Source organism: Paralichthys olivaceus, chromosome 16 (assembly GCF_024713975.1).
Source record: "Paralichthys olivaceus isolate ysfri-2021 chromosome 16, ASM2471397v2, whole genome shotgun sequence".
Taxonomy (NCBI): Eukaryota; Metazoa; Chordata; class Actinopteri; order Pleuronectiformes; family Paralichthyidae; genus Paralichthys; species Paralichthys olivaceus.
Genome location: NC_091108.1, coordinates 8463021 through 8710210, shown reverse-complemented (window position 1 = coordinate 8710210; position 247190 = coordinate 8463021). Strand labels below are relative to the sequence as shown.

Genomic DNA, 247190 nt, shown 5'->3' with positions numbered 1-247190 from the left:
GGGGAAATGTGAATTTGGGTCAAATTCACCAGGTGGAAAGGGAGAGGATCAGAGTGCAGAGCTCGCCTGTTTTCTGTGGCATAGTTTTACATAATAAAGAATATCCAAGTAGAAAGAAAACAGATGTAATGATGCTGATCCACTGGCACATATTCTTATTTAGAATAAGAAGAACAATGTTTATGTATGGCCTACAACTGAAAGTGTACACTCTCTGTTTTACTTGAACTAACCCAGGAGAGCCTGGCTCACTGGTGTTTTATTCTTTGTGGTCAGTGCAGTATATATGTAAATACACACAGCCGGCCCTTGTCTCTGTTTTTTCTTCTTTCTCTTTTTTTCTCCCCCTTCTGTTTTTCTGGACTGATGAAGTTCTCAGAAAATGCTTGGCTTTGCTCTTTCGCAGCAGCCTGTCATTCCTGCCTGTGTTCGCCGTGCAATCAAAACCCTGCAGTGACAGCACGAACCGACTAAAAGTGATATGCAGTTTTGCTGCTGACTCATGTAGAGAGTATAGATAAATTTTACTGTGTGAGATCAGACTTTATTGAAAGACGAAACTTCATGCTGTAAATTCTAGGTCTTTATGAAGCTACGGTTTAAGCCATGTTGAATTTATAGCAGTAGCGTTCCCTTGTTTCTGTTCCCTCATGCTTAAATCCCACATTTCACCATTGTGCTTGATTTTTTTATTTGTGTTAATTAGCACAAGGAAGAATAAATATCTATGCATATACATTACATTACCTATACAATTGACAATGATTGCTATGTTTTTCTCTGCGATACAGCTTAATGTAAAAGAAAAAGAAACATCCCATACTGGTTTATCCTGTTCAGCAGCACATACAACCTATGTATGGTTGAGGTTTATTGTGTTGTGACTGAGGATTTGTGTTAGCTTCATTAGTTATTCATTTATTACAGTGTCTAATACATTGCAATGCTTCACACATTGATTTGATATATTCATGCTGCTGGTTCTCTGCGACAGAAACTCCAGACAACGACAGGCCACATGCATTAAAATGCAGCGTCATTTCCATTTCTTGTGGACCCAAACTTCAAATGTTACAATGGATTATGGGAGTGATAATTAGATTTTTTTTTTTTGATGGCAGAGGGTTTTTTTGTGGGTTCTGCAGCCACAGCGACCCCACAGACAGACACGGTCTCAGCATTCAAATTCCTTCACCTCTCTACATGTTGCCTTTGATTTTGTCCTCTCGTGCTTTGTGTGTGTTCCTGCACCAAATGTGCCATTCAGATTACGGACAAAAATCTCATGTAATAACGTGTGGTGTTTCAACAAACATTCATGCGGTAAATAAGAGGGTAGCTGGAAATGCTGTGGTAAATACTGTAAGTCCTGAGTCATTATTAGGTGGTTTTTCTCATTAAGATCAAAAGCCGCAAATTCAAAGGCAATCTCAGACCTTAAAGGGGAGAAGCCATTTATTGGAGAAAAAAAAAAAATCAAAAGAACTAGACCGGGTTTCTTGAGGATTTTCTCGGGGATTTGATGAATGCCCGTACGCAGACAAACAACTTCACTGTTTTTTCCTGCATCAAGAGGGAGCCAATTGTTGGCTGCATCCATTTCCCAGCCTGTTGGTTAGAGCAGTTTTCTATAGTTTTGTAATCATAGGGAAGCATGAAAAAGGGTGGGAAGTATCATGATTTTTAGTCATGTAATGGCAGTTCCCATGAAGGAACAGGCTCGATTACAAGGCTCAGCCACAAGTGTACTCCACCACATTCGTGATAAGACGATGCCTTAATTCAATGAGGACCAGGAGGATTCGTTTGCATCAGCTATTCAAAGCTCCATTACTTAGATTGTTTGTACAGTGCCATTTACATTCTGAGTTATTGCAAGCTATAATTTCAAATATATTTACTAAATCAGGCTGCACCATGCAAACTAAAACTGTGCCAAGGAAAAATCTCTAACATCCAACATCCAATCAGAGGCAGTCAACACATACAATGTAAATTCCAAATATAGCAAATTTAGGAAACGAGCAAAAACGATAATTACCAACCAATTAGATGATCACTTTTACATACACTGAGAGAGATATGTTTTTAAGTTACTGTTACTGCAGTTTAAAATCAGCAGAAAACATCCAGTTATTGTTATGCTAAGCTAGCTGACAGAGATTCTGCCTTATAATTAGCAAAGCACTTTGTAATTTCAGGTATATTGAGTTATTTATTATAAAGTAATGTAAATATTCCGTCGATATCTGTCATTACTATCACAACATACTAATCACGTGTTAGGTCACATGTGGCGACCATTTTTTCCTTCTCCTGACTTAATAGGAAACAAAATGTATAAATGTGTTAGCAGCTAATTCTAGTTTAAGTTAACATTAGCTATGCAACAGTTGGCGTTACTTGTTGTAAATGTCTAGGCTACTTTAGGAAAATGTCAATTAATTATCTTTATGTAAGAACTAGTTGTTGTTTGGTGTAACCTGTTTTAATTAAGTTATTTATGAATCGTAAATACTGACATTAGCATATTTGCAGGCTTAGTTTGAACTTACGAAGACTTGGCACAACCACAATCCACGTTTGTTTGTGAGACAATTAACTAATGGATATACTGCATGCAAAATGTTTAAATCTAATATCACGAGCATGGAAAATTAGGTATATCGCACATCTAAATAACTAAATATAAACACAAATTTTTTAGTCTTTGAACATTTCCCTTAAAACAATGTGAACAGCCACAGTTTGGTAGCCACAGTATATGCTAGTTGTAGTATAAATAGCTTACTCAATTATTAATTTAGGCCTTTAAAGTTCCTTTGGAGGACGCTTTAAGTTTCAGGAACATATGATATTTTCTCTCTTCTAGAAGTTATGCAGTCCCCCATTTTGTCCCCCATGAGACTTGTGTCGACTGCAGACTTTGCTGACAGAAGGTATATCAAGCATAAAATCTGACAAGCAACATGGATCCAGACTTGTCTCCTCTCTGGATCTCTTTGGCTCAGAAAACCTTGCTTTTCCTCTGTCCTTAGGACGGCTGTGAAAATGCTCTTATATGGGTAAAAAGCACCGAACAAATAAATGCAATGTACGAGAGTCGCCTCTTTCCAACTTTGTGATTTGCTCCAAAAATATCAGCACGTCTCAGCCCAAAAACAAGCTTATCTGAAAAAGGCATCTCAATCCATGCAAGAGCATTTTAAAGCACTCGGAACATTTGTTTAACGCAGTTTCCTATGGTGAATGTTTATCTTAGGGTGTAGTTATAAGCGTTGTTGTTGTGCAGCGAGTCTACCCTCCTCCACATATAGGCTCTAACACCGAAAAATGGAAACAGATGCTCATTGTTTCAGTGTGAAAAGGCAGCGAAAAAAGGGACTGGAAGAAAAAAAAAAGATTTACAGCATTTAATGATTCCACTCAAAGGTAGCTGATGGTAAAGTTTTCTTCACACTGTTGTGTTGTTCACTCGCCAAGTCAAACCTTTTTTTTAAGAAAAAATACACACAGTGGAATAAATCTATACACCACTAAAAGCATCTTATAAATAATTGCTCTGGCAGAAAATACTGTAGTGGAATAAAGCAGTAAATTTGTTGAAATAACAACATAAAGAGGGTGGTTAACTTTGTAGGGAAAAAAAAGAAATGGGTCATCTTTGCGTGCCAGCAAAAGGAATCCTGTCAGTCAGACAGGAGTTCTGGGACTGCCTCTATTTATAGTAGCTCCAGCTCAGACGCATACCATACAGTTTAGCTCTGACACAAACACAGACGCAATAAATAATGAATCCGCCAAACAGGAAGATATTATCCTCTCAAGGGTTGGTTGGAAGTAATTAATTTGCAAAGCAGCTCACAAGGAAAATTGGGTGAAATAAACCCTTAAAGCAAAAACACTGAATGGAGGTGGGATTTCTATCTACTTTCTAGGATAACCTCTGTTGGGCTTGCTTCACAGTTCTCATGAAGTACTTTGGATTTCTGTCCAAAAAGCCGAAGCATAGAACAAATGGGGCTTTACTTCATATTTTGAGATAAATCTGTGACTCCTATTACTCTTGATAAAACACCTTGTCATTATAATCAAGATTAAATGATATTAGGTGTGGCTTGTGTGGTTGTACCCTTGGCACAACAACACATGTGTTTTCACTTATTATGCCCAATTAGATCTCTTGTCAGAGCAGGGTGGGCATGCAAAGACTCTATGGCCATGTCAGACATCATGCCCTCATTTACCCCTTCACTTCTACTTATGTAACAGATACTCAGTTGTTTTTTCTCTGGTGAGAACAGAGATTTTGGACATTTTTAAACCATCATCACTGGCCGGTGTAATGTCAGTGTTTAGTGTACAAACCACATTTATTACACTTGTTTCCCTTGCAGAAATATTTTGAGGTAGCCTTGCCTTGCCTGAAAAAACACTATCTTAATCTATATTCATGCACTTAATATTACTATCGTGGTTAGCATAGTTGCCTCACAGAAAAAAGGTTCCATATTTGATCCTGGCGGCCGGCACTGGGGACTTCTCCCTGTCTGTGTAGGATATCTCCCACACGATTAACTGTAAATTGTCTATAGGTGTGAATGGTTGTTTATCCATCCATCCATCATTCCATCCCTCCATCCCTCCATCCATCCACCCACCCATCCATCCATCCCTCCATCCATCCACCCACCCATCCATCCATCATTCCATCCACCCACCCTTCCACCCACCCATCCATCCATCCACCCACCCTTCCACCCACCCATCCATCCATCCACCCACCCTTCCACCCACCCATCCATCCATCCATCCATCCTTCCATCCACCCACCCACCCATCCATCCATCCATCCATCCATCCCTGTCTCCATCCATCCTGTGTATCACTCTTGCCCAATGTCAGCTGGGGTTAGGTCCAACCCATCTGCGACCCTCAAAGGATAAGATGGATGGAGGGACATTTTTCCTCCATTTTTTCTGCAATGAGTCAACATAACTACCGCGACAAAGGCCTATTACCGATAAAGCATCATGCAACTTTGACCTGAGAAGACTCAGCAACCAAAAATAGTGTCATCAGAGGCAGTAACATTAAGACAGCAAATGTTTTTTAGGACATATTCACAACTGTCACAAACATTTTCCACCTTTGTTGCTCCAAAGTGCATCCATCCAATCAATAAGTGAGATAATTGTTTAATCTAGAACAGCATGAAACATCACTGTCATCCCCGACTTTGACAACCTTTGTGTGAAAAGTACCTTCATGCTGAAGTGAATGTGTTGACGTGACTCATTTCTTGCCTGCCACTCAGTGGTTACAAGCCATCAGCTCTGCCCTGCTCCTTTCTGCACAACGTAGCTCAAATGATAATGATAGCATTTCACAGCCACAGGTATGTCAGCTTGCAGAGAGTGGCCAAAAAGAGGCTATTGTAGCACAGGTTTCAGGCGGTGTGTGCTCTAAGTGCAGGCTCTTGTTATCTGAAATGCAACAAATTGATGGAAAATACAGGTACTGTGTGCTACCTGGTGTGAGCAGAGGCAGAAGTATAGTATGATATTGATTTTATAGCTCCATTATTAATGGCATATGTCTGAGGTAAATACACACTGACAAGTGAACATGGTTGGTGCAGTATATATTAACCATGTTTCTAAGAAAGTTATGCTTCCAATACAACTGCAACAACAAATATGCTTTGTTGGAAAAGAAGTCACTGGCTGGATTTTTTTTTTTTTTTTTTTAATGAATGAAGTGCTACATTCTAAGGTGACAGCAGGGGGTGGTTAGTATGGGGTATGGCCCAGTGGGGTAGGACAGGGTTAGCCAACAGAGCGTACACATGTCAAACCAGAGACAAGGGTTGGAATACAGAGTCTTGATTAAGGTTTAGGTAACTTTGAATGAGGTTAGGGAAAGTAAATAAACACGTTGTGTCCAAAATCGCTGTAAACTCTATCACACTTAGCCCATCCTTCCATAAACGTCATAACCATAAAATAAATTGAATAATACTACAAGTGGATATCTTGGATATTTTGACCCAAAGCATTTTACTGATATGTATCAACATATTCGTGATTTGCCCAATACATAAACAAAAAACATATCCTCATTATGTTAAAAAACGTAATCTGTTCGCAATAACGTTTCCTACAATACCTCTTTGCTGTCATGTTATTCACTTATGCTCATGTAGCTACTCTCATAGCATAGCACTTGAACATTTTTGCATGTTACAAAAGTTAGAATTGAAGTCTATATCTGAGCAACAAGCAGAACGTGCCAAAATGTTTTTGCTCTCATGTATTTTTTGATGTAGGCCTTAGAATAGGATTGTTTCCATTCCATTCTCCAAACCATGCCATGTGTGGGGGTCTGTGGATGCACTACTGTGGCAGTAGACAGAAACAAGGCTTCATGACAGATACTTTACACATGCCAGACTGTTAGACGATAGAAGACTGTGAGACAACGATAAAATGTTCATATTAAAAGCATTTACCCCTCTTCGGGCGCCAGACTGTCTGACACTGGCTCAAATTGATTCTTAATTGGGTTTGTATGGACTTTAGATCTACTGTTGATGAGCACAGTGAAGAGTGGACATCTCCTGCTTCGACTCGCGCTCTGCAGAAATGTGATAACACAACGGACCTGGCCCGGGGAGGAAAATGACTTCTGATAGTTCTCGACCCCATTAAAAAGAAAAAATAATTATGAAAGAGATAATCTGCACATCTTGAAAACAGATTTACAAGAATGATCCATCATCTAGACATGGCAGAACAAAGCTACTGACTCAAAGGGTTGTCATTACTCATCACAAGTCACAACCAGTTGGCATTAACCAGCTGTGTAGCTGAATGTCTTTTTGGGAGACTTTTTTTGGGGGGGTGGCAATAAATCACTCAGAGTTGCTGTGGAATGTAAGCCAGTCCTCTGGAACAGCTTGGTCTTGGTAGAGGTGATTTTCTGTTTCTAGGCTGACATTCCTCATTATCTATTTTGGCTTGCCTTGCGTGCACACTGGGTCATGGAAAAGATATGGTTAAAAACTGAGCAGTGAGTGGGAGAGGGGCCTGAATTCTCCGCTATGCCCTCCTACTGCCACCCTCTCCCCTGAAGCTCAGCATGCCTCTATTTGAAGGGGAAGGGGGTAGAGGGTATACCCCTACCTTCGCCTCGCTTATGATTTTTTTTTCTACCACGGTCACAGAAGTGGCTTGTTACCAGAGCGAACAGACATGGTGGAGAGCCACGCTGCAAATCTTTATTCAAGCTGAGGGGAGGATCTGCTGTGGATTAAGCCTTGTCCACAGCCGGGTCTGGTCTTAATTTTACTGCTTTTGTGCAGTCAGACTGCAGGGGTGCTTCTGATTACTGTCTGTACCTTTGAAGGCTCACTCCAAAACTAATGATAATAATAATAGCAATAAAAATAAAAAATATAATTATAATAATAACAATAAGAAATAAAACAAAAATAATGATAATAGGTTTTTGCACGACTTTATAAATCATTAAATATATGAGTTGTGACACATATATGACACATTTGATACTGTAGGCTATACAGTTTCTAAATAATACAAAAAATACAATGGGACTGAATGGGTCCCCATAGAGTAATGCAAAATATAACTTATAACCTGTATATTCTTAATGATGAGCTTAACTTGGTCAGTGTGTAATGATAATATTATTCAAATCTATCATTATTATTATTATTATGCAATGTACTAGTGATTGTTGCAACATTGCAAGTCTAAGAAGGAAATCCTTACTTTAGGTGTAATAAACAGTCAAAAGTACAGCCCTAAATGGAAGCAGGAAATGGTGGAGCAGGTGTATAACTCAGTCACTTGCTTTCTGAAGTGTTTACAGTGCAATCTCCCCCTGTAGGTGTCATAAACTGGCCAAAGCACACTGTGCTGTGCAGCCTGCTGGGGTGGTCCTGCACCAGCCCCATCCCAGGGTGGGCTCACGTCATCCTGCAGGCCCAGTGTGCTCGTCAATGTCGCTTTGCCTCTTCTATTCTGGTCACAGGGTGAAGAGGAGTAAGTGGCTGAGTGTTTGGGTGGGAGTAAAAAAAAAAAGAACCTGTTGCAAGCGAAGCTATGTTCCAAGCACATGGTGGTCTCTTCCTTTTCAAAGCAGGAGCAGAAGAATTTACAAGGTGATGCCGCAAAGTGCTTCCGTTTGAGGGGTGGGATTCACAAACTGATTTTGCACAAGTGTTATGTGTGAGCCACAAAAAGCCTCAGTGGAGCGTCTGGTTATCAGGAGGAAGTGGCTACAAGGACGTTGCAGAATCTAAAGCTTATCTCCGTCCTGAATCTAGAAGAACAGTTTACCACACTATTGTTTTGTCTTTGTCTGTTTTAAAATGCCTTGGTCATTAATCATTAAATCAGACCAACCACGATTGTTTCCAGTAAAGCAAGATTTGGGTGTTTTCCCAGCAGTGGGATTATTGTTATATTAATCTGTGTTAAGCCATTTTCATCTGTGCTAAACAAAGAAGCGAAGAGACGCCAAGGCAAATGTCCAAATGGTTCTGTTTAAAGACTTCCATTATGATTATTTCAGTTTTTAATGCAACACATTTTCAAACATGAGAATATTATGATATAAATATACCTGATTAATTTCTATGCAAATAACAGTAGTAAAACTGCCAAGATAGTGCTGTCTCCACAGTCTGTTCCACATTAAAACTAACAAGTTATTTGGTTTTCTTTCTACTCTGCAGACAGAACATTCCTAAGTTATGTGATAACCAAAACTCTACTGCGTGATGTGACCGCTGCTTTCTTTATATGCCATAAATAAAAAGATTAGGATCTATTTGTTCCTTTACATCCCTAGTTTGGTTCCTCGAGATTCTTAGATCCTTTTTTAGAGTCAAATTCGGCTTTTTTTCAATGCATTTTATTGCATTCCTACTATGACCAAATTCCTCTTGTGTTTTAATGGGTTACGATCCGCAGTATTTTCACTGAGAAAAAACTGCTGCTGCCAGATTTGTGGCCTGTTGTGGTCTAAAAGAACAGCACCACGGGGAACTTCAGAAAAACTCACTCACATTTCAGTTTCTAAAATACAGTCTGGCCTGAGGGCGGAGGACAGCATCTCCCAGCCCAATATTTCAAATCAGAGATGGATTGGTACTCTGTTCTGGAAAGAAGGGGGAATCACCTCCCATGGAATAAAGCACTAAATAACACGGAGCCCCACGTACGATAGGCTGGCTGCGTGTTAGTGGGTGCACATGGTTACCGGCTGACACTCCAGTAACCCCTTGACAGGTGCTAAAGTCTTATGTCTCTGAAGGGCAGCTTAAGAGTTTTCTGCCTTTTTACAAGCCCAGCCTTGGTTTGTTCACCCCACACATGGCAATGTTTTACAGTGCTTAAGCAAATGGCGAGACATTACTGCAATCCATACCGCAACAGTGTCAACGGAGTGAACAGAGCCGCGTTGGATGTTTGGATATATATAATCATTTACAGAATATTGTACAGTACACTATATTGTATTATATATATATGGGGTGGGGGGAAGTTTTACGTTAAGCCAATGTTTATTTATGTTGTGGCAAACTAGTAATAAAACTTAAAGGACACTGTGAGCTGAAGTTGATCTCGTCCATTATTTGTGCATTTCACCTTTATTCATTGAAGAACATGAGCATGAAATGGGGAGAGAGAATGAGGAAGACATGCAGCAAAGGACTGACTCACTGCGGGAGGGCTGAAACCTCCGGATGCGATCTAGTCAATCCTGAAATTAATTGAAAAACGGCTTGTTAAAGTAGTGTACATGTAGAAAAATAGCCTTCTTTGTGTTCTAGCCTGGAGTTAGATGGAATGATCGATACCACTCTTGTGCACAGCAGGCTAAACATGTAGCTGGAACCTGCAGCGGCTTAATTTAGCTTAGCATAAATGCTGGAAATAGGGAGAAAAACTAACCTGGGTCTGTCTGACTGTAAGAAAATCAACACATTTCAGAGTGTTGTGGTTTTATCTGAGGTTATGAGACAGACAATTTTTCGGAAATTAGAAAAGTTTATTCGAAAGGATAAAACAACATAGCACGTCTTACAGTGGCCGGTTGACTTTGTTACAGATACATCAAGCTAGCTGTTTCCCCCTGTTTCCAGTCTCTGTGTTAAGCTAAGCTAACAGTTTCTTGGCTGTAGCTTCATATTTAATGAACAGATGTTAGTGGTATCAACTCTGTCATCTAACTCTCTGCAAGAAAGCCAATGTGTGCATTCCTCAGAATGCTAAAAAGCAAATCCATGTCAAGCTGAGCTGTGTTTACAGTCGGCTTTTGGCTCTATTCAGCTTCACTTTTTATTTTGTATATTTTCACAACATAATCAGACGCTGGAAGAAGCTGTGAACCCCTGAAAGCATGTTTTCACACAACACATACGGCACAATGGAAATAACCAAAAAGAATGATTGTGACTCTTTTCATTCTATATCAACCCACTAAAATGTTTCATTGTACACTAAATGTGAACAGAAAAAACTAAATATAACATTTTAAAAATGTTTTGTTGACTCCAAGAGTTATAAACTGTGGATCATTGAATATTCATGTGTGTATTCATCAACTTGTTTGATCTCAAAGTGTTTCTGTACAGACTCCTCTAGTGTACTTGTTATACAGTACATGTACATAACATGTTAGTGAAGCTAGCAGTATCTGGTATACATTGGCATACATTGATTAGTTCCTGCATGGGAACCATTTCGGCTTCTAATGTTGCTCATTGGAAATATGCTAATGAGATCCGTCACGATTGCTGATTCCCTTTGAACTTTTTATTTCGTCACGGGCTGACTGAAATCACAGAGGTAGAGAGCAGGAGGTTTTCTGCCGCGAGCCCACAGCCCCTCTTCCACCATCTGCCGGACCTCATTTCATTTGAATAATAAATGATAGACTTTTTTTTAGACTTTTTTTTCCTCTGCTACACAGTGAGGGAGAGGCGTTTCGGCTCCTCACATGTTTTTGCAGTTCAAGGAAAATAATGGCCACCGGCCACGATGGGGGATTGTTGTCTCACTGTAAAGCCCTGCCCAGGATCTACAGGCCACACCAGCCCGCAGACGATCATGAAGCCAGCAGCAACAGCAGCAGCACACACAATTTACACTGTGGTTCAAAGCTGAAATGTAATTCTTCAAAGCTTCACAGTGAACAGATCGGATTCTTCTTTTATTTTGAGAAACTGCACATGAATTGAAAAGCTTCGACATCCTGTTTTTCTTCTGAGAACAAAAAGATACTGAAAAGTATTTTCATGCTGGGCCAATTCCCTCAAATGAAAAAGTACAGTCCCTAAGAACAGGACTAGAAATAGATTTTATCAGCATGATACGCTCATATGGTTACATTCTTGCCCTTGATGGCTACAGGATAAGAAGAGGAGCCTATTCAATAGTTCATGACAATTTATAGACTAGTCATCCGTTGTAGATGATATGTAATGTACCTGTGGCTGTAAAACTGATGCTGGAGGCTTTAACTTTTCTTTTGCTTGCACAGATAAGGTTCCTTGCTGTCAATTTACAGAGTTCCCAGCTGCAGAGGTGCTGGAGCAGATCTAATTCAAACTTTTTGAAACCTCTAAGACACACAGCAGTGCCCCAAATAGCAATAAAGCCACTGGCCTCTGCCCTATGGTTACTTCCCATCTCCACACTTTATAACCCCAGCTCTCAGTGTTTGGATTGAAACATGTGCTCACCAATGGATTCAAATAGAGTCAATAGGAGCCTCTTTCCCCTTCAGCAGTCAGCATGTGGATTTCAAATAGCAAAGCAGTGTGATTAGCATGCACATATACTTGGTTAGAATTCAGTCCATTAAATTTCCACTTCATATGAAACAGATTTGAGATATAAATAACAGGATGCTAATCCTCCTTTTGCCAAAGACAAAACAAATGATTCCTGAACCTTTGGCATGTAGATTTTCTTTGGGGAAAATATTCTACAGAACTGTAAAAGCTGCAATATTTATTAAAAATAAAGTCAGAGGCCATTCTGTCAAAGATAATATGGAGCGAGAGCGTAAATCTAGTCCCCTGCTGTGCCCCTCCACTGGCTTTTACAATGATTGACCTCTGCAGGTTTTCAGTAGCCTGGAAACAGGGAATGCCCTTGACACAGAAGGTATGAGAGAAGAAAGAAAAACTAGCTGAAACCCGAGGGATCAGCGGGGGCAGTGAAGCAGGTTGTTCCATTTCCCCTTCGTTTAAAAACTATTGCCAAGCTCTGCGTAGGCTTGGACCCATGTGCCTGGCCAGGAACAATGAGAGCCAGCAAGAATTAATGAAACAATTATCGGCAAACCTTGCAATTAACCAGCTCTCCAAATTCTTACTCTGCATGAGTTCCTGAAAGAATATCAGTTTGGGTTAAATATACATAGGTGCCATAATAGAAAAATACAGACGCTAATAGCCTCAGAGGGTCTCTGGGGCTCCGGGGACACAGGGATGGGCCTCCCCTGCCTTTTCTTGTTTCCCTTTCTGATCAAAACTATTAGTAGTGATAATAGCTAAGCATGCATCCCAGCTGCTGCCCTGCACCAGAATTTCAATTAGCTGGGTGTTTTAAATCTTTCATTATCATAGCTAAAGTGTGATCACTGGTCTATACCAGGGGACACCCCTGACGATAACGTGGTGCTAATCGCTGGGGAAAGCACAAGCCCTACTGTGCAGACATTCTGTGTTGTCACCTTTGATCAAGTGCGGGCGGATGCGTGAGGGATAATGGCGCTAACATGAAACAGCAGGGGTTGTGGCAGATTGCAGCATTTGGTAGCATTTTGAATCATTCCTGATCCTGAAACTGGGTTTCAATGTAATGTGACACCGTGGTGCAGCATGTCTGGGTACCTGTGAAGTGTAATTTCATGGTGAGCGCGGCTTGTTAGTTCGACTGGTCAATGTTCCAACACAGTGTGCAATGCTACACATCCATCTGGTCCTGAGAACTGAGATGCGTTTACAATATTACATATGATAATTGACTTTCAATTGAGTTTTGATCATATCATACACTTAAGCTACAGATGTATGCACATATGTAAGTGATATGTGTATGTTTGAGGAAAACAAATGCACCTAAAATGCTTTATTTACTTCTACCATGTCCTTCAGACAAAGCAGCTATAGCAGTGGATACATACACCAGTAAACAAACTGTTCAGGTGATTTAGTCTTAACAATATTTCAGTTTTGTATTTCGTCTTGCTTTACTGTTTTCGATTAATCTGAAGCTCTGTACTGTGCAGCCAGGTTCATGGTCTCTGTGTACAAACACAAATCGCGAGTCTTGGCACACATTTGTCTGACGGTCCAGAATTATAGTAGGCAGACTGGATCCGGGCAAGAGGAAAGAGAGAGAGGGAGAGCGTGAGGGCCCCCGGCAAGCTGCCCTGGCTTTGTTTACAACAAAAAGCCATTGTTTGATGTGGTCGCGCAGCCGGCTCCAAAGCTCCTGCTCCCACAGGATGTGCTCTGGGTAAAATGCCAGACGGAGGCCACTGCTGGATGACTTCGACCTCGCCATACTGGGACTCGGAGCAAAGTTGTCCCGAGGCCTCTAGAGACTCAGGGAAATGTATAAAACAATGACTGTTTGAAGCATTTTTTTTTTTTTGTATCTACTAGAGGAGAAATGTGCGAGGGACACTGTCTCTCTGTGTATCGATGGAGTTCACATGTGTTTGTTTTTACAGAGAAAAGTTGTGAAAGTAATATTTTAAAATACTTACTAAGTAAAATTCTGCATTCAAAAGTTACTTAGGTAAAACAAGTATTAGCAAAAAACATGTAAAGTAATGGCTCTGTCATTGTTATATGTATTAATGTTATAATTATTATTGATATATAAACATGAACTCACTGTTATTTTATGTATTATAGCCGACTGCAGTGGAGCTAATTCAGATGGCTTAATCTACTGTATAACAAAGCATTGCATTACATAGGCTTTTAAAAGTGTCTCCTACAAAGAAACTAGAAACTACAGCTATCAAATAAATGTAGTTTAGTAAAAAATATAAAGTGCTATATTTTACTTTGATATGTGCATAAAATTAAATATCTCAAAATCATAAATGTACTTTGTTAGAAATATGTGAAAAAAACCTAATTTTGCAAATCAGTGGTGACATTTCCATTCCACATATTTTGTATTCACAGTGCACACTCCCCAGAAACGTAATTCAATTCTTTTTTATTTTCCACTCACTGGAAGATTTCTCTTTCAGTCACGCTCTGCCTGACGCTTCCTTTCTCTCCCAAATCATCAGCCCAACCGAGCCACATGCCACCAGTTTACAGAGAGCCCTCATTGTGTTTATGATACAACTATTCAATCGAAACAAATGTGGGCCGTGTAAAGGATGTGCCGTCAAAGGAAACTGCAAGCATACCCAAAGCTTTATTAATCTTTCATCATGCACAGTGTCCTTAAAGCAGTGTCCGCGTGAAGGTCAAGCTTGAAATCACATAACGAACAATGAGAAAATGGCTCCCAAAAGACCAAAATTACGATATACACAAAAGACACTGGCATTTTTATTTGAGATGCTGAAGTAGCACAAAAAAAGGAGGTGAAGGGTAATCATGCAGCCTACACAGGTGAAGCATTTCAAGCCAAAGCTCTTAAAATGTCTTCCAGCTCTTCTTTGTGGATGTATATTTTGAGTTTAAATCCTTTAAGAGCTGTGTCTTGTTGTTTGTGTATATTTCTGCCAGTGAAGTGAAGTGGAGAAAGGGCTTCTGTTGCATAAATAAGGAAGGACAGGTAAGGAAAGGAGAGTCTCCTAAAACGCCAATCAAGATCTGGCATGGCATACGGGCCTCAGACTGTAACAGTAGCTGGTGTATGGTGATAATCTGTGCCTAAAGCGAGACTGGGCAAGCAAAGAAACATGTGTTGGTGAGCCAAGCTCAAATCCCCTCTGACCTTGCCCCTTTCCTGCCGCAGGATGTCATGAAAGGGAGTGTTGATGCCTCTACTGCCCCCCAGAGGAGCTGGCTTCATAGACAGGAACTGGGAAGCATCTTCAAGGCTAATCTTCAAATACATCACTAATGGCTCATATGTTGCTCTAACTCCTCTTTGGCTGATGAGGCCTGAGTGATTAAACCCAGACTTCAACACCGTCACATTGTGAGTTACTTCTCTTGGAGAAAGGATCCACAGAAGAGGTTCAACATACTGTAAGTCACAGCTATTTTATGCAGGATCCTTTCCTTTAATTTTTCATGTCAGTTGACGCACAGACCGAGCACTAAACCCCTGAAAAAAAGATTACCTGTAAAGTCCTTGAGGAATCCCAGGAAACAGTCCTAAGTGGACAGTTCAGAAATGAAATATGTTCTCTGCCCTTCCTCTTAAGATGTGATGTTTCTGGCAGAATTGGGGGAAATGTAGCACCGGCGATGATAGAGGAAATAAAAATCACTGACACAAAGAGCGCCTGAGTACGGTGTCCTTTCTTTCCTTCTTTCTCACAACACACACGTTTGTCTGGATAGTTTGTGGCCAGATGTTTCATCTTTTAGCAGCAGTCATGGCTGGAATTAATAGACACTTAAACACACACAGCTGTGAATTTTTTTTTTCTACTGCGGCAACGAGAAAAACTGTTGTGGCCGAGTTATTTCATCTCACTGAGAACAAGGCAGCAGACAGACAGTGCCGTATGCAAAGTCAATAGAGTAACCAAATTGTTCTGTATAAAGCTGGTGACCATGCATTTGTTTTTCGTACGATTATTAAAGAAATATATTGCACATGTGAATCCACGCTGACTGACATCTGATTGACATTTCGTGTGGAGAAAATTGGATTAATAGAAATGTAAGCAGTGTGTTCAAGTCTGTATACAAACACAAAGGCTTCTGTTTGAAACTGTTGCATGCAAATGATTGATTTGCTTTTTGTTGACAAAATGCATGATTTTCTTTCTCTCCAGTGATATGCAGCAGCGCTCTTTAATACTTCTTCCTGCACCATGATGAGTCAGTCTAAATCTATATACTGAATATAAATAAGATTGCTCCTGCAGCGCTCTGTAGCGTCGATCTGCATCTTCTCTCTCAGCGGCAGCAGACGCTTCACACTGGAGTAACAGAAATCTGGAAGCCTGAACTGTCAGTGACCTGAGCAGCGAGCGGCTCCTGCTGAATGTGTGTGTGTGTGTGTGTTTACATCAGACTTGTAAGTCTCACCAGGATCCTGTTTTGCCACATGCTGTCAGGACAGCTGGCTCTGAACTTGTCATGACAACACGTACCATCAACAAGCTTTTCGCTTCATGATCAATACACAATCGGCTGCTGTGCAAAACGCAGCACCACGCTGCCTGAGCAAGCGAGCTTCAGTCAACACCTACCGCACAACCATCAGCCCTCGACACCTCTCCCCATTAAATCCAATCCCAAATTAAACGGTTCAATCATATTCAGTTAGGAAATCATAACTACAGAAAGGGATGTTGATATAAAAATACTCTGTCGACATTTTATTAACTACGTCTGTACAATCTGCTGCAATTCTAAAACTGTAAGAAGCTCATAATATTTAGTTTATGTTGATGGAAATGTGTAAATTCAATATATTCTTATTTATATGAATACAAAGATTCCAAGAGTTAAATATTTTCTTTAACTCTCAGCAGGTAGTTCATTATTTCACCTGATTTCCTGAACAGTCACAAACCACTGCTCCCTCACCAGAGGGCAGGTTTTTGACTAATGATATTCCCAAATCTCTGCGTGCTGTGCAGACCTGTGCATCAAGCAGGTGGACTCGTTGATTTAACTCATCAGGAGACATGTTCAAGAGACAAAAACGAACATTAACTTGCCACATACAAGAATAAATGAAACAACCATGAGAACGTATCTAAGCAACACGTGTATATGGTTTCCTACCCGCAGTCGGGAGCTCGTTTATTTGCTGTAAGCAAGCGATTTTCTTCTTCTTTGCTTAGTCTCCTCAATGTTTCATAGATACATCATAGCACACATGTTGCTTTAATATCGTCCCAGAAAAGCTTCAGTTGAATGAAACTCCAGAAACAGGAGGATTGTTGACGACCTGTTTGCCACAGAGCTGTTTGGTGGTTCTCTCTCTGCTTTTATTTTGGGTGTTGTGAAGTGGATTACATTCTTCCAACATTCAGGAATGAAATTTATGTATGTAAATATGTCTCCAAGAACAAGACTGGTTTTATCCCCCTGCGCATCAACATAGTTGCACAAGCAGGGTGTTTTTTCACCCAGCTGTGTGTGTGTGTGTGTGTGTGTGTGTGTGTGTGTGTGTGTGTGTGTGTGTGTGTGTGTGTGTGTTTGTGTGTGTGTGTGTGTGTGTGTGTGTGTGTGTGTGTGGGAGTTGATTGGTCAAAGGTCAAACTAAAATATGGTCTGAAAAACAAAATTTTCAAGATATCTCCACAGATAATAGAGCTAGAGAAACTTTGCATGATATCATATTATTCAACAAATCAGTCAACAAATCGAAATTGTCCAACAAGGCATTTTTCAGGGTAACATTAAACACGACCTAAAGCTTATATAGGTAGAAGAATAGGTCATTTGTAATCATATGGTGTAGTCATGTGTGGTAATATATTAACTTTTGCAACCAAAGACATGATCTATATCTTATTTAGATTAACTGTCATCATATAAGATACATTACATCATAAATGCATCATTATGAAATAGCATGAGTGTATTATTATATAAAAAGATTAGCTTGCCTGATTGTGCATCATTCATTCCACACTGTATGCTCATCTTTCTCCGCTAGATGAATTTAGTTTTTTAAGTATTTTTCTTGAAGGTTTCTAACAATAACATATTTTGGGGTAATGATCATAAACTTCAGACAGCACCAACACCAACACCGACAAAAATAATAAGCCATAAATAAATAATAATAAATTAAAAATAAGAAATAATGAATTATTAATATTTTTCCTCTTTGTCGTTCTTTCAGTAACTAATTATATGTGGTCTGTAAAAAGGTAATCGCAGGTGTCACCGAACAATAGCGGGCTTCTCTCTAGCCAATATATATTATCCTGCTTGGATGTATTTGACAGCTTCTTTGCTTTTAAAAGTGCGATTAGACTAATTATATAGGACCAGCTTTCAGCTGAAACTGAGGAAAACATTGAATATCAATCAGGCTTATAGAATCATACCTCTCTGCAAAACCAGAAACTTTGAAAGAGAAAAAAGTCACTTTCATATGAAATTTGTCTGAGTGATGCTTACATCACTTTGCAGTCAGAGTAAACCAATGTCAAGCAGCAGAGAAATACAACATAAAAAGAATTGATGATACACAAATCTCAGTGGAACCGCATCCATATCAAAGCAAATGATTATATGGGCAAAGCCTTGTCCGATTGCAATAGCAGCGAGAGAGGTGATGAAAGTACGGTTTACCATGTGATGCTACCTACGTCTCTTTGAAAACGCATTGAAACATTGCATGTGATATATGAGGTCGATAGCTTTCACCTTTAAGTGGTGTCAAAAAATGTGAGAGAGGATTCTGGGAGTCAAACAGGACGCTATGGCATCAGTCAGGTAGCAAATTAACTCCCACTGGGCTGACAGTGTTGGGCAAGACTGCAATGTGAAGGTGTATAGTGAGGTAGGTAAGTAGACAGGTTGTGGTTGAACAGTCTTTTACGCAAAGCATGTTCTCCTAAAGTGAGCAAAAGTATTGCTGGTCTGTGCAAAGTAAAGGACAATTTAAATGTTAGGTCACTTCATATTTTCTATTGTTCACTTATTCTTCCATATTGTGGTTATTGCACAGCCGTGTGAGGCAACACGTATAAGACTTATTTAAAAAAAGAGCAGAAAATGCTTATAAACAAGGTCGGTGTAAGAGAGCCGCCCCTCTGTCAATATGTGTTAAAAATTAAAGAATTAGTTGGCTTGTACATTATGGGGTTATGTGTGCACAGTGATTTCAATTATATATGATATGACAATGACTATTGATTAATAACTTGTGAAAACAATGAATGGGGAAGATTATATAAGTTTAATTTTTTTCGTGCTCCATTTTACTTGGAATATGTTTTGTAAAATATTTTTGGAATGACACAGAATAAACAAAATAAATGAAATAAACGCAACTTAAAATAATGAAATAAATCAAGTCTCATCTTAAAAATGGTTAGCATGGAGTTTAACATTTCAGGTTGAACTGGAGAGAATATTCACATGAAGTTAAGAAAAGAAAACTATTCTTTTCAATTTAGGAACTAGAAATAATCGGATTTGCTCCACCTTCAAAAAATAGGAATCAAACGGAGCACATTCTTTGCATGGAGTTAAAGCCGAATATTTTATATGGTTGACCACCTTTTTATGTTGATCCAATGTTTTTTTCTCTGTGTAAAAGCTGGTCGAATTCTCTAAACGTTGAGGAAAGTGTCTTTGGTGCTTCCCATCTTATCTCCTTTGGGAAGCTCTGGATCATTCTTTACAAAAGGAAAGGAGGTAATGCCAACATTTAGAGTGATGCAACACCGTAGTTGCACGAAGGCAGACCCATTTAAATGTAAAAACAACTGAGCAGCTGTTATATACTTGTGGCACGATCCAAAACTTAAGAAAATCCTTGCACGATTGGCTGAGCTCCAAGCCATAAATACAGGTTTCTCCTCTTTCATATCTGTCCAGTTAGAAGTAATGTTGAAGAGAAGGCATATTGAATTTCTTGCTCAAACCATCATCATCAATAACAAAATACTATATGCATGAATGCTGTTTCACTGGCCCCTTCTCTTTTGGACAGGGAACCTGACTTGAATTGTAGTGTGTTATCTTTTGGTTGGTTTAAAAAAAAAAAAAAAAGGCTTAGTGTAAGTGCAGTCAGATTCTCTTTGCACCACAGCTCTCTTTTACCAACTCCTTATGAATTCCCCTTTACATCTTTCATTGATTTCATGAGTTATTTCCATTATAGTTAAGGGATAATGGTTGGAAAAGGAGATTTGAGACTTTTTGACCTTAGCCCTGGAATAAAAGGAAGAAATCATCCTTTGTTTCCATCGCAATGGTTATTAGTCCTTTGCTCTCTATCTTTATTAACTGGAAGTAAATCAAAAAGAGGACACGGCACTAAGGCACATTTTAATTGAATTGAAAAGAAGAAGAAAATGAGACTAAGTGAGGTAAGTGCTGCATGTCAATGTCCTCATAGAATCAGTTGCTTTTGACTGTCATCTTGCTCTATGATATTAGGGATTAGCAAATCAAATTTATTCAAATTATTTCACTCAGATATTATTACATTTGTCACATTTTAAGAGGAAGTGCATCTCATGTTTCTACATCTCCTGTCCTGCAGTGACCACAGACGTTTGTTGGTAACCATGCTGTGTCGTAACTTCTCAGGAGATACTGTGTGATTTGTATCAAAGGGTCAGGGTTTAATTCATCCAGTGTTCCACATACTCAGTATAGGTTTTCTCTCACTGGTGGTTTGAAAGCAGTGCTGGTGAAAGGTTAATGGATTTTACTTGATCAAGAGCCGCTGACAGATGAAACTCTTGGGGTAGTCAGATTTGTAGTGCTTGAAATCTCAGTGCGTCATAGGGGACTCAATGAGAGATGTAAGAAAAATGTAAACGTCCTTTATATTGCTAATAATCAGTGGGTAACAGCCTGATCTTGCCCTACGTGTATTGGTTGGTGTTTTTATGTTATGGGGCATGAGCTGGAGGTAGAGGCAGTAGATTCTGCCACTCCTGCATTAGATCTGGACCCCACAACCCCACAGACAGTCACCCCAACACTGCCAGAGGATCCAGGGGTTCTGCTCTGTAACCAGGCCCAATGCTCCAGCCAGAGCATTTGAGTTTTAATTTGACCATGTGTTTGGCCGATTTGAGCTGTGACTGATTACTGCCATTTGTGTTTGCTGGTGAGTTTTAGCAAGTTTACAGTCAGCTACCTGTGGTTGGTCTGGCTGTGCATCACACAGAAAATAATTAAAATCAGTGGATCGGCTGAGCGACCCTGTTCTCGCTAGAGCTCCACAGAGAAGTGGTAGAGAGGAGATGTAAAACTCAATTGGAATGGGTTATGGTACTTAAAGCCTTAAATACTTCTTCTTATTGATGTCAAAAAATCGAATGAAACACAGGTTAAGTGTAAAATGTGGGCGCTTTAAATAGAGCTGGAGATAAGCCCCCTCTCTCTTGAGTAAAGAGATGTGCAGTGCTGTTGCCTTTTTTACTTCAGATCTATTACTGACATACATACTGTATGTATGCATATATATGATATAAAGTTTACCTCCTACACATCTTTTGAGAAATGGTGATAATACAGAGCAGTAAAACAGAAATCAGTAAAACATGCAAATATTTTAAACTTCCTTTTCTGGGGTAGGCGATGCTTAATTAGTGTGTAGCATGTAAACGTGGTCAGTTTGATGATTTTGTAAAAAGAAAATGAGCCTTTTACTCAGGGCATTGTGTTCCACGGGGAAGGAATGCTGCAGAAACACTTTCACCGGGTTGCTGCTCGCACAAATGCTGCGGTAATTATTAGCGTCTAATTTATCTCCCCTTACGTGTTATAGGGGGAATAAGCCCCTCGGCTCCAGATCAAAAGGAAGCCACCTGATTGAAGAAGAACTGGAGCAGGGTCTGTCTCAGCTCAGGGCTGCTGTGTTTCACCATCTATATCCTGGTGACGTCAGGGCCAGATGCTTTTATATTGGTGTGTAACAATTCTTTCATTGTGATAAGAAAGTCAAGTGGGTTTTGACTATTATTATTTTTATTCTCCATCTTTCTGGACTTTGTTTAGATTGTTGGGTGAAATGTGCTGTATAGTTTTTCTGAATGCTATGGGAATTCTTATTGTTTGAGTTTTTCCATCTCCCCGTGATCTAATGTGATCAATGGATTCTTCAATTTCTCATTTCTCATGTTGTTTTTTTATTATCAGTTTAAATTCTGTTGTGTTTGGTTCAAACTATTTTTTAATCTAACGTGGCCGATCATGAGTCCATGTTTATTGAAAATTCATTCAATGTAATTTACAGGGCTCGGGTTATGTTATTATCTTGTACAGTTGGATGATTATTATCGACAACAGTGAATGCACTAATGAGAGAGGGGCTTGTTTCAGAAATGGCGTAGTCGACTGCACTAGTCCCAAGAGCTGAACTATATGTGGACCACCCCAAAGAGTCCCTTTTCATCTTGCCTATAATTAATTAATAACGTACTGTATACAGACCTGAGGAGAGAAAGAGATGCACTTGTTCTTTCAACATTTTGTTCACAAGCTGATCATGTTCTGGCATTTAAATGTCCCAACAACAGGATGGTGGCGCATAGGCCTGGTCTGGTTTTTAATTTCTATGTGACAGCCTGGTATAGACAGATTGATTAGACAGATTTTTTATGGTCTGGGGATCTTTGAAGCAACTATTTGGGGGGAGACATTTTTCTGTTTTAACATGCCCAGTGAACCCCAAGCTCAAAAAAGTAAAAACATTTTTGCGTTTGCTGAGAAAGAGTTGGCCCTGACCTCTTCCTACCTTCCAGCACATCTGGGGTGGAACTGAAACCTGCCTGCAGGCCAGAAACATATAGTCCAACATCACTCACTAATGCTCTGGAGGCTGAAAGGGAGCAAATCCCTGCAGCCAGGCTCAAACGCAAGGATGGAGGGATGAAGGGATGCTTCGTAAGTTTAGCTGAGCATTGGTCGAGGCGAGGCTAATTTTTGTAAACTATGCTGTTGGGTACATTAACCATAATCAGCTCATCATAACAGATTTGACTTGTTTCACATGGTTTCTCAGCAGCATATCCAACAAAAAGTAATGCAGTGCTTCATAGTATAACAAAAACAGCAGGTGTGGTGTCAGATGCAAGTGTTTTCTGCAGAAGAAACGCGTGGTGAATTGTTTAGAACAGCTCGCGCATTGAATTTTGAAGCTTGTACTAAACAATCTGGTAGAATTCAACATATTGATCCACGCATAATAGACAGACGGAATAATCTCAGTATTAGAGGCAGATAACAGTCGTAAATGTGCCAGTGCGGTTGTAGAGAGGTTCACATAGCAAACAAAGGGAAAGTTGTTAGTGTTCATTGGCCCGGCAGCTCTGCAGAGGCCTAAGGATAAGCCTTAAGCCAGAGCACAGCAGATAGCCAGGGGTGAGGTGAAAGCTCAGACAATGCGGTGGTTGGGCTCTGAGGCAAGCATCCTGCAGCAAAGGCAGACTACACCAGATAATGTGTCAAACAGCAGTATGCTGGTGTTGCAAACAACAAGATCCTTATTCACACTGTCAGGGGAGGCTTCATGGAAAGAATGAGAAACTGCATGGAGAAGAGTCTGAGAGGGGGAAAGAATAGCAGAGCGGGGAATGAAAATCTCTTGAGTGCGATCTGAAGAATAGGTTAGTAAAGGTGTGATGCTGCTGGCGGAGAGAATAAATGCAGATTTCTCTCTGTCATTCCCTCTGATGGAATTGGAAGGGCTGGCCGGATAATATAATTGGTTCCAGGAGCGGTGAGTGATGCAGGGAGGGACTTAAACGTACCCCAAGAAACCTGACAGTACATGCCGGAGAAAGAAAAGAAAAAAGGAAAACAAAATAAATGCAAGTTGACAGGCAAAGTGGGGGACAGTTAGGCTTAGTGTTATTACCATGACAAAGAGAAAAGAGCACAGTGTCTACTCCCTGCATGGAGGGTGAAGAGGTTTAAGGACAGAGCAGCAGGAGATGAGGAAGTGACACACTGAGCATGTGTGTGTGAGTCTCTATGCACTTGTATTAGCCTGGGGATGTGTGTGCGTGTGAATCTGTGTGTGCTCCCTGTCGCTCTCCGTCTCCCTCTGTCATGTGTATGTATGTAATCATACCTCTTGCAAGGCGTAGCACTTTGTCTGCTCTGATATTTATACTCCCCAACTAGAACATAACTAGGGAGGCTCGCGGAGGAATTTCACCACTTCTAACGACAGAAATGATTAAGTATGTTTGTTACATGCTCACGCAGAGCCCGAAGTGGTGTTACAGATTGAATCAGCTGCAATAGAGACGACTATCAAAGACTGATAAGTCCTAAGGGGCCCTTCGGGCATGCAGGAGACTGATTACTCCTCTGCAGGGCAAGAAGTGACATCATCCCTGGCTGGAAGCTGTTAGGAGGAGGGCTAGTAGAGCGCATGCTTCATATACCATCTTCCAATGCCTCACACATTACTCCGAGCATTAACAAGGATCGTGGTTCGTGTCTACACACAGTCGGCTGTGCCGCTTTATATCAGCAGACCACATCAAACAGAAGAGGACAGGGTTAATCTCTCCTCATGTAAATGCCCAGAGGTTTGTGCAGAGATGCAACTTTTCGGTCTGCGAGCAATCCTCCCTGCCATATATGATGACACGGCCAGCTGAAGCCCTCTTTCACATTCCCCCTATTCAATATTGAACATAGCATAATTCATTAATCAACAGCAAAGGAAATAATTGGATGAATCTGCATCAGAGTGCAGCCAGTGAAGAGTTTCATTCCAAGATTAGATTTCCACACGGAATAAAACGTTGCTGTTGACAACTGCTGCGGAAATTACTGACAACACAGCAACAGGATTCAACCATTTGTTGTATTTTTCAGGGTTTTGAACTCAAAGTAGACAATTAGAATATGACGTGAGTGGTTTTTAAATTTAAATATAATTTCACATTTAGATAAATGAAGAGATATGAGAACAACTGCAAATATTAAGCGGTTGATTAAAGACTTAATTAAAAAGTATGTTCTGTTAAATATTTTATTAGTTTTTATTATTTTTATTTCATGAGAGCTTTGGATTGTGGTGGCTATGTAGCAAAATGTGGTTTAAGAGGTTATCAGACACGTCAAAATTCCCTCAAGCCAATTACTCAGAAATACACCATGCGTCTGTCTTCATGACATTATCTTTATCCTCAAGTGGTTGTCTCTGGTTTCTTATCGAGGACCCAACAGAAACAAGCCCTGGACGTTACTGTATCATCTTTGACATTTTGCAGATTCGATATGTGTCTTAATTTGTGATTTATGTATAAAGTAGCTTTGGTGAACTATCCACTGTGCTCAATGTGTTTAACAGTAACATTTAACTTTAAGTCTGTCAAGTTGATATTTCTAACCAGGCAGGATATTTGAAGTGTTTATTAATTAATTTACAATATTGGTCTTTTAAATGTAATATTAATTAAGAACAAATTCCTACTATCACAACTTCATTTTCACCTCCAGGTGATATAATTGTTCACAAATACATTAATTAACACATACATTTGCTTACAGCTATTATTAAGGACAAACCCACTCACATACACACAAACCATGGTCCAATCACTGCTCTGGATACATGGCTCAACTCTTTAACATATAGTGAATGCTATAGGAAAATTAGGAATGTGTTGAGGTAAATGGGAAAATTATCAATTATTTGCCACTGGCAAAAAAAGAGAGAAAGAAATATATCAAATAAATAAAATGCAAAACCTTTAAATTGGTTATTTATTACTTTTTTGGTCTGAAAAACCTTTTACTAAATTTGATCTGAACCTGTTTTGTCAAATTGACAAAAATATAAAAATGTGTCAATATTAGCAGAGAGCGGCCACTTGTGCAGGGCACTCTCTTCCAGGGTTATCTATTATGTTAACTAATGTGGTGCATCCAGGACGGCTCGCTTGTCCCCATCTGATAGCACTTTGCAGCCCTGCATTAAAACGTTATTACATTTTCAAAATCAAAATTGCACGGTTATCAACAGCTGTGACAAACACACACGGGTAATTCATTTTGTCAATTTCTGGACCCAATTATCTGATTAGGCATTATGTGTTCTTGTCTGACTCTGTTGTGTGCATGCTGCAGAATTAGACTCACCAATATGTGATATTTTCGCCCACCGGCACAGATTTTTTCTGCTGATATTTTCACCTGTATGGATTTTCTTGTCCTGGGTATTAGCAGAAGCAGAAGGTCCTTCCACGACATATTGCCACAGACAGACAGTTCGGTTTTTCCTAAACTCTCATTTTTGAGCACCACACACTGTGACAAAATCCACACCAGTAATCCACCGCTAAGTGATCTGCAGAAAGTAATTAAGAACAGCAGCAGCATGTTTTAACAGAAACCCTGCCCAGTTTGACTTTTCCAGATTGACCCATCAATATGAATTTCAGTGTATACAATAAACTGAGCACTGTTTCTGCACTGATTATACAGTAAACACCAAGAGTTACATGACACCCATTAGAAGAGTTATGTTACTCTGAATATGACAGGTGGTGACAACATGCGGCGATATGGATTTTAACATCGGGGTCTGCACTCACAGCGGGTAACAGACCACCACAGTTGTCTTAACAAGATACCTGACACTAATATCAGTCAACTGAGAGATGTTGTGTTGCACTGATCATGTTTCAGCCCCTTGGTGCCAAAGTGAAGACCCCGCCTTGCTAAACAAAGTTAAGCTGCATAGTGCACATTGCATGAGTATCACAACACAGTTGACACCATAGGCTGTATGGTTTACACCCAGTGACAGTTGTATCTCTGAGTGCCCCAATGTTTGCCCAAACAAAGGATGATGGAGGGACAAACTAGAGGGTGTGAACTGACAAATGCTTTGTCAGTATCAGCATGGCATGTAACACGGAGGTGGCACAGTGTGAATTATACAAGCAGTGAGACATTTGGGAAGATAAGCCGGTCAGGAATTATGTTGCAGAGTCCCGCGGAGCCTCGACTTAAGTGTCAAAAGATATTTCAGTTACAATTTTTGTGTTTTTGTTAAAGCTATTATAAATTCTAATTTATATTATCGCTCTGGCTTCTGATTAGATTTTCTTTAAAAAAATTCAGATGAAACCCAGTGTGGACAACAAAATTGAATATTGCAATATTTTTACATAACTCCTTGATATCATGAATTAAACATATTCCCGGTGTGGCTATTTACATATTTATTTATTTATATATATAATTATAGATTTATGTACATATTTCCTTTTAATTTTAGTGTAGATATACAGTTTATCCTTACTCAAATAAGCAGATTTGCAGATTCCCATTTTTCAGTTTTAATAAATGTAACTACTGCTATTAATACCAGGGCTAATACAGCAGTGTGAAAGAAGTCTTCCAGGGGGGTTTGAAGTGTTTAACTCTTTTACCTGTGAGAGAACAAAGGTTATTTTTGGAAGGTTTTATTATAATATAAATGTTAACTATGACAAAGGAATCAGAAAAAAGAAAAAAAAAGACATTTCAACGTCTTATGTCTCATCACGCGAAGGTTAACCTTCATCTGTGGCTAAAAGGAGGTTATGACAGAAATCTGCACCACCGCTGATAATTAAACGAAGCTGGCAAAATTACAAAAATGCAAAAACTTGACGTAAAAGAGAGAAAAGCTACATTCTTGTGGCTTTCCTGTCTATTTCTATTAGCTGTGATCTGTGACTAACTTTGAACAAGAACAGAGAGGCGGCTTGTGACCCTGAGTGACAGGGAGCCGTCTGACTGCAGCCTATATCTAAAAAAAGTATAAAATCTCAGATCTCTCTCCTGAAAGCTTTTCCTAAATTTAGGTTTGGCGGTCATTCCTTCACCCTGTAATCAATTTGAAATCATCAGGCACATCCAACCCTCTGACCAACACCTGAATGGTGAACGCCTCTTGCAGCAGCAGCAGTTTGATTGAAATCCAGTTTGAGAGAGGCTGAGAGGAACACTTCACTTGCTTTGCCAACTTTTCTTGTCACTTCTCACCCACATAACAACAGCGTAGAGACAGTGAGAACATCAGCAGCAGCTGTGGTCGTGTTTCTGAAACATGCACATTAACACTTTTGAATGAGCGTCGTACATTTCTGGCCATGAAGATTTTTTTCGTGTGATCGTGAGAGGAAAAAGCACAGTCTCTCTCTCTCTATGCTACCTTTCTCTGTATTGTTGCCAATGAATGGGATTTCCATGGAGTCCAAGGTTTCTTGTGTTTGACTCTCGGCCATTGTGCTAACTGCAGGAATATAGTAGGTGAAAAAAAAACACAAAAAGAAATGTGCACATTCGGAACCTTTAGTTTCCTCAACAAAAGAGCAAACATGTTTTCATACAATCAGACTTAACACAGAGACTTAACACAGAGACATAAACACTGCGGCTGCAGAGAGATCATGACAAACTGAACTCCTGTCACAGGCTGGCCCTTGAATAAAATGCATATGTACATTTAAAACATTTTACTGAGGGTTTCCTTTCATTGTATTTCATAGAGAATGTATATGTAATAAAAACACATTCCTAGGGGATGAATAAAGTTTTAGAAAAGCTCCTATAGCAGCTTTTTTGTTGTTTTATTAATTCATCCTTGAACACACATTCAATGATCTGTTCAGCAAATCTCCACTTCATTTTTCTACTTTTGCTCACATTCAAAAAACACCTGCATCTACTCCTCACTTCCGTTTCTATTCACTGTTTCAACTGCATGTCAGTATCTCACTGTACAAAGTGTGTGGGTGCAGCCCTTAAAGTGTTTCAGATAATGGATGGATGGACGGATTGTCCATCAGGTCTTGAAAACCTTCCTGATGACAATTCTGAATCGTGTAAAAGAAGGTTTTAAAAGATCCTACATTTTCTGCTAATGGTTGGATAATAACACCATTACTGAATGTCTTATTTGCTGCCAGCCATTTCATGAACAAATAATTATTAAATTAGAACTAACAATCCTATTCATTTGATCAATTTATTGATAATCTCTTTGAATATTCATTTAGTCTTAATGCCAGAAAACAGACATTTTGTTGACGTGCTCTATTACCTGCTACCTCTTCTGTCCGCCCCCCTTCAAACGTTTTTTGGTAGCTTTTCCTCGCTCTTCTCGAGGGTTAAGGGCAGAGTCGGTCGCAACTTATGAAGCCCTACGAGACCAATAGTGATTTGTGAATAAGGGCTGTAAATATAAACCTTGACTGATTTTATGGGTTAATGAAATATCCATCTGAATTTCCCTGAGTCCAAGCGGACATCTCGTCAAATGTCTTGTTTTGTCTGTTCCAACAGTCCGAAGCTCAAAGATGTTTAGTTCATAATCATATAAAGCAGAGAAAGGGAGAGCAGCTGGGATATTGGAGAAGACTATTGGAACAGACTCCTAACGATTAATCAGTTATGAGAAATGCTGCCAATTCATTTCTTATTGATCAACCAATCATTGCAGCTCTAAATGAAATAATTCAGTGATGGAGAATTAATACATATTGTATATCCATTAAGAGTTTTAACACTGAGACATTTCCAATACTAGCAGAGGATGTCAAACAAAGGCAGCAGTTGGGGTTCTGCTTGACAGCGATTCTCTGTTTCTGGTGCTTCACAAATTAGATACACTGGAGGCCTGATTTTTTTCTCCTATGGAAATGACCCACATGGTGTAATTTAGGAAAAACGCAGTAGACGCCATGAATGCTGCACCTTCCCCCATAATCCCTCTTGCTGTAGATTTCCAGTATTGTCTGCACTGATTCACAGCAATGGTGATATTCAGAGCTGCTGTGCTGTTCGTTGACTAATGGAGGTTTTCCGATAATCCACTGAAGAAGACACTTTAAGAGCTCAGTTGGAATAAAACTGGCTCTCTAAACTCTTTTTTTTTACATCTCCGCTGAAATCCAAGGATACTTATCTTTTCAAGAGATATCCTGCGTCTTATATTGACTACCATTTCACCTGCTTGTCATAAATCTAAAAGAGAGACTTTTTGATTTAAAGACGGAGAAGTGGTTAATGGAAGGAGCAGATCTCGCTCTAAGCATGTCTCATTATTGTGTGGTTCTTTATTTAGCAGGAGATAAATCCAGCAAGGTTTGTGCTCAGGCTAATAACTATTTTAAGTCCCAATAAAATCCAAACATCTGATATAACTTAGATAGAGGCTTGGCACGGGGGAGCTTACACAAAATGCTGGAACCCTTTTGTCAGAGTCTTCCTACAAAATCCAAACAGACATTCATAATCACCTTTCCCTCATTTTATTTATTTATGTCTTATTAGTGTTTGTGCATGGCACAAACGCTAAATCACTCATTCTGCAGGCAGTGATTTACCAAATGTAAATACGGCAAGAGAGCAATTTCCACTGCTCTGCCAACGTCTTCATCAATCAGACCTTTTATTACCTGGATTTGATAATAGCGCAAATGTGGAAATACTTTTCGCTTTTTTGGCACATCTCCATCACATTTGGCTACTCTGTCTTTTAAAGCAAATAAACATGTGTTCCACTAAGTTTTCTAATTACTTCAATAGCAGAATTTGGAGCACATTAACCTTGAGAATAACAGATTGAGATTTTTTTTTGGAGAGAACTCAAAACACAAGGTTTGAAGTAAATTCTTTGCACATGGTGAAGAGCACTGGGATTTTGAACTGAACAAAGTCGTCTTTGATAACCACAGATCTAAGATCATTTTTCACACTTGCTGGCTATTGAATTAGGTGATTAAATTCCCTTTACTTCGATATTTCAGGTCGGTTTAACAGCCAATCTGCTGTCAAGGTTTAGGTTTCAACATTTACTTGTTGGCATTAGCAGCAAATTCAGTTGTAAGTTTTTTTTAAAAATTCGTTTTAAATGAAAGTATCTTTTAAGATGCACTTTACTACAAAAAAGACATGAAACATGAGCAGCTGCCAGTCATTTTTTGCACACTACAAATGTAACCTTCAATGCTTCTGTGCTATAAGTGTGCATTTAATGAAGATAAGCACATCTGCCACTAACTCAACCTCCACAAACCAATTGAAATCCTCCTCTTTTGTCTTGTGACTGTGAATAGATCGTAAACAACCCCCCTCACGAACCACAGGTATTCTGCAACAGGGCACACTTTGTCCTAGTGGGAGGTCGCACACACATTATCAGCCCTAATCCTCTTATTTCCTTTCTTCTTTTAAAAATTTGTCTTTTCCTCTCGACCTCATCAGAGGAGCCAGTATTTCTCTACTACACGTCGTCTGGCAGCTGCACGCAAGCTCGCACTTCATTTTGCGGGGGCTCCATGAACCTCAAGGTCCGGAGAAACACAAATAACACATGCCGCAGAAAATAAAGACAATCCGTTCCCATGTGCTACTCATCTGTACTATAGGCTGAATCATAAAAAAGAGAAAGATCTGGCTGATGGAGAATGCTTTGAAGGTTTTAGTCATACCCCAATGTGCTGGTTTTCTTCTCATGCGCCTCGTCAAGGTTTCTCCCTTGTGCGTATGGATCCTAGTTGCTGGGAGAGGATCTGCTACAAAGAGAATTGCAGATCAACCACAGCTTGACAGTGGATGAATACAGCCAAGCACAAAGAGCCTAAACAGCGTTGCCTGCACCTCAACATGAGTGAGAAGCTAATTTGATTTAGCATGCAATGGATGGAAAATACGATCGCACTTAACTATTTGTAAATGTTCTTCTTGTTTCATCTGCATTATCTACAAAAAAAAGACAATACTTTGCTTTTTCGTAACTGGGGCACATCCTTACTGAATGCAATAGTAAGGAACCGTTACGAGAATATCATTAGACGCGTTACAACATTCATGAAAGTGAATGTACAGACTGTGAATCAGAGGCACGTGGCTGTGGTTTGCAGAAAAAAGCAGGCAGAGCCGATGCTTTGCAGGAATAAGCGGCACAGAGGGTGCTGCTGTGATTGCCCTTGCTAAGCACGATGGCACCAGTGTCTCATAAACAGACGACCCTCCTGCGCTTTTCATGCATTGGACATCCCACAAGCCTCCAGTCAACAATGGTTCTGAGGGTAAAAAAGCAGCTCATTAATGGCCCGGGATTGAGGGAGACTTGCAGGGATTGGACAAGCGAACGGGCGGACCACAAACAAGCATATAACAGCACAGTGAAGCATTCACATACAGGAACTCACACTTAAAATTATATATTTCTTCTTTTCCAAACACATCTGTGTCAGTTTCAGCAACTACAATGACTTTTTGAAGGCAAAACAAAAATCTATTTTTGTCACTTCACATTTGTTTACACAGGAAGAAACTCGGACTGATGGATTGGCCTCATTTCTGTCCCACAATGTGCAAAAAATTTCAAAATTAAAGCTAAAATACTATAATAAGACTCAAATTATTCCATGACTGTGTGTATGGATATGATTAGACCATTATTTTCGGTGTAGTTGGAACCCGCTGGATGTCTCCAGTCAGGTGCAGGCTGCATTAACACTGAGCAGATGTTCTTGTCAGTTCAAACTCCACATGTGCAAAGTCTTTGTGAATGAAAGAGGCAATTTAACAGCCAGAACTCAGATACTATGAATGAGTCTAACATTTTGAATTCCTACACTTACAGATGACATTTTGTGTTTGACTTGAATTAATTAATGTCATTAATTAAATAATTTACAAGGGCAAAATATTCAGTTAAATCTTTACTGACTTAACAAAGCAAACACACATACACCTATTTCCTAACATATTTTTGTTAACTTTTACTTTTAATTATTACATTTTTTTTAAAGATTTTGAAAACAAATAAATGTATTATATATGTATGTTTTATATGCAAGTATGTATAAATGTATTACTTTAGATGAAGCTTCCAAGTGGTGAAAAGTAGACTCAACTTTACATTAATGCATAAATACGGTAGTTCTAATCCAGTTATATCATGTATCTCACAGGGGTCATTCTGTTCAAGTAGTACTTTGACTTCAGGTACTTTTGGTAATTTTTCTGTTGAATATTTTACATTAGAAACATTTTGAATTCAGGACTTTTGCAAAAATTAGGGAATATTTTGTGGAAAATAGGAAATACTTTGTGGGTAACTGAATGTGTGCCAATTACAAAAAATAAAATGTCACTACTATACTACTACTACTAATATAATAATAATAAAGCCTGTTTCAATTCTTTAACTTTTAAGGAAAATTAATAAATAATTAAAAAAGCTATTTTAGTTTGGATTATTGATACATTCAGTTGTTGATAGTGAGAGAGGACTTTTACAACATGTTAGTTATAACATGGTGTCTGGGAGACAATTACATACTGTAAATGACTACACTGAAAGACTGTAAGTACACACACGCATACAAGTTTATGCAACTGCCAATACAACTTACAAATTACAGTGTGTGGAAGAGGATGTCACATTTCACTCTGTGTATTTGCCTTCGAGATGTGTTTTTCTTTAAACCACTGAGTGTGTAACAGACGGATGTAAGCAATCGTAGATTTTGAGGCAAACTGCAGAGAGAAGATACTGGAAAAAATATAAGGGCAAATAATAATTTAAAGAAACTACATCATTTATAAAACTATAGCAATGGAGAGTTTGTACACTGAAAACAACAAGTGAGGAGAAAATGCATTTTTCAGCACAAAACACATCAGCTTGGACAGAGCCCGTACTGAGCTTCAGTAAAGGGAGTGTGACACGGTGCTAGCTGGATGTATACTTCATAAAATAGCCAGAGTGTGAGAGGAATCTAGGCCAGAGCCATATTTCTGTTTACCACTATTTACACCCTGCGTGCACTCTGAGGGGCTTGTGGGAAAAAACAGGTGCAGTATCTGCAAAAATCTCCTGTTCCACCTTAGACAAAATTAGCATTGTTTTTGTCTTCTCTGAGCTCCAGATAAAATCAGTTCCTGCTCCATCCCACTTTAATCACTCACATAAACAGTTTTTAATCAAATCTGCAAAACTTCAGTGAGTTTTTTTCCCCTTCAGATGCTTTGTTACCCTTCGCCTCCATTTTCTGATTTCCTCTGCATGTCAGATGTTTGGCTCTATTCTTCTCCGTCTGCTTGCCTCTTTTATTCTCCTTCTTTTCATTTTTCTTGTATTCTCTTTCTGTCCTCTCTTGACGATGCTACGAATCAGTAATCATGCCGGAAAACATTAAGAAAAAAAAAAAAACTGAAAGAAAAAAAACATCACAATGTGGAGTAGTGTTGTCCCTTTTCCCCTTCTCCTCAGCAAATAAAAGTAAAAGTGAGGAAGAAGAGGTGGATACCTAGAGCACAGAAGACATTACCAGGAAAATGAAGGGCCTATTTCACAGACATGGATTAAACTAATCCTGGTCTAATACACTGAAAAAGAGAACTTGGGCTGTCTGTCTGTGAAACCAATCCTTAAATCTCATTGAATTTAAAATGTCTGATGTTTCTGCCTTATGCTCGGCTGTATCAGTATGGGAGACCTATGAGTTTGCGCTTTATTAACAGCACGGTTTCTATGTTGACTTATATAAAATGTTTATTATCTGAAGAGCTAAATATTTGCGTGAGACAACAAACTGAATGCTCTTGAATTTGCTGCACATTTTCTCTGAATCTCCCACAGAATTCAGCCGGCGAACATTCTCCCCGTCTGACTCCTCTCCTCTTTCTCACCACTTTCATTTGCTTAATGTATTAATCTATTCTCTTTTATCCATTTCAGATTATATCAGGCCTTTGCTGTATCTCTGCAGAGGCAGTCTGTACAGTGAAGTGTCGCCACAGTGTGATTTCTGGCAGCAGATGGTCAGCGCATTGTTAAATCTCGACGTTTCTGTCCAATGCGTTTTTCTTTTACGTTTAACAGACACTTCCACGCTGAGGGAATTACAGATAGTTGCAAAATCGTCATCTATCATCTCCATCTCTGCTTTTACACTGAAAATATTTCCAGGCTACACTCACAATGCGAATGTTACAATTGCGTTAATCATTCATGATTACATGATCTCAAATGCAGTTTGCTCCATAAACTCAGCTGACTGTGTGTGTAGCTGATGTCGAGTCTGGCACTATGTAAAATATTTAGGTGCACGAGCCCTTTATAATAATAATATGACCATTTGCACTAGATACTGCAGTAAATATTACGGCAGAGAAATGATCAATGTTGACTGCTGTGCTGGATATGAATAATGTTTGCTTTGCTGCCATCGTATTGAGCCATGCCAGCGATTCTGAGCTCCTATGTCCTTGACTCCAGTGTTGCCTTCATGCTGCATATAGGATTCTTTGATGTGAGAACATTGCCCCCTGCTGATCCACAGCTGATTTTTTTATGTGCACTATGAGAAGCCCCTACAAGCTGACTGACAGAAGACTTGTGGGGTGGGGGGGGGGGGGGTCACTCAAATGCTGCAGAAGGACCACTCTTTGCTCTGACAACCTTTTTTCAGAGGGTCCGTCTACTCTTGTCTCACTCGGTGAGTTATTTCCCTGTGAGTTTCATCTGCAGCAGCAAAAATGCCGTGTTCTGGATATGTTGTTGATATTTGTTTGGACTTCACAAGCTCAAGTGGTTTGGAGGATTCACACAGGATAAAGTTTGAAGTCGTCTAAATAATTCACATGAATCCTAAGTAAATATTTATCCCAAGCCGTAAACATGCTAATTGATTCAGAGCATCCGAGCAACACTTATTCTCACTGCAGCAGTAGAGCACAAGAAAACCTGCAGCTGATCTCCAACTCCACACTCCTCCATGTTTCTCCATAGCATTAAATATTGATAATTAAATAAAAAAAACAATCAAAGTTAAAGTTAGAGACAAAAACATCCGTAATGTTACTTATTCAGTTTAAAACTTCTCTCAGCTCAGCTTTGTTACCAGGTTTTGAGTCAAACAAATCCTGATTGGTTAATGAAAGAACATGACATCACCTTTCCCGATGGAGGCCCTAAAATGTTATGTTTAGTTTTGCTTTAGATTTGAAATTCATTGGTTAATTAATCAACAAACGATTACTAGGCAACTAGGTTTGTTGATCATTATTCAATTATTCATGTAATTTTTTTAAACAAAAAAATACCAAACTTTACCAAGTTCAATTTCGTTTTAAATGTGATAGTTACTTGAATACAAGTCGGCACTAGATTGTTTTTGGACAAAACAAACTTTTCAAAAACATCTCCTTGGGGTTTATGACATTGTGTTTAAACATTTTTAACTATTTAAGTAATAAAAGTAATTAAGTAATTAAACAATTATCTTTTAATTGTGAACATATTCTGTTGGTTAATCAATTGTTAAAATAAGTTATTTGAAACCCTATTTTTCCAAATCTGTGTTTCTGACAACATTTTCAGTTGACGTACACACTGCTGAACAATTATAAGGTGCAGGACCATCTATGGTCTTTTCATTACTCATAAACTTTAGATTATTTTCTTGATTAACTGATTAATTTTTTGTTAAGCATAAGCAGCAAAACTTTCAGCAACTTCCTGATTATATCCTGACTGATTGATCAACTAACTAATTGTTGCCTCTTTGGCTGTCATTGGTTGAACTGGTGGAAAAAACTCTTGATGTGTTTACAGCATCAATGATGAGCACATTATTACAACTCACCTCAAATAAACAAAACTATTTGTTCATGTTGGGCCCCCCATCTCAGTTCTTAGTTGATGATTGAGAAAACTGATTTTGACGGACTGTAATGACACAAACAAAAGGGATGGAGAGCGAACACTGGCAAGAAATGAAAAAAGAAGGTTGTGCTTTACTGTAAATGATGTGTTTCCTTATGAAGCGGCAGGCAGCAGCTGTCAGAGATAAAGTTCATGAGCTGGAGAATGTGTCATAGCTCTACATACCGAGAGGATCCCGTTTCATCTGCCAGCCAGGAAAGCAAATATTTCATGATGAAATTCTCATGTCTGGTTGTTGAGTCATCCAACATAATGGTTGGAAGATGGTAAAATTACCTGGTGGGAGAAATTGGTATTCTAATCGCAGCTCTGCTTCCAACTGATGACAATTTGTATTCACGCCGTGTCTGCTGTGTGAGAAGAAAGCCTTCAATTAGCAGTCAATTCCATTCACTATTTCCTATCATGCCAACGCTATTTACATTCGCTGTCAGCACCCACGGCAGCTCCCTGGCCGACAGTTGCAGGAATCCATCCTGGTGAGAACCCTGCTGCGAACAAAGTGCAAAAACAAGTGTTTTGTAGTAATCGCAGTCATGGGCTTCTCAAGCCTGATGCTCCCTGCCTCATGGCTGCAGATGTGAGGAGCCATAAGTTGAAGTGTCATCCTTTCAGTCTTAACCCCGGATGAGAAAGCGAGACTCCAGCAAAGACATGAAACACCTCCAATGCTTTGATTTGCAGCTTCATGCTGGCGGGGGTCTGCGCAGGCCCTCAGCGTGATGCTTGTCCCCCCACCAGGTGTTCCTAGTGGAGACCAGCCTCTGATTGATTTTTGCTCTGTTACCTACATGACACCGTTAGATCCACAACAAATGCATTCAGAACAATACACTCACCGCTTCCTGGATTAATGTGGTAGAATAACATGGTCTGCACGCAAGTCTGTGGAGGCTATGATAATATTAGCTTTGTATTTGTGTCGGTGGCATCCTGCTATTATTGCGAACTGACAAGCATTGCCATGAGAAATTATTTTTTGAGGATAATAAAGCATCAGCAGTCGGCCTCATATCTTGCAGCTCAATAACCAAACTCATACTGGGAGGCTGAGGAGCATCTCAATTCCTTTGTGTGTTTGTAAATTGGCCCAGTGTGGCCATTTTCATTCAATGTCATTATTATCAGTATTGTGCTGTGGCAGTAAGAGGGAGCAGGCACATAAAGGAACATATTTTCAAAGCCAGGAGCAGGCCAGTGGGAGTCCCTTTTCAATGGAAGAGAGCTAAAGGCCAGACTGCAGAGACCCCACTTCTACTCAGCTCCTGTGTCTTGCTGGGTTTGCCCAATAGCGCTCCAGGTCAGCTGGATTTCTGGAAGACCCCTGCAGGAATTGACAAACTCAAACAAAACAAAATGTAATCCTGTTTTATAAAATGTGGTGCAATCTCCAAAACAAAAGAGCACAATGGTCTGAGGGCTAACCTGTAGATATAAAAATACAATCGAATGAGATATTTTTGTGTAAATAATTTGAACAGAAACTTGAAACAGAAAATGATAACATGATGAGATCACATCATTAAGCTAAAAGTTCATCAACAATCCGGTTGTGATACTGGCCGACAGAAACAGAAAAGAATTGTGTGTAAATTGAAATAAGTGAAAAGATGAGTAAAAATAATCCATTAATAAAAGTGATACAAGTACTTTTCATACTTTACGTACTGTAAAAATTGCTTTGTAGGATTTTTAACTGAACACAAACTATTTAAAGTTATTATAAACTTAACAAAGTAACTTTATAAATGTTGGCGTTTGGAATTGGCCAAAATTGTTGAAAATTGGTAAATTGGTTTGATTTACAGAGATTGTATAACTTTTCCTCTTTACAGTGTATTTACATTACAATATACCTGCTGTTTCTTAAATAACTATGTAAGACTTGTAATATAGTTTTTACAGTGGAACTGTGGTGCTGGTGGTGACTTCCCCCACCAGTGAGCATCTAACAGCTAAACATCCTGTACTGGTGCCAAGATCAAGAAAAATCAGTCTGACAGTTTGTCTAATAGCCAAACAACCCACTGTCAGTCCCTATGACAATTTTATTTATTTCCTGCTGTGAAAGTAAAATTGATTTAGATTTTTGTGATTTTTTGAGGATTCTCCCTAAATCAAGAGTTTGACACATCATCTCTTTGTGTTCAGTGATTTTGCATGAAGTGACAAAACGCTTTTATTCTGCTCAGTAGAATATTTACACGTCTTAAGTATTTCCCTCTGAATTGCAGTAGAATAGAAATAAAAAGTAGCAGTTATTTTCACTTGTCTTCTTTCCAGACATGGACTACAACTACAGAGATGCACATAACTAAAGAAACATTCAAAATAACTGCAAAGACACACAAAACACCTGTAGGGACAGTCAAAATGACCTAAGACACAGAAAACAACCACAAAGAGACACATAAGACAAACTCAAAAGGACCATAGAGACACAGAACAACCACAAAGACACACAATACGACTAAAGAGACGTGCAAAACAACTGCAAACAGTCACAAAACACCTTCAGAGACATGTAAAACAACTGCAAACAGACACAAAACACCTTCAGAGACATGTAAAACAACTGCAAACAGACACACAACTACTGAAACATGTAAAATGTCCACAAGGGGACACAAATGAGAGATGCAAACTACCAAAGAGTGATTAAAAAACTACGTACTGACACATGTAAAACAACTATTTAACAGCTAAATGAACATGCAAAATAACTGCAAAGACATACAAAACAACCACAAAACACCTGCAGGGACACACAAAATGACAACAGAGACATGCAAAACAACTACAAATGGACGTAATATAACTACTGAGACATGCACAACAGACACAAAATGACTACTGGGACACGTGAAATGAGCTAAGACGCACAAAACAATGACAACGACGTGCAAGAATGACCAAATATGGACACAAATGCAAACTACCATAAAGATAAACAACTTCAGAGACATACAAACAACTACAGAGACATGGAAAATGACCACAGCAACTACTCTGACATGCAAAATGACTAAAAGGGGCCACAAAATAGAGACACCAACACAAAATGACAGCAGATGCATGTGAAACAACTTCACACACTAAAGAACAAGCACGAATGGACACCAAATGACAACAGACATGCTACACGTCCTGTTCTAGAGGTGTGAGGGGAGGTGGGGGGGGCTTTTACCTGTCTTTACATCCTGGGGGTTCTCATAACCTGGGGGGGGAGTCCCTGGTCCAAACACAGGAAGTTGTTGCTGTCCCCTGCACCAATCAGCTGTGAGGTTACTCGGGACGCCCTGCCCCAACAACACAGGCAGCAGCAGCGGCTCTGATCGCTGGTAACACAGCGCCGCATCCTCCGGTTTGGTGATCTGGTTCATTGTGGGTTTTATTCGTCTATTCAAAGTGTGTGTGTGTCTGTGTGTGTGTGTCCGGATCCCTCCAAACCTCTCCGAGATGATGTGACAGCACGGTCACGTCAACCCGCCGCTGTTAGCCACCGTTAGCAAGGCGCTAGCTGACTTAGCGAGCATATGTGAAATCGTGAAAAGTTTGAAAACAGAAGAGTAACGTGATGTCGACGAGCTGCCGAACAGTTTAGTGTGAGAGGTGTGGAGCGAATTAAGCGATCCACAGTCCGATGAGTTTATATCCGTCAGCGCTGTTGCGTGGTTGAAATTCAAGCTAGCAGGCGCACGCTCGGTTAGCTTAGCCGCTGCCTACAAGACAACAGCCACCAAACTGGACAAAACATTGGATCTAGTCGGGTTTAAGTCGGGCTCGGCGGGTTCGCTGACCCCCCAGAAGAAGATGAAGAAGAGGAAGGAGCTGAACGCGCTGATCGGGCTCGGGGACAGCAAGAGGAAGAAGACCAAGAAGGGCTCCGGTCACCGGCTCCTCCGCACCGAGCCGCCGGACTCCGAGTCCGAGTCGAGCTCGGACGACGACGAGTTCAACAACATGAGCGAAGGAGACAACTTTGGGAAGTGAGTGTCCGCTTAAATACCACGATTGTGGAATACATCAACATGTAGTTTCTAAAGACTGAAAATATCCAACATCAATCAAAAGTCAATCAGAGTTGTGATGAGTATTCACCTGATATACTCATATTGGTATTTGATTATTTTCTTTGTCATGTACGAATACATGATAGTAAACAGAAGTTAACTGTGTTTTGGATGCTACTGACATAAATGACTAAGGGTTCTGGGAAGATATAATTTTCTGGCATTTTAGATAAAACAATTAATTATTTCATAGAGCAAGTAATTATGGCCCAACAGTCCCCTTTTGAATCCACATTTAAATTCTTTAGGTCCATTTAATTTTTAATTGGATCTGCACCAAAGTGTAAATGCTTAGAAATACCAGTCCCCTAAACATAACTGATTCTGAAAGAAGATGTTGAAAAAACACATATTTCAACAAAATAAATCCTGGACCTGCCCACTAATCCGGATCCACACCAAAATTGTATTGGTTCTTCTTCTTCGGGTCCTGCCCCAGTCTGCCACTCAATTTCCTGGAAATCTGTTCAGTAGTTTTTGCGTAATCCTGCTAATTAACAAACCGACAAAAACAGAAGAAAACATAATCCCATTGGGATTGTAATAAATGTTAGTTGTTGCCCTAAATTAAAATAAATCAGTTGGCACATTTTACAAATTAAAAAGATTGTCAGGTCTAGTGTCTGAATTAAGACTAATCTGTTCTACGTGCATCTTGAGTATTATAAGATGATACAGTATGTTGTAGCCCATGTTTTAAAACACCAGTGTGGATCAGTCTTACTCAATTCCCTTGACAGAGCATGCAGTCTTCTGAAAATATCTCCTTCATTAATAATGAAAGACGCTGTGTAGTTGCAATGTCTAACGTTACCATGTTCCTTCTTTCCACAGAAGAAGCTACACGCAGTGCTGCAATGTGTGCTACCCCTTGTTTCTGTTCATCATATTAGCTGCATGTGTCATGGCCTGTGCCGGGCTCATATGGATGCAGATTGCCCTGAAAGAGGATCTGGACTCACTGAAAGAAAAGCTGCACAGCAGTAAGACATGTTTATCATCATACACCAACACTTACTTTGTGATGGTCATAAAAAGCTCAGTGCCCTTTGGACACTTGAACCTGTTATATCCCAGGTACACACAGTCATGCATTCCTCTGTTTTTAACATTGCTATGTTTTTGTAACAGTGGAGTCCAGCCAGAAGGTGTCATCAACTGAAATACCAAAACTCAGCGAGGACCTGAAAAACAAGCAGAGGAAGCTTGATGACATTGAGAACGGGGACAAGGGGTTGAGCAAACTCTGGTCTAATCTAACAGAAATGAACAGAAAGGTCAGTTTTCAGTGTTGCCTCGAGGGGTTTTGAAGCCGCCTTTACATTCCCACTGTCACAGTGTATGAGCTACATGCACTTTTCTGCTGACAGTCCCTGTTAAATAGATAACACCATGCAGTTGTAATACAAAGAATAATGATTCCAAATGTATTAATATGTTGTATTTTTTACACTAACTTGCAACATGGTGCTGTGCTAGTGAATGGAAACCAGTGCATATTCCAAATAACATTATGCAGTAAACAGTAGGGTACTTTTTTGTCTCACTACAGAAACCGATTTCTCCATAAATTGGGTTGAGAATTAAATAATCCGAGTGTGTAATCAGTTGTAGTCTGAAGTTACGGGTGGAGCTCGTAATACAATGACTGGCTGTATAACTGTTACACAAGGGTTCCATTTCACATATATTTTTAAAGAGAGGTGTCACACAGGTTTTGAGTTTTTAAACACCAGAGTCAACTCAGTTAGTGTCCATTTTCATTGGTTGAACTGAATGGTCCAGCGTTGGCATATTCCCTCAGATGCATCCTTTAGAAACCTGTGACATAATATATCTCATTAGCACAGCCATCTAGGAGGCAGTCATTGTGTTGCTTAGTGAATGTGACATGCATCTGTGTTATTAGGGTAGACTGAATTCCAAAATTGGTAATGATCTCTATGATTTGCTTGAAGAATAGATTGCTGATGTTAAAGAGCAATCCTGATATGCAATTGTCTGATTGCTCTCCCCTCGGAGGTGTCACTGAATATTTTGTATCATTTTACTCTTGCAGATCAGTTTGCTGGACTCTGCCGTAAACCATTTAAAGGCCAACTTGAAATCGGCCGCTGATTTGATCAGCCTTCCTACAACTGTTGAAGAGCTTCAAAAGGTAAAGACAAAGCAAAATCAATTCAAAAGAGAAAGCTTTTGATTTCATACCTGACCTCACAAAGTGTTTTTCTTTTCCAGAGTGTTGCTACAATCGGCAGCACGCTAACAAGTGTCCAGCACGATGTGAAGACGATGCAGTCAGCTCTCGAAAATCAGAGGAGTGATGATGACTCCAAGAAGACAACGGTAAATACAAGCCAGTCATAATTGAATTGTTTTATTATTGTACTGAACACTTGTTCCATCCCCCTGTTTCTGTTGACATATAAACAATGTTTGCGCTTGGCTGAGGTGGAATAGTTACAGCGCGAATAAAAGCCAAATGTTAGATAGTAAATCATAAAATGCAATATGCATGGGACTTAAATGTCCTCAAGGGTTCACTGGCAGTCTTTTAATTATTATTACTTGTTGTGCTCTCTTCTTCTACTATAAAACCTCTGGAGAATTAGTGCCATCAACTGTTTATCCTGATGAACTAACTCTTAATGTTTGCATAACGGTTGTGGGTGGAAATACATGTTTCTTCTCGGATTTTTTTGAAATTCTGTGAAATTGTTCGGTATATCTGGAAAAATTCGACTAGATTTTGTCACCCCAAACTATTTTTTTTTTAATAATACCAGCCGCGACAGCAGGGCTAGTATTGTTTACACCTGCTGAGTCTATGGGTGGTAAAATGGTGTCCTGGATTTAGAACTATGACAGGGGGCACTTTGGACTTTAGCAGGTGTTTTATATGTCTGTAGACAGATTTTGTCTCAGAGATCATCCCAGTTGTGCATGATACAATCACAAAACTCTAGTGTGTTCAAATGAAGATTGAGTTTAAAGTGTAGTCCAGCATTCGAAAGATGAGTAGTGTTTTGTTTAGATCTGTTTTTCTTTAGATGTGTTTATCAGCTCACATCACATTGTGCCCATTCTATCATTCGTTTATATCCCAGAATGTATCAACGTTTGTGAGTGGAGGCAGTCTGTGAAAACAGCCTGAACGTTTCAGAGAGATTTGTCAGACTGCGTGTGAAACTACTGAGAAGTCAATACAGTGTTTTGGGCAGCTGACAAACATCACAGAGGAACACAAACTATGTTGCTTTGTAAGTAGCATCGGGCTCCATGCTCTGGATCTCACAAGAGCATACTGGATGGATTTTTCATGAGTCTGTTAAAGCTGAATTTAAGTTATGTTGTTTGACAGCTTGTCTTTCTTTATTTTCCTCTCCATGTTTTCTGCAGATATATCTCGAGGCTATTTATCTCCCCATTCATCATTCATGTTTGAACGTATGGAGTGGGGTGTGGAAGGAAAACAAAACAGTACACTGTACTGAAGCAAACAAGCTGAATAACTTGATCTACTGGTCTTTAATTAAGTACTTACGTAATGTTTATCTCACTCAGAATTGAGGCAAATCCACTTACATACGGCAAAGATGACTCTGTTGATGATGGGGTTCATTGCGTAACTGTTTCATGCATCCAAACCAAAAGCAGCAGTGAACTTTGCCACTTCTAGATTTGTCGTGTTTTCACTGTTCTTGTCAGGCTGACATTGAAGGAGTCACTGGGTTAAGAGGGTCCTGTCATCTCTTAGATCGATGCATTGGGTTTTTATTCATAATACATGAAACAAGTGACACACTATTTTTGGAAGCTGAGAGGCTTTAGTTTTTTGAGTAAAACTAGGGCAACTATGTGAGAACTCTGTGGAATGTTTCTGATTTTTAATAAGCAAAACAGGATGGGGAAAAGAGGAGGACCAAATAATTAAACTCTTGTATATTTATATATATTTTAAACAGTGAACTCAATTATTATGGGATGTTGGGGTGAATCACTTGAAGGCTGAGCTCTCTGGAGTCTCATTTCTTAAGGTTAGGAGGTACAGTGTCAAATTGAATTTCTAACAAGGATTCACTCCTAATTGTTTTCCAGTCTAATCAGTCTAGAACATGACACTTGATCCTTTATTTAATTTATCATTATCGCACTTGTCTTAGAAGCAGGAAATCCCATCAAACAGTAAACTTTTGGTGGATAAACTTTTTTTTTTTTTTAATTGTCATAGGACCTAAGAGACCTGAGGAAAGAAGTGGGCGAGGCTAACAAGACGGAGGAGCAGCACCACATGTGGACTGCTGAACAGATCCATGTCCTGCTGTCTACAGTGGCAGATCTTCGTCAGAGAGTGGACTCATTGGAGAACGGGCCAAAACAAAGCGTGAGTCAAGGCTTACTCTATGCATTTTAAGAATTGAGCTTTTGTGGCACTGTGTTCAAGCCTGAGAGGAAAAAAACGTCCACCTCTTTTACAGTTAAAGGATGATGACGCAGCAATTCAACCTGAAAACACGAGTGAAACTCCAGCAACTGAGACGGTGAAGGAACCCACTACGACCAAAGCAACACCTGGAGAAGTGCAGGGTACAGTGCTAAATAAAGCAGGATGTCACTTGATTTGTCCATGTTGCAATTTTATATTTTCTTATCACATGTTATCTTATTCACAGAGATATCCACACCACTGACGGAGCTGCACACAAGCAGACGTCCACGCTTCTTAACTCCAAAACGCTCCAAGAGACATGCCCTCAAAAACAAGACAAGGTGCCCAAAGAGGGTGTCCCTGCCTGGTGTCAGCTCTCTGAAAGGTGCACGCTACTACTACTGCACACTATTTTATCTCGACATTCGTCAAAGCAACAATGTGACATTTTGAGAAAAGCTTTTTTGCTCTCTTGCCAAGAGTTTGATAACAAGTTAGATACCTGTACTGTAAACAGAAAGCTATGATATAAAGTCTGCAAGGTTGTGTGTTAACTGCTCAGTGACGACCAGAGTTTTATAAGATTAGATCTTCAAGATATTGCTGCCAAACAGTAGACAAGGGTTCCACTTTCAATCCTCATCCTCACCACAGGAGCATGAGGGATATCTACCATTCAGTTGTGTCTCAGGCACAACCAGAGCTCCAGTCAGCAGATTGATGAGCTTGGTTTTTTCTCTACATGAAAACCATCTCATCGCTCGGACACAGAGACCGACAGAATTAGACACTATACGTGGCTGCAGGGGGCGCCGTTGCTCAGTAAAAGTTATATAGTGTTGCTTTAAATGTACTGCACAGGTATGAGGGGGACAGATATACAAATATATGCATTTCCCAAATATATCCAACTATTATTCAAACTGCTACAAGTTGAATTGTTTATATAATTGTGCAGCCTCCTCGTCGACAACCTGCTTTCTTTTCATTCTAAATAAAAATAACTGTTTTTATTCACAGATTTGGAGGACATCTTCCAGCAGGCAGGCGTTGGACAAAGTTTACACGGATTAACTTATCAGGATCTGAATAAAGTATTCGGATCATCAACTCCTGATGCTCATACCTTGGACTGCTTTGACAATGACAGGGACCAGAGATACTCCCTGATGGAGCTGACAGCTGCTGTAGGTCTGTGAGCACTTTGTCACAGACCGCAGTGAACAGTATTGAAGCCCAGTGGGGTCAGGGGTGTTCGGAGTTCTTGACCCGCTTCTGTAATTGCTGCACTTTTGTGAACTGAATATTTATCATACTGATTGTGGAACAGTGGCGCTGGCATGCCCCCCCCCCCCTTCAATCCATCTCAGCACGATCTTGGCCACAGAAACATTATCTTAACATTTAAAGACTACTCCATATGCAGAATATTCAGCTTTTATTTCAGCAAATCTATTGGTTTGATTTAATTACCCATGAAAAGAAAGTGTGATTTATTTTGAATCCTTTTTTCCATTCTGTTCCCAAACTTGCTGTTACCTGGGCCTGTGTTTTGTTCTTTTTAACTATGTCTCATCTTGATGTAATGATGCGTTTAGGTTCTTGAGGCTGTAAATGTCAGTGGGTCCCCACCCATCACCTGGTACAACTCACACCAACCTTATTTATAGAACCCCGGATAGACTTTTATGAATGTTTACAAATGACTACTAGAAATTGACTTTTTGTGAGGGTGGGTTTTGTTTTTAGACAATTTCCTAACTTATCTGAAACACACAGTCGAGAATAAGACTAAAGGCTTTTGTATACTCTTTTCTAAGCAGAATCTCAACTTTCTGATTTCTTCTTTCTGTTTAGTGTTTTTCCTCATTTATCCTCAGTTAGTTGTGATTGTGTGTTTAGTCCAATTGTTGTTGTTTTTTTGCTTGTTGTAGTTGTCAGTTCTTTAATGATTTGAAGGGCTATGAACACTTCGAATCACCTGGAAAGAATTTTGAAGTGGTAACTCACGAGGCATATGTAGCAATAACAAAAGACGTTGATGTTGCTTGATAGAATTTGCATTAGACAGACGACACACCTATCTCACGATGTGTAACAGGTAGTATATTAAGCACTGATTATCAATCTTTACTTGATTCATTTATTCCATTTTTATGGACCTAACAAAAGGTGTATTATTTACATGACAAGTTTGTTGTAATCAAACATTGTTGTACTCTGTAAAAATGGTGAAAACGTATTCTCTGCCGATTATCTTTTGAAAGGGGTAAATTGATTTTACAGTCTCAGCATTGTACATTAAAAAAGTTAATTCTGTTGTGCTTTGCATGTTGCTTATAATGTAACATGGACAGATAATTTAAACTTAACATAAGCAACAAATTGTTTTTGCAGGACAATGGTTGGTTGAGCTGAAAATGTTAAGTAGCTTTTGCCATCGTGACTTTGGGTTCATGCTGCTACTGACATGAAAGATTTTATGAATGTGTTTTTTGTGTGATCACCAGTTAATAAACACAAAGTTTAAAGGTTTGTGGTTTATCTCGTGTTTTGAGACACAAAGTGAGAAGCCTTATCTTGTGGAAGTTCATGTTTTACCAGAATCACCTCATCATTATTAAACCCAGATTGAAATATACAAAAAAGACGACACGGGTATCCATTAACAAACATATTTACAGATTTATAACTTTTACAAGAAAATACCTTTCAAATACTTTGAAAATATTGTTTCACAGAACTTTATGCCAGTGCCCCCTTAGCCCTCCAGTCACGGGACAGTAGCCCCAGCAGCTCCTCTTCATCCTCCTCTTCCTCTACAGTCATGTCATCAGTCTCCATTTGTTCCTCCCTCCTTGACAGAGGTTGGTTTTTCACTACATCTCGCTTGTCCCTCAGCAGCTCAACCCTCTTGTAACACTCAATTTGTTCATCGATTTCGTCGATCTGACGCTCAAGGCGTCCCTCCTCGTCATCCTCAGCTACAATGGCGTCTGATTTAGTGTTCACCTGTCTAATCTCCTTCTGAAACTCTTCCCACTCCTTGTCCATCTGATCTTGGGGCGCCTCCACTTTGCGCACTTTGGCATCTCTCACCGGGTCGTCGAAGAAGCCCTCCGGCAGCGCCTCGGCTGTGTTGTCCTTCTTGTCTGCGCTCTTCTCCGTCACTTCTGGTTTGAGGATGGACCCAGAGTGGGAGATGGTGGGTGTGGATGGGATGGAGCTGTCAAAGAAGTCCGCTGGCAGCCCTGCAGCTTCCGCCTTTGGAGGAGGAGGGTTTGAGGTCCCTGCTTGAGCTGCCTCTCCAGCATCCGTTTCATCATCATCATCATCATCATAGACTCCAGCCAAGAGACTCAAACCTGCAGACTTGTGAGCAGAACCAGCTGCCTTCTCTCCGGGTCGCTCAAAGAAATCCCCGGGCAGCCCTGACGCAGACTGCCCCGCGACCGCCGCTGGTTTCGCTTTCTTCCCGTTGACGTCCTCGCTGTCCGGCGCTTTCCTCTTCACCGGCTGGTTCTGTGGAGCCGCTGGTTGACTCTTCGCCCCCTTCAGCTCAGCTACCTTCTCTTTATGCTGTTTCCCGAGAACATGAGCCGGCCACAGCAGCTCGGACTTCACCTGCACCCCGCACAGCACGCAGCTGAGGTGGCCCAGACTGTTGTACTTAGCGAACGGAGACTCGACGCGCTTCTTATCCGTCGTCTGCCTCTGTTTTTCTCGCATCAAGCGCCGCAGCTCCTCTTGATTCACCACTTTCTTCCCCTTCTTGGGCGGTGCCATTATCAGCACAGGTAGCGCACGGTGGAGCTAGCTGGCTGCTAGCTGCTCGTTGACGGTGAAACAAAAAAAAACCGCGTCGCGTAAAGATGACGCCACCAGATTGCGACTGCGCCAACTCGCGTCGGTTCGGTCTCGGGACAATCTCGCGATATCAGCCAGCTAGCGGGGTCGTTAGCTCCGCAGGTTCATCGGAGCGTCTGAATTTGTCCACAAAGCAAATTGAATCGATGCTATTTGAAAAACCGATGACGGAGATGACGATGTAGTCGTTCGCTGGTTGTTCTCATTTATAACCGCGTTTTCATTCAGTGCGTGTCTTTTGTTTTGTTTAGCATTATCCTCTGTTTTCATCGCCGCACCCATCGTATTCATTTTTCATTGTGGGCTTGCTAGCTTGAGAACTGCTGGCGGCTAACGCTGGCTGTGGGAGCCGGGCAGCAGGTGTAACGGCATTCAACGCGCTTCACTCAACGCTGGATTTAACTCACATTGGCTTCTATTGCTGATGCAGACTAGCTCTCGTTGTATTTACCCAGCAGCCGTGTAGCTCAGTGATTAGTGAACCGGGTAGCGCGCGTCCAGTGATCATGACAGGTGAGAAGATACGCGCCCTGCGGAAGGACCACAACAACAAACCCAACAAAAACGACGAGAGGAGGGACGCGCACGACGAGACCTCCAACGAGACCATCCCCAACGGCACCAGCAACCTGTTCAAGTCCAACAGGGCTTTCCAGAAGTCCGTCAAATCCTCCGCGCTGCAGCAGCAGCAGCAGCTCAATGCGAACAACATCAACGGCAACGCGTCGCCCATCGGCACCGTGGTCAATGACAACAACAAGAACCCCATCATCCTCACGAAAGAGGAGCTGGAGTTCCCCGTGCACGAGTGCGTGTTCAAGGCAGACGTGCGCCGACTCTCCTCTCTCATCAGGACCAACAGCATCTCTCAGAAGGATGTGCACGGTGAGAGTTGTGCCCTCGCTGCTTTTCTGAGTAAATTGTTGGAAAGCACAACATAACATCTTTACCTGTGTGTGTGTGTGTGTGTGTGGGATTAGGTGTTTGTATGGATGTGTACTCATTGTCTTTCTCCTCTCTTAGGGAACACGCCTCTCCACCTGGCTCTGATGCTGGGCCACAAAGGTAAATCTGAACATTAGTGTGATCAAATGTATTGAACTTAGTGGGCAATAAAACCATGTCAAAAATGATTGCAATATCATTTTAATCAATAGCAATATAGCAAAAGTGCTATATATAGATTGATTTAATGCTTTTTGTACTGTGCAAGCAGATTGATGAGATATGACACATGATTGATCTACATCTGCTTCGTAAAAGTGTAATAAAATAAGGAATAACCACAATCTTCACTCAGGAGCACAAATCAGTCTTTAAACTTAAAAAAGTATATGAACGTGACATTTATTGTGATAATTATCAATACTGACTGATGATTTTTGCTCATGTCGAACCCTCCCTAGACCTTGTCCTTTTTCATACAACCAAAAAGAACCAGGCACTTCTCAGGTGACAAACTACCAGCCTCAATTTGAGCCCAGAAAAATGCTCTGAGCCGCTGTGTTCCAGGGCCTTGTGTCTGTGTGGCATAACAGTTTTAGACACCCTCATTAAAAGGCCATTTTTAAGCACAGTCAGTTCTGCTATTCTTGAAATAGCATCCACACCCCTGCAGCACTCAGCGTGTCTTTTCTGACCTCTGCAGAGGAATAACATAGAATTGGTTTAATGGTGGTTAGAGAAACTTGTATATATTGCAGATTACATGCAGTGCAGTCAGAAGATTTACCTTTTTCTTAATCAGATAGAGGTTCAGTGCTCATGCAGTAAGACATGGTTCAGTGCTGTGGTGTCCTGCCGTTATTTTGATTAGATTAGCTACTTTACTCCTCAGCTGATTTATTCGGCAAATTTATCCTTTATTGATTAGATCAGAAAGAAAAGTTGGCTGCAACTAAGTAGTGGATGCTTATACTGATTTATCAGCCCCTTGGTAGTGTGGCTTAATTTGTTAGGACTAACTTCAAACTACTACCTTCATATGTTCATCCATTTGTAGCCTGTATAGTCATTTCCATCTTGACTATGCACAGTGGACATACAGCATATCTAGACTGGCATTCATAAACAATTACTTACTCTTTGTTTGTTATTATTATTTTATTTGTATTATACACACACTCTAAAAGCTGAAAATAAATAAATGCACAAAGAACTCACACGGGCAAATAGGAAAAGCATCAACGCCTGGATCCGTCTTCCAGAAAGAAGTCATAGCTGCCAGTAGCTGATGCTGACTGTAATGAATCATCTAAGTGAACAGGAGTTCTAGGTTTATTATCACTTAAAGTTTATTCATCTGTTAAATCGAGCACATCTTTTATCCAGACTGTGTTACAAAGTTAAATATTAAAAGCTCGACATTTACTCCTTGTTGTGTTCTTTTTTAAAATAAAGGTTGTTTGCTCAAAATAAGAAAAATTAAAAAATGGTGAGTGTGCACAGAATATCAGTGATCATTTTCAAATCTTTCTTTCAGAATGTGCCCTCCTCCTGCTGGCCCACAATGCACCTGTAAAGATAAAGAACGCACAGGGATGGAGTCCTCTGGCAGAAGCCATCAGCTATGGTGACAGGCAAATGAGTAAGTGATGTCAACAGTGCTCCTGCGGTTTTCATACTGCGACATGTTTCTACTATCTCAGTGGGAAACCTGCAGTGATGTATCCTCATTGTTCGGACAGTTAGCCGATGGAGTTTCTGCTGTGATACAGAGACAGATTCGGTTGAACTGGTCATAACTGAACCAGTGAAGTAGCAGAGAACATCTTTCGATGGCCTGATAAAGAGTTAGAATATTTTATTGTATTGGCTTCATACAATTCTGCAACAGGGCGGAATACTGTTGGAGGTCACAGTATGTGTGTGAATGTCTGAAGGACCCTTCATGAGCCATTTAATGAAGTATGTATATACAAAGATGCAGCTGCTATCTGATCAGTGCAGCTAAAAAGCCAAAGGCGGTATTTTCTCTGAGCAGTCATCATCCAGATGGTTGGAACGTAGCCTGAATAATGGCTTAGTGTTAGGAAGCCCTGAGCTTACAGCCTGATCACCAAACAGCTTTTAAATCTGACATCCAGTGAAAACAGTCAAATGACATGTGAAAGGCACCAGCTAATACCTTTGAGATGAATTCACTTTTCTGACCCTTTTCAGGCTTTAAAAATGTTTTTTTAAATTTACTAACAATAGATAAAGACCAGCTAAGTGTCCAATAAATCATATATCAGTTTTTGTGACTAAGCTGAGATCACTAGTTTGAGTGGTTTGGCTGTATAGATAACGAAGCTGTGAACTATCAGCATCTTCTTATGTTTCCTCTGATGGAAGCTGTGAGGCCCAGCAGTTTGAGAAATGACCCCCAGCCTTGTTAGTATGCGTCTCGGCTCTCCGCGCCTGCTGTGGTAGGCTGGCTTGGGACAGAGACCAGGAGTTTTGCTTTGAGAAGGTCACATCACTCACATGGGTGAAGGGGAACCAGTGAAGCAGAGAGGGGGAGGGGGTGCTGGCTGCATCCACACCATCCGCAAGGACATGCAAAGAAAGTCAAACCCGAGCGACAGTGGGGTTTAGGTCTTTGGTCAAATAAAATGCAGCACACAGCTGGTTATCACCTTGTGAGAGGGGACACATATAGAATGATGTGTCTCAATATGTCAGTTGCGTGCGTAACAGCTGTTCATGAAACACTGCAGTCTCGTCAGCAGTCATCACCTTTCGCTCTTACACATGTGCACAATGCGTCAGCAGCTCGCTCACTGTGTGTGTGTGCGCGTGCAATGACGAACTCCCTCGCACAGCGAGTGTCTTGTCAGCACTTCTTTCTCCTCAGTCACGTCCAGTATTTCCACCCTGGTCATAACGATCAGGATTCATCCTCAGTACGCTGATTTATTGTGGCTTTCAGTTCATATCGTTTAGTGGTCGCCAGTCATTTTATGAGAAGTAGCTGCTCTTGAAGAGAGCTGATCCAATCACTGCCACTGAAGCATTACAAACATACAGAAATGAGATGAAGCGGAGTAGTGATGCTCCCTCACATATTAAACCGTAAATCTCCATAACCATCACTGCGCCTGTTTTAACTGGGGACTAGTTAAATTCCCATTGACCGGTTGTGAACTGAATAAATAAAACTCAAATCTCTCTCTCTCTTTCTCTTCCTCTCTCAACAAGTTGTCTTCCAAAAAACATGGAAATCGAATGTAACCTATTCAGAATTTGATATTTTAGAGATTCAAAGATATGAACATGATTTTAACCTTTGTTTCTACTTTTGAAATACTCTTGTGCCAAGTTTTAATTAATGTGTTTATTTATGATATATTGGGTGTCCTTGAGTGTCAAGAAAGGCACAGTAATTCAAAATTATTTATATGCATTATTATATTCTTACTCCCAGTTGCCAGTTTATTAAGTACACTTATACAAGCTGATTCAATCCAATGCTACTGCTTCTTCTATGTATCTACATTTAGAATGTCTGTAAAGTTCAGGTTTTGTTGACACTGTCATATAGATGTTGCTTAGATTATATGTTTTAGCCTTGACTGCATATTCAAGAATATATATGCGTTTTCTTCCCAACGATTTAAAAAAAAATATATTCTGTCTTGGTATTTCTTATTATATTTATATTATAATATTTAATAGGAGCAATTTATGAGTGCTATAATGAAAAACTTTCCTTAATTTTGTGTAATTTGTGTAACAAAACAAGAAAAAAGTGATAGAAAAAAAACAACTACCAATACATCTACAAAAGAAAACTGCTCTAGGGCTTAAACATAAGTCAACCAAACAGAACTTAACGTATTGACTGCTCCTCTGACCAAGAGACACCATTTTAGCACCTAACTGCAGGTTTATGGCAACCAGTCCATAGATTATTGTAGGGGACAAAACACAGTGTACAGCAGAATGGTGCAATCCAAACATCCAGACTCCTCCACTTAAGCTGTTGTGATGCAGCAGCTCAGTCTCTGCCAGGTTACTGGGAGGGTGGTGGTAATTTAACAAAGCAGTTTTAACCTTAATGAATTTAACCAATTTAACACAACTCAATTTAGAAAAATAAAGTTGGGCTGAGGCAAAGTGACTGTCTTGTGTTTTAATGGTAAACAAACTCAGAGCATCACCTTTAATGTGCAGCATCATATTGGTTTGAGCGTAACTGACTGTTTCGTTCTCCCCTCTTTCTTTAGTCACTGCAATACTGCGGAAGTTAAAACAGCAATCCAGGGAGAGTGTGGAGGATAAGAGGCCGAAATTACTGAAAGCTCTGAGGGAGGTGAGGATCACAGCTGACGTTGCATTCACAGAATAAAGACACATCTGCAAATGACATCATTCTGCATCAGTTAACTTTTACACGCAAAGTTAGTTTGAAAGTGTCTGCAGACTTTGATTTGCACTCTCCTTAGCAGACATATTGATCACTGAAATCCTCAGCAGTTTGTCAGTTTAGTCTGTTAATTTGAAACGTGTGTCTGTTTTCTGTAGCTTGGAGACTTTTATCTGGAGCTGCACTGGGATTTTCAGAGCTGGGGTGAGCTTTTATATTTCACACAAACAAAATTACCACCAACTTTAATTTGATATCACTTTGCTGACACGTTGTCAAGTCTTTTTTCAATGGAAAAAAACGTGTAATGTCAGCCACACTACAATTTATTCTCACTCATTCATCTATATTGCAGTGCCTCTGTTGTCCCGGATGCTGCCATCTGATGCTTGTAAAATCTACAAGCAGGGCATCAACATAAGGTAAGACATCAAATACTTCAGTATATTAAGTTCGTTGATGTGACTAATGATGGAATCTCGATTCACTGAGTCTTTGAGGCAGCAAATGTTCGATATCCAGGTCGAGGACTTGTTTTAGATCTAAAAAGTAGGACATAACAATCTTCACAGCTCTCATCGCCCTCTCATCTCCCCTCTCTCTTTTAATTTAGACTCGACACCACTCTCATCGACTTCACTGATATGAAATGTCAGCGTGGAGATCTTAGTTTCATCTTCAACGGCGATGCGGCACCCTCCCAGTCCTTTGTTGTTCTGGACAACGAAGCGAAAGTGTACCAAAGAATACACCACGAGGTGAGTGAGTGGTGTCGCTACACTTCTGTTTCACAGTGTGTCATCAGGTGTTTAATATGAACAGAGAGACCTGACTCTCCTTTGTTTTATTCTCTCCAAGGAGTCAGAGATGGAGACTGAAGAAGAGGTGGATATTCTGATGAGCAGCGATGTCTACTCTGCAACTCTTTCAACAAAGTCTATCACTTTCTCCCGCAGTCAGATCGGCTGGCTCTTCAGAGAGGATAAAACGGTAAGGCTTATGACATTATTATGCTGGACACAGAATGTAAACACAAACTACATGATGAAAAAACGGTTATATAAAGTTAAACATTTTCTGCATGTGACAATGACGTATGAGAAGAGTCACAGTAAATTGTAATCCAGAGTTTTTTTCTTTCCCGTCTCAGACTGTTTCATTAAATCCTATTTAGAGCCCTGGAGTGATAATCTATATTCAGTTTTCACAACAATCAATCAATCATTAAAGAATAATGGAAATATAAGTGTCTAGTCTTTTTCTCCTCTTTAAATAATCCTACAGATCCAGGCTTTTTCCATGACCCTTGGAGGAATCCGCACATTCAGAGTTCCCCAAAGAAAACAAAGTGTCAATGATTATTTCACTATATGGCTTTTGTAGCACTTACTGTAGTCAACTTATTTTGACATTTGAAATGTTTTGGGACATCGGATCCGGACAGTTTCCAGACTTTGTCTTTCACATATGAGGAACGCAGCAGGAAATTGGTCAGATTCACGTCAGACGTGTTCACAACAAGAAAATGTCCTCCACATCGTTTAACTGCCATATTCTCACATGGGCTCACTTGGACATTCTCCAGACATCTTACAAGGGGGCTGGCAGGAAAAAGTTTCACAAAATGTCCAGCCAACTGGCTCGCACGTTTGCATTCTTACTCACAGCCCCTCTGATGATTCTGATAGGGATGGAAGAAGGATGGAGAAAATGAAACACTAAATACTGAAATGTCCTTCTTTTCTGTGCAGGAGAGAGTTGGAAACTTCGTAGCTGACTTTTATGCCGTAAACGGTCTCGTGCTGGAGTCAAGAAAACGGCGGGAGCACCTCAGTGAGGAAGACATCCTGAGGAACAAAGCCATCATGGAGAGCTTAAGTAAAGGTGGCAGCATCAGTGAACAGAACTTTGAGGTGAGATGAAAGAAAGCCCACGTCCCACCGTGATTCACTAATGATAAATGATGAAGGCGGAAGGATGATTGTGATTATGCCAGTGACTGATGATTTCTTGTCCCCAGCCTGTGAGGAGGCAGTCGCTCACAGCTCCAGCCCCAAACACAATTTCTTGGGAAGAGTACATCACAGCAGAGCACGGAAAGTAAGCATCTGGTGTTTTCTATGATTTAATTAGACCTTACCGTGATTAGGAATTTATTCAGGGCAGCTACAAGAAAAATTGTATTAACTCTGAATTTGAAATTCAAAAGCAATGTCTTTGTGTTTGTCTGCGTTTCTTCCCACCTCCAGGCCACCTCATCTTGGTAGAGAGCTTATGTGCAAGGAAAGCAAGAAGAACTTCAAAGCTACTGTAGCCATGAGCCAGGAATTCCCTCTAGGCATCGAGTCGTAAGTACATCCCTACCTCCTCAGATCTATTTACAAAGCTTTCTGCACGCATTGATCCTGGGTGAATACACTTGCATACACTGGGGAGTTTAGAAAAAGGCTAGTGTGGAGATGAAATAATTCAGATCATATAATTGGGCCAGGTACACATGAGGACTTTACTTGAGTGAGTCCCCAATGAGAACCCCTGCAAAATCAACTGCTCCACCATGCGATGACAACATGTCTGTGTTTTTAAATGAATATTCAACCCAACAAAGCCATGATGTTTGCTGTGCTCAGGCTGTTGCGTCCCCTGGGTGGAACGAGGAGTAAAGGACAGTATCGCACAACAACCAATAAATTGATGGTGTCAGAGCAGATGTGACAAATAAGTCAGAATCACAGAATGTGGGGGAAGAAGGAACAAAGGAAGTTGCCAAAGAAATCAAATAAATACAACAAAACTAGGCCTGACTGTTTACTACCTCTTAAACAAAACCACAAACAAAAGGCTGAAGCTGATTATCTCACTTCAGTGAAATCAATACAAAGGTGGCAACAAAGTGACGAGTGTTTCTTAACAAAAAAGAGTCGCTACATGAGTGAGTGTATAGGAAACTACAACATCTATCATTGTACTTTAACAAGTTTGCTCTAATAACAACACAACAAATGCTCAGAGTGCTGCACACAGACTGAGGTCACAGAGAACAAAGAGAACAAGACTCAGGTGTGCTCTTTTGTAGACCCCCCCCCCTCACTGCTGGTTGGACAATCTCTGATTAGAAGAGGAAGTAACCTCTCCCACCTCACCTGTAGAGAAAACAGGGAGAGGAGCAGAGACACACACACACACACTATGCCTACTTCCTGGCACGTAAAAGAGGAAAGAAATAAAACATATATTATTATTTCTCTTCCCTATTCACTGTGTCATGTACTTTGTTCAATTAGTTCTAGGGGATTTCATGTTCCCAAGAATTAGTGCAGTGGCACTCATTCTTAATGGCATTTCCTTGATCTACTGTGGTTCAGATTGTGCATCAGTGCTTTTGGCCAAATTCATAAATTTAAATGTCAACACCTGACATATACAGGATTGTCAATGCTGACATCAACAGATCCAGTTTCCCTGAAGGACGGAGCATTCACATGAGAGAAAGCACAAACTACCAAATCCAGAAACAGCTACAAAAACATATCCAACAAGAGTTTGTGCACTGGACCACATCTTGTCTGTTGTGCCTCGGGAGAGTAATGGGCACAATTTGAATAAACAATCAGACTTTATGTAACCTAATGTAATTCAACATGTATTAGATGTTAGGGTCTAGCAGGGGGCCTGGACCACTGCAGTAAAAACTCATCCTGAAAATATTTATGCACTTAAATTTTACATTTCTTTCATTAACACCCTTTTTCTTAAGCTACTTGCAAATCATTTGTGTATTGATTTTATGCAGCCAGAATGGTCTCCTGAATGTCAATAAGTGTTCATGTGAGAGACGAACAAGAGCTGAGAAAAAAGGCATGGTTTGCTGAGTAGATGAGCTCAGCTTCAAGCAGGATGTGGTTTACAGTATAATGGGTTACAGGCAGTGCTGTAAAACGTTATCAGGACATAATGTAGTAAATTGCTTTATCTCCTCTACTGAATGAACCTTTATAAAACTTCATCCTTTAAAGTCGCTAATGGTTTTTTAATATGATTTGTTTCCCCTTTGTATCCTGAGCTTTTAGAAATGTTGTTACCAAAAAGAGACCAATGCAGCCATTGTACGAATGTTGTTTTCTTTAGAATCAGATCCTCAAGTCTGAAAAACGTGTTAATGTGCAGACTCTTTTCCAGCTGCTCTGGGTTATAGAGTTTTAGTGTGAGATTGCTGACTTAACTAAAAACTTCAGCATTAATTATGAAGCTATAAATATTCAGTACCCTTATTAAAGCTCATTTTAAACTGTAGCAATTATTCAGTTAATGAATTAACCCATGAATCAACTATTTTGATCAATTAATCATTTACGTTATTAAATGTATGAATGTTTTTTAAACAGTATTTTTTCTTTACTCAAGATCTCCTAGATAATCTCCTTTGTGTTGTCTGAGCTTTTATGGCTAAAATGAACTGCTGACTCACTGGCTCTCCGCTGCCTCCAGGTTATTAAACGTGTTGGAGGTCATCGCCCCGTTCAAGCACTTCAACAAACTCCGAGAGTTTGTTCAGATGAAACTTCCGCCTGGGTTTCCAGTCAAACTTGGTGAGTATGAACTGATCCACTACTGTGTTCGGTGTGTTTGTGAGCTTCAAGAGAACCATCAAAATCTAATTTGTCTTCTTCTCTGCTTCCTTTTTCTCACAGACATCCCTGTCTTCCCCACGATCACAGCCACCGTTACCTTTCAGGAATTTCGCTACGACGAATTCGAAGAGTCAATCTTCTCCATCCCTGCTCAATACAAAGAGGATCCCAGTCGCTTCCCAGACCTCTGACCAGTACAGCACCCCTGACACGAACAGGAAGTGACCAGCGAGTAAATATGTTTTGGGGAGGTGGGAAACACAAAAAAAGGAATCCCGTATTGTTGAGCTGGTCTTATTAATCAGTTACTGTCATCAGCTACTTATTCATTTCTGTCGATGGATCCAAAGCAAACCGATGCAAGCAGATGTTACAGAGCGCCATCTCACGTGTGTTTAAAAATGCGTAACAGCAGTCGTTTTAGCTTTCATTGTACTCGCTGTTACATCTGCTGCTCAGCGCTGCTGCTGTCTCCTGTGAACATCGTCAGAGAACCGGACTCCTCATCGTCATTATTTCAATATCTGCTCATGTTTCATATCCATGGACTTGACGGACTCAATTCTGATTTATGACACTGCACTGACACTGTCAACTGTAAATAGTACACGCCTCATCTGAGAGAATCAAAAATATAGCTATAACCTCAAACTGAGCTTAATATTGATTTACGTAATATGAATTATACATATGAATATATATAAAATGATATAGATAGAAACTCAAAGGAGTAACACTGTGTAGCAATACGTTTCCAGTACATACGAATGTTTTTAACCAGCTGGGACAAAGTTTAGCATAAAAAAACCCACATTCTTTACAGTCCAGTATCCAAGCCTTTTCCCTGCGCAGGACGCAACCTCCTGTGTTTTCAGGTTAGCTCATATTACCTCTCGGCTGTCTCCATGTCCGTCATGTTCGTATGACTTCTGTGCTCAAGTGTGAATGGATTATTGTAACGTATCGAAGGTTCTTGTGTGTGTGTTCGTGTGCGGGAGAGAACCCAGATGGGATATCAGGTAAAACTGTTCTTTGTTTAATACAGCACTGATATTAAGTATATTTAAGGCATGCTAATGGCTGTGTCGGCCGACTGGATCACATGCATCTTTAAGATATATTCTCTGAACGTTTCTTATATTACCTGCAGACTTCTTGGTATTTAGATAAAGGAAAAATTGTAACACTAACACTCTGAAAAACCTTTTAGTGCTTATAAAATCTCTCCTTAAAGGTCGTCTATAATTTCTTTTTTTGTTTTACATCCAAGGAGAGTAAACTAAGCTGTGAAGTTGATATTGCTGGATATCCCAAAAATGCCCAGATGGGAAATAATCTGATCCACTGAGTTGTCTCTGGCTTCAGCTAATATGTACTGCAACCATACCTACTTCACATCCCTTTAAATAAAGCACCAGCATCATGTTTCAACTGACTTTGTGCAAGTATGATGAAAAGACACTTAATGAAGCTTCATTGTAAAGACAAGTAATTTTGTTAGCTTCACCAACTTTCACACTTGGATATCTGTCCCCTAAATATGCCAGATTTTTTTCATCAAGATCCATGAATTGCTCTGTGGAAAATCATTAAATTTCATAAAATGCTCAAGACTGATGCATTTAATACGACAGACCTGCATTAAACCCGACCTTCACGAGAATGTTTTTGGAGGTGTTGATTTAACTTTATAATAGTAGTTCTCTGGTGAACTGTGTTACAGTATTTACAGGTGTTTCCTCTGGGTTTTTCAAAGATAACCATCTGTACTAACAGGAAAATCAAATGTTAATACATGACAAGTACAAACTAGATCATGGTTTTTAAAAACACTGGTATTTTTTTTTTTCTAAGAAAATGTACTTTTATCATTTAATATTTTGATAATGTGACAGGGGTTAGGACAAACCCAGACCCGCTTTAGATGTCAGGTATTTATATAACTGAGTCGTCCACTAATCAAAAGATCATTGGTTCGATTCCCTGGCTTCTCCAGTCTGGGTGGGCGAAACACTGAACCCCTGAATTTCCCTCCACGTCTAAGCCTAAAAAGGCACAATTAACACTATATAAAACAGTATACAGACGATACTGCCCATATGACGCACCCCAGATTGTGGTTAAAGTGGTGAAATCAAAGTCTCTGTTCTCCAAATAGGCTTTATTATAAAAACAAATCCCTGATAAAACATCAACACTTTCAAATGACAATAAGCAAATGTTTCCAAACATATGGGGGAACAAGGCCTGAGCGTCACAGCACGTCACTGAACAAAACAAGTCAAGATACAACATATGAAGAAGAGTCTCAACACAAGCTCAAGAAAGCAAAGCAAGCCTACTTCCAGTTTAACTAACTGCATCCGTCGAGGCCAAACACCCGCGGGTACTTAAAAGCAACGTGACAACGCAGGAGAAAGACCGACAGTCCGTCAGTGAATATTTCAAACAAACTTCATGTTTTAGATAAACGCCAGTGAGGAGATAACAAGTAGCACGTTCACAGCCAAAACAGAGGGATTATGTGGGGGGAAAAAAGCAGGACGGACTGATCAGTCACTGACATCCATGTCTTCTTCACGATGGTCGTCAGCACCGTTAACTTTGGCCCGTTTGACGGACCTCGCTGTGCCGTTACCTTCCACTGACCGAGGAGACAGAGCGGAGTCGTCTGAATCCTTCCTGTCCTCCCTTTCCTTCTCGCTGTCATAGCCTTGCTCTTCTTCGTCGTAATCCCTGGTGATCTGTGACAGGAAACCCATGGAAGTATTAACATCTCCACAGTGGTTTACTTCCAACCAGCAAAAATCACGGTGCATTAGAATCAAAGATCCTATAACCAACCTTAACATCTCCTTTGTCACCATCTGATTTCCTCTCCCACTCTCTTTCTTTGTCTTTACTTCTCTTTTTCTTGCTGGAGGAGTGATCGTGCTCCTCACGACTACGATCTTTATCACTTTTGCGATCTCTGTCCTTTTCCTTGTCCCTTTTCTTCTCCTTTTTGTGTCTGTAGAAGGAGGAGAGGAAAAGCTTAACTCTAGTTCAGTTAATTTGTTGTGGAACAAAGATACACACGAATGCCTAAACCAGACCCATCAGTCTGCATGACTTCATCTTTATTCCTCTTGGTTTATTTGTATAATCTCAGTGTGAACATAAACTGGGTCATGGCTAAAACATTTGCAAATATTTTCTCCTTGGTCAAGATCGAATGAACAGAACTACAGATGTAAAACCAAACCAAACAATCACACACTTTGTTTTAACTGAAAAAGACCAGCGTTAAATTAGCATTTACTTTCAAATAAACCTAATGGAAAGAAAATCCACATCGCACACTGACCTCCGAGGAGATGGAGACCTGGAGCTCTTCCGCTTAGGAGACTTTTTTAGAGTTCGACTGTTGCTGCGACTTCTCCTGTGTCTCCTGAGTAGCACAAGAAATGAACAGAGGTCAACACTGTATTCCAACTTGGAAGCAGAGGAGCTGTTTCACTAAATTGGGCTGGAGGACATGAAGAACCAGGTCTGCTCTCACCGGCTCGCACTGCGTGACCTCCTGGCTGTACTGTAGCTTTTTGGTGGTGTTTTGTTACTTCTTCGCCCAGTGTCATCTTTCTTTCTATCTCTGAAAATAAATGAATGTTTACATTTTTCTGACAGGGGGTTAATCTTGAAAACAGAGCTCAAGTTCAGCCTTTTACACAGTTTATCCACCTGGATTTGCTTTGTGATCGCCTGCTTCTGTCTCTGGAGCGGGTGCGTCTCCTGTGTGGGCTCTTGGAGCGCCTCCTGCTTCTGGAGTTTGATCTGCGCTTTGATCTGCTTCGCCTGCAAACAGACATTGAAACCATTTAACATTCTCGCATGCTTGAAAAGTTTCCCCTTTCAACTGTTTACATCATTAATAAAAGATTTCACCTGTGCCTTGAACGGGATCTGGACCACCTCCTCCTGGACCTCGACCGGGACCGAGAGTGCTTCTTCTTGCTCTCCTTATCTGCAGGACAAAGAACATTGTTTTCAAAGATTTTCAAGGAGAAAAAAAACCAGTAACCTTAATCGTGACTGCAAAAATCCAGTGTAGTCAAAACAGACACATTCAGAATGCTAAGCCGACACCCCAGCAAGAGAGTCATCCCAACTTTATTTCCACTCACTTCCAGGTTCAATAGCAGCAGAAATAAGTGACTGAGCTTCTCTCACTCTCTTCATAGCCTCTTCGATTTCTTTATTAGATGTATCAGCCTTCAGGCCTGAATTCAGGTTTAAGCCTGCAGCCAGAGGGTTGAGTCTAAACACAGGAATATTCATTACTGCAAACATCAATGTTTACTTCAGCATTTCAACAAGGAAGATTCTTTATACAAACGTACTTTGGATCTGTCATGAACCTTATCAGCTGATCAGCCGCCTGTGAAGAGACAGGGCCAACATGAGGGGGTGTATTATCCAATGTACTGCGTATTAATGTATGCAGATCTTTAGGAAAAAATACTGATCACTGTCTCACCTGAGGATTCATATTAGATCCTGCGAAGCCAAATGCAGCCATTGCGTCCATGGTCGGACCAAAAGGGTTCCCTCCCATCTGGAGGAAAAATGAAAGACGTTTTTGGAGGTGATTTTGTTTTGTAAGCTTCTTTTTCAGATGTTGAAATCTCACAAGTGTTCTTGTCACACTGGTATAAATAATGATACTGACAGATGTGGTCATGGTTCACTGTTTCTGTACCAAACCATCATCACACAAAAGATTTATATTCTGCACAAATAACAAGTGACAGTAAAAACTGAGCTCTCCCTTTTTTTGTATTGACCTTCATTTTTCATTAACCTGTTGAAATGCTCATGTCTCTCTGTTTGTTTTCTCAACTGTTGTCATTTGAATATATTTTTAGGCTTGGACAGGTAAAACTATCCCAAAGTTGGGGTTAATTTTTATATTTCAAAGAACAGTTTTTCTTTCTTAATCATTCTATCATGAGACATCTCACAAACCCCTTCTGTGACAAATAGGAAGGGTCCAGAGTCCCAGGTTGGGATTCACAAAGACAAGCAGTAAATCAGGAATTACAGAGGATGGCTCTTTTTTTTTTAACTACCCAAATTGCTGATTTATTATTTATCTGTTGCTCAACTAAAAGATTATCGAATCATCTGTACATTTGATTTTCCAATGGTCACAGAAGTATTAAGTAAGAGTATAAAGTCTTACAGGTTGATTGGCCATGGGGTTGGGCGTTGGAAGAAGTCCTCCTCCTGGCAGAATTCCTGCGATGGCATTTGCTGGCGCCAACAGCGACAAAGCTTTAGCCTCATCTGGAATAGATCCTAACAGGAAAATAAAATCAGGCATTAGGGGAGAACACATTAAACCGCAGAGACACAATTTGAAGACAAAGAAAAACAAGTCTTGGCACTGCATTTCTTCAAATTAGGATCAACATGGTTACCTTACAGATCAGAGAAGAGTTCCCTAATTCAACAAAATCATTGCAGTGACAAATTATTGCTGGAATAAATCACACTAGTCCAATGAACACTGCCAAGAATATATCACCTGAACGTGTTTTTTAAGTCATGAACCAAACGTTAGCAAGCACTGCTGCTTCTCCAGTTGGGTGTGCCCTCAATTTTCATTTAGACGTTTACTGAAACAAGCGACTCACGCTGGCGGCTTCGCTACTAAAAGCACAGAGAAAAATCGAGATACACACAACAAAGAGAAATTTAGGGATTTGGGGGGAAAAAACACTATACAAGCTATCAGTGTCTACTTACCAAAACACATTTCAGAGGATAAAGTGTGTGATTCACTAAATGGCAAACAGAATTAAGGGTAAGTAGTGTCCCCTTTTACATCATCCTTACCTGCTGTCACTGCATCAATTAACCAAACATGGACCGAGGATGACTGGTTTGATTAATCTGCTCTAACAGTTCAAGATTTTTTTTTAATTTGTAATATGCTTCTGATGTTATTTCAAAATGACCCAAAATTAACAAATAAAAACACCACACAATCATCTCATAGCAGAAATTGCTCATTCACATAGATACAGACACAATAATGACAACATATAAACAAAGAGGCACACTGGAGAGAGAAATAGCTGCAGGAGACAAAACTGTTGGATGGTATTTTCAGCGGGGCCTGGTATACAGGACTGGCTGAGCCAGGAAAAAGAACTGTAAAACACAACAACAAAAGAAGAAGACCACTGTTAAAGAGAAAATGGTACCAACATTGTGTCATGTCGGGTGGGTGGGTATCTTGAACAACTTATGACGAGATGGGTTTAAACCGTTACATTACTGTTTCCCTTTTTAAATCCCTACCTTCACTCGTGGCGCTGACTTGTGTTTTTTACACAACTGATTATAAACACAGTCTTTTTTTGCCTTTTGCAACCAGACCCATATAAGTGATTGTTCTTCTGTTTTTATTTCAGAAGTAAATTCAAACATTTAAAAAAAAAAATAAGGATGGGTGTATCGTCTTTTTAAGTTACTGCAGATTAAAATACTTGCAAACACCCAAACTGTCCTAAATAATCAGTCTGTGGATATCTTGTCGGTGGCTTGAAGCCAATTCAATGCCAGCAAATATATAGTTTCATTTTTTATTTTTTAAAAAAGATCAGTTATTTCTGAAAAATATAAAAGCTGTAGTATTTTTTTGCAAGTGATACTGCATGTATAACAGAAGGTGATAGGGGACTATTTTCAGTGGCAGATTAATACAAATTTGGTGCACAAGCACCAATATTTACAGCAGCTGGATAGTGCCTGTGGCTTAAACCCAAAATAAACTGTAGTGCCAGCATTTATCATCACCCAGTGTGGTTCACCGACATGAGTTTTAGGACAATTGTGTTTTTGTCTTTTCATAGAATTTGATGACATTAAAGCGTGAAGAATATTTCTAGCCTCATCTGTTCAGGAACAAAGCTTCAGCCATAAATTTAATTCATGGCTCAGCAACATTCAGAAGTGTTGTATAGTAGTGCAGAATAAGCACAGTTCCAGGCTAAGTCTTTGACCTTTATACTCAAACTAAACCACCTAGAAAAGATAAATTATAGAGAAGAAGAGACAAAAGAGAGGGAAAAGAAAGAATAGAGGACACAGAAGGAGAGGGTGGGGCTTGAATGCTCGTTGGCCTTTGCAAATGTCTACAATCCCCTGTTGGCGGGCAGAGGACCACTTTCATCAGGGGGCTGCTTTTGCCTTCTTCACTACAAAAATCACTCACACACACACATACATACATACATACACACACACAAATAACAGAGAGAAGTTTAACAGGATAGTCCAATATGGGGGGGATAAAATACATGTGGTTAAAAATGTAAATAACTTTACTTCTGAACTTTGAGGTGTCCGCAGCGCCCACAGTTTGAGAATTCTCAACTGCTAGTCTATAAAGAAAACTTTGGTATTCTGTTTTCTATGTGCAAAACAAACCATTGTTTTACAGCATGTGCCACCGCAGGATACCAAAAATCTGCAAATGTCTGCTTGTAACACCCCCAAACAACGGGAGGGAGGAGCATTACCAGTATTATTCACATTATCTCAAATATAAGAGTCAAGTTGACTTGTACACTTCAAAAATGGCGCAGATGAGATTGTTTTTACTTTTCTACATTTTCACAAGTCAGGAGTCATGCCATTCAATCAACAAGGACCACTCGTACGTGAGAGTTATTACAAGACAAACCTTCAGCGAACGGGACCACAATCAACGCTCTGTCCACAAACACGGTGTTGGTCAGATGTTGAGAAACCCCGACAGACTCCGGCTCCTGGAACTTGACAAAGCACACCCGTGACGTCACCGGCATCTGAGAATCACTGTTGAGGAAGTCAAAAGTGTTAAATGAAATAGGTAAACGCTGCAAACAAGGCACTTTAACAACACAATGTTGTCCAATCACATCCATGTGGTTTGTGTGTGAGAAGTGAAAATGCATTGTGTGTCCTTAATATGATGATATCCACACCCAGTACAGACATATAGATGTGGTTATTCTAACCAGAAGAAAGGCAACGATAAAAAACCTTCACTCATATTCAAAAAGACAACTAGCTGTGTGACCTATGAGCTTCGCATATCATGAACACAGGGAGCACGATTCATTGCTGCACTGTATCTTCCCTGGAGCATTGCAAATTCAATTCACCATGGCATCATGCTATGGCCACTCGTTATTTCATTTATTGGTTTGTGATTAATGTCCATGTAAATAAAAGGGTCAGAATATTTTGGGATGACTTTTCACTTGAGATTTCTAACAGCTGTTTATTGGTGATGTCAAAATAAAGTGTGTATCTGGAGAAATTAGATCCAGATTGGTAAATGATTGTGTTACAGCAGCAGGTCAATAAAACAGATAATTACAAGAACTCAAAATTGAATGTAATAAACATACAATGCCCTAAAGACTGAACATACGTCCTGAGTAATCGAAACACAATAAAGTACTGGAATACACAGCAAAATACTAAATATACAGTAACATACTAAATATAATAGAACAACGGATAAGCCTGTAAACAAGAGACTAAATACTGGAGGTGTGTGCACGTGTGTAAATAACGATCAAGTGAGAGTATCATGGATTTCAACGTAGCTAACGTCGGTGCTGTTACTGTTAGCATCTGGTTAGCATGGGCCCGAGTCCCGCTTCAAATGTTGAGCTAGCCACCAAGCTAACGTGTGAGCTAATCTAACCTCTCACATCAGTGGACGAACAAACCAGCACGAGGTCAACTCACTCTGGAGGAAACAGCTTGAGCTCCTCGATGGTCCCCAGGAAACCGAACAGCGTCCTCATCTGCTCCGATGTTGTGCTCGGCGACACGTTCGTCACCTGCACAACCTTCGTGGTGTAACTCATCTTAAACACTGAACCGCTAAAAAAAAAAAAAAAAACAAGTAAACAACGACACCGGCGTCAACGAGTCGACTTTAAACGAAGCGACGAGAGTCCCGCGCCGGTCGAATCTACGTGTTTGTGGGCAGTTAGCTCGCTAGATGCTAAACCTCAACTGCTACAACCGACTGTTGCTCTTCGCCGCCATATTGAGTTCGTCCCGAGCAGAGTGCGCATGCGCGGTGGAGATGCGCTCCTGTAAACAGTGAAGTCCAAAAACTGAATTAAAACTTTGTCAGTTCTGTTGATTAAGAAACAACTCCAGACAGATTTCTTTTAATACATTCATGAAATCATTTTAAAAAATGTCTTTATTTTGTCTTATTTTTAAACCTTTTACTCGTTTAATGTTTCTTTGTTTTATTGCTAACGAGTCCTTAATGATCTGTCTTATTTCACGTCTTTGATTTTATTGTAAAGCACTTTGAGCTGCATTTTATGAATGAGAGGTTCTGTGTTAATACAATAAAATATTAAATTATTATCATGTTAATGAACAACCAACAGAGGTCGCCCTTCCTTCTTCCACTCATAAACAAAGAGGCCAGACTGCTGAACTAAACTAAGCATGTGATAGTAAAACCCCAAAACAGTGAACTCATCTTTATAGTATTCATTCAATATGGAAAAATTATGCTGTTGCCATTAGTTCTATTATATAGTATGAACATAATATTAATAAATTGTTATCTCAGTTTTAAGAGAGTACTTTAGGTAGGTAAGTTTGAGGTATTTCTACTTTACTTCTGCTTCTTCTATTTACTTATATTCCTCTATGTTTCTGAGGGAAATGTTGCACGTTTAACTCCACCACTCGAATAACAGCTGTGGGAAATTAAGATTTTGCTAACAAACCATATGAAGTAATCAACAGTTGAAACAATAAGTTTTGAAAGATATTTGGTGAATATATTGTGATAATTATCCTGTTACTGTAAAAAGGCCAAATATTTAATAACCCCAGGCTCATAAATGTTTGCTGCTTTAAAAAAAACTTTCTTTATTTGTTTTTAATATTTTTTGGGTTTGAGCATTTGTTGTTTAACAAACCAAACAATGAATCATACAATTGGAAAAAAGAAAAGAAATCAGCAGATGAATCCAGATTTGCCGAGGCGGACGTTGGAGACAAAATGCACTTTGTGTTTTATTGTCTATTACATCACAGTTTTATTGGCTTTTTCATAAAATATCTGCCAAATTCCCTGATTTGTTGCTATTGCCTGTTTTAAATTCCCTGTGGAAGCAAAGATAACTCGACTGATATTTTCTCAGCCTCACTCTGCACCACTGATCCTTCAGTTTAATTTAAGAGAAGAGAGAAAAAGCTTTAAGCTGCATGTTGCTGTTTAAAGTCAGTCTACATGTGTTAGCTGGGGGGGAGCCACACCACAACCCTGCCACTGACGAAACTCTCTCTGCTAATGGTGTTCTTTCCCAGGAGGAACAATGCAGCGTTTGTCTCCAGGCGACGTGGAACATAATCCCTACACCTGGATTAGGCCTGTAGCTGCACCGAGACAAGCAAGTTAAGGCATTTTGTGTTCTAACCAAAGAATTGGTCACATTTCATGCAGTGTAACAGTCATTTCACAACAACATATAATTATAGCAGCAAAGGCTCACTGCCTTTACTGTTTCACAATATCTTTTCAGACTATGACTCAGAAAATACTTATTTAATCTAAAACGAGGAGGTATTTTTGTCCTGAAAAAGAGAGTGTGGTTTTTTTTAACAATGTGCTTTTATAATTTTATATTTTTATTTATTTTCATTCAATTTTTTCTACATATGTGTACTTATGCAACTGCAATAAGGAAATGTCCCCTCTGTGGGATGAATAAAAAGTCTGAATCTGAAATCTGAATTAATCCCAGTGGATCTGTTGTTAAATTCATAACTTTAAAAATCTAAATATGAGCAAATGAACACACATGCAGCCTGTGTCCTGTTAAATATAACTTTAATTCTAACATATGCATACTGAACATTAATTCTCATCCAGTTCTGTAGTTTTTAGTATTTGCTTCATGCTGATTTGTTGCCCTACATAAACATTCTGATAAATTCTGCACTTAGCATGACTCAGCATAACTATAACTTAAAGCACCAATTCTGAACAATTGTCACAATTTAAAAGAAAAACACACATGCAGTCTGTATCCTGTTAAAAATAACTTCTAACATATACATACTGAACGTTAATTCATGTCCAATTCTGTAGTTTTAGGATTTGCTCCATGCTGATTTATTGCCCTACACATACATCAACATTCCGATATACTGTATACTGCACATCTACTTAGTATGACTCAGCATAAGTATAACTTAAAGCACAACTTCTGAACAAGTGTCTCAATTTAAAAGAAAAATATCACATGCACCATTGCAACACCTTCTCTCAACCATGGTTCGCTGTGATAAATGTTCTCGCTATAAATCCGGTTTCAGGGGCCATTGAGTCATCCAGCAAAGGATATTGGCACAATGGGATTCTTGTTCACGGTGCAACATGATTGGCCGGGAGTTAAGTTTTACGTCGCAGATTGCAGCGACTGTGAGGGGGACCAGACAAATAAATACCCACAATCCACGGGAGGGGGATCAGAGACTTTCCAGTTCAGAAGTGAGCAGAGGTTTTTCTCAAGAGCTTTGCTTTGTGTGCTGTCACAGCCGGAGGGAAACATGGTCAGCCGGTGAGTTTCTCATTGATTACCTTCATTTTAGTGTCATTTTTTAAAAGTTTCATATTGATCATCAAAAGATAAGAACTTGGCTCAACACATTTCAAAACTGCGAAAATTCTAATTTAGCAAAGAACTATGATAGTTTGTTGAGAAATTTCTGCGACTTGACCCTGTGACCCTGAGGGGTTCTGATGAAGCTCATGGAGGATTTGAAAGTTCACACTGAACTCTGCGACCGCGAACTGATCCAGATTATAATGCTTTGAATCAACAGACTCGTAGCTTGCTGGTATTTTCTTCAAGTTTAACTCACTTGGCTGCGTTGTTTGTTGACGTCTTTACTTTCTGACGACAGATTCGAGCACCCAGCTGGTGGATACAAGAAGATTTTTGAGACGTGTGAGGAGCTGGCTGAGCCTCTTCCAGCAACTGTCACAGGTTTGTTTGCTTCTTTTAGACAGAAAATACAAATATTTGACATTTGCATAAAAATTGCACTGTTCAGGGAATGGATTTTTGTAGTATGAGTTTTTCTGTTATATCCAAAAATAATCTCTCATTCCTGTTTATACTGTTTTTGTTTACAGGCAGGATTCCTTCATATCTGAAGGGAAGTCTTCTCCGTTTGGGACCTGGACTCTTCGAGGTTGGAGATGAACCGTTCTATCACCTCTTTGATGGCCAGGCCCTCATGCACAAATTCGACTTCAAGAACGGACAAGTGACCTACTTCCGAAAGTAAGACTTAAAGGACAATAGCTCTGCACTGTCAAGATTTACCAGTTTAGCTCATTAGTATTTTGGAGATATTTTGCGTTCTAAAGCAACTGTTGGTTTCAGTGCTGCATCAAAATCAATCTGCGGAGACTTGACTTTTGATGAAAGCATCTGCCATTTGAGTAAATGTAAATCTAAAGTCATATATGTTGTGCTTTTGGAGTGAAAATATAAAATTTTCAGTCTCTCCTCTGTGTCAGGTTTGTCAGAACAGATGCGTACGTGCGAGCCATCACAGAGAAGCGTGTGGTGATCACTGAGTTTGGTACATTTGCGTATCCCGATCCCTGCAAGAACATTTTCTCCAGGTGGGTCAATGCAGAACTCATGTATTTCCCTCTGGGTTCTTTTCTCCTTTGCACTATTGACAACCATGTGTCTGCTTCTAAAATATCCAGACTTTTTTCCAGACCATGTGTCAGCTTTCATTAAACTCTTGACCCTTTCTGTGAAATGTAAATTTCCTTTTTCAGGTTTTTCTCTTACTTCAAGGGTGTTGAGGTCACAGACAACTGCCTGGTGAACGTCTACCCTGTTGGTGAGGACTTTTATGCTGTGACTGAAACCAACTACATCACTAAAGTAAACACGGACACCTTGCAGACGCTGAAGAAGGTACATCAATACAAAAATATCACTGAATTCTTGTAAAAAAGGATCTGATGGGCATTTATCAATATTATCCATATTAAAGCACTGTAAAAATGTTGCTATTTTTCTGTGCAGGTTGATATGTGCAACTATGTCAACATTAATGGAGTGACGGCCCACCCTCACATTGAGAAAGATGGCACGGTGTACAACATTGGAAACTGCATGGGGAAAGGAGCAACACTGGCCTACAACATCGTCAAGACCCCACCAACACAGAAAGGTCGGCATGGGTGTCACAGGGATGCAAAGAATTAAAAAGAGATTCAAATACGTTGTTGAATCCAGAATACTAACCACCTTCTTTTCGTAATTGAATTCTTCAGACAGTATTGGAATATACCAACTGTTCTATTAGTATTAATGTCAAATACAGATTAATGTAAATTAAGCTTAAAACTAGAACGATCGATAGAACACATTCCTTCACCAACAGTCTCCTGATTGAACCACATGTAATTTGACTAAAACCAGATTTTTGTTTGCGCATTAAATTGCACACACTCTGAATATCAGTCACTTCATAAAGATCCATGGAGAAATGTAAAACAAAAAGTAAGTCTCTGCTTTCTTTCTCAGATAAGTCTGATCCCATCGAGAAGTCCAAGGTGGTGGTGCAGTTCCCCAGTGCCGAGAGGTTCAAGCCCTCCTACGTGCACAGGTGTGTGGTTTTGTCAGTAAATCCGTTTGACGTGTCGTCGATGTTGCCATCGAAACTTTTAATGTTGTCTCCTCGTCAATTTCAGCTTCGGCATGTCAGAAAACTACTTTGTCTTTGTGGAGACGCCGGTGAAGATCAACCTGCTGAAGTTCCTGAGCGCCTGGAGCATCCGAGGCTCCAACTACATGGACTGCTTCGAGTCCAATGAGAGCCAAGGAGTAAGAACGAGGAGTCGATCAACGTCTTTAATGGTTTGACCATTTATTTTATTGTCAGCCCACCTCCTAAAACTATTTATGATGTACTCTTTGTAGACCTTGTTCCACATTGCCAGGAAAAACCCGGGCGAGTACATCGACCACAAGTTCAAAGGGGCGGCCATCGGCATGTTTCATCACATCAACACCTACGAGGACCAAGGATTCATAGTTTTTGACCTGTGTGCTTGGAAAGGGTGAGTGACTCACTTCTCATGAATCAAATTTATTGCACTTTTCTTACTCACCATCAATTCTCTCTTGCAGATTTGAGTTTGTTTACAACTACCTGTGGCTGGCCAACCTGAGAGCCAACTGGGAGGAGGTGAAGAAGGCGGCCATGATGGCGCCCCAGCCAGAAGTCCGCAGATATGTTATTCCCCTCGATGTCCACAAGGTGAGTCATGTGCATCACTCATCCCAAATTGCTTCTCAGAGAGGTGGAGTCTTTTCTTCTTATGTTTTCATGGTGTTGATGTAGGAGGAGCAAGGTAAGAACCTGGTCAGTCTGCCGTACACCACAGCCACAGCCACGATGCACGCTGACGGGACCATCTGGCTGGAGCCTGAGGTGCTGTTCTCCGGGCCTCGCCAAGGTGCAGACACAACCATCGCACTTTATTTACTGAATCACTGTGGACACATACATTTTTAATTGATGCAGCAAAATATCTTCATCATTTAACCATTTAAAAATATTTTTTATAGCGTTTGAGTTCCCTCAGATCAATTACGGCAAAAATGGAGGGAAGAACTACACGTTCGCTTATGGCTTGGGTCTCAACCATTTCATACCAGACAGGGTATGTTCACAAAAGGCCTTCAGTTGTAAAGAGTGTGTCAATCAAACTGCTCCAGTGACTGATTCATTTTCCGCGTGTGCAGATCTGCAAGTTGAACGTGAAGTCCAGGGAGACCTGGGTTTGGCAGGAGCCAGACTCCTACCCCTCAGAGCCCCTGTTCGTCCAGACTCCTGATGGGGTGGATGAGGATGATGGTAGCACAAGCAGCATAAACACAGTATCTTTATTTCCACAAGACTGCGACAAAACACATCTAATGATAATCTCCGTGCTGTGTCGACAGGCGTGCTGTTGACCATCGTGGCGGCTCCCGGCTCCCAGAGACCGGCGTATCTCCTCATCCTCAACGCCAAGGATATGTCTGAGGTCGCCAGGGCAGAGGTGGAGTGTGACATCCCCGTCACCTTTCATGGGATGTACAAACCCTAATGTGCCGCAACACTCAGGACGTCCTCAGAGTCGAGATGATGATGTCCCAGCTTGAACAGCGCCCAATAGCTCAGCTGGTTGGGAGGGCATGTACGGAGGCATGTGTCCTCAGCGGCTGCAGGTTCGATGCCGACCTGGCCCTTTGCTGTGTCTCACCCCCGCTCTTTCAAACTTAATTCTGTCATATTGAATAAAGGCAAGAAGTCCTGTCCTTCAAATGTCAATATTGTTTTAATAAAATAAATGGATCTGTTCTCATGTTGTGTCACTAACATTTAATGTTTGAGAAATAAAATAATCAATATTAATAAACTTCACTGTTCTGTATTGATCTGTCATATGGAGTCTTTATTAGCTACTTAAAGTAGCAGTGGTGCTGTTCATCTCAGGTCTGGCCCTGTGAAAGTGAATAATTACAGGATATCAAGTTCCAAGTTCCTGATCTAAATTCTTTATACAGTATAACAAGCAAACCTTTCTTCAGATGCTCCAACAGACACTTCAGCAAATGCAAGCGGTGCCGTAAATCCTTCAGCCTAAATTCTTCAGATGTTTGCAGAGATTTAATATGTCGCCACACGAAATCTCATTACGGACACATTTGAACATGCAGCCTTTCCATGCCTGTCCTCATTGTGTTGCTCAAAGTCTGTGTTGAATCTAATCTAAAAAAAGTAAGAGCATGCAGATCTCGCTGTGCCGCAAAGCTGATTAACGGTGAGAGAGAAAGAAAATGTTGCAAACTATTCTTATATTATGTGCACATAAATGAATGTGGCCCTTGTGTACAATGTCATAAACCCACCACCCTTCAAATTCATTCATACATTAACAAAGTGTCCATTTGGTTTAATCTTGCGTCGACAGCATCACACTAGGATTTACCTTCAGATATTTGTTCAAAATCATAAACTCCTGTCTCAGATGTTTCTTAACAGGCAATTTGACTCACATGTTTCGTCCCCAGCTGATGCAAGACAAGGAAACAAAGCATCAAACAATGCTAATATGGCTTTGGCTTGCTCGCTACATCAGTCGAACGGAGAGCCCTGATTACACGGTCACGTTTCCTGTGCCACTGCCAGATTTTAGGATTTCAATAATGAAATGCCCAGAAAAATATTTTGCAATCGTGTGCTCTGTAATCTCGATTCTTAGTAATCCCTTAGACCCTTCACAACCACAAACTGTTTTCCCCCCTTTTTAAATGACAACTGCTTGTTTTTTAATTAAACAAAACCAATTTTTCTTAGTGTTTATTTATTTATTTTTTTTACATGAGGGCTTTACAGCCTTCGGAAAAGAACGAGAAAAAAAAGGATTACAGGAAATATTCATTTTCAGAATAAACTTAAGATGAAAAACAAAGCAAAGGGAAGGCCCAACGGAAAACTTGATAGCTCAGTTTGAACTATCACACCATAAAGAGAAGTCGCTCACACTCTGAAATTCTGATGGGACAGAGGTTTGCATAGCCAAGCTTCAACCAGTGTAATATAGTTATATACTTACTGTCCTAAATACACAATGGATTTTACACACGTGTGAAATGTGAAGGTAAAAGATAAAACACAGGTAACAGAGATAAAGAAAAGCCACACCAACACATATACAAAAGAAAGCAATTATGTTTGTAACTATTCTGCTACAGTGAATTGAAACAAAGCGACAAAAACATAATTGTAGTGTAACAAGAAAAATGTGACAAAGGGATGTGGATTCAAACTAACAGTACAAAGTTTTTCTTAAAGAAATAGTTTGACATTTTTGCAAATACACTTAATTGCTCTTTTTTCTTACAATAAATATGTAGCTAAAAGAAAACGATGAACTCAGTTTGAAGCTGGGGGAACGCGGCTATAACCTGGTTCTGTACAAAGGTCAATATCAAAATGAAGTATTTTAACAGGACCACTACAACTCAGTTATTAACATGCCATATGTTATGTGTTGAACGTGTAAATGAAAAATGTAAAAATGAGAATTCGTCCTATTATAGGTTTTTGTGTGTGTAACGACACACAACTCCATGTAAAACCCAAACTTTAAAAACACACAATTTTGTGAACATTACTCTCTGTGTAAAGATTAATAAACAGTTTTCATGTTTGTCGGTTGGCATATTTTCATAGTCACTTCTCGCTAGTTCTTGCTCTAGCTTCTCTTCCCAGTCTTAATAGTAAGCTAGGCTAATTGTTGCTAATACCATAATCTCCGCATAGACAAGAGAATGCGTCAATCTTATCCAGCTCTTGATAAGTAAGTCAAGGAGCCGATTTTATGAAATGTCAAACGTTTCCTTTAACGTCAAGCAAACCTCTGTCCCTTTACTAACATAAAAACACAAGAATCAAAACTGAAGCAGATCAAAGCACAGGCTCACGCTACTGAATCACAGATTTCATGATATACACCGTCGGGCTTACTTCAATGTGGTGAGTGACTACTGACAGCTTTGACATGTTTTATCAGCTATATAACTTTTGCATCTCAAGAAACAAAGGAATGAAGTATTGATAGTGCAAGGTTGTAAGGTACATATATTAATATATTGTTTTAGATACTGTCCTATATGTAAAGTGCAAATCTCTGGATCAGATGAAACGTGTGTGTGCAAGCAATTTTCTAATTTGGACTCAATGATCCAACCTGCCCATGCACGAATGAGCCCTTTACACTGGCTGCCAGCTACTTTACACACCACCTGGTGACACATTCACATTACACATCATCATTTCATTCCTTCGGCTCAAAGCTTTTTTTAAAAGTCTGATTATTTGAAGAAGCCAAACACGAATAAGTGGTCTTGACCTCCATTATGAATGAATGTGTACTTATAGACTTTGGGTGATTTCTGTAAAGTGCGTGCATTCTTTTTTTGTAATCCTCCTTTTTTCTTCTGTTGTGTATTAACACATTCCCAGTGTGGGGTCTGTTGGAGATCAACATGTTGAAGTCTAACTGTTGCCACGGAAACCTTCAACTTTAATCCAACAGATTTCTAATGACACCTCTAAGCGTTTTGGTCAATAATTAAGTTAACCTTCATGTCCATTAACATTGTGATTAACTGGGAATGAAGGTGAAATGGTGTCAGCTGAGGAGAAACACCACTGAGGCCGGCTCAAGTGGAAATGCAGTCATAAACCCCCTCCCCAATCACACACGCCAAAAGAAAATCCCATGTGCTCACCATCAACGCAGGCTGCAGCTTCGACACAATAAACACACAAACACAATCATGCAGGGTCGACTTGAAACAGTTTCTCACTGACTTGTGTAACTGATGTTCTTAAGACCAGCTTATTCTGACTTGGGGGACATGGAAGGCCAACATTGGGTGAGTAAAATTGGAAATTTTCAAAGTGCAATATAACAGCCAACCTATTTTTTCCCCCAATTCCTCAGGCTCTATAAAGAGGGCAGTTGTAGGGTTTGTGTGCGGGGTCGGGCCGTGTTTGATGTAAGCGTGGGGGAAGAGGGGGTGAAGAATCAGTTGGTCTCGTAGGTGGAGAGCAGGGCAGCATCCACAGGCTCCATGCAGGAGGGGCAGGTGAAGGATCTCATCAGCCAGTCATCTATACAGTCCATGTGGTAGATGTGCATACATGGCAGGAACCGGATGGGGTCCCCGTATACAAAGTCCAGCATACAGATCACGCACCTGAGAAGAGAGGAAGTGAAGGGGTTAAACACACCAAATCACACATTTTCTACATTATTGTGATATTTCATATAACATCACAGCAGTCGGCAGTAGTTGTATAAAAAGATACATGACATTTATGAAGAACTGAAAAGTTTAAATAGATAGTTAAACAACAGAAAGTGACGAAACAATATTGATAGTTTTTTGATTGATTGAATGTTCTCTGGTTCCAGACTCTCAAAGTGTCGATTAGCTGCCTCTCTGTTTAATGTAAATGTGACAAAACAAACAAATGTAAAAACAAGTCTATAACAATTTATAGAGTATAGAGTAAAATATGAATATATATTCACAATATGTATCTGATTGTTATACAGCTTGAATAGAACTGAACCAGCTGCTTGCTTCTCCTCTGCCAGTATACCCACATTGCTAATAATTATAATAATACCATCATTCTTTCCTACAGCTGGCAGAGATTCAAATTACAGTGACATTAGAATAGAAAAAGTTGTCAACAATCACAGTTTCAAAGTATCAACATTATTGCTTAAAGACGTGTTTTTACATGATACAAGAGATGTCATACGTGAAATACACCGACAACTTCACCACTAGATGTCACTAAATTCTACACACTGAACCTTTAATCCAATTAATTTTAAGGCAATGTGTAATTCTGCAGAACAGAGATGAACCTTTGGGGATTTAATTAATGTCAGGAGAGGATTTTCTATTTCTTAATTTAATTAGTCTGTTGTTGATTTATCAGCTGATCATTTCAGCACACTACAAATAATGACAGCTTTGCTTGCACATATGCAACAAATGCTTTTTTTCCCCTGTGGATGACCTCAGATGCAGTAATTGGATACACTCACTCTCTGATCTTTTTCTCAGAACCGTCTTTTCCTCCATCATAGACGCCCTTCGGGAGGTGCTGGATGAGGCCAATGCGCTGAGCTATGCGAATCTGCTCCTCCTCTGTCAGCTGTGTGGCCAGACGGGCCTGGCTGGGTGTGGGATGGTACATGGGCATATGAGCCTGCTCCTGGTGACACACAAAGAAACAGCAACCAGAAATAAACGTGATTATCATCTCAATATCATCTCGCTTACAAAGAGGTGGAGTGAAAGATAAGAGCATCTGTCTGGTCTGAACGGCTGTTCTGTGCAAGTGACACAAACCAAATATGTGTTTAGGAAGAAAACCTGCTGTATCTTGACATGTAGATTTTAATCTTACGCAATCCTCGCTGACAGTTCGTCCCATATGTTTCAGAAACATGCATCAATGAGCTCGTACTTCAGCATGTGTGTGTTTACAGCCTCTGACCTGGTACGGCGGAGGTGGTTCAAGGTCCGGGTCCATCCCGTCCCCGAAACTCGCTCTGTCTGACTGGGATTCATGAAGCAGAGAGATGTCGTCTGAAGTGGGAGACTTGAGACAGTTGCCCATGTCTTCGTGTCTCCGCTCCCGTCCTCCTACGACCGACGTCAAACAAAAAACAACAAACAAAAAACAACCCGATCTTGTCGCTGCTAAAGTTGCTCTCGTTGGCTAATGTTAGATTTGTCTTTCTACTACTCCAGAAACCACAAATTTAAGATCAGAAGACACAATACACATGGTCGTAAACCTGCTGTGTACACGTTGAACGATGAAGCAAAACGTCCAAACTAGTTTCTCTCCATGTTTACACGGACAAACAAAACAAAGAACTCCTTTGCTAACGACAGCTAGCAGCCGAGCTAGCTACTTTTTCGTCCTACTTCCGTGACGAGAATCGCTCACTACTTCGTCAGAAACGTAATTTCAGTTAAATGTCCACTTCAGCAGAAACAGTAGTTCATGGACTGTGTGGTCTGGCAGAGGAACCGAGGCGACATGTCTTCTTTTTAACTTCCTGAGTAGATGTTCTCAGTTTGTCTCCTCGCTTAGCTGCTCTCTCCTTCTTCACCCGACATGTTATCGGTCCGTTGTATATGACGTCAGTGGGGTGATGCTGCGCCGTTGATTGGATGATTTCTGTTACGTGGGTCCCAGACAGGACCAAGTCCCGCCCATTTTAATGACGATAATAACAACAACAAACGAATTACTGGTTTATGATCAATAATAAATTCAACCATTTTTCTAAAATATATATATAATATTTACATATGTTTTTATTTCTTTAATTGTATTTATTTGAAACTCTGGATGTGCAGTACATGGACTTATTGTTAAAATAAATGTTGATTTAAAGGTCCAGTGTGTAAGATTGAGGTGAAAGGGAACTATTGGCAGGAATTTAACTAGAATAATCCTCATGATGTTTTCACTAGTTCATTTCATCTAAATTGTGTGAATTGGAGTTTTCTTTACCCCAGAAAAGGCCCTTTATATTAAAATACTTTATATTTACATCGAGGGGACCCTCTCTACAGAGGTCGCCATGTTTTTTACATTAGTAAAATGTAACAAACCAAACCTTTTGAGTTTTTATGACAACTAAAGGCTACCACAGTTTCTTTTTCATGTTTGGAAGGGGAGGGTGAGGTGAGGGGTGATAAGCTGCAACATGCAACTTCAACACTAGATATCACAAGATTCTACACACTGTACCTTTAAGAAAGACAGATAAATGAAAAACATCAGTGAGAAATGAAAGTAAATAAAATTAATAAAAACAATTTGAAGAATACACATCAGAAGGTCGGAAGTTCGATCCCCAGTCTTCCTATCTGCAAGCCAAAGTGTGCCTGGGCAAGATGCTGAACCCCGAATTGCCCCAGAGAACAACAAAAAGTGCTGCTAATAGATGCACTGTATGAATGTGTGTGTGAATGGGTGAATGGCAAACTGTAGTGTAAAGCGCTTTGAGTGGTCATCAAGACTAGAAAAGCGCTATATATAAATACAACCATTTACATTTAATTTCATAAAAATAAAACAAAATTAAGGAAAATTAAGATTCTGTGTCTGTGTGTGTGTATAAATCATCAAACCTGCAACAAAAGTCTAGTGTATACAGCTATCAAATACCACACTACCAAACGTTTTAAAAATCTGAGAAAAAAATCACTTTCAATAGCAGTGGCAACTTGAGGACACCTTTATTTGTATATACAGCTATTGTACACATAAAAACCCACAAATTATTTGCATTCCAGGAATTTATGATACAAGTCTCCATGTTTTTGGTTAAGTGAGTTTCACAGAATCGGCCCTCTTTAGGCAAACAAAACAAATACACAAATCTTAAAATGAACATTTTCCAACGATTCCCTTACCTTTAAAGCTCATCAGCTGATACTGTTTATTATATTTTTTTCTCTAAATGTTACAAACAGCATAACGTCTCTGTACATTATTAGTAAGCAATAGAGTAATGTTGACTTGTGAAGCAAAATGTGTGATGTGTGTCTACAGTGTTTCCACAGTCATTGTCCGAGATGGTTCATACAATATTCACAAGAAAGAAAAAAGATAAAAATAGATGACAGGTTTGATTTGATGTTAAATGACAGAAAATCAAATGTTAAATATAAATGTTTGATATTTCTTTTTTTTAAAGGTGCAGACTGGTAAAATAAAAGTAACAGGCTGTTTTGAAGGATGATGAGGAAACTTTAAAGGTATTCAGTTTGGTGGAGGCATGATTTAACAATAACACTGGGAGAAATAACAAATAAGTATATTTTCTATGTTATTCTATGACTTTATTTATATCTCACAAATTATTATGTTCAATACCAAAAAAGAAAAATGACGGGGAGAATCAGGCAGTTTTACCCCCCTGCACATTCATTCACACTGTAAAAAAATCCAGCATTATTGAGTATTAGTATCCACATTGTCTGGTAGAGTATCCGATCGTCTCTGCGTGATGGCTTATCGTGTTGATCTGGTCTACTAAATGGCAATGGTGGGATGATCACAAACTATTTACAAAACAACTTATTTATAAGAAAATGTAGTTACATATTCACACACCCCACAGATCAATACTGTTCAGAGCAACACTGAATCATTTAGAAACATCTTCAGAAATGAAAATACCTTATATTGACACAAAGGACATAATTTGATCCATTTATTTTGTTTATTTTCTGCATCCCACGACTATTTGAGATGTATTATTACTCTCTATCATCAAGTACAAGTCAGGAAATAGACCTTATTTATTGTCAGTGTTCTGTGTGAATTGGCAACTACAGTTTCAGGAAGTATTGTTCTTCGTTGTTTTGGGTTCACATTTGTCCAAACATCCAGAGGGCCCTTGGCCTCAATGCACTGATGCAGAAAGAGTTACATTGACCTTCACTCTGTACACTGTCGCACTCCAACACCCCCACTGGGATTCCCCCTCCTCTTCCACATTGTGCCTCCCATCCCTAGCACCTGTCGTCCTCCTCTGTGTCACTGAGAGGATCGCAGCCCGCCACCGAGGCCGTCTGTGCCAAACGCTTCCGAAAGTGTCCGTTGGGGACCTGCCAGCCAGTCCGCAAACGCGGGCGGGCTGAGCTGATGGTGTTTGAGCGTCCCAGGCTGCAGGCCACAGCCGCCTCGAAGGTCAAGGTCTCCATGGGACCAGAGGGGTCAGGGCTGTGGTCCTCCTCTTGTGAGGCCAGGAATGGCTCTGAGGGGTAGCGTCGAGGCGGGGAAGGGTGTTGGCCGGCCTCGGTCCGCCCTTCTCCTGCCACCCCCTGTTGGATCTCCCAGGTGGGCTTGCCTCGCCTCATGGTCTCTGGGCTGCCATGTTCGTCCGCGTCTTCACCGACAGAGGCTTGTGTGCGACACACGAGCGGGGAGTAGGAGATGTGAGGGCGAGACCGGGTCGGGGTTTGCGATAATGGTCGTCGGCCGCTGGGGGTGCTGGACTCTGAGGTGGAGGGCACTGGACTGTCTGAGCTGTTGCCCTGAGGATAAGAGGTACTTGGATTGAATTATGTCCCAACATGAACTTCATGACAAACGTCTGCTCACGAGAGAAAATAAAGAAATGGTGTTTTTATCTGTTTCATGTCATTAATATGTAAATGTGTGCAGCAATATCTCATCAGACCATCTTCTCCATGAGGATGACCTCTGGTCTAAGTATGTCACAAGATTCTTGATTGAATGCATTCACAAGAATGTGTCTACAGAATAATAATGACATCATAGTGTCAGAGAGTCAAAGATTTACAGCCATGGTGTCTTCTTGGCAAAATTCAGCACACTATAAGTGGATGGTTCAGTCAAATGAGTCAGAATGTTGAGTGTTAAACAGAAGGGGAAGAACCACCAATGTATTTTCAAATGAGTGAAAATGGCGGCTCAGGAGGGAAGACATGTCAGCAATGTCAGCTTAATTTCCACATCCCATTAAAAACAGGGCACGCGTGATAGAGTAAACTCAATTTTTAAGTCAAGTGAGTGACATAGCCGGCCATGTTGGATTTGGGATAACTTCTCTGTCAGAATATATACACTATGCCAATGCATATAGTGATTGTGAGTGCAATTACAGAATTATCAGTTTTAAAAACGCAGCAGTGGAGTCACAATGTCACAGAGACACAGAGTAACTGGAGCTCAGAGTTATAACATGGAGTCACAGAGATGCTGTCGTTCCTGTCCAGGTCCCTGAATCACCAGGCTGACCTGAGTTTTTCTGACCTACCTGTTTATCTTGGACGTGTGCTCGCTCCACGCTGGAGGAGCATGAGGGCTGCAGGCTTCTTTCCTCTGAGTTACAGCGAGATGTGTCTGGTGAGAGGAGGTGACAGCGCTCCTTAGAGCGGCCACGCTCCCTGTCGGAATGATGCTGCCAGTGATCTGACCGAGAAACTAGTGGACAGCACAAGACAAAACAACAGAATGAAAGAAGAGGTGAAGAGAAGAAACACAGCGTGACTTGGGGTTAAACTGCAAACTGCTGTGGTAATAACAGATGAGCAGACTAACCAGCAGCCTTGTAGCTTTTGTGACGAGGTCGATACAATCGCTCAGGACTTTTCTCCTCCTGCCAGAGACCGTTGACCCGCTCATCCCCAACAGTGGACACTGAACGCTTCATGGAGCCACTCGCGACCTCTGTCTGCTTGTATGTGAAACACACACACAAGAATACAAGCACAAGGTAGAAAACAGAAAATATTATACATACTTATTAATAGATTCATATTTAATTCAGAAATTGTGTTTGCAATTCATTTACATGCTTTACTCATTATACTTTAGTCTTTCCTGAATTCTGGAGATGAAATGAAGAAGTTGAGGTAAAAAGGCGAGGCATCAGCATTCAAGTATCACACCCCATTCTAACAATTCAGCCTAAATCAGACTCCAAATGCACCAAAGGACAAACCAAATCTCTACTGGAGTAACTCTCTCGTGCACGTATGGATAGAGGCCTAGTGGCATTAGAGCCCATGCAGCCACTGAACTCCCCGAGGTCCAGCCCAGAGGCCGTGTCGTGGAAGATGTGTGTACCTGCAACTCTACAGCCAGACGAGGCATGGAAGAGGCCCGCACACACAGGCCCCTCCCTAGCGGAAGCTCCAGAGGGGCTTCAATCCCCCCACTGCACTCGCCCACCTAGGTGAGTACAGAAACAAGAGAGGAGGGCAAGAGAGACAGAGCACCAGTCAGGCTCGTCCCTGCCAGGACTGCCTCTGTATCCAGGTGAGAGGGGTTCAGCCAAGCCAGTGCATCACTGAGGGCTCTATCATAGCCATCACCATCGCCATCCAATCAGAAGCCATTCCAGCCAAAGAAACGGACAGATCAACGACTAGCAACAGAGATAACTTCACTTCCAGGAAGGGGGAGAAACAGAGTGAGGTCGTAAATGAGGAAGAAAGAGTGAAAACGAATAGATGATAAACAAAACAAAGAAAAGATGGGATCCATATCTCAGCTACATGTATTCATGCATATTCAGGTCTTCATCGCTACACAAACAGAGCCAGACGACATCTCTCCAGGGATCAAACACATTCCTCTGCACACCAACATGTGGGGAGTTCAGAGCAACTTCGCATCATTCATCTAGCAGGCAATGGGGACCAGTAAAAAAACCAGACACAGCAAAACATCAATAGTGTGACAGTCCGCCTCCACTAATCCGACCTCCACGGGACTAAAACGTAACCAAAGACAGGAGCACAGAGAGTCAGTGATGCCGTGCTCTGCAAGGCACTGAAAGAAAAGTCACAGCAGTGTCAGAAATGTCCACATTTTCTACAGTTAGATGTGAAAGTGGTTCCCAACGTGAGAGAAGAACAAGCATAATAATGTATATTTATGAGACTTTTCACTGCTTATGAAATAAGCTATTTTGATCTGGAAATTCTCATCAAAAGAAAGAAAGAAGACAGGATGTCTGTTTCCTTGAGAAGTAAAACTCAGGATTTAGTTTAAGTGATCACAACCATTGATAGAGGTGCTACTGAGCCTCTGTTTGAAATTACTGTGATTAACATTTCAAACTTCCAAATTCTGTGGCTCCTGATCTGGATCTACGTCTTTCAATATTCAGTATCTATTAATCAAATCCAAAGTATAAATATCAGCGAAGCAGTTTACAAGAAAACAACAGAATGGCTCTGCTTTGAAAAACATATAACATATAACATTTCATTCTATTCATTTTATAGATTTTCTTCTATTACGCTTTGGGGGTGTCTTGTCCCTATGAAAGAGAGGAGGGACAAGGCTTTGTTTTTAATGGTTGTAAGTGAAAAGTTTGGGAACCACCACTCTAAGACGTGGTTATGGTATTAATGTTGTATACTCGTGTTCACCCTCTTCCTTACCAGAGGTTGCTGTTGACCTGCGTCAGTGTCGGAGCTCATCGGCTGCAAAAACAGTTCCTGGGGTGAGATCGGGCTCAACGCCACGAAGCCTCCTCTGGTCCTGAATCAGGACGGAGCACAAGAATAAGCTAACGCAAACAGAGCTACACACAGTATTTTGCACACATTTTCAGACTCACAGGGCAGAACCAGCACTGTGGGCCATCATCGGCAGAGGCTGGGTGTTGGAGAGAATGTCCTCTGGGAGGGCGGCGGCATCCAGACGCTTGAACATCAAGCTACTCTTCTAAAATGAGAGACAGAAATACGAACGGTCAAATACAAGTGAGACGATTTCACACCAGGTTCAATTTCAAGTGATTCAGGCCACAGTTAAGGATTTGAACGGTGGAAGAAATACAAATATCTGATAAAAGAAACAACAAACATTTTATATGAATGTCAATTAAGGAACTTCTGGATATTTTCATTCCTCCCACCTCTATGTACGCTGTTCTGTGAGGTCACGATGGATACCAAAGGAAAGGTATGTTTGTCTTCTCCTAATATTTCTCTTTCACTAAATAACTAAATGTAAAAAACATAAAATAACAAAACTGGCATGACACATAATAGAGTTCATACACAGTGATTGGATTGTATTGATATAGAGCTATTGACACAGTCATACAGCGCTTTATTCATTCACTCTCAGCACAACCATCAGGGGAAATTTGGGGTTTGGAGACTAGTTGGGGATCGAACCACCAACCTTCTAAGAGCCACAGCCACTAGGCTACATCTGCCAAGGCCGAAAAATTTCTTTGCAAAGTGAAAATTCTTGCAAATGCCCCTTAATCTTTGTCCACACAGATGATTAATGGATGTTGAACATGACCTCCGGTGTCAGAAAGTTGATCATGAGCTGACCTGAGCCTCCAGTTGTTGCCTGAGCTTCTTGGCTTTGTTCTGTTTGAAATAGTCCATGATCATCATCGAGGCGTAGATCTTCCCCACAGTCATGTCAGTATCTGTGAGGGCAGACACATTCATATTAACGCTCACTCAACGTGTACACTGAATATTTCCTTGTTCGAGTCAGACCTTTGTTGATTGGTACCAGGAGATCTAAGTTCTTCTGGGGAAGATACGGCCAAATGATGCTGATCTCTTTCTGCAGCTCAGAGTCCAGAGCCACACGGTCCTCACCACCTGAGACGAACATTCAAAATCAGGCAAATAGACTGAGTGAATTTCAATTATTGTTTATCTTGTAGACCAAATAATTAATGATTTTTAATGATAATAAAAAAGAAAATTTTTCTTGCAGTTGCAGTTCTAGGTGCGAAATAAAATCAATTACATGCAGCCTGACCTCGAGCGATCTTGATGTCCAAAGCCGTGCGAATAAGCGACATCAGGGTGGAGGTGAAGTGGACGGACATGTCCTCGTCCACAGGCATGTTCATCAACACCAACCTCTGATGGATAAGAAGACAGATGCAAATTCATTCATCAGTTACTTGTACTTTTAATTTAATCAATGTAAACTTTGTGTCAGTTCATGATGTATTTATATTAAACAAATAGGATTTTACTTGAGTTTCCAGTTTTTCTAGATGATCACGTTGTCAGTACCTTGTATGCGATCTTTGCAGGACATTTTTTTCCCAGGCCCAGAGGTGGAGACATGTGTGTTAACATCTCATACATGGCTGTGTAGTGGATACGACCACTTGAAGAGGTTAATGAGAGGAAGTACAAATGTTATTCATTATACAGCTAAGTCACATTTAAAGGTCGTACAGTTCTTGTTTGGCATTTGAAACATGGCCTTTAAATATTCAGTGATTCACAAATTGTTTTCATTTTCTTCCAATAAACACACGTAGATACTCTTATTATTGATTTCTTATTACTCTACTTCATTATTGTCATCTCCTCACTGACTTTGAATGGAAACTAGCTTGTTCTAAGCATGTTTACTCATTGTACTTCAAGGTATTTCTCACCCTTTGGCTGCCCTCTGCTGGATGAAGGTAGAACATGAACATTGATCATCTCTGCTTTAAACCAATTAAAACTGAACATGTAAAGATGCAGCAGTAAACTAAGTCATGTCTCACCACGCCAGACGATCATACTCCCCCCAGATTCTGACAAACTCATCCAGGTGATGGGGGCCGAGGATGGAGGAGTCTCGAGTCAGGTACTCGAAGTTATCCATGATCACGGCCACGAACAGATTCAGCATCTAAAGAAGGAACATCAAGAGGGAGTTTGAGGAGGGAAACGCAGCAGAAGCTGCAGGAATATCACTGTTTGAGAACGGACCAGGAAGGAGCTGAAGAAGATGAAGGAGACGAAGTAGCAGTAAGCAAAGTCGGTCCCGCAGCCTCCCTCGTGGTCTGGAGACAAGGTGAGGGGGGAGATGGATGGGTCAGGTTCACACTCCTGACCCGACAGACAGGAGAGCATGATCTCCTGCCACGACTCTCCTGTCGCACTCCTGGTGGTTTATGGATAATTAAAAAAAAAAAAAGATTAAAAAATAGCAACAAAAGATTATTACTTTGAATCAAACTTAAATTTCCATCGGGCTGTAAACATATGTCTGATGAAAACACCTGAACAGAAGCATCAGCGCGCTGAAAAACGTCTTGAAGTTGTTGTGCTGATTGATGTGACTCTCATCATTCAGCTTGATGTTTCCAAACACCTGCAGAAAACAGGGACAATTATTCTTCTTCTCTGTTTTATTGGAGCCTCATTAGCTTCCACCACAGCAACATTTTCTGGGGTCCAGAAAAAAAACTACTTTCATACGTAAGATCGGGGGTGAATTCAAAGGTGCAAAAGCAACGTTCAATAGCAGGCGGACATCAACTGAGAGCAACATTAGTCTGTCATGTTATTTCTGATATTAAGGAGTTTCATATCATCATTAGTGAGAGAATACCTGCATTCCAATTATAGCATATATGAAGAAAAGCATCGCAATGAGGAGACACACATACGGAAGAGCCTGTGGCAGAAGAGACCACAAAGAGAGGTGGTTAGAATCTGTGATCAAGATAAGAATCTATATCTTCTGACATTGCTCAAAATATTAATAATAATAACGTGTCCCGACCTTAAACGATTGCACGAACGTCCACAGCAGAATACGAATCGTGTAACCCTGTCTCAGCAGCTTGATCAACCTGGCCGCTCGGAAAAGCTTCAGGAAGCTCATGTTGATTGTGTTCACAGACTGGGACACACACACATGGTTGCAGAGAGCGAGAGAGAGCGGCAGACAGAGGGGAGAGACAGGATGTAAAACACAGATGGTGAAATTCATCACAACATGACTTAAGTTGTGTCTGGAGGCCGGGATCATAACACTCGTGGAAACTGGAGAGAAGAATGCTGCATTCAAAAGCATCTATTTGAGTCTTCTCTCTGTTTTAGGTTCACAACAGTGTGAAAACGAACTGCGTCTTGGCAGAATCTTACCTGTAAATCCACAATTATCTCAGTGATGCTGCCAAGAACAGTGATGAAATCAAAAATATTCCAAGTATCTCGAAAGTAGTTCTGCATGAAAAGAAGAAATACACACAAGTTCCTCATTAGTTCATCCAGATGAAACCTAAATTGATCAATTGATTAATTTTTTGTCATAATACTCACCACTAAACCAAAAGCCATGATCTTGAGGATACACTCCATGGAGAAGAGGACAGTGAACGCTGTGTTCAGGTGTTTCAGGACCGTATCATACGCAGTTGGGGCTGAGTGATACTGAAGAGAAACAAAAATAAACAATCTGATCTTTAATAATTAGTTAACATCACTGATACTGGCCTTTCTAATTTAGTTCCATTTAGCTGGATGTGATAACTGAACCTACACTCAACACATTTAAAAACAATCACAAAAGATTTACACTTTTTAGCCCATCAACAACATATTTAGTACATTACTTCTGATAAAGATCAAATTACCAAAAAAGCATCATGAACATCAGTAATATATCAAATATTGATAATAATTCATTATGTTACAATAACATGGTAATCAGTGTATCTGAGGAGGCAAGTAGTTCTACTTGAATCACCACAAACAGAAGAAAATAAATATTCATTAAAAGAACATTTTCAGTGTCGGTGGTGATTAATCAGCGTTAGTGTTATAAAATGAAAATATGTTAAACACGAGGTTCAGCTGCTCCTCTGCTGTAAAAGAGCCAGTCAGTTGTTCACCTTCATCATGAGGACCACAGTGTTGAGGGCGATCATGACGAGCACCGTGTACTCAAACGAGGGCGACGCCACAAAGTGCCACAGCCTGTACTGGAAGGTTTGTCTGTTCTGGGGCATGTAGCGGGTCATCGGCTTGGCGCTGATGGCAAAGTCAATGCAGGCCCTCTGAAATTCAACACAACAGACACACAAAGCCACAGATGATCCTTGATCCTCAAACAAATACACGTGTGTGTTGTATCTGTGTGTGTTTGAGTGTCACTGCTCCGCACCTCGTTCTTCTCCAGACTGCACTCCTGGATCATCTTGTCACCCTGCTCCTGGAAGGTGATGATGATCAGAGCCACGAAGATGTTGACAAAGAAGAACGGGAAGACTACGAAGTAAACCACGTAGAATACTGACATCTCCATTCGATTGCCACGACTCGGCCCCATGTTCTCCTCTGTTACGTCAGTCGAGTGCTGCAGGACCCTATGGATGTAGAAAAAACTCTTAAACACACTGTTTGGTTGGAAACTGGGTTGATCCACGTGTGTCCTCAGGCTTTTAACAACACGTCTACATGATCAAAAACCATGAGGAGGAAACTAGAATTACTTCCGCCTCCACCAACCAGAACAGATTTCGTCTACATACATGTTTTTTTTCCTTTGACCTTTGACAACTGGTGAAAATTTGAAAACAATTCCTAAAGGGCCATTATGATCTTGACCTTTGACCTTTGACCACTCAAATCGAATCCTTGAATCTGTGAGTCTTTGTGAATACTTGTGGCAAATTTGAAAGAATTGTCTAAATGCATTCATAATGTAAAGTGTCCACGAGGCCAAACAAGGTTTTATTAGGTCACATTGACCTTTGACCTGCAAATCCTATTCAGGTCATTCTTGAGTCCAAGTGAATGTTTGTAATAAAGATTCCTATGGGTGTTCCTGATATCACAATAACATGAGGTCAGCATGACCTTGACATCTGACCTCTGATCACCAAAATATAATCATCTTTGTGTCCATGTGAATGTTTGTAATAAATTTGAAGAAATTCCCTCGAGGTATTCTTGAGATATCGTGTTCAGAATGTGACAGACGGACGACAACCCAAAAACATAATAAATCTGGTCCGTGGCTTTTACTGTTGCAGAGAAAACTTACTGAGGCCATCCCTCCCCAGTCGAGACAGTGAAAAGTGTGAGCAGGGCCCAGCAGACGTTGTCGTAGTGAAACTCGTGTCTCCTCCACTCTCTCCTCTTCACCTCCTTCTTGTCTCGGCTGTAGTCTATGTAGTAGCCTCTGTAGGGAACAGAGCAGCCCAGCGTCAGTCACTCACAGATTAAAGTGGCAGTTTTAATGGAATGGAGGAATATTTTACTTCATCCCTAACTCCGCCAAATAGGTTATATCTTCACCCCGTCCTTTTTTCTGTTGGTTGTTTGTTTGTGAACAGCATTACACAAAAACTACCAGATGAATTAACATGAAAGTTGGTGGAAAATTCCTGTGTGTGTCAAGGAAGAAGCAATTCAATTTTGGTGCAGATCCGGATAAGGGGGCAGATGCAGAAGTTTTTCTTTTACTTTCTGTAATAATACGAAATAGAGCATTTTTCAACATTTTCATTGATTTCTCATTGATTGATTCAGGGATCTTGAGGAAAATCAGGAATTTCTTGGGAACTGATATCTCTGAGTGTGCACAATTTGGTGGAGCTTGATTGAATTTAAGTGGATTGTTGGACCGTGGCGGAGGTATAGGATCTAGTTAAGGTCAATTTGTTATTGGGATGAATCCACTCACTGGCATTCCTTCTCTGTATTCATGGAGCTGTCAGTGCAGTAGAAGAACTTCCCCTTAAAGAGCTGCACGGCAATGACGGCAAAGATGAACATGAAGAGCTGATACACGATGAGGATGTTGAAGACGTTCTTCAGAGACGTGACGACACAGTCAAAAACAGCCTGAGGAGAAGAAAATCGAATCTGTCAGAGGTCAGGGAAATAACAAACAACATTCTGGAGAGTGTTTGCAGAGGCTGACATCGTACCTTGAGTTTAGGAAGTCTCTTGATAGTTTTAAGAGGCCGCAGGACTCTCAGAACTCGGAGAGACTTTATTGTCTTGATGTCTCGGCCTTTGTTGTTCCTGTTTAACACGGAAACACAGCACTCAGGAAAAGAGCTGTGCACTTAAGCGAACGCACAAATACAACGTAGTGAAGACACATTTAAAAAAACAGTGGAAAAGAAAAAAACACAGTGAGCAAAAAGGTCAGCACAAGTGGATGTCCAAAAGAACCCACAATGACACACAGAACTACACTTTGGGTTTGTTTGTACGGAGGCCAGCAGGCGTCAAGAGTAAAAACATTTTCATACTTCTGGTAATTTGACTGTATATAAATAATGTAATTTAATGATGAAAAGCTTAATTAATTCTGTCAAGGTCATGGCAAAAACGTCTATTATTTATTGTATTTATTATGTCATTTGAGGTAATAAGTAATTGCTTATAAAGCTGAAATTACGTTTAAGTGTTCCGCAAACTATAAAAGATTTTTACCCCTGATACCTGTCGGACATAAAAACACATTGAATACAAAAAAAAAAATCAATATAAGACACAAATAAGACACATGAAAATAAAAAATAAACATCACAAGCGTGTGTGAGAAGTTTACATTTAGTGTGACTAAAATGTTTACCCCATCACATTCCTGGAAGCCCCAACAGTCACACAATCCCCAGGAACAACAGAGAAAAAGAAATCAAGGCATAAAGAGAGAGACACCGTGAACAGAGCTCAGAGGATCACAGCTATATTCACAACAGAGAAATTCACGTGTCAAACAACAAAGAGAACAAAAGGTTTGGTTAGTAATCTGCAACGCTCACACCAGGAAAGACAACAGAAAAAAAAAAATATATATATCGTAGAGACTGTTAACATCAGTCATGACACACTCCCTCAAATTACACAGAAATCCACGATTTCATTTTGTTTCAGTCTGAGTTAGACACCGTACAGGAGCATGCAAGCCTCCACAGTTGCAGTTTTTGAGCTGCCCAACTTTGACGAAGCAGACTGCTTTATTTTTCTTTTCTTTTTTTTTTTTTCGTTGAAGCTGCCTTTGAGGAAAGGCTGTTTATAACAATGCTGTACACATGGAAAAAATTATTTGCCGCAGTGAGTCAGTCGTTAGTCATCGACAGGCAGCACCATATAGTGACTCACGTTAGAGCAAAGGCAATCAGAGCCCCCACCACCACGATGAAGTCCAGGATGTTCCACATGTCTCGGAAATAAGAGCCGTCATGAAGGATGAGGCCCTGGTCTATCATCTGGAGGACGAACACGCCCACAGGGAACGTGAACACGTTAAACACACAAACCACAGGAGTTAAAAGAAAACCAAAGTATATTCTTTAAAAGTGTAGCTGGCAGAGAAAAGATTTGTTTCTGTCACCAACCTTGATGATCATTTCAAAGGTGAACACTCCAGTGAAGACGTAATCAAAGTAACGGAGGACCTGCATATAAACAGAAAACTTTTTATCTCTAATATTGTGAAAATTTTCTACACTTTCCTTGATTTCTCAGAGGATAATTCATTTAAAAGAATCAGACACATTTAGGAGACTGATATTTATGAGTGTGTGAAATTTGGTGCAGCTTGATTGGACTTGTTGGGTCTTGGGGGAAGTAAACTCCACTGAGTGACATTCTAGTTCCTGACTGTTCTCAACTTCATTTAATTTATTTTATTCATGATTAGTATGTGTACTAACACATCACATACTCAAAATCTGCTCAAACACATTGATAATGTTCAAGCTCCAGAGGACTTAAAACTCAAACGACCTCAGTCCCATTGAGTCGGAGCCGATACATTCGTTACCCTGCAGGTGCTGAATGAGTGGGTTCACTGTAGGTCAAAGTGTAACCATCGTTACTGGACTGAATACGTTTATAGAAATGTGCAAAGCGGCTGCAGTATATTCTGAATGTGCTTAACTCAGCACTCACAGGTATGTGTTGGGTGCTGTGAAGAGGTGCTCCAGAGATTTAGATTTGAGAACACTTCAATTACATCATCCGACTCACAAGAGAGAGAAAAGAATAATTGAAATAAAAGAAAAAAAACAGCTTTCTAGTTCTGGTTATGCACCAAAAACACTGGAATCTAAATTTCCCACAATGCAAGTTGATTCAGATTAGTTTTTAGTCTTTCAAACACCACGATCATCATTTGTAACACAGGCTTTCATCTGAAGGTGTATGAGGATGACAACGAATTAAAAATAACTCAGACTTTACTAGTGTGTCCTTCCAACTTCCCATGCATGTTTAATTGGTTACTCTTGACACTTTCCTTGTGACAGAGTTGTGAGAAACAAACTGCACAGTTATTTCCCAAACAAAACTGACGATTCTCACCTTGTATATGCGTGAAAACCAAATGTGTCTCCACACTTTGATGCTCACACAATTTGGGTATGTTTTAAGTCAAGTCTGATTGAAACTGTCGATTCCTTGAGGATAAATGTTTGTTAAAATAAAGTAGACAAGACGATCCAGCTTCACTTGGCCACTGACCAGCTGAGCTGGGAAAATATTGATTTGAACTCTGTCACTTTCCCACAGCTGCTTCTGGAGAGATGTGTTAAGATCCCACCTTGTTTCTGTCTGAGCTGGTGCACACGGGGTCCTCGGCGGCCAGTGCAATGCTGCTTGCCACGATCACAAGGAGGATGGTCATCTCGAAGTAACGTAGAGTGACCACATAATGGCAGATTCTTCTGATACTGTGGATCAGTGCAGGGGAGGGTGTTTTTTTTGTTATTTGATGGGTGAGCAGAAACAAAAAACAGACAGAGCAGAAACAAAAGATGAGACAGTCAGTGATTTGGTGGCTCACGGGTTGGAGGCCTTGAAGATGAACATGCTGTCTGGGGCAATGGGTTTTGGAGGAGTTGGAGGTTCCTCCTCCTCTTCCTCCTCCTCCGTCTCCTCGTCGCTCTCTTTCTGCTCGGAGTGGTACGCCTCCAGCTCTTTACTGTTCACTACAACGCAGACAGCAGTGGAAAAGGAGAGATAAAAACATGGCTTTAGCTCTACATAAACCGCTATGACAGAGAATAATGTGAGTCACCAGCACAATGGGTTCATCAAAAAAAAAAGACAAGTGTCAGAAACACCTACACACGGTGATACCGACGCTAAATCCCCCTTTATGCTGCACAGTGAAGGAATGTGACTGCAGCAGAAACAGTGCTACCTGTCATGGGTGTGAGCTCCAGCAGCGGCTGTGCAGACATCTCGATGGCCACGCTCCCCTCCAGGTGGGACCTGTCACGTTTGATGGAGACCGGGCAGTTCTCGGCCTCCATGGCACTCACAGTGTACTCTGTGGCCTCCAGGGCCGGCTCCACTGGGATGTTTTGGTCAGCGTGTCGGCCTTCACCCTGCTCGGACCAGGTACAGTCAAGCAGCTGCTCGCACTGAGGAGGATCAGGGATGTCAGATCTGAAAATGGGAATGAAAAAAAATTACTGAAATTAAATAAATCTTACATGAACATTTTGTGCAGAAAGTACTGTGCAACAGCTGCACTGTGTTGAACTCCAGTATATTTATAATATGCTTTTTTTGTTGTCACTGGATATTCGCTCCTGAGAGAGAATCCTAATTTGTAATCTCTGTGTGTCGTTAGCTACACTGGCACCGTCACTCTGTAGATGTCAGTCAATCCACCACTTACATGATGTATCACAACAGCTACAGGAGGGATCACTGTGGAATTTGGTACATTCATATCATCCTCTGGGTAAAGTGTAAAAATGCTGGTGGATCTTTAGGTTATCTGCAAAATTAATCACATTCACATCAGCCTCAGCCGTAGCAAACGAATAGGAGCTTCTATAGACAGCTGGACTCTGAGACTGAAAGTGGCTTGCTCTTTGTTTCAAAGGGTTATTTCACTTTTTTCCTAGTCTGTCCTAAAACCAAAGAGTCACATGCACATGTGGATATTTCAAGAATTGTTGGTCTTTTCTTGTCTGTGTACTGGTCCTCGCTCAAATAATGTGTTATTACATTCAACTGAAGCTAATGTTAGCCAGTTAGAAAACATTTAATTAGGTTCACTTGTACAATCTGCTGTCATTCAAAACAACAGCTTTGTAACAGATTCTACCTTTAAACATTTTATAATATTTGCTTTTTGTTGAAATGGTCAGAAATGTGTGTAAATTCTGTCTTAATGTTGTTGTTCCTGATGTCAGACAGTAGAGAAAGGCAGCCTCATGTAACTGAATGATTTCGGTGGGAATGTGGATTTTGTCTTCTCCACTGGAGACACGTTGAGAAGGAATCTTTTCACAGCCAGTTTGCAGAACATGTGTGGAGGGCCTGTGACTAACACTTTGAGGTAGAAAAAACTGAGCCAGTGTTTTAACAAAAACAGAGACTACAAGATGCAAATGTCTCTCTGGTGGAAATATCCAGTAACATTAAGATCTAGTGGATTTTGTTATTTGATAACAAGGGAACAATAGGTCAAATCAGAGTTCATGAGATTCAGTGTTCACAGATAAATAAAGTCTGACCTTCTGCAGTCGTCTCCAACATCTGCATATGGGTTGATGATGCAGGTTCCACTATCGTCTTGGACCGACCCTCCCTCCGCCTCTGTTTTCTCTCTCTCCTCTCTTTCTTCCTTCTCCTCCCTCTCATCCAGTATCTTCCTCTCCTGGCTGAGCGAGCGTCTCACTTGTTGCACCTCATGGGGCGTCTGAGTGCAGTCCAGACTCTTGGCCTCACTGCGAGCCTCACGATGACGGTGGCGTCTGTGCCGGGCACCTTCCTCCGGCCCCTGACTGGGCCTGAACTTGCGGGCCATCCTGTGCCTGCCTCCGCCTGTGGTGCGGTGGTTGGCTCCTGCTGTTTTCTCCTCACTCAGGTTCACCAGAGGCTCAGCCGCCGGAGGATCAGGGATGGGGATGGAGATGGACATCGGAGGCTCAGGGAGCGGCATCCCAACCGACATGGGAGACTCGGGCAGGTGACCCGGACTGGCCTCTGGGGAAAGGGTGGGGACATGGTGGGCGTTGGTGGGGGTTTCACTGGTGTCCTCTGTAGGGGCACTAAACAGCTCCTCCCTGCTCGCCATCTGGCGACGTTTGCGTAGCTGGTTGGCTCTCTGCTCCCAGACGGACATGTTAACTTTTCTCCTCCTCTCTCTGCGATTGGCGAAGGCGTTGGAGCCATTGAGAGGCTGCTCGTCGGGGGCCCCCATCGCACCCTCAGGCTCGTCTGGGAAGGCTGGACGACCTCGGTGGATCGCACGTTTCCTGTATAGGTAGGGTCTTCTTCTACCACTAAGGAGCACAATATACTTCACATCACCATGAGGCAACAAGAGACTCACAGTTAATGATTTGTTGACAAGAAACATAAAGACTACTAAAAATATAGCAAACCAGTTATACACTAAAAAAAAAAAATCAAACAAAAAATAAAAGCTGCAAGAAAAGGAGAAACCTTTTCTATGAATTTACATTGTTACGTGATTAGGAACACAAACAAATTCCCATTGAAAAAATTAGGAAAATACTTCAAGCTGAAAAGTACAAATACATCCAAAAACTTAAAGATATACCTGAGGGGTAAAGACAGATACAGAGGAAATGAACAAAACCCACAAGAACAAAAAAAGGAAAAGTGCAGGGTTAAAGTAGAAACATAGTGTAGGAAGATCTAGAAAATAATTTCAATAATCCAGTAGGAAAACTCAAGAGAGAAAATCTACGTGACAAGGATTCATACAATTATACTTACTGGTATTCAGACTCTTTTGTTGTCCATGTAATCAATGAGTGATTATTTGAAAACAAGACATTAGTGTTTTACAACATACACAGAACATTAGTTGTGACACAGAACAAAATGATGGTTTGAGCAGGTCTGAAATCAGTTATTTCTGTTGAAATGTTGATCAAGGGGAACTTGATTTAATGTCGATCAGTTGCAGGATATTTCGTATTGTTTGTTACGCGGTGTCATCGGAAAAAACTACATTTTGGTCAGTGCCACAGAACAGGCATAAAACAAGACAACATGATGGGACCATCAAAACACTGTAATGCACATTAATACCAGCATCTTGAAAACTGCAACACGTACAAGACAAACATTCAAATATGTAACAGACAAATGATACGTTCAGTGTAAAGAGTCTACGCTGTTACCTGTTTCATTAACTGTGGACCTGCTCTCATTAAAACAAGCATGGGCTGGGCAAATCACTTTAACGATTGACCGACACGACAATGATGAAGTCGGTCGGAGGTTATAAATGTGGTTTCCATAAATGTTTCGGTTAATTGCCCAGCTCTGTCACAATCATAACCATATCATTTAGTTGTGGTTTGATTTTCTGTCTGTAGGAAGCGATGGCCTTCCCCTTAACATTACATGAAAATCCACTTGCAGAGGCTCAAAACAGCTGGAAATGATAATTCATGACATGAATCCTCCTTTTGGAAATATCATTTAGAAAGTTTAAACATCCAAGGTTTGAGCTTTTGTTGCAAAGATGTAATGTATTTTTCTGTCTAATTTCACATGACATTTTTCAGAATAGTTACACTCTCACAGGTTAGATAGCATCAGAAACATGACTTTTATTATTATCTGCTTTGGGGGGAATTTTGCAGTGACAGTCGAGAAACAGGCAGGAGCTGCTGGAAGAGCAGGAGGCAACAGTAAGGTCCCCAGTGTGGTATTTATTTTAATACCATTAATAAAGATGAACGACATCACTGCACCACAAGGATGAAGCCAAAACATCTTGATCACCCCCCAGTGGCTGCCTGCAGTGTCTTAAACTCTATCTCCTCCATGCTGGTGGATGGGACATGGACCAAATTAAAAAGATGGTTGTATGTATGTTCAAGGGTTCATACACCCGGTAGGTTTGTTTTAATTTAGTTATTTTCATACCACGGCTCCACGCCACAATCACTACTGCACAGACGCCAAATGACGTCACCAGCCAAAATGGCAGCTCCCATATCTACAATATTTTGGCTTCATTTTTGTGCACAGGGAGGACATATTGTAAATTATGATCTGTAGTCTATGGTTTTAACCACAACTACACTAACTGCGTTTTTACCTGATAAAACATCAATGTGATGAATTACAAGCAAGTTTCAAGTTTCTGCAAGTTGGTTTTCATCCGATCAAAGGGCTTCTGAGAGAGCAGGAACAACACAGTCACTGATATATATATAAAAAAAATACTTTTTGGGAAATAACTGCTATAAAAGTAAATACACTCAGCTTGTAATTAATGCTGTAAAACATGCACAATAATGAGTACACTCCTTTGAAAAGCCAGGTCAGTCACTCCAGGTCAGTAATGCTCCCGATAGCTCCTTTTCCCTCATTACGACAGCTCCGTTTCCACAATGGTGATACTGATCTCACAAGTCATACTAGTATGAAAGCTTGACCAAAATCTGACACCCTCCAAAGTGTGCCTCCTCCCTGCAGAGCGACACATTGAGACTCCCCACTGTTCCCGACTTCCTCTGAAAACTGCCTCCTGCCCTCCTCCTGACTTACTGGATCATCTGACCTGTGGGGAGGCCACCGGGTCACTCAGAGGAGCAGGAAGTTCATTACCAAAAGAGGCTAGTCATAACCAATCACAGGCCAAGGCAGAAACAGATGGCGTCTCAGTGAAGCTGCAGAATCAGTCCTTAAGGGGTCATGCTTTTCCATCAGGCACATTCAATACACATTCATTACTGTGTCATCAATACCTTACACATGCGTTTCTTTCTTTCTTTTCGCATTCACCATGCAGCCGAAAGAACCGAGGAACTCACTGTTAAACATTTGCCTGTTGCACTTTTATCAGAGTCCACAGTCGGTGGAATTTATTGGTTAATCTCGGTTGATGTCATAAATGTCTTCCCCCAAATAACTGAAGTAGCATGATAATCAAATTCATGACCACCACTAGTTTTCCCACAGCACCTGTATCTTATGTAACTTTTAGTTTGATTACGTTGCATGTGCTGCAAAAAGGAATGGTCCAATTCAAATGTTCCATTTGCTCAAGAGGAGAGCAGATCTGAAACTTCCACACTTGAACACTGAGATATCCTTAAGGGCTGTTAACCCCCTGGGTGTCTCATGTTCAAATGATGATTCTGTAAACTGTTTATGGATAACTTACTCAGAGATCAGGCCATCCCTGCCTCTGGCATATCTCTGGTTGAAGAACTCTTCTTCCTCCTCTTCGTCCTGAGGAAGAGAAAAAGAGAATATGGTTGTATAAGGCACTCTATTTATTTAACACATCAGGTTTTTCTTAAGTCGAATAAATGGATGGTTGTGATTTTAAACTGTGGGTGTTGAGTTTGAAGGATGTGAGCCGTCAAGTTGCATGATGGGACATGGAGGATCAAGGTATATGGCAGTGTGACTCATAATAGGGGATAAAGTAAATATATTACAGCATCTTCTTGAATAATGATCTGTCTTTTTGTCCAACTCTAAAAGTGAGTAATAGTGAATCTAGAGAGAAGCTTAACTAACCTAGCAAAAAACTCACCTTAAGGGCTGTGTACACAAAATGAATTATTTGATTGGTAAAAATGGCGTTTACGTAAAAGATCAAGCAGTGCTAACCTTTGTCAGTTCCTGTGCATTTGCCAGATTATCCACAGCGATGGCCAAGAAGACATTCAGCAGTGTGTCTGACAGGAAGACAGTTAAGAAACACACACAAAGACACACACACTGTGGGGACGTGTCTGGATGTTACTATCTTATCTCTGATGAGACTACATTTTGATATTCTGTACATAGATAATGATTTGTTATTTAAAGCATTACAGCTGCAAACAACACTTAAATATAACATCATATCCTTCTTTGATAATATTATTATAGATAATATTATAAATAGTGTTTGACTTAGAATCTCATTCATTGATTAACATGTACAGTACATGCTTGTTTTACTGTGCAGTTTTGCATATTTATTTGTGTTTATACATGTAGAGTTTGAGATGCCACATCTGAGCTCTCTGATCATTTAACAAGGATACAGTTTCCAAATAGAGTGAGCACTATGAAGTAGATCGATGACCACATGCCGTACTGCACTCCCCCCTGTGAGCGAATCCCATTGTACATCACCTCGTTCCAGTCCTCACCAGTCAGAATCTGTAGGCAAATGCACCTGTTATAACATTTAACATGTTTAATTACATTGCTTGAATTAGATCCAGGAGAACATTGGTCTAAAAATACACCAATCAGCTGAAGATGTGATATTAAAATGGAAGCGAGATAAGTAATTACTATGTGTGCCGATCAAAACACTGTTTCTCAGTGCAGTCGGTTTTGTAGATCTGATGTGGATTTGTTCACGTTTCACTTGTCTGATATTCATGTGCGCATATGTGCGCATGGATGTGTGGGATGATAGCGGAGGCAGGGGGTGGAGAGCGAGTGAGCAGAGTTGTTTAATCTGCGCCTGGGGTGAGAAATATCCCAGGGTGCAATGTGTCATGGAGAGCAGGCAGAATGAGGGGATCTGTGGGAGCCAAACCTGAAACACTGTCATGATGGCAGCTGGAAACGTGTCAAAATTGGTGGGAGTGTAATCTTCAAAGATGAACCTAGAGGGAAGGCAGATAGAGAAGCAGGGTCAGATATGACCAAGGAAGAAAAGGAGGAGGAAGAAGAATAGGAGGAGGTTGACGAGCTATTTTCATCCGGACATGCTGTTTCCTCTTATTCTTATCAAAGAGGCCATTGAAGAAACTGCTGCATATATTACAGGGTGTAGATGCCGTTTAAAAACATGTGGTGTGAGCTGGTATGTTGGGTAAAGTATAATCTACTGCTCGCCTTGACCCCAGTTCAGCCTTAAATACAAGGCAAGGCTCTTTTATTCATAAATCACCTTTGATACACAGAGGTAGATTCAAGGTGCTGTACAGACACATACAAAAACAGAGACAAATGTTAAAGACAACTTAAAACTGAAAGCACAGTTTAAACAATTTTCAAGCTAAATAAAAGATAGAATAAAAGAGGTAAAATATAGAGTATGTTTCAAAATCTAAAAATACGTTGAAATGGAAAAATACCATAAATAAAATAGACAGAACTGTGTGAAATAATAAAGGGAAAAAAGCTAGAAAAAGACCTTGTAAAATATCAAAATAATTGAATACTTCTCTGACTCCTCCTCTAGTACTCCTCTATTTTGTGAGGTCCCCCAAGGGTCTATATTGGATCCTCCTCCTTTCTCCCTCTTATCTAATAATTATGCCCTGAAACCTGTTGTTTTTTATTCAGAAATTGTCATTTGATGATGAAGTCGTACAGTCCTGCTGTATTTCTTACAGACTCTACTATAGAGCGTAAAAGTGGCCGTCCACTTTTGGAACAACTCTACGTAAATTTCTCATTTTCTCCATCGATGGTTCACAAAATAAAACCAGGCTTTTGTATCCTGCATGTTTTACTCACCTTCCTCCGAAAAGCTGCATCCCCAGCAGAGCAAACACCACGATGAAGAGGAAGAGAAGAAACAGCAGACTGATGATGGACTTCATGGAGCTCATGAGGGAAACAACTAGGTTCCTGAGAGAGGCCCAGTACCTGACAGAGACACACAACACATATTCTTTTTTCTAATATACAGTTCTACTAGCCGGGACTAGTTTAGTTGAAATGTCTCGTTGTCCCACTTACTTGGTGATCTTAAAAATTCTCAGGAGTCTCAGTGCCCTCAGTACGCTGATACCAAACGACATGCCAGGCCGGAAGAAGCCCCAAACCACCTCGAAGATGCTGCCAACAATAACCTGCAGAAGACGTCAGACACATGCAAATAAAAAGAACCTGAAAACTGTTTATTCATCTTGAGCTGATGATGGGAGCTGTGGGTATTTTAACACTCTCAAATTGCTTATCACAGTTATTGTTAATCCTTGTCTTCCATATTTTTGTTCCTGCATATCTGTTTATATTTTTTAGGGTATCTGTGTGTCTGTTTTTTAAGCTCTATAACACAATAACAGCACAAGGAGATGATAAAGGCTGGGTTTTTCCATTTTTGTATACATCAGTTAGCTTAATTATGGGGTTTTCTGATTTATAAATTCTCTGTAACTTTTTGATATGAAAGTCTATTCTAGCGTGATATCAAATCAGAAGGATGAAGAATCTCACCCCACAGTCGAAGCAGTTGAAAGAAGAGTGGAAGTAGAGCCGGAAACCCAGACCATACATTTTCAGAAACATCTCAGCCAAAAACAGCCCCAAGAAAACAAACTCTGCATAGTCTGGTGACGATAAAACAAAAAAGAAATTAAGTCCAAGAAGAATGAGGCAGTAATGCATTCATCGAGTAGTAAACAAACAAGCAAACATGAAACCCACAGAGGAAGATGGTCAGCCAGTCGGGCTGGTTGTGGTGGACGATGGCCACGCAGATGGTGTTCAGAGCCACCAGGCTGAGCACCATCAAGTAGAACGTGTCCGTCTTCACCATGCGCCGGATGGAGATGCGTAACATGCGCTCTTTACGTCGCAGATAGGCAGCTGGGCCACGACGGCCACTGCGGAAGTTCATCCTCGATCTGGACATGTCTGAGAGGAGAGGACAGAGGAAGAAAGACGACGAGTTCAAACGTATGACAGGAGGAGAGAAGGGGAGCTCAGAGAAAGGTGAAGAAGTAGAGACAGAGGCCAAAACTCAGACTGAAAAGTTGTTCACTCACTGGCCGTGGATATGTCGGTGTACTTGTCGTCCCCTGGTGCTCCTCTACGTGCACCAGTCTTCTTACTCGCTCTCTTCAGAACTTCAGAACCACAAAAACTCAAGTTTAGCGAATCTCTGACTGACTAAACTTCTATAATATAACATCAGAATGGAAATTGAATCATTAAAATAAGTGATGACCCTAGAAGACTTAAAATGTTGTACTCCCTATTGAGCATATAACATTAATATAAATTAATAGAACATATAGTGAATGGTTTGTATACACTGTAATAGAAAATATAATAATAAAATATGTCTTGATAAGATGAGTTATAATTGTTGAACTAAATACTATGGTGGTCCAAATAATGTGAATTTTCAGATGTTCCTGATGAATACATTAAAAAAATCTAAACTTTAAAAGCAGGGGGACATTTGAACACATTATGGCCATATACTTAAAAGAAAAAGAAGCAAATGTCAATGACTCCTTATGCTAACAATTATTTTATTCAATTGGTGAAGCAACATTAATAACTGTTGCCATGGTTACTTCCAGTTTAATATACTCCATCGAGCCCAGTGATTTGTTGAAGCGCTCAAACTGTTGACTAGAGCTGTTGTATAAGTTGAAATGTTGACACCAATCATGCATATTATGAATATTTTCTGTGGTACAACATCTACTAATGATTTCATCCGTAGTTATAAATAGCGGTATTAGGTACAGGTGTTAACTGTAGGTGTGAGTACAAATCTGAAGCATGTGAGCTCACCGTCCAACGGCGATCTCCCAGAACTTTTATTCTCCTCTGCGAGCATCACCTCCTCTGTAATGCAATACAACTCGAGGTCATGCACAGACTTGTTTTCACCAAATCAAACAATCAGACATGGAAATATAGATTTCAGCTTTGGATTATTTAGGACGTCTGCAAACATTTACAGGAACTGAGGCCGAACTGATGAAAGCTCAGCTCTGTGAGGCCAGTGTGACCTCCTTCAGAGAGAGAGAGCTCTTCTTCTCTCTTACATTCTCCCAACCGCTCCCTCTCTCTTAGTTTTCTCTCTCCCTTCCCACACTCACCCACATCCATGCACACTAAATATGCACAGCAGCTCACACAACCACACACACACGCATGTAAACACACAGAAATGCGCGTGTGGATGTACATGCACACAAATTTAAGTCAGTGAGTCAGTATCACCTTTTTCTCACCCTCTGCTTGCGTGGGAGACTAGCAATGTAGATTGCTGTGTGTGTGTGTGAGTGTGCATGTGTGTGTTTGTGTGTATGTGCGTGTGTGTGTGTGTGTGTGTGCATGTGCAACTCCACTCTACTGTGGGTCCAAAAACTCTGCAGGAGTGGGAAAAAAAATTCTGGACCTGCAGGCAAATCACTGTATGAGATTATACAGTATCTGTATAAGTGTACTTCTGCTCACAAAATCAAATTATGGACATTTTGGATAATGCATGTATTCACTTTCTTGGCCTTAAAGGGTTCAATAAAGAAATGAGGTGAGAAAAAACACCAGCAACTGAAAACTGGGAGAAACAGGTAAAAAGTTTCAAGTCTGCACCTCTGAAGCTCAATGATTATTTTAATTATGTTTGTGTAATCCAATCGAAAACAAAACTGTTAAAACAGCAGTTTACTGGGGTCATGTACTTCTTGCTCTATTTTACAAACAGACACACTGTGTTGCACTGTGTACTTTATATGCTATTAAGTTAAAAGCTGCTTTGCACGGTTGTTAAATACTGTTATTATACTGTAATTTGCTTTTTATGTGACACAAAGTCCAGCTCTTACACTTATCAAAATCTACTTTTAGATCATTTCTCCACCTTCTAAATGTGTCTTATCTGGAGGCATTTGAACATCAGGTTTTGTCTGTTGTGAACAAAGCCTTTCATGATGAGAGCAAACAAACCATCCATCCATTCATCTAATATATTGCGACATTGGGCAAACAGCAGGGTACATCCTGGGCAGGTCGCCAGAGGCCGAGCCAACGCCGGCGCCAGTGTATCGCAGGGCCACAAACAACCATTCCCCTCGAGAGACTATTGAGAGTCTCTAACCAGGCCGAGATTAAAACCTGGAACCTTCTGAGGCGACAGAGGCATTTCTGATCAGATTATCACTGAGCAGGACTAAATCCTGCCCACTCACTTACTTACTTCAAGCCATCAGCAAAATAACAAGTGTTTATCTACAGATGTAAGTTATTCTGCTGCCCAGTACCTGCCCTGTCTATCCAGGCTCGGTATCCGTTCAGTTCTCTCTCCACCTGCTGTTGGCGGCGCAGCTTCATGAAGGCCCTCCGGTTCTCCACCCTCTCCCTCTCCTTGGCAAACTCTCTGAAGACAGGAGCATGAAAACAGCTCTCATAATCCACAATACACACAGACGCTTCAGTATCATCCAGAAGAAGAGTCTCACTCACCCAGACAAGACACCCAACACCAGGTTCAGCACAAAGAATGAGCCGATGATGATGAGAGGGATGAAGTACATCCAGTTCCATGTGAGACCCAAGGCATCGTTGGTCTGAAAGCCAAAACATTCATTAATTCATGATGGCGGTCAGCGTTTTGTTTGTTGACTGGATACTTGAGCTCACATTGTAGAGAACGGCCGTCCATCCCTCCATGGTGATACACTGGAAGACGGTGAGCACAGCAAACAGGATGTTGTCGAACTGCGTGATGCCGTCATTGGGCCCGATCCAGGTGTCGTTGCAGTCGTACTGCTCCGGACACTTCCTCACTCCACACGCAAACGCCAACTCTGACGAGTCAACAGTTTCATTGTCTGCAAAAAAGAAGCATGGAGTAACCGTTACACTATATTGATTAGTTATACTGTCAATGTGCTTCTTTTTTTTTTTGCTCAACAACTAAATGAGTCCCATCACCCATTGTATATTCCATGATTTATGTGTGTATGACAAAAAGAGAAATAAAGTTTGTCTGTGATGTTTTTAAATCGATGTTAAAGACACGAGAGGATTATTTGTGTTATGGTGTGTTTGTAAACTAATTGTGGGCCAATATGCAACTTATGAGAAATAATTATGTATATTCATAAAGGTAAGTGTAAAGATTCTATGAGAATTAAGTATTAAGTGTAAAAACAATTTAACAATTGTCTTTATAGGGGATAAACTTGTTTTTGATTTGTTTTCTGTTGTTTGATATTTCAATCTATCTCTCGGTTGTGCCGGGCGATGACAGTAAATGCTATGGTGTAGCGTGTGATTACAGAGTAGCTGTTGACTAATTAAGCAGCAGCTAAATCAGCCGACAACTACTCTAATAACACGCCTGAGCTTGCTGCTGCTGCTGCTGCTGCTGCTGCTGTAATCTATGAGAGCTTCAGTTTCTCAAACATACATTTTTACACAACTACCTGTTGGCAAATCAACTTTACATCATCTAAAAAGCAAAGCATGTGTATATTTTTCTATCTGCATTCGTTTTGGGACAAAATCAGGTGCATCTGAGGACAAGACGGGCCCACGAATGGTGAGGTGGTTAATTTGCATAATGGTGGATGGATAATTAATTTGCATCCCTTTCAACGTAGGCGTAAATGTCCACCCCCATTTTTGTATCTACATTTAACCAGTTATTAACCAGAACAATGACATGGAACAACAGGAACAGGAAGCGTCTGTAGTTGGTGTGTGCGGATCGTACCGAGGATGTAGACAGACGGCAGGCAGGTGTGGTGAAGCTTCCCGCTGTAGAACTCCAGGCCGATGATGGCAAACATGAGGATGGCGAAGAACAACAAGAGGCCGATCTGCAGCAGCGGGATCATGGCCTTCATGATGGACTTCAGCACAATCTGCAGGCCTGAGGGTTTTCACAAAGAGACGGTCGTCCCGTCACAGACAAACACCAGGTTAACGCAAGCATAAGAGTCAAACTCCACTCTAAAAGGGTCGAAACATATGTGGCACAAAAGGACAAGTAGAGACCATCATCATGTACAGTCACTTTAGTTCATCATCCAGTAAATCATCTGTATTTAAACATGACTGACTCATCTGAAATAACAGCTTTTGTGACGAGGAAAACATCCAAGCATGAGGATGTGCATTAACAAATCAGTTTGTTTGACCTTGACAGTGCAGTATATATAAGAGTAGCAGCGTCAGTAACCGACTCACTGGGGATCCCGGAGACGAGTTTGAGAGGCCTCAGCACTCGCACAGCCCTCAGGGTTCGAAGGTCAACTGGGATGTTCATGTGGGCTCCGGCTGTGGCCAAGATCCTGGAGGCAAACAGAATATGCATATAGAATAATTGATGTAGAGATAATTTTGAGGACAGGAATGTTAGTAAGTATGATGGAGTTCAAGTGCCAAATTGAAGAAAACAGTCTTTAGGAAATAACAAGAAGAACTTGTGCTTGCTTGTGTTCAAATTATTCTGGAATCAGAATTTTGAATATGAATCTCATTGTTTCTACAAAAACCACTTTGAATATCATGCAGAACATCTCCTCCCCCACAAAAGAGGCAATTTCCTTTCTACAGAATAAACACAGTTTCTTACACAATCTTTTCAAAGTCCTGATACTGATGGTGCTGATGTGACAAAACATGAAGTATAATTTAACAAGATGCCCCTCGTTCCTCTTTAGATGCTGGTGAACTTCTGATACAACTTTTCTTGTAACATTAGGACTTTATTTTTATTAATATTACAACTTTATACTCGTAAAATTGCGACTTGTTTCTCTGATTTGTTTCGTGGCCCAAATACTCCATCACAAGTAATTTGGTTGTCATCAGTTTATTCTTGTTTTGTGAGGGGAGACAGATTACTTTACTTATGGCCTAAAAAAGAAGATAAAGTCAGAGAGTAAAGAAAGAGAAAAGACAACAGTTACATATAAAAGGGTGGAAACATCCATTAATAACTCAATCTGGTGCCAAGCCTCTCTGTCCTTTCTTCAGATGTTTTTGTCCACATTGTGTTTCAAATTTAATTTCAAAAGTAGGTAAAGCGCAACAAATGGAAGTATCTCAAGTTCATTTTTGGAGAAGTGACTCATTTTTAAAGAAAGATGCAGAATAACAAAGTGTTCACGGTTTATCGTGCAGCCAGTGAATCGTACAATATATTTATTCAGTGCACCAGACGTGAACGGTGAGAGACAAAGAATGCACAACACACCATACACCTGGCAGGCATCTCTACTCACATCTGCCCACGCACATATTCACGTTTCTCCCACCTACACACAAACACTGAGAAGCAGCATCATGGGCAACCAACAGGCAACCTCTTATACCAACGTTCACCATTATTTATGTTTTCTTGCCGCAATGGCTAAATCAGGGTTTGTGTTATTTTCATCTGAGGTAAGATAATGTTAATAATTTCCAAGTGCTGCAATAGTCTCGACATTAAAAACTGAACATTCATTGAATTTAGGCAACATTTTTCATCTCAGTTCATTATAAGCCGAGCCAATTTGGTGGCCTTGAGCACTAATGCTTGCACTGACAAGAGCATAAATATCCAACGCTAATTTGCTGTGTAATATTTTAACTGAGCTGTGGAAATGATCCTAGAAATCATAATTATTGTTCCACATTTGTCCATCTCTCTCTCACACACACACACACACACACACACAAACACACACACACACACACACACACACACACAGATACAAATATACAACTCACAAAATCTTTGGACGGTGTTGGGAAGTGTGGGGGAGGGTATAAGTGTGCTCGTGTGTGTGAGCAGGGGGTAGAAAGCACATGGCAGCAACTCAAGTGTAAGCCCACGCAGAATCTCTCCTGAAAGCAGTGGGAGGGAGTGAGGCCGAGTGAGTGAGTGAGTGAGTGAATGAGCGAGGCCGTGTTCACGCTGATGCGGATAAACCTGAGAACGCTGTTCAAAGCATCGAGAGCTCACCGTCCACAACACCGAGCTCAGAAGCTCTTCTAAATTGACCATCAAAACTGAATACTGCTCCACGTGCAGGATGACGGAGCGAGCATCTTTCCACAGCAGTGGTGCTGTCATCCTGCGCTGGTGACGTCATCTGAAAACCAGAGTCTGCGCAGTACTGATTGCAGCCCGTGGAGCCGCAGTATCAAGGTCCTGCCGATACACTCGCTCAACCAATTTAGAGTCAGTCTTGGCTGTCACTCATGGTGATTTCTATAGCAGTAAAAACAATATAAATCAAACTTGCCAGAACAATTGAGAGTTTATCTTTGTAAAATGACTTTTTTAACTTTGTGCCATGTCCCATCTGCTAACATGGAGGGGGTGGGGTTAATGGCTATCGAGATGGTTTGGCTTCACTTTTCATTTCATCCATCTATATATCGTCTGTGCAGTTGATCTAAAAACTGGATCATGTTAGACTAAGATTTTCATGATATTTCTCTAGATTCAGATTAGTGTGGGATTTACACCTCCGTCTGGATGTGTTCCTCTGATTCTGTACATGTGTCAAGAGTGTCTACACACAACCAGCAGCACAGCCAGTGGTGGAGGAATATTACATTTAGGTAAAGTGAATTAATTCACACGACAAACAACAAAACACAGACGAGATGTTTGTTTTTGTTTCTTTTCTCTTATTTTGTGGCACTAAGGAGGATATTGAGTGAGTGAGTGAGTGAGAAAAGAGATGACACATCGAGAGATGTGGAAAACAGCCTTCAAACCAAACACACGGAACAAAGCGGACAACTGCACAGCTCCTTCAAGGCTGCACTTTGAGCACAATTCCACAGAGGCGTCCTCAAAATTAAAGCAAACATTCAGTCTGACTGTGGTTACCCATGAATCATACCGACACACACAATGAGGTAATTTTCCTTCTTTATATTTAGAAAATTGTTTTTTTGCGGATAATTTTTTTTTTTCTTTAATTTTACAGTTGACATGCTGTTCACTAATTTGCACCTATCGTCACTAATGTTCCCCAGAACCAAGGCAGTAAAAAGGCAAAACCACATAATGAAAAACAGCAAAAAGAATCACCTCATTTGATGAATCCATATAAAAACAGACTGACAAAACTGTGGAGGTGTTTCAGAATACAGCCTTCCTCTAAAGACAGCAGTGAGATTACTGTGTGATTACTAATAAACAATATTTGCATCTGTTCAACCACTGGTCCTGCATCGATCATCCAACCTCCAAAACCAGAACTGACAAGTTAGCAAACATTACAAAACAGGTTTAAAGTTAAAAAATGGGGCATAAAAAAGTGGAGTACACATGGAGTTCCACAGGGTTCAATACTTGGTCCTTTTTTATTTAAACCTGCAGTGCAGAACTTTTTAAACAGAAAGACTTTTAAATGAAAAACCAAAATGAACAGACCTCTTTTTTCCAAAAGTGACCAGAATCAAGCCTCTTTAAGTAATGATGTATGCAACACACATGTGAGAGAGTATCAAGGTGAACACCTACACTGGCTTAGAACAAAAGCAGATTCAAAGTTTTGATGTCTTTTCATTTTAAATCAAGATCGCCTCCAAATGTGTATAAATGTTCATATTCAATCTTATTCACTCCTTTCAGTTTTATCTTTACTTGCTTTTAAGTTGAAATGATTTTTTATATCTACATCTAAATTCCATTTTATATGAAGAAATATTTACAGATAGAAAAATGTCAGAGCTATCAGTGAAGTAGGGAGACAATTAAACTTATAGCTGCTACTTGCTGCACATGCGTCACTCTTCTGACTCAACTCTGTAACAATCCAGCCAGGAGTTAATGTTCACAGTGAGAGGCTAATCTCTTCCTCGTTGGCTTTTTAAGCAAAGCGCTGTTGTTCAGTATTGTACCAAACTGGCTCTGGAGAGGATGAATTCATTACATGCACAGAATGCAGCCTCTCCCACACACCTCCACCTACACTGAGAACACTGCCAAAAACTACAGTAATCAGCAGCATCACATTGCTCACATTCCAGCACAGCTCCGCATATGGTAATAAGCAGCTGAATCAACATAATGCATCAACAAATTAATGTCTGAATTAAATAGGGAAAAACATAAATGATGTGTCGAATGCTAACATCAATAACTGGGACTAAATGGAAAAGGCGTTTGCTCATTATTAGTCATAGGATAAATGGCTGGGTGCATGTTTTCCCAAAGAAAACCCACCTGGGACCGTGGGCTATTTTTTATTCAGCTCAATTAAACAAGCTGAGACAACTTCTGCTGTCCTTAAAAACACCAGGAACAATAAACATGATGTTGACGAGACACTGGAAGTTATTTCTTCAATAAGTTTTGTAATTGAAACAGTTTTTTTGTAATTTATCTCAAGGTTTTGGGTTTACAGATGAGCTGTGGTAAAAGAGAGTAAAGAACTTCCAATCTTGTACATTAAGTTGGATAAAGGCTGCAAATGCCCAAGGCCCCAAACGTCCAGTATCAAATTGCTCCAGTTTATAAAGTTTCTAATGCGTTAAACTTAAGAAATGTTAGCTTAACACTTCAGCTATGTGTAAATCACTTGATGGGAAACATTGTTTAAAAGCAGTCGGCCACCATAGCTTCCAGAAATGATAATCATATGGTACAATTGATGGAGTGGAGTGGTGAACTAGGGTCCAACTAGTTTTTTTAGCCCCTTGGCCACCAGACGTCTATCCGGCCTTACGTGCACATTTGATGCTGCAGAGGAAAACGGCTGCAAAAGAGTGAGACTGTTCTCACTCCTGTGTGTCTGTCTTTGAGCCAGATGGCTAATGAATCACTCCCAACTCCCGCCCTGTTGTATTATTCATTCTGTCTAAAGAGCAACCATTTTAGCAAAGTATCACACTTTGCAAGAGGGACAGCAGCCTGGGGCAACACAGGGACAGCTGATATCTGTCACACCACATGATGGGAAACCAACACACACACACACACACACACAGATGTGTGCAGCCACAGCTGGGATCAGAATCACTTAGGTCTGATGAGGGAGTTATCAGAACATTTGTAACAACATGAGGGCAACAGGTTCAGTGGAGACGATCTGAACCTGCACTGTTATAAATGGAGTAACAAGCACACACCGCAAACACACACAAACACACACCCACACACACACACACACATACACACAAGCACAAAGTCATCTGGGAGACATCGTATTGCTAATCAAAGCGTCAGATCCACCTGTGTCAATCTGCTTGCCGCAGGATATAATTGACCATTTTAGGAATCCCAGTGATTTAATTTGGTGTGTGGGTGAGTTGTTCTTGCCACAGTGTTTTTTGCTACACACTCTTCACTCAGATTAAGGATTTTAATTGAGCTCAACGTCCCAGCAGATTCACTGGTGGCAATTCATTAATATGAAATGGAATGAATGCCGCCAGCGCTGGCCCAGTGGCCTCGATTTTATTCCCAACCGGCCTCTATGACACATGTGTGTTTTCTTTTAAGTCTGACTTACTTGTACTGTGCCACCAGAGTGAGAGGGTGAGTGTGTGTGCGTGTGTGTGTGTGTGTGTGTTTGACAGAGTGTGAGAGGACAGGAAAGCAGCATATGTGCAACCAGAAAATGTGTCAGATAGGAGGCAGGAAACCAGGTCATCAGTTTCCAATTCCAGTCACAGCTGGAATTGGAAACTGATAAGATGATCTGTGGCCTGCACCCTGAAAGCTTTGTGCTTTTCATACAGTGAGTGACACGATCAGTTGTATCAGAAGGACCAAACTTATAAGTTATGATAAACAAGTTCACACAAGCAGCAGAAAGTTGAAGTGCTTTCTTTGTTCTATATTTCAACCTATGCTCTGTCTGTACATATGCAGCTTTTGGCCACCGCCACTGACATACATTAATATAACACACATTTTCAAATACATACAGATGGGTCCATACTCTCTGGACTGGTTTTTAACTGCTTCTGCAATGATGGCACGCTCATTTCCTCCTCTTCTTCATATCGTGCAAGATGCAACACTGGCAAGACAGCGAGGTGAGAGAGCATCTCCTTTACTGGCAGTGGGAAAGGGGTCACAATGCTTTTTTTTTTGTGAGGGGGTTTAGCTGTGTTTAAAAAAACTGCTCATACCTGCTCATTTTGGTGTAACAGAGGTGATGAAATATAGAAATATGATATGAAAATAGAAACATAGATATGAATAATACTGATGTAAATAAAAGTTAGCAGCTTGTAGGAGTTTATTCTGTCAAAAACTTCATCCGCATGGTGAGGGAGCTGAGATCAAATTTAACTGACAGCTCTAAAAAACCCAAAACTGTCATCTCAATCGGTCTCAATCCTGATTATTACCCCCACATTTCTGTTTGCAGCAGAAAGAAATCTGTGACCAGCACAGCCAGTCAGCGTTAAATGTCCCTTTTTATGTAACAGGCAGATCGAGAGACAGCGAGACGGAAAGAAATAAGAGATGCAGAGAAAAGGATACAGATAGAGAGAAAGATGTGGGTGTCAGGTTGAAATGAGATGTCAACATGCCGACAGCAATCCTCCCTGAATGCTGAATACTGTACACTTAGCCATAAACAGCTCACCACTGGTAACAATGCTTAACTCCTGCGCAATTATTTCACTAAACCCAATCTCACAGGGAACTAATGAAGTCTCTCATTACATTTGTTCTTTGTTTTGTCTCTACCTTCTCGTTTCATCCCTTCATTTCCTCTCTCTCTCTCTCTCTCTCTATATACCCTCCATCCCTACTTTCTTTCTTTGCATAACATCTCCAGCGCTGCATTCACATTTAATTCACAGAGGTCCTGGGGGCGAACTGAAGCAGGTTTTAGACACAACTGCCAATCCACTTATCCGCCCACCTATTGCTGACTGCAAAGTCTGACTGCGCCATGGAAACACACATTTTCCCTACATTTGTGTTTTGTCTTCCTGTGGATGAATGTAGCGCGTGAATGTATATTGTAAAGGAAATATTACATCAACGTAAAAGACCGGCCAATAGGGTCAACCACTGCTAACCAACGTCAGCCAACATGTCGGGATTGGAATCCTGTAAACCGCAGTACATACATGGAAAAATATGGATAAACGTCAACACAAGCGGAGCCGCACGCATGAATGCGCCGACATAACTCGACAATCAGCGTCTGAAATTAATCATTTGGTTCACTAGTTGCCGGTTGGTAAACTGAAAATGAATGCTGTCAAAATTAATTGCAGAACCAGTTGCTGAGCATTAATTTAAAACTGTTTTTTTCCCCACTCTCTCATACAAGCAGTGAAGTTTGTAATTCATCATGGAGTTCAACCAAATTCAAAATTAAAAGAGAGGAGGCACACACACACACACACTGTTATATTTGGAATCTAATATTAAAATGCTACTTTGCTAACCTTCAACTATCTTAGATTTCTGATGTGAGTTAGTAATGATCAGGTTCACAATGTCCGTTATTTCTCTTGCCGATGATTGAAACAGTGAATCACTCTATAAAACTCTAAAAACAAATGAGCCACCTTGTTGCACTGGTTGACATGTTCCTTCATTATCTTGAATGTGTTTGTTAAATCACTGCCACACACTGCACATTGTAAAATACACACGAGAGCAGCACGTGTGTGTGTGAGTGTGTGTGTGTGTGTGTGTGTGTGTGTGTGTGTGTGTGTGTGTGTGTGTGTGTGTGTCATGGTTGTTGTTTTCCTCTGAGGAGACTTTTTGGACTGTTGATGTGTTTGGTTGTGGACTTTTGATTCATCTTTTGTTGGACTTTGGCCTCGTGACGACTCATCCAGACTGAACTCTCAGTTCTTGTCATGAGATAAAGAGTTTGGGGATTTTAGTTGAACACTTCTCTTTATGGATGTTGTTCTTGTGTTTAGATTTGTGTTCTGAGTTTCCTGTTTTATTTTGAAGTTCTGATCTCCCTCATGTGTTCTCTTACGTTTACTTCCTGCCTTGTGTTTCGCTCCAGTTTCGATTGTTGTCTTGAACTGTTTCACCTGTTTGTCCTGTGCCACCTGTCTCTAGTTTGTCATCAGTTCAGTGTGTATATAAGTCTCGCCTCACTTCTGTCTTTGTCTAGTTGTGTGTTTAGTTGTTTAGTCTCTTCCTTGGTTTTTCCTGCACAGATTCAGTTTGCCTGTTGTGTTTTTCAATTAATTCAGTTTGTTTGAAATGGACCTGCCTCCTGCCTCGCTTCTGCATTTGGGTCCACCTGCTCTCTACAATTGTGACTTCCTGTCAGTCAAATTAAAGACTTTGTTGAATCTGGCTTCATGTGTAATTTGTTTCTGGCCTGTTTCTGGTTGTGACAGTGTTTTAATTAGTCTCCTAAAAATGCAGCATTTAGTCCTGTTTGTGTACAATTTACCACCAAAGAAATAACTGAGCATCTTATATTTATTTATTTGAACTACTTTTAAAGACTACAGTACCAGGGGTTGAAAACTTAAAAAACTTAGAAATGGATAAACACATTTGGTATGAAAATTCATGATCCTTGAGGTTTGAAGTGGCTCAGAATTGGCTGTGATTCAGGATTAGGTCAGAAATTAAAAGTGGGTTTTTATTTTCCGATCAATTTGTTCATAGTTTGTCCCAGAAGACTCAGAAGACATGAAAGTAATATTTCATTCTAGTGCCTGGGTCTTCAATTAGATGACCATTGCTCTGTACATCTCTCAACTCTGAGGTTTCTGTGATGGAGACTTGATCTCAGTAAAATAACCAATAACTCAAGTGTTGGGATGATATCATCTCTTCAAAGCTTTTAACTGTAACTATATATCACCATTATTCCAAGTGAGAAGTACTTCAGGAATGTGATGACACTGTTCAAAAAACACGTTCAATTCAGGTTGTGTCGGAGATCCACTGATGTCACTCACCCACTGAGCACGACTATGAAGTCCATGACATTCCAGCCGTTCCTCAGGTAGGAACCTTTATGGAAAACAAAACCGAGGGCCACCAGCTTGATCCCAGCCTCGAAGCAGAAGATCCCAATAAAGTATGGCTCTGTCTTCTCCTGTGGGAAGAATGGAGCAGGATGGAAAGTAAGAATAATAAAGCAACAGGTTAGAGACTGTAAACGGATCAGTAGCTTCGCTGATCAACTAAGTTATACATTGTCTGCATTTAATGGCACAAAACTGCTTCTCGTTTGGACCGGTTACCCTGTGTGTGTTTCAGGATGACGTTCAAAAATTGTGTGTTATGGTTTTGATAAAAAACAGATTTTTGGACTCACCAGTCTTTTTGCCATGGGGGTCTTATCCTCTCCTGGGAGGTGCTGCTCCAAGGCCAGGACGACACAGTTGGCAGTGATGGTGGCCAGGATCATGTACTCGAATGGTGTAAAGGCAGCAAAGTTAAGGAAAGTAATTTTTTTAAATCAAAACACAAGAGACACAAAAAACAAACACAGCTGAAATGTCATTTTTGGAGGCCAGTGTGAGGGATGAGGCAACATACATACAGTTCATCTTTACAGGAATGCATCCCATAAAATACAATACAAGCTTTACGTCGTCAATACACTGATGACAATAACTGTTCTTTCTTTACCTTTTTAAATTGCATAAATATATCAAAGTGTGTGTGTGTGTGTGTGTGTGTGTGCTTGAGTGGATTTAAGAAAACAACATAGATGCTTGAATGATGACATGACAAATGAATTATAGCACGGCTCATATTCTCTGGTACTGGAAGCAATCTGTAAGAGAGATTGCAGTATCCATGGCAACCAGCTTTTTAAAAGTGCTTTTCATGAAAAGAGAGAAAGAGGAGGTTAGAGAGGGAAAGAGAGAGAGCGAAGTGAGCAAGTGAAGTCACCTTGGTCGGCCTGGGCTGACACCACAAACTACAGTAAACTGTCCTCAGAGCTCCTGTCACAGTACAAGACCAACGTCCATGTCCTCGTTCTTGTATGAATCAGTTTTCTTTTCATCAAGATCCATGAACTATTACAAAACAACTGACCGGGGTGAAAAAATGAATCTCTAAGCCTATTTACAGTTGAACTCTCAACTAAGTTTAAATAGGAAAATAACAAATTATATTATATTAGTATGAATAAGAAAGATTCCCACACATGATGATGAACATGCATTGTGCTATGTTGTCCTCCTGCTCTCTCTCTCTCGCCCTCCTTCTCCCTTAACCCAACCGGACGAGGCAGATGGCCGTCCACTCTGCAGCCTGCTCGAGGTTCCTGCCTCTTAAAAGGGATGTTTAAAAGAGACTGTCTCCCTCTTTCTAATTGTGGGAATCGTTAGGTCTCTGTAAATAATAAAAAGAACACTCTAGACCTGCTCGATATAGAAAGAGATAACCTGGAGTGAGACAAATAATATTGGCTTAACAGAAAGCTGAGCTCTTGCGATGAATGTTTTGAAGCTGAAATTATTTGATTATTATGTTGATAAGCTAGTGAACAGATGTATTCACTATTTTATTAATTCATTAATCATTTGAGTGAGACGTTACATCAGAACGTAAGTGTTTGAATGTTTTCTGTGGGTGAAAACCAAACGTTTGAAGTTATTTCTGGAAACTTATCCAACACATTATTTCTGCCTGGTTTCTCCACCTTCGTAAAACTATTTACCATCATAGATATGCATTAGATGAAACATGTGTATGTGTGTGTGTAGGTGCACTGGCACATGCGTGAACTTGTATGCAACATGCGTGACTGTATATGTGCCCCGACACTTGTGTGCTTGTGACTTTCAGTCCCTCGGAGTTCCCATGAGGCAGCTGCTCCCTGTTATTAATTTTCCTGGCTCAAGTGAAACGGGGTCACTGACTCACAGAGGAGAGCTCTGATGGTTCCTCTGGGACCGACACTGCCTCACATTGACAAGTCCACTCTCCTGCCATTGAAGTTGAAAAGAGAACGATGGAAAGTGGGAAATGAGAAATGTCGCCCACACTGTTACTACCTCTATTAAAACTCATTACCATGCAAACCGACTATTATGCATTATGTGTGTTTTAAACACATACACTGCTGTTAACCATCTTTCACACAGTGCTGTTGTTTTATTTTTCTAAACCTGCCACCACACAGCTATCGACTTATATTAGTTTAAAGAACGATATGATGATTGTTTCTATCGTTTTACATATTGATTTAATGTCAATAACATATTTTGACTTGATATGACATAAGATAAATGAGGCAATTTGGCTACAACTTGTGATTACTTTCATTATGGAAGGATCTGCCACTTTCTGCATTAGCACATGAATTATAGGTTTAAATGAGTGAAGAAAGTTTTAAATATCTAATTTTGTATAAATTACAATCTGTAAGACTTAAGACAGCAAGTTATACCATTACATATTTGGGGTTCTTGTTTGAAAAGTGGCTGAACTGATTCTCAAAATATGAATTTTCATTCTACTGATACAGCCAACTGATCAGTTTTATTTGCATCTGTATGTGAAGTGAGCTGCTTAATACAAATCTATTTGAAACTACCAGAAATTTAAATTGTTGCAAACTAAACTTTTATTTCTCGTTGTTTCTGATTCATTAAACACATTTTGTTAGTATAACTAAAACTGGAACTGAGACGGAGAGAATAGGCAACTGCTGAAGTTGTGAAATTTGTTGAAACCCCCCAATGGATTTGTGCAGCAACACACAGTCAAAGACTTTTGCTACAAATTCATATGAATCAGTTTTTAACTTGCAGTCTCAGAGCCTGGACACTTTCTGTGAATATCTGGGTCTCACCCGGTCGATACTCTGACATGTGTTGCTTTTACAGCCCACGATCCGCCGCAGCACTACTGCCCAGCTCTCTCCCACATGCCTCTGCCTCGATGATACCAACAGTCACATTTCTGCGCTGCCAGTGGCCAGCTAGTCTTGACCACTGTAGCCCCCACTCCCACACACCGGCAGAGCCTGTGGTTAGGTAACAGTGGGAGACTGGCTCGCTGCACTGGAGGGGGTGTAAGACAGGAGGAGCAGTGGGTAGATATGGCAACTGAGGGATGTTGTTGAGCTGATATAGCTATGAAAACATGGACACAGTTTATCTGAAAATCCACCAATGATCATTTAGATAAATGAGTAGCACTGCTGGATTTGGATGAAATGAATGCGATTGCACTGTATATTTATTTTGTATGAAATATAACTTCCCTGATCATCTTTGTTGACTCAGTGCAAGTTCACTAGAAAGAAAACTGTTGGTCGATGCTGCAGCAGGAAGCAGAGGAGAGCTGCCTGCTGGATTTGAACTGACACCTACTCGTGGCCAGGTTCATATTCCAATGAGCACTAAGGCAGAAGAGATGTGCCTACATGCCACCCCCACAGCGAGCAGCTCTGCTTCTAATGATCACCACATGCTAACTCTCTGTCTGCTGCCAGCGCCGGCACACATGGAGCCCACAGATGAATCAAACCAAGGCAAGTTACAGAAGAGGTTAAAATCAACCATGTAGAGGAAGAAATTGAGGGAAGGTGGTGATTAAACCAACGACTGGAAATCATGGTGAGGGAAATAAGTGATGTGAACAAGTAGGATGCAAAGCAGCTTCAGAAAGAAGCCTGGAAAACATTACACATCATGACAACACTGAAAATACACTTTAGATTGAACTTTTATAAACATTCAGGAGTAACAACTGTTCCCATGCTGCCTGTCGCTGTCCATGGTGCTGACAAACACACACACACACACACACACACACACACACACACACACACACACACACATACACACAAAACTTCACACACACCTGACTCGTGTATTTCGTGGAAAGGATATGGCCACTCAATGATCCTCCTCGCGTATTTCCTGATGATGTTGTCCTCTGCGAAGATGAAGAGCGACCTGTTGACGGTGAGGCAGTTCTGCCGGTGGGGGACCGGGTTGTACAGAGCCATGGTCCGGGCCCGCTGCGCCTTGGCTTGTTTAATAGAAGCCGAGAGTCCCGCCGCCGCCGGGTCCTGTGCGTCCCCGCCTTGCTCCAGGTCCCCGTCCCCGGAGTCCACCGCGGTGGGAGCGGACTCGTCTCCAAACCGAGCCATTCTACAAAGAGACGAGGACGAGGACACGCTCGGCTTTTAGACTGTTTTCACCACAGGACGACTTCTAAATAATGAGCAATGTTTGAAGCGGAGCTGTGCGTAAAAATGGTCCACCTTCGATCCACTCACAGCTTTTCAAGCACCAAGATTCCTCCCCGAAAAGTTGCAGATTCCTATCACTCCACATCCACAAGGGGAATCAAATCATTCAGCTGCAGGCTAATATTTTAGGAAGAAAACGACTGCAAACTCTCGGCAGCATCTCGGTTATCCCATCGGTTTAACTGCGCGTTACAATCAGCCCTGGACAACTTTTACGCAAGAAGATCCACCTGGTTTCTATAACTCATGAATATCTACAGCGCGCTCAACAGACGCAGAGATCCGAGGGAAGTGTTCGTAAACTTTACGCATCTTCTCGATCCGGTAAACTTGAAAAACGCGTCTGAACATGATTCAAAAAATGATAAAAAGGTTTAACGCACGAACCTCTTGTTCGATCAGCGCGTAAATGTTGCACGAGACTTGCATGAATTGCGGGATCTTACAATCTTATCTTCACCTGCTGGGGGAGAGGAAAAATGATCACGCATAAGCAGTCCCCCCCCCCTCCCTCCTCCCACTGTACAACATTTCACGATGGTGATTTGAAAATGCAGCTGAATGAAAGCTGGTGGAGAGGAGGGACATGTGTTTTGTTACCATAGCAATTAGAGTTTGCTGGTGATGAACAAATACATTTTCCCTTTTAAAAACGACAGTATAGCCTATATACAGAAGGCTGTGTGGGTATGTGGTTCAAAAAGCAATTATATAAAGATGTTTGTGGGTGTTGTGGCATGAGAGAGGGGTGTGAAAATTCATTTAACACTAAATAAAAGAAGCAGAGGAAGTGCACAGAAAGGGGCAACAAGTGCGACGAGGCAAGAAAATAGAAGAAATAACCTTTAGCTCTTTCTGTATGAGTTTGACTGATTTACTCCACAGTCAATCCATACAGACTTGCACTATTAAAACATTTAAAACTAGGCCATTGTTCTAATATTGGAGTAAAAGTCAGGAGTAAAAATAGAGCATGAAATAGATCTGAGGGCTGCTCCCTTTTTGAGGGAGGAGAAGAAAGCCGGGTCTTTTTCTCACTCTGTGCCACAAGTGAGACCTCATTAGGCAACTGGGCTCTCTCGCTCCATCTGCTGCTCTCTCCTTTCCCCACTGCTTTGCTGAGGATGACCACTTCAGCCCCCACAGACTTGATATCATTCAGCCGGGGGTGAGGGCTTGTTTCTTTTAAATGCTTGAAGCTGCTGTGTGTCAAATTTCAAAAACCACATTGCAGCAGCGGTTCAAATCATAAAATGTCACTAGACTCCACTAGTGCAGGTATATGACGCACAGACGGGCAGCGAGCGAGGGCTCAGACTCAGGGGGGGATTGCGAGAGCAATCCAAGAAAGAGTGACAAATTCATGCTTGGCAAACAAGTCGAAATCTGGGGGAGACGGGAGGAAAAAAATTAACAGGATCTATGAATAAGTCCTAAACTGAGCTCCAAAAACTCAGCCATGATTCTGCTAATGTGCATGAAGCAGGCGGGAGTGTCACTTCATGCAAAACAGAAGAGCAACAAAAAGGCTACAATGACCTATTGATGTAAAAATAGCAGCAAGTTTTAATTAGCACGTCATATGTACAGTTTGCTGAGAGTGTCTGTGCAGTGTTATCTCTCTTCCAGTCTTACATAAGAACTCTTAAAAATAAAAACTCATCTGCTAATGTTTTGCCCAACATAAATATTGGTCCATCTCTGCAAACATTCAGCTTCATATTTTCCGTCTCCATCTCTCTCTTTGCTGTTGTTTCCATAGCGACATAGCTCTCTCTCTTGCATTCCTGCTCCGTTCTTTTCATTTCTGCCAACAAAAGCCATGTTGCACAATGGAGCAACCTCTTCCTACAGAAATATGGTGCTCCCAACACACACATACACACAGACAAGGTCATCACACATCTCCAGGATGGGCTACTTTACATCACCGTCACCGCACTGATGACCCACTGAACCGCACAGATGACCAGATGTAGTCTGATTTAGAAGTGTTTGGCTTTTGTTTGACTTTTGTACTGCAGCCTACTCAAAGGCTTTCTGAAAATAGCCTTGTAAGCTGTCAGCGGAAACAGCAAGAACGACTTATATCAGATTTCCCCGGCCGGAGCAAACTTTGAGAGAGCAGATCTCGAGCAGAAAGGGTCATGATTAAATGATTAAATGTACGAGAGGGGAACTTTTATGAAAAACAGATGTGGTGGAGCACAGCAGCTTGAATTTGTCCAGCAGAAAATTAAAAAAAAACATCTTTAGAAACACAAGCATTGGAAGAAGATAGCTGAAGCGAGACTGCAGGTGACACGCGCTGTGAGTTAAAACGTTAATGGATGTACTTTGTGCCAGGACTCTGAAGAGCGTTTATATAATTGCAGACAGGCTTTCACCCAACACTGACTGGAGTGGTTTTAGCATTTTATTTTTCTCTCTGTTCCCTAGCAACAGACATCCTCTAGTTCTGAGTTATGTGAGTTTGATTCGACCAATAACTGCTGCTTATAGCACCGAAGATCTGAGCCAGTTTACCTATTTGCATCTGGGTACAGTTTTCACAGCAATCGTCCTAAACTGCACCACACGAGCTCCAAATGTGCAGTAGCTATAGATGGACCCCAAAGAAAAGTTTGAGAGTGATTAAAAATAAAAAAATAATCTTTCCAATATGCAGAAATTTCATCTTCTCTGAACCTCAAATCTAAAGTCTGATCATTTTCATTGATATCTTATTTGTCACTATAAAATCCATTTAACATGTTGAGGATAAATTCAACAATTCCCAAACTGTGCTGCAGCTCTACAGGAATCATCTGCTGCCTCCCTGCTGATCCTCTACTTTGAGTCCCTAGCATCCCCTAATGGACAAATAACCACAATACATGTACAGGAGTTGTGTGAGATCAATGATTTACTTAATGTTTGAAAATATAATCATATTTCCTCTAAATGCTATAGATGCTGATTCTGACGACATTTACAGGCTGACAATAAAAAAGTAAAGTATGTGCACGTTAGATTCATACTCTATGTGTTTCTGTACATGTGAGAAAAAGATGGAAACCATAAGAGAGGATGACAGTACACCAGTAAAGTGGACATGCAGTGGGTGGTGGAGGTACAGTAGAGTAAAGAGGTATCAGAGGATGGATGGATGGACGGACGGAGGAGGAGGAGGAAGATGCCTTGGTGGGGGGTGGGGGGTCATGCTGATGGAGTACCACTCCACATTCAAGTGGTGGGAAGCAGATAATCAGAGCGATGTGACGTCAGAGTTCCAAAGTTCACAAGCAAGCACCCTCGGCCCCGTCATTAATAACGGCATCTGATTCCAAACGAACACAGGCAGGAACAAAAAAAACAAAAAAAAGCATCAGATCAGCTGACGAAAGCAGTGGGAAAGGATTTGGTGATTCATTGGTGGAACAATAACAATACTTGTGACAAAAGCACTGTATCTGCATGCTGTTAGTATGGAGCACCCTTTGAAATAAGCACTTTGTAGCTAAGCAACACAATTAAAAGTGTTGTATTTCATATTGTAAAGGTTCATTATTTGAACCCTTGTGTTTACTATGCTCCCCTGCAGAGCTTCTGACCATTACTAGTAGGATTTTAAGTGCTGGGCCTGGTTTTGATGGTTTTACTTTATTCTGCTTATCGACAGTAAGTGGTAGTAACACAACAAAGTATGTAGCAACAACAAAAGGCAAAGAAGAAGAAAATTATGAACAAATAAATATGATTTCTAAAATGTTCTTCTGCAAATGCTTTTATCAAGAAAATATGTATATAAATCTTTTATTAGACCGAAAGGAGCCACAATGTGTTTTTGGTTGATAACCTTTTTTCTTTAAAGCTGTGTCACACATGTTTTGACCACTTGGGGCATAAAGACTCCATCCCGCATGACTTCCTATCAGTGCTTTGGGTTTATTACTTGTTACGGCTAACCTGTACTTTTACGTTCAACAGACTCAACCAGCATCGTAGACACCCACCAGTCGAGTGTGCAAACACAGGTTGACATTAAAATCAACACGGACAGCTAGCTATGTCCCGAGCTGGAAACAAACGTTGGTCGGTAAGATTCCTCAGTAAATCTAAAGGGAACTGCAGTGTTTGTGGATTGCTAACCGTGCATTTCCACTTGATCCAAAATATCTCAGATCAGATCAGTGCGCTCAGTATCTGCTCATTATATTATTGAAGTTATAGGCTGTCGCACTCCTATCGTACATGTTCATGACCGACTGTTTGGCATCACAGAAGGAGAAGCACAGATGCACACAACATATGCAGATGTGTTGTCTGGATTCCATCCCCAGTCTTTCAGTATATGCATAGTTTACTGCAACATTAATGTTTACAACTGTGCTGTCTCTGCTCTGACATGTCAGTATGTCTGCAATGAAAAAGGTCTGTTGACTTAAATGTTTCAATCCAAGATACCATTTGACATCTGACTTCCCAGCATGCCTTTGTAATAGACCCACAAGACAGGTTCAAAAGGTTGAAAACCTTCACTGCATGTACAATACAGCATGTGTGTTCTTTTACCCTGGCACTTTCATCCTCCCCCATGGAGATTTAGCATCTTTACACGTACAATTTAAAAGGACTCCTTTGCCTCAGAATCTCTTTTATACTCACTCCCACTCCTTCCTGCGGGCCTGCGGCGTGCTCTGGATTTTGTGAGCCTGGTGAGCCATGATGATGTCCTTCTGCTCCACGAGTCCCCCACGCCGCCGCAGCATACCATGGGGGCTCAGAGATCCTGAGCCCTGATCAGACGAGCCCTCATCATGACCGTAAGGCACATCGAAGCTGGCCGCTCGAGGGGGCAGCCCCAGGTACTCGGGGACGGCATGAGGGACCTGCAGGGAACTGGAGCGAGTTCCCTGAGCGAGGCCATGACGCGGAGAGGGGCTGGGCTTCCAGGCCTCAGGCTCGGGGAGGGACAGTGAGGACTGGACATGTGTCTCTCTTGTTTTACCACATCTGGATGAAGAGTCGGGGCTGGGTGTGAGGGAGAGGGTCTGGTCTGAGCTGGTGAACATCTCTACAGGGGTTGGTAGTTGGTGGCTTCAGCATAGTGCTACAAAAGAGAAAAATGAGATAGAAAAAAATGATGTGAATGGTAGAGCAAAACGATAATAGATGAGACACTGCTCTGAAAACAACTGACATCATGTCTGTAATCATAAGGTCTATTAGCCACTAGTGGTGTGACTCTAAGGATGGCGATATCGGTCAGATTGTCATTCCACCATTCTGGTCCAGACTGAATTATCTCAGCAACTATTCGATTGCCATAAAGTTATTCCACAGATAACATAGATCTGTGTTGTATTCCCCTGATGGTCATTTAACTGTACACATTCAATAAATTTTTCTAAAAGATGGTTTGAGTTATTTTAGGTCGTTCTTATCCCACTGGTGTTTGTTCAAATGTTTCATTGTAAGTTTGGTTTCAATTAGTGAAACTTGACAATTGACAGCTGAGACTGACATTTGGTGGAGCCTGTGTTTCAGTGGGACCTTGATGGCAAGATGGCAGCGTTTTTATCCAGGTTTAATTTCTGGACAGTAGGCGGGAGTTGAGTATACCTTCTATGGTAGAGCTTCACAGAGCTGCTCTGGCTGTGACTCATGGTCTTTTATCTCTATCAAGCAAATGATATTGTCATGCGAGTGACCATGTAGTACTGGCATCTAACGACTGAGCCATACAATGGGGTTAAGCCTTCATGTCTTTAATATGTGTATTAAAAAAATAGCTGAGAAACAGAAAATGAACAGTTCCTACAAAAGAAATCAATTTTTTCCTTCCAGACAGTCTAGATTTAATTCAATGAGAGTGCCACCATTTGTCTGTACTTCTTCTAAATGATCACCTGAGCCAGTGGGATCTGTGTTTGCAGCCGTGCATGACTGGAGGAACAAAAGCTTTGAACCAGCAGCCATACAAGAATAGTAACAGTAATCATACTAGTGGGCAGAATAAGACTTTGTGCAGGTCTGTAGTGAAAGTAATGAGGAGGAGGATGGGTCTATGTTTTAAAAATATCTCTGCTCAGTCACATGCTTTGTTTCCAGAATACTGCACACAACATACATATGCTGTTGTTGCTGCTGCCACTGTCCCGTATAACATGTACATATGTGAAGACAGAAAAATATTGGGGAGATGAGGCGGTGGGAAAAACAGTGAGTTTGAGGTGAGTCGGTGTGAGACAAGACGAGACTAGGTTCTTTTTCCACTGAGCCAGAGCCGAGAGGACGATGACTGAGTGTGGGAGAGCTGGAGCAAAAGGCACAGTGACTCACTCATCAGCAGCAGGGCTCCTCACATATGAACCGAGCCCAGTCTGAGCTCTGCCCCTCAAAACGCAAGAAAGCCGGGGCAGGAGGGTGCAAGGTCAGCTTCAACCAGCCACTCTTTTTTTTTTCGCAAACCAAGTTCAAAAGATATCAGTACATTTTTTGCAGCCAGGGATGATGGGATATTAAATGTCAAGGCACTTGCATCAGGCACACCGAGAAAGGAAAACAGCAGGGTCAACAAAGTAGGATGATGTGCATGGAGGATCAATGACACTAATTCAAACTCAAAAAAATAAAAGAATCATGGATGTCACCAGTGATTCATTTGCTCTATAGATAAGCGCCTCCTGCAGCAGTAAACACCTTATATGTTTAATGAATACACTTAAAAAATGAACCTTTTATTTCTATATGATGCTTTTATATTTGAAGTTATAGAAGAGGTGTTTATATAATTTAGTTCTACCAAGACTGATCATCTTCATCAAAAGAGGGTGTATAGCAGGACTATTGAACTATTTTCTGTTATTTAAAAAAAGGTAAAAACACTTGCTTAAAGGTGCTTTTGTGTTTCTATTTAATGCTTTTATATTTGTAGTTATATAAAAAGGTGTTTCTGTAATTTCCAACCAAATCTGAGCAGTATAATCCTCATCACGTGAGGGTTTATTACAGGACTATTGAACTAGATTGAGATTTTTTTCACTAACTAGGTGTATACCTGTAAACACACTTGCTTAAAGATGCTTTTAAATCTCCTCCTGAATCTTAGAGCAAAGAATTGCACTCGCACAGGAACAACAGGCAGCCCCTCGTCTAATGCAATAATGTCATGTGTGCAGCTGCAGATTAGCATTTACAGGTACTGCTAATTGGGACGATGTCTCTGAATTCTCCTTAAAGAGTTCAGACGTTGATGCACAAGTGAAAAGAAACAAAGAGGAAGAGGAGCAGCAGTCAGCTTAAGAAGTAGAGAGAAGATGATTCAGATGCTAAACTGGAGGAGAGGGGGGGTGCAGCGACAGGAAGCAAGAATATCAATTAACTGATTGAAAAGATTAATGAATGAAATTGACGGATTTACCTCGAGGTGAGGCTCGCTCCTTCATCGTCCACAGAGGCAGAGATCAGGTGTTAAATCCAGCCCCTCTCACTCGGTCCAAGTTCGGCGGAGTGAGGAGGATTTCGCGTGGATTCCTCGAGTGATGATCGCCGCTGTATGGCTATAAATACTGCTGGGTGGCGGGGAGCCAGGGGAGTGTGGCTCAGAGGAACGTAAACAGGCATGGGGACAGGAGCGAGGCGCGATGGAGACAATCCCAGTCATCCTCTCCTCTTGCGGGCGTGCTGCCGTCATAACGGGAGCCACTTCGCACATGAGAGTTCATTAGCATTGTGCGATTCTTCCTCAATGGGGATCGGATGGGTTTTAAGTGGATGCAACAGGTCCGGCTGCACGTTTGAGACGCTGCGGCCACCAGATGCATGGACTCGGGTGCAGTTTGTACCACTAGATGGTGGACTACAGCCACGTACCTGCCACACAGCAGGTGGAGGAGGTGTGTGCAGAGAGATTGAAGGACAGAGAGCAGTGTTTGTTTACCTCCATCCTTACATTACCCACATCACTCACAGAGGACAGGGCAGCTTTCACTTCTAACCCTTCATATATAAGAGTATCTGTAGCAAAACACTGGCAACTCTAATTCAGCTAATGATGTATGACTACAGGGGCCCCTGGTGACTGTGGGGCCCTAAGTAGCTGCTCTCCTCACCACAGTAACAGTTCATCTTTTCTGCCCTGTAACCTTTAAGGCAGATGTTGCCCAAACTGTTCACCTCATGACCCCTAAGATGTGTTTAAGGCCCAGTGATCCCGCGGAGCGAGTTCACACAGAAACATTCGCCTACATGTTGCATTGTTTCCTGTGGTGCTGTAACTCAAGCTGTCACTGGAGACGAGAGAAATCCGAAGGCCGATGACTGATTGCTTGGTTTTATTTTAAATTTAAGAAGAAAAAAAACCTTTTTATCTTTTGGAACAATTGTGGCTAAAATATATTATTGAGGGTTGTTTTTTAATTTCAACAACATATACAGTGTTAAATATAAATCAGATTTAGATGATCTTTCAGTAACACTAGATTATTTGGGGGAAAGAAAAACAAGTGACTCAAGCAAACATCACATTATACTGAAACTCTGATGAAAGACCTTTTTGTGTATCTCACACTCTCAGTGTAATTAGCTTCTTTTGTACCTTTGCCAGGTCACAAAAAGTGAACCAGAGCCCAGGACAGAGGATCATTTTTTCCCCTCTGTGATTAAAACACGGCCACGATGGTCTGTGTAGTTAATTAAAAGGTCGTCAGTGCTCTTTTTAACCAATCCCATTATTCCCTGAGCTCTGGAAGAGGTGTTAGCGCAGGGAATGAGAGCAGCGTGGAAACCATCTGCTGCCACCAACACTGGAAGGTAAATGAAGACTTCAAATCCACACACACACACACACACACACACACACACACACACACACACGTGCCACACGCTCCTATCCAGTCTGTGTTGCTTTGCCTATATCTCATCTATTGTCCTGGGATGAATCTTTGTCTTAATCAAGATGACGTTTTTCTTTCACAGTCCCCTCAGCTGGTGTATTTGCAGTGGTGACGTCAAGTTGTGGAAGATATAGATATCTATAGACCGCAGCATCTCAGAAGCCGTTTTAAGACACGACTGAGGATTTTGTGACATGAAGAACACTGAGGATTTTCTAAGTCCCCATACCGTATTGTGTGAATTAGATATGGATTTATGTAATCTACCAGAATCATCTATGTGAGAAAATAATTGCAGTCTTATCCTCTAGGCACATGGCCAAGTGGATGCATGAAGTGAAGACGTCAAGCAGAGAAACTGCTGCTATTGAAAGAAGAAGAAGAAAAAAAACGACATCAGAGTAAACCATCAGGTGTATGTATGTGTTGGGGGGACGTGCATGCTGTTCGGTGCATCAGACAGTTGGTAGTAAATGGTTGGCAAATCAAATCTGGTCTGGCATGAGAAGCTGCCCTCAGGCAGACATCAGATCTGGTTTCAATGCTTACTGGCTCCGATTTTACAGACGCCTGCCTGGTGTAGTGCTGTTTAATTTTTCTGGGATGAAAGTATGAAGGCAAGTCTTCATGGGAAAAATATATAAAAAAATATCTGCGACAGTCAATGTATGAGCAGCTAAAGAGGGAAGTTAAAGGAATCTCTCTGCAACACATAACTGACATTACTGTAATACAGCCGAGGTAACTATAGTGGAGTGTTTGTAAGTAAGTACATGTACTCAGATTAGGTACAAGTAGTTTAAATGAGTACTTTCTTTTCATGCCGCTACTAATACTCGCTAAGAAGAATATACTGACTCAACTTTTAAGGTTGAAATTAAGCTAAGAATTCCAAAGTAAGACTAACACAATAACTTTAGCACAGCAAACAATTATATATATATATATTATAAAAAGCTTTATTAATGAGGTTATTATTAAAGACATTTGTTTAACCTATAATTAGTGGTCAAATTAGTGGGGGTGGGGGCATTACAACTTCCTCCACCGTTGCAGATAAGCATGAAAGAAATAACTTCACACATAACTACAAGCTAAGTGTTAAGTGAACTGTGTTGAAAATATGTAATTAGAATGTGTATATGTATTGAGAGAGAGCGAGAACGTGTGGTCAGTGGTGAATATTTTACATTTTTAGTTCAGATTTTTACATTTCTTCAGGCTGCTGGAAGAATGTCAGCTCAAGGACAATAAAGTTTGAAGTTGAGGAACCTTTAACTTCAAACTAAACACTGACCTCAGTAGAAACCATCAGTGAACTGCTCACATCTCGTGATTGACAGTATATTTCAATGAAGCCACTTTTCTTCCTGAAACGTCCAAAAAATACTGGAAAAGGGTTTTTTAATCATCAAGAGTCAATTTATTTTCATATTCTAAAATTCAAAGGACATAACAGGATTTGAGAATAAATCCAAGGTCAAGTGCACAAAAATGTTTCACTGCAAGCGATTATGTACAAGAATGAAATCAGCAAATCTGTACAGAATTCGACAGGTACTGCATCGATATTTAGAGTCAACTTTTTGAACCTAATAACGAAGACTAGACTGGACTTAGATTAATTTGCACTGAAGATATCTTTTCTTTAAACACATCACATTAATTCATTTACATTTTAGTGAAACTTTGTTTGCTGAATCAAAAAGTTCACTTTTAGTGCATTAAAAAGACCACTTAATGTTTGTTTGTTTGCTTTTCGTACATTAAAGATTAATATCCCATCAAGGTAACGCTGTGTGGCCTCATAAACAGACCTGTTAACATTCACTTGTAAAGGAGAAACAAACCAAACAAACATCCTCACCATCTGTTTACCCAAACATGCTACCCATAAATACACTGGCTAGCAATTACAATTTGATTGTACCATCATCGTATAATTAACATTAGTGCGTCATATGAACATTAAGAATCAATGTTAAATTCTTAAATTGTTTTGCTCGCAGCAGGAAGATTAGCTGCCATAAACATTTGGCAAACATTTTTTTTTTTCTGTCAAGCAGATGACCTGTAAGGAAACTCTCTGTTCAGCAAGTTATTACAGAAACATGACTTTAGCCTGGGCATAAATTATTACCATTAATGGTTAAAAATTAGGGCTGGGTGATGCGGACACATCGTGGTAAAGATCATTGTGTTTTTTTTACAACGTCCACCTGGTTGCTTGGACCCCGGGACCTTAGCTTGGGGTGCTAGTTCCGTTTACTGGAAATGTCCCAATTTAACCACTAAAATGCTCATTTTAAGAGAAAGACAACAAAACAGTTGTCTAATGATCCGACCATGTGATGCAACAGGGTAAGTGCACAATCCAGCCAGAGAAAAATGACTAATAACATGAGCTATGAGGAATATTTATACACGTTTGATCATCACAATGAATGTAACTCACCCAGCTCTAGTTTAACGTAACCCAGTGACGAATCACCTTCTTCCCGGCGTCAGTCCGTGAAGCAACACTGCATTTTGCTGGAATTATGCGTCTACTGAATACAAGATACAATGGATCTGAAAGCTATAATTCAGTTCAACACTATGCGTGCTATAGAAGAGAAGCCAAAAAACACTTACTATCAGTTTAAATCAAACCAAATATGAAACTGACAATTTTCTCGTAACACAGATGAGTTTAAATACATGAGTTACACAATTTTCTTCTTTGTTTTTTTTTTTTCTCAAACCTTCAGTAGGGAATAACGAAAGTGCTCTGGTCAAACCTGTAAAAAAATAATTTATACACACGCTCGTCGTCTGACCGCAGGGTTTGTCACAAAATTGTTGACAACTGTTTTGCTTATTGATGGTCGTCCCCCCAGTCTCTCTGCTGCTTCTTGCCCTCGCCGCCCGTCGGTTGGATTAGTTGTCATTTGTTAAAAGGGAGGCAGGCGGGCAGAATGACGTTGGAACAGGCTGGGCCCGCTAAAGGCTCTGCCACCTCTCCCTCCAACTCTGTCCATGTTCCTTTCTCTGGGCTGTAGCAGATGGTGGAAGACTTATAGGCTCCCTGAGGAAAAAAATAAAGTCATTCTCTTCATTAGTCTCAGTAGCTGTTTGGGTTTCTAACGGGGGGACGGAGAAATGTTTTATACACTTTCATTATTAAAGGAATAGTGTGCTGATTCTTTTATACATTTTGTCAACAGATTCCATTAAAGGACGGAACCCAGTTAACTGATCCTGATAATGAGTGATGCCTCTGTAGCCGGATGAAGCTTATTGCTCTGTGCCACAGAGCTGCACTGTTCCAAAAATGATTAAAAACACCCGGGTGAGGCAAACTGTAGCACGGAGAGACACGCTCCTCTCATGTACAACATCCTGCTGCCGTACAGTACACTCATGGCAAATGTGTATTTATGCACAGTTAAAAATAGTTTCCTACAAATACACTATTTATTCTTGTCTCACTCTAAGAAAACTGTACCCAGCTGTAGTCTTTTTCAAAAATAAAAATATATATATTTCTGATATTTCATATTGAGAGATGGACTCAAATGTTAGGTTGGTTCCCATCCAAAGACCCAATTCTAAAATATGAAATAAATATAGCAGTAATGCTGAAAATTAGACAATTGCAAAAAAATGGAAACATAATATACATGAAGAATGTGACCTAAACTTTCAGCAGACATTTAGATCAGATCAGGGGAAATGTGTTTAAATCATGCTGGAGGTTTTACTGTTGCTCCTCTAATCACTGAGCCTTCACATTTCTGCAATAGTTTTACGGCTCCAGTCTGGAGAGTGAGCATCACCAGCTGTTTATCTTGATGAACCAACTCTTAATATTCACATAATGGAAATGTATGATTCCCATTTTTCATTTTTGTATGTAAACACCTTTCCCAGGTTTTATCAACAGTCTTTGTTGGTACAGAAATCTGTGGCTGAGAGGTTAAGAAACATTATTGATTCTATAATAATACAAGGATATGAATAACAAGGTATTTCATGTTCCATGTAAACACCAATAAAAAAGACGGGCATGTAAACACACTCAGTGTCTGTTTTCTTTTTCCACAGGATTTGATGACAGTAGCAAAGACATAAAACATTAATATCCTATTCCTTTTAATGTAAAATCATCTGATCTGAAAAGATACCGTACCATGCTCCAGCTGTATCCGCCCACTAGGAAGATGCTGTCGTCCAGAACAGCACAGCCCGGGCCACTGCGACCCTCCAGGATGGGAGTCTGCAGGATGTTCCACTGGTCGGCTTTCGGGTCATAACACTCGACCAACATCACGTCCAGATGAGAGAAACCTGAGAGAGGACGAAGAGAACTGTGTTCAAGTAATTCAGTTTGTGTATCACATGCATGTCTCAGTAGCAGTGATCAGCTGGATGTTTGACTGTTAAGGCCTTGAAAAGACTTCTTTCTATTTGTCTTCTTGTGAGTCTGAGAGATAAGATTTCATGAGAACAGAAAAAAATTATTATTTCTTCGTCTATGGTTTTCTCTGCATTCTTCTCACTGGTTCTTAAGTGAGCTGAAAAGGTAATGTCATGTTCAAGGATTTCTGTGCACAGAACAGAAATCAGGAGCATTTAAATCGTAGAGGTAACATGACAGACAATTTATGCAGCTAAATACATTAGAAAGCACGAACACATGGATCAGCCAAAAAACATTTTTCTTTCTCTCGTCTCCCGGGTCTCTGAAGTCTGTTTGATTAAATCTGCAAGCTTCAAGCTTTTCCCATGTGCCTGAAAACTGCCAGAATCTGAGGGCAATTCTATCAATATTTCATTAGAAGTAGACTCAGAGTGTTTTATAATAAATCTGATAATAATCACATATCTGTTTTACACAGTGTTGAGAAAGAAAAATGAACCCTGACCTGTTTTCTGTTCATTTCCTGAAACACTTGAGCACTTACCTTTCAAATGGTTTCCACCAATAGCGTACAGGCGGTCGTTCATTCCCGCAAGGGCATGAATAGCTCGCTTTGTGTTCATATCCTGTTTCCTGGCCCACACATCCATTATGGGGTCATAACAATATAGCCAGGACACATACTCCCCATTGTGTACTCCTCCTGCAACAAGCAAACATGGCATTACGACTTCAATACTGAGTCTAAATAAATACTGCAACTACACACTCCTGGCTGCTTATGTCTGTCTAATATAGTAAGTACTACTTCGGACTGACTGACATGGCTTTGTACATTGTTCTAGGATATATTTATATATCCCAAAATATATATATATATATCCAAAAATGTATTGATGTATTACTGAACCAATTATCAGGGTTTCCATGTTGAAATATATCACAAATTATCTTAAACTTGTAAACTATTTAACTTTTAATATTTTACATCTACAGCTGATTCCAGAGAAGCTTGTTGGCTATTTCTCAACACTTAGTAGATGCCAGTGTAGCTTACAAAGGTTACACAAGGTTTTTTTATTACATTAAAAAAAAAGCACAATGACCTAATAGAACAGCCTCCACAGTACATAATGAATTCAGCAGATGTATTTGTCTTTTTCAGAAACCAGGTGCCTCTTTTCAAAAGACGACAGGATAACTGTGAGTGAGTGACAGCCTCTGACCTGATATGTAGATCTTGCCGTTATGTACCGCTCCTGCATGGGCGGCCAGAGGCTGCGGCAGGGATGACACGTAGTTCCACTCATTAGTCTCCAGGTTATAGGACTCCACGCTGGACAGGTAGCCCGTCTCATTCCTACCACCGATCACGTACAGATGCTTCTCCAGGCGGCAGGCGAAGAAACTGGCTCTCCTGAGGAGGGGGGGGTGTCAACCAGACAACATCATTAAAACGGCAGTGACAAGATTCATTGTAGGATTTTGTAGTTTGTAGTTTCTGAGGAAGGAGAAAAGGATTATCTCTCTTTGGATTTGTTAATGGTGAATTAGGAATACAGTAGTTACAGTACATTGATTGATGATCGATCACCTGTTTAAACATGATTTTAAATACCATAAATGAATTTATATACAACGTGGGCCGACATGGCCTCAAGCAGCAGGTCCCTGAATCGATCCCGGCCTGATGGACAGCGTTTCATGTTTCTCTCCACTGTCACTATACAATAAATCCAACAGGCAAAACAATACTGAAAAACTATCCTGGTGATTCACAAACAATAATGTTTGTGTAGTCCCCTGAAAGTTCTGCATCACCAGATATATTTACCTTTACTGTATATTGCCTTTTGGAAAACATCAATTGGGAGTACATTGGGATCCATTAGCGATAAAAAGCTATTTAATAATAAAGGACAAGATGGTGAATTCCTAATGAAATCTTAAATATAAAGTTATATAAATAAATGTATGAATGAAAAGGATGCATTCAAAAGGCTCACCTCTCCTGCATGGGGGGCAACTGTATCCAGCTGTTGAATCTGGGATCATAGCGGCTGACAAAGTTAGTGCTGTGCTTTCCTGCGAAATAAGATACAAACCAAGATCAATGAAATTTGATAGGAAGAAAAAGTGCTCACATCTAATGAGCTAAGTCTTTGTTACACACCAATAAAACGCACAACTGTTACTCTGCACGTCTTCATTTAAAAATAAACATATATTATTTGAAAATCACCTCCCACTCGTGCTGACTTTCTGTGTTAGTGTTTGTGTGAAATTTTTCCCCACAGTCAGAGTTAAACAAGTGGTGACTGAAGGATTGTGACTGAAGTCATTCATCAAACATCAGTGATCTGGTGTCGTTCAAAAAGTCTGATGTTATCTTTGATGATGTGGGTCGGTAGTGTGTTAACAATGCTGATTTCACCATGTGTAGAACACTGCTACTGTTCTGTTGTATGATAATGACAATTGGTCGAACAAGAACAAAAAGGACAACGGTGATCTAGTTTTCATTAACATGTTATGTTACCACCGTTTCACAAAAGTACAATTAAAACTTCCAACCCACAAATATTTCAGTCTTAATTCCAGCTGTTATTTTTGTAAAATTGGATTCGGTTGTTGTTTGTCCATGCAGAGCTGATCTGCCTCTATAAGTTAAGAGTTTGAAACTCGCTGAAAGTGCCACACCAACTCTGATGGATTAGATACGCTGGCTCAGGGCGCTCTTTACAAATTTGATGTGTGAAAGCGAGACATTGATCGTTTGGTGTTTCAGTACCGTTGGGGTTCCACTGGTCCTCTCCACCCAGCAGCAGCAGGAAGTTCTCTACCTCCACCACGCAGTGATGGGCGCTGTTGTAAGGCATTACTAGACGAGACACAAAAAATCAAAGGTGTCAGACATGACAGCATGAGGGTGACACAGATCAGTGGGAAGCAGACAGCAAACTAAACCTGCCCTCCAACAACATTAGTTGGTCTCACTCTGATCGTTTGCATCAGGATTTTTATATCATTTGTCATAAATCTACAGTAAGAGAACACATTATAAATACAAACTATTATAAATCCCATTAACACGTTTGAATATTGATGTCCCCACATGCAGAGTACAGCCCTAACCCCTAGTCCTAAAATAAATCTACTAAACTTACAGCTAAATAACACCTGGTTTCATTTTTATAAAGTAGCCTTTAAATTCAAACCCTTTAAATTCCAGTACTTTAGCCTCTTTTGACCATTTCAAATGTGTCTCACAAACGCAAATACAAGCAGTTGTCACTTTATTAGGTAAACAATGCTAAAAGTAATGGAGTCTTATACAACAGTACTGCAATAAATCCAATCTTAATGACGGTTATAATGTTTAGTTTTTACTGAAACAGTTTTTTGGGAAAGCAGCCGATTCCAATTTACAGGCTGCAATTCAAGTTGGTGATGAATCGTATTGTCTTATACTGACAGAGGTTTCTATTATTTCATCTGCAACACCACAAACTATCATGTAAAATAATCATACAGTTGAATGAGCACACCTCTAAAACAGTAGTGATGAAATGAGTAGAGTAATGTATGAAGCAGGATTTACTGCAAGACCGTTGGATTAGACAGCATCGATTTTAGATAGGTGTACCTAATAAACTGGCAACTGATGGAGAAAGTTATGTTTTCCCTGGATCTAACCATTCATCCATCTGTACAGAGTGATTTCTTGTGGGGAATCAAACCTGTTGACTCTGAAACTGGAACAAATCAGTATGAGGCAGAGCGAAGAGTCAACTGTTTGTTATCACAATATGTATCTATCTATCATTTTTTCTATCTATCTATCTATCTATCTATCTATCTATCTATCTATCTATCTATCTATCTATCTATCTGTCTGTCTGTCTGTCTACCCACCTGTCACTCTATCTATCTATCTGTCCATCTATCTGTCTATCTGTCTGTCTGTCCATCTATCTGTCTATCTGTCTGTCTGTCTTCCATATCCACCCGTCACTCTATCTATCTACCTACCTATCTACCTATCTATCTATCTATCTATCTATCTATCTATCTATCTATCTATCTATCTATCTATCTATCTATCTATCTATCTATCTATCTATCTATCTATCTATCTGTCTGTCTGTCTGTCTACCCACCTGTCACTCTATCTATCTATCTGTCCATCTATCTGTCTATCTGTCTGTCTGTCCATCTATCTGTCTATCTGTCTGTCTGTCTTCCATATCCACCCGTCACTCTATCTATCTACCTACCTATCTACCTACCTATCTATCTATCTATCTATCTATCTATCTATCTATCTATCTATCTATCTATCTATCTATCTATCTATCTATCTATCTATCTATCTATCTATCTATCTATCTGTCTGTCTGTCCATTTATGTGTCTGTCTATCTATCTGTCCATTCATCTACCTGGCGCCTGTTTTCATTGTTATGAGCCCACAGACGCAGTAGGACGCCTCACACACTTGCGTATGTTTTTGTGTGCCCCCCCTCCTCCATCTTTTTTTTTTTTTTTTTTTTGCTGAAGTGACCCCATTGAGATGTAGAGAAATGGTCTTAGGTGACAGTCATAATGAACATGATCGTGTTCACTCAATAAATCTCAGGCCCGGTGCTTTTTGAGCACAAATCAGTGAAATGTTAAAGCCCACCTGTCTGTCTCCATCAGTCATTTCCACTGTCACCTCCCCACCGCCTGATGGATCACAGTTGCAGCAAAATTAGACAGCCTTGAATCTCATTTCTTTCCTAGTGGTCTCTCCCTGCGATCTCACTCGGGCTGGCTGACATGTGGCGGTCCACCTCTACAGGAGGGGAGTCTCGGATGAGAACTAATACTACATACACTAAACACAGATTTATCTCGAATGAGGGGATTAGTTTGCCTGCCTCCAGTGCACCTCAAAGACAAGTGCCATATGACTGCCAAATTCCCTTACATGCTATTTACATTATCATTCTGTCAGCAGTATATAGGACATGGATGAGCAGCTTTTTATTTGATGTCTAGTGACTTGTACTCATACTAAAAATCATCCCGTACCCATGTGAAAAGAAGATTATTGCTTTACAGTATGTCGCAGCACTGACTGCTGAAGGATTTGGCTTCTACAGGTGCCACAGATGCAGAAGGAGAAATAGAGGCGATAATAACTCTAGTCCACTGTACCAGCCTTGTGCAGTGCAAACAATAAAACACTTGAATTTTTCCATCTCTCCCCCCTATTCATTATCACCTATCACAAAGAGACTGAAATCCTGCTGCATATTTGTCCCCTCTTCCCTAAATCCTCCTCTCACCCCAGAGGTGAGCAGCCATGGGAGGGCAGGATGAGCACATCCTCCACGAGATGGACGCCATCACTCCAGTCTACAGTGAGCTCCAGGGCTCACTAGAGGGAGTCAGAAACCTCTGCATAGAGGCACATTCGGGGTCGCATGAATGACTCCACAGCTAATGCACCACTGCTGCTCGAGCTCTGACGTGCCTTCAACACCATCACAATTGCATCCCACTGAGCTGAATTCCTTTGTTCTGGGGCCACGCTGCGTGGATGGGGTCCATTTCCGAGTGTGACATTTTAATATCAGGTTATTTTAAAAGGAAACGAAGAGAGCAGTCTGGCACCGTGGCTGAGCCGGTGCCTGCCTTTGTCTTGTGTTCGTCCACGCTGCTGTGGGTACACTAGATGGCAAACTTTACACTGGAATCAGCGAGCAGCAGACACATCTGACACAACGAGAGGGATCAGATTCTCCCCAAATTGTGTTGATGAATGTCTTAATCAAAGGCTGTCCCTCTCAGGTTTCGCCTCATTGAAAAGTTATGATTGAATGTTAATAATCTTCTATTCCACATCCATTGTGTGGAGGCTACATCAGATGGTCACTGATGTGTTAAGGGATGATTTTGCAGTTTTGTCCTTCCACTTGGCCACGGACCATTTGAGTGTTAACTTTTTAGTTTTGAGTGATGGAAATCCCTATTGACCTTTTGCTCGGTGCAGTTTATACCCAGGAGTGTGAGTTTAATGAGAAAATGACAATATAAACACCAGTGAGCTTCAGGCTGTTGTGTATGCATGCCTCCCTGAAAGATTTAGACAAACAGGAGCTAAAGAAAAAAAAAACACAGACGACTGCCAACGCTTTGATTCAAGCACAAGAAGAAACCAAGCTGTTGCATGGAATTAAGAGCCAGCAACAGAATTGTCGCACCTGAATTAAGAACTCATGCCATACAATGAGAATATAAACTGCACCGTGCCGAGCTGACAGGAAACAGACCTATGGCTAATGTGTACGGATGGGGAGACGCTGCTGAGATATGGCTGCGACCAAAACAAAAGGACAAAAACTCGATATGTCCAGCGATGATGATACAAAGGACAAATATGGTTTCCCATTAGCTCTTCTTTGACCTTTTGCAATATGGCACCGATATAGTGTAGTGGTGAGCATCAAAAGGTCAGGGAAGACAGAGAGGAGAAAGAGCATGGTACAGAAGTGTGGGGGACGTGTCTCTGAAGCCACTTCAGATATGTTCTCTGGAGACGCTACATTTCTTTCAATAGAACACTATATTCGTGAAATTGTGACAATTTGCTTTCATTACGAAATCACGAAATCAATATCATAAACTGTATCATGGTAGAAATCCCGACAGGTCACTGGATACGTCTTTATTTCCTTTTATTACTGTTATTATTTTTGTTTAGTCAATTAAAATCATCCATCTATTGACTGTTTGTATAAACGTTACAGCGGCTGTCTCCCTGACCTTATCTGTTGGCATTTTGCTTTACCTGATATAAACCCCCCATATCAATAGTGACACCAGGTCAACAGGTTAATTCCGTGCTGTGTATTAGTATGGATGGGAGTAATTCAACGTTATGCATTGATCAATATGCGAATGATCAAGCTACATTTAAATGCTATGGCAGAAAGATGCCATTCATTATGCTTCCTTCTCTGCCACAATAGATCATTAGATTCAAGTAAATCTCATCATGCATCCTGCCAGCATATTTCAGCAAAAACAAGGGAAACCGGGCATGAAGCTCCACAGTGCTGTAAAGTCACGCTCTGATTCAAAACTTATATTAAAAGTGATAGTGATACATTATTACCTGAAGGATTTAGGGAACTCCTTCCCCTCATTTTCCCTGGAAATTAACCTGTGTTAAAGTCATCCATAGGAACAACTATTTCTCATCATAAAATTCACTAACACAAGATGCCCCAGGTAAAACGAAAAAGAGGCAGCAGAGCTTTTTGCTACTCACTTGTGAGGATCTTCCATGTCTTTTTCTCGTCGTCATAATACTGGACCAAATTGCTGGGGAGACGATCAGGTCCAGGAGGCAAACCACCCACCAGTAACAGCATTCGCTTATTGGAACGGATTCTGTAAAGTCAAAAGTGTGGGTGTGTTGACAAGTGGAAGGAAACAAAGAACAAAACAGGTATGAGGCCTTGAAATGAAACCTCTAAAGGGTAAAATAAACACAACCAGCACCTGGACACCTTTTTATTTCTTTATTTACATAATTGCAGCGACAGTATAATCCGCTCTCACCCTGCGTATTTTGATCTTTCACTTTGCAGTCGCTCAGTGTGTAGATGAATTAATCAGTGGGTGAAATAAAACTAAATGCATGGTTAAATTAATATCTGTACCTGAATGTCTCCTGTTCGACTACAGAAGTTGAGACAAGGAAATGTGTGGCCACGTTTATTATAATTAACAAAAAAATTGCTCCACGGCACACTTATCCGTTTGATGTGTTATTGAACGGTTATTGTACTCTAAAGATATCTTTTCAATTAGCTGTGAAGCGAGGATGATCCTGCAGGGTGCCATGCTGGAGGCCAAAAAGCACAATTGAGTGCATAAACCTGCCTATACAATGTCTCCATTTCATTGGCTGTGGTGATTCATGTGACATGGCTGAGCCAGTCGTGAGATATTTCCTGCTGGTTGTGTATGATATATAACCTCAAAGCTGCACACTTTACTCCGCATTAATGACCATTATCTGGCTCCTAATAGATTTCAACACAAATCTACCAATTAATCACAATATACAGTGAATAGATTAAGAGTAGCTGGCCTTTATATTCAGACACCTTTTCCCCCTTTTTCATATTTTACTTTTTTATGCATGGGTAGATCACCATTGTCTCGGTACGTTCTCCCTGCTACTGGCCCACTCGGAAGTGTTTGGGGGGTTATTCATATGCAAATGAGCCCCTGGACATAGATAATAGTGATTAATTGAGAGGAGAGAAACAGTGGCATGTGAAACTAATTATGAGGATTCCTGATTCCTTGCTCATTTGGGTCCATATGTGGGAATAGATATGTTATTGGGATAATGCAGGACCAGACACAGAAATGATAGATTTATCGTGCACATTTTTTCTTGTCGAGTTTCTGTTCTCTGATGCCACAGCTTTATTTTTCCTCATATGTACGCACAGTGGTTTAAATGTTCGAATATCCATGCCCTAAAACGTTTTCAGCCTCTAACTCCAATCAGCTCTGTAAAAAAACTCTGACACCAGTGCCATCAATCAGTCAACTAACTGACAACATACCAGCCCCTAAAAGTGCTGATCAGGACAAACATGGCAGCAAACTATGCCACTTGGCCTATTTCTGTGAGAGTGAGACACGTGCATCTCCCCTGAATGAGGAGCGTCACAAGATTAACTTTAAATGAAAACGAATGCTGCATTTTCCAAAAATATAACACACTGAATACACTGAATTCCATTTGACTGCATTATTTCTGTCATATCAGTGACAGGGTATCATTGTACTTGCATCAGAATCGTTATGTAATTACCATGTCATTCTGGTAACAATCTAATTATATCATTTCAAATTGGATTCATGAGAGTTGCCACAAATCATATTACATTACCTTTGTCTAGTTTGCTGCATCTTGTCTACACTGATTGGAGAGCAATTACACAGATGTGTTAGGAAATAAAAGGGTTGTCTTTCCTTCACTAAAACATAAGGTAACCTTGTAATTATGGGTACAGTGCAGCACAGAGTAGATCAACCCCCCCTGACAGCTGGCAGTCTTTAACAGGAAAACCCCTCACAGTTCTCATTACCTGGGCCTCAAACCTCACACCTCTGACCCACACAGGCAGCAGGACCAAACCTCCACTGAGTGGGAAATGTAATTTGTTCAAATTTAACAAGTGGGAGGCATTTAATCACCTTACATCCACTTCTCAAGCAGCGTGTGTGTATGTGTGTGTGTGTGTGTGTGTGCGTGTCATGCTCACCTGCTGGCCATGGTCTGCCTGCAGTGCTGCCTGAAGGGCATCAGGTGGTAGTTCATGGCATCCAGGAGCAGTTTCTGGCACACCGGGTCAGTCCTCATGAAGTCAACAGACTGCACCCTCTCCACCAGCTCTGGGGCAGGTATGAGGGCGAAGCGCAGCCTCTTCATGAGGTCTGGGGCATAGTGCATGCGAGTCTCCCGGTCATGCTCCAGCCAGAGGACTGACATCTGGAAGAGGGCCAGCTCAGACTCCACTGGGGGTGGCAGAGCATCCAGCATGGCGCACATCTCCTCAAAGTTCAGCAAGAGCACATCCTCCACCAAGTACTTGTTGGCCAGCTTCTTGGTCTCGTCCAGTCCATGCAGTGCAGCGATCTTGCAGATCTGCTTGTAGTTCTGCACGGAGATCTGGTCATTGAGGAACTGCACACTGAGCTTAGTGATCTGGGGGATGTTGAGGATCTTGCTGACTGACAGCACCTCTTCCACTGTGTCCAGGGAAAGAGTCACGTTGGCAGTGTAGAGGTACTCCAGCACTAATCGCAGTCCAATGGAGGAGCAGCCCTGGAGCACCAGGTTGTTGATGGGCCTGGCGCTGGGGGTCACCAGCTTGTCATCAGGAGAGGATGAGGGGGTCCCACTGCTGCCCTGGTCCCCTTTGCTCCCCTCGTTGTTGATCACATTATGGGAGGAGAAGAGGGATCTGAAATACTGGGAGCAGGACGCCAGCACAGCTTTGTGGCAGTGGAACTGTTGTCCCTGGGCAGTGAGAGTCACATCACAGAAAAGCTGCTTCCTCCATAGGAGGTTGAGCCCGTGCAGCAGGGTGTCACTGTGTGTTGGGTCAAAGGTGGATGTTCTATCACCCGATCTGGACATGACTTCCTGACTGTGAACGCCACCTAGGCAACAAATAAACCATGCAAGCCATTTACCTCAGGTCATTTATTTGCACAACACACGCAGCAGCCTCACAGACACTCAACTATCACAATAAGAGACGATTCCCTCTGATTGAATAAGTTGTGGAGCGGGTCGCGGGTCCTCGCCACGGCAGCCGGCGGCGATCCTGCGTCCGACGCGGCTCCAGTCGCCTTCAACTTTGCGCTCCGGTCGTAAAGCAGCAAACAAAAACGCAGTAGTTCCCACGGCGCGCCGCTCCTACTCATTCTTAAACCCGACACCGAGGGGATCTAAATGGAGGCTGAGGTTGTGATGGGGCGCTGTCAAAACACGACCGGGAGACGGGAGATGCTGCAGCTCGGTTACGCGGCTGAAGTTACCGGATCGTGGGGGGAGAGAACAGAGAGAGGCAGCCGCCACAGTGGACGGATAACACGCAGCATCCAGCTAACACTCATCCATTCTGCTACCCTGCTGCACACCCCCACAACGAGGACATTAGACATCGCACAGATTCATACAAAAGCAATTAGTTTGCCCTCCCGAAAGCCGCCGTGAGCCATCCAGCAGCGCGGGTGCGTTTCGCCTTTAGTCTGCCCGAGTTACGCGGACGTGAGTATGAACGAATATTCCCTGAAATGCAGCTTCTGGCTAAAGTTAAACGCGACGTGCAATCTCTAGTGTTTGTCGTGCTGCACAGAAAAAGCGATTTTCTATGTGCGTAATGTGCGCAAACTTGACACAAGCCATGGCACTAAAAGCGCCTGTCACAACTAAACGATGTGAGCAGCTTTCCAAACTTACCTGACTTCAGCTCTTCACCACCAAAAAAAGAAAGTAAAGCTTCAGGTTCCCAAATAATCTCACTTGATTTCTCCTTTGTTCTCCTTTTGTTTTTGTAAAAAAAAAAGAAATGTCCTCCTTTCCTTCAAAGTCTACGGTCGGTGGCGTCTCAGAATAACCATTGAATCCAACTCATAAAGTCACAATTTCAGCTTATTTGTTGACGTTGATCATTTGTTCTTCTGAATTAACAAGAAGTGTGTGAGTGTGTGAGAGGGAGCTGTGCTTTCTGCAAGAGAAGAAGAAGAAGAAATATACGTGTGACAAATTATGCTACCAAGAAACAACACATCATTATCCTTGGGCCTGGGGCTCAGTGAGTCGTAACGAGAGTAATAGGAAATCCACGGTTGGGGAGAGAAACGGTCGTGCATGGCCGGTGGAGAGAGACCATGCAGGGGTATGGATGCTGGAGAGACTCGCAAAATTATGGCTCAAGGCTATTGTAAAAACTGTCGAGCGTAAATGACTGCGATTTCAAACATCTATGGAAGAAAGAAAAGGAGAAAGGGGGAGAAAAACCGAGTCTTTCCCTCGCTGTTATAGAGAGAACCGTCAAGTTTTAGTGCGCATTGCTAATTAGTCAATTTCTCTCTGCCTTCACAGCCCGACGACTTTGCTGCTGAGCTGAAACTGCTAATTTCTGGGACCAGCCTTTTTTTGGCTGTGAACTGGATGGATGAATGGCTTGTCTCGCACAAATGACAAAAAGCCCCTGCCTTAATCTCCATCGCCAAAATAACTCCTCATCTCATTCTGCTCCTGCTAGTCCTTCAAAAGAAGGTGCTCTGACACAAACTCAAGTTTTACATGTTATTATAAATACCGTGCACACCATCATGCCCTTACTATATGTTGAATTAAAGCAGTATATGTATAAAACACCTCCCCTTTCATCCACATGTGAGAAAAGCACACAGGCCGAATACACAACAACACACAAGTTGAGTATCTTGAAGTTACACAGAAAAATAAAGTTTAACACATTATTCACTGTTTTCTTTATCTTGTCTGGTCAGTTAATTGTTTCACTCCCTGCAGGCCCAGCTGCAGGCCAGGAAACACAAAAGACTTAGAAACCTAATACAGTACCCATCAGTGCACAGTGGTGTGTTGCATGTGAAAGTCCGTGGCTGCATATTTAGATTCCACGTACCTGCACATTTTCTCCAACAAATCACCGGCTAACTTTACAAGAAATGGCAAAAAAAAAGCAAAAGGAGATTCCTCTTCGTTGTGTGAACGTACATTTCACCTCATTACATCACAAACAGGCAGTAAACTATCAACTGTGAGCCACTCTGTAGTTTCAGTCCTCTATTATAAGCCTAATACTTTATTTACCTCCACCACAGTGTATGTATAAACTCCTCTTAGATGTCCACAGGTACTTTCGAAGGACCTGAACATTTCAAACTTGCATACAAAGACCTCCATAGAGTGCATCTTCCATATGACCCTGTACATAAATAATCAGGTAATGTTATCCTGATCATTAGGAGGTCGACACTCGGTGCAGCCTGCTCCAAACACCCAAAGATAACATACTTGCATACAAGTCCAATCAAAGGTACTTGTATATACATAAATGACTTATAAACTGTCAATTAAATAAAGAGCTTAAAGAAAAAACTTGCACGCAGAACTCCCGTGGGACCAGAAGTGACAGATACCTCACAAGTTATGAAATGACAGATAAGGATAAATGGTTTTGTTCATGTACTATGAAATAGAGCAACACCATGCTATGCTTGAAGCAATAACCGGCCACATATAGGCAGCGTTTATAATAGATGGGACCAGAACATTGTTTTGAGTGTTGGGGTGTTTGACAAGGCTGCGCATATCCTGCACAAATTCATCCTACACGATGTGTGTGAGACGACTGATTACATCTGTGCACTGCATCTTCAAATAATCACTGAAGGAAAAATTCATAATGAATTAGTGGTTTGAAACCAGCGGGAAAGCAAGTTCACATTGTTGTTCAATATTATAGTTATTATTATCAGGTGGCCTCATATTCAAACCACGTGTCACTACAGGCCACTACATTATAGCGTCACTCGCAGTCGCATACTGTTATCGTTACCGGCCCCGCGTTAGCACTACATTACCCAAGTCTCGAGCGAGCTATTCTAACGCAATAAAATGACCATTTCCAACTCTTTCAGCTCTTTGTAGCAACTCAGTCTCCCGAGGCCACTGGTCTTCAGATTGCAGGGCGTTTATGGTTGTAAGTTGTTGCAGTGTGCAGGAGGAGGAGGAGGAGAAGGAGGAGGCGAGGAGTGGGGAGGGGGGGGGGGGGTCATCAGATAAGAGAAGAATTTCTAGACTAATTAAACCCTTTGAGACAAAGAATCACACTACAGTGATTTACAACTCTCTGTACCAGTTAACCCGACTCATATTTATCTGTCATATTACTCAGATACCATATCTACCTCTATGGGTGAAAAAAAAAAAAAAAGTCTTTACATCTTTTATTTTTAGTCCTTAATATTACGGGAACATTAGGAGGGAAGATCATGAAGAGCAAACAACAGCGACATGAGATTTTAAAAAGTGCAGTTCACTCACATTATCAGGTCCAGTCACTTCCTCCGTACAGTGCAGTGCTATAATAAGCTCCTTTTTTTAACCTCAGCTAAAACACAACTTTCTTTGTAACGCTTGCAGCATGGCACATCTTCTCATCCTTTATAACACTGTGCATAATAACACCTAAAAATAAAGCTTAACAACAGAAACCGTAGATGTTTTTTTGGCCTTGAATAACCGATTAAATAGTGAACATTCAATCTAATCAGAGCAGTGACACAAAACAAAAAGAGAAGCTCCAAAGTTGTGAATACCAAAGTCTACCAGGCATAATTCCTTTTTGCTGGCTGCTGCAGAGGGGGTATGCTAAGATAGAAAGTATTATTTTCCTAAATGGAAGGTGTCAGATGGTCACGGAAATGTGATCGGCTGTTCAAGATCACTGCTTCCCATCTGCAATTTGTGACGTGTGAAAGATTCAGCCCAAATGTGCTCACCAAGCGTAAATCCTCAGCACTTTTTCTTATCGTGGAAAAGCAAGATAACCAGCTGTTTACAGATCAGAGAACATATCATATTAATATCATGGAGAGGGGCGATATCATCTTGTTTGTAAAATATTTTGTTAACTAAGTGCGGTGTGGTAAAGCGACCTATAAAGTGAAAGTTGTAATTTGTGTTTTAGTGAAAATGTTGTCGTTTGAAGCCTTTTTATGATAAAATACATGTGTTAAAAGAGAGAAAACAGAAAATGCTGTAAGGAGCCTCTTAAATTAGACGAAGAGGAAATAGAAAATGAATGCAAACCACAGATTATAAATAATAAATTACAAAGCTTTCAGCAGTTACAATTAAATATATAGACGCCCCCCCCCCCCCCTCCCATACACACATCCCAGTTTGTCTCAACACAAGCAGGGTCACTTTTATTCTGTCTCCTTGAATTTTACAGTTACAAGATAGTGTAATGTGATGTGAAACAGTCACTACACAGTATTTTGATTGGTGAATTCCTGTGTCAGAGTCCCAGTAAAGTGTTCCTGTAACTGCTTATTTAGGTTTATCATATCCCGAGAGATTCAACATGAGAGGTGCAAATGAGTTAACTTGCAGCACAGGTTTAATTTATATAAAGTGCAATATCTGTAACATTTCTAATAGCATCTTCTGCTTGATCGTGATGAATTTGGAAATTTGAAAGGTGCAGTCACCTGTTAACTTGATTAAACATTTTTTTTGGACATATATCTTGATCCTGGGAGTGATTAGCGCGTGCTTGTCATCTCAGATCAAACTTAGCCAGAGATGATTCATAAAACGTCCACTGTGTAACAAATTGGAGGCACTTATATTTGCCATTCAGGGAGTATGGGAGGCCTGCTGTTTTAAACCCCTAGATCCCCACACATGGCGTAGCCACCACAGACACGGCTCAGAGAGTCAGCCGGCAGCCGGGAGGTGAGCAGAAAGGAACAGGCGGTGTCCCCTCCAGAGTGAGCACAGGAGCATGTGTGTGTGTACAGCATTTGTGTGTGTGTGTGTACAGCATTTGTGTGTGTGTGTGGCATTCTCAAATGACAAAAGGATACCAGTTGTGCTGTTCAGGTGGGAGGAGACATGAAGGTGGTATGGAGACTCACCTGAGGGAGAGTCAGATCTGTTGGGACCGGGGCTGCAGTGGAGACCAGGAGATGTGTGAGGGGCCGCAGGAGGCCACCGCGCCGTGGAAGAGGTTTTGGGGGGCTGGAGGGAGAGGGGGCTGCTGTTGCGCAGTCTCCCCAGCGTGATGCATCTACCTTCAGGGTGGCAGCAGGCGTGGAGTGGGGTGCGATGGAGCGAGCACGGGCTCAGTGGCGCGGTCACCTAGGGACGCTGGAGCTGCTGTAGCAGGACTGATAGTTATTTCTTGGGAGAATTGCAAGATGAGCCCCATTGTATTAGCAAACCCCTTCTACTTAAAATGTATCAATGCGCTCAGATCTGTAAGAAAAAGTTGGGGTTCAAAACATCAGACACATCCCTGAAAAGCAATATATAGTTTGGTTTTAAGTTTTATTGTTGAAGCATTATGTATCATTTCTACACACTATTTAGTAATTAGTCAATTAATATCAGTAATTAATTCTAAACTATATGTTTCACTGCGAATCTGAATGAAGGTTTTTACAGTTAAACTTGAGTAAATTCCTTTGGCAGTGGTAAGCCAGCAAATTATTCCATACTGATTTGAAATTCTCAGACATTAAGCTTTTTAATTTCCCAGCCACACTTTTGTGTTGCTACTGTTTGAGTCGTATCTTTTAGAAATTCTCTGTGTCTAATATGGTCAGCACTCCCAATTATTCACTCCACTGACAAGTGAAACAAATGGGACCAACCAGTGCATTCTGTATTATCTACACCCCTTGGATTCCCTGACAATAATTAATACAATGGCAAGCTGCTGTTACCAGCCTCGACGACACGAGCTCAACAACATAAGCTCTGCCTTTTCCGAGGACTCTTGAGAGGAAATTACATCCAGTAGTGAGGTCACATACGTCGCGACCGCCAGCAGCCGGGTCACATCCAGTCTGGGAGCCTAGATCAGATAAAGGTCCTATTGTAGGGCGCCGTTAGCATTCTCAGGTTATTACTCACATCATTACACCATGACTGTAAGGTGCATTGGATACGTCAAGAATAATATGAATGTAGTCCTGACCACAGGGAGAGACACACAGGCTTTAACTGGGAAGACCGTCCCATATATGTATCTGGGAAGTTCATTAATATGCCACATGATCTCAGTGAGGCAGCAGTGCTGACGACCCCACCGCTGTGGTCACACACCATTATGTAGTGTTACTTCATTTCCTCATAATACATATAAACAGGGAAACTGCATTACTAGTATATCATATAAATAGCATATAGTGTATGTGAGCAGTGCTACATGATTTAGGTTGATATTTTTGAATTGAAACTAACATATTGAAACAGAAATTAAATAAAAACAGGCACATTTTTGGTTTTAACAGTCAAATGACCGATATGTCCTTTTAAAGAGTTGTCATGTAATAATACCAACCCCTCTTATTTTAGCCTTTGAGGATATTAACAGGTTTTTTTTTTTTAATTATAGAGGCGCACATTCCCTCTACATCCATTAAAGGGATGCCATGCTAATTTTAAATCCTCGCAGCAGGCATTGGCATCAACAGAAGAAAAGTGGATGAGTTTCTCTTTAACAGCTGTAATTTGTGTTTTCCAATCACCATGCTGATTTCTGCTCATTATACTCTGGTTTCACACCGGTAAGTGAGAAAAGTTTGGATTGATTGACTCTAATTAACTAAAAAATGTTCCAAGCCATGGATTTATTATCATGCTAGCTAGCCACAAATGTCAGAGACTTTCACAAATTATTATCCTGTTAAGATAAATATCTTTGAAATCAAACGGGCGTGAAAACACAAGGAACATGTATTGTTATACTGATGGGTTTGTTTGGCATGTTTTCCGTGCAGTTCCACATTAGAGACTCACCTGGGCAAACACAGTTCCAGTGTATTGTTAAGCCGTACAGTATGACTGAATGACAGATGCTGTCGTTACCTCAACTTTAAACGAACACGCTCCCTGATAACTTGCTGTGGTGTATAAATGATGTTGGGGAGCAAACAGTCGATAAGATTTGAAATGGTTTAGTCAAAAGAAAAACATATTCTCCATGTGATAAAAGGTATTAACGGTTCCCATATGTAGCAGTGTAGAACTGCCTGGTCCTCTCTATGTCAACACAAGAGCTATTCCCTCCAGTGTGTTCCAAAACCTGGCAGCATCTCCCTCATTGATATTTTAGACACAGTAGCACCTCTCTCTCCGCTCACATTCTTTCCTTGACTCCGTCAGCTCCATGGCTCAACTCTGCACTTGCTCATGAACAAAGACGGGACGGCTCTGAGTGGACACCTCCATTTCCCTGGCTTTTAAAAAAGAGCTTGAAACAGAATTCTGGTTTGCCCGAGGAGTCAAACGCTGCTCTGATTCACTTGGCTTCGCCTCGACGATCAGAAGTGATCACTAAGGTGAATCCACACGAAACGGGCCCATCGTCTGCGTGACGGTGCCAGGGCTGAGAATCATGCTGCCTGTAAATCAGATCCTCCCAACATGTCTTTTTGCAAAATATGCTTTTATACTAAACTACAAAAAAAAATCTGAAGCGGCGTTGATGTATCGCAGAATACAACAACATAGTGAGGCCCGTGCTGTAAATTCCATTCTCATCACCCTGAAACAAGCGTATATATTAAATGAAAGAAAATACATCTCAGCTGTCAGCCTCTTTTAAAGCAGCATTAAGGTGTGTCCACTTTGAGGCACGCCTGCAGATAAATGTGATGACATCTAGTTGTGGCTCTGTTTCATTTATTTAGGGGATTGATTAGATGCAAGGAGAGTAGATAAATGTGTTGAAGAGACACTTCTTTTTGAGATATCGCCTTAAAGTCAGTAAGGAATATGAGATGGACTGAACATTTTTCTCCTCAAGGTGCTGTTGGAGATGAAGCATCATAGTTTTGCGAGTAGTCGATATGAGGTATTACGTCAGAGCGCGTGTCACTGTAGAATTTTATATACAATTACATGTGCTATAATATGGTATAGGTACTATTATGTTGGATATGTAAGTTGAAAGCTATAGAAAAAATAATATATATTCATTTAATTCAAGTTTATATTCCAATTGACTAGATAATAATGATCCTTAATTTGAGATGAAACGCTACAGTCATAGTAGGATGATAAGTAAAATAAATGGACCATGTTGCAGTCAATAATGTCTCTCCAAGGTTGTGCTGTCCATGCTGCCCCCTTCTGTCTCCACTAGTGGGAGAGGCATCAACCAAACAACAGCATCTCTATCAACCAGACACAGACAGAAGGGCAATAAAAAGAGCAGTGTAAAAGCACCGACCTTTACACCACCGCATTATAAAGAATATCAATAGCACTGTTTCAAGATGTATATGATCATTATTGATTACATGTATTATCATATATTCTTTTTGACTAGAATATAAATATCTGAATTTGATAATATTAAGACAAGTGTTGTTTTTACAGAAACATTTCTTCTGAACTTTTTATATAGAGTGAGTCTATATGGAGCAGACACCAGGGTCGTCTACCATTACTATGACATTGCAGAAACATGATGGAACAAAAATCAATTTTCTACAAGTACTAAATGTGATTCAGTTAAGATTCCAAATTGAAAACAGTGTTTCCCCAGGGTTCTTTAGAAAAGCCAGTGGATAGTGCACACACAACATCCTTTTGTGCACACTATTTACCCCTGGATTGCTTCAGGCTAATGTCTCAATAATTTTCACTCCTTTCTCAGGTCCTTCCCACAAAGGACTTAACTAATGATCCATGGACAAAATGAAGCATTTAAATTTATTCATTAATCATTCATCTCCAGCTCATTGAAAATGCTAAACTTCCACAAAATTAAGATTGAATATTGAAAAGTGATTGAGGGAGACAGCTTTCAGAGAGTGGGGAGAGTGAAGGGAGCTGAGGAGCGCACGGGGCGAAGACAAAAACAGGGTCTTTCTGGAGACGGTGGTCTTCTTGGGCATGGTCAAGGTGGTCAAGGTGTACTAAGTGCTAGTTAAGGTCACAGGGTTTCACTAGTTGTAATTAGATCTTGGAATCTGGAGGAGCGTAGAATTTCTGTCAACACTGCCTGTAATTATTCTCTTTTCCAATTAATGGTGACATAGATTAATTATCTGATGAGGCAAAGCCAATTGCAATCATTCACCCAGCTAAAATTAGATCAGTCCTGACAGCAGCATGAAAGTCACCTGTTTCATTGTTATGGATTTGCTGCAAGTATAGAGGGGGATAGTGAAGCGTGCTAGGGTAAGTAAGTTGTCTGGTACAGGTGAATGTCCAATTACACTGCTGTTTGAACTGAAGGCATCTACTCATTCGATCTGGCGGCATCTGGACCAGCTTGTTTGTTCACCCCGGCATCATCGGTGGTAGTAGAGTCATCTGTCAGGGATTGCAGGAACGCAGCGATGAGTTGAATTTCCTCTGACAACCCCTCCTGTTTGAATAAGGGGATAAACACAAATGAAAAGAGACTAATTAAGAAAATGTAGTTTTTGTTAAGAGGCAATAACATAAAGTCCATGTGCATCCAACAATTGTGAGAGTTAAAGTACCATCTTGGTCTTATTTTTGTGTGGAAGGAGAACAAGAGGCTCCTGGTGAACCATGTCCAGGTTCAGTGCTCTTCTGTTTTAAAAACCTCAGCATCCAGTTTTTCTATTAAACTGCCTGGCACTGTCAACCAGCTTGGGAATCTGAACTGGCCTAGCCATGCAGAAATTCTCTGACTAACAATTATATCAGAAACAGGATCTTGGATTACTGTCCCCCGGGACTGGGGCAGTGGGCGTCTGCTCCAATCATTACTGGCCATTCAACAAGGCTCTGCACTGCTCTCTGCTGTTAGCCATTGTCAATTATGCCATCCCTAGTGTAAACCCGCAGAACACAAAGCTGAACTGCCAGTTCTGGCAGGAGTGTAACAGGATGACAGCCCGCCGCCCCCCACTCCCACTCCCGCCCCCCACCCACTACCACCCACCCACCCGAGGGTTCCCCAGGCCTTCCTTCCCTAAAGATACTTTTCAGCAAACTGCCATTTGGCTTCTGATTCGAGCACGCCTTAGCCGTGAAAGCGCTAACCTGACCTCTCTTATGTTCTGCTTGTGGGGTTAAGTGGACATGATGGATTAGTACAGGCCTCATCAGGATTCACCCTGGGTTTAACTCCAGTTACAACTGGTATCATTTCTATATATTTCTACATTTCTTTCTTATAAACTGGCAACTGATACTGATAATCTCTGCATCATATTCGCCGTCTGCTTTGAGTCTCTGTGTTTAGTTCTGTCCCACTCAAAAGACCAAGTGCATTCTCACTGGCAGTGCATTTCTTTATGGATCACATTCAAGGTCTTAATATTTAGGCAATCATGCAGATTGCATGTTTATGCGTGCTCATAAACTCATAAATTTTTTTCTTTTTTACTCATAAAGGTTTTTCTTCTCCGTGTGTGTAGACCCTGAGCTGGACTGCTCATGAGGAGCCTGTTTAAAGTGAATGCTGCCTGCTCTGATGGACCCTGTGCTGAGCTGTGACGGGTGACGGTGTGGTGCGCTTGAATACACCAGCTCTTTTGTCCTTCACACTCTGCAGCTCTGTGATAGCTCCTCCCCCTGTGCCCCACTCCTCCCTGCCTTGAGCTGTGATCTGCTGGGGCCTTTTGAGGCTGGGCTGCTGAGACATGGCTGCTCCCTGTAATGTCTGGACCAGACCTATCAAAAAACCATGTCAGCAGTCAGAGGAAGAGGAACTGAGAAGGAAGCCACTTAATAGTACTTGCACTAGGTACACCCTGGAAAACCTCTAATCAGATGTTAGCTCAGTTTACCTCCAGCATATCTGATAAAGTCAGACGAATTATAATTTTTAATTTAATTTAAACAACAAAAACGACATATGAATTTTACACAAAGATAACTCTGAATGCGACTGACAGACACGGCTAGCCACAGGTTTGCGATGCCCTACACTTAAGGGATAAAGTGATCCATAGTATGACTGCATGCTGCCTGGCTCTGCTGTAATGCTGGACAGAACATTTTATAAAGATTCATCACTGTCCCTCTGTCCGCTTTGACCTCATCTCACGTCACAGCACAGATTAGACACCGATTATCCTCTAATTGAAGATCCTTACTTCTCAACCTTGCAGAATAAGCTGCTGCTCGTCTGCGAGGCAGACAGAAGGTTATTCCCCTCACATAGAAGAAAAGAAACTGTAATACAGACATCCACCATTTGCATCTCACTCACTCTGAAAAAGACGAGTCAGAAATGCTCCTGCTAAACAGCAAACAGGCTCAGATGTTAATGCGATGTGACCAAGCACAATGTGTTGTGTATATAGAGATATCCAGAGAGGCAGAGCCAACCTCAGACATGGGGTCACTGCATAGGCCCTCTCGAAGACACATCATCCATCACATCAGTCTGTGATCTCATGAGTGAATGTATAGACTGTAATGTAAGAGTGGCATATTTAACTCCACCATAGCAGGGAGGCGTGGAGCCATGGTGGGTGTTTGCCTGGCTGCCCTTAGTTTTGCAAAGAAGACACAAGGCAATCGAGTAGCCGGATGAGGCTCAAACAATACCAGGCATAACGTCAAGTTCCTGTTGTAGGCGGAGGAACACGCTCCCACCTGGTAGAATACAGAGACTAGGGTGAAAGTTGAAGAAAGGGACTCGCCTTTTAAATGAATGGGGAATGTAGTGAAGCCTTTCTGCCTGTTTTACATGTATATGTGCAAATACCTGGGCTGTTTTTATTTTCTGGTTGGTCTCTTGAGAGAGAGCCTGGCACCGGTCCAGTTCAGCCTGGCTGTAGAGGCTGCGTTGTTTGAAGTATTTCACCAAAGCTTTGTGCATCCTCTTCTGCAACAAAGAGAGCTAGGGGGAGAGAAGGCAGAGAAAAGGAATTGGTAAGGCAGGAGAGGAAATTAATGGCAGTGTTCAAGAAGAATGATGGAGGGGAATAGAGAAAGCAGTCAATAGCCCATTCTGCAGTACACGGGCCTGACAGGAATTTCACAGTCTCTTGGTTTCTCTGCCCACTCGTGTGCACTCATCAGAATCCAGTCACATCTGGCTGCCAGGATGGGGGGTTAATTTTCTCTAAATGCTTCAGCAGTTTTGTTCTAGCCGAGGCAAACTCTGTGACTGCAAAGCTGATGAGTAAAATATTTCTACTTCACCCAGTTTAACTTTATACCAATCCCCTCAAGACATATTTTACACATACACACAGAGTCATGAACCCCCCACTGAAACCAGAAATTATTCCTAGTCTCTTGGAAAGACATGCTGCTTGCTTTATTATTTGAACACAGTTTCAAGCAAAGAGGTTTAAATTCTGATAGATGCCGTTGCTTTTCTTCCCCCTCCATCTCTCCACTCTTCCTACAAAGCTTATCATTGCTTGGCAATGTGTTCCCCAGTGCATTGAAAACTAAAGCGAATTAGCTCAGTCATCAGCTCCTGAAGGAAAGACAATAACAAGAATGCACTTTATGGTGTACCCTGTGAAAAGCTAAGAGCTGAAAGCCTCCACATAAACAAAGCAATGCTTACATGTACAGTAGATTCAAAAGGATTTTTATAAGAGCTGCATACTGGCAAGTGCTATCAGATACTAATTAATCAGGCTTTTTTTCTCTTTTACAATGGGAGGATTTTGCATATTTGATTTATACTTGTTGAGCTCATTTGACTTCAAATACTTCCTTGTATCCTTGCTTTAAATATGCTAATTTTACATTAACCAGTGGGTCTTAATCAGATAAATAATAAATAGGACATGACACTACTACAACAAACAATACAATGATGTGTAGGTTGTTGTGACTGAATAAAACGTAAGTTCAATTAAGTTAAATTATTAGTATCTAAAATACAGGTATATTATAGCTGCAAACTATAATGTATAAATATATATTAAAGTAATATGTTTACGTTTTCCCCACCTGTTATCATGGGGTATGACTAACAAGTACATTTATGTGCCTAATGCCAAAAAAGAATTGTTGGTGATGGTTAGGGTCACACCTTTCCTGGTTGACAATAGTAATAAATATAGAATACATTTCAAAGTATTCCAAAGTATCAACATATTTTATTAACGTACAAGTATACTGTATATTATGCTGTTGGACAATTATAACTATTATTAGTGATACGTTAATGTGAAAGTAGCATTTCACTTCTTCTCCCTGCTAAGCAGTTCAGTCTATGATAATGTATGACATCTTATAAACTCATGTGTGTTATGTGTAGATTCTCTATCAGTATAATAACAAATAACTAGGCCAATTTATAATTGAATTAATGCAGCACCATAAAAAAAGATTCCCCTTTTGAATTATAAAGGAGTTGAAGGATAATATAGCAAAAAATAAAAGACTCACAGTACAGTGGTAGTACACCAGGGGCATGAATAAATGTACTTTTCACAACTGACTAATAGTCAAGGTATAAAGACTGACTCTGTTTTGGGTCACATAGTAAGTGTCTTGAAATCACGCTGCAGGTTGTTTTAAACTTGTCACTTGAAATACATGTCAGAGATCCCTGTACTTATGATGATAATTTAAGGATACTGAAAAGATTGTGTCCCTTAGTTGAATATAATAAAAGAGATTATACACCTGACAGAAATGACTGGTATGAGGCAGCTAACACATGCACCAATGCTCTGTTCTCCTCAGATGATCCTGACAATGTTAACACTAAATTGTTGAGGACAATCACATTGTGTAATGTGTGCGCTAACTGGGACACATATATGCAAACATTATAAGGATAATTGGAAAGACGAGTGCTTGAGTGTTCCTGTATAAATCAGATTAAATGTAATAGGCCTGCTTCTACATTTCAGAAACATTGTTGATTATAAGCTTGTTATAAAAAAACTAAATTTAGGCATGAAACACTTGCCGAGAGGCTGCTGCTGCTGCTGCTGGAGAAGTGTAGAGTTGAAACAAACAAAAATGGTGAAGGCTGAATCCAGAGTAAAAGAAAATCAGGCTTTGATCATGAGCGTGGAAAATCCTGTCCACAGGATTTTATTTTTGCATGCATTTTTCACTTGATAACATTCATGCAGTTAGATGAGGAATTGCTCAAGTAAAGGTATTAGTCATTTTTTGGAATAAATAATATGTATTTTTCATTGCAGGAGCAGCGTGCCTTCTTCCTGGTGTTATGGTTGTCATGTGTAATTCTATTCCAGTTAAACAGTGTCAAAGACTATAACGAGTAAAACTGTGAAGTGTTGCCGACTTTTCTCCCTCAACTAGTCAAAACCTCCAGTGCTATTTTAGCATTGAAGACACGTTCATTGTCTGAGCATTAGCTGTGTTTCCCTGTGATCCTTCACCTGTTTCTGTGGTAAGCACGGGCAAATTTGTAACATGATGACAATGAAACGTTTCACCTCTGACCACCTTACAAAAAAGTATAATCAGGAAAACCTACAAGTTATAGAATGTGCATGTACCATCAACCTCTTGCTGTACTCCCCTTGGTGGCAAAATAGTTATCATTACATTATGTCACATCCATCATCCTCCTCCACTCAAGTTATCTAATCATTATTAGATTGCTGCAGTAACCTCCTCAGTGGTTCCCAAGCTGAAACCTTCTTCAAATTACTGACCATGCAAAGAAGACTTATCTAGCGCTCGGAAGAATAACATAAGGAAACAGAGCATAGGTTCACCAGCAGATATATGAAATCATTACTTATTTAAAGAGGGAAAAAATTAACTAAATATAGAAAAGGTTTAAATAAACATTACCTGTGTATAATAATGTAAAGATCTATGTTCATGGTTTTTCTTGCTCAGTGCTGACACTTCCTCTTGTCTGGCCTCCATGAGGATCTTCTTTAGACCTTCATACTCACTTGCCAGCTGCTTGTTCTCCTCCAGTGCAGTTTTTAGTGCTTCCTACACACACAGGGAAACAAAAGGTTGAAGTATAACAGTAGAGGTAAACAGTATTTTAAAAATACATTTAAATATCTCATACCTGTTTTCTTTTTTGACACTTTGTACCTTTACTACATGACTTGCTCAGCAGCAGCCTGCTGGGACTGAGTGAATAAATCGCACAGTGAAAACATTGAGTTCTATATATCAAAGACGTTATATTTACTGTGCATCAGCCACTTAATGATAACGATCCAGTGAGTCTGACTGGTGCATCAGTCACTGTCAACAATATACTAAAAAGGTACAAGGCCTAAAACCAGGGTCCTTTTACACTGTAATTTGAATTTTACAACATTCACTAATGACGTTGTGTTAGTATCATGACCATTTTAACAATGTGTGTATCATAGATTATGTATAAACAAAGACAACATGTCTACCCTTCCTCTCTCTATCTAGAAATGAAGCCATATTATCCCGGATAGGAACGCTGCCATCTTGTGCAATCGGAGCCAGAGTCTGCGACGTAGCAACAGGGGGGATTGAGGCACAGTAGCCTGGTCCCACCGATACAAGCGCTTCACAAATCAAGAGTTATTTTCAGTTATCAACCATGACGTTTCACCCCATTTTTATAGCATCTAATAAAAATGGAAGATGAACACTTGGATGGACTTTAGTGTGATAAGAACTACCTACGGTATAATGATAGAAACCATCTTGGTGAAAAACGTATTCGAAGTGTACTTTTTTATTTGGTCCAGGTCCCGTCCACTAGCATGGAGGAGGCAGGATTTATGACCTATACTGCAGCCAGCCAACAGAGGGGGATAGAGATGCTTTAATTTTGGGGAGCAATCATGTTGTCCATCTTTAAAAACAGACCACAGCTACACTGGCCGGAGAATGACAGCATTACGTGCAGTTCACATCTAAAAATAATGGGTGAACACACAAGTCAATGTTGTCATGACAACAAAAGAATAGTTCTTATATATCAAAATGAACTGGAGAGTCAATATACTGTACAGCCCTGTGCATACTGTATAGTAACAACACACAGGCCATTTAGAAGAAACATTAGTTTAACCACTGATCTGCAATGTGTGCATACAATATAATACATGCACTCTGTATCCGTGCAGTTAATTAAGGCAATGTAAATACCAGACATAAAACAATGGACTCTTCTTTCTGGTAATTCAAGCAAGTAAATCACAGTGAGCATGTGTCTCTCTCTGCATGTCCGCCTTTTCATTTGATCTGCGTTTCCCAAGTACTGGATGTGTGATTGGTGAATATCTCCAACACTACCTGCAGACATAATGAAGTGTGTCTCTGCAGTAAAACAGAACAGCACTAAAGTGATGAGTTTAACCCAGCAGAAAGAGGGGCTGTAAACATGACAAATGCCTGCTATTGATTTCAGGTTTAATTACTCCATGCAGCACTGACAAAGCCCATCTGACGCTGTTGTGAAGTGTAAATGGAACAAATTACACTTCATTGCCCATAAGAAACTGATTGCGTCTGCATTTTGCATTGTTTACTTTGTCCTCACCAAGCGACAAGCCCTGATCAAATCAAAAAACAGATGCGTGTATGAAAGTCCTCTCACATGTGTATGGTTTTAATAGAGCTGACCACTCCACTTCAATATACTGTGTATTTGTATCTTTAAAATTAACCATCTGCAGGTTGTATTTAATACATCAGGCTGTTAATTATATGAACCTGTATGGGTTTGTGTTTTAAAGGGGAGCTGCATCCAACAGGAGCTTATTGGGGTCAGCATATTTACAGGAAATCTCATATTTGAGATTCTGCTTCTGCTTCATGGACAGTGATTTCTGAATGCACACTGCTTATTATGTTATGCTAATTCACACATTATGTGTTGTTTATATCAGTCCCGATGATTAAAGTGACCCATTTCTTTTAGAAACTTCAGATTGACTGTGATCTTTGTATTTGCTGCTGTGTATTGTTGTTGTATCATCTTATTTCATCAAGTGAAAAGACTAAACCCCTTTTTTGCATGGCTAATTTTTATCTGGCTAATGGGAGTTGTCTACGAGGAAGACTTCTAATTCTTAAACTGTCTCACACCAACAACTTCTTTAAAGTTGCTGCACTTGGATGCATGGCGGCTTAAGCTCCATTGCCTTTTCTTGTTTTGAACTAATGCATTCTTGATCACCGTTTAATGAAACTATATACCACATGGCGATTTCACATTAGATAAGCCATGTGAAACCCCCATCAGCAAAGAGGCTCTGGCTGGGGCTGATAATCCTGCAGATGAAAACCTACAATAAACAGGGGTTTCTCTTACAAAGGAGTGTTCAAACACAGGCCATTTTGTGCACAGTACACTCACGTTTTTTTATACAAGAGCCCGTTTTTGATATCAATATAAAAAAGTCCTGATTATATGCTTGTTTGATATTGGGAGCCGTGTGCGTGTGTTGAAAATTGCTGTTGAAAGTGCTGGCCCACAGGTAACAAAATAGGCAAAGCTTCTCACCGCGACACGCATCATCAAATTCGTCCAGACAAAAGACTATAACAACAGTGAGTTGTCATTTGTGGGAAAAGCACTTAAACAAGATGGCCATGGCTTGTAATTTTAATTGCACACAGCTCTTTTCTCTCTGCATCTTAAGAGAAGTATTGTGACACGCAATGTGCTGACACTAATCCACAAACAAATAAACAATGAGATGTTTTTTACAGCTCGCCTCTGACTTCACAGTATATGTCAAAAAAAGAAGGTGTGTGTTTACATAGAGTTATAGAGACAAACATTTTTTTGGTTACCTTGGTTCCTTCCATTTCCCTTTTCCTCGCTGTAACGTGAGCGGTGTGTGTCTGCATGGATCGCTGTGTTTGTCGTTGGCAGTTATTAATATCAGACTGCAAGGTGCTCATTATGAGAGCAGCTGATTTGTTTTTGAAATCCACTGCATCAAACACACTTCTGGAAGGAGAAATCAAACATACAGAGTAATATTCCTCTAGAATTATCATTATTGTTATGAATATTATACTCTAGATAACACTTCTATTTAGGAAAAATCCAGCCTTTTGAAAAAGAAATAGCATCAAAGAGAAGCTAAGTTCTTAGTGATAGTCATCACATTTTAAAACACAGCATTTTCTAATTATTGCAATCATTTCCTTAATCTAAATAATTGTTCTTGAGTGTTTCCTCTTACTGGAGTTCTTCAATGACTTCTGGCATGCTCTCAACAGTTTTTCCCATTTCATCCGAAGAATCTTGGTATTCTTTGCTCTTCTTCGTGAGGTCACTGATCCTGCCCTGAGTGTCCTCACAACTCTTTATAGTTGCAGAGTGTAAATCCTGTAAACAAAGAGTAGCATTAGAGTTGAGAAAAAAATTTAATTGTTCAAAGTGCTTCGAGCAAGAGATTATATTGTTCAACAATGAAGAAAAAATGACATGATGAATAGCTGTGAGTAGCTTGGTGCTCAATGAGCTCTACTGAATAAACCTGACTGAGCAACTTCAGAGGAACTGATTTATGTAATCATTAGTTTGACTTTTCTTACCTGGGCTGCTCTCAAGAGGTCAACTCTGAGTTTTTTCTCCCTCTCAAGGTCGAGTAGTGTTTTCCCGTGCTCATACTGAATCTTCTCAAAATGTTCTGTCACCTTTTTGATTTTCTTTGCAAACCAAGATAAATCACATTATGTAGTTTATAAATTGTTGTTTTCTAAATTGTCTTTGGACTATGATGAATTATTATTAGTACCTCAATTTTTGTCTCTAGTGCCTTTGTTGTTGAAGATGCTTCTTGGAAATCTTTCTGAAGTTTTTGGTTGGTTAGCTCTGAGCTTCTTGTCTGTCGTTGTAGTGCTTCCCTGATGTCTGCACACTGACCCTTATGCAAAAGCAAAATACAAGGCAGAATGTCACTATCCATATGTAATAATAACAGGAACACTAGGGAAAAATAATTGGATGAAATAATATGCAATTGAATAAATGCATTTAAACAACCTTTATGAAACCTAAAATATTCAGCATTTTGAATGATACTGTTTTATACATATTGTGTACAGTATGTATGCTCTAACATAACAACAGACTGTATGATGCTTCCATACTGTAACTATAAGCTTCAATAATTGTTGCCATAAGTTTGCAGAAATCTGGTTAAATCTGCTAAGATCTACTTTGTTTGGACTTTTGGATGTGAGGCGCCTGATGAATTCACCTTCAGTAGTTCCAGGACTGTTATCTGACCTGTCAGATCTTTCTTCAGGTTTTCTATCTCTGTCTGTGGAGCATACAAAGGCCACTGAGTAACACTGGAGAAAGCAGTTAGCATCTCACATTTCCATACAAACTGTGACTTGTGCAGTGTACACAGAACATGTACACATGTTGTCACTGACCCTGGCCCTCTGCTCTTCCACGAAGGTGAGCTGCTCCTGCTTGTTCAGCTTAGTCTGGGCGACACTGTGCCGGGCTACAACTTGGGTCACCTCCTCCTTGGCCTTTTCCCGCTGCTCATCATTGTCAAGGATTTTCTGGAGCATCTGCTCCCTCTCGAAGCGCATCTGCTTTACTGCTTTCTCACTAGCAAAAATCCCACAGTAAAGTAATGGTAAAAAAACATGTGGCCCTCAGCTGTAGTGATATCAGCATGTTTCTCCACCTGTTCTGGCCTTGACAACGTACCTCTCAGAGATTTTCATCTTGTAGTCTTCAACATTCTGCTCATACTCCATGTTTTCTTTACAGAGAGCTGCGAAAGCATTACATTTTGAATGGAACTGCTCTTCTATGCAGGAAACCTCTTCTTCCCCATTAAGTTTCTGTGGACAATATAACATACAGTACACCACTGAGTGGATGCACTTACCCAAAACACCTTGCTGTGCCATAGATTCAAATATTATTAGCATGCATAGCTCCATTGACAGTCCAATCTAAACGTTGGCAGTTGCATGTGTCGCTCTACTCAATGAACTCTCAAGAAACACACGGACGGTAGCAAAAGCAGCACGACATGAGGAGCTGAAGTTTCTGTGACTTTTTAATGCTGCTGTGACAATACTTACAGATCTCTCAATATCCTCTTGCAATGCAATTACTTTGTCTTTTAATTTCTTATTCTTATGCCTTTCATCCTCAATTTGACGTTTCAAATGTAAAATCTGTAACAAGAGTAGAAAAATACTTGAATTAGACAACTTTTGCATCATGATATAAGCTAAAAAATCTAAAAATTAAAATATGGCCAATATAAGTTACCCGTTCTTTCTCAGTTTTCTCCAGCTCCATCATCTCAGGGATACGTTGCGTCATGGCTGCACACTTGTCTTCTGTAAGAGCAACTGTCTTTTCGGCAACATTTATTTCAGCACATAGACCTTTCTCAAGCATCGTCATCTGGTTTAAATCTTCCCTGGAGAGAAAAAGGTTTTGTTATTTAATTGTCGGGTGAATATTAAGAAACACACATTAACCCACAATGCATTGCTATCATATTTTCCCAATGATACCACAACCAACATGATACACAATATATTGTAAAAAAAAAATGTTTATAACACACCATGACACCTGTAAAAGTAAAAGTATTTACTTTATTATGATCATTTAGTTATTACTGTTAAAACAATTCAAAATCCATTATTTGGGGTATCAGGACACTTACACTTCTTGTAGGCATTTTAACAAAGGTCTAGGTTGCTAGGATACAAGCAATTTAATATATACAATACATTTTAATAATATACACTTATTCAGAATGCTGAATGTGCTCGCATGGCCAAGACATAAATTTGAATAAAAATGCTGTAGATAAAAAATTACATATGATTAAATGCTCATTTGAATGTTTTTTAATACGAAAACAAAATAGGTTTCTGAAATGTCCTTTGCACTTATGTAAGAGTTCAAACTGGGCCCAATGTTTTTACAGTGAAAGCCACTGGTGATGTGGAATTTGAAGAAAGATTTCTCCTGTCTTCTCAGCTGCACTACTCTAACAGTAAACTTGTTGTTTCTCCAATACAGTTAGGACGATACTCACAATCTGTTAGCAAGCTGAGTCTCCATCGTCAGCACAACATGGTCCAATGATATTTTTTCATTGTTGGCGTCCAGTTCCATCTTTTTAAACTCCTCCTGGACCATCAGGAGATCACTTTGTGTTTTTGAGTTTACCTCATCAGCCTGAAAAAAAGGAGTAATAGGTAGACTACCTTCCTCTGATTTTATTCATGAACAATTTCATAAATGTCCTATTATAAAACCATACTCTCAATCCCATAACATTAGCTTTTCACTGCTACAGGTCAACACAGAGGCTATACATGAAAAAGCCAAATGTTAGCTATTAACCCTGGACCTAAGTTGATTTTTAGGATTCACATTTGAACTTTTGAGCTGATGACTTGATGATATGCGATTAAAAGTCTGTTGTCTCATTTAGAAAGAATGAAAATGCTAAATTTTCAGGTTAAAATGTAGCCGTGTCATATTTATCCCTATTTTTTCTCTCTACTAATGCACTTAGAATACAATATTTTCATGTTAATATTAAGCTCAAAATACAGCTGAGTCAACATCAGGTCATTACATTTTGATGCATCCTTTAATTAATTGAAGAATTTAAAAAGAAGAAAAGCTAAAAGAAAAGTCCAGGAATTATCAAAGTTATTAGGACTCATTGTCTGGGGACGATGAACGTCTAAACCAAATTTAATGGTAAATCCAGTCAATTGTTAAAAAAGAGATTTTACGGCAGACTTAAGTGTTGGATGGACACTGGATGAACAACCCAACAAACTATTACAATCCCTGGTGCCAAGAAAAAGGGTTCAAAAAGAGCGAGTGGGTGAGTGAGATAAAAAAAAAATAAAAGAGAATAAAACCCAGACAAATGCATTGTGCAGTTTGTTACAATGGGACTCAAACTATGTTAACTATCGAATCTTTGCAAAAGCGGCAAAATAATTTTGCTGCTTCTCACAAAAGCTGTTAACGACATCCTCACAATCACATGTTACCAGCTTTTATAAACCTAGCAATGAAATAAATCAAATTAGAATCTACCTTTGCTTGTGCAATGTTGATTTGATTAATGATGGCTCTCTGGAGGTCCAGGTTTTCTTTCACAATGGGTGTTTGTTTTTTGGCAAAGTTGATGTCATCGTGTAAATGCTGGTTCAACACCTCTGTGTCTGATAGTTTCTCTTGGAGCTTGTCCAGCTTCTCTTTTTCCAATTTTAGCTGCCACTTCAACTCACTGATGTCTCTGTTGCAAGCCTCGTGCTCTAGAAAAGCATTAGTGGAGTAATGGTGAAGTTTGGAGTGTAGGAGAACAAGATCACAACACTTCACAAGGAACAGGTCTACAAATAGGTGACAAAGCATCTTATTACTACCGACCTTTTTGCACGACAAAGGAATGCTCTTGTTGCTTCCACAGTGAAACACTGTCAACTTTGCTCTCCAGAAATCTCTTTCTCCTCTTCTCTTTGCGGAGAGCTTCCTCTGCGTACTGCCGATCAGCCTCCAGCCGCTCAATCAGACACACAACCTCTCCAAGGACGTCATTTATTTTCTTCAACAGTGGCGATAATGGACAACTTTCTAGAGGATGGGAAACTTTACCCCGTAATGCATTATATCGTTGAAATGTATTCAATGAACTAAATAGGTTCAACAGTTTTGCAAAGCTATGCTAACATAAACTGACCAAGTGCAGGTAAACAGAAACCTCATCCACTGAATTTCATTAGCATAATTGAAAACTGTGCAGCATATAATAATAATTTTGTGGGGGGGGGGGGGGTGCAGTAGCTGGGACTCCATTATTGTCAGTGATGTAACCAATACTACAAGGAATGAAACACTCTATTGTCTGTATGGATGTTAGGGCCAGCGTGTGCTTCTCTATGACAGAATAAAAAATATATTTATTTACCTCTTGCACTAATTGCGACGCCTTCAACGAACAACTCTGTAGACATCACTGATTCAGTGCCTGAGTCTCTCGGTTGAAATCTGTTAAAAAGCAGTTAAACTTGTGTACATTTTAAATATACAACAAACAGGAAATGAAAACCTTTTAAGACTTAACCTTAAAGTTTTGCTGTATTGGTGCTTGTCCTGGTCGATCTGGGGCGGACATTTTCCACACTAGAACAAAACAAAAAGGATAACAGCACTTTAGGATTGATTTTTACTCATATCAGGGTGTTTGGATTTGATCGCATCTGACATGAGTTTACCTGCTGACACCAATTTTCCACAGCCATCCTCAGCTCTTGCATATGGTAAATAGCGTTGTTGACACATGGTGAGGGACTGTTGAGCAAAGCACAAGTGCGACGTCGACCAGAGCAAACGACTTGAAGATCTGCTTGATCTTGAGGAACACAAACAAAGCTTTAATAGAAGCAAAGAAGAGCCAACCATATTTTATGTTTCACATTCCCTAATGGCACAATTCCCCTGAAATATATGGTAAATAACCTATAAAAAACCTCCCATTAATGAAAAGCAAATCATAAAAAAACAGACTCACTAAACTTCTTTAACTTTATTTTGAAGTAATTAGGAAAACGTGTTTAGCTGTGAGATGTTCTTTGGATATTTTCTGTCTCTGTTATTCAGTTTGCATTGACTGCAATATATTGGAGGCATCAGTGGAAGAGCAGGGACAACAAAATTGAACATCTCAAGACAAACCCAAGGGCACATTTCTTAGTGGTGAAAGGACGCCATCTGGCTGAGAAAAAGGGTAAAAAAACAACAGTGGTGCAGTATTACAATATACACATCAATGTGCAGATTGCTGTACAGATTGTTGCCTATATGGGGTGAATTCAAAGAAATTAGTTAGCGGCAGTGGGCTCACTATACTGTATCTTATTTCATCTAAGAGTATACACTACCATAAACAGTATTAGATAAAAAGGTAGGAAACAACCACCAGTGTTACAGACAAGAAAATCCTGTATATATACATAGTGTTAGTTAAATAAAACTAATAGTGGTTCTTTGGCCTGTAATCATAGGGGAACCACTTTTGGTGCAATAATTTATCACATCATAATGTGATACTCAGTTTTTTTCTTTTTCCAGCGAGGCAGCAATACGATTCCGTAGTATGTACCCAAAATGTAGATGTTACAAAGTGTGAGCAGCAACCTAAACATGTAGCTTGATTGTTGATGATTTGAAAAAGGTTTAAGTGTGGTTTTGATTGGTGTTTCTTGTACCCGACCAATTCAAGTCCAAACTTCTTTTCACCTGTACTCAACTTTGCAGAGTGAGGACCAACCCTGGATGTAGGATCCACTACCTGTGTGTGCACCACCAGACATTTGTATCCCTGTCTTGGCGAACATACAACAGTGATATTTGGTGTGGTCCGGCATCTATGGGGTAGTTACTATGCCCCTTCACTGCACTTCTCTGCACTGAGGGCCAATAGCTACAACAAAGAACTGTAAAGGACCTGCAGACAAATACCTACTCTAATCAGGAAGGAAAGGGTAGGTCACAAACTCTTTATTTGAACCTAGTTAAAGCCTTCCCACATGAGGTGACTCACAGTACCATTATTCTCCATTAATTAGTCCAATGACCAGTGAGTGAGCAGACCAATGCAGGGGCAGAGAAGAGAGAAAACTGAGGGGGGGACCAGAAATAAAGGCCATCTGTTGCCGAGCAGTTTAGATGAATAATACACACTGATAGAACCAGGTGGGGCAGCAAAGTGGTAAGGGAATATGTCAGCGGTGGGCTGAATTAGCTCAATATAATGGCAGGGTGTATTATAGAGCAGGCCCATGTGAATCTGCCGTTTGCACAGTGATAGATTCGACAGCTATGTCTTCAACATGGTTCAGTATCATTGCATTGCAAGTAGAGGGGTCAGTTTTTTATGCGCACATTTCTGGAAAAATATGTAGCAAGGACCACCGCCAAAAAAATCAGTCAATATCAATAGTTATCAGGAAAAATGTCACGTTTATTTCTTTTAAGTTCAAGGACTGATTTTAGCTCCAGGGTGAAGGTTGTGGTTTTAAACTCTTCTTTATCAGCAGAGAATGAAAAACACTTGATAAACAGGTAGAACATTAAAATATAGAAATACCTTCTCCCCATGTTTGCACAATACATTTCAATATATCGAGAGATATTGAAATTTGAATACATTGCAATTGATGAAAATATTGTGATATAGCTATAGTTCCCAGCCCTGGTTGATACAGTAGAATTTAAAATAGCTCAGGTCAATCTATCATTATCTGGCTCTCTAAAATGAAAGGAAGTCACTCTATGATTTGAGAGAAATATTCAAGTTAAAAAACTAAATTTGAGGAAAACTAATCATCGTATTTCAGTTCAGAGAGAATTTCCGCCAGAGTGATGTTGGGAAATTAAAGTACTGTGCTATTTCTAATCAAATGATTGATGATGATGATCATTTATCAAATATTTTCATCCATATACTGTATATGTAGTGGGAAGACTGTAATTGCCATATAATAATTATTAAATTAAATGGAAGGGGATCATTCTGTTCTATTATTAATCTCTCATAACATCTACAATTGAAAATAGTTTCTCAAAATGCAAATCTGTTACATCACATATATCAATATTCATTTCTCACTATGAATCCAGTAAACAGCTGAGGTGTGTGAGGTTGAAGTTGATTTATTTAAAACTAGCATAGTCACTAAACACCAACAGCTAACTGCTGTTAGCTGGGTCAAACTTTAGCTAACTAGTAGCTCTCCTCACCTGGTTGACTGGGTCGTCCTTCTCTTGATGGATATCTGAGCGGCTCCACGTCGGGCATCACTTCCCTCCTCAGTGTCGATGTTCGTCCAGCTCCCTGTGGAACAGCACAGACACGTTGACCTGCATCACCTGAGCTCCAAACCCCAAACTCCCTGACAAAGTTGGCTGACGTCAGCAGCTAATACCTTCACTCATCTAACTGATGGCTAACGTGAACTTAACGTGTAATTAACGAGGCTGATGGTTAATTAATGAGCTCTGGCGGTGGGGGTGGGGTGGTGGGGGGGTCGTTGTCATGGCGGAAAGTGAAAGCGATAAATGTCTGTCTATATCAACTCACTGGTGTTGTCACAGTGTTTGGTCTCCGCTGCTCTGCTGTGTGTTGTGTGCCCTGGTTGGTTTCCGCTCCTCTTCTGTGTCTTGATTTAAAAAAATAAAAGTTTCTTCTGTTTAAAGTTTTCTGAGAATGAATCCACCGGACTTTCTGTCAATCTGAGGCGGCGGTTGCCAGGCAACAGTGGGCCGTGGGGCTGCGAGGAGAGAGCGAGCTGCGTTCAAGAGCAGCAGTGAATCTCTGTGCTTTTTGGGTGAGCAGCTCTCAGCGGTGATTCCTACTTGTTTTAGAAGAAGTTATGCACGTTTTGGTTAAAAATAAATAAAATATATAGAGTAGGATAGAATGAAGACTTTATTTCATACAGAGGTGGGAGTAAATACATGTGGATGTAATTCAGCTGCTTAGCAATGTTCATGTTGGCCTTGTTTGTGTTTACAGAGAAAGAAGTGTTGCAAGTGGCGTTCTGATCTTTAACCTGTTTGGAATTGATATTACTACTCTATGGAAATACTCACTGACTAGTAAAAATACTATATTAAAACTGTTACATACATTTTCCTAACTTACGTGTACATTTTCACCAACGTATGTACATACATTTCAAGCAAATGTCATAATTTACTTGTTTAAAGTTGTAATTGCACTGCATGTATTTCTATCATGTTAATCATTATTAGAATTAGAATTATTATTAGTAGTAGTAGTAGATAGAGGAGGAATACAGTTAAGTAGTGAATGTGCCTATCAGTGCTCCGCTATTATATGTTATACATATCTTATTTCTTTATCACTTTATGTTCTATTGGGTCACTTGATCCACAGTACTGCATCATGTTCCTCAGGCCATATTTCACTGCAAACATGATGACATGTCACAGTAGGAACAGGACAGATGTTGCTGATAACATTAACAATGGCTCTGCAGTTCAAGTGTCCCCAGTAAGACATGGCAGCGTGACAGGGAGTCAGCATGCACAATACCAGCAACCTGAACCTGAAGCAGCTCAATAGGGATCAGCCATCATCCATTTACAGCTGTACAACTGCGCTTTTTTTCTACTGAATGTCATGTTTTTGTATCATCATTATCCTGTCAAAAACACTTCATGAATAAGAAACACAATCATTTCCTCAGCTTTGTTACACTGTGTTTTGTGGCTGATTTAAAACTAAGGAAAAAGAAGGAGAATTTTCTCAACAAGTAAAGCATGTAAGATTTAGCTGAAGGGTATCTATTGGCAAAAACTGAATATTAAATAATCCTAGTGATCACTAGTGTGTGATCATCTGAACTGTACTGTATGTTGTTTTCTTCCTTGCCCTGTATGTTTAGATATTTTATATTTACATCGGGAGTGGGCCCTCTGTACGGAGGTCGCCATGTTTTTTTACAGTGAAACTAAACATCTATTGAGTTTCTATGACAAATGAAGGCTGCCACAGGTTCACTTTCATGTTTGGAATCGGAGGGTGAGGTGAAAGATTTTCAGCTGCAATATACAACTTCACCACTAGGTGTCATTAAATTCTACACACTGAACCTTTAAATAATCATCCATGAGAAATATTGATCATTTTTTTCTGTATTGCATCAACGTTTACAACACGTGTAAAGCAAAGTATATATAGAATAGAAATATATAAAACACAGATAGGTATAGTCATATATACATATGCATGAAAAAAATAAAATAAAATCAAGCAAAATAGAATAATATCAAATAGATACAAAATAAAATAAAGATATAAAAACAAGGGTACATGTGTGATAGTGGTTTTTTTTTTTTTGCATCCAACATTTTGCAGCCGGACCACAACACTGACGCAAGTGAAGAGGTCCCGCATTACGTCATGGTGCAGGCCACACGGTGGAGGTGAACGCAGCCTGTGTGCAGATCAGTCTGTCTGCGCGCTGCCAGGAAATTTCCACAACACGAGCTCTGCGTGGATCGAGCGGCGGCGGAGCGTCCGCTTCTTGCAGCGATGCAGCAGCGAAACACACCAAAGAAGAAGAAGCCCTGATCGCTCCGCAGTGCGTGGACACGACCCGCTGACGAGATTCCCCCCCCCCCACCGGAGAGAAACAAACACAGGGATGTTGCATGACATGCCTCGGAATTAATTGTGGTGAGTCTTGTTGCCGCAGCTGCCGGAGAATCTGGCAGGGAGACACGGCAGCGACCTTAACCTACTTTGTCACTGTGGGTGAAAATGAGTTTCAAGTTTCAGGATATGCGAGGATTTAAAACGCGGTGAATGGAGGCGCAGTTTGCGGGCAGATGTTTGTGTGTGTGACAGTGGGAGCTTTGTCTCTCGTCCTTACAGGTGTTTCTCTACAGCGTGACAGGTGACGCCTGAGCCGAACATTGTACCACAAGGTGCCTGTTGCCTGTCTGGCTTCCCCTGTTGTATTTGGCCAGTGCTAATCTGGTGGTATTTACATTTTCAAAACATCTTATTGTATTTTGTGCAACTTGACACTACTATTCTCAGGATCTCTTTCAAAGCTTATCACTGCTGAGTAACACACCACTCATTTGCACAGATATGCTGTATTTTGTAGCGTTTCTAACATTTTCACAGATTGCTTCTCTGTTTTGGTTTGTCCCACAAACTCAATGGCACCTGCAACCACAAATTAGCAGCTGCACACAGGGGTCTCAAAGTTTTGGCCTTTTTGCAGCCGAAACCATGGTGATCACCACAGAGCACAGGGCCCTCCAGCAGACATCCCTGTCTGGTACGAGATAGTTTCACGACCTATACAGCATCTACTACAGCAACGGCAGCTGGTTTACCCTAATAAGTCAGTGATGTTTTTATTATTATTCGTCCTGTCGGGGAATGGGATTCAGAGGCCACAGCAGTTTACGGTCTTATGATGTAAAAATAACTCTGGCCCAATCAGTGGCAACAGCTGCGATGTACTGTACCGAGCCGGCCAAACACAGATTGCTCTGTAACTCAAGTAAGTGCTTGTGTTTGGATATGTAGCATGACAGTCTGGTCCAAGTACACCAGGGAGAACATACATTAGCAGCACTGTCCTCTGTGTTTTACTGAGCCGCTACAGAAATAGATTCATAATATAAATAACTTACTAATAAGGAATATCTTTGCTGCTGGCCGGAAACCTGGTTGAATATTTTGGCCCAACAGAAGACCAAAGCTCGAGTGAGTCATGCCTGTGAGAGTCTTGGTTTGGTGTTGGCATTGTTTAGCCCCACCAGTTTCTCTGCAGTGTCAATGGTAAATTATGATTTGCTCTTTTAAGGGCAGTTATTTTATTCAATGTTGCCAGTTGTGACAGTGCCACAGAGAGAGAGTAATGTTTGCTGGGCACATGCCAGGAATGAGGTTTGGGGTCTGCAACTAGAGAGTCAGTAAAGCTGTACAAGAATGTAGAGCCTTCTCATTCGTAGTTAAAGATAGAGGCAGCACAGGCTGTATCCTCGCTGACAGTTTCTAATTTCAGATATCTTCGCTCGGGCCCGTCCATTTGGACTTTTGTTGTTAGGAAGTAGTTTTGCACGATTGTTTCTAGAAGGTGAACTAACTCAGCTCAGATAAGGAAGGAGTGCAACCATGGTGCTTTATGAAAGGTATGTTGATCATTTTGTTCCCTGCGCCATTGCCACAACTCCTATTGGCTCTGCTGGTTTAATATCTGCAACAGATTGTATCAATCTCAGTTATTTCCAAGACTCAGACCGCAGAAGGTCACGGAGCTGGCACTCGGGAGGTGTTTGCTTATGATGTGGAGAAGGATATCATTGTTAATCTTTAAAATATCATGCAGTTGTCCATTCATTCACTCTGTAAGTGATGAATGGGCTCGCATAGCCATTACTTTTATGATGATACTAGACTACAATGGACAGTGGCCTGACATTGCTGTGTATACCTCTGATACTGCTTTTTACTGATGTAAGTGCATTCATCATTGCCTTAAATGACGAATCACCACTTCATTATTTGCTTTATTACTAAATTGTCATTTGCTACATCACATTTCATTATAAACATGCACTAGTTTCATTCTCATATGTGGACGTTCTGTCTTGTAGGATAAATTAATCCTGTGTTGTGAGGTGATCTCCTGAAATGCTGGACTTGATCCTGAAAATCCAGGTTAACCTAATAACCTATAATCTTTTCCCTCTTAAAGTGGATTTCAAAGATTCATAAGGCTCCATAACTGACTGCTTGTACTGACACAAATCAGAGGGTTGATAGCAAAAGAAAATATTGCACTGTTGTGTCCAGGCTAATTCTGATTTCTGCGCCACAGGTCTCTGCAGCATAATATTTAGGTCCTACAAGTTACTGTCAGTGATTTGAAATTGCATCCCTGAATGATTGTCTTGCAGAAAAAGTGTTTTCAAGCCTTATGTGCCACTGGGCTCCCAACTATCAACCCAGCGAGCGTTATCTCATAGAAGATACTTACTAGCGCACAAAACTCTCCTCTGCAAACTTAACTTGTCTGCAGTGGGAGGTGTGTGTGTGTGTGTTGTGGGGGGGAACTAGCGCTATGTTTTTACGAACAGAGTGGCTGGGATCTTTGCTGCCATGGCAACAAACCACATGACTAGGTGTATTAGATTGCCTCAGACATTGTGCAGCGAGGCATGGTGCAGCATTCTCTCTGCTGCTTTGCCCCTTTGAAAGTCTTGTCCTTTGGTTATTTAAGTCCTCCCCATGGCCGAATTAACCAGTTATGTGGTCCCACATGGCCCCACATTGGGCCATGAGGGACCCCCCCCCCCCCATTGTTGTGCATATCAGTCATTCAGGTAATTTTACCTCCTACCTCACACAGTCCAATCATCAGCAAACATGACTTGACACACCGAGGCCTGTTAGATTTGGATTCCTCCAAATGTTGATACTTGAAGTTGTAGTCTGAGCTTTTTTACTTTCTTCATACAAGGATGCTTGAACGTCCCTCTGTCTACAGGTTTTCCAAAAGAAGTGGTGGGTTTAACTGCTTTAATATAAGCTGTTGTTAGCATGTTAGCATGTCCATCTAGAACAGTTGCTAACTTCATTCATTTGTTGGGTTGGTAGTTTAAATATAAGAAGGAAGCAGTATTCATCACTAGCATATCCAATGTGTCGCATTTCTGCAGTAGCAAGTGGGAGGTTATTCGTTTGACCCACTCAGTGCTAACTTTAACTGATTAAACATTCTGATGAAATGAAAAGCTACTCTGCCCACCATTGTCTGAAATTAAAAACCCTCATTAAAAAAGAAAAAGCACAATGAATTTCATCTGGTAAATCTGCCACAGTTATCCTGTTAACATACAGTATATGTACCTGCTCAGAGATCAGTCACTTACGCAGTGGGAATTTTAATATTTGGGCCCCTTGAAGGTCTGGGGCCCCGGGCACTTTGCTAATCCGGCCTTTGTGGTTACTTGCTACTATCACCTTATTATGTTAACAGGGATAAAATATCCTTTCAATTGAAATGGCACAATTGAAGTGTGAGTTGAATTGTGTCAAATTTTTATTTGTGTGTCATGACAATTGACAATACATCAAGTGTTACATGTACAAAACAAATGATTTTAGTATGAATTTATACAGAATGAAGCAGGAATTAAAACGAGGTGTACATTGTGTGATTGAGCAATGCCTTCACTTGTATCTTTCTCTGTAAATAACAGGGTTACACACGCTCTGACATTCCTTTCTCTCTTCCCGACCAGAATGATTGAAGACAGCGGGCAGAGAGGTGACAACATGGCAGATAGAAGGCAACTGTTTGTTGAGATGAGTAAGTGCTCTGAGCCACTACAGCTCAGTGTGATCTATCCCCGGCTGTTTTACGCACTGAACATAAAAATGGCAAATTCCTCTCTGTAACTTTCGTGTAAAGCAAAGACGAGCGTCTCCACCTGAGTCAAGCAGATGGATCTTTAACACCGACAGACCGGCCTCCAGTGTGACCTCACGCTCTCCCACTATTTACACAATGTGAAATCCTGTTATGTCTTGTTCTATGTTTTCAAATGCAGCTCAAGTATTGCTATTAGGATTTTTACTCATATTGTTCTTTTCAAAAAAGCAGAGTTAATTTTCTTTGCTGCTTTTTTAGCATGTAATCATATGTAAACACAGGTGTTAGTAACATTAATGAAGACTCAGTTCTATTTATACACAGAGCTTTAATAAATGAGAATATATTAACATCTGTGTTTATGTACTATTTTATGTCCAAAACAAGTCTAAAGGTCATTTTATACTTTATTCATTTTGTAAGAATATTTTTTTTTTATCCCAAATTGCCAAGTTATACAATGATTTTTTTCAAATCTGCTCCAGTTCTACACAGTCAAATCAATTCTAAGCAGTAAGTTTCATATTGACTCAAATTTTTGGATAATTGTTTTTTGGTAAAAATGAAGTATAAAGTTAACACCAGAAACACTTAATTTTCTGGATGTGCTGTTGATGGACACATCACAAAGCAAAGGAAATGGAGGAGCTGCTCACAGCGGGAAAATAAAAACACTGGTCATAAAAACACCTTTGAGGAAACAGAAAAAAATCTTTTGAACAGATGTTTTTGCAGTGTTTGTGAAGTCAAATTGACAGTGACACTCCAAAGCTTTGGAACACATTGCAACATTTCCCTTCAGAATATAAAGAACTGAATAAAAAACAGTTAGTATGCCAGTCAAAACAAACAGGAAAAGCAGTTTTTTAATTAGCTGCCTGCTCATTCAAACCTAATCAACAGCCAATCAAAGACACAGGCTTAGCGATGAAAAATTACATTATGAAATTAAAGTGTTGGGGGTAAAATAGCATCATAAGAAAATGTCCTTCTCCCCCAAAGCGTCCGTGGGTAAAAATGTAAGTTATTATTATTATTATTATAAGAAAAGAGAACTACAATTAACTGTTATTATGATATAGAAACTTTTTCATTTTATTTCACATTGTCATATTTACTATATGTATTAAACACTCCAGGCCTCCATGCAGTCCCTCTACAAAGTTAATATTTAGCTTGTCGGATAGGTTCACCATTTGTAATGAATATTTCTTCCTCAGGGGCCCACGACTTGGATTCCATCCGATTATCAACATACAGAACAGCTTGCAAACTCAGATTTGTGCAGAAGAAGTGTAACCGTGAGTATGAAGCATGTCTAACTGCACGACTCATTTTTTTCCCCATGAACGTGTTGATTTACTGTTTCTCTGTTTGCTCTCCAGTGCACCTGGTTGATATCTGGAATGTGATCGAGGCTTTCCGAGAGAACGGGCTCAACACCATGGACCTCACCGCTGAGCTCTCTGTGGCTCGCCTAGAGATGGTACTGTCCACCATTTTTTACCAGCTGAACAAACGCATGCCCACCACGCACCAGATCAACGTGGAGCAGTCCATCAGCCTGCTGCTCAACTTCCTCCTGGCAGCCTACGACCCGTGAGTAACCCGTCACATGATGGTCGACGGCTGGTTGTGTACTTTCACATCTGAGGATTTGACGTGAGCTAATGGGGTGTGCAGTGGGATTCTCATGTGCCTGTCAGAGAAGATACAGACTATTTACCTTAAAATTTTAAATATTGTCACAACATACTAGTGAATAGTGGATTCTTTTGTGAGGGGTAAACATGTTGTAAGACGATTATCACTGTAATTTCAAGTTTTTTTAAAGGTTGTGCCAAAAACATTTTTTTTTTTTAAAGACTTTGACCATAATGTAAAATGTTTTTCCTCTTTTTTAATAGGGAGGGCCACGGCAAAGTACCTGTCTTTGTTGTGAAGATGGCCGTAGCAACTGTCTGTGGTGGGAAAATTCTGGATAAATTAAGATGTAAGCTACACAACAAAACCTTATTTTGCTTTTAATTGTGAAAAATTTCAGTTAAAGTCAACACTTTTACCTGCAATAAATCAGCCTATTGTCTCTGTAAAGTTCATACTCTTCTTGGTCTAAGTAATGTATTGCATTGTAATTTATAATACAAACCTCTTGCAGCTGTATTTTCTGCATCTCTTTCTGCAGAGAAGAGGTTGCTGGGTTATCAGGGGAGAAGTCATTATTTGTTTTCCGAAGGATTGGGTTTATTACATAATCTACTAAATCTGTGGGTGCACTAACAATAGTTTATGAAAGAAAAGTAGGAGGGCTGTGTTGTTGGTGTATTATAACGTCTGTTTTGAATAACTGCTTTACTTTGATTTGTTTTCACAAATAAGTGGGATAATTGCTTTGTGTAATGTTATAATTAGCCGACTGTGGGGGCAATTAGTTTGATTCATTCGTGTAATGTCTCCCCGCACTGTTCCCAGATATTTTTTCACTGATATCGGATTCCGCTGGAATAATGGTGTATGCACAGTTTGACCAATTCCTGAGGGAAGTTCTCAAATTACCCATGGCGGTTTTTGAGGGACCTTCGTTTGGTTACACAGAACAAGCTGCAAGAACCTGCTTTGCACAGCAGGTGAGGACCTTTTAACCACAGAGTGCAATGTTTTAGTGGATGTGTGATTGTTTTAGCATTGACGTTGTGGGTGAAACTCACGTCAACAGAAAAAGGTCTCCCTCAACACATTCCTCGATACGTTGATGTCAGACCCGCCCCCTCAGTGTCTGGTCTGGTTGCCACTCATGCATCGGCTGGCCAACGTGGAGAACGGTAAGACAGCACACAAAATATTTATAAACCGGGAGGGAAAGCTAGTACGGCTGGGAGGATGTAAAGTTCAGCCTTGCATTATAATCTTGAGTCATCACATGCACACAACACACACCCAGTGAAAACACCCCACAGGGACCTTACATCCTGTGCGTGAGTGTGATGCACTCATCATCACAGACCAACTCCATGTGAGCAGATGAAACACCGTGACATCTTTACACATCTTCAGTTTGACGCTGCTTGTGTTGATTTTTTTGTTCAGTCAACGTTGTATCATCAGAACAGGCTCAATATCCCTGCACATCTGTCCTTAAATTAATGGAAATTAATCCTGTACTCACTCACTGCAACGTGCAAAAAATCTGGGTTGCCGTCACATCTGTTTATGTGCATGTGCGTGTTCATGGGTGCGTTTGTGTGTCTGACCCCTCCTCTCCTCCCTGCAGTCTTTCACCCGGTCGAGTGCTCCTACTGCCATACTGAGAGTATGATGGGCTTCCGCTACCGCTGCCAGCAATGTCATAATTACCAGCTCTGTCAGGACTGCTTCTGGAGGGGGCATGCCAGCGGTTCCCATAGCAACCAGCACCAAATGAAGGAGTATACGTCATGGGTAAGGAGGAGGAGGGGAGGGGGTGTGTCTGCACTGGACCAGTCATTGTGGCTATTTTCGCTCCGCTTCACCGCAGCTTGAGCGACGGCAAATGCTGCGACGCAGGTGACAGTGCTGCTGCCATGACGTCGCCGCGTTTTCTAAGAAGACATTAGCGTCTGCACGTCCTCAGAAATCTGTGCCTCACTCCCGTGTTTCTCCCCCAGAAATCGCCTGCTAAGAAGTTATCCCGCGCACTCAGTAAGTCACTGAGCTGTGCATCCAGCAGAGAGCCTCTTCACGCCATGTTCCTCGAAATGCCAGAGAAACCTCTCAACCTAGCTCACATTGTGTAAGTTCACCTCCTCTCTTTTAATTCTCCGTAACACAGAAAGAGAGGAATCTGTAATCAGAGAGGTGTGTTATTTTCAGGGCCCCTGATTTCTGTTTCACATTTTGAAATGCTTGATTTCAACCCCCAGCTGAGATTGATCCTGTAGCTCCCTCTGAGTGTCAAGTATTGGTTCCACTGATCAATGAGCCTTAATTATAGCCTTGGGAATGATTGTAATCTGCAATGCTGCTGCTACCTTTTCATTGACTTGACCGATGTTTTCTATTTCCTTATAAATAATAAAACCAAAGTCTACACAGACTTTATAGCTCACTGTCTGTTAAAGGCTAAAATAGGCATTAGAACATAAAGTCCCTTATGCTTCTCAGAACTAGAGTGTTTGCTTTGTCTATATTTATTCTGTAAAATGTAAAGGAGACATATCATGTTCAGGTTCATAGTTTTAATCTAGGTTATCACTTGATAAGGTTTATGTGCTTTAATTTTCAGAAAATGCAGGTCACATGACATCACAATGATGCAGACGTATCAGCTGTAGTACCGACAAGGTGTTTCTGGAGAAACAGTGTTTCTGTGTTCTCTTCGCTCCATTTACTGCAGACTTTGGGCTTTTTAAATTTGCTGACCTACAAAAAAACATAATAATTCATATGTTTCAATTAGATAGTTTTCAATAGATGCACAATATCTGTGATGAGATTACCAGTCTGGTTTTTAGTTTCTTTGTTTTTCTATTTTTATGACTGCAAGTTTTTTACATTTAGTAAAGTCTTTGAGCTGATTGTAATAAATTACATTCATTTCCTTCCTTGTTTTTTACTTTCCTTGAAATAGAGACACGTGGTGAGTTCGTTTTGATTATTTGATGCACCACAAAATGTATTTTGTACATTTTGCTCAAATTACATCCTTTGTGCTCATTGTGCTAATCACAGTGCCATCCCTCCTCATGTTCCCACAGTGTCCATCATTGGTTTCCATCCAAGCACTCGCTGTGTTTGTTGATCCGCCCGTCCGTTCCTCAGTTCATTGCACGTTTTCATTGTTGACTAATTATATCCCACTTTGTTGCCGCGTTCTGTTACATGTACAGAGAGTTATCTCATGAAATATTCATTCGGAGATCACTAGTAATTCCCCAAAAGACCAAAGCTTTTCCTTTCAGCATTTTAATAATTTTATTTGAATATAAGTTATAATTTATTATTTATCCTCTCTAGGCCACCAAGACCAGTGAACATCACCAACGACCACTCGCTCTCCCACTCCATGCCGACATCAGGGAACCCTTACTCCACCAAAAAGTGAGTGCAACAGCAGGAACAATGGATGTCCTGGATTTTTACAACAGCTCTTTTCAGTTTCCCGTGTTCCCTGAAGGCCACATGTCCTGTAGACTCTGTGACCCACACTGTCTTTATTTTATCGTAGCGTGTGTGTAAGAGAGAGAGAGAGAGAATGTGTGTGTGTGTGCTTTTATTTTGTGGTTTCCTGGCGCTGAATGTAAATGGCTTGCCTTCCAGCAAGAATAATGATGTTGAGCAAAGAAAGCCCTTGACTGTTGCTGCTCCGCATCTGTTTAAAGGGAGAGGGTAAGTGACACAGGTGTGCACACGAGAATGCTTTTGTAGCTCAAATGCATGCATGAACTAATATAGATAATAATCATAGGGCATAAACTAGAGTGCTTATCATTCTAAGGAAACTATTAGCGAGCCAGTTTTCTTGGAGAGGGGCTTATATTGTTGTACTCAAGGGGCTGTTTCAAAGACGCTAGATGAAGCATGCATCATAAAGCTGGCCATTAGTTTAGCGTCTCTATTCTCTATCTTTTCAATCACACAGAAATGGGGAAGTCTAACTGCCAGTTTTTGAAGTTACAGCACTTGAAATTTATATATTCCCAAACTCATGAGAATAGATTTTACCTGTTCAGATGAAACAGGATTAAGCCTTTTTTCAGTTGCAGTTTGTGTTGTATTTTGGAAGATTAAAAGAAATCTTTGAGCTGCCCTGCACCTGCATTTGATGAAGAAAGCAGAACACTACTGCCTTTCATAACGTATATAAAAACATACGAATGATGTGACGAGTGAGCTGTTCCGCAGGTTGTTCCTGATGTGCATGTCAGAGTCTCGTACACTGCGGCTCCTGTTTGCAAAGCCTGCAAAGAGCTGATATAATACAGGGGCCTTCAGGTGATGTGCCCTTTGCTAGTCCACTGGTTAGTGTTTGCACACTAACTGAAGAAAGTCTGATAACATTCCGTAAGATGCAAATAAAGTTCATCAAAGGGCCTGAAACAGTAGATTAAACTGATTTAATACTGTGGAGGACTTGTGATGCTGAGATTTGAAAAAGGTTTTGGCAAAATCAAAACAGAGTGACGCCAAGATTCCCTGACTTTTAGCCTCTAATGTAGGTCAAGCTCATAGACTGTATACAAAGATGGATGACACGACTGCTCTTCATGACTAACATCCGAGGCTGAGAATGGTCAAGCATGTGTATTGTACTACTGCCTACAATGAGTTTGTTATTTCGGACAAAACCTCTTTCTCTTGTCTGACCAATCGGACAGATTGACGTCCTTATTCGTATCTTTTTATGTCTAATTCTGACTAATTCTTTTCTCCTCCATGGAGTCCACCTTGGAGTAAATTGACTATCATCTGATGACGAATTAGCCTCTGGGGGCTACAGCCAATATTTTGGGGCCTCTGTTGTAGACAGCAGATATCTGGGTTGAGACTCCATCTTCCATTTGCTGTAGACCATTTACAGTCCAACGAGTCCTCGTGTTTCTCCACCAGAAACACAAACTGCGATATATCGGACGACACAACATTTTGGCTATTCTCCATGAACTGCTTTCTGCATATAGCCAATACATTTCAAACAATGTGTTCTGCCTGTTTTAAATGTGATCAAACTATAAATCCAAAAGGAAACCAGAAGGCTTCCGGCCCATATTCACATGTAGAATCTGTCTATAGAGATGACTGTGCTGGTTAGCATGGCTGCTACAGTACAGCTGTGTGTGATACAGGTGGAGCAGGTGGAAAGCCTCTTTATTGATCCACCAATAAAACTGTGTGCATGCCTGATAAATCTTTGGGGCAGTTTGACTTAAATATAATAGTTTTAATAACAGAGCACTGAGTGGTTGATGCTCGTAGAACGTAAACAGTGCATGCAGCTTGTAGAGTTCATGGGCATGTCCTTAATCGTGCTCCGGGCCTTCATTGGCTGGGTCTCTCCCGAACATAATATGGCCTTGTTTCTCTCTAGTCACCCATGAAAGGCTGCTTTTCCAGCCACTCTCCTCCTCCTCCTCTTCCTCCTCTCTTTTGTTGTCCTCTCTCTCAGCTTTCCCTCGTCCCTCTGTTGTCACCTGTGTAACGTTCTGTTTTATGTTATGTGGAACCCTGCCACTGTTCCAGGTTGAACTACAACCTCGATGTTGCCGATAGACTTGCTGACGAACATGCTCTGATTGGCCTCTATGTGAATCTGCTCCAAAACAACCCCAATACATGGTTAGTTGGTGCGTGCTGCTGTGTTTGCCAAACACCAGTGGAAACTATGTGCTCTGCTGAACTGCCACCTCACCACTCCTTCCCCCTGATCTAACTTCACTCTGGATGTTACAGGCTGCATGTTGTCAGAATAGTAACCGCGACCTTTGACACTTCTGTCAACACATTATTGCCATTTAGATTTTTTTTTTTTGTCCAAAATGGTATCAAGAGGAAAATGTAGATATGATTTGATTCCATTTTTAATATTTTGAAAAAATACTTAGCAGGTATATATGAGGGGCAGATTTGTTTGTTAATTGGCACCTTTTAAACACTTTTAGCTGCAATTTTCTTCCTTATGAACTCATTTCTGAAACATGTTTGGTTCGTTTGATCTGTAAACGCTGCATATTAATGAGAGTATTGTATCCCCCCCCCCCCCCTGAGGCATCAATGCTTATTTCCTCAGCAACATGAACATTTTGTCAGCTGTGTGTGTGCGTGGGTGTGTGTGTGCGTGAGTGTGTGCATGTGTCAGTGATGATTAAATGCCATCTATCATTTTCGTCTACGTGTGTTATAGTTATAGTTTAAGCTCTTTAACCACCCCCAACATCACCATCAGCACACACACACATTTTACACAGATACACATATCCTCCTATGTGAGTACATTGTGTGTGTGTGTGTGTGTGTGTGTGTGTGTGTGTGTGTGTGTGTGTGTGTGTGTGTGTGTGTCTGTGTGTGTGTGTGTGTGTGTGTGAGAGAGAGAGTCTTCCTGTCGTTTCAATACAAAGCGAGTGATTACTCCACCTCCACTTTCATATAACAGATCATCTTCTTTCCTGCTCTTGTGGTTTTACATAAGAAGCTCAGCATGATTACTGAGGCCTCGGCTGCCACAGAACTTCAGAGGCTTTGTCTGATTAATCAGACTCTTCAACAAAATAAACTTTCTTGGATTTTTGCCTCTATTTTTTTAAAATTTCTTGCATATTTTATGTCGCTGTGTGTTATTAACTGTGTCATGTTGTGACTCCCATCTCTATTTTCCTCTTGATCAGTTTGCTCGAGAGCAGTAACCATCAAGATGAAGAGCACAGCCTCATCGCCCGCTATGCTGCTAGACTGGCTGCTGATGCTGCGGTGAGATATATATATATATATATAAGACATTTATTGCACACATCACCTCTTGGCATCTTTTATCACTGTTCAGAGCCAAAAATCTGTCCTTGATGAGAAAAGGGTTTAACGTATGCTGCTACTCCACCTCTGGGGGTTTCTGTCTGTTTTATTGCTGAGATGAAGAAGGGGATTTACAGGTGGTGATCTTTTCTAAGCAGACGTGTGTATCTTCCGATCGGGTCTTGATGGATGTCTGGTGACTTAACCGTTTTTCCGTTCCCCCCTGTGAGACGTGAGATAAGGTAGCGGGGGTGACATCATCCAGAGGTAACTGCCAGGTCACGTGACATCTCCTGCTTGGTTTCACCGACAGGCTCAACAGCAGCGGATCCCCACAGACCTCCCCTGCTCTCTGGATGCCAACAAACAGCAGAGGCAGCTCATAGCTGAGCTCGAGAGCAAAAACAGGTGAGGGATGACTGCTGCTGTGATACTGTTCTTCTCTCTGTCTCTTCACAAAGATAAATACTGACCTGAAAACACCTCCACTACTGAATAAAAAAATATATATTTATCCTCGTTAATATTAATATTTTCAAGAAGATTACAAACAGTATATATTTAAAATTTAAATCAATAAATAGGGGACAAGCAAGACAAGGTCATTTATTGTATAAAACATTTGCACTTGGCAGCAAATTCATATAGTGTAAAAGAAGTACAAATGATAAGTCGAAGAAAAACAATTACAGGTAAGATGACTAAACATTGAATTTAATAGGGAATTTAACAATTAAAATTTGATTAATACAAAAACCAAAGTGGAGGCAATTTGCTATAAGCAAAATATAGGATGGAAGATGTGTCCCCACACAAATCCACCAGATTTAAAGATTGTTAGATTTAGATAGTGTGTATGTTGGTTGGTAGGTTGTTCTTAACATTTGCAGCATTGTAGCAGAATGCTGCCTCCTCAAGTTTTGTGTTGACCGAGGGCTAATAATTAGATTTTGTATTTGCATATGTTTGTGCCCGTCAACAGAGAAATCCTGCAGGAAATCCAGCGGCTGCGGGTCCAGCACGAGGAGGCCTCCCAGCCGCCTCCCGACAAGGGTCAGCAGAACCCCACTCTGCTGGCGGAGCTCCGTCTTCTCAGGTAACTGCTGACTCCATCCATCCCGCTGCAGTGTGTGGTCACAGGCTCTGAATCTACCTTCTGTAATTACCTGTCGTTTTACAAAGCAAACCACAGATGCTCATGATGTCTTCTTCCTTGTTTTTCCATTGACGCGACATTATGGTGTCTTCACACTGTACAACTTGTTCCCTCTGTCAGGCAACGCAAAGATGAGCTCGAACAAAGAATGTCGACTCTGCAGGAGAGTCGCAGGGAACTCATGGTGCAGCTGGAGCAGCTAATGATGCTTCTCAAGGTACCTGAGACGTGTCTCTCATCTCTCTCACTGCACAGTCGTCACATACAGATGAATTCGCCTTCATGATTACTGACGGAGGACATACACTCTATTTCCTGTTGGGAACAATACAGTTTTGTTGTATTTTCTTTTTTACATGTACGTCTTAGCCAGAATCAATTATGCTGAAGATTATATTAACATGATTATATAAAACTACAGGGACATGTACTGTATGTCTTCTTTCTGATATTGATGCAGGTGGTAAGCAATATGGCCTGATGATGGATTTACCTTGTTTTACATTTCCTTCCAGCTGTGGCTGATGTAAAGCAAACACTGCACTTTATAGATAAGGACACGTCAGAAATTACCCAAAATGTCCTTTGGAGGGCGCCGTTAACATTCAAGCTCTGTTATCTTTTCTTTTCTTACCTCAAAAACCTAAAGGTACAATATATTCACATATTTAATTAAAGAGTCTTATCTATAGATGAGGAAAAAGCATTTCATTTCTTTATTTCATATTATCATTGTTGTTATTATTATTTTATATAGGCCAGATATAGTAATAATATAAAGTCAAATCAATATTTAGTGGCAAAGTGGTACCAGACTCTAATCCTGTATATTAATCATAGGTATAAGTAAAGAATTAAATAAGTTATTGATTGTTATGAACTTGTCCTCTCACATCAATGTCAGTTAATACAATTGAAATATGGCATTGATTAAATATGCTAATGTAATTAATATGTTAATGTGTCTCAAAGTGCCAGACAAGAGTCCAGACTATTTAAAAACATGATACAGGGTTTGGAATTATCCTCCATCTCACCCTACAAGACAGCACTTCATCTTCTCTATAAGAAAGATAAGATATCTTTTTATTAACCCAAAAAGATCAATGTTAATCCATTAAACTCGAGTGAGGAAGCCACAGTCTCATCATGTACCCACTGGATTTTTCCCCCCAGAAATACTTGTGGTTTTATGAGCCTTAAAATATTGTTTTTTTCAGCTGGAGGAGGAGCGGAGACAAGCCGTAAGTTCGAAAAACCTAAGGCTTCAAGAGACTGAAACTTGGAAGCATGTTTGAAACAAATACTTGTCAGCTGAACATTTTATCAACAAACCGTTGGCTTCGCTTGTTAAAAACTAACAACCTTTTCCACACAATTTAGAAATTCATTGTTTTTACCAGACAAGATAAAAGCTTGTGCTTTGGTTTGTGGGCATGGTTGGAATATTTCAGGGAGGAAATCTGTTTTAATAGCATGTTAAATATTTGAATAATGTCGTGTTGAAAGCAAAAACAGTTAAGCCACTCAAACACTGTACATTTCTAACATGTGTGTAGTGTGTGTTGCTATTGTGGTTGATTTTTCAGGACAAATTAGCTTTAACAGCTATTAGACTGAATTATTTAAGCATTTTTTGGTGATTAAATTATTTTCTTGGTAAAATAGCATGATTTTCTGTGCAAACAGCACTAATTTTGTCTGTATGTGTTGCAGACTCAGGGTCCCGGCTCGCCACGCTCTTCCCCCAGCCACACCATCAGCCGGCCAATCCCCACACCCATCCACTCGGACTCTGCCAGCACGACCCCGACTCACACACCTCAGGACTCACTCATGGGAGTGGGAGGGGATGTTCAGGAGGCCTTCGCTCAGGGTGACCGACTCAAACACGTGCATTTATTAAGTCTGGTTGGAATTGGAAGTAATCATATTCAAAACTTCTCTTTTTGTCTTTTGCTTTGAAGGTCCAAGGAGGAATTTAAGAAACGACCTGCTCATTGCTGCTGACTCCATCACCAACACAATGTCGTCATTGGTCAAGGAACTCAATTCAGGTAAAAATGAATCCGAAATAACTCATGTTTGTCCTCCTGATTTATTACATAACAGCTGATTTCATATCTCTTTTTTCCACAGAGGGCGGAAGTGAGACTGAGAGCACTGTGGATTCAGACTTTGGCCGTGGTGACCTGTCGGCCGCAACCTCTTCAGATCCCTTCATCACCTTTAAACAAAGGTTCATCAACTTTCAGTGCACAAGAAATGATTTGCAAGAATGCTGATATGAATATGAGAAAAAAAAAAAAGAAATAGATTAAGGTTTTTGAATGAACCTGCCATCACAGACATTTGTTGAGGAACTGCTTTGTTCAACTTACTGCTTATTTTCTCTGTACAAACAACCCTGTGGTTTAGCTTTGTTCCATACAGATGTGTGTGGAAAGGCCATCTACCTTTCAAAGCACCACTGAATCAGATGTATTGGTTGTTATAGGAGATCACTTTAAAAACGATAGTAAATTCCTTTTAAACCACTGTTTTAAACTCGTGTTTTAACCTGCCTGTTGTGTTGCAGGAGGGCCAGCGCTGCAGAGGAGGAGGGCTTTGAGAACGATCTGGAGCAGCAGCTGGAGGACGAGCTCAGCTTCGAGGAGCTGATGAAGCACAGGCAGGAACCAGACAAACCGTGCATGGTGAGACTCGAAACAAATCAGAGCAGATTTAATTTAAAGATGATTCAATTTCTCCTTTTCTGTTATAACTCTAACCTGCTTTATGTGCTGTGGTGGTGTTCATACAGGTGACTCTGCAGCAGTGACTGTGTTAATCCATGTCACTGGTAAGTTTCTGACACTCACTCTCATCAATATTGATTAATCAGACAATTTTCAATTATGTGAAGTCTGTAAAAGGCAAGAAAATAGTTTTTAAAAATGCATGCTAGAATTTCCCACTTAAAATATCTTCAAATAACCATCCCTCTAATGGCCAAAACTCAGTTTTCTAATATGGACGACAAAGAAAAGCAATGTTCTTTACTTCACTTTACCATGTAGGCTATAATGTTTTATTCTTTACAGGTGAGCAATATGAAAAGCAACAATAGTAGAAGACACTGGACACTGGGCCGACGGTACCGAGCACTGAAGAAGTGAAGATGAATTTTAAGTTGAAAAAGAAAAAAATTGCTAAGTCCAACCACAGACTACATTTATGTGAAGATATATATTTTTAACCAACCACATATTTAAAGTAATACTGTGAGCTGATGTAAAGAGATTAATTACTAAGCTGTCTATGATACCACAGGTGCCATAAAAAAACTCATGATTTGTTTCTTCTTCATTTTTATCCTTTTTTTATGAGTTGTGTCGCTCGTATACAGTGTTCATACACGGTGGCAAAGTGGCGAATTCTCATGTGTCTGAGTTTTAAATGAAACGAACCAGGATTTAACGTTCGTTCGCCATCTGCTTTATGTTTGAAACTTGAGATTACGTTGGAGTTGAAGTTATTGTCGATACAATTTGCAATCTTTTTTGAGATTTTATCACTATTCCATAGATTTCTTAATGTTGCTGTCAAGTGGCTTTTGTATTTTTTTCGTTTGTGTTTTGAAGCAGGCCCACTGCTATTGATCAGAAAGGTTTGTTTTATTTGACACATCGGTGATAATAATGCACACTGCCTGCACACAGCTGGTTGGATGATCTCACAGAGGAGTTCATTCAAACTGACGGTGCAGCATGTAGCTAGCAACACGACCCGTTCAGCAGCGATGCGACATGTGTCCACTGGGAAAAAATGAGGTTAAACTCATTTAATCTGACGCTTGGAAAGGTTTTTGGCTGAGAGAGATTTGAACTGAAAATATGTACAATGTCTACATATAAAAGGCTAATTACACCTGGTTTTAGATGGATTGAACGTGTGCTAAAAGACAGTAACACAAACGCTTCCAAATAACTCAAATTCAAAGGTTTACACTGGTAAGGGCATTGAACAAACTGTGTTTACTATCAACGGTTAATGAATAAGGTTCGATCATAGATCATTCGCCATTGCTTCCTTTGATAGCGTCAGTGCTCTCACGCAGACCTGTGCATGACTTGCACAGCAACATACACACTCTTGATGTATTTTCTGAGTGTGCGTGAAAACTTTACTCAGTCACTTTGGAGGGGGAAAAAGTGGCGAGCCAATCTAAAATCATAAATGTGTGAAATATATCTAGTTTGATTTTTGAGCAAGTTCATAGCAGTGATTTTGCATGGTGGTGATGCATAATAAAGTGTTGACACAATATCACAATTTTTGCCTATGAACTCCGTTTTCTCTTTCTTTTTCCATTCCAGAACGGCACACTTCAATTGGCTTGGTTTGGCAGTGCACATTTATTATCTGTCATAAATGCACTGTTGGCTGCCCTCAACCTATTGTCTATAATTCATCACACAGAGCCCCCATCTGAGGTAACATAAAAGCAGCCATCCAGCTCGGAATCTCACTTTCATGTGGGTATTAGGAAGGAGAATTTCACTCTCAGGCTCAGGCAGTATTATCAGCATATGAATGAACTGAAAAGAGGTTTAATAATAATTATCATCAGTACTTTTTAAAAACATCAACACATGTCGATCAATATTAACATTCAGAGACTGTATTTATAACATTGACCCACAACCTCCATCACCAAAGCTTTTACATAATGATCACAATCAAGCCTCCAAGAATCTTCCTACAATATGTTCTCTATCTGCTCTGTGTCTTGTCTCCTCTCAGCACAGTTAGCAAGCTGCTCTAATGGTGATGAATTTCATACAAAGCCTCATCGAGATGTCCTCTGTCTTTTATCAAGTGCATGACTGCACCCTGGTGTTAACACAGGAGGAGTGCAGTTGTGTGAGTAGCTGAACATAGTGAAAGCGTTCTTTCACAATACACATTGCTGTTCTTTCAGCGATGTAAGAATTTGTAGCAGAACCGAAGAAGGTGACATCCAAAAAGACACAGATATTAAATTTGAAATAATATGCAACCATTGATCATCATTGTTTCAGATAACGACATCGAAATCGAACAATTGTAAAGTTTTTTTGTGGATAAGTCAAGCACCTATTTATCTTTCAGCATCAATTTAACATTACAATTCATGGCAACATAACAGTGTTCTTTGATTTTATTACTAATAAGCACAACAGTGAGATTCCTTTTAGTTTTATAGATCTTATTTAAATAATTTGCAGGTTTAGCTGGTTTAAAATAAGTCTTGATTAGTCTGTGTTAAAAATTAGTGTTAACCCTCAAGTATTGTGCTCAAGTACAATTCTGAGGTGTACTTTCCTTGAGTATTTCAATTTTCTGTTTCAGATATTCATTAAATTACATTGTATTACTTTTTTGTAACTTTTATTTATTTAAAGGGGGCAGTGTGCATTAATTAATATGAGAACAATGATTAATGCAAATGTCCCAGAGTTGGTATCTTAGAATAATGTGAATACATTAAAATACTTTCTACTTGTTAAAGCATCACTAATTACCATCAATCGGTGTAGAAATGTGTAATAATATATAAAAAACCTGACAGAGCAATGTATCGTGGGCAGCTTTACCTTTTATTCATTAAATCAAAGTTTTAAATTCTACGATAATTATTGGAAAAAGAAAATCAAACGGTACGAAAACTGTGTGACAGTGTGAGTGATCAGCGCATCAACACCTGATTGGTCAACCCCCGGACAGATGTCACACGTCAGCCAATCAGCTGCGAGGCCGATGAAACGCCGTCCAATCCGCTGCCGGCTCTCCCCTCACCGCGTAGTGATTCTGGGCGTTAGAGGGTGTGGTGACTCAGCCGGAAAACAGCTTTCTCTCGTGTGTGTAACAGCTCGTTGTTCAACCTGAGGATCATCACAGGTGAGTCCCGCTCCCGTCCCGGTCCGTGGTGGGGATTCAAACCTGCAACATGTGTGCGTGTTTTAAAAAACCGAGCCGCCGGTGTGTGTGTGTGTGTGTGCGCGCGCGCGGTGATGTCCCCCCGGGTCAGGGCATCTGTGAGCTGTCACCGCTCCTCCGCGTCAGCGCCCGGCAGGAGCGAAAATTAGCTTAACTGTAAGTTGGCGGCTAGCTCGGACGAGATGTTCCAGCGTCCGTGTAAACAACGTCTGGCTCCCTCGGACACTTTCGGCTTTAGCTTTAGCATTGTTGGGCTGCGTGCTAGCGTGGCCGCCAATCATAGCTAACTCACTCAGCTGTCACTTCCAGCACGGAGCGGAGTTAGCTTTCAGTCGCCGCAGCTAGCTTGATTTTGAAAACAACAGAAATTGGCCACGCTTGTTTCGCGTCTCCCGCCAGCAGCGAGGATAGAAAGTAGTGACTGGACCTCACCTTTTATCACCCCCCCAACCCCCCCTTCAAATGCTGCAGTCAACTTTTCACAAAGGCTTCACATAAACCACTGCAGGAGATTAGCTTAAGCAGTGATCCCTGCCTTCATTTCTATCAATGATATTTCGACACCACAGTAGTAACATCATATTTAAACCCGTCCAACCTGCAGCTCAGGGTAACACTGACCTCTGTGCTGTCTGTTGGATGCAGGGGACTGGATGTGCCCCCCCCCCTCTTCTTGGTAACCCACTTCAAGAGAGCCAGTGTTGAGATATGAATGGAGACAGCACAGCTCTGGCCTTTCCTCTAATGGACTGAGCTCAACACTCTGTAAAACATAGATCGGGATATAGGCTGTGCATTACCAGCATGTTCTCCACCCCCAACCCCCACAACATTGACAGCAGGCTACATTAACAAGCAGCCAGCTAGATTGGCTATCTTGTCTGCTGTGCTCCCAGAGTGAGCCCGTGCAGTTCCTGGCATGGAGAAGTCCAGTTCAGAATAAACACGTGTTCATAGGTAAAATACTTCAAATTATGTCACAGTTAGACTGATGTAACTGGTGAGTAAGCTAGTGGTTTTATAACGTCTTAATTGGCTGTTTCCTTAGTATTAGTGTTTGCTCTGCTTTAAGGAGGCTTAAGAAAGTGTCTCAGCATCAACACAAGTAAATAATCCTTTTCCATATCAAGGTGTTAACGTCAACAGAAAACTAAAACTGTGAGAGAAGTCACCGTTCAGGTGAGGAGACTATAGTCATTGTCATGAATCCATCTGTTACCCCACTCACTGTCACCAGATCACAAAGCACGACACACACTAACAGACAGCTGCTTCAAACCAGTCATTCGTTTATAAAAAAGATGTTCATACTTCTTCTCTCCTTTTGTTGTAATGTAACTGCAGATATGTCTGTGGTTTTAAATTTGTGGTAATAGAATCCTAGATTTTTGTTAAGTTTCCCTCTCTACAGGTGAAGCTGTAGACCCAGAGGGCAGTCTGAACATTTGAAACCAGCTGTGAATGCTGCACCTCTGTGTTGACAATTTAAGGCCCTTCAGATTGGGAAGTGGCAAGTTAACTTCAGTGACAACCTGGTAGAGGCTATTCCACCCAACCTGGCTTTAGCACAATAATGCTAACAAGCATATAGATGCCACTGATCTTTGACCAGGTCATACTTGTGCTGCTTGCCGCCTACAAAGAGGACGTCTGTACTTACACTTGTGTTGAGTGTGATGAGACCAAAATGCTGCAGTTGTCACTTTCCAGTCTGTTTGGGCCTCTAGCATTACTGCAGTGGATGTGTAGTTTTGCATACATGATTTGGTTCTTTGTAGATATGTGCCTAGTGTCCACAGTATGGCAATTCAATGAGATTAGTACTTGTCTGGGCCTTGGCTCTGCAGGAATTTGTGTTAGGAAGGACTAAGGAATAATTTTGACCCAGAAAAGGGGTTTTGCTGAATTATTTCCCTCCAGCAAACTATAGATGAATATTTTGCACTTTGTCAACTGCCTTGATTTATTTCTCATGTTGTCACGGTTTTAAAAAAAAATTCAAATGCAAGCCTAAATGCACTTTTCAGTGTAAAGGTGAATTGTATGCTGTCACTGTTAGAGGGGCAATCCACGGTGTTGTATGTTAAACCTGCTCTGCTGACATATAGTAGTTGACCACAGAAGATGTCAAGATCACTAACCCAGCTTTGGCCTGATGGTGGCACTAGAGTTTTATTCAGAGTGAAAGTACCCAGCTTGCTGATCAAGCGCTGTGAGTATTTTACATCTTTTAGCTCGTTTTAAAAGCAGAAACAAAATTTGAACTATTATTCATTATATTGACAGAACAAAATCAAAATTGTTGGTATTGCAATTTCCAGTATGGAAGGGTTTAAATCATCTTGTAGGAAAAAATGTGTTTGTCCTCTGTTGGACTTGTCTTAACATAAAAATACAGAGAAGAAATGCAGCTGACTCATGAAAAAGTTAGAGCATTACTGGGCAAAATCTGAGTTGATCTTTGGACTGACAGATGCTACATAGATTTTTGCAATTATCTCAAAACGCCCCCCTCTCTATCTATGTTTACACTTATAAACCAACACTGATAAGGACAGTAGGAATTCTCTAAAAAAATAAAAGCCAGGGCACCTTTCAGTTTAAGAAACAATACAATAAAAATAAGTCCTTGTCAGGAAACAAATCAAGGCAGTAACAGAATAGTTAGTAGAAATGTTTTAGGCCATATGAATATGTGGAAATACTTGCATTAAATTCCTGTATAAACATCATAGCTGTGTTATAGTCCAGTGCTATTAACAGAGCTGTGACATCAATCAGTGGCTGTTAAATACTGTGACCTGCTGGTTTTTTGATAGATGCTTCTTATACTTGATTACTAACCATGTGCACATCACGTGTCATTATATAGCATTTTTCTATTTTAATTTAAATGCAGAAAAAATGTATTCTGCTGAAAAAGTATGTTTATATACAATCCAAGGTGTGCATGAAACAAGGAAAGGTTCTGTGTCCCATTGAGAACAGTTTCTCAGCAGCTTCACACACAAACAATAAGCAGTTCATAAACCACAGATGTGACAACACAAACAAGGGAAAGCTTAAAGTAACAAGGGGGCGGTCATCATTGATCTTTGTCACATGTTCTTTCTAATGAAAAAAGTATTGCAGATACAGCTGGTCTTTTTATTATCAATCTGCTGATATTTCCTTGATTAATCGATGGGCCCACAAAATGTAATTGAAAAAAACCCCTCATAATTAGAGCTGTAGGTTACGTCCATTTAAATTACTTTTGACCAAACATAAGTCTAAAACCAAGTTTACCCGTTTACTGTCACAGTACATCCTATTGCTGTAGCACTTGCACTTTAAGTCTTTAAACATTGATAACATAAAAATATATAATATTATATAAACTAAGTGTATAGTGTGTTTTAATGTTGATAACCCTATTTTTACAGATTGATTAACACTTTACTCGAACTCCCTTAATGTAGCATTTATAAGCAGCATATAAACACTTCATAAATGATTCATAACACCAATTAACTTTGGACTTATTTGCCATATTATCACTATTTCTTAGACATGTCATTCAACAAACCATTAATCAAAGAAAAGATCAGCAGATGAATCAATAATGAAAGTAATAGTTGCTGCCCATATTAGATAGTAGTTTATTATATCTTATGCTTATAAATGCCAATTAGTGAAGTGATATCATTGATTCATATGGTTAGTAATCAAAACAGCTTTATATCACATACCATGCGTGTGTGTGTCATCATTTTCATCAGCCCGATTTGTACCTCTCAGAACCTGCCTGCTTGTTTTGTATATGTCGACCGACTGTTTGAATATCACCTAAGCATTTTGTGGGTGAAACTGGGTGGGCTGCATTTTCCTTTTTGATCAAATCCCTCCTCCCACGTCCCCATTGTCTCTTGAGCATCTGATGAATGGCTCAAAATGAGTCGCTCAAAAGCAACAGCAACTAAAAAAAAAGCATCAGGCATTGATCTGATCTGATGTGATGATGCTATTTTAGCACACACGCACACACTCAAGCGATCAATGTGATTTGGAGCAGTGAAATAGCCCCCCCCCCCCCCCCCCCTCCATAAGGAAGAGGCAGCCAGGCCCAGCGGTCACGTGGTGCAGGGTGCAGCGACGTCACACGGGCAGAGATTTGTGAAGAATAAGCAGACAGAGAGAGAGAGACCCGGAGGTGCGGCACTTTCTTTAGCATTTGCATCGTTCCTGTTGTTTTTATTTATTTTTCCCTCCGGCCAGACAGAGAACAGAGTTATCTGTTCCACACGTTAGAGACCCAAATGCCCGGTCCCACCCAAGCCCTTTCCCCAAATGGAGAGAATAACAACGACATCGTCCCGGACAACGGAACCAACATCATTCCTTACAGGAAAAATACGGTGCGGGGAGAGCGCGCCTACAGGTAAATCAGTGTAATGCCGCATTTGATATTTAATGTTAGCAGACAACGACATGTAAGATATAATTAAAAAGACAAGACACTGGTGCAGACAGTAGCCTGCATGCTGGCCTCCTCCTCCTCCTCCTCCTCTTCCTCCTCCTCCTCTTCGACGTGTGTCGGTTTTAGCCTCGCACTCATCCGCTCCTCTCCCCCTCGTTGTCTCCTCTCATGTTAGCTCTGACATGGCGTAAATCGCTCTCAAGTGAAAGCCTCTCTCTGCCGCTGTGTGGGTCGTCGCTGGCAGCTTGTGCAGTTGTTGCCCGGTGTTACGGTGTGTGTGTGTTTGCACAGGCAGATTTCTGCTGGACTGGATTGAAACGGTGTCGCTTGTCAAATGACAGGACACCGACAGACGCCCCTGCTGCTGCTGCTGCTGCTGCTGGAATATTCCCATCGTGACATGACACCCCACAGCTCCATGAAACCACCTTTACATCGCTGTTGATGTGTGTTTGAGGTGATGATTCCAAGTGTGAGCCCCTCTTTACCTGGATCCACCCTCCTCCCTGTTTGAATCCACACACCAGCCCTGCCCTGGTGGCTATCCCTGCCCCGGCTAACAAAGCATGCTAGCAGCAGCAGCAAGCACATACATCCGCTTTGTTGACATGGGATCCTCTGGCCCAGTTTCCTTCCTTCCCTCTCAGGGACTCAGTGAGCCGGGCCTCAGCTCCTGCACTGCTGCCAGAGCCCAACTTTTAATGATAGGAGGGTTATTATTATCATCCTGCACATACCCTGGTGTCTGCTAGTGGGGCACGATGATTTAGCAAGATTTAATGCCATATTAGTGGCTGACATAATCCAATAAGAAGGGTGTTTTTAATGCAGCTGTCCTGCTGCCTTTCAGAGAAGTACGCTGAAATCAGTCCGAGCTAAGTCTTTATTTTTAGAGAGGATCTGAGGGGGATTGCACTCTGTTTTCATTTGTATGCTGGATGTTGCTGATTTCTACTCTATTGCACACTTATTAGGTTCACCCAGTTAAAACTAGCAAAGTCCCCAAAAAGTTAGGTTATATTGTCCAGTTTTTCATAGAGGCGTTAATGCAACATTGGTTGAACATATGTGAACACTGCTTCACACTTGGGTTGCATCTAACATTTATTTTAGAACCATTTCTGCCAAATGGTTTTGTATATGAAATTTAGAATTAAAGATTACATTCACTATTTCTTAAAGCTGATGGCAATTTCCTCTGAATGCTTGTTTTGTCTGAGACAACAGACAACAACCTAGAGATTTAATTTACTGTCATGTGTGAGAAAGAAAACAGCAAAACAATACTCCCACAATTTATCAGTCATCAAAATAAATGTCTATTAATGTTCTGTCGATTGTATAACCATTGCAGCTCGTAATTGCCCAGAGTGGTTTATCTGTTATCTACAATAACCTCATTGATATATTCACAAAATAATATCAAAACCAATATGTATAACACAATATAGTTGAACAGCTCCATAAACTATAGAATCAGAACCTTTTAATCAACATCTTTCTAAAACTGAATATTAAACCTTGTAGGAGGTTATATTGCAGACCTGCTGTGTTTGACTGCGTAACCTTTAATTATGTGTAACTTATAAACTGGGATGGAACCTGTTGTTAATATGGTCAAACAATTACTGACTGGGCTTTAAAGTAATTTTGCTTGCAGTTAAAAAAAACTAAAGACACACAACCTTCTAACAAAGCATTTTTCTCCGCATGATCAAGGAAATTGTGAAAATTTGTTAAAAGATTGTTAATTTATACTTGGGAGAGCTACTGTATACTTGGGCTGGTTGCTAAGATTTAACCTAATGTGTGTGACTCGCTGGAAATTCTGGTACTAAGAACGTTGTTTCAGTGATTTGTTGCCAGTCTGTTTAAGTGCTTAATCTGTAGCTTAAGGATTAAAGTTTGCCAGAGGACCCCAAAAGCCACAGCTTTGCCAGTTGATAAAATCGCACCATCTAACCAGACTTTGCAGCAGCTTTTTATTGACCATGTCAGTAAAATCAAATCAAAGGATACGGAAGCAAATATGAAAACAACGCACAGGGACTGTTACAGCCCAGATATTAATATAACAAGTGTTCATTATCAACACAGCCAATATATTCTCTGCTCCCTGAGCAAAGACAATTTGTGTATTAGTGCATAAAGATACATTTGTTCTGCAAAAGATGGAAATACAATGACCTGAATGAAAATGTTTCAAACCAGGTGCAACAAAAACCAACACAATCTTACTGATGCATTTTACACCATCATGCATCCTGGTTTATTATTGTCTCAAAATTTTAGCATTTTCACGTTACATGCCAATACACATCCACATCCATTATGGTTTTAAAATAAAACATTCTTATTGTTGCCATGACTACATAATTGTTGGCCTTATAATAATAATGTATACTGTGCTCAGTGGAGGCACTTGGAGACAACAGGGATACATTCAAAGAGTGGATCCTGGTTCTATGACATGCAGGAGTGAGGGGCCGACTGTTTGTAGGAGGCTTTACTTCAGTTTGGACCCTGGGTTTCTTTGTGGGTCAGTCTGGCCATCTTGTTACATTTTACCGATCATGTCATGATGCAGTTTTACTGTGTGGCTTCCAGTGTCGAAGGATAAACTGAGAATTTGAATTAAATTATCACTGAATGTGATTTGATCTGATTCGTAAGTTGTTTTGTCTAAAAATGATTACAGCCAGTCATTGTAAAGTCGTTGTTTTTATAATTTCCTGTATGTTTGTATTTGTGCAGGTCCTCCATGTTATTGCATTGCTTTTCTTTCTTAGTGTTATTGTATTTATGTTTACAGTTGGGGGATGGCGGTCAACGTATATTCTACCTCAATAACCCAGGAGACTATGAGCAGGCATGACATCACTGCCTGGGTTAACGATATTCTCTGCCTAAACTATACGAAAGTGGAGCAGCTCTCCTCAGGTGAGAACAGAATGAAAAACCTTCTCTCTCTCTCTTAATCTCATCGTCTTCTCCCTCTCCTGCTGTTGCATGTTTTTAAAGAGGCTGTTTGAGATGGGGAACATGTTTGGGAGATTACATCAAATAGTCTGTGTAAGCTGGCAGTTCAAGCAACTTGTGGCAACATGCTCACCTCTCCCTGGCAGGGAGTCTTCTATAAATAAACTTGTAGCCTGCCGTGTTCTCCTACTGTGACCATGTAATCCACTTTGGGTTCCTCTGTAAACAGAGACTTACACACTAACACTGCTTTAGGTGTAGGATCCTTTTTTTAATATAGATTACTTCCTCTGTGCCCTCTAGTTTAATTTGATAGATTTCAGGTTGCCCTGTTCTTTTTCAAATGGATAAAAGTCTAAATAGGCTTCAGTTAATATTAGCTGTGCTACCAAGAACATGCATTAATAGTTTTCTTTTTTAGGAAACAAGGTCAACAGTCTGGATCCAGAAAACGCTTCCAGGCTCTTTGTTATTCCAGGGAATTTTTGTCAGACAGATCTGATAAATCCTAGCCTGTAGCTGGAGTCCGTTTCCTGTGGCTCATACACTCAACTAACCTTTTATTACATCTTTAGGAGCTGCCTATTGCCAGTTCATGGATCTGCTCTTCCCTGGCTGCATCAGTCTTAAGAAAGTGAAGTTCCAAGCTAAATTGGAGCACGAGTACATTCACAATTTCAAACTGCTGCAGGCATCCTTCAAAAGGATGAATGTGGACAAGGTGGGTTTCATGAACTTTACATCAATCCTGTTCCAGTTGTGTGCAATATTATTTATAGAACTTACTGTTCCACAACATGTGTGATTAAATTTATTTTTCACCCTCGCCTGACCTTCTCTCCTTTCCTGGTCCTCGATTCAGATTATTCCTGTGGAGAAACTGGTCAAAGGCAGATTTCAGGACAATCTTGATTTCATCCAGTGGTTTAAGAAGTTCTTTGATGCCAATTACGACGGTAAAGATTACGACCCGGTGGCAGCCCGACAGGGTCAGGATGCAATTCCCCCACCTGACCCCGGTGAGCAGATCTTTAACCTGCCAAAGAAGTCCCTCCACGCAGCCAGCTCCCCCACTGCAGGTGAGCTTCAAGTTCATTTGCAAATATTTATTTTGATGAAGCTGAAAGTATTTTCACGAACACTCTCACATGTTTTTTATAGTGCCTGGCTTGAGATTGATTGATTTTTTTTATAGCAACTGCTTGTTTGTCCCTGAGTAATAAACTTTTCATTTGCTTGTAGGAGCATCAAGGTCAACCTCCACAACCCCCAAGTCCTCAACACCGACATCCCGACCCTCATCAGCGAAAAAGATCCCTGTAACAACTGCAACTCCTGCCAAAGGGGAGAAGGAACTGGAAGCGCAGGTCACTCATCTTACAGAGCAGGTTTGTTTATGTTTATAAATTCTGATAGTTGGACAGGAAGTGGTCTACTTTGATTATCTTTGTGAAAGTATTTTCTCCACATTGCTCACATGTCTTTTTTCAGCCCCATCTGTGGCTGTGATTGAGCCACAATGATGGCCTCTGCCAGGAGTGATTAATGGGGGGTGTGGTTTCATACTTTCATAGACTCAATAATGTGTTGTCTGACCTTATAACCACTTTATAAGCTGTATTAGGCATGCAGTCTTTTCATACTGTGCAGCAACAAGTAACAACTATGAACTATTTGTCTGAACTGTTTGCTGTTTTCTGTGTCTGTTGGTTGGCCTGGGAAAATTAAATGGCAGTAAATAATAAATTGAAAGTAAATGTATTGCGTACTTTTCAAAAAATGTCTTCTTTGTTGGATGATAATGGCTTCAAAAACATTTACAACGAAAAGTAAAAGTAAAAACTGTCAGTGCCAAGTTACAGTCGAGATCTCACATTCACTGACACTCCCTTACTCGCTGGCTCAATCATGGCTCTTCTGCGAGCTGTAATTCAAAAGCTTGAGTGGTTTAGCAAAGAAGAACAGGGGAAAGAAAGATGTAGCACTTTAAAAATCAATGTAGAACACTGACAGAATATAGATAGGATATAATTGCTGTGAAAAGTTTTAATTATTTATTTTTATCAAGAGATTTATCTGCAGTTAACATTAAACAGCACTTACAGACACACATCATTATAAAGGTTTTAAATATCAAAGATTCACATCATATCGTTTTTGAATAGTTTAATAATATATTGAAAATTCATAGGAAAATGCTAAGTTTTGGCGAATTCCCTTTAATGTTTTAATGTTTTAATCTTAAGCATCAAATACTTTGAATGCTCACTTCACCCCTGTGAAGGACTCTGACTACCTAACAAATTACATAGGGTTCAACTATTTTTAGATATAAGATATCCACAGATTTCCAACATGAGGTATGATGTTCTCAAGTCCAAACTCCAAAAAACATTGCTTCTTGACATGACAAAGACATCTCACAGCATCCACTCTGGATATAATGCTTTCTGTTCAACCCTCCTACAATATCAACTTGAAGGGATGTATAATAATACTATATTTGTTTTAAAATATTGTTAGTGTTGATCAGTGTCTTACATACTGTTTGTCCATTGACCACTGATTCAGTATGATGGAAATAATTAGACATGCAAGAACTTTTATGGACACTTTACATAGCTGAGTAGGTTTAAAATGTAGAGCTATACATACACAGTCCAGTAAATAAAGGCCATATGTATCTAATGTAATTGTTCCATTATGAGATAAAACGTGTTTGTGCAGATGTAGCCAGATCCAAGGACAAAACAAGGATGAAATTGAGCTGAAGCTTTAGCCAAGCTGTTACCAGCGGATTTGCAGCATTTTTACTTGACAAATGACTAAACTGATCAATAGATTAACTTAAAATATTGACAGGGTAGCCGCCCATAGAATAATCAATAAGTAAACCTGCTGTTTCCTCCCAACTCAAAACTGCTCTGGCTTAATATGATTTGCTTACTTTGGACAACTTGTATTAGTTATTCAATGTCCATTGTGTCAATCAGTTACGTAATGTTTAAATCTAATTTATGCTGAAGCTTAATTCATTTCATTAGTTTGTGAGTATGAATCATGACTCAGTTTATTCAAAGCGGTATGTGTCTCTGCTCTGTGAATTGTCCAGTTGATCTTGTGACTGTCTGCTATCTACTGACTGTGACATGTCTTGTCTTCTTACCAAAGTCCATGCAGTATTGTGTGTTTTGATATTGAAGCTAAAAATAATCAAATGAATTTGGTTTATTGCAGGTGGACACATTAAAGTCGGCACTGGAAGGGGTGGAGAAGGAGAGGGACTACTACTTCAGCAAGCTGCGAGAGGTGGAGCTGCTGTGCCAGGAACACGGTGAAGAAAACGCCCCGTTTGTTGATCGGCTAATGGAGGTTCTTTACGCCTCAGACGACCAGGTCAGTCCGTGACTCTAAATTGATCTGAACAGGATTCAGGATTAATGTTTTCTCCAGTGAAATGTGTCTTTGCACCACTGCTCACAAGTAAAATGTGTGAGTACCAATCGTCCTGGTGGTAAAATCATGTGAAAGTGATTGTGTGGTTGAAAGAGACAAGAACACACTCTTTGTGTGTGATCACATGTGTTTGCCACAAACTGTACTCAGTGTCTGTGCCCCCCCCCCTTTTTATTTTAGGAAAGAGTGGAGCTGGCTGAGGGTGATGGGCAGGAAGTGGACCAGCAAGCCCATGAGGAGGCACCAGAAGATCAGCAGGAGGAACAGGATGAATACTGACGGCCATCACCCCTCACTGCAGTTACACCCTTCTTTTTAATATGTGAGAACTGTTATAAGGATTTTTTATTTTTCCTCATGGTTTATTTTTTGTTCTCTCCAAGACTGAGCACATGAAGCAACCTCCTGAATAGAAGCACCATCACATTTTTTTGTATCTCTCTGCTCACTGTTTAATGTTTTTTGTGACTTTTGGTGAACTGCTGCAGCAGGTTTGTGATGACGACCTCTGCCAGCAGACACGCTCAGACCATCACAGAAGTTTCCGAGGACTGTGTGGGTGGAAAATTAATTTCAATTCATGCGGTAGATGTGATGAAATGCTGAAGTTTACACAGGTACCAGTTACCTGTCAGTGCAAGTGTTAACTTCCCAGCTTCTGTCCTTTTCATTTTATTATTATTTTGCATATCAACAATATTATTCACAAGAATGCAATAAGCCAGGCCCTGAAAGGGCTCGTAGTAGCTCTTATTTAACCTCCTTCCACATGTTGCACTGACATTTGACTCTGTATTGGACAATCTGTCCATAGACCCTCACCATATTTATTATTGTAAAGCCTTAGGCATAGTGCAAGTTTCTGTATTGCTTCCTCGTGAAGGAGGACAATACAGTGGATGAATTGTGAATAAAATGTAGTATAATGCCAATTTATGACTGTTTGACAGCTATCTTTGCAAATTCCCAACATTTCAGATAATCAGTGTGCTCCACAGTGTCGTTCACGCCTCACAAGGTGGTTTGGTATTAGAATTTACTTGTTATGTTACAAACATATGGGAGGAAGAAAGATTATTGTGGACTAGTCTTACTATAATTCAGCATTTTTAATTTTAAAACCTCAGTTGGAGCCTGTGATCTGTTCAGATTTCAGCTGTTTGTTTCAGACTATTGTTTTTAACCACAGGTCTTAGGGAGATGAGTCGGTTCACTGAGTAATTTGCCGTACTATATTCCAGTAAGAACATTGTATACCCTTTCTTAATATTGCATTTACTAATATTGAACTGGGCAGTGCACCATGATGCTTTAGTCATATATTATTGTGTAAATGAAAAAGGAATGTAAACTTGTACTGTCCATAATTAATGAATGGTAAATGTTTTTTTCATGTCCCACTCATTATGCATTCCCCAAAAAACGTGTTGCATGTTTGCATTTTATTTGTGAATAACTTGACCTGCTTTTTACATATTTAATAAAAAACGTTAAGTGAGCTTTTGTATGTGTACCTGCTATTTGAAAGATGTTGAGATTCGGATGGATTTGCTGTAATAAAATTGCGTTTTGAGTCCACGTGAGGGTTGTCGTGTCACTCCAGTCAGAGTCACGTTTATAAGAACAGAAATTCTTTCACTACCAATAATCAATAATGTTTTATACTAGAGGTTAGAGAGTGTTTTATCTCTGTTTAAATTAGAGGCATCACACATTAAAGTAAAGTGAAGAATTGGGTTGTTCAAGTATTTCATTAGTTAATTATTCAACAAACCTCTGAACAAAAGGCTCATTGAAGCTGGTGGTGAGATCCTAAAGAAGAGTTACACTAACCCAAACTCAAATAAAAGTCCTGCTCTCTAACTTAAGTGAAAGTAATTAATGTATTCTCATGTGAAAATTATTTGCATAGTTTTATTGGGTTAATAATATTTACACATCAACCCTTTTTTTGAATTGAATGTACCAGATAAAATCACATTTATCATTATACAGCATGTGTAATATTTTAAGTGCTTTAAGCAATTCTTGAAATGTGAAAACTTTAAAATGTGAAGTATAGAGCCTTCTCGTGTGAAGTGCAGCAGTGTAAAGTAATCCGTGCACATTTACTCAATTCTGACATTGTATTGCTTTTGCATTGAAAATTTGAATCCAAGACATTTAGCAGAGGTGTAGTCGTGAAATGGTCAAAGTCGAGTAAAGTTCTTCTGCACAGTAAACTACTTGAACGCGTTTGGTGATTAACTCTGGAGACAGGCCATTACTTTGAATGGGAAGGGGATCAACGAGCCGCCCGCCTCCGGTCCATGTTGTCGAGTGATCAAGCACACCCCTCCTCAGATTGAGCAACAGCGGCCAGTCTCTCTCTTCACGTCGGTTTGCTTTATTTGAGAGCTCGTCAGGAACCAGAGCACCCGCGGAGCGACAACGTGTGAGTGAAGCGCCTCGAGAGCTGCAGCGGCGGACTTCACTTCACTTTCAGTCGCCATGTCCTCCAGAAAGGTGAGGAACCTGCCCGCTAGCTTTAGCGCCAACTTAACCTGCTAACCACTTAGCGCTAGCCTCGCTGGCTAGTTAGCCGCTGCACACCCACAGCTGAGCGGAGCTACCTCGTCAGACACGTATTAACACACACATTTTGAATTACCGGGATAAACCAGGGCACAGACGGTGGTTTGCTTCCCACGTGTTGTCACTGAACCCGGTGAAATGACCCCGCCTCGGACAGCACGGAGGCTAATTCATTAGCAGCCATTAACACAACTTGAATTAAGCGGGGATAAAAGTTTTCACCCGCTTCATCTGCATCGTTTTGTTGATTTGTGTGCAGAGGAAAAGCTTCTCCAGGGACCTGCAGTGTGTTTCCTTCCCGGATGATGTGTCTGGACATGGTGTCCAGAGAGAGAGGAGAGAGCCGCCGTCACTTTCATCCGTGTCCTCGGCGAAGAGCTGGGACAAGTGTGGAGACAGTTTCCTGGACCCGGTGATCAAGGTTCATTCAGTTTCGTGCATTTTAATGTATCTGCAGGTTTTTAAAAGTATTGTACAGTCCTGGTTTTAGGTGCCTCTTTTTAAGTTTCTGGAAGATGTTAAAAAGTCTTACATCTTGTGTTCAGAGGTGCAAACGTTTTTCTTTTATTCTTCTTGAAATGTTTAGAATTGAGTTTCTTTATTTTTTTTAAAATATGCTTCAGTTTTCTGGTTTATCTGGGTCCAGACATGGATGGGTTATGATGCAATGGGTTTGCCTGTGGGTAGAGATGAGTAAAAAGCCTCATCTTCTTCTATACTCGACTACAGATGAGGTTATCCTTCTCCTTTTTGTAGCAGTTTGTGTATTTTTGAGTATTTCCTGTATTTTGTTGGTGTTTCAGTGAACTCTGTGACTTTTAATACAAGAAATGTTAACTTAATCCAGATACTTGGCTGCATGCATCTGTTCCATAATCCACAAAAGAGATGAGGTCACGTAAATTGATTCAGTTCATTATGAGTTGTTACATACAGCCAGGAAGTATGGACACAAATGTGGTGCAAATGTCAGCACGTCTATGTACTTTAATAAAAAAAAATATATGTTTAAAAACAATTTGACCTGAAAAAATATTTTTGATTTGCATTTTGTGTTGTTGGTCTTAAAACTTTACATAAACACAGTGTATTTATTTCCCTGTTGCTTTGACATTATTGACATAGTTGATACATTTGAATTTTTGTTCCAGAACCTCAAGTCATCAGGAAGAAAACTGTCGGCCCTAAGAAAGTTGGCACAGAACTCTGCTTTAGGTAATTTTTTGTTCTGACTAATTTATCCATTCAACACAGCAGTGATTAGGGCAATAAACTGTGTATGTACAGCAGGATATATTTTTTATTAACAACACATTTTATTATCATGCATATTTTATAGTTTGTTATTTAAATACATCATTTGCCAGCCTGACACTATTTAACAACAATACACTTTTATATTTTTAATGGTTTGCTGTTCTGGTTAATGGATTTGAAGATTACATGTATGTACATTTCTCTGTAAAGGGAACAAATAATCAAATATTTTTGTATCTGCAATGAAACTTTCAAAGTTTTGAAAAATATCAATCATTTGTAATTAAATCTTTATTTCTACAGATGCTGACTTTCACAGCTCAGCACTGTTGATATAGCTCTTAGTTTATGACCTTGATGTCACCCCCTTATGTATGTGTTTGCCTAGTGCAGACCAATGCCGGTCACTGTAGTGACGACCCGGTGCACATTGCATGGAGCTCCAGTGACAGTGAACAATCTGACGATGAGACCCAGAAGCAGCCACATCCTCAGAGACCAGGGAGATCTATGGCTCCTGTTCAGTCGTACGCCAGAGAACTGTGCATGCTCGGCATTGATAAAGGTAACGTAACTGAATCACGAGGTCCTGGACGTATTGTTCAAACTGTGAGGGTGAACTTACACCAGGTCTGGTTCAACCGTCTGTCTTATTCCTGACATTAGGCAGACTGTCAAAATATCTGTAAAAGAAAAGATCAACATTTGGGGAAATATGTTTTTTTGATTCCATATCAAGAGATAGATGTGTGGATAGTTCAGAAAAGGTGAACAGTTAAACTCAAGGTCTTCATATGAGCTTTTTTTCCTGAGTTTTCTCACTTGTATTGTTGATTGTCACCTTTTCTCTTCTCTTCAGATGACCTCACTGCCATAGACACAGACAGTGATCTGGATGAGTCTGAGGACGATGTTGAAAAGGACAGCGGGCAACAAATCTCTGACTGTGAATCAGAGTCCCTTGAACAGCCACCAGATTTACTGCCTAAACCAACCAACGTGAGTGCACTACACTTCCTCAGACTGTGGAAGTGATGGGACAGACATTTCTTTTGTCATTTGTATTTAAGGACACTAGGTGGGGCCATACCCTTTCTTAAGCTCCTGTAGCTACCTTTCTTTCTATCTAAGTGATGCATGGTATTTCAAAATAAAAGTGCATGTAGTTATCTACAGGGTAGTGTCAGTGTGTCAGTACTTTTCACAGAGTTCAGTGACACAACAGATAATATTCTGTTCACTATGTACATTAAACCTAATGACTTTAATTTTGAATTTAAATTTAACTTACACAGCATTAAAGACAGATTAATTATTTTTCCTTGTATAATGTAAAATGATATTTAAGGTATTGTTTATTTTAAGACTTCATGCCACAGTCTCTTTGGTGACTTCAGTTTAGCTTTAATTGCCCTTTCTCCACTAGATGGAGTATTTCGCTCATGTTTAAATGTCCTCAAATGGCCCGATGGGCTCAAACCAGCAGCTGCACTGAGCACTTCCTTCAGTCATGTTCCAAACTGTCAAAGTTCACAAGCAGAGGTAGCAATAAAAAACTGACTGACTGTGGAGGCACAAGCAGCCACTCATTTATTTCTCCAATGCAGATATCTACACTTCAGGGAAGAAATGTTTTCATTCGAATGAGGACGAAAGATCCTCTGAAATCCAGATGTGTAAAGAATTTAAGGAAGTAGGAACATTGCAGAGTTGCAACACAGTTTAACAGACAAAATCATTTTACATCAAGATATTCTCAAGCAAAAATGTCACAAATTTGATGATTCCAGCTGTGCAGATGTGGGAATTCGTGAAGTTTGGCGGGGGGGTTGTTAGTTAACTTAGTTTACAGTACATGGAATAAGTTATGTCACTTTGAGCTCTGGGAAAATTTGATGACCATTTTCATTCTTTTCTCTGACTAATTAGCAGTTCATTTAACAAAGTACTGCTTAAAACCACGTACCTTAATGCATATACTATGCATTTCATTAGTATTGGTGTTATCTTTGTCAATCATTTGTGGGCTTCCCTGAACACGCTGAAGACTTTGATTGACTATTCTTCTCAGGAGTTATTCAGGAGCAGTGTTTGTGAAAGGCAGGGCTCTCGCTTGGAGAGAATGTACAAGGAGTGGTGAAGGTGCTGTGCTCAGGCCCGCGACCACACGATACACAGAATTGATCAGAGATCACATAGTGACGTGTAATTGATCGGCTGGATGTGGTCAAATGGCTGGCTTCCTTAAAAGTGTCATTGAAAAGGAAAGTGCTGGATTAAGAAATCACCTGACTCATCACAGCATGCAACAATGCACCCACCAGTTAAAGTCAATTAATCATGCCTTCAAACACAGGGTGAATTTAAGTAGCGACCATCTTTTGACAGTGCTCTCGAGTTTGCAGGCTGTTTGTGGAGAGGAAGGCTGTTGACAGATTAACATCACTCCCACTGACCCAGCTACTTCCTTTTGTCACAGTTTATTTGCTGCTATCAGCACTGCTGTCACATACGATTTTAAATCACCTAACAGGATGCTGGAGGTCAGAGGCCCACGAGAAAGAAAGACTCTAAGTTTCTCAGATACTAAAATTAATGCATGTTTTTTTTTTTAACAGGTTGATTAGTGCAGTTTTAATTGAATAAGCATTCAGCTAAGCAGCAGGTGCATATTCCAGTGTTTTCTTATATTGATTTCATTAGAACATCAGAATGGAGAGACCTTGTTTGACTTTTGCATAGATAGATAACAATCCAAGTCAGAGTTTATTACTCCAGATAAATGCATGGCTGACTCACTTAACATATGTCTGCCAGATTTTTGTAATAGCACTGCGAGTGGATAGGCGGAGCTCTGAGGCCCACTTCCCAAACGATACGTGTTGCTGGGTCCGTTGAAGTCTCTTAAGAACAAGCCTCCACCACCACATCAGGTTCTCGCTAGATCAGGGCTGTACAGACAGGAAGACTATAAACGTAGTTTTACTACTGTTTGTTCAGGAAAACATGCGAGTGCATGAAGCTGCTAGGAGCAGAGCACTTACAATGCTTTCAGTGCCGGGTGAAAACATTTTTGAGCCTTGGCCAGGGACATAGTGTTCCTTTCTCTCTGTGGCTGGGTTAGAGTGTGACGTCTGCTGGCACTCCGCCTAGCAGGGTCAAGTTGATTCAAATAAGAGAGCATGTTGGCTGACAGAGCCTGGTATGCTGGTCTTGTCAGCACATGACAGGAACTCAGGTTTCTCATAGATTTTTTTTGTCCATGAGAGCTGGTTCCCTCAGGTGCAGTGATACAGCAAAAAGATTGTTTTGTTACCATATCTTGTTTATAAGTCAGCCTGTCAGTGTGTCAGTGTACCATAACCACCCACATCACTCAGCTTATTGGTATTAACTCATTATTGTACTTAATGCTGAGGTCATTTAAAACATTTATTATCCCCCTGATTCACAGTGTATTTGTCATTCAACACTAAAAATTACATTTCAAACCTGGGTCAATTTTTAATTTTTTTTTGAATAATCACTTAATTAATCACTAATTACTCCTTTATCCCCAGGTGACAGAGCTTGAGATCTCAGGCTACGTGTCTGATGGAGAAAGTATCGGTGACTCGATGACCCCGAGCCGCCTGGAGTCCGAGAGCTTTTCTCTCCAAACTGGTGAGGGCAGCAGAAGGTCAGTCGGTGACTGGGTCAGATCCGCTCAAGCGATGCTGCAGACACCTCAGAAACGGCTTGACTGGCAGTCCAAGACTCCAGAAGACTCGGCCAAAAAGAGAAGAAAGTTCCAAAGGTTTGATTTCTGCACATCAGAGACACGTAGATCCAACTTTTTCCTCTTGTGACACCAATTTGAATATCTCTGCGCAGGGTATTTTAATTCTGGATCTAATATTGATATTCCCTTTTCCCCAAATTTAGAATATGTGGTCACTCATCGGGATTATGTTAATATTAGGTAACATGAGGTCAGTGGGACAAAATAACCTATTAGTCAACTGCCTGATAAGACTAAATGATGATGGAGTAGAACTGACCTGACATTAATGATGACACTGTGTATAATAAAATGTATCAGTCACATCTGGCCAATATCCAACCTGCTTGTTAATATCAGTATTAAATCTTCTCAGTGCGCTTTTATGCAAACATTCATACACACATACACATTCTGTGGCCACTTTATTGGATACACATGTAAAATCTCATGCAATCCAATACAACTCATCCATAAACTTTACGTTTACAAAGATAATATTATTCAGGTTTGATTTAATTAATTTAACTATGTGTTTATTATTCAGGTTGTAGGTTGCAGTGGTGTTGAACTGACCTGCTTATTCTGAAATGTGTTTCTAATGTTTTGCTCACCCCGTTTACAAACACGAGGGGGAAAGAATATTAGAAACACATTTTGGATACACACACTCCAGCACAACATCCCCACAAACTCTAACCTCTTAGACGTATGGTGTTGTAAACATAAACTTTAAATTCTTTAACAGAAATTTGTATCAAACATTATAATTTTCATAAATATACAGTGTCTGGCAGGTCTGTGTTGCACAAGACGGTCAGAGGGGGGTGTATATTAAGTGCTGTAGTGTATTGCTTCATAATAGAAGCCAACATGTTGTTATAGATGTGTTGCTTGCTGCCAAACCTTATAGTCAAACTTTGGCTGCAAAGTTTCCCCACCAGAGCTGATGATGAAAGGGACACCTGGTGCCACGGTGCAGGTGCTAAATGTCATTCCATCTCCAAGCCCTCTCAATCTGACAAGATGGTTATCAGTAGTCTCTAGCAGCTTCGTGTCTGCATCACAAAATCTTCACTTTCTTTGAAATAAACAGCTTTGTGTTGTGCAAGTTAATCACATCTGCATCTGTCGCACAGCGGAGGTCTTGCTGAGAGGCTGAATCGACTCCAATGCAGACAGAGGTCAGCCTTTAGCTTCTGGAGGCACCAGTCAATTTCTGACACCTCAACAACAACAACAGGTGATCTACATAATAACTCACACACACACACACACACACACACCTGACTAACCATTCCAGTTTAACAATGAACTTTGATTTATGAGTGGGATGAAGCCTCTCTGTATTTTTACTGTATAATATGGAGAGGTCGCACTGAAGAGGAAGTGCTGGCTGTAGGTCATGAACTATATCAGTAGGAAACTGCTCACCTAGGTCTTTCCTTTTTTTTTTTTTTGTGCCTCTTTCCGTGGTGAACCAAACCACGTACTTTCTTGATGTTTCGTATCTGTCTATAATAGGATACAAGCAGCAGCTTTAATGTGACAGTTGACGGTGGAAAATGAAAACACCCACATGATGCTACTTATGAGTTTGTGGTCACCTGATGGTTTGAGTGTAAAGAACAGAGGGTTATATTGTGTGTTTTTTCTTTTTAATCTGATAAATATTTGGTGTCTCTATTTTTTTATTCATGATTCCAGATTCTGTCTGCAGAGGTTATGCTTTCACCCTGTTCGTCCATTTGTAAGCAAAAGAACACAAAAACTACGCAACACATTTCCACAAAACTTGGTGGATGGACGTTGAGTGGATCTTTATGCAACATTGTTAGATTGTTTGTTAATTTCTCAAGAAAAAAGATCTTTACCTGGCATCTTTAGAATGCATGGTGAATGTAGTTTTGTGCATAGACTTTTTCAGAAGATGCTCTGGCATATACCTATTAATAAACACTGCTACCAAACTAGATAATACTGTTATAGGATAATTGTTTATCTCTTCTCAGTCTGCTGTAATAAGTTTGGTGTGTGATGTAATACTATTTGCGCATTCACATGAAGCAGGATTTGTTTCCTGTGATTAATCAGGTCATTATAGGTCAAATGGAGGACTGGTACGTTTCATTCTGGTCTACTGCCCGACCTTGTTCTGATGATTTTGTAAATTGGGACTTGAATGCACCGAGCACAAATGAAGCACTTAACAATCATGTTTGGACAAATGCATGTTAAAACTGGATAGTTCTGTGATCCCTTTGATATGATTTACGCTTATTATATTAAAATTCCCCCTACGGCCACTTTCTGGCATTAACATACAGACACTGAACTGCAACAACTGCTTCAGTTTTCTCTATTCAGTGCAATCAAGTATACACACATCATTTGCATTCAGCCAAATGACTCTCTTATCTCAGTTTGATATATAGTTTCAGGGCAATGTCTTGATTTATCTCTGTCAACTTTATTGTTTGGGCCAAAAGTACACTGAGAGCTGTGGTAAAATTCCAAGCATTTGCACATTTACTCGGTGGGATTTTAATTTTATATTCACCTCAGACTGAGTCAGTAACGGCTTCACAGTTATGCAGTGCAAATTGTTCTAATGCTAAAGCTGAGTTACTCTCATAATGCATAATGAGCCCCACAGAGAGCAAGACTCTGTGAGAGCATGGGTACGCACGCACTTTAACAGGCACACACTGAACATCTGTGTTGTTGTTGCTCTGCTCTCCAGTGGACAGGCCTGGTGTGCTGGTGCTGGATGTGCTGGAGGTTCAGGAGGAGTGCAGCATGCAACTGGTGCACTGTGCACACCAGCGGCCTCCCAGAGAGGGCCACCATCACAGTGACCCTGTCTCTGAGGAGAGAGTTCACGTGCTGGTGTTATTCAACCAAGAGACTGCAGCCCAGCTGATTCCTGCAGCCAGAGATATCATCCACATATACCCACCATGGTGAGCTCAAGCACCACGTGTCACCCTGCAAAGTGCCAGTGGTCACTTCACTTGGATGTTTGACCCTGCTTGTGCAGTTCAATACATGTGCTGAAACCTCCAGTGCACAAACAAACTTGTCAGTGTCTGAGACATCTTGTGTCCGGTTATCAAGTTTTGACCAATAAACAAATATTTGTTTCTTGACGAGTTAGAAAGACTACATGTAAATGTGCACATCAGCACACAAGCAGAATATCTTCATGCCCATGGATGTTTCTCCTCAAAAAGAAGGAAAAATGAACCCGAAACTCAAGAAATAAACATAGAGAAGAACCCAAATTAAAAACTGATTTTGTGAGATAAAATAATGATAATTTGCTACCCTCAATTCATCAGCTCTATATTTCCTATTAATCATTTGGACTGTAGAGGAAAAAAATCATGTCACAAGCCTAGGATGACTTCTTCAGATATTTTATTTGTTGGGGGGATTGAGTTGGAGCGAGGCAGCAACAGTTGACTCCAGCTGTTGGGAGTTTGGGGTTGAGTGTGCTCTGGAATATCCAGGCTGGCGGAAGCGCAGGGGCCTCCTCTGTGCTCTGACGTCACAAACAGCTCCAGGGAATGCTTCACATTCCTCTTCCTGGCAGTAGTTAGGTCATTTCCAGCAATCTGGGGGAAAAAACACTGTTGGATTATTTTCTGGAGCATTTGGGAGCAGAGAGTTGAGGGAGCCACAGGGCTGAGATTGAAAACATATGGTGGTTTTGAGAGTATCTCTTGCTTTAGCACCTCTCCTTCAGTGTTATGTTATATTCATGAAATTACAAGATAGAGTTCATCCTCCACTCCACCCTAAAAAAGCTTTTTTATTCTTTTTCATGTGAACATGCTGACTTTCATCCCCTTTGTTTGTGCAAATCACTTACAGAAGTTACACCATTTGGTCCAAATTTAAATCAATCAATATTTTAACTCAATAAAAAGAAAATCATAACCACAAAAAGTTGACGAGAGGCTAAATATTCTCTGAAGAGATATTAGAGTATCCTCTTTTAACTGCTAGAGGACAGGTCAAAGTGGAAAAACACAGAATCTTGAGCATCAGTGTAGCTGGTAAAATTCCTCTTCTGACTTTCCAGTGTGACACTCGAGGGTTTAACCTCCCCCATAATTCCTGCAGTGAGTAGGTTGACTCCTCCCACCTCCCACGCCTTGTTGTACGTGGGCTGCAGACCGAACGGAAATACCTACAAGGATTATTCACTACGAGCTGTGACGTTAGTAGTCGGGCCACTCCTTAACCTGGCTACCTGTAAGATGATGACAGACTGCCCACTCACCTGCTCACAGCGGGGCCACACTTCCTGTGCGGATGTTGCACCTGAACTCATGAACATTATGTTCTGCTCCACTAACAATGAAATGTAGCTTGTACTGATTACTGATCTCTGCTCAGATATTGGACTGATAACAGGAGGGTTTGTTTTCGGGGATCTTGTGGGTGAAATGAGTCAGTGTTAGGTGTGGTGATGTATAAAAGACATATTCATATCATTTACTGAAGGAAAAGTAGCAATACAACAAAATGAAATACTTGTTTTAAGACATTTAAAGTAAAAGTATTCAGCAGACATGCCACTGTTATTGGTGTATTATTATATTATTGGATGAAGTATTGACGTGTCAACATATAAGCTTTACTTTAATGTTATATTACACCTGACCGTGGTCGCTGTGATATACCAGGAATGCCTTGAGAGAAATTTCTTCAAATTTAGCACAAACTCAAAATGACTCAAAAGACGAACTGATAAAATGTTGGTGGTCAAAGGTCGAAAGTTTCACTTTTTCACACCTACAGAATTCAAAACACACACTGATCACAACATTTCACACAAATACCTTCCAAAAGGTCAAAGTTCAACTTTGCCTCGACATCGTAATGTTCTGCTAAATCACTCTTCTGGCCATTATTTAACAACGTAACTCAGGAATATAAGAGAAGACTGTGACCATATTTTCTGCAGCTTGACTGGCTGGCAGAGGAATACAATAGCAAGATGGTAACTCGAGTTTAGACTGTATTTGTTTCTCTGAACACATATTCGGTTCTGACCCGACCCATCACAGTATTTCATCTCCACTCACTCTCCCCCTTTCACCCTAATGATTTCCTATCAATTTAGGGAAAAATACCCACTAAATGAATAAATGAAAGTAAGTTTTGCAATGTTGTTCCCACAGACAACAGCTTTAAAATTCCAGTTTAATGTGAAATACGTTTTACCTGCCACTGATTTGTTTAATCAGCATTGTGTAAACTTGTTTGGTAAGGGCTTGAAAGTAACTGACATTTATTCATATGTAAAAAAAATCCTGCACTCCAGCTCTGATGTATTTGTCTATTAAGTCCTTTGGAAGAAAGCTGTGGTATAAACAGATAATAAACGTAATTGTAGTAAAGTTGTTGACAAATACTGCACATTAAGTAACGTAGTTTTAAAGCATAACCAGTTTATAATAGCTGTGTTGATTTGATGAATGACTGAAAAATGATTGACTATTAAAATACAGTGAATTAATTTCTGTTGACTGACTAATGGATGAGTCACACTCGTGTCTGCACCTGTAGTGGAAAATAAACAGTATGTACTGCATGTATAGAGGATGGAAACCTTGTTAGGAAGTCTATGTGCAGACATGAAATTAAGCATAATCACACTTCAGTAAATAATGTGTGTGACGTGTAACTTTAATTTTCCGTTTCTCTTGACATAGTGTTGAAGAGATATAGATTTTTTTTCTATGAGGCTGCAGTTTTTGTGAACTTTGAAACCTTTAATGGTGACGTTCGACTGCATTTCCTTTTAATATAACTCCCTGTTTTACATATCACTTCTTTTCTAAGACGAGCTGTGACACGTTGGGCAGTTCCAGTCACAGAGTGCGCTTGGCTATGACTCAGTGATAAGCAATCATCACACTATTATCCATTCAACGTGTGGAAAAAATTAAGTCGTAACTCAAACTAAACTACACACAAAGTGCCATATAATTATCTGGCTCTTATTCAGGTTCTTGTTTTCTCAGGTCTCTGGACCACTCAGGTGTGTGTTATTCATCTGGATGAGCTGCTAAAAAAACACTTGAACAGAAACCTTCCCTGTGGTTTTTCAGGAGAAGTTCAGCATTTTCTTTTTGGCACAAACAGAGAAGTTACATCTAAGCTGGTAACGGTAAAATTAAAGAGGAGCACAAGAGCGCCTGAGGTCACACTCACGTAGTCTGTGCATTTGATTTTGTGTTTTTTTTTCATCAGCAAACCTGCAGCATGTCAAATTGTGTCAGGTGTTGATGTATTTTTCGACAGATGATGTCACATTTAGAAACTGTTTAAAATCAAACGGTGCAGTGCTACAAGGTATATAGACCTTAAAGAACCTCAATTACATGGAAAATGATGTACCTCCGCAAAAGAGGGCAGATACACGTGTTGTGTATCTGAAGTTGCCTTGGAGGAGGTTAGCGTATTTGAACTTGTTCTCGATGTTGGGTGGTACACAGTGAGCAGACCTGTGGAGGTGGTTGGTACCTTATCAGAGTTTGACATTCGAACAGTCAAGTTTGTGCAACAACCTATTCCATTTCATTTAAATGTTGTTATCAGTTTAATCTGTAGACAGACTTTTTATCACAGCCTTGAAGATGTTTCATTTTGTGGTGAATTCAGCTTCCCACACTTAAAGGTACAGTGTGTAGAATTGTGTGATATCTAGTGTTGAAGTTGCATGTTGCAGCTGAACACCTCTCACCTCACCCTCTCCTTCCAAACATGAAAAAGAACCTGTGGTAGACTTTAATTGTCATAAAAACTCAAAAAGTGTTCAGTTTGTCCAGTCTGGACTAATGTAAAAAACATGGCGGCTTCAGTAGAGAGGACCCCCCTCCATGTAAATATAGTATATAAATATAAAGGGCCTTTTCTTGGGTAAAGAAAACTACAATTCAATTTAGATGAAACAAACTAGTCAAAACATCATGAGCATTATTCTACATTAAATTTCTGACAATAGTTCCCTTTCACCTAAATCTTACACACTGGACCTTAAATTATTTTGGGCCAATCAATGAGAAATTGTAGAGTCAAGGTGTAGAATGTAAGAAAAGCACTCAAACAACTGCTGCACTCTTAATCAATGATCTTTCTCTCTGTTAGGCAAAGTCTTTCTATAGAAGGCTTCAGCTGCGATATTATCCTGAACACACTCTTCAGCCAGAAAGTCGTCTCTGATTGCAAACCTGCCGACATGTCCGTCTCGACAGGACTGCTTTCATCAGAGCGGTGCGTGCCGTACTATTTGGGTAAAATATTCGGACCGCTGGAAGTTCACAGAACCACCGAGGGGAATGATGCCAATGCCAAGGTGTGTAAGATTCAGAATCATTCGAATCGAGCTCTTCTACATTTTAAATTATAAATGTACTCGCAGCATTTTCACATTAAGCAAACCTTTTTTTAAATCTGACATGCCTGCCTCCTAACGTCTGTCAGTCCCTGTTGTGCATAATCAGCTATTGTGAGACAGAAGAATAACATCACTCCAATAAATACACATGTGCACACACAGCAAGTGATGTGATGACAGCTTCAGTGTGTTGTTTGCAGGATAGTTTGGCTTCTGGCCATAAGATAAGACTCTACTCTGGTTTAGCTGTTTCTGTCGATAAAAAACAGAATTGAATCCTTGCACACTCGGGCTTGGTTCACTTTTCCTTCTAAATTAATAGTTATTATATTACAAGTGCAGAGTTGGTCGGTTTCACTTTCCAATAAACAACACAGGAATAATGAAGAGTCTCTGTCACATCAGTTATTAGTGATTTCGGTCTCTGCTGTAGCAAAAACATTTGTGGTTGATTTATATGGAGGTTTGCCACACCCTAATTTTAAAACAGATTTCAAATACAAAACAAGGAATTGTTTATTTAAACTGATCTTTGTTGGCATTGAACTAGATTCATATTACTGTGATTAGGACTGTGTGCTTATACATTATGTAGCTGTGAGAGAAGTATAAGCTTATATTACAGTGTTTACATTATATGTAAATGGTTGAATAGAGTATCTCTGTGGTTTCAGTGGCAAGACTATGGAATTGCAACTTTTGTTTTAACTTCCAACCAATAGTTTCAAAGGCCATCTATAATTAATGTAAAATATTATTGAATTTTTCTGTTTTTCTCTTCTCCAGGTCGCCGTCCCCCAGCCCCTTTGCAATTTTGAAGGTTCTGGGGAATTGCTGAGTCACTGCCTTTCTCTCCTGGAAGCTGTTGAGCGACTGGGCCAGGCTGGCTCCGTGGGGCAGGATGTGGAGGTGGTGGTCCAGAGAGTTTTCTCCATCCCTCTTCCTGAGTGCTCGCCTGTGTCCAGCCTCAAACCCAGAATCCCCTCCAGGTCTTCCTCAGCTCCTCCTCCTGCAGAGAAAGGGAAAACCAGGTATTGTTGAACGAGCTGATAATTGGCGGCCCTGTGAAGCCTTTGGTTTTTCACTTAATGCCAGAGAACGACTGGGGAAAATGAATGAATTTTTATCTGCTGTGTTTTCTTCTCTCCCACAGTCTAAATTGCTCTCTTTGTTAAAATCGCATGCTAGTCTCCTTGGTCTCAGGCTTTGCATGCTCCTCCTTGGTGGCAGAATGATTCTCAGTGGTTGAGCTATTGTTCACAGAGCGGCAGGCCCCACAAAGTGCTCATATTGTCTCAAGCCATATGGCATTGCTTGACAAAGGACACAAATACTTCTAATTGAATCCAGCCCCTCTGTGAGTGATTCAAGCCAATTCTCAGGAAAGACAGCATGATGTTTTCTGAACCTCATGCACCAGCAAGCCAGAGTTGAACTGATGCCTAATTGTACCCCACTGGGTGGAACATTTAGTTTGTTTGTTAGTTTTTTACCTTAATGTTCTCAAGAAACCCGCAAGTATGTTTAGTGGTTCATGTAAAAAATGTCATTGGTTTCTGCCCTCGCATTACAAAAAAATCCCAGTTGTATGAAATGGACTCTGATATATTTTAGCCTTGGTGAATCTATCTGGAGGTGGAGCCTGAACATTGTGTTAATATTCATTGAACAAAATTACATTTATTTAACAATTTGTTTGGTCGAATAGACGGTAATTAAAAAACAGCGAATGGTTTCTGGATCCAGCTTCTTAAATGTGACGGTTTTAGGCTTTTCTTTGAAATGTTGTAACTAGAGTGGGCGTTTTTCATAGATGAAACAAGGAATCAAGAAATTTAAATGAAGATTTATCTGTATTGACAATAATTGTTACTGACAGTTCTTGAATTTTACTTTTCTTTTAAACCTCCTTAATTCAGGGGGCTTTTGGTGGCAGCACACTGATATAATGCTATTTACTCTCCTTTTAGCTTAGTTTTGCTCTCCACTGAGTTCTGAGGGAAATATACATCTCGTAACACCACCACTTTACATGTGTGGGTTCCCTTGGCAGGTCTGCACTTCTCTCTGCTAGTTATGTTGTGTTGACAAAAAACAAATAGCTGTGACTGGCGAGACTGAGACAAAGTTATGGACCGGGAAACCAAAACAATGAAACGAAAGATGCTTAAACGTTGGACCATGTGCGAGTAACAACTTTCACTATTGACAATTCCTCCATTTTTTCATTCAACCTCAAATATTGATTTGTCAAGGTTAAAATATGTTGAATGATCAGTCTTGATTTTAGCTTTTTATTTTCTTTGATTTTAAAACATGCCTTTTTTTATCCAGTATAACCTAGTCGAGGTGTCCTGTGTTATTGAAATGACTTAGAGGTTTACTGTGTAGTGGTCTCATCATAGTTAATGAGTAAGTGAATGTTCTATTTGAATCAAGTCCAGTAAGTTGCCTGGCCCTCCCCGGACTCATTGTTTTTGTTCTTTGCTGAGTAATAAAAGTATTGGCTTCTCAGAGTTCAGGGGCCCAAGGGGGGCACTCTGTGGTGGAGGGAGGAGAGCCCCGGTCATCTGACTAACGTTACAAGTTAACTGACTAAATGAGCTGTGGTTGTAATTTGAGACTCGCTCCTGCCACGCTGCTTCTTCAACTGGTAAACAAACGCCGCCCTCTGACCGGAAACTCTCCCACCCTTGCCTCTGTTTCTCTCGAACTCAACCAGATTCAACAGGCTTGGTTGGTAGTGAAAGGATGGAGGTGGGGCAGAGGTTAGGAGGTGATCACGCGGGCTTGAGTTCAAAATATCTGGGTGACTCTGCCTCTATTTTGACAGATTTGTTCTTTTCTACATTTAGTTTTATTGTCTTGTTTATTATCTGTTGGGTCTCTATACATTTAAGGTTTTGGCCTTTTTATGTCATGATCTGGTTCTTAAAATGTAACTGAACTGAATACCTTTCATCACAATTCATTCCTCATTTTGCCATCATCATAATAATAATAATAATAATTATTATTATTATTCAATAATATAACAGTCTGTTAAAGGGACAAAAAAGAAAAACCCAGATCACAGTTGTGCTCTTTCATGAGAGGTTTCGGTCTGAATTGCTGCACAGAAATAGCAGCACTTTGTACATTGTATTGCTTCTCGTAGTTTTCCAGAATGCATGAAGAAAGCAGAATAGTTTACTTCGCAGCCCACTGGCCTCATTGTGTGTTAAGACAGGGACAGTTTGTACCTCTCAATGTTGTGTCCCCAGCCTGTATGACTCACTTCCCTGGTCAGCATGCTTATTTGATCCTTTTGTTGTTTAGCCTCTGTGTGGACACACAGGGTCGGGCCAGTTTGATATTTATGCCTGAAGAAGATGTTAAGTTCCCGTAAATTCAGAGTTGAATAAACAAGAAGATTAACTGTTTGTAGGAAGTGAGGAGAGGCTAGTTTTTTTCTCTGTGGAGAAGGAACACAATGTGCTGCAAGATCCTATTACAAGAGTGTTTATTGCTCTGCCTGCACTGATTGGTGCACAACACATAGGAAGGAATCCCGCCTGTCCGCCCCCCCGCCAATGAGGCCCCTCTGCTGTATTCTTAATGTGCGGGGCGCTTACTGAGTATGTTGCCAAGTAATGTTCATGTGTGTGGGCTTGCATGCTTACACCGTGTCACTGTGTGAGAGAAGGAGCGTGAGCGTGTGTGTGTTTGCACAGACTCTGTGGATCGTAGTTCCTGGAAGGAAAAGCGAAGTGCTGAGAATTTTCTGTGATCACTCACAATAACAAATTCTTGAAAAAAGGCCTGTGACTGAACCTGACCAATGGCAGAGGAGTTTTCGGGAGTGAGGGGTCGCTGTTTGAGGAAGTGGGGCTGTGAACGACTAAAAGGAGGGACTGTACACAGAGATGTGGTTGTTTATGTCGAGCTGGTTCCTTCTTGAGTCTCATCACCTATTTATCTGTTCCATCTGTCAACATCAGGTGTCTTATCAACGTTCACACGGAGGTTTCTACAAGTTCAGACAAGCTCCACTAAAAGTGAAAGTGTATTTATATTAGATGCAAAACTCTTTTAGCAGCTGTATTTTTTTAGTCTAGGTTCAGATTTTGATTTACTTATTTATCCTATTCTAGTTTTAATGTTGTAAGAAAAATATAATGGATTTCCAGTCTTATCTCTCATTTGCAGCCATTTCCCTTTGCTTTAGATTTTTATTAAAGTTTATATTTACTAAACATCTCACCTGCTACTTTTGAAATTCTTAGCTCACAATCTTCAGATTGATTATGATTTTTTATGACATGGTTCAACAACCTTACTCGCTTCAACTGTCAGTGTGACGTGTTTGTTTTTAAAGAATGTGAACAATGCGTGTTTTGAGGTGTTTCATCTTCTCACTTTGTGTCCAACAAGTTAAGAAATGTCTCTGCTGTGATAAATATCCTCCATGTAGATGGGGCAGGGGTCTGTTCAGTTTACACATTAAACTTTTGCCCTCACGCTTACTGGTCCACAAGTTTGAAAAAACATTATTTTTTGTAATGTAAACAGTCCTTGTTGTTTTAATAGGACGTTGTGTAGGTCTGATTTTGGATTGCGAATTAAACAAACAACTGGGAATAATCTTGGTTAAAATGTTGGCCTGTGCCTCCAGAAGTTATGTCAGGAATGTTATTTGGACATCTATTTCCAGGTCCCTCAAAACAAACACAGACAGACCCCATGTTTACCAACAGAGGACATTTATAGGCCCAATCAGGTGGTTTAAAATGTGTCTCAAAACTTTCCCAGTGTCTGGGATATGTGCATGCATGCACATGCATGATGAGCATGATGACACTCCTCCTACTCTGTTTTTTTTCTTCCCTGGACGTTGTTTGTCAAACCAGGGGATATGAACTCCACTGTTTACTCTCAGGGCTGGTACTGGGCTGTGTCTGGGCTTGACTGATGGAGATACTGGAGCCTGTAGTAGTCCTCGGGAGCAGCAGGCTGAAGGAATAAACTGCAGCTCAATGCCTTACAACTTTGTAGGCCAAAGGTCTTTTCTGTCAGCACCAGCCTGTCAAACCAGCCTCTAGCATTAACACTTTTAAATGTCACGACTGAGACTCCACCATGTATTGTTAGTGTGTCACTGGGAGCAGTGGTGTTCAAGTCCCATAAATAATTACTTTATTAGTTTATTAGCAAAAGCAAAAACTAATACAGTTGGGTAAAAATGTGGGACAGTAGTATTTTTAACACAAGTACTTGCAGGGGAACAATTTATGAATTTATTTAATAATATTTTGATTCATTTATATCATGTTACTGCAAATGAAAATTGATAATTTGTCCATCCAACTTCAGTAGGGTAATGGTGCAGCTGGGACAAAGAAATAAAAATGCTCACTGCACACCAAGTACTACAAATATCCAGAAAGAATCAACTGATCAGCTGTACGCTCCCTCACTTGTTTATTTCAGCTGAGTTTGCTCAGATGTTTAAACGTTCTACTATTCTGAGGACTGACAGCACTTCACATCCAAATGAGCTTAAAATTAAAGAGTGACAACTTGTTGATATGGGGATTCATTACATTTTGGATTATTGTTTAATTCCAGTGAGTAACATTTGGTGACAGTAACATATTAATATACCAGAAAAGACAGTGAAGAAAAAGAATGCTAGCAAGTAAAAAATACAGAGCAATGCAGGGTGCCTGGTTCAGCCGGTGGCTAGCAGGAATTAGTCCTCCTGCTGTGGTTGCAATTTGATCACGACCTGGCCCTTTGCTGTATGTCTTCCAAAAGCTCTCTCCCCATTTCACACTTTTGCTGTCCTATCAATAATAAAATGCCCAAAAAGTAGAAACAGTTTAAAATTCAAATAATCCTTAATAAACGTTGTGAGGAAGCAAGTCCGATACTTTTGTTTGACGTCAAGGATGTATCAGGATGTATTTAGCTAAGGAACACTAATTGCACACAGAATATGTTGTCTGTTATCTGTTCAAAATTGAAAGTAGTGCATCAATTCTCTCTACATTTGTGTTTTTCCAGGCTGTGTGTTCTGGTTCAGGACAGTTACGGGATATTCAGCATGGTCCAGCTGCAGCTCCTGCCCTGCAAGGACGACATCCTCCAGTACTGCCAGAGGTGGCAGGGGAAGACCTGTGTCCTGAGAGGCATTAAAGTGGTGCAGCGGATCACTCGAGAGAGGTAAGACCCTCACACTTCTCTGCACTCATCCCTCCGAGCTAGATCAGGATAGCTTTTCACCCGAATTTCAGTTCAACCATCATGGACAAACTTCCAACTGCGTCCAACACAGAGTTATGATATGGATTCCTGCTATATGTGAAGTTACCTTATCTCCCTTCTTTACCATGTTAGACAACAGCCTGGGGTAAATACCTGTGATAGACACTTCCTGATATGACATAGTGGAAAGGTGACCTCAGGGTGAGTGGAAGCTCTGACTATGTTCACAATAACATGTTTTTGTTTTAAAACGAAAATGATCCCCAACCAGACGAGCGTTTTTGCTCTGTATAATCATTTCTGTCCACACTAACTGAAAACTGCATATCACAGCACCATACACTGGTCTTGTGTGTGTCCGTGTAAACAGGAAGTGGACTGTCAACTCTTCAGTTTGTTGCTTAGTTGTAGAAAATACCACAAAACGGAACGCCAGTGTTAAAGAGTAAGACCAGGGATTCATTTGCTTTGACACTGGGACCTGGGGTGTTTGTTAAAAGTCTTAGTTTTAGGAGCTCAAAAACTTGTGTGGTTGCCAGGTGTATGTGTAACAAAAGAGATGTGTGTCTGTGTATAGCAGGTTGTTCAAGTATAAAATGTGTTTGTGTGGATGGATCCTGAAACTATCACGCACATTGCCGTTGGTCCTTGAATCTCCTTAAATCTCCATTAATATAAAGCACAAGAAATCCCCTGTTTTTTATCCTTCAATGCCCTTTTGTAAACATTAACATCCACATTTATAATACCATGAGAACTGAATGTTTGCGGATTATTATGCTTTCCTGTCAGCAGTACCACTGTGTTTACATGTAAAGTGATACCAGGGTGCACACTCTGTGTCCCTTGTGAGTTTCCATAGCCAGGATCCCAGATTAGAAGCAGTGACATTGGAACATTTAGAACCAGGCTGGGGGTATGTTTACATCCTTGGTATTTTTCAATGCTACCACAGCCTATAATGTCTCTGGAGGTTGTCTGTGGTCAGACTGTGATTGATGGGCCATCTTGAAGGCTCACACATGGGCCGTCTTATTAGCTCAAGTGGAAAAACACGTGGGGTTGGTGGACATAAATCAGGCATTCATTTTTCTTCTCCTGTTTCTTAGAAACTCCTGGACTTCTAGGAGTATCCTAATTATAAAGTTGGACCCTATTATTAGTAGTGTAGCTCGACGAAAGCGTCGTTCAGGTGTGTAAGCTTAATTTCTTAATATGATGTGAGTGTAAGGTCAGACTGAAGGTTGCCATACCCGACAGTTGGTGAAACAGTAAGATGTCTCACATTGTTTGATTTTTTTGAATTGCAGAAACACTCGTGGTTGGTTCTACAGCAGTGTTACAGATTCAAGGTTCTTCTCTCACAAACTGTCTTTGACAAGACCGACACACAAAACTCCACACAAACTGACAACAGACAACTTTAGTTTAATCTACCATGAACCTAATAAGTTACAGATGACACGACTAACCATCAACATTTTTTTAATGTATATTTTTGGGGCTTTTTTTTAGCCTTTAATATGATAGGAAGGAGAGCAAGCTGTGCAGGGGGGACAGAGTGGGGAGGACATGCAGCAAATGGCCACTGGTCGCAACCAAACCCGGGCCGCAGCGGTTTAGCCACTGCCTCGTTGGGGCAGCTCTACCAGAATCGCCGACCCTCAGCACCGACTAAAAACTAGGAGCTGCAACTAAATGCAAAAGACATCTTGCATTTTCTCAATATAATTCAGGTTAAAACTTAAATTAAATTCAGTAAACCTCGCAAAATCCTTCTTTGGTTCCTTTAGGAGTTGGCAAGGAACAACCTTTATTTTCTCTCCTGCCAGTTAGATGATACCACTGTCATGTCTGCCTGTTAATTATGAAGTTACAGCAGGCAGACAGATAGCTTAGCATAATGACCTGATGCATAGGGAAACTACCTTGTCTCTGTTCAAGTTTTTTTTTAAAGTATCTTCCTACCGCTCACATTCAGACCAAATTAATCACTGCATGAAAAAAAAACCTCCCTCATTCATTTGAATGGGGCCACTCCTTAAGCTTGTACAGAAAAAAAACTGGATCATCATTCCAGCAAGGCACTGTTAGTTTTCTGCTGTTTATTCTGCCTTTGTCACAATGAAAGAAAAACTGGTTGTGATGACTGTCCAGAGTTGAATAATCCAGCCTCAATGTAACAAACACTGTGCAGTATTGTGTTTCTGATGAGCCTCTAAACTCAAACCCAACTTCCTTCACCAGTTTCAAACCCCTTAGGCTGTTTAAACACTGAATGGAATTACTTCAGCTCTTTAAAAGATGAAAAAAAAATCTTAAATAATGTCAATAATTGATCAGTTCCTCCGAACATCTGTCAAACTACCATGTCAAAACTTTTCCACTTTTCCAACAACTTATGACTTTACCTCTTCCAACACAACTATGAGATCAATCTCTGTTTCTAAAGAAGTGAGCTGAAGCTGCCCAGTCACCGGTGTGTGTCTGTGTGTTTGTGAGAGAGTGTGTGAGAGAGTGTGTGAGAGAGAGTGTGAGAGAGAGTGTGAGAGAGTGTGAGAGAGTGTGTGAGAGAGAGAGAGAGAGAGTGAGTGTGAGTGTGTGTGTGTGTGTGTGTGTGTGTGTGTGTGTGTGTGTGTGTGTGTGTGTGTGTGTGTGTGTGTGTGTGTGTGTGTGTGTGTGAGTGAGTGTGTGTGTGTGTGTGTGTGTGTGTGTGTGTGTGTGACAGACTGCACGCGCGTGTGTGCAGTCTGTCCTGTCAATCATGAGGAGTGATTTTCACAGGAAGTAGCATGTTCTTGGTCGCATGCCAATGCAACAGAAGATAAAATGTGTATGTCAGGATTGAGGGTGAGAACGGACGATTACTCACCAGCACAACTATACATTTTAAAAGCAGCAAAACTAGTTGAATGTTAAAGCTTAATAAGCCCAGTGTCAAAATCGAAGTGTTTTGAATGAGTCCTGTTAGTTTGTTGTTACTCGTCCGTCTGCAGGCCTCACTGGACTTGAATGGGCTGCAGAACCAGTTCCACACACAAAAAAACCCTGCGATTACAGGCTGACTAACAGGTTGTTAACCACTGACTGATATGACAGCGCCTACATGGATGAATAAGTAACACTGACTGGCCACCATGAACTCATGAGCACTTCTCAGAAAACAGACAATGAATCAGGAGATTGACGTATCTTGGGGGAGGTGTTACTAAGTGTTCAAAAAAAGGTTTTAAGTAAACAAAGCATCTTGTATTGAGTATGATCTAATTTCACTCTGTCATTACTAAGATTAAAGACAACGAATCCTGCCTTTTAAATTCACTGGTAATTGGTTTTCTAAACCGTGTTGCTTTTGCACCACAATGATAATGTGATTTACATAGGGTGTGAGCATTTTTCCCACCCTTCAGTATTCGGAAACCTGCTTGTGAAAACAGTTTTTGTGTGTATCTGCTCTGCCAGCCTGAGCATGCTCTCTCTTTCTCTCCTGGTTGATGTTAGAACAAGCTCAGATTTATGTTTCAGTGGAAGTGAAACTGGTTTTGGAAGCTCTCAATGTGTCTGAAGTTGCTTATTCGCCAGTTTCTCCCTATGCCGCACGTTTTAGTTCCCCCTCCCTCCGACACGTTTCTTCTTCTATTTTTCTCTGACTAGGCGCGCCAGGCTTTTCAGCTTGATCGACAGTCTGTGGCCCCCAGTGACGCCTCTCAAAGATCAACAAAACACACCAAACATGTCCAAAGTATGTTCTCAACTCATGGGAAAATCACACATCAAGTGAGGCCTTTGTTTTTAGTGTTGATTGATCTGCTGATTTATTTTCCCGACTAACTGTTACATCAAACATCATTTAATCTGTAGAATTTCAGAAAGTAATTTGGTCATGATGAGTTTTGAAAGTGCAATAGGATAATGACACATTTACAAATAAATCTTCAAGCTCTGTTGTTTTTTTGTCTTGCAAAGTGCATGTATTGTTTCCAGCCTCTTAATGTCAGGATTTGTTGTGATGTTGATCACTGAATAGTTTAAGGGTTTATGAAACTTGCTGTTTTCAAAATTTTAAGATATTTTATTCCAATGTATTGAAATTAATCACGGAAATAAACAGTAGCTGCATCCCTAAATAGTTTGTTTTACAATATTTACGCAGGTAAATGTTTGGAACATCTGCTGAAATAATGACTTTAATACGTTTGTGTTTTGTCATTCTGGATTATATCATTCCTTCAGTTGAGTTATTTCTGTACATAAACTTAAAAAAGTAGCCGTTACAGCCAGCTAGTCTTGAAGGAAGATGATAAACTTGTTCTTAGTCCTAACTACAACGCTGTGATTGGTCGATTGTTTATTCATGGAGGGTCCACATTCTTCAGGGTGCACGACTGCCACAAGACTATCAATCATTGAAGAAATATAAGATGCATGCAGTATCTGACTTGGTGTTTGGAACCAGGCCAATACTACCTATATATATATTACACAGCAAAACAAAAGGTTGTGATTGCTGACAATATTCAAATGCTATGAGTAAAGTCAAACTCAAACAGACGATTGTAAATATGGTTGCATGTTTTCTGCCGTAAGGTTTATGACTAATAATGGCTCACTTTGAGAGCAATTGCTCTCTAACAGTTGGAAAAACAATGTAGGAATCTGTATATTATCTTTAACATGGAACGTATTTAAAGTTTTTTTTTTTTTTTTTTTTTTAGGAGAGCAGACCTGCAGGTCCAGCTCTGAGTTTCTGCTACCTGCTCTCAGGTCAGGAGAGCTCTGTTGAACCCACCGAGAGGCAGACTGTGCCCACGCAATATGTTCCCCCCACACAACAAACCTTACGAGACATAGTGCAGGTGAATAGTTTTTCACAGCACACACACACACACACACACACACACACACACACACACACACGGACAAATAAAAAAAAAAAATCATGCAGCAGGTTTGAGATAACTTATCTTTACTAGTTTCATCTTAAACAGGTTTTTTTCCTTCTCTTTTTCAGAGTGAGATGAAAACATGTCGCTGCAGTTTCATTGCCACGGTTTTACACAAGAGAGTGCAGGTGTGTTTTTGTCTCTTTTCCTTTGTATCTGAAAAACACTGATTTAATTTGACTTTAACCAAAAGAGTAGAATAAACACTGTGTCTTATGCAGCTCCTTTTTCAGATCATTTGAACCAAGAAACTGATAAGATTTCTGCTCTGACGTTGAGAGCCGCGCCCATATCACTGCGTGTAAGACAATCTGTGTCAGGCATGGGTGTTCCTTACCATTGATTGATTCGACCTTTAAACGTTAAACTGGGATGAGATAGCAGCTCAGAACAAACTGGTGGACTTTGCCTCATGCTCACACCACTGAAACACACTTTTTAAGGTCGTTGTGGAAAACCCGCATTGTGTGCGTGCAGCTCGTTGAGTGACTAATCCCGTCAAAGCTGTTGCAGAAATAGCGCTGCGTCTAAAAAAAAATTTCTTGTAATGTTTCCTTTAAATTGTAGCTTTCTAGGTCATTCTGTTTCTAAGTATTTCTCAGAGTGTGTTTTTCTTCTCTGCCTTTTTGCTTCACCTTCAGAGCAGTGATGTAGGCCAGGGGGAGGTGTGGTTGGTGCTGACAGACCCCAGTCTACAGCAGGAGCAGCCTGAGAGAACGTGCAGGCGAACAGTGGCCCTGTGTGTGGGCACTTCCTGTGTGCTCACTTCCTCTGTCCTTGAAGCACTGCGCTCCCCCGCTGCCTGTCGCCTGAAGTTCAGAGATGCCATCAAAGAACATGGTAGATGTAACATATAACATGGTGTATTGTGACTGGACGTACCGTTCATTTTCCTTTTTTGATGAACCTGTGATTAAATCAGTGGTTCACAGTGTTTGGTTCACAGTGTTTTGTGGCCCTTCACTTAAAGTCGTAAGCACATTTCTCCTCTGAAATTCTCACATGGTTGCATTTAAAGGCCCAGAGAGGTAAAATTATCCAATATTTCACAGAAAAATCTTAAGTCAAGAGAAAACACCCAAAAATATAATGGGATTCACATTTCTGTAGTAGAACTTGTTTTTTCTTCTGTCACACCACATTATTCATCACAACCCGTCAGATGTGAGACTGGGAGTCGTCTTTTTATTCAGCTATTGTTTCTTTTTGGTTGTGTCCTCTCCCATCTTTCAGATTTAGTTGATCAAAGGTCCCTGTGACCTCTTAAATCATGTGTTTGTCCATAACACAAGAGGTTATACTCTCATTTTTACAAGACTTCACACAAATGTCTCATGATGAAATGATGAGACTTCAGTTTGACATAATCCAGTTCTTCTTAACCACCTTTGTGTTCAGTATTCAACCACATAATTTGCCAATCACTGATTTGGTGACACTAATCTTAGTTTGTTCACCTTGTAACCATGGCGACTGTCGAAACTCTCTGTGCTGCCGGGTTGAAAATGTGTGTGAAGCATCAACATCTCAGAATTTGTAGATTGTTTGCGGTAACATTCATGACAGATGTGGATGCAAACTGCAGCTTGACTTGTTGGCATGCAACCTCAAGGCTGTAAATCTAGTTTCTTATTTGTTATTCACTGGGAAATTCTTCAATTCTGCACAACTTAGGCCAAAACTGATGCCCCATCCACACATATACATGTATTATAGGTTTTGTTGAACCTGGGGTTCTCCACATATGTCCTTAAACTTAATCTCCATCCACATTAAACTATAAATCAGCTGCCTGGCACTGTAGAGTAGATGTTCAATGATCATCAGAAGCCTGAAAAAAATATTTAAGTTATTACCAGACTGACATCAGTGTTGATACAAGCTAAATAAAAATGTGTTTTCCTGTTTACGGAACAAAACTGAAAACCATCCTCGCCTTGGAACGTTTTGCCAAAGCTCCATTTTCACAGAGCTACAATGCAAAACACATAAATAGGCAAGGTTAAAAAAATACCTGTGTATGTGTGAACAAAGCCTGAGGACACTGTGATGTTCACAGTTATTTCCTCGACCTTGCACTTGGGAAACACACGTTTACTCACTTTTGCTGCTGTGACACAAAAATCTACCAACACTCACTTAACGTCTTTGGGGAGTAAATGCTGCAGATTGTTTATAGACATTTCACTTTTAACTCCCTTTTTTTTTTTTTTATTCTAACATCTAGCTGTCCTCCTGTGTGCTGAGCAGTCAGTTATCGAGGTGTTCTGCGACGAGCCTGAAGGCAGCCTCCAGTCTACGACAAGGCTGGAGTTACTTTCACAGTTGTTGACTGAGCCCCAGGTGCAGACCCTACCCCAACCTGTGAGACTGGATCCCCTGAGTCTGGAGACCACGCCCAACTCCCTCTGTACTCTCACAGGTCAGTTTCCCCCCCGTTTTCATGTAGCTCGTCTAAATCTGAAGTGATTCCTGCAGACATGCCCCATGTTTTCTTTTCTCACAGAAAGAAAACTTGTTTTTTTTGTTTGTTTTTTTCATATATAAGTTTGCAGCTCAGCAAGAGGTCTTGATGTGGTTTTAAGGCATCGCTTTCTTCTGTTTCTTATTCACTGTCCTCAGGATGTCATTGTTTGGAACTTTAAGGAATAAAAACACATGAAATGTCAATCCCTATATCGTTTTCCAGTGAAATTATCTTGCCTGCTCTCTTGTTGAGTTCAGTTGAGGGTTGCGTTATTGGAAAATAGGCAAATGTAGAGGCCTGTTGCAGTATCCCTCAGTAAGATTGTTTCGATTTGGAGATATACTTTAAGGTCCGTACATTTTTCGTTTCTCAACGTCAAATATGATGTGCCAAGATTTTGAAGAAATGTGTTCGTTAAAATATCAATTCAATGCTTTTCTGCTTCTAACTCACTTGCTTCAGGCAACATTAAAAGTCGTCGTCATGATGTTTTCTTTCTTGAGATGTCTTTAAAACTTTCCAAATGTGATGCAGAAAAAAAAAACACGAGTGGCTCATATTAGATAATAATCTGCATCTGTTGACTTTGTGTCGCAGTTGAGGGCAAAGATCAAACTCTGAACCCTCTTGGTTCGGGCCCCTCCGGCCGTAAATATTTGGTCAGGTGGACGAAAAAAAATAAACAAATATATTGTCTTTTGCACTCATGTAGTGTCTTCTGGAAAAAGCCTCAGACCTGAAAGCACAAGAAAAATGTATCAGTGTTTCCGTCAGTATCTTAATACAATCCATATTTGTGGGTAAACAGCTCTGGTCGTCATGTGAGAAGATTTTTAGGCAGAGTAACATCTCTGCTGCATTTATCACTGCGATCTCAGATACATTTGAAATGGATGCATTTATCTCTCACACTCTGTTTCACTTGTATACACACTGAAACTGACTCGCAGATCATTTATCAGTGTTTCCTCTGTATTTTTTCTTTGCCATACAACAGCTTTATAGACAGATATAAAGTGCAGTTAGTATGCATGTAATATTATGTTGATTGTAACGGTTTTATTTCTGTCTGCAGGGGTGATAGTTGGCGTAGATGAGAACACAGCTTATTCCTGGCCTGCGTGTAATAACTGCAGAAGTGACAAATTGGAGATTTTACCTGAAAGACCGTACGTTTTCTAAATTAATCAGAACGGCTCAATATTTATCGTCATGGCAAATTCTCCTCATTTTTTTTTTTTTTTTTTTTTCCTTTTCACAGTCAAAGCTTCTTCTGTGTTTCTTGTAAGTCAGCGGTGGAGAAGCCAGACACAAAGATTCAACTGGAGGTGTTCCTGACTTCTTCTTCAACAAATAATTGCACTTTAAAGGTGAAGGTGAGAAAACAGTTTTATGTTTGTTAAGTAAAGCTAAGTTATATATAGATAATCAGATATGTCCGAGTTCCACCCACACACTGTTGTGAAACACACTGATGATCTTGGAATATCTAGTTATTTAATCCACATAAAACCAAAGTGTAAACGCCACATTTTGGCATTTTACGGAGACCAGGACAGTTTCTTGTCAACTGCTTCCAGCCATGAAACAGTCTGAACAAATCTGTTTCATACAGTTTTTACATTTTCATGTTTGTGTGTATTATGAGTTGAATATAATGTGTTGAACTGTGAGATTTAGACAAGCTTGTAGACAAATGCCAGAGTTAAGTAATTATCGCAATATAATTTTCTAAAATAACAATATTACAAAAGTCCAATATACATTGAACAGTGAGGAATATAACACATTTCCCAGCCCTAGCTAGGGTAGTTGTTATCAGTGTATATGCTAACCGCTAACCTCCCCTGCGTTTAGGCTTTATATTTGCAGAATATATCGGAGAGTGGTATCAATATTCTCACCTACCTCTCCGCAAGATTGTGAAAAAGATTTTTTCTCTATGTTGAACTGTTGCTTTAAGCAGAGAAGTGAGTAGAGCACTTAGTTCAAACCTTGTTGAAACCTGCTGTGCAACAATTGTGACTCCTCTCCTGCTCCCAATTTGCTCTTCCACAGTGACTCTGTAATTTTATTGACTTGCAAAGCTAAAACATCAGATTCTGCACATTTAAAGGTTGAAGAAGTCAAATCCTTCACTGTATGTGCATCTGCAGAAAAGCAGAATATATCACTTTGCAATCAACAAACTTAGTGAGCAGAAGAGATACAATTATCAGTTCTTATCAGTTATATATTTTAACCCCGTCTATCAGTCTGTTACTCACAGAGAGCACAGTGTGATTAGTTCAATAGTTGTTCTTTATTTACAACATCAAGACAATAATCAAAAAGACATTAACGGCTCCACTCTCTTCGATCTGCTCGACAGCTGCAGAAAAAGACGATCATGTCTGTTCTCAACACTGCAGCCCTGGAGGGGAACGAGGTAGGTTTGCTTTTACAAAGCAGTTACATAACACTGGACTGAACTGCATGGTTCATTGATCTTCTGTCAATATGTCATCTGTACATGTCAGGGTGATAAAGATCTGTTCTGTGCTTATCACAATAAATCCCTGAGTCATGCTGTTGAAGGAATTAGCTACAAAAATATACTTTTACTCTCCCTGTGTTTGATGATTGTTTTCTTTTTTATGTTTGCATGTGGGTTTTCCATGTGAAATATCATTTACTTTACATTTAACCTCCTAGTGGTAGAAGATTATTAGAACCATGCAAATACAGTGTTTTTACAATAGATCTACAATGATTGGTGCATTGATGAAGTTAATCTGCAACTGTTTTGATAATCAAATAGTTGTTGCAGTTGCTTTTTTTTAAAGCGTAACTGTCAAGATTTGCCGTTTATAACTAAAATAATAAGACGACCAGATGCTTTGGTTTGTCACATGAACAGTAAACTGAAGTTTGAACTGAGTTTGACTCGTCTTTAGACTGTTGGTTTGACACAGTAGGAAAGTTAAAGGTCTCATTTTAATCTGAGGAATTATAACAGGCTTTTTCTTCTTAAAATGTTCTCGCATTTTCTAGATAAAAGAATTGATTGAAAATAATCTATCAATCACTCTGATTAGATTTATTGCAGCTGCAATCTAGGATATGGGTGTTGATGGTCTTTCTCAGAGTACTAAATAAATTCTTAGATCAACATGCTGAGTGATATGAAGAGTGCAAAGATCAAAGCCTGAAGTGCACCCAGGTATTCCTACAGCAACATCATCCGATTTAACAACTATAAAAAGTTTTTTTTCTAAAGCTGCAGTAGAAGAAATCATTGCAATTCTGGGAGACAAGTTTCCTGTGTAAAGACATAGTAAATAAACGTGTACGTTTCAGCGTGTCAGGTTTGAGTTATTTTTGATGGACTGTGTGTCTCAGTTCCCAGGTTACGATGTGGAGAATGTCCTGGGAAAAGAGGTGGGCCCCCTCGCCGTTTACGTCCGAGTCGTCACCAAGAAACCTGCCCCCTGGATCGGCCTGGAAGAAATCTGCCTCTAATGGATGTCAGGGCAAGTAGCTAATGATATCAATCCTCAGGCTCCAAGGCTCTGCATGCACACCAGGCCTTGGTCTGAGCCCGTCCAGCCCACTCCCCCTCAACTCCCCCTGCTGAAGGCCTCCCTGACAGCTTGAGGCTGCGCTGAAGTCAAGAAGACAAGGTCTTGTTTGTGTTAATGATATGTGATCCTGTGCACCAGGAGTTGACGGCCCAAGGGTAGGCCAGTGGCATGCAGTCTGTCAAAGCGGCCCACGTGCTGTCTCCACTTGGATGTGACTTTCAGAGGAGAACGTTTGAGTGTGACCACATTTTTGAAAAGTGGTCTTAAAAACCACATTTCAGACCAAGTCATCTACCTCTGTATTTCAGATTACTGACACTGTGTCAATAAATGTATTTTTGCTGACTTTACTTTTCTCACTTCCTGTTGTACTTTTATGAAAACACTCACAGGAAACTTCTGCAACTTTTCAATGATTTTATTGTAGATTCCATAAACAAAAATATTCTCGAGGTTTCATACAAACTATATAAAAGATCATGCTCTGGCTCTTATACAAAGTTTGGAATTATATAAAAAAAAATGTACCATGTCAGGTATATCATCATGTCATAAATGCAGTGGTAAAATAATTTAATACAGAGAAAAATCCCACAAAAAATATGGCAGCAACATCATATATTTTCCAGTGCCATTATGGTAAGCTTAAAATACATCTGGTACAGATGGTAAACACAAAGTGTCTGTTGAGGTATGTCTGCTGAAAGCGCAGTTCGTAGAGTGTGTGTGTCACCGCCTCTCTGTGCTCGTGGACAGAGCCGCGAAAGAGGAGTTGGGCATCTGCTTGAAGAAATCTCTGAGCCCGGAGAGCTCCCTGGTGAGCTGCTCGATCGTTTTGTGAAGTCTGTCGTTGTCAGCGCTCAGTTCGACCATCTTCTGCTGCATGTCAAAGTTGCGCCTCTTGGCTTTGTCCCTGCTTTTCCTCACTGCAATGTTATTCCTCTCTCGCCTCTGTCGGTACTCCATGCTGTACCTGTCCACCGACTTCTTGCCCTTCTCCCTGCCCATCTTCCTCGGGGAGGACTTGGCCGAGCTGACGGAGGACGCGGGCTCCGGGGTCGTGGGTGGGGTGGGCTGCCCCGTGGGGAGGCTGACGGAGGTCTGGGCGCAGGTTTCGATCTGGGAGGGCAGGGACGAGGACATGTCGCTGTCACTCCAGTCGGACTCCTGCTTGATGGGCGCGCTGAACGCCCCCTTCTCCAGCTCGCCGTCCGCCCTCCTCTCCGCCGTGTACGCGGCTGACAGCGGCGGCTGCTGCTGCGGCTGGATGCCGCCGGGCAGCACGGAGCTCTGCAGGTTGTAGAAATCCGCCTTCTCCTGCTTCACAGTGTTGAACAGGTCGAGGAAGAGCTCGTCGTTGCACAGCTCCAGGTTGGGCACGGCTGTCATCGACTCGATGTACTGGCTGAAGTCGATGGCGCTCTCGTCGTCGTATATGGCCGCGGCGGTGCTCAGCTCCACCATGGTGCCGTCCTCCGCCGACCCGTCGCCCCTGCTGCCCGGCTTGCACGCCCCGTGCTGCGGGCCGCCCAGCTTTGCGCACTCGTAGAAGTTAGCAGGCTCCATCGCCCAACTCATGTTGCATTGTGGAGACACGCAGTGGGAGTCCAGGCTGTATATGTCACACATGAACTCTGGCGACTCGTCCACGTGCGTTAGGGAAGAAAGTAAACTTGTGTTGAAGTGACGCGCAGATGTGACAGCTGTGTGCAGCTGGATGGCGCTGCGCTGTTCGTCTCTCTGCAGCTTCTGCTTCTTTAAAGACGTGAGAGTCTGTGTGTCCCTGAGTGCTGACTGTCAGGCTGCTGCTGTCAACAACACTCACACACTTCCTGTCACTCATCTGAGACGCTCGTTCTCCCGCAGAGTGTTTTGTATCGTTTCCGCCGCTGACGTCACAAATGCCGCCCTCTCAGGAGCCAGTCATGTGCAATCGGGGATCACGTGGTGTCCTTTCACTTCCCATTTGAGGAGAGAGGGGCGTGTTGCTCGTGCCACCCACTTTTTACTATGATCGTATGAATGGCGGAGACTTGTTTACATGCTGTGGCTCCGCTCCGGTGTTTGGACTCCACTTTTATTTGTCCACCTATAAATGTCAGCTTCAAGCACTGGTGGAAGATACAAATCTGCTTATCACCAGTCAAACGTCTGATTTCAGACGTTGTATAAAGTAAAAGTACAGAAATATAATCACTGAAGTTTAGATGCTTCCTGTGTAGAGTAGGTCATAGTAGTTATTGATTGTCATGCTCATACCAGTGAGCGGACCACGTGGACTCATAAGACACATTGACGTATTCCTGAATTAGCCTGCTGGACGGAGGTCCAGGGGCCCAAAGGGTCAGGGACACGTGGGTTACATCAACAAAACAAATGTTAATAGAACAAATACAGATCAAAAGGAGACGTTCGATGACTACAGATTGATTCCAAATGTTTGCAGAGAGACCCACAATGTCAACAAAGGCACAGAATGACGACAGACATGTTAACTGACCAGAAGAGACACAAAATATTCACAAGGAGACATAAAGAGATGTAGAATGACGACAGAGACACAGAAAGACCACATGGAGACAAAATAAAAATGGCTGCAAAGACCCATAACGACCATAAAGAGACACAAATGAGACATAAAACCAGAAAAACATGTAAAATGACCCCAAAGAGAAACTAAATATTCACAGAGAGAAATGAAAAAACAATAAAGAGGAAAACGACTACAAATCGTGCTGCTTCTCTTTCAGTCTGGGGGCCTGTATAAAAGTGGTGGGGGGCCTTTGGCATAATAAGACCAAAACATACTTTTGTGGTGGTGAAACATTTGTCAAACATAAACTTTACTTCTTACATTACAGCAAAGTTGTCTTCTCTCCAGGATCTACTAATAAAATCTGCCTCAAGAAAAAGTTCCAGCTGAAGTTTCTTCTAATCGTTCACACAGAAGAACCATCAGAAATTGCAAGTGGAAATTGAATCTTGTTACTCGTGGAGGCAAAACTCATTGAAACTACTTTATATACTATTAGTAGTTTAACGATGCATCATGTTTTATCAGCTGCAGAAGATTTGATTCTTACCATATCTTCTGTTGTACCTGTAAAGTAATGATAATATATCTGTCAAATAAAGAGTTGATAGTTGAGTAAAAAGTGCAGTATTTTCCCCTTATGGCAGATAAATATAACATTTAAATATTAAATTAAGTACATGGGATATGTACTTAAGAGCTGCACTTGTAGTAGTAGTTAAATTCCACTTAGCTTCAGAGAATAAAGTTTCAACGGGATACAGAATTGAACAGAAACTAATATTAAACCAACAAAAAGCAAATGTAAAACAAACAGTAGAGTTATAACTCACAAAGGTGAGAGCTGGACAACAGACGAAATACATACAGGTGAAACTCTACTACCACTATGTACAAGTATAATAACAGGTTATGATCTGTACTGTAGATATTGAAGTGTATATACTACTGTAGTTGTAGACATTCATAGGTAGTGTATCATAAAAAGTATTATTTTGCCCTTGAATCTCAAGCTATTATCATTACAGATAAAGAGATGGAGAGAGAGAGGGATAGATAGATAGGTGGAGGGATGGATAGATTGATTGATAGATGGATAAATGGAGAGATGGATGATAGATGGATAAATGGAGAGATGGATGATAGATGGATTGACAGATAGATAGTTGGATAGATGGATGATAGATAGATAGATAGTTGGATAGATGGATAGATGGATGATAGATGGATGATAGATAGATAGTTGGATAGATGGATAGACAGATGTGCTGAATAATGTGTAAAAAATGTGTTAGTCAGACATGATTGCATTTAGGTTGGTAATTATTCCCTCGGGTCGTGAACAAAATGTTTCTGATGATGTTAATCTAAAAATCTCGTCCATTTAAAAAACCGCCTTAAATGACACATGTTCGGACAGTTCTCGGAAACGCCCCGCTGTTTTCTCCTGGAAAGTGTGCAGTACTTTTCCTCTGTCACGGCCCCGTCTCAAAGGGAAACTGCGCCACGTAGTGATCGTTGAACGCAACTACAGGTAAAGTCACACAACACACACATACACACTGTATCAGTAAAGATGATTTTTCTTGTGACACTGTGATTTAATTCCAGAATAAATGCAAACAATTACATTTCACTCATTTGTATTTTTCCACGTGATCATTTAATCAATGAAATACATTTTATAAAAGATGATAAAAATGTCCCAACACTGCCCCCTTCTGTTGTCTCTGTGCAGATTTCAAATTTCAATACTGACGTTTTGTCATTGAATGAAATCTATTCTGCATTTTGGGCCTTCGTGTAAAATCCATATTCACTGATCAAGAATCATTTACTGCGAGACAAACTCTAGACTGCACTTATTTTACATTTCTTTAAAAATGTGTTTCCCGGAAGGAATGAAGCTGCTGCAATTCCTTTAATTTACATCTCTGCAATAATTTCAAGTTTTAAGGATTTTACGATTTCCCTTCATTGTTGGAAATGTGTCAATTCAATGATATGTTTATAGATATAAGATTTTTTAAATGTTCATTAAAAAGTTAACTCTGGTGCATTTTATATTTAATGATGTTTCTACTATTCGTTTGTGCATCATTACATTTGTCTTTATTATTATAGCATTTCTTTATTTGTACTTTGTGGCAGAAGAGTTGCTGAAATTAATTTTCTTATTATTATTATTTATAAAGAGCTTTTTTTAAATGACTTCTCAAGTATTTGTTGTATAAGTCTGTTCTTCTGACGTGTCCTCACATTCTGTGATTGGTTTTTATTTTTTTGTTTCGTGAACAGTTTCAATAAAGACGAGGAGAAAAAAACAGGTCTGTTTTCCTGTTGGACCAAACCAAATGAGTTCAGGGTGAGAGTGTGAATAAGATCACACACAGGAAACACACAGAGTCTTTGAATCAACACGGGAAACGTGTATAAGTATGAAGTTGTATTGAAAGTACTTCATGTATTTATGAAGACTTCTCATTAAGTTTGATGGAAGATGTATTTGTAAAAAAGAAATCTGACTCCTCCCCCCGCTCTGAAGTGAACGCGTCGCCTGGAAGGAAACGAACCATCCCGGCCTCCCATTGGTCCAAAGTTCCCCGCGAAAATTACGTCAGTCGCAGTTTCGCGCCAGATCTGCAGCACAAGGACGTGAACACCAGAAGAGGTAAGAACCGTCCGAGCGTGTTTTCACTGATTCTGCACCAAACTGCAAACATTGGTGCAGAAGTCAAAGCGTCGCTTCTTCAACTCGTCTCAGTGATTTTACCCAAACACTCAGATTTGTTCTCCTGCTCAGTGTTAAGCGTTTAATCAGTGGAAGGAAGTTTCAGCTCATTGTCTCTGCGGCCTCATGTCAAATGGTGGAGAAGGTTTTCTATCAAACTCTCAAACACACAGTTTTAACTTCGTATAAAGAAACCTGAACAAGCGGAGGCAGGACACGTGTCTCCTGATGAAAGTTCACTTTTATTTTGAAGAATTGAATTTTGATTTACTGCAGCAAATCAACATTAAATGAACAGGAGAGAAACTGCATGTACAAAGTTCTCAGAGAAGATGGACCGAGGCCTTAAATACTTAAACACTTTAACAACATGTACTATCATGAAGGATTCTTAATCATTAGAAAACACTGCAGTCTGGTGTCACGTGTTGATGTTATCAATTCTCACAGATTTCAGTCCCATTTAAAGACATGCTTACTTTTCATTCAGCAGGTAGAAGATCAAATATGCGTTAGTGAACAGCACGTCAACATACAATGCTTCATCATGTCAGTGAACTGTCTGAAACATTCAAACCTTTGTGAATAAAGAAATGAACACATCAGGCCTGTAGTGTAAACTCAGACGTGGTGTAGGACATCCAGCAGATACAGTTGTAGGTTCAGAACAGTAGTTCAAATGTAGTTTTTAATCCGTCCCTGCATTTCATTTCATTTCATTTCGATCCATTTGATCTTTAGATACTGCGACAACAATGTCTTCTCCAATGTCGACTCCTGGAGGCCGCAAACGTGGAAGGAGCACCAACCCCTCCACGCGTAAGTTCATCGGTTCTAAATGAAATAAAACCTTTTGCTGAAAGATTCTGAGATGGTCTTTAATATTTTAATGAGGTCTCTGGTCCACCATTATTCATTTGTCTTCTGGTGTTCTGTGTATCCTCAGCCACCAGCGAGGGCCCCATCTCGCCTCCCTCTCAAAGGCGCCGGGGTCAGGACTCCTCCACCGGGGACCTCATGCCGATGCCCACCTCCCCGGCCACTGACCTGCTCAGTCCCTCTGCACCTCAGGACGCTTCTCTGTTCTCCAGCCCACGACCATCAGGTACGTGAGACTGTGCCCAGTGTAATTTACTGTGGATCGATGTTCAGTAGAGGAACAGGGGTGTTTCAACTATCTCTTTCCTAACAGTCTTACCCAATGACGTGGACATGAGCTCCCCCCTCATGTACGGGACCCCCAGCTCCAGGGTGGAAGGGACCCCTCGCAGCGGAGTGCGTGGCACCCCGGCCAGACAGCGTCCTGACCTGGGGTCGGTCAGGAAGGCTCCACAGGTTGATCTCCAGTCTGAGCCGGTCAGTGAATGAGTTTCGATTAGTTTTATTGACAATAATCATTATATTTGTATCAGGCAGGATTCAAAAAAACTATGTTTGAAATTTAAAACCACAAAAAAACTGTTTGCAGCCGAGTGCTGACGGTGCAGCCGCCAACGAACCGAACGCCGGCCAGAGACTGGTGATCTGGGGGACTGACGTCAACGTTGCAATCTGCAAGGAGAAGTTTCAGGTATGAACATAATCGCACGTAAAATCTTTTTTATGATATGTTCCTTACTCTGAATCCATCAGAGCTGACGTTTGCACGTTTTGTGCTGTTTTGCTTCCAGAGGTTCCTGCAGAGGTTCATTGACCCGACTTCCAAGGAAGACGAGAACGCTGGTCTGGATCTGAACGAGCCGTTGTACATGCAGAAGCTGGAAGAGGTAGTGTATGTTTGTGTTTTTGTGGAGAAGTAACGATACCACCAGTCAAAACACTGGTTTAAATCAGGTCATTTATTTTAGCTACGTTTTGGTCACTTTTGAATAATGAGCTGAGAGGAGAATGAGGGAAAATAGAGGTTGTGCTGCTTTGGTTCATATTTTAAATCATAATATTGCAACAAATCTCAGATTTATATTATGAGATATAAATAAATCTAATATTAATTAATTTTTTCTCCCATAGATCAGTGTTGTTGGAGATCCGGTGCTGAATGTGAATTGTCTACATGTGCAGTCTTTTGATTCAGAACTTTACAGGCAGCTCATCTGTTACCCGCAGGTAAAGTCCCTTATTTTATAGCCACGTAATTCTCTCAGAAATCCTGTCTCAATAGCCACAGAACAATATTTTATGAATTATAGTTTTAATAGAAAACCTGTTGACTTAAGCTTTTAATTCCTCAAATTCTGAGCTTTAGAGAATTCAGTTGTGAATGCAGTGGCAATTGACTTTTAAGAATATTGGTGTCACACTATCTGCTTGATGTTATTCATAGTTACTTGTGTGGCTGTTTGACACATTGATAATAATAACTGAATCATTTGTTTCCTCTGTAGGAAGTCATTCCCACTTTCGACATGGCCGTCAACGAACTTTTCTTTGAGCGTTTCCCAGACTCCATTTTGGAATACCAGATCCAAGTTCGCCCCTACAACGCTCTGAAAACCAGAAACATGCGGAGCCTGAACCCAGAAGGTGCGTGGATATGTTAATGTGGATTTGATACATCACACATATTAGGGCAAGATATTCCTCCCATATGTAGTGTGGGATTTTTGTGAAGATCCGCCCTTGTTTTGATAAAACGTGAGGTATCGGCTTCAGACTAAAGCTTCTGTGTTGCCGTATGCGTTGCCTCCGCAGACATCGATCAGCTAATCACCATCAGCGGCATGGTGATCCGCACCTCGCAGCTCATCCCCGAGATGCAGGAGGCTTTCTTCCAGTGCCAGGTGTGCGCCTACAGCACCCGCGTGGAGGTGGATCGCGGGCGCATCGCTGAGCCGGCTGTGTGTCGCCACTGCAACACCACCCACAGCCTGGCGCTCGTTCACAATCGCTCCGCCTTTTCAGACAAACAGATGGTGAGACTTGGGTGGGGTTGAGGGGCAGATTGCTTACAGTCAGTCACACCTAATCTCACAATATGTGAGGTGGTGATTGGTGACATGTTGTTGCTGAGGTGACAACATCTGTTCATTTATTGATCTTCTGTTGCAACAGATCAAGATTCAGGAGTCCCCTGAAGACATGCCAGCCGGTCAGACTCCACACACAACTATCATCTACGCTCATAACGACCTGGTGGACAAAGTGCAGCCAGGAGACCGAATAAACATCACTGGTAACATCTCATCTATTTATCTCCTCGTATTATTTTTTTTATTTCATCACAATTTAAAATAGACAAAGTCCTGTAGCATAGAATATTCTGTTGAACCATCACTGAACAGTTTCTCAAATGTCCCTGCAGGTGTCTACAGAGCCGTCCCCATGCGCGTGCACCCACGCCAGAGCAACGTGAAGTCCGTGTACAAGACCCACATAGACGCCATCCACTTCCGCAAGACGGACGAGAAGCGTCTCCACAGTCTGAACGATGATGCCGATCAGAAGCTGTTCACCGAAGTCAGGGTGCAGACGCTGAAGGAGCTGGCGGCCAAGCCGGACGTCTACGAACGCCTCTCTTCTGCACTCGCGCCGAGTATCTACGAGCACGAGGACATCAAAAAGGTTTGTGTGTAAACGGATGCAAGAAGAGAAAGTAACACAAACTGTTTCACACGTGACAACGCCTGGTGAATGGAATTAATGGCCAACATGTATTTTTAGGAACAAACAATTTTTTAAATTTTGCAGCAGGAAACAATGAGTGGAGTTTACCTGCTCTATTTCTAAGGATGTGTTAGTTTCAGGGCTCTGGAATTTTTAATATGCATCCAATCCAGCACATTAACAAGAGTTTGACAGAAACTACTCTCTGTTCCTTCCAGGGCATCTTGCTGCAGCTGTTTGGCGGCACCCGTAAGGACTTCAGTCAGACCGGCCGTGGCCACTTCCGTGCGGAGGTGAACATCCTGCTCTGCGGAGACCCTGGCACCAGCAAGTCCCAGCTGCTGCAGTACGTCTTCAACCTGGTGCCCCGCGGCCAGTACACGTCAGGAAAGGGCTCCAGCGCCGTGGGTCTCACCGCCTACGTGATGAAGGACCCGGAGACCCGGCAGCTGGTCCTGCAGACAGGAGCTCTGGTGCTCAGCGACAATGGCATCTGCTGCATCGACGAGTTCGACAAGATGAGTGACAGCACGCGCTCGGTGCTGCACGAGGTCATGGAGCAGCAGACCCTCTCTATTGCCAAGGTACATGTGATTCATTTCATACACGTGCAGAAAAACAAGGAACATATGAGACCGAACGATCCAACACGTGAACCATGTCTCCGCAGGCTGGAATCATTTGCCAGCTGAACGCTCGTACCGCTGTGTTGGCCGCCGCCAACCCGATTGAATCTCAGTGGAACCCGAAGAAGACGACCATCGAGAATATCCAACTGCCACACACGCTGCTGTCCAGGTGAATATTGTCTGTCATCTCATCGGAGGAGATCTGGGGTCAAAGTGAAAAGTTGCTTAATTTTAAAAATCTAAGTCCCAGTTGATAGAATTTGGTGAACCCCCTCTTTAAATATTTTATCTTATTGCACAGTATCTCACAAACGAGTGAAGGTTTTGTAGGATATTTTGAGCATCCTTTGGTTTTTATACCTATTCTACTTAGAAACACTTGTTACCTGCATATGATCAATAAAAACAGTTTGAGAAAATCGTTTCTCAGATGCGACTGATCGACATCCAACCCTAACTTCTTTTCATGAGATCTTAATGAGTTATTCTCAAATTATTGTTTTTTAACTTACTGTTTTCGTACGCCACCAGATTCGACCTTATTTTCTTGATGCTGGACCCTCAAGACGAGGCGTATGACCGCAGGCTGGCCCACCACCTGGTGTCGCTGTACTACCAGAGCGAGGAGCAGATCGAGGAGGAGTACCTCGACATGACCGTGTTGAAGGACTACATCGCATACGCACGAACCAACATCAATCCAAGACTGAGTGAAGAAGCCGGCCAGGCCCTCATTGAGGTTTGTTCACGTATCTCAACGTGATGAGGAACATGGATGTGGATTTGTTTTGATAACCTTCGATGACCTTGCGCGTGTTGGTCCACAGGCCTACGTGGACATGAGGAAGATCGGCAGCGGTCGAGGAATGGTGTCCGCCTACCCCCGACAGCTGGAGTCCCTGATCCGCCTGGCAGAGGCCCACGCTAAAGTGCGCTTCTCGGAGAAGGTGGAGACGATCGACGTGGAGGAGGCCAAGCGGCTCCACCGCGAGGCTCTCAAACAGTCAGCAACAGACCCCAGGACAGGTTTTGTTGACATCTCTATTCTCACAACAGGTTCGTAAGATTGAGGCCTGGAGAATGTTTTTGACTCACTGCTGAGATACAGTTTGAATTGTAGCAGCTATTTTTAAAGGCAGGCTTGTAATGTGGTACCTGAACTTGGGCTCAGATTAAAAACAAAATGATCTATATTAAATCATTGGTCTGGATTTTCATACTCAGATAAGTCAACTGTACAATGGTAGTTTTCTTGTTAATCACTCAGGACAGTTTCCTTATTTAGGAATTAAGTCTGAAACTGAATGTGTTCAATCATTTAATCTGTTAAACAATCAAATGAGAAGAAAAAGAGGCAATAGCCAAAGTCCTAAGTGACATTAGAAAATGTGTAGGAGGTATATTTCCTGATGTTGATTTCTGTTCACAGGTATGAGCGCCACCGCCCGCAAGCGTAAGGAGGAAGTTGCCCAAGCTCTAAAGAAAATGATCCAGGCCAAGGGAAAGATGCCGGCCATAAAATACCAGCAGCTGCTGGATGACCTCAGAGGACAGTCGGAAACTGTAAATATTAATTCTACTTTTCAATTTACTTTTTTTTGTCAATACTGTGCCCTAATTAACTTTTTATTTCAAGCAAAGGTGGAAACAGTTTTTAAATAATGCGATTTAGAAAATTACCATTATTATTTAGACGTTTCCATCTACAACGCGACCACTTCCTGTTGTGACTTCTTCGCTTTGTTTTCAGGCGATCACGAAGGAGCTGTTCGATGAGGCGCTCCGGGCGCTGTCTGACGAGGATTACCTGACAGTTACTGGAAAGACGGTTCGTCTCCTGGCCTGAGACGCACCCTGCACTACACCCTGTACAGTCCCTTATAATAATTAATAAATCCTGTCCCGTGTCAACCTCTTTTCTCGTGCTGTTAAAAAAGAAAGTTTGTATAATTGAAGCACCGAGTGTTTTCTGGGCTTGTTAGATGTTTAAATAGATTTTTGAGATGTGATTCACCAGATGAGTCATTCAAGTAAAAAAAAAATGGGAACAAAATAAAAACACCCTCACAATTAATAGAGCTCATATTTAAACGTGCTTTCATTTCTAATGTTTTCATTGATGCTCTTGATGTTTTATTTTCTGACGGTACAAAAAGCTCTTTCCTTCCAACTTGTACATTATCACTGAGTCTCACTTTTGTTTTTGTGATGTAATAAAGCTTGAAACATATTGTGTTTGTATCAGATTTCTAAAAACTCTCAAAGTTCAGTACTTGACTATTTCCAGTTTTGACTTCTAGCTTGTATTGACTATTAGTAGAGAAAATAAAATGTTGCTGCCTCAAGATACTTACGTTTTTTGTATTGATTTAAATTCCATTTTCCTTTTGCTTGAAAGTCATAGAAATTAAATGTATCTGTGCTCTGTAGGTGTCGTACATCACATTATGTTCAATACTTCATACTTTCTTCTGTTGAAGAATGGCTTGATGTGTTAATGGCTGCACGTGTCATTGCATGTGAATATTCTCGACGACTAATTCAATACACGTTCTCTTTAATTCAGCCAAACCGGTTTAGTGTCGGGAAGCTTTTGAATCTAAATTGGAGACACGAACTAAAAGCAGGAGTGTGTAATGAATATACAGCACAAGGCGTCTGTAACATAACCCTCTGTCTTTGACTTGTCATGGACTGTGATGTTATCTAGGGA

At 40.6% G+C, this 247190-nt stretch overlaps 14 protein-coding genes and 1 long non-coding RNA gene across 47 annotated transcripts; 7 read left to right on the top strand and 8 right to left on the bottom strand.

Moving 5' to 3' along the window:
- The first annotated feature begins 39860 nt into the window (after window positions 1-39860).
- efcab14 (EF-hand calcium binding domain 14) lies at window positions 39861-47648 on the top strand. 2 transcript variants are annotated; one of them, XM_020108028.2, is made up of 9 exons: window positions 39861-40600; window positions 41519-41667; window positions 41816-41961; window positions 42744-42842; window positions 42923-43030; window positions 44916-45068; window positions 45163-45271; window positions 45358-45498; window positions 46134-47648. In XM_020108028.2, exons 1-9 carry the CDS (start codon window positions 40425-40427, stop codon window positions 46310-46312), a joined length of 1260 nt encoding a protein of 419 aa, XP_019963587.2. In that variant the 5' UTR covers window positions 39861-40424; the 3' UTR covers window positions 46313-47648. The 2 variants fall into 2 exon arrangements, with proteins under 2 accessions (XP_019963587.2, XP_069366822.1); XM_069510721.1 differs by having other exon boundaries at window positions 39894-40600; window positions 41522-41667.
- A 126-nt stretch (window positions 47649-47774) lies between these two features.
- On the bottom strand, window positions 47775-48899 carry znf830 (zinc finger protein 830). Its single transcript, XM_020108038.2, has one exon. It carries the CDS (start codon window positions 48897-48899, stop codon window positions 47859-47861), a length of 1041 nt encoding a protein of 346 aa, XP_019963597.2. The 3' UTR covers window positions 47775-47858.
- Window positions 48900-49028: 129 nt separating this feature from the next.
- LOC109643021 (ankyrin repeat domain-containing protein 13C-like) lies at window positions 49029-60396 on the top strand. Its single transcript, XM_020108016.2, has 13 exons — window positions 49029-49865; window positions 50004-50045; window positions 51463-51567; window positions 54191-54276; window positions 54489-54534; window positions 54686-54752; window positions 54944-55088; window positions 55189-55320; window positions 56082-56243; window positions 56351-56430; window positions 56580-56678; window positions 58819-58919; window positions 59022-60396. The coding sequence occupies exons 1-13, from the start codon at window positions 49487-49489 to the stop codon at window positions 59150-59152; spliced, it is 1575 nt and encodes a 524-aa protein (XP_019963575.2). The 5' UTR covers window positions 49029-49486; the 3' UTR covers window positions 59153-60396.
- A 711-nt stretch (window positions 60397-61107) lies between these two features.
- Window positions 61108-68099, bottom strand: LOC109646687 (serine/arginine-rich splicing factor 11-like). Of its 2 annotated transcripts, XM_020112453.2 has the most exons (12): window positions 67752-68099; window positions 66694-66827; window positions 64183-64298; window positions 63478-63555; window positions 63341-63378; window positions 63125-63258; window positions 62886-62964; window positions 62682-62795; window positions 62503-62592; window positions 62308-62391; window positions 61806-61971; window positions 61108-61705 (listed from the first exon to the last, which is right to left on the bottom strand). In XM_020112453.2, the coding sequence occupies exons 1-12, from the start codon at window positions 67871-67873 to the stop codon at window positions 61514-61516; spliced, it is 1347 nt and encodes a 448-aa protein (XP_019968012.1). In that variant the 5' UTR covers window positions 67874-68099; the 3' UTR covers window positions 61108-61513. The 2 variants fall into 2 exon arrangements, with proteins under 2 accessions (XP_019968012.1, XP_069366821.1); XM_069510720.1 differs by lacking the exons at window positions 66694-66827; window positions 67752-68099 and adding an exon at window positions 64528-66225.
- Window positions 68100-70452: 2353 nt separating this feature from the next.
- rpe65a (retinoid isomerohydrolase RPE65 a) lies at window positions 70453-74502 on the top strand. The gene is made up of 14 exons (XM_020105850.2): window positions 70453-70606; window positions 70953-71035; window positions 71185-71335; window positions 71575-71682; window positions 71848-71989; window positions 72101-72248; window positions 72605-72686; window positions 72772-72904; window positions 73001-73140; window positions 73211-73340; window positions 73425-73539; window positions 73652-73746; window positions 73829-73940; window positions 74030-74502. Exons 1-14 carry the CDS (start codon window positions 70596-70598, stop codon window positions 74173-74175), a joined length of 1596 nt encoding a protein of 531 aa, XP_019961409.1. The 5' UTR covers window positions 70453-70595; the 3' UTR covers window positions 74176-74502.
- Window positions 74503-75418: 916 nt separating this feature from the next.
- Window positions 75419-79829, bottom strand: LOC109647497 (RING finger protein 11-like). The gene is made up of 3 exons (XM_020113310.2): window positions 79161-79829; window positions 78706-78875; window positions 75419-77839 (listed from the first exon to the last, which is right to left on the bottom strand). The coding sequence occupies exons 1-3, from the start codon at window positions 79281-79283 to the stop codon at window positions 77668-77670; spliced, it is 465 nt and encodes a 154-aa protein (XP_019968869.1). The 5' UTR covers window positions 79284-79829; the 3' UTR covers window positions 75419-77667.
- Window positions 79830-80907: 1078 nt separating this feature from the next.
- On the bottom strand, window positions 80908-128585 carry cacna1eb (calcium channel, voltage-dependent, R type, alpha 1E subunit b). Of its 8 annotated transcripts, none has more exons than XM_069511601.1 (49): window positions 128171-128565; window positions 125413-125857; window positions 120402-120664; window positions 116860-116966; window positions 116498-116637; window positions 107822-107925; window positions 107346-107504; window positions 106268-106458; window positions 106091-106194; window positions 105889-106004; window positions 104411-104464; window positions 103651-103731; window positions 103310-103519; window positions 103100-103212; window positions 102620-102732; window positions 102395-102526; window positions 101466-101535; window positions 100960-101077; window positions 100538-100605; window positions 100083-100150; window positions 96442-97212; window positions 95112-95359; window positions 94752-94896; window positions 94509-94638; window positions 93304-93363; window positions 93068-93174; window positions 92538-92549; window positions 91882-91978; window positions 91635-91795; window positions 90993-91130; window positions 90111-90312; window positions 89839-90003; window positions 89267-89377; window positions 89090-89170; window positions 88725-88844; window positions 88551-88616; window positions 88219-88310; window positions 87926-88100; window positions 87718-87845; window positions 87230-87326; window positions 86955-87072; window positions 86696-86803; window positions 86522-86622; window positions 85792-85898; window positions 85613-85712; window positions 84288-84392; window positions 83760-83895; window positions 83476-83642; window positions 80908-82729 (listed from the first exon to the last, which is right to left on the bottom strand). In XM_069511601.1, exons 2-49 carry the CDS (start codon window positions 125817-125819, stop codon window positions 82205-82207), a joined length of 7191 nt encoding a protein of 2396 aa, XP_069367702.1. In that variant the 5' UTR covers window positions 125820-125857; window positions 128171-128565; the 3' UTR covers window positions 80908-82204. The 8 variants fall into 8 exon arrangements, with proteins under 8 accessions (XP_069367702.1, XP_069367705.1, XP_069367703.1 ...); XM_069511604.1 differs by having other exon boundaries at window positions 86967-87072; XM_069511602.1 differs by having other exon boundaries at window positions 83760-83892; window positions 128171-128564.
- A 2473-nt stretch (window positions 128586-131058) lies between these two features.
- Window positions 131059-152954, bottom strand: klhl14 (kelch-like family member 14). Of its 3 annotated transcripts, none has more exons than XM_069511351.1 (9): window positions 149313-152954; window positions 143387-144287; window positions 141367-141488; window positions 136838-136927; window positions 136053-136131; window positions 135273-135463; window positions 134591-134749; window positions 133816-133973; window positions 131059-132711 (listed from the first exon to the last, which is right to left on the bottom strand). In XM_069511351.1, the coding sequence occupies exons 2-9, from the start codon at window positions 144262-144264 to the stop codon at window positions 132571-132573; spliced, it is 1818 nt and encodes a 605-aa protein (XP_069367452.1). In that variant the 5' UTR covers window positions 144265-144287; window positions 149313-152954; the 3' UTR covers window positions 131059-132570. The 3 variants fall into 3 exon arrangements, with proteins under 3 accessions (XP_069367452.1, XP_069367450.1, XP_069367451.1); XM_069511349.1 differs by lacking the exon at window positions 149313-152954 and adding an exon at window positions 145093-147332; XM_069511350.1 differs by lacking the exon at window positions 149313-152954 and adding an exon at window positions 144372-145064.
- A 152-nt stretch (window positions 152955-153106) lies between these two features.
- LOC109641721 (coiled-coil domain-containing protein 178) lies at window positions 153107-170602 on the bottom strand. Of its 4 annotated transcripts, none has more exons than XM_069511346.1 (20): window positions 170421-170599; window positions 170081-170174; window positions 167554-167690; window positions 167403-167461; window positions 167247-167326; window positions 166709-166927; window positions 166373-166593; window positions 165348-165490; window positions 164564-164717; window positions 164371-164466; window positions 163988-164124; window positions 163702-163885; window positions 163521-163583; window positions 163056-163184; window positions 162853-162966; window positions 162498-162643; window positions 162100-162259; window positions 159145-159294; window positions 156104-156238; window positions 153107-153781 (listed from the first exon to the last, which is right to left on the bottom strand). In XM_069511346.1, exons 2-20 carry the CDS (start codon window positions 170136-170138, stop codon window positions 153653-153655), a joined length of 2514 nt encoding a protein of 837 aa, XP_069367447.1. In that variant the 5' UTR covers window positions 170139-170174; window positions 170421-170599; the 3' UTR covers window positions 153107-153652. The 4 variants fall into 4 exon arrangements, 3 of the variants coding, with proteins under 3 accessions (XP_069367447.1, XP_069367448.1, XP_069367449.1); XM_069511347.1 differs by having other exon boundaries at window positions 166709-166912; XR_011238790.1 differs by having other exon boundaries at window positions 153644-153781; window positions 159252-159294; window positions 170421-170602.
- Window positions 170603-172333: 1731 nt separating this feature from the next.
- On the top strand, window positions 172334-190216 carry dtna (dystrobrevin, alpha). Of its 11 annotated transcripts, none has more exons than XM_069511774.1 (23): window positions 172334-172544; window positions 176135-176202; window positions 177486-177566; window positions 177651-177864; window positions 178173-178258; window positions 178738-178892; window positions 178982-179087; window positions 179537-179703; window positions 179910-180034; window positions 181258-181341; window positions 181561-181629; window positions 183481-183576; window positions 184623-184704; window positions 185060-185154; window positions 185729-185842; window positions 186023-186119; window positions 187123-187146; window positions 187619-187778; window positions 187870-187959; window positions 188042-188141; window positions 188481-188598; window positions 188706-188744; window positions 188986-190216. In XM_069511774.1, exons 2-22 carry the CDS (start codon window positions 176136-176138, stop codon window positions 188721-188723), a joined length of 2148 nt encoding a protein of 715 aa, XP_069367875.1. In that variant the 5' UTR covers window positions 172334-172544; window position 176135; the 3' UTR covers window positions 188724-188744; window positions 188986-190216. The 11 variants fall into 11 exon arrangements, with proteins under 11 accessions (XP_069367875.1, XP_069367884.1, XP_069367876.1 ...); XM_069511775.1 differs by lacking the exon at window positions 172334-172544 and adding an exon at window positions 173452-173591; XM_069511773.1 differs by lacking the exon at window positions 172334-172544 and adding an exon at window positions 173873-174019.
- A 1468-nt stretch (window positions 190217-191684) lies between these two features.
- On the top strand, window positions 191685-204335 carry mapre2 (microtubule-associated protein, RP/EB family, member 2). Of its 4 annotated transcripts, XM_069511785.1 has the most exons (9): window positions 191751-191824; window positions 192994-193042; window positions 196121-196283; window positions 199135-199262; window positions 199877-200022; window positions 200164-200380; window positions 200544-200689; window positions 202539-202697; window positions 202938-204335. In XM_069511785.1, exons 3-9 carry the CDS (start codon window positions 196162-196164, stop codon window positions 203034-203036), a joined length of 1017 nt encoding a protein of 338 aa, XP_069367886.1. In that variant the 5' UTR covers window positions 191751-191824; window positions 192994-193042; window positions 196121-196161; the 3' UTR covers window positions 203037-204335. The 4 variants fall into 4 exon arrangements, with proteins under 4 accessions (XP_019964212.1, XP_019964205.1, XP_069367886.1 ...); XM_020108646.2 differs by lacking the exon at window positions 192994-193042 and having other exon boundaries at window positions 191739-191824; XM_020108653.2 differs by lacking the exons at window positions 192994-193042; window positions 196121-196283 and having other exon boundaries at window positions 191685-191824.
- A 747-nt stretch (window positions 204336-205082) lies between these two features.
- spidr (scaffold protein involved in DNA repair) lies at window positions 205083-235331 on the top strand. Of its 3 annotated transcripts, none has more exons than XM_020111986.2 (20): window positions 205083-205262; window positions 205591-205752; window positions 206483-206546; window positions 206977-207153; window positions 207448-207587; window positions 210149-210384; window positions 211488-211591; window positions 213092-213311; window positions 217513-217720; window positions 218549-218793; window positions 223808-223966; window positions 227663-227750; window positions 228724-228864; window positions 229020-229079; window positions 229593-229791; window positions 231179-231373; window positions 232494-232587; window positions 232680-232788; window positions 233790-233846; window positions 234800-235331. In XM_020111986.2, the coding sequence occupies exons 1-20, from the start codon at window positions 205248-205250 to the stop codon at window positions 234917-234919; spliced, it is 2793 nt and encodes a 930-aa protein (XP_019967545.2). In that variant the 5' UTR covers window positions 205083-205247; the 3' UTR covers window positions 234920-235331. The 3 variants fall into 3 exon arrangements, with proteins under 3 accessions (XP_019967545.2, XP_019967536.2, XP_019967553.2); XM_020111977.2 differs by having other exon boundaries at window positions 232680-232794; XM_020111994.2 differs by lacking the exons at window positions 205083-205262; window positions 205591-205752 and having other exon boundaries at window positions 206982-207153; window positions 232680-232794.
- Window positions 218254-221227, bottom strand: LOC138405167 (uncharacterized). The gene is made up of 2 exons (XR_011238849.1): window positions 221005-221227; window positions 218254-218771 (listed from the first exon to the last, which is right to left on the bottom strand). It is a non-coding gene; the product is annotated as an uncharacterized lncRNA (long non-coding RNA).
- A 53-nt stretch (window positions 235332-235384) lies between the features above and the next one.
- cebpd (CCAAT enhancer binding protein delta) lies at window positions 235385-236874 on the bottom strand. Its single transcript, XM_020113654.2, has one exon. It carries the CDS (start codon window positions 236608-236610, stop codon window positions 235711-235713), a length of 900 nt encoding a protein of 299 aa, XP_019969213.1. The 5' UTR covers window positions 236611-236874; the 3' UTR covers window positions 235385-235710.
- Window positions 236875-239934: 3060 nt separating this feature from the next.
- Window positions 239935-246822, top strand: mcm4 (minichromosome maintenance complex component 4). Of its 4 annotated transcripts, XM_069511769.1 has the most exons (18): window positions 239935-239950; window positions 240060-240185; window positions 240987-241064; window positions 241192-241350; window positions 241438-241601; window positions 241714-241815; window positions 241916-242011; window positions 242256-242351; window positions 242630-242768; window positions 242937-243157; window positions 243297-243417; window positions 243547-243806; window positions 244067-244432; window positions 244519-244646; window positions 245009-245216; window positions 245305-245533; window positions 245907-246040; window positions 246228-246822. In XM_069511769.1, coding segments are annotated over exons 1-18 (2724 nt in total). In that variant the 5' UTR covers window positions 239935-239949; the 3' UTR covers window positions 246324-246822. The 4 variants fall into 4 exon arrangements, with proteins under 4 accessions (XP_069367870.1, XP_019967410.2, XP_069367873.1 ...); XM_020111851.2 differs by lacking the exon at window positions 239935-239950 and having other exon boundaries at window positions 239993-240185; XM_069511772.1 differs by lacking the exons at window positions 239935-239950; window positions 240060-240185 and adding an exon at window positions 240357-240381.
- Window positions 246823-247190: the final 368 nt, after the last annotated feature.

Excerpts from the sequence above, each read along its gene's own strand:
- mapre2 (XM_020108646.2), top strand. The coding sequence starts at position 196,162 with ATGCCCGGTCCCACCCAAGCCCTTTCCCCAAATGGAGAGAATAACAAC. Across the intron at positions 196,284-199,134 it reads CGGGGAGAGCGCGCCTACAG|TTGGGGGATGGCGGTCAACG; the intron begins GTAAATCAGTGT and ends TTATGTTTACAG. Across the intron at positions 202,698-202,937 it reads TTTACGCCTCAGACGACCAG|GAAAGAGTGGAGCTGGCTGA; the intron begins GTCAGTCCGTGA and ends TTTTTATTTTAG.
- dtna (XM_069511773.1), top strand. Across the intron at positions 181,342-181,560 it reads AACCCTTACTCCACCAAAAA|CAAGAATAATGATGTTGAGC; the intron begins GTGAGTGCAACA and ends CTTGCCTTCCAG. Across the intron at positions 187,147-187,618 it reads AGGAGGAGCGGAGACAAGCC|ACTCAGGGTCCCGGCTCGCC; the intron begins GTAAGTTCGAAA and ends TATGTGTTGCAG.
- efcab14 (XM_020108028.2), top strand. The coding sequence starts at position 40,425 with ATGAAGAAGAGGAAGGAGCTGAACGCGCTGATCGGGCTCGGGGACAGC. Across the intron at positions 40,601-41,518 it reads GAAGGAGACAACTTTGGGAA|AAGAAGCTACACGCAGTGCT; the intron begins GTGAGTGTCCGC and ends TTCTTTCCACAG. Across the intron at positions 41,962-42,743 it reads TAACAGAAATGAACAGAAAG|ATCAGTTTGCTGGACTCTGC; the intron begins GTCAGTTTTCAG and ends TTACTCTTGCAG.
- cacna1eb (XM_069511601.1), bottom strand. The coding sequence starts at position 125,819 with ATGTTCACCAGCTCAGACCAGACCCTCTCCCTCACACCCAGCCCCGAC. Across the intron at positions 100,151-100,537 it reads ATGCACAGGAACTGACAAAG|GACGAAGAGGAGGAAGAAGA; the intron begins GTTAGCACTGCT and ends TCTCTTCCTCAG. Across the intron at positions 86,623-86,695 it reads CCTGGTACCAATCAACAAAG|ATACTGACATGACTGTGGGG; the intron begins GTCTGACTCGAA and ends CTGCCCTCACAG.
- rpe65a (XM_020105850.2), top strand. Across the intron at positions 73,141-73,210 it reads GACCTGTGTGCTTGGAAAGG|ATTTGAGTTTGTTTACAACT; the intron begins GTGAGTGACTCA and ends TCTCTCTTGCAG. Across the intron at positions 73,747-73,828 it reads ACCATTTCATACCAGACAGG|ATCTGCAAGTTGAACGTGAA; the intron begins GTATGTTCACAA and ends CCGCGTGTGCAG.
- LOC109647497 (XM_020113310.2), bottom strand. The coding sequence starts at position 79,283 with ATGGGCAACTGTCTCAAGTCTCCCACTTCAGACGACATCTCTCTGCTT. Across the intron at positions 78,876-79,160 it reads AACCACCTCCGCCGTACCAG|GAGCAGGCTCATATGCCCAT; the intron begins GTCAGAGGCTGT and ends GTGTGTCACCAG. Across the intron at positions 77,840-78,705 it reads TCTGAGAAAAAGATCAGAGA|GTGCGTGATCTGTATGCTGG; the intron begins GTGAGTGTATCC and ends CTCTCTTCTCAG.
- spidr (XM_020111977.2), top strand. Across the intron at positions 218,794-223,807 it reads GCAGAGAAAGGGAAAACCAG|GCTGTGTGTTCTGGTTCAGG; the intron begins GTATTGTTGAAC and ends GTGTTTTTCCAG. Across the intron at positions 227,751-228,723 it reads ACACACCAAACATGTCCAAA|GAGAGCAGACCTGCAGGTCC; the intron begins GTATGTTCTCAA and ends TTTTTTTTTTAG.
- LOC109643021 (XM_020108016.2), top strand. The coding sequence starts at position 49,487 with ATGACAGGTGAGAAGATACGCGCCCTGCGGAAGGACCACAACAACAAA. Across the intron at positions 54,277-54,488 it reads TACTGAAAGCTCTGAGGGAG|CTTGGAGACTTTTATCTGGA; the intron begins GTGAGGATCACA and ends TGTTTTCTGTAG. Across the intron at positions 56,679-58,818 it reads TTCCCTCTAGGCATCGAGTC|GTTATTAAACGTGTTGGAGG; the intron begins GTAAGTACATCC and ends CGCTGCCTCCAG.
- klhl14 (XM_069511351.1), bottom strand. The coding sequence starts at position 144,264 with ATGTCCAGATCGGGTGATAGAACATCCACCTTTGACCCAACACACAGT. Across the intron at positions 136,132-136,837 it reads GGACCAGTGGAACCCCAACG|GAAAGCACAGCACTAACTTT; the intron begins GTACTGAAACAC and ends CTTATTTCGCAG. Across the intron at positions 132,712-133,815 it reads GCGGATACAGCTGGAGCATG|GGAGCCTATAAGTCTTCCAC; the intron begins GTACGGTATCTT and ends TTTTTTCCTCAG.
- cebpd (XM_020113654.2), bottom strand. The coding sequence starts at position 236,610 with ATGTGTGACATATACAGCCTGGACTCCCACTGCGTGTCTCCACAATGC.
- LOC109641721 (XM_069511346.1), bottom strand. The coding sequence starts at position 170,138 with ATGCCCGACGTGGAGCCGCTCAGATATCCATCAAGAGAAGGACGACCC. Across the intron at positions 167,462-167,553 it reads TGGAAAATTGGTGTCAGCAG|TGTGGAAAATGTCCGCCCCA; the intron begins GTAAACTCATGT and ends GTTTTGTTCTAG. Across the intron at positions 165,491-166,372 it reads TCAACATTGCACAAGCAAAG|GCTGATGAGGTAAACTCAAA; the intron begins GTAGATTCTAAT and ends CCTTTTTTTCAG.
- LOC109646687 (XM_020112453.2), bottom strand. The coding sequence starts at position 67,873 with ATGAGTTACACCACGAAGGTTGTGCAGGTGACGAACGTGTCGCCGAGC. Across the intron at positions 62,965-63,124 it reads TGCTGCTATTGAACCTGGAA|ATAAGGAGAGCAAGAAGAAG; the intron begins GTGAGTGGAAAT and ends TTTGTCCTGCAG. Across the intron at positions 62,796-62,885 it reads AGATCCCGTTCAAGGCACAG|GCGAAGCAGATCAAAGCGCA; the intron begins GTGAAATCTTTT and ends GTCTGTTTGCAG.
- znf830 (XM_020108038.2), bottom strand. The coding sequence starts at position 48,899 with ATGGCACCGCCCAAGAAGGGGAAGAAAGTGGTGAATCAAGAGGAGCTG.
- mcm4 (XM_020111851.2), top strand. The coding sequence starts at position 240,008 with ATGGAAGATGTATTTGTAAAAAAGAAATCTGACTCCTCCCCCCGCTCT. Across the intron at positions 241,065-241,191 it reads GAGCACCAACCCCTCCACGC|CCACCAGCGAGGGCCCCATC; the intron begins GTAAGTTCATCG and ends GTGTATCCTCAG. Across the intron at positions 246,041-246,227 it reads TCAGAGGACAGTCGGAAACT|GCGATCACGAAGGAGCTGTT; the intron begins GTAAATATTAAT and ends CTTTGTTTTCAG.